This window comes from Apodemus sylvaticus, chromosome 17 (genome assembly GCF_947179515.1).
Source record: "Apodemus sylvaticus chromosome 17, mApoSyl1.1, whole genome shotgun sequence".
NCBI classification, from domain to species: Eukaryota; Metazoa; Chordata; class Mammalia; order Rodentia; family Muridae; genus Apodemus; species Apodemus sylvaticus.
Window position 1 is genome coordinate 53,501,523 of NC_067488.1, and position 278,127 is coordinate 53,779,649.

A 278,127-nucleotide genomic window follows, 5' to 3' on the forward strand; every position below is an offset into this window, starting at 1 on the left:
TGGGCGTTTCTGAGACTTCCTTTGTCAATGCATTTAATCTGAGTCTCTTCACCTTAGCCTCAGCCAGATTCTTCAGACAAGGGCAAGTAGCCACATTCTTCACCAAAATACTACAAAGAGTCTCTAAAATCTAGGTCTCCAGGTTCTTCACTGACACTTCTTGGTCCAGGTCTGCACAGTTCAAATTATTCTCAGCAACAAAGTCTTCCATATTCTTGCTAGGATGGCTCATTAAGCCCCACTTAAAACATCCCAGGGCTTTCCAAATCCAGTGTCCCAAAATCCACATTCGTCCAAGTCAAAACATGATCTGACCTACCATAGCAATACCCCAGTCCCTAGTACCAACTTCTGTCTTAGGGTTTTACTGCTGTGGACACCATGACCAAGGCAACTCTTATAAGGACAACATTTTATTGGGGCTGGCTTACAGGTTCATTATCATCAAGGGAGGAACATGGCAGCATCCAGGGCAGGCAGGCATGGTGCAGGACCTGAGAGTTCTACATCTTCATCTGAAGGCTGCTAGGAGAAGACTGGCTTCCAGGCAGCTAGGGCTAAGGTGTTTAAGTCCACACCCACAGTGACATACCTACTCCAACAATGCCACACCCCCTAATAGTGCCACTCCCTGGCCCAAGCATATATAAACTATCACACTTCTCCACAGTTTTTTATAATGTCATAGTCTAGTTCCAATAACACCTCATATGGTTTTTCTTGACACAGGAAGTACGGCTCCTACAAAACCAGCCACAACCTCCATTCCTCTATCGTACAAAGACGAAAAAGAAAACTGCAGCAGTATGCAGAAGCTTCTTCCACCCATGGGGTATTTTCTGCTAACAGCCATGAAGAGCAGGAGAGAGGACGAGGAAGCCTCGCAATGGGACCTACCTTCGAAATTAAATTCCAGACATGGAGTGACCTCTGCCCCCCTAACATTTAGCTGCTTAAAATTGGACCCCGCCCTGTGTCAATGTTGCCACCTGCCGTAGGCCACGGTGCTTGCTGTGAGCCAGAGGACACATTAATTAGCTTCAGTGCTATGCATCTGGGTGACTTCAACCTGAGGCCACCGGAGGGGGCAGATGGACTGACAGCTGGGGATTGGAAGCACAGCCAAGCAGCAGGTTTTGGGAACGAGCATCATGGGTCAGCATTGCTAGCACCCTCCCTACCAGCTCTGCTCACGTGGAAGCGGCTGTGTAGATGAAGGTCTTTGTGGTCTTGGACTGGAACACAAAGATGGGATGACATCATAATTCTGGGAACCCTCAAGAGTCAGTGTATAAGAACCCATTTTTGAACATTTTGTTGATGCACACTTGACAGTTAAGCACCCCTTTCTTCAAATCCTGGGTCCAATCAAAGGCGCTGCACAGCAGCAAATGCCCCCCAAAATGAAAGGCTCGGGGAAATCACATTCATCCATCTTGCTTGTGGTAGTACTCTACACTTTTGGCTTTTTAAAATTTTTCTTTCTGAAAAAAAAAAAAAGCTTTTATGAATCCCAGGCTGGCATCAGATTCACTATGTAGTTCTAAGATGACCTTGAATTTCTCCTCCTGCTCCTCCTTCCCAAGTGGTGGTATTACAGGCATATTGATGGTTGGGTCAAACTCAGGACCTTGTGCCTGGCAGCAGCCACTCTACCAACTGAGCTACATACCCGGCCCTGTCTTGTACACCTCAGTGAGGAGAGTGTGAAAACACTTGGAAACATTTACCTCATCTCTGCTTCTCTCCACAATCCTGTGGCCCACTGTCTGCGAGATTCCCCAGGTGCCTTCCTCTTTGATGTATTCCATACAGAAGAAAACCTCTCCTCATTCAAATGAGTGTCCTTGCTGCAGGAGGAAGGTGCTTAGCGACGCTGGCTGTGTTTTCTGGCGGAAGATGCAGGGAAATGCCAGGAGCTTCTGGGATACTGACACTGGGATGCCACACTGACAGCATTCCTTACATACAGACCAAGGGAAGGAAACTGTTCCTGAGAGTCAGCAGACACCAGGCTAACGCTGTGCTGCTGCTGCTACCACCCTTCACTCATATCATACTCCAACTGCTAGCTTCTCTGCACCTTTTACAATTAACCCCCCACTGAGTATTATGCACATGTGCCATGGTGAACCTATGGAAGTCAAAGGACAAGTTGCTTGAGTCAGTTCTCTTCTTCTACCATGCGGGATTGAACTAAAGGCATCAATCAGGTTTGGCAGTGAGTACCTTCCTGAGCTATCTCACTGCCCCATACCTATGCGCTAATTTTTTGAGACAGGGCCTTTAGTTGAACCAGGGCTCACTTGTTTGGTGAGCCTGCACTGCTCAGCAAGCTCCAGGGAGTCACCTGTCTCTGCCCTGCCTTTCATAAGCGCTGGAGTTACAGACATGCCAGGTGTTATGTGAGTACTGGGAATTCGAACTCTGGTCTTCACGTTTGTGGGGCAAACATTGACTGGGCCATCTCCCCAGCCTTCTATGATGCTTAAAGAATGCTTTTTACTGAATGTGTCCTTTAACCATGTCGTGTGTTTATAAAACGCACTCCAGTTATTCCCACTTCCCCATTATAATCTCTGGCCCTCCATCCCCCTTCTCTATAAGTCCTTCCCAGAGGCATACATTTTATGGTCTAGTTAACTATAGCACAGGATAGCTATGTACTTAGAACTAATACAGCCAGGTGGGCACTTCAGCTAGTACAAAGCTGCAGACAATAACTGCCCTACTCTCAGAATCCATCAGTATCCAACAGGTCATCCGGAGGCCCGTGAGCCCCACACCAATCTATGATTGCCTGTTGATGGGCCCAGTCTTGTGCTGGCCTGTGGTAGGCAGCCTCAGCCTCTGTGAAGCCATGCTCAGAAGGCAGCTTTTCAGTGTCCTCTCCTTATTCTCCAGCTCTTCCATTCTGTCCCTTCTTCCACAACCAGTCATGAGTCTTAGAGGGGGTGACACGAGTGTCCTCTTTGGGGAGAACACTGAGTCGTCACCCTTCTCAGCACCTTGAACACCCATGCCTCTCTGCATTCACCATCATTCCTACCAAACAGGAGCTTCTCCTAGGCTGGGAATAGCATTTGTCTATGTGTACAGACATAAGTATCTAGAAGGCAGCTTGACATCATGGCAATGTAGCTAACAACAGTGGTATGCTCACCTCTAGGGCCTAAGACATCCTTAGCTATGGGCTTTGGCTTGGGTTTATAACATAAGGAATGAATCTTTTTTGTGAAGCGTGCTTCAAATTAAGAATGGTGCAACCGGAGAGGGCCCTGGTCCTGAAAAGGCTTGATGCAGCATTGTAGGGGATTACCAGGACAGAGAAATTGGAGGGGGGGTTGGTGATTGGGGAGTGGGCAGAGGGAAGAGGGTTTATGGGACTTATGGGGAGGGGGAAACCAGGAAAGGGGAAATCATTTGGAATGTAAACAAAGAATATAGAAAGTAATTTTTTAAAAAATGAATAAAATAATCTTATAGAAAAAAATGGAGCAACCCTCATAACAGTCACTATTACATCAGTGGGATACCTTGTTTGGTGACTTGGTACTATAGTTTGTAGAGCTCACCTCTGGGTAAAACAATTGATGATTTTTCCTGCCCCTCCCTGCTTCCCAAACCTATATAACATCTTCTGGTACTATGAAAGCAAGCTAGTTAGCGGTGTAAGATCTTTTATCTAAATAGCACTAAAGTCACTTCTGATACCCAGACTAGTTCTGAACTAGTAATAAAATATGTGTCTAGGGTACTGTGAACAGACACCATGACCAAGGCAACTCTTATAAGAACAACTTTCATTGGGGCTGGCTTCCAGGCTCAGAGGTTCAGTCCATGATCATCAAGGCAGGAACATGGCAGCATCCAGGGAGGCATGATACAGGAGGAGCTAAGAACTCTACATCTTCATCTGAAGGCTGCTAGTGGAATACTGGCTTTTAGGCAGCTGAGATGAGTGTCCTAAAGCCCATGCCCACAGTGACACACATACTCTAACAAGGCTACACCTCCTAATAGTGCCACTCCCTGAGCCAAGCAGATACAAAGCATCACAATAAGCAAACTTTTACAGAAGCCTTCTCACTATACCCCAACCTGCTCTTTCCCCCACCCCTCCTCACAACCAGCAAGCTGACTTGTTACAACTCTCCACACTGAATTATTTCCTTAGCCTAAAATCCCATCTCCTCATGTTTCCACCAAACTCATGTATGGTTCAAGGGCCATTCTACATACTCACTCACTGACTTATTCATAGCTTCAGAAGCCTTGGCAGTGGTTTAGACAGAGGATAGTGGCTGGGGAAGACATGACAGCAGAGGTAGTGAGAAAGACCTGCTCTTGCCTTAGAGCTGACAGAAACAGAACCAATAGGGGTGCTAGCTGCCTTGTGTGGTCTAGTAGCTTGAGTTCCAGAAAGCAAGAGGTGGGAACAAGAGTGTCACTATTACCTACTAACCCCAGTGACTAGCAGCATTGTTTCCCATCCCTGGAAGTTATGCTCTGCTGGCCCAGGGGTGTTGTGCCAAAGGTAAGATGCTTGGATGCTTCCACTAGGAAATGATTCCATTCAATCGGCAGGTTAAGAGTGCTCAGCCACGTTAGGTTCCCCATGGCTCTGAAGAAACTGGCAAAGAAGGGAATTACTGTGCTGTCTGGGTGACAGATGCTCACTATTCAAGGGAAGCTGGAGGTGAGGACATGTCTGGATACTGGACCACTCAGCACGCTTGCCAGGATCACCATGTCTTTGTGACTAGCTTCAGCAATGAGCTAAAGACAGTTCAACTGAGGCAGAAGAGTAAATGGTCCAAACCCATTAGGAGTAAAAGTCCAGGTCATCCTATCAGGCGAAGACTCACAACCAGCTGGACTACCCAACAGGAAAAGGCAGTTCTAACAACCAGTAATGGCCATATAACATTATAGAAAGAACAACTGTAGTCATCAAGTGTTTCATTTTTTGAGAGAGATATTTTAAGGGGCTGACTCATAACATTGGCAAAACTGGAAGTTCAAAGTTTATACAGAAGGACAACAGGCTGGATAGAAGGAAGTAGCTAACATTGCAGATGGAGTCTGACTCTCAAAACTGCCTTCACAGCAATATCTAGGCTAGTGTTTAACGAAAAATCCTAAGTATCATTAGCCAGGTTAACATTAACTGGCCTGTGGCTGGGTGATGGACATGTGTGCCTTGGAGGAGGAGTGAATGAATGCATTTACTGATTAGATGTAGGGATCTAAGAGGATGGTTTGTCCCCCAAGCATCTGGAAGTATGGAGATGTTTTTACTCAAGATGAAAGACTGTGGCAGCAGTCACAGATGAGGGTGGAGGCTTTGAATTTTGAGCCTCTTCAAATCCTAAACCATTAAGATTCCATAATGGAATCTGGTTACAAATCTAGGACCTGGGGAAAAGATTGGAGGAAAAGCATGCCCAAGCCCTAGGAAAAGGTCTCTTTTGCTGTGGGCCTTTTCCTAAGAACTTCACTCAATTCCTAAGTTATGGCAAATCCTTCCTGGCCTACTTTCGGATGTACCAAAATATCCATCATCAGAAAATAAAGTATAGTAAAAGTTTATTAACACGGAGGGAGCTTTGCAGTAGAGGCAGTGTGTGCCCAGGGGAAGCCCAGCCTGTAGCCAAGGGGCTGCATCTGGTTTCATCTTATCAACGATAAGATGAAAATCAGGACTGTCTCGAATACTGGCAGAACCCACACAAGTGCTATTTTGGCCAGCTGTTTTCTGATGTCTGGTTTACAAATAAGAGCACGTCTGTTGCCAGCAGGAACAAACAGCACAACTTCCGGGATCCTTTTTCTGGGTTCTCACTCCAGCCTCACTGTCTCTTTTAAAGTGAGAGCTCACCTCTGTTCACTCCTCTGTGGTATTTTACATTGTTCCCTCCTTCCTGGAATGGAATGCTACCGTCTAGCCCAGAGCTCACCCTCCATCTTCACCAGAGTCTCAAGATTCATTCCCACGCCCCTCACCAGCCCATACCAGTGTCCGGCATGAAGAAGAACAGCACGTGCCAAGATGAAATGAGCAGAGCAGTGAACGGTGGCATTAAGGAAAGAAATGTGGTGGCTCTCATGTATTCTGGGACAAAAGACATAGCTCAGAGGTTGAGTACTTCAGGGGCTGGGAAAGTTAATTCTCTCCATTTAAATAGCTGGTATAAATAAGAGACTCAGTCAAGGCAAATAGGGGAAGACTCCTTTGTCACATTTGTCCACTCATTAGGAACAGAGCCAGGTACTATACAAAGGGGAGGAGCTGACCCTTGGACAGGGTGCACAATCTTAGGGCTGAGAGGATGGGTATATAGTGAGATTTATTAGCTTACACAACATGGTCTGGGTAATCCAGAACAGTTGTCTCACACTACAAAGACCAAGAACCTGGTATGTGCTCAGGCCCAAAGGCTGGGTACCTACCTCGGTACTCCAACATTGGTGCTGAAGGCCTGGAGGGTTCCCAAGGAGCTTCGGGCCTTCTATCAACACTAGAAGCCTGAAGAAGCTGGTCCTAAAGTCAGCTGAAGGATCAGCAGCAGCAACAGACTAGATGAACTGGGCATCAGGAGTGAAGGCCAAGTAGGCAAAAGAGCAAAACTCTCTGGCTTCCATGTTGTTTTATCTGAGCACTAACAGGTCCCTCCCATATTTAGGGTGGATCGTCCCACAGCAGTTAAGCCAGTCAGGACAAGCCCCCACAGATGTGCCCATGGGGCACATGATGTAGATGAGCCAACACTGAGGCTTTCTCCACAGGGGAGCCTACGTTGTATCAAAATCAAACACACACATCATTTTAAAACCTTAACTTTCACCTCTAGTCCCCAAAGTCTCATGTTTACTTGATAATGTACAATGTACTCCAGCGTTTTAAAAGCCCCTAATGCAGAGCTGGTGATGGGTCAACGGCCAAGAGCACTGGCTGCTTTTTCAGAGGACCTGAGTTCAATTCGCAGAACCCACATGGCAGCTCACAATCACTCATCTGTAACGCCAGTTGCAGAACTAACCTGGCACCTTCTGGCTTCCAAGGGTATCAGGGACATTTGTGCTATACAGACACACATTCAGACAAAAAAACATAAAATTTAAAAGAATTTATTAAAGTAAAAATTTGGGAGTGGAGACAAGGGTGTCTCATAACAATTTATAATGTTTCAGGAAATTTAACACACTTGTCTGGCTTGAGGGCACTGCTTGCATGTGGTACACAGACATGTGCTCAGACACATATATAAAATAAGTATTTCTTAAAACCCCAAAGTCTTTACAAGTCCCAACACTTTAAAAAAATCCAAAGTCTCTTTAAGTGAGCTATAAAAATCAAAACCAAGTTATATACTCAGGGCCATAACAGATAAACAATCACACTGAAGGGGGGAAATCAAAATCCAGGTAAGAAAACACAAAATATTGTTGTTCCCATGCCCAGCGACTGCAACCTTGAATGTAAGGTTCTGGTCTCCCAAGGGCTTAGGTAGCAAAGTCTTTAGAAGAATGATTAGTCCTATACCTTAAATATGGCAATAGAGACTTGAGACATAACTACTGACATTTTCTCAATAGATGTTACATTTTCATTATAAAGAAATAGGAGAAAACACAGTATCTGCTTACTGTATGCATAAACATGTTCCTAAGAGGACAAAAATGTTCCTGTCAGTTACAAACCTCTTTTCTGTCAAGTCACATGGCCTCTGCTGGTATTTATAACTACCTTCCTGTTCTACCTCATCTGTACTTCCTCTACCCTCAGCAAGCACTTTCGTGGGTCTTGGTTCTATACCTGGAGTTAGGGAGACCCCTATCTTCATTACTGAAGGATCTGGGCAATTTAATCACCCTGTCTGGGCTGGGCTGTTGTGCTTTCCCAGTGTTTAATCACAGGACATAGAATACAAGAGATGCCGGGAAGAGACAACCCTGTATGGTGGGTTTCCCTAGTGCTTATGCGAGCAGATACAAAATCTTTAGATAAGTCATCTCTCTTTTTCAAATCTTAATTTTGAATATGAATGTTTTAAATTTCCAGTGCTGTGTATCTACCAGAAGACTGCTGCTCCGAAGTGGATTTAAGCCAACAGAAAGTCTGTTAGCTGACCAGTGACATTCCTGGGTGTTTAGAATCCCAATGTAACCCAAAGTCTTACTCAGGGTGAGGTAAGCACAAAAACAATTTGGGTTGACATACTTCAGTTAAGCAAGGTTAGTACATTTAGAGACTATGGAACTATGGCCTTTGATGGCATTGATCTGTTTTCATTTTGTCAAGCGGTAATGTTTGCTGAATTTTATGGCCTGAATGGCACTGGCATCAATGGAGTCTGTTGTGTTAAGGTCTACGATGCTGTTATGGAGGGTTGTGAGCTGTCATGTGAATTCTGAGAACCGAACCTGGATATCCTCAACCCTTTCTGGTTTTTCTTTATTTGGTTGTGTGTCTGTTTTTGACACAGGGTCTCGTTATATGGTGCTGGCTGTCTTGGAACTGTGGAGATCAAGCTAGCCTGGAATTCAGAGATCTGCCTCGTCCTCTCAAGTACTGGGAATTAAAGGGAGCACCACCATGCCCAGCCATTTTTGTTTTGAGATGGGGTCTAAGTTGTTCAGGCATGCTCAAAATAGATTTGATTTTTATCTGTGACCCAGAATAGGCCTTAAAGTTTTCATCCTCCTGCCTCAACTGTCTGAATAGCTGTGATTGTAGGTCTCGTTACTCTGGCTGGCCTGGGCTCATCCTCTTGCCTCAGCCTTCCAGTAACTGTGACTTGAGCTGGAAATCCCCATGACCTGACTGATTTCAGATACTTAAATTACCTCTGGAGTACTTATATTACCAAACATGTTAATGACATAGCTGAAATGTGTAGAGAATGACAAGAAAAATATCTGCACGTTTAACACTTTTCAAAGCACACCTAATTGAATCAAGAATAAATTTATACATTAAATGCCATACGTTTTTTCTTTCACTGGGCTGGATTTGGGGGGGCTGAATTTAGGGTTTTCCACGTGCTAGGCAGTACTCTACCACCGTGCCAGCTACTCTCCTTTTGCAGTTCTTGTCGATCGATAGATGAAACACCCTGAAAAGAAGAGACTTGATTTCTCCTTGGAACCCCTTTTCTCCTCTCTCAAAAGTTAGGAACTCTTGTTCTAGAAATGCTAGTTTCTCTGAGACCAGTTTCTAGATGGTTAGGATGGGTCTGGCATTCTGGTTCGCATTCTCTTTAAAACTTAATCAGAAGAATTAGACCAACCGGAATCCCCTTTTAATCAGTATCTTTGGGGTGAGGGGGAGGGAGGAGGGTTCGAGACAGGGTTTTTCTGTGTAGCCCTGGCTGTCCTGTTACTCACTCTGTAGACCTGCCTCGCCTCTGCCTCCCGAGGGCTGGGATCGGAATCCCCTTAAACAACTGAGCCGCTTGTAAGTGCTGCAGTCAGCTAAAAGCACACACACAAAAAACCCACGAGTCCCGATCCAGCACGCAGGTAGTTCGTCCCGCAGCTGAATCCCTCCGGGGACTTCATCTCCTGTGGCCCCTAACTGATCGTACAGCTTTGGGCAAATTTACTTCACCTTTACAGCTCCCAACGAGGAAATCTGTGGACGTCTATCAAAAGACAGCAATTGGGGCAGGTGGCCTTTGGAGTCCGTCATTCAGAGCTCTCCGGCCCCATATCGGGAAGAGCCACCTTAAGCTTCCAAGCCGCAGGTTGCGATCCACCCTCCCTATGGCCCATCCACGTGAGAATCACGTTGCACACGCCTCGTGCTCCAAGATTCACGGCCTGCCTCCTCAGCCACCCACCACACCATCAGAGGCCTCCAAAGTCACTGACCACAACTCCTCCCGCCAGTGTCTCAGCAGCGATTGGCGCGCGAACCTCCTCAAACCGGGACGGCGGTCAACACGTGACCAACGTGCTTAACCCGCGCGGACGGTGGCGTGGGCCTGGCAGCCCGCGCTCCCTGTGCGCACGCGCGAGACCCGAAGTTCCTCCCAGCGACTGTTTCCAGGGCGGGCTTGCACATGCGCTGCGTGACAACCAGCGGCCCGCAGGAAGAGGTGCGGGCAGCTGAGGCTCCAACGCGCTTGCGCAGTAGCTGGACGCGGGCGTTGCTTGACTCCTCCCTCTTTTTTTTTTCCTCCGATTGGTTCTGAGTGGTATATTCGAGTTACAAGATGGCGGCCCCAAGCGCTCTCTTCACCGTTCAGTAGCAGCTTCAGGCTGGGCGGATGTCTCTTTTTCTCGGTGTCGGACTCAGAGACACACAGCTCCCGAGTCCTGCTGATCACGAAGCTCTTGAAGGCGTTCAACGCACGGGAATCTCCTAGCCCTGCTCGCCGCGGCGCCGGAACTCAGCGTGATCTGCGGCGGCCTTCTAGGTAGGTAAGGGCCCGGCAGGCCAGGAGGGCGGGGCGGCGGCGGCCTTGGCGACGCGGCGGGCTGTTTGTGAAGCCGGGCTGGGCTGGGCCTGCTCGGCGAGCCGCCTAGCAGTGGAGGACTCGGCTGGGCGCGGGCCTCGGCCCCGGCGGAGGTAGGCAGCAGTGGCAGGGCCGCCCTGGCCCATCCCTGGCTGCCTACATCCCTTACATGTCGTCTCCCCGGCTGGCCCCCGTGCACTCACCGTGTTCCCAGGCCGTTGGTCACCCGGGTTCGTCCAGAGCCAGTTTTGAGGTTTGGATTTTTCGGGGGCGTTATACTGATCTCGATCGGCGCCTAGTGTTTTCACGTGAAATTCATCTCTGACAGCAGAGTTGTACCCGGTTCGTACATTGCACAAAGCGGCCATTCTTGAATAATGCTTTTTTTCCCCCTGGCAACTTCTAGCTTCAAATCTTAAAAGCATTTCATGGAGCCATTTTACCCACAAACGCAGACATTTGGCTAACTCTTCCGGGCAGCTGGTGTAACTCATTTGTTACGGGGATTAAATTTCCCCCGGTAACACATTGGTATTAGGCTTGCCTGACACGTACGAGACCCTGGATCCTGTCCCCAAGGCTCTAAAAGAAAAAAATAAAACAGTTAAGCTTTAATAACAACAATAATAGTTGGCAGATAAGTCTCTAGTGCCAGGCCTTGTTACAGATAATTCACAGAGATGTCTTCAAAAGAGGAAAATTAACTATGGAATGTGGAATAAATAGGTATTTGGTGCTTTTTTTTTTTTTAAGTATGTATCTCCTATGCTGTCCTTGAATTTGTCCTATGACTTAGACTGGCCCCAAACTGTCATCCTGCCTCAGCCTCCCTCTGCCATCACCCAGGTTAGTGAAATGTGTTTTGAAAGTTTAGTTTCTTTGTTTTCCCACTCTACAGCTTTTGAGTTTTGGAGTAAAAATAGTATTTTTTTGTTATTATTATGTTGAGGAGACACTTCTCTGTTTGAGGCACTATTTCTAAGCTATGCCTCCTTAGTTTTCATAGCAGCCCCTCTGTCCCACAGTCACCATACTCTCGCTCACCCAGGATCTCTCAGCTTGTCTTGGAAGCTAGCACTAGAATCTTGTATTTTTTCAAATAAGTACTGCCTCGGACCACTGGGACATTTTGGAGTCAGCAGGAAACAAAACTAAAATTCCTGCCCTCTGGTTTATCTGATTAAGTGTTAAATGGCAGCCACAGCATTAGTTTGTTTTAGTCTGTCGGGTACCCTTTAGTTTCTAGTCTGAGTACCATTTGCGGTTTCCACCATTCCTTTTGTCCACATTTTAAAACAGTAAATCTAGCCAGGGCACTGCTTACCGCTTGCCCTCTGGTGGTGATGTTAGGTAAGGATTAGAAAAATTTCCCTAGGGATCCAGAGACCATACCTGTGAACAGTTCTGTAAAGAATGCTATTTCTGATACGATTAATTTTGCATTGTTTGGGAAAGGAGTTAAAAAGAGGGGGTTCCCAGTTACTGATATTTATTGAAACTCATGCTGTATATTTCATCAATTTTAAAATCATTCATTCTGTAATCAGAAAAAGTGCCTGTAAGAGAAAAATGTAAAAGGTTGGGATGTATCAAAAGCTGGATGGAGCCTTACGCATCAGATTTTGGAGGACTTTGGAATTTACTGATTTGAAACTTACTCTGTAGTTGCTAATGTGCTGTAGAGCATTAAGGGACGGGTAAGTTTATATCTAGTGACTGTTCCAGGCCTACTGGGGGGATGCTGTGCTGAGGGTTAATGAATGCAGTAGGTGTCAGGAAGGAGTGCCCACTTACTGCCATGGGAGCCTGGACAAGAGCCCCTGCTGCTAACGCTGCTTTGAAGAAGCCAAACCTTCTTGTTCTAAGAAGGGTGCTTAGAACAAACCCTCAGAGCTCTGTGGGGTAATTTTTTTCCTTTGTTTGTTGTTCCTGTGTGTGTGTGTGTGTGTGTGTGTGTGTGTGTGTGTGTGTGTGTGTACACAGTGCCTGTAACAGGCCGGTACTGGGAACTAAACTCTGGTCTTCTGCAAGAGTAATGTGTGCTCTTAACTGCTGGGCTATCTCCCCAGCCCCTGTTATTGCTATTTCTAAAAAGCAAGGCATTTTTTCTGGAAACGGGGTTTCTCTGTGTAGCTCTGGCTGCCCTAGAACTTATTCTGTAGAGTAGCCTGGCCTCAAACTCACAGAGAGAGGTAGGTGTGTGCCACCTTGCCTTGCTCTTACCGCCGCCACTGCTACTGCTACTACTACTACTACTACTACTACTATTATTATTATTATTATTATTATTATTATTATAAATCTGTGCTTGCTCACCTTTGGAAGCCAGAAAAGTTAGTTAGGTGCCCCGAGTTGGAGTGACAGGTACTTGGGAGCTGCTGTTGGGTATTTGGAATCCAACATGAACACTGCAAGAGCAGTGTCCTCTCTGACATCCTGCCCAGTCATCTCTCTAGCCTTGATGCTATATATTTGAAGCACATTTTATATTATCAGTTGCAACCACATCCATAGCACTTAAATTTTTGAATTTGTTAAGTAATGTCTTAGCTCTGTACGATATGTAATTCAGAGCAATTTAATGTTAATTGGGAGACATTTCTATTCATTGTAGCCTTAAAACTACTCGTGTTGCAAAAGTATTTCCAAGGCATTATTAAAATCCTTACCCAAGGATAAACTTAGGAATCCTCTAAATATTAAGGATGTTTATGGCTTTCTTGCTATCTCTTGTTCTTGCTTTCCCTTCCTGTCTCTCCCCACTTCCGGTCTCTCTCCACATGCACATGGCCGGCCTCTACTCCCCTTCTTCTCTCTCCTTTCTCTGCCTCTACTACCCCCTTGACTCCCCTCTCCATGTTCTGAATAAACTCTATTCTATATTAAAAGAAAAAAAAAGAATGTTTATGACAAGGATATTTACATTGACTTAAGGATGTTCTGTACAATATACTACTTAAAAACTTAGATTTTGAAAGGTCAATAGATGTTTGATTTAATTTTCTGAATGGAGTTGGCTTCCTGTTCAGAAGGAGTGTTGGTATCCTCAGGTGTCTGCCCGCTCTAGTCCTGCCTTGAGGATTCGATATTGGAGGCCCACGGCCCATCGTGACGTGCTCACTGCAGCACTTTCCGTTAGCATCAGGAGGTGCTTACCAGATTTTATGCTGGACTAGGAGTTTTTAATGACTTGTAATAAAAATTTTTAATTGGAAAAGCAAAATTAACTTCCCCGAACTTCATATTTTCCTGGATTTCTTACTGTGTTTCCTTCCCTTTGAGCCAAAGCCTCTAAGTAAATCTCATTTGCTTAAAACCTAGTAATTACTTTTTCTTATACTTCTCTGTTTTGTGGTTTTATTACACAATAAACGAAAACTGCAACAAAAAATTTATTTGTAACAGTTATCCTGGTGTAGATAAGCAAACATCTTATTTCTGTTTCTTGTAATTTAGGTTCACAAAAATGGCGAAGAGAGTTGCGGAAAAGGAATTAACAGATAGGAATTGGGATGAAGAAGACGAAGTTGAAGAGGTACAGAGAAGTTTGCTTTGGTTTCTTGCTGCCTGTGTCTAAGCTACTTTCTTGGTGAAGAATATGATAGAACTTAAAAACCTTCAAGAAAAGCCATCATGGGAGATGTGATGGTTCCTCGTGAGCTGTGGGTGTTTGCTGTAGAAATGTGTTCTTTGCGAGTTTGCTGTTCTGTTAGTGTGTGTTTGTGATGAGTCTGTAGAAGCAAGAGTCACACACAGCATTCTCTGCTGTGCTTTGAGTGGTCTAGTCATGACCAGGAAGCAGGTTACAGGAGCTGGCCCACTGTTCTCACCTCAGTCAGCTCTCCACGGTCCCTAACTCCAGTGTTTCTCATGCCGCCCCAACCCCCTCTTAGCTGTTCTGCTGCTAAATCTGTGCCCAGCGGTTGCACTGATTTCATAGAATTTACATCAATGTAGTTTCTTTGCCAACAAAAATTTAAAGTTGTCTTCTGTGAGGAACTCTTTGCCTATCTAGGTCTCTTGAGCAGGTTGATTTCTCATAGGCCAGTCCACTAGGCAGATCTGTATGTAGCAAAGCTAACTCCAGCTCTGTAGCACACAGCTAGGTGGAAAGGGAAGAAGGAATCAAGGAGTAGTGGTCTGCAGCTTTATTTGTAGGCCGGTGTCTTCCTTTTTGGTACTGATATGTTTGGGGAGACCAAACCACTGATGTGTTACTGTTTTTACAGAACCTTTAGCCGACTAGGTCTCTAACTCAATCTTTAGTTCTGGATTTTTTCTTTTCTGCCTTGGTTTTAGGCACAGTCCTGGAGTGGAGTAAAATCTAGATTATAGTGGTCCGCTTTGACCACTAAAGTGTCCAGGAGTGAAAGAGGTTGGGCAGGTTTCACAGAGACAGCTATGGAAGTTAGTAACATTAAGTGTACAAGTATGGCCAGATGGTCCTGTTCTGGGGATGAGGATCCTTCTAATGTTAACAGGATCTGAGCACTGGAGATAGAGGCTTTTAGTTTTGTTTTTTGAGATGGTCTTACTTTATCACCCAGCTGCCTCAGCTTCCTGTGGAAAGGCTGTGGCTGGGAGCTGGCACTCCAGCTGGATGAGAATTTTTTACAGTTACTTAGTTCTAGCCCTGCAGGTGAGGGAAGGTGAAGTGAAACCACAGGCCTTCAGCGAATGGTGCCGGTGATCAGCACACTCGGCACTCCGTGGAAGAGCACAGGGTGACGAGGGGCACGTGTGCCTAGCCATCTGGTCTTTGGTCTTTTGGACAGTGGGCAAGGTGGGCAGGTCTGCTTTTCAGAATAGCAAGCTAAGGCTGTGTCTCGGTGGTAGAGCTCATGAATGATGTACAGGATCCTATTCTACAAAAGGAAAATGTAGATGCTAGCCACAGCAACTTAATTTTTTGAAAACTGATTGTAAGACGCTTTGTTTCAGAGATTTCTTTAAAATGTTCGAGGAAGCCAGCCATGAGTATTTTTGTACCAAGATTTAGTGGTCATCTTTTCAGAAATCACATATTTCTATCTGTGGGTTGGAACTTGGAGGCTGGATTTGTAGGTCCTGGAAAGTTTGTGACTTGCCTGACCAGAATTAGAATCTACAGAAACCTGAAGATAATATATGTGAGATGTCTCTGAATGTGTTAAGTCAACTCTTTTAAGAAGATCAAATACCAGATAAGTGTGTCTGCTCTGGTGTTTGTGTTTGGCATTTACTCTTCCTTTGGCTTCACCATTCTGCTGTTGGAATTTGTCTATTCTTGCAGATGGGAACATTCTCTGTGGCCAGTGAGGAAGTCATGAAGAACAGAGCTGTCAAGAAGGCGAAGCGGAGAAACGCTGGGTTTGAAGTGAGTGCTGCCTGCGGCCTTAATGGCTTCCTAAGGAGGCTTCCCATTCCCAGAGCATGCGTGCGGCAAATGCTCCCCCTGGCACATGTGGGTGGTATGTGCTTGTATGCCTACTGTGCACACTTGGAGATCAGAAGGAACAACTGCAACTCTTTGGAATAACTCTGAGTCAGTTATTTTCAGCATTTGTTCCCTGGGAATCAAGTTTCAGGTCATCTGGCTTGGTGACGAGACAGGTACTTTTACCTTTACGTTACAGAAGTGAGGTTGGTTTGCTCAGGTTATATGCACTGTGTAACTCAATGCAGAGAAACAGTCGTACAGCCGACATGTTCTTAGGAGACTCCATGTAACACCCCGGTGCATTCAGAGTGCACTGACATCCACAGCTGCCTTAAAGGAGCTCTGATCTCCCTGAAGCCATGCTGCCAAGAACAGTGACAGGAGCGGCTGTGCAGGAAAGCGATGGCCTTACTTCATCATTGGCTAGATGGATGGGAAGCTGTCGTGTCTGATGGCTCCTTCACTGAGAGTATGGAAGAGCAGAGGAGACAAGGATTCTGGTCGGGTGCTTCATCACTTGAAAATCCTGTGGCAGTCACTTGTACGTCTCTAGAAGACAGAACAGAAATGAGCAAAGGCAGGAGTGGGCACAGATCCGGGAACCCAGCATAACATGGGGTTAACGCTGTGTGGGTAGATGAGCAAAGCTGTGTGATGTGCGCTTGTGGCAAGCACTGCGAAGCCAAGCCTGGCTGTTCAGGAAGTGAGGGCCACTGACAGAGTAGTATATCTGGCCAGTGTATGTGGCCCAAGATAGTATAGCCCAGCACAAAATTGTAAACTTATTTAAAACATAAAATGTCGTGTAATGGGGAGGCTGACTTAGTTGTGTAGTATGCGGTGAAGTTTGTGGACGACCACACTCATGTTGCAATGTCAGAACATTAGGTGGCCCTGAGGTGGTATTTGAGCTAAAACTTGGGTGAGTATAAGAGGAGAAGCAGGTGCCCTTGGGCTTGGAAATTCACAGTGAGCTTTAGCATAGAGTTTTATTCAGAACTTACTAGAAAAGCTAAATGTCATACCATCTACCTAAATAAAGAAATGGGCTTTTCTCAGATACTGTAGGGAAACAGGTCTAGGCAATAGAAATAATAGGACTGTGTCGAGCCAAGCATAGTGATACAATCACTGGGAGGTGGAGCTGGGTTCAAGACCAACACGATCTACAGTGAGACTGTGCCTGAGGGGGGTGAATGTGTCAAATTCACTCTATAAATTTAGCTAAATAATTTACTGTGAGCAGTTTCTAAAATAGCAATAACTGCTACATAATTTTTAAATCCAGTATAGAATCAAAGGTCCCCCGAAGAGCTCTATAATTTCATGGCTTGCTGTAAGTCATCTGGTATGTCTTTAGTTTTGGTTTTGAGACAGGGTCTCACTATGTAGCTCTAGCCGTCCTCAGCTCACTAGGTATGACGCAGGCTGGCCTCCAATGCAGAGCCGCTTGCCTCTGCCTTCCAAGTGCTGGGATTAAAGGCGGTTACTGCTGCTTGGAAAACTATGTTTAACTGCAAAACATCCATTTGGGCATAATGCTTTTGCTATTTTTCTTTTGTGGGGGCCATGATTCAAGGCAGGGTTTCGCTGTGTGGTCCTGACTGTCCTGGAACTCACTCCACAGGACTTGGACTCAGAGAGCCACCTCCCTATTTTAAGATTTACTTTGTATTTGTGTGTGCATGTGCCTTCCCACAGAGACCAGAAGAGAGTGCATCAGAGCTACAGGCTCAAGTCGCAGGCAGTTGCGAGCCACCTGAGAGTGCGTGCTGTGGGTCCTGCTTAGGTCCTCCGCGTGCTCTTAACCACTTACCCGATTTTCAGATTTTTGATTTTGATTGTTCAGAAAATCAGATTTTGGGGCTGGAAGGTTGTTCAGTTGGCAGAGCGTGTGACTAGGATCTGTCTGGGTATAGTAGCATATGCTTGTAAACCCAGAGTTCAGGAGGTGAAGGCAGAAGGCTCAGAGGTTCAATGTCATCGACTACATAGCAAGTGGGAAGCCAGCCTGTGATAAGTGCTACTCTGTCAGATAAACAGAAGCTTCAGAATTAAAGGTATTTTATTTAAGATTTTATTCCTCCTTTTTTTTAAAGATTTATTTTATTTTATATGAGTACACTGTTGCTGTCTTCAGACATACCAGAAGTATGCATCAGATCCCATTACAGATGGTTTGAAACCACCATGTGAGCCGGGCAGTGGTGGCGCACGCCTGTAATCCCAGCACTCTGAGAGGCAGAGGCAGGTGGATTTCTGAGTTCAAGGCCAGCCTGTCTACAGAGTGAGTTCCAGGACAGCCAGGGCTACACAGAAAAGAGAAACACTATCTCAAGAAACCAAAAAAAAAAAAAAAAAAAAAGAAAAGAAAAGAAACAAAAAAACCACCATGTGGTTGCTGGGAATTGAACTTAGGACCTCTGGAAGGGCAGTAAGTGTTCTTAACCACTGAACCATCTCTCCAGGCACATTTCTCCTTATTTTATTGCAATAAATGTACCAGTGGTCAGTAAACATTTGAAGTTACTCTAAAGTTTGATAGTAGGTATATGAATTTCCTGTATTTGTTTTGGTCCCATCTTTCTTTTTTGATATTGTTTATTGAGGCTGGGACTCTTGCTGAACCTGGAGTCCCATGATCCAAATTTCAGTCCTCCTGCTTGCAGGGTAAGCACTTTATTCACTGAATTGAGTCCTTAGCTGTAAACATTAAAACTAAGTAGACATGGTTGGGTTTTCCTGTCTAGCTGTTTACATAGGAACAGGTTGCATTCTGGCGAAAATGGAGTGATATTGGCCTAACCTCTCTCTCAGAAGATGACAAGTTAAACTTTTAGGGCATGTGCATGTGCCTGCATGCTCCTGCACTGCATGGAGGCCACAGGATAGCACCTATTCCCTTCAGACAGAGTCTGAACCTGGGGATTCTGGCTCGGATCCTCGTGCTTGCACAGCAAGCACTCTTACCCACTAGACGTCTCCCTCAGAAGAGTTACACAGTCAGCAGAGGCCTCTCTCCACCTCTCTAGACTCCTAAGGCATATCTGAGTGTTTCACGGCATTTCTGCTGACTGAGTAGACCAGCCAAGGGAAGAGCTTGCTAGAGGCAGGGATAAGGAAAGAGCAAGGAAAAGAACATACTGCACTGGATGGCTTCACTGATAGAATGGCTAGAATATGCAACGTGGTCTCGGATTTTTGTAGGCTAAGAACAGCTCGAAAACCCCAGAATTCTTTAGAAGCTAGGTAAATTGTACTTTTCTTTTGTCTTGAGACAGGATTTCTCTGTCCTCGGATTCATATTGTAAACCAGGCTGGCCCAGCACTTAGAGATCTGCTTGCTTCCCAAGTGCTAGAAAGAAGGCTTGAGTCACCATGCTCAGCTCAATATTTTTAATTAATTTCTCTTCAGGCAAATGAAATGTTCTTTGGAAAAGTATTGGGAATATTTTCAGTTACTCTAAAGTTTGATAGTAGGTATATGAATTTGCTATATTTGTTTTGGTCCCATCTTTCCTGGCTGTTTCAGGAAGGCAGCTGTGACACAGCTGTCCTTAGAGGCACCACCTTTCCTCTCCTGCCTGGGCCGCATTAGTAGCTTCTCCTCTGTCCAGTGTCAGCCATGCCTGAGCGCTGCCCCTCTGAGGTCTGCTGCCCCGTCCTTGTTTTTTGAGGACAGGTGGTCTGCTTGCCTAAAGTGTGCTTTCTTTGTGTTTCAGTCTGATAGCGGAGGAGCCTTTAAAGGTTTCAAAGGTTTGGTTGTGCCTTCTGGAGGAGGAGGAGGGTTTTCTGGATTTGGTGGTGGCTCTGGAGGGAAGCCTCTGGAAGGACTGACAAATGGAAACAGCACAGACAGTGCCACGCCCTTCTCTGGTGCAAAGACAGCAGCAGAGCCCAAGGCAGCCTTTGGTGAGTAGCCTTCCCTCTCCAGCCCTCTCTGAAATTGATGCTGAAAGAGAATTTTGCTAGCAATTGTCTCCCTCTGACAGGGTCTTGCAATGTAGCCCAGGCTAACCTTGAACTTAGTCCTCCTCTTCCAGCCTTCTGAACTGAGATTATAGCTGTGTGCTACCAGACCCAGCTGTAGAGATGTTTCTAGTGCTGTGTCCTTGGATGTAGCAGTTAAAGGCTGGGACTTGGGGAGATGCATGGAGCGAGAGGGTCAGCAGAGCACACCTCGGCACTAGGCACAGCAATTGTAGTCTCAGCTCTGCCAGTTGACAGCTGTGTGATTTCAGTGTCGAGTTCATAACCCCTGGAACCCAGAATTGACTCTCAGCAAGGAAGCACTTTGTAGACTCAGTTTGCCTTCCTGGCTCATGCACACCAAGGGCCTTCAAAGCACCTCCCACCACATTGGCATTGGAAACGGGGCTGATGCTGTCTTTGATCACAGTTCTTCTGATCCAGATTAAACAGGAAATACTGAGCACCTAGTCCTGTTCTGGATAAAGTAGTCAGGAACGTTCCGGACTCAGAGAGAACAGGATTATGGGCTTAATCCTAGAAAGGATCCTGATTGGCTAGATTTTGCTTTGCTGTTCTCAAAGTGTACATTGTGTGGTGGTTGTTGGTTTGAGATAGCTCTCACTTAGCATAGCTGCAGGAGCTCAAGCTGGCCTCTAGTTGTGTAGATGACTTTGAACTCCTGATCCTCTCGATTTGGCTTCTCAAGTCAGATGACGTCTGCACTACCCACTGTCCTGTTTAGTTTAGTCCTTACTAAACAGTGTATTAAGTGCCTCCGTAACCATTTGCTGGGTGTCCAGTTCCCAGAACACAAGCTTGGTATCAGGACAAACACAGCACGAGGGTGGAGTCCAAAGCCTAGTCGTAGCTGAGCCTGTGGCTCACCTGTCTGTAGTCAGCTCAGGAAGCTGCAGGAGACAGCAGGTTCCAGTCAGCTGGGACTAGATAGCAAGACCCTGTTGAGACACATTAAAAACAAAAACAAATCAACCCTTGGATGATTTCATCAAAACCAGCTTTTCAAGTGCTTGAACATGAGCTTCTTACAGGTTCTTTTGCTGTGAATGGCCCTACTGCCTTGGTGGATAAAAAGATTTCGAATCCCAAATGCAGCAGCACCAGCAGCAGCACCAGCAGCAATCAACCGCCCTCCTCCGGCCCTGCTTCCAGTCCAGCCTGCCCTGGGAACACCTACCACAAGCAGCTGGCCGGCCTGAACTGCTCTGTCCGGGACTGGATCGTCAGGCACGTGAACACAAATCCGCTCTGTGACCTGACGCCCATCTTTAAAGACTATGAGAGATACTTGGCAACGATCGAGAAGCAGCTTGAAAATGGAGGTGGCAGCAGTTCTGAGAGCCAGACAGACAGGGCGACGGTTGGGATGGAGCCTTCTTCCCTTTTTGGTTCAACAAAACTACAGCAAGATTCACCATTTTCATTCCATGGCAACAAAGCGGAGGACACATCTGAAAAGGTGGAGTTTATAGCAGACAAGAAATCGGACGCAGCACAAGGAGCAACAAGTGCCTCGTTTAATTTCGGCAAGAAAGTTGAGAGCTCAGTTCTGGGCTCCTTAAGCTCCGGCTCGCTAACTGGGTTTTCGTTCTCTCCTGGAAATTCTGGTTTGTTTGGTAAAGACGCTGCCCAGAACAAAGCCTCCTCACCATTTCCTGCTAAAGTGTCAGAGGGCCAGGCAGGAGGCAGCAATGAGTGCAGAGGTAAGACAAAGCCAGCGCTTCACGTCGCACGGAGCTCATGAGCAGGCCACAGGTGTCCCATTGCCTGTGTGTGTCACGGGAGCTTAGTTCTTATCCTTAAAATAGAGCAAGACCCATTTTATAGGTGTAAAAGATGACACATGCCGAAAGTGAGGGAAGTGTGTGGTTCTGTGGGAGACAAGTGTCGCGGTGTGCCCCAGCAGCAGCCTCTGTCTGCACGAGCTGGATCTCTAGATGCACAGTGAGGTGTGTTCCAGCTGCCTGGTGCAGACGCCAGACCGTTAGCACAGCAACTAAAAAGCACTGGGCTCATGATGTTGCATTTTGAAGGTTGAATTTTACTGAAATACCTCAATATGAATGTCCATTGAATTTGGTTGTATTTAGGAATTTAGCTGTAAATGAGCTGTTTTAGCATTAATGTTGGGGCCAGACCTTACACAAAGGAGGCTCGCTTGTCCCCAGAGGAAGGCCCTGCTGTTGTGGGTCACACTTAGCTTCCTTGTACCTGTCAGGGTGGCAGGTCTTGCCGTAGGCACACATACAGCGTTTCTTTCGAGGTATTGGTACCCACAGTGCTCATATGTGTTGTGTATAACACTTCAGGACCAGGTCCATCCAGTACAACCTTCTAAAATGATTGGTGTGCTCAGAACATGTACTGTCCGACGTCGTGGCCCCTAGCATCCATGCCTGGGCAATTGCATCCTTGCACTGTGGCTAGTGGTGCTGAGGGATTCAGTTTCTAGTTTGAAGGACAGGTTATTTTTACTCTTCTCTGTAGCTCTGGCTGTTCTAGAATTTGCTATGTAGACCAGGCTACCCTTGAACTCCAAGCTCCACTGCTCTTCTGTCTGAACTCGTCAGCTGCCGGGGTCCAACAGGGGCCCTTTCATTTCTCCTCTGCCTCTAAATAGGAGAGTAGATCCTGAACTGTAGGCAGCTTATATCCTGCCCTATCCTGCAGCCTGCACTGTCAGAGCCTCTTGCCATCTTGTGGTTAGTTACCACACTGTAACCTCAGAAAGACTTGGAACTTGTTCGGACAGCAGGTTCCTGGCCCTCCTGATCTCCAGTCCTGGGTGCCTCAGTTAATAATCCTGCTAGGAGATCCCAGTACCTCATGCTGGGCCTTAGTTCAGTGTTGCTCTTCCCCTCCCCTCCCCTCCCCTCCCCTCCCCTCCCCTCCCCTCCCCTCCTCTCCCCTTCCCTCTCCTCTCCCCTCTCCCCCCTTCCCTCTCCCCTCCCCTCTCCCCTCCTCTCTCCTCTCCCCCCTCCCCTCCTCTCCTCCGTCCCCCTCCCCTCTCCTCTCCCCCGTCCCCCTCCCCTCTCCTCTCCCCCCTCCCCTCCCCTCCTCCCCTCCCCTCTTCTATCCTTTCCTTTCCTTTCCTTTCCTTTTTTGGTTTTTCAAGACAGGGTTTCTCTGTATAACCCTGGCTGTCCTGGAACTCACTCTGTAGACCAGGCTGGCCTCAACTCAGATCCTGCCTGCCTCTGCCTACCAAGTGCTGGGATTAATGTTTTTGTTCTTTTGTTTTTTGTTTTGTTTTTTATGACAGGGTTTCTATATGTAACTCTCTGGTTGACTTGGTACTAGATCTATAGACCATGCTGTCCTAGAAATCTGCCTGCCTTTGCCTCTCAAGTGCTGGGATTAAAGGTGTGCCTCACCATACCCTGTTCTTAGTTTGTGTCTTTGATCCAAGTCTGGCAGGTTTATGCAACTTCTTTTTCTCTCTAGAGGATCCTTCCTGCTTGTATCCTTCCTGTCTCTGCTCCACTCCTCTGTGCTGAGGCTCTCTTGAACGGATGTGCCTTTCCTGCCCTCTTAGTGAGGCAGGTCCTCTAGTACCAGATCTTGAGCCCTTGGACAGTTGAGACAACTCGCGGGAGCAGTTTTTCTGACCAGTTTGACCTTTAAAAAAATTAATCTTGCTCTTTTGGTCGTTGTTGGTGCTGGTTACCCCTGGGCACAATGTGCTATGGGCACCAGAACACTGTCGGGTGGTACTGGGTGCCCTTTTAGAATAGAGAAAAATGTTGCCATTATTAAGTGGGGTGAGATGGCTCAGCAAGTAAAGATGCTCGCCTTCAGGCCGACAACCTGAGTTTGATGCTGGGAACCCACATGGTAGAAGGAAAGTTGTCCTCTCACCTCCACACAGCACACATTTGTGTGTACACGCATACATGCACACTAAATAAACTTAAAATTTCACAAAATAAATCCGGCTGGCACCTCTTCCTCTACAACAGTAAGGTGCTCACAGTCGTGTTCAGTGACTGACATGGAGGATTCCATGCTGGTGTTCAGGATGATGACTCTGAGTTCTTTCTATGCCAGATGGTGAAGAAGAGGAGAATGACGAACCACCCAAGGTGGTGGTGACTGAAGTGAAGGAAGAGGATGCTTTTTACTCCAAAAAGTGAGTGGGCTGTGGGGTCCTGCAGGCTTCGTTCAGCCAAGCAGACTGAACAACTGCAACAGCAAGAATGATTGGCCTACTTGGTTGGTTGGTTGGTTGGTTGGTTGGTTGGCTGCTTGGTTTTGGTTTTTCAAGACGGTTTCTCTGTGTAGCCGTAGTTGCCCTGGAACTCTATAGATCAGGCTGGCCCACAGACCCACCTGCCTCCACTTCCTGAGTGCTGGCAAGGTTTTCCTACTAACCTTAGGATCTTCATGTAACATACAGGCTTGGAGAGCAGCGTGCTACTTTATCCATAGTTACACACTAGTCCAGATCTATTGCTAGGTCTTAGGGGATCAAGATTAAAGGTCTGAAGGGGATTTGAAACAATAAAAAGTAATGGGGACAGCAGGGTGGGAGAGATGCAGGGCAGTCTTCTGGTTCTGTGCCCATCATAGAGAGCCAGTCTGCTGTGCAGGGCACATGAGACAGGCAGTGGAAGTGGGTCGGGTGAGGTGTTGACTGACTGAGGAAAGATGGTCACAGGTATTACAGAGGGTTTGTAGGGGACTGTGATTATCGCTTACTAGCAAAGTGATTGCCTAGCATTGCCCTGAACTACAAAGAAAGGTGGGGTGGGAGGGTAAATTCTAGAGTGTCTAACTAGATCACCGTACTGTTTTGTTTGCTTTTACCCAGATGACATCAACCTAGTAAAGAAGGTTTATCCTCTCTACCCACTGCAGTTGTGATTGTAAGCAAACTGACTGGTTGAATGCTTAATCATGTCTGCTTCTCCACAGATGTAAACTATTTTACAAGAAAGACAATGAATTTAAAGAGAAGGGTGTGGGGACCCTGCATTTAAAACCCACAGCAACTCAGAAGACCCAGCTCTTGGTGCGAGCAGACACCAACCTAGGTGGGTGCAGAGCCAGAGAGTCTTCTTTCGACACTGCAGTTCTGGGTATTCTGAAGCTCAATAATAGGGGTTTGTTTGTTTTATGAGAGATCATGAGGCCAAATCCATCTTCTGGTTACTAATATGGATGTAGTTTTTGAGTATTGGGAGTGTGATAGAGGTATATTGTTGAAAGCTGTGTTTCCTATGTTGGAGAGTGTGGGGAGGTAGTGTGCATGGAGAGTGGGTGTGTACATGGAGAGTGTGTATGCATGTGCATGGAGAGTGTAGATGGTGGTGTGCGTGGGTGGCTCACTGAGCAGAGCAGAAGTATACAGGTTCTAGTTTAAAGGGGTCCTTGGGTGGGGGTGGGGGCTGGTATGGGGAGGCCCACGGATGTCATGCCTCTTCCTCAGCCACTCTTCTCTATCTTTATTTTTGGAACACGGTCTCAGTAACCTGAAGGTCATTGACCAGGCTGGCCAGTGAGTGTGTGAGGGACTCACCCATGCTCAGGGCTGGGCTGCTCTCCCCAGCTTCTCGCATGGGTTCTGGGGGTCTGAAGTCAGCTCCTTGTGCTTGCATGCTTAGCAATGAGGTTGTCTCCCCAGCCTCAGGGAGTGCTTTCCATAGAGCAGGAATTCCGCATCGCCGTCCCCTTAGAACAGCCCAGGAACAGGAGCTCTGACCGCGGTGAGACTATAACGTGTGGTCAGTAGTGGGAGGCACCCAAGCTACTCCAGCCAGCTAGCTGTGACACTGTGGTGTCACTCTAGCCTGGGGAGCACTGCTAAAGAGGAACTCTTGTCACTTTGCTGGCCTTCATCCTTAAGACCCATGAAATGGTGAAGATTTGGGTCCAAGCGATGCCAGCGAGCCCTCTGCGTGCAGTTACGAAGGTGCAAGCACCTGGAGCTGGTAAGACTCCTGCCTCAGATTGTGGAGTGTGTGCAGAAGGGGAGGCGAGAAGTCCTCCTGCCTCAGATTGTGGAGGAGTGTGTGCAGAAGGGGAGGCGAGAAGTCCTCCTGCCTCAGATTGTGGAGGAGTGTGTGCAGAAGGGGAGGCAAGAAGTCCTCCTGCCTCAGATTGTGGAGTGTGTGCAGAAGGGGAGGCAAGAAGTCCTCCTGCCTCAGATTGTGGAGTGTGTGCAGAAGGGGAGGCAAGAAGTCCTCCTGCCTCAGATTGTGGAGTGTGTGCAGAAGGGGAGGCAAGAAGTCCTCCTGCCTCAGATTGTGGAGGAGTGTGTGCAGAAGGGGAGGCAAGAAGTCCTCCTGCCTCAGATTGTGGAGGAGTGTGTGCAGAAGGGGAGGCAAGAAGTCCTCCTGCCTCAGATTGTGGAGTGTGTGCAGAAGGGGAGGCAAGAAGTCCACCTGCCTCAGATTGTGGAGTGTGTGCAGAAGGGGAGGCAAGAAGTCCTCCTGCCTCAGATTGTGGAGTGTGTGCAGAAGGGGAGGCAAGAAGTCCTCCTGCCTCAGATTGTGGAGGAGTGTGTGCAGAAGGGGAGGCAAGAAGTCCTCCTGCCTCAGATTGTGGAGGAGTGTGTGCAGAAGGGGAGGCAAGAAGTCCTCCTGCCTCAGATTGTGGAGTGTGTGCAGAAGGGGAGGCAAGAAGTCCTCCTCCACTGGTGCCTGTCACGGCCCGCCTCCTCCCAGCTTGCCACACTCCCCATACAAGAAATGGCGGCCTTTATGGCTGTACCTATTAACACATTAAGAATCTGTTCAGGATTGACTCTTAGCCTCTTATAGAATCCTACAGTTTTGATACATATTTTACATAGTTATTTTGTTATATGTTTTGATGAATATTTTCCTTTGTTTACTCAAAGGCAATATACTGCTGAATGTTCTGATTCCACCCAATATGCCGTGCACCCGAACAGGGAAAAACAATGTCCTTATCGTCTGTGTCCCCAACCCCCCACTCGATGAGAAGCAGCCCACTGTCCCGGTCACCATGCTGATTCGGGTGAAGACGAGTGAGGATGCGGACGAATTGCACAAGATTTTACTGCAGAAAAAGGATGCCTGAGCACTGCGGCCGACCAAGGCATGTTGCCACGTTGCTGCTTCCCCTCTGCCCCTAACTTAGTCACATTCTTTCCTCTTCTACTGTGACATTCTGAGAACTTCTAGGTAACTTGAACTTTTGTGAGGAAGATTAAGGCCAATAAATCCTTTCAGTGTGTCGAAGCTCTTCTCCCTTCCTAAGAACTAAGCAAAATACATTGGAGTGAAATGTTTGGGAAGATTTTTTTAAATGTTGATTCATTGAGTAAACTGACCTAAGTGATTCTTAATGGACTATAATCAGGGTACCAGTTAGCTCTCCAAAGGCTCCCTCAGGCAGCCATGTGTGCCACTCTGCCTGCCCCGGGAGACCCCAGCAGTGTCCACAGTGTTGCAGAAGACACCTGCCTGCTCCCCTCCTGTGGGCTTATCTGATCCGTGACTTGCACTCCTGCCAAATAGTGCACCACCACACTGTGACCGCTTGCCCTGTTTCCTTCTGAGCTGAACTGTGGGTACTGGGATCTCAGTTGTCATCAGCCTGTCTTGGCAGGTGCTGGCCTTTGACCTGGAGCTGCTTGACTGAACTAGGAACTGCCTTTCCATGGGAAAGGACACAAGTAGTGGCTCGTGGGGAGCTGGTGGTGGGTAGGCTGGGTTTGTAGTTTATTCATGAGGTGCTCTTACTTGCTTACCTCCCGAGTTAACATGGATGGACGGACGGGGGCTGTCAGGAATAATGGATTTTATTAAAAGCACAAATTTGGTAGCGCTTTTATATTATTTCTATACCACAAACAAGCCTTTATTTTAAAAGAAAGTAAAATTGTGCTGAAAAGGGTTGTGTGCTCATGGCCATTTGTGTCCTGGTGAGCCCTGGTGGGCACAGTCTGAATGGAGTCCTCTCAGGAGCCATGCGCTCCTGAGAAGGAAGCTGGAGTGTGGGTGTGGAAGACAGCTCCTTCGGCCTGGAGCTTCAGACAGCAGCATGTTGTTTAGCATCTGACAAGCCCATTTTTATTTTTACTTTTTAAGGATGAGGTATTATTGTGTCCATTTGGAAGCGAGCCATGGCTCTACACACTGTTCGTGTCACTTCAGAGCAGTGAGGTCACTGATACCAGCATTCTCTGAAGACCAGACATGAGTTAAATGTGAGCTTGATGACAGGTGGTTATGGGTCATGCCTAATCCCAGTGCCAGAAAAGCTGAGGCAGGAGATCATGTGAGTTCACAACAGCCTGAGCTACCTACTTAGTAAGACCCCCAATAAAGTAAAATAGAACGTCTGACTGTCTAAAGTCCCACTTTCATTTCTCATAAAGCCGTTTGACACTAGGACCGGATCTTGTGTGAAGGCTCAGGGTCAGTACCCAGGGGCACACTTGTGTGCTCAGATAGTGTACGTATGCTCCAGCCTGGGCAAACAGTTACAAAAACTGAATGGCACAGTTGCTTTCTTACAGCCACAATACCAGGTGGGTGAAGCCTGGGTAACTTATTTTCACGGGGGTCTTACTCTATGTAGCCTGGCTAGCCTTGAACTCAGATCCACCTACCTCTGCCTCCTGAGCCCAGAACTGCTCTTGAGGTGGGGTGATAGTGCTCTGTGCTGAGCGTTTTGGTGTGTATCTGCAGATGCACGTTTGTGCTTTCTGGGCTGTGGACTAAGGCGGTGCTTCCGTCTGTTTGCCTTTTAGCATGGAGAACCGGTTCCTAGCAAGCAAGTTGCTGCTTCTCTTCCCCTGGCCTGGCCCGTTCACACTGGGCTTGTCCAGCTTCCCAAAGATGAGATGAGGGGTACGCATTCAGAACAGTACTGTGTAGCCACACGCCTGTGGGCTGGCAAGGGTCAGCCTCCTGGGCACTTTCAGGAACTTGTCTCTTCGTGGTGGCAGTGCTCTGTGAGCGTCTGCCCATGCCTTGAATATTTACCAAAAGAATAAAGCAAAAAAGGTTGTGACTGGATTGCCTTCTAAAGCTCCCCAGCTGATTTTAATTGTAAATTAGTGAGTGTGGCTTTCTTTTTTCTAACATTCCCAGCAAAGTTTGCTGCTAAAGACTATAACTTTTGGAAACGAGAATTACAGGGGAGAGATGTGGTGTGACTGTAACTCAGTGTCTGTGCTTTAGGAGATGGCTCAGTGCATCTGAGTATGAGTCAACTATGAAGTCTGTGTCACAGGGAGGCCCCTGGTGGGCACTCTGTTCTTCCTCCACTGTGTTTGTAGCTGGTTCCAACCCATGGCTTAAACTTCATTTATGTTTTAACATGTTAGAAACTTGCCTGTTGTGTGTTTAGTGTGACCTGAGGTGTGTATCTCCAGTTGAAAATCTAAAGTTGTGTCTTACATTTGCCTGAAGGAAGTGTGTGTTCACTGTGGTCAGGGTGCAGCTAGCAGGTGCTAAGCCTGGGCCTTCCCACACTGTGTCTCACACTTCCCCACATTTCCAGCCTGGCCCTGTCCTCAGAGAGCCACCGCACGGGCTGTGGCTTGTGTTGGTGACAGGTTCAACTGTTGGTAGACTGATGCCCTGTTTTACCATTTCAGTTCTAAATCCTATTTTTTACTGTGTGCCAAAAAAATTAATAATAATAATAATAATACCTCCTATGGCATAGAGGAGAAATTCCACCTTGCTGTCAGGGAAAGCCCTTTTCCCTACCTTTTGAACATTAAGAAGTCTGTCCTTACCAGTCTGTTCATTGTGTTACTATTTCTGAAGATGAGAAACAGCCCCTGGAGGCTGCAGAGTGCCCACTCAGACCACTGGAGTGGGATTATAAGGAAATGACCTGTTTTGTCACTTGTAGGTGAGGTTGGGAGTTCTTCAGGGCATCTTTCTAGCGCCATGCTCTGTACACGGCCACCGAGTGCTCTCCAGAAGCAATCACAAGACTGAGGACTGTCCTTTAACACAGATTTGTAAAGAGGATATAAGACTTCTTAGCAATCACATGGAATAATCTGCTTTCTACTTTGACCAGAACTTGTTTTCTAAAGCTAAAATACTTGAATTGTCAGGCAGTATACTCAGTGTGTGTTAGCTTTTGAATGGGCCTTTAAGGAAGTGTAACAATCCATGAAATGTGAATAAATGGAAAGTTTAAAAACCAGTGTTGGATACTGTTCTGTTCTGCGACATTCTTGGCAGATCAGTGGGAAAAGAAGCACACGGTGTGTGCAGAGACATATCTAGAGTGGGGGCTGACCAGCCGACTGGGATGTGGGGTGAGCCACGGGAAGCCTGGCCCAGGACTGACTGCTGCATCGGCTTACAGTAGGTGCAGAGCCTTGTTCCCGGCAGTCAGTCCTCCAGCCTCACAGATTACAGCTGGGAGAGGTTAGCTTTCTCCCACAGAAGTAACTTATCCATACTAGGTTCTAGTCCATTCAGTGATACATTCAGTTGGATTTGTGGCCAATTGGATTGTATTCGGAAGTTTCCAAAGAAACACTGAATTATCTGAGATATAAGGTGTTTACCTGGTTAGGGGGAAAAAAAAACAAAACAAAAGGCTTTCCCCAGGGTTCTGAACTCTGAGAGTCATAAATTAGGTGCTTGCTGAAGAGTAAGATTGTCCCCGAGCCACTAGGGGACAGATTGATCTGGTGTGGACTCCCAGTGTGACCCTGGGGCTTCCAGTGCCAGAGGTTCATACAACTAGAACTGACAGCTTTTGGGGCCCCCACCCTAAGCCCACTCAGGTCAAGGCCAGTCTTTGATATAGTGGTTTTGTAGTCACACTGCTGCTAGTCATTGTAGTGAACAACAGATGACCCAGTGCACAGCAGTGATCACCACTGTAGCGCCGAGGTACGGCTGTGGAGGAAATGCCCGTTAGCACATCCTGGGAGGAAATGGAGGTCAGTGACCACCAGCATTCCCAGAACTGTGCCAACCTCTGTACGTCACCTTGTCAAACCTCACTGTCACCGAACCTGAAGGGATGTGTTGGGTTTACCTTCCCTTTGAAGATCCCAGGTCCTGACAAACTGGGGTGACGTGGCTCTTTTCCATCACCCCCATTGAATCACTCGACTTCACTGGTTTCTGGAATTGGCTTAAGTCTCTTGAGTAAAATTGTTTAAAATATAATTAAAGTTCACTAGAAACAATGGTTATTTCAAACTGAGCAACCTAATTGCTTTATTAAAGTCAGATTCCAAAATGAAAGAGCCATCCACATAGAGGAAAGTCTTGATGGCCCATTGGCTTACATGAGGTTGTAGGAGGCAAGTGGGTGACACTGTTAAGAACAGGAACTTTATTGCCCATCCCCAAAGCAAGCTTTCTGCCGTATAACAAGCACAAAGTCCGACGTCCCCAGTTGACATGGGTATATACAATGAGCTACAGAGACTGCATTATTTTACATTCCTCTCTTCCACATACGTTCTGGAAGGTCTTCCTTTCTGAGGAACATTTTCTTCCAGGACAGTGGTTCCTTAAAGGTATGTATGAGTCAGGACGAGCAGAACTGCCTTCCCAAAGCAGCTGGGAGACAAAGCCAGCACTGCAGCCAGCTTCCAGGGCAGAGGCTTCAGGCCACTTAGAGGGCTACCCAGTGATGCTGACAGCAAGGGGGCGTGGTTTACCTGCCAAGCCACTGCCTCCTTCCCATCTCACCAGTTCAGAAAAACCCTCCTGGTCTGCTGTTTCTAGGGTGGTGACTAAATCCTTACTGTGTCCTCTCAGACTCCCTTTCTCTGTCTCCACTGCAGGTCTAACTCTAGTGTATACAGTATATTAGGACCTATTCTTTGTTACATAAGTCATTTGGCATGTTTTAGAAACCCATTTGCACAAAAGGCTATATTTCTGACCCGTGATAATTGCAGGCCCTAGAAAGAGCCAGCCAGATGCTCACCCCCGCCCCGTGCTCACACACCCCCTCCCCCTGTGCTCAGTGGCCCCCATTGCAGAGGCACTCCGCAACAAGGAAGGTCAGGTGCCTCCCAGGATGTTTTCTAAACTCCCACTTAGTGTCCCAACTTCTAGTCCAGCCATCTTCCTGCTACTGCGATGGCTTTTAGGGGGTTCTCTTAGAAAAGCTTTGAGAATTTGCAATCCAAACACTACCAGGGTATATTTTCATTGGAGCACAGAACTGAGCCCAAAATATATCATGTGATCAGCTTTGGAAATGCCCACATTTCTGGTTAAGGTGGTCACGATCCCCCTCACAGGGTCGTCACAGACCATCCATATTCGGGATGGCTTCTATCAGCCCCCGAGGATAGATACCATGTCATCATGTTATCAAAGTCAAGGTCATTCCCTTGCTTTACTGTTTGTTTGTATTAATGTGAAAGATGTATTACTAAAAGAAAGCAGGTAAAGATGGGGGCACTTAAAAAGAAAACTCATTTTAAATGTCTCCAAAATATAAAGCAAAGTCTCACAGAAAGATGAAATCATAAAGCCACCAGCCCCCACAAAGCCTGCCTCGAGAGGCTGACTCTGTTGGATGTGGGTGTTCATGGGAAAGCTGCTCACAATCCGCACACTGGCACGTTCTGTGTTGGCTACCTCGTGTCTTCATTGAAATGGTTTCTAAAGAAATCACAAGTTTTGAAGTAGCAAAAACCAAAACATTTTTGTAGGTGTAAATCCACAGACAATAATTTTTGGAAGAAAGAAAACTGCTATTTGCATCTAAGTTTCCTGATCTACAAAGGGGATGAAGTCAAAAGAAGGTAAGAAAGAGCAGCCCAGCTGAGAAGAGAGCTTGCCCAGTGACACAAAGCCCAGGGTTTTACCCTAGCACAGCATAAAACCAGCATGGTGGTGGAATCCGGGTAACATCAGCACATGGAGGCGGAGGGAGGTTCATTAGTTCAAGATCACCCTCTGCTATTTGAAGTCAGCCTGATCTATAGAAGACCTGTCTCAAAAACAACTGACAAAAAAATCCTATTGACAACTCATGACCTGAAACCTTGGAAATAGATAAACACAGAACTCCACGGCTGCTTCCACTTGTGGGGGCGCTCTGCCTGTTGCAGAACTCAGATCTCCACTCCAGCCACAAGCTGTCAAATCACTTAGCTGGTGTGATGTTCTAACAGTGGCTATTTGTCCCAGAGGCTCAGAGAAAGGTTTGGAGGTTCGTGTCAGTATCTAGTCAGTGAAGGCCTTTTAGGTATACCACTGCTCACCTAGGGGGACAGGGCAGCACGCCGGCTACCTCCCTGGAAGGGCCAATGCAGATGCCCCAAAAGGCTACTTTGGTTCAAGCTCAAGATGAACATACGGCCTCCAGCCTCAGCCCCAGTGTTCAGGCCTAGTCACATGAGGCCGGACCTGCCTCGCCAGGGTCAGCGACTTCTGAGAAGCTCGTGAACCCATGGTGCCTGTGCATTCTTGTCCCTTTTGGGTGTTATATTTGCTTTTTAGGGTGGCTGTGCCCATAGGGACAGTCCTACTTAATGATACAGAGGTGAGGAACGTAAGCAGGGAAGCTGTGTGATGTTAAGATACTCAGATTTTAAAGTGGGAAAGGAAAAGGACCTCAATACATCCAATTTTGGCCAGAAATTTAAAATCACTTAATGACCACACACACACACACACACGCCTGCTGGACCAATTAAATACACAGGGGATGGGATGTCATAATGAAAAATAATTTTTTTTTGATCCAGAGTCTCACTATGTAGCCTTGGCTGTCCTGTATGATGTAGACCAGGCTGTCACCATGCCTTGCTTATTTTTTGCCTGTGTTTTCAATAATAATCCTTTGAGGGGAACTGAGCCTGGGCTGCCTCGCTGTAGGCAGGCAGGATGCCAGCAAGATCCCAGGAGGCAAGATGGACGTTCCCTGAAGCATCAGGAGTGCTGCCTCCTCCAAGGGACACAGACTGAGCCACTTGGTTCTTAGTGTCTTAAAGTCTGACACCTAAGTTCCCTCAGTACACAGCTGCATTTGAATTCTAGCTGCTGCTTGTCACCCTGTGTGGTGTAAGGACAGACATGTCCCTGGTCCCAGAAGTGAAACTGTCAACCCCAGAAAGATTCTGGGTGCTTCTATCATTTGTTACTTTGAGACAGGGTCTTGCTAAGTAGCTTAGGCTGTCCAGAAACTATCCTTCCTGCCTCAGTCCCAGTGCTAGGATGTGTCATCATGTCTGGCCCTCCAATGTCAGAATTCTAACCCAGTTCTCAAGGGCCTCTGAACATGTTTGAAACTCAAAGGTGCCTTCTGGATAAAGGGGAATTGTGACCAAATAAATGTCTGGCTGTGTACTCGGGGACAGACATGTAGTTCAGACCACAGGCTGGGGCTTGGACCAAGCTTGCCTCCTGCTGCTCGCTGTACTGTGTCTCTGGGGTGCTTTCCTGCTCTACAGAGGAAATGTGGTACCTAAGCAGGCATCAGTCTGCTCCACGTGCCACACAGAAACAAGTGCGTGGCACACTCTGTCCCTTCCTACAGCCTGGGAAGGGCTTGTACTCACAGCCCAGCCAAGAGATCGTGGCAGAGCTCTGGTAGAGGGAGCCCCCAGAAGAGAAGCCACGGAATTACAATGAGCCCTGGACTGCCTCAGTCTTCCACAAAAGCCAAGCTTGGCCCTATTTCCCCTAAGATAGAAAGCCAGAGTGTTCAGACCACAGAATGGCCAGGTTCCTGAAGTGGCAGGTTCTGTTACCTCCCTAGAAACAACTGTAGGGACAGCATTCACACACCCTACAGGAGAAATGGCTATCCTAGACCGGAGGACCACAGCCATAAATAGCCTGAGGTACTCTGGCATTCCGGGACAGGATGTGAAACTGCTTTGATGGTTGGATTAGAATCAGGACCCAGGTTCTAGTACAGTACCAGTGTCTAAGCTCACACACTACCCATCCATCCCTTTGGAAGGAGTTACTTCAGAGCAGGCAGGAGAGAGAAGCAAGCTTCCTTGCCACCTAACGGCCACTCCTAAGACCCACCCGAGCTATGCAGAATGACAGGTGAGCAAACCCTGACCCAGCCATACACTTGAACCCTGGAGACTTCAGTGAGGTAGGTGGTATCAGCCCCATTTTACAGGTGGGCAAACTGAGGCAGAATGAAATGCAATAGCTCGCTTTTAATAACAACATACAAAATCTGAAGAAAGCCCCAAAGTAGTGCCCACTCCCAGAGACCAAGGAATGGAGGCAGACAGGAGCCACGCTCCTGTACCTGCTCTCTAGCCCAGAGGGGCTGAGCTCTGCATACACAGCTGAGTTCTCTGGATCTGGGCACTAAATGCAAAAGCAACAGGAGGCCCAGCTTCCAGTGTATTCCAGTTGAGTAGAGGAGGCCTCAGTTAGAGCACTGCCAGGGTGAGGCTTGGGCTGATGATACTCATGGCCACTTGCACCCACCGAGGACAATGCAGATTCATGAGAAGCCTGGTCTCCTCTGCCTAGGAAGCCAGACGACGAGACCAGCATGCTGACCACAGCACGGGGCAAAGGGGACAGCACCAGCCTCGCTCTAAACTCTGGCCCCAGGGTGGTTCTGCCTACAACCTTCCCGGGAGGACTCCACCCCGGTCCCCGTCAGACATCCCTCAGCAGAAGTACCCTCCCACTTTTCTTCAGAACTGAATTCTGCATCCCTCCGGAGAGCCGAGATCGACACAGGACGTCTCGGGGTCGGAGGTGTGTGTGTTGGCGGTGTTCTTTGGATGGAAGCAAAGGCCATTCTGGGGGATCGGGGCCTGTCTGCCCAGCTGGAGGTTGAGACCCGTTCTGGAGCTGGGCATAGGGCGAGGTATTCCCAGCTGACAAACAGCTCATGTCCCCTGACCCCCAGCTGGGACCCACTGTGACAAGAACTATGGGAGAACACGTTGGGACCAACTCTGGAGCTGAAGTTCGTCAGTACTGCATTACAAAATCTTCAACTGGCTTTGTGTAGGATGCGTGGACAGTGGCCTGGCTCAGAGCCCCAGCAGGGGTACGGGAGCCGAGGTCGGGTGGTCTAAGAACATTCTGGAAGCTGGCAGCCCCTCACGCTCTCTGTGATCTCGTGGTGTCTTCTGGCCCTCTTTGGGAGCAGAAGGCTCTCAGATAGGCAGAGGGGGCGGAGCGCGGGCACAGGGCGGGAGCAGAGCCAGCGAGGGAGGAGGACGAGGCACTTCAGTTTGGGCTGGTGTTCATGGAGTCGGCCCTGGCCCCGGGAGTCGAGTGGCCCTGCCTGGCTGTAGCTCCGGTGCTGGCTTGTCACAGAAGACCCCGGTTGGCGGTGACAGGTAGGCACTTGGCAGCATTCCCAGGGCCAGGCAGGGCCGGGGCTCTGTGCAGGCTCCACACACACTAGGTCATCAAGATGGGTTTCTGACGTACTTCCAGGATATCTAGGGTGACAGGAGGGAGGCAGGCAGGGTGAGGACACTCTTGGGAGGGAGCCACAGCCACCACACACACCCACCGTTTCTGATAGGACCTCACAGGCTGCAGTCACCATCAACGCCCTACCCTCCCATGCCAGCAACGGAGAAGCACAGATGCAGAGACCAAAACAAGACCACCACAGAGACTCCAGGGCAACGCCCAGCTGCTCACTCAGAGGCCAGTGAGGACCACAGGGGTCCATGCGGAGGGAAGCCACTGGCTACGGGCCAGGGAGGCTCTGCGGGGCTCTGCCCTTGTGTACCTGTTAAGATCCGGTGCAGCGGCAACGTGACGTAGGTCAAGTGTGCATAGAGAAGGAAGTTTCCATCAGCTCTGTTAAGCTTCAGCCAGGACCCGACCAGGGACCGTCCTGTGCCGGACAGGGACCGAGACCGCAGGTTGGTGGCATTGTGCAGGTCGGCTGGAGAGGAGAGGAGAGGGTTAGTATCCCAGTGTGGGTCAGGGAGCATGGGGGAGGTAGCAACAAGGCATAACTCCTCTAGACTGATGTTCACAGATGTTCCTCACCACTGCCCAACCCCCCAGCCTGGCTCCCAGGCCCTCAGCCTCCTGTCTGCTGGGGCCCTCCTCTCCCTGGGCCTGGCCGGAGCACTCCCAGGTCAGCCCAGGGAGCCTTCCCTCCTGCATGCCCTCTGCACACACATGGAACTGGCACATCCAAGCCTTTGCTGAGGATGGGGATGCTGGACATTGCCCCAGGAAACTCCCAACTCAGTTCTGAGAGCCACCCGATCCCCAAAGTCCACTTTCCACAAGACTGATAGAGTGGAGAGTTTGCCCATCAACCCCCCGCCTCCCTGGCCCAAGACTGAGGAGTGCTGTCCCATGGCAGCGCAACTCACTGACAGTGATGCAAACCACTGGGAAGGAAGGTGAGTGGGTGAAAGCAGAGGGGGGTGGGGCACAGTGAAGGATCTGTGAGCCTGGTGACTCATGGGAGACCAGGAGACAGAAGCAACAGAGAAGCTGTGAGGTTTACCCAGGACAGAAGGTTCTAGAATGAGCAAAGCTGGCCCAAGAAGCAAAAGAGGAAGAACAGAGGCCCTGAGCATGAGGTGGGTGGGCAGCCTGAGAACAGAGCTCTCGGAGGCAGGCCCCTGCCTCGTCCTCACACAGCTTCACCCAGTCCTGGGCCCAGCACTCTACGGCTGGTGTGCGTGGCCCCCTCAGTGCCACTGGGCGAAAGACTGGCTGCCAGGGCCAGCGAGCACACGGACGAGCACGCGGACGAGCACGCGGACGAGCACGCAGACGAGCACGCGGACGAGCCTGAGCCAGAGCGGGGGTGGGGGGGGGTGGGGGGGGGCATCCCTCTACAGGAGCACAGGGGAAGGTCGCACCTCCACCATCGTCCTCTCGGAAGAACTCCTCACTGTCGTTGGCTGAGTGTGATTTCTTCATCTCTGCGATGCGGTTCCGCGGCACCTTCCTCTTGAGGGACGGGGAGAAGAAGGCAGGCCGGTTGTTTCGCTCTGGGGTGGGCGGGGTGCTAAAGGAGGTCACCTGGAAAACAAGGAGCCCGAGTCACAAAAGTAGCAGGAACAGACTCTGCCATGAGGCCCCAGGCCCGCTTGGATCCCGCCTACAAAGCCAGCCAGCAGGGGCTGCTTATAGTTGCTGACCCTGGCCTGAGGGTCAGCTGTCCTGGCTGAGGAGACGCTGGACGCTGGAGGGTAGCCACACGCCCAGCAGCCAGGCCTGCCTAAGGAGGGAGCGGGCTGCCGACAAACCTGACAGAGGGGCCCCTCTTCCCCATCTCAGCACAAAACAGGGGCTGTGCAAATGCCAGGTGACAGGTGTGGGTGGGTTCAAGCACAACTATGTCCCCGCAACAGCAGCTCATGATGCTTATTTGACATCTGAGCAGAGGACACACAAACAGAAGCCTTGACCTGCCTAACGCCACTGGGACAACACCCCAGGTTAGCCCCTGGGCCCTTCCCTCTTGCACCCAGCCCCTTTCACAAGTGCCCAGGCTAAGCCTCTCTCTGCCCGTCTCTCCCCTCCCTTCCAAGCACATTCAGTCCTGGCCACCAACAATCTCCACACTCACTGGAGAGGGAGCTGGGCACAGACAGGCACAAGACATAGGTCCCTTGCCCTCAAGGAGCTCACAGTCTGCTGGGGGTGACAGACTCAAGTGACAACCACAGAATGCATGCTGGTCGCTGAGACAGAGAAAGGGAAGCACAGGACATGGAAGCACAACGGAAGAAGGGACAGACAGCCTGTGAAATCAGAGTAGGCTTCCTGGAGGAGGTTGCCGCTTGAGCTGGGTCTTGAAGGACGAGTAGGAGTTCGCCAGGTGAAGAAGGGGGGGAAGGGCGTTCCAGGCATAGGGAACTTGGCCCATCCCCTCCATCCTCCCCATGCAAACAAGAATCAGAGCAGCAAGATGAGCTGGGACCGAGACTTCAGAGCCCCATCGGCCTCCCCGTCATAGCTCCGACATCCACCAAAGTCCCGGCGGCTGCTGGGCTCCAGACGGTCCTCCCTCAAGCCAGGGAAGTTTTCAAAAGATAAAAAAACAAATACCAGAAACCACAATACACACAGTCTGCATTTCTTGTACACTGGTTACAAGTGACCCCTGAGGACAAGAAGACAAGCAACAATGCGTACACAGGCCGTGGGCTTGGGTCCTGTGCGACCTCACGACTCCAGGGCTCCACAACCTCTCTGCCCTGAAGGGAATGGTTAGGGCCACCGCATCCCTCGCGGCGGATGAGGAAAATGGAGATGTGGGTGAGTCTAGGGACTCATCTGTGGGCACTCAGCAGAGGGCACCCAGCAGTGTCAGCCTGGGCCATATTTGCACACACTTCAGTATCCAAGTGTCACACAGAACTGGGCACAACCTGGCTGTCACCTGGGAGCTCGGAATCCAAGCTACCTCCTCCATTCCAAAAGCAAGAGGGCCCCTTCCTGAAGTGCCCCACGCTTTACAAAACCCCGGCACTTCTTGGTTTTGTTGGGCTTATAAAACACACTAACTGTAAATGATTCAAAAGAAAGAAAAGGAGGCACACAGGAGAACAGCCAGTCAGGCAGGCACCGTCCGCCTGGAGTCGCTTCTCATCAGATGCAGAAGGAACCACTGTGGCTGCCACTTGGGACACCTCACAGGGCCATGCAAGGCATTAAGTGGTGAGTGGTGCCCTGGAGCCCCCACACTGCAGCAGCAGGTTCGCGCCTCACTTCTCGGTGAAAAACAGAAGCTCAGAAAGAGATTGGTGCAAGGTGGACACCGAGCAGGAGAGCCCAGCACGGGGCTGGCCAGTCTCTGGGACAGGGGCTGATGGCCGCACAGAGCACTCTGAGTGGCATCTGAACACTGAGTCCATGGCCAGAGCCCCTCTCACGCCTGCGCCTGGGGTCTCGACATGGCCGCTGACCTCAGATTCCCACTAGGCAATGAGGGAGCTCAGAGACACAGAGCTTGAGGTCCTACGCTGAGCCCTCAGAGTGCAGCGGGGACAGAACCCTCCCACCTGCCTTTGGGCTGCTGCTAAGAAACAGAATGCCCTAAACAAATGAGCAGGCCCAACGGGAGTCCTGTGCTCGCTGCTGACCTTGTGCAACAACATGGGGGTCAATCTGGCTCACTACAGAATGGCTTCTGTGGCCACAGCTCCTAGTCAATGTCTTCTGCTCGCAGGCCCTAAGACTCGGCCTGAGGCAGCAGAGGCTCTGGGAACCAGCCATGGCTGGGTATGAACCTACTGGGTAACCTCAACCAAGGCACCTCCTCTCTGAGCCTCAGCCTCCACACCAGCAGTGGAGGTCAGCCAGTGCGAGCTCCCGCACCTGGGGTCTGTGGGGTGGGGGAACCACAGGAAGTGAACTCAAGGGATAGGAGGCCCCTCCCCCAGCCGTGCAGCCCTTACCCGCTCATGCATGGGCGAAGCTGGGCTTGAATCTTCAGTCCCACAGGGGGATGTGTCACCAGTGGACACTCGGCTGACCGCCATCTCTGCATGGCCCTTGCCCTGAGGCCCCTTCATGCGCACAAACTCCATGTTGTTGTACTTGTAGAAGCCAAACGACATCTTCTGGGCCATGCGGGCAGCCACACTCACCTGTGGTAGGTAAGACATGGCCTCGGTCAGAACCGGGGACTGACTTCACAGGTCCTCTCTCTCAAGACACGGTAGTACCGTCTCTGAGGCCATCTCGAGTCTAAGCCACAGGGAACACAGTGTGCCCGACAAGCAGTTCGGTAAGGCATGTAGTCCAGGCTGTCTCACTGCCCTGAACACCATACTCCAGGCCAGGGCCTGAGCAGCTGCTACTCCACCTCAGGCCGGACAGGTCCAGCTGGAGAGTGCCCAGAGCATCAAGACTCCCTCTGCAGCTGATCCATCAAGGGTTAGTTCTCTACTACTAGGCCACAGACAGCAAGGTGGCGGCGGTAAGGGAGAGCCAACGTGCCACTGGCTGGCACCTCACAGGGACACAGGAGGAAGGAGGAGTCCCCACCTGCACCTCAGATGGACATAGGTGGACTGGGATGAAAGAGAGAGCGTAATGGAGACTGTGGGTTCCCAGGAGTGGCTGATGTGGGGCGACCGCATCCATGTGGGCCTGGGGAGGACCCTGCACTTACACGGTTGTCATACACCTTCTTGAGCGCCTCATAGCGGATGGAGCCCTGAAAGATGACACCTTGGAACGTGTTGGTTTTGTCACTGGCCACCAGTTCAACGCAGACCATCTCTCCTTCCCCCACTGTCATGTCACTGAACACCTGAAGGCGGGGACGAAGAGACAGAGATGTCAAAATCATCAAACATCAGTGCTACCCACCCAAACCACACCCTGACCTGGCTGAGGGGGAGGGCGCTAATCATCGAGTGTGGGGCAACTTGTAATCCTGGAACTAAAGAGGCCGAGGCAGAAGGATGGAGATGCTGAGGTCAGCCTGAGGTAGATAAGGTTAAAATTCTCAAGACAGAGGGCTGAGAAGAAACAAGAGGAAGAGATGGGGAGGACAAAGGAGGCAAGAGAAAGGACAAAGAGAACAGGGACCACGTATAGACGAGGACACAGAAGAGGTCAGGCACCGGCCCACAGTCACCCACTGTCCACCCCCTACCTTCAGCCCTTGCCACAGGTAGGAACAGCCTCATGGTGGGGCAGGGCTGTGCAGCAGCAGGGGGCTGGGACTGGAGGAAGAGACCCTGCCCCCACACTGAGCCACAGGCTAGACCCTCATCTGACTTGCTAATGTCGGTCAAGCTACAAGGATTATAGGGACACTTGGGGATCTCCTTCGTCACAGCCCAGTCAAGCCCACTTTGCTCTGAGCTCAGCTGTCCAAAACTAATGTGACTGCCACGCTAACTGGACACAGGCAGTGTGACCACATTCTGCTGCCTTTCTGAGCTGCTGCTCCCATATCTGACATGCAGGTGTGAGCTTCACGGTGAGAGAGTCAGAGCAAACACACCTGCAGTGTGAGCCGGGGGACCCCTCACTACCTGAGCCTCAGGTGTTTCCAGATGCCATACCTGTGGGGACCCGGAGAACCATGCCCACCTTCACAGGACCTCCAAGAACAATGGCTGTCTCTGAGCAAGCACTAGGATCACACACACACACACACACACACACACACACACACACACACCACACCAGCCTTGGAAGAGAAACAGAGCAGGAAGAGGCTGGCACTGCCCCCACACCCTCCTGCCATCAGTGAATTAATGTATCCGGGGTACATTTTCCCAATCTTGAAACAAAGGCTTGGCCATAAAGCTGAAGGTCCGTCCTCTCTAACACCCTGAGCTGGTGGAAGCAGCCATTCCCAGAGCAGCGAATGACTCCTGGTCAGGCAGTATACTCCCACTCACTTCCCACTCACCAGTCCTCGGGTCATCAATCCTGACACCTAAGTAGGTCACGAGGTCATGACACTCACCGCACAGATGAGTAAACCTAGGCTTAGAGCAAGCACATGCTTTGTCTGTGTCAACCACTGAAGCGGGGAGCCCCACTGGCTGCCATCCACTCTTTCCTGCTCCTAGGAGTTGCCTGTGTCTCCTGGAAGACTTTGCAGGTCCTCAGCCTGGCCCCCCACCCCCACCCCAGGGGAGAGGAAGAGAAGAGTAGCCCATGGTAAGCGCTCACCTCCTCAAAGCTGTCAATCATGAAGAAGATGTTGGGGTAGCTCATCTTGGACTCTTCTCCTTTGCTGTCCATGGGGTGTTTGCTGGGGGAGGCAAACACTTGCTGAAAGAAAGCAGACGGAAGGGCTGAGAAGCTGGCCTCTGTGTGGACGGAGGCCTAGAGCTACCACAGAAACAGGCCAGTGGCTGTCGATGCTCAGTCAGTCTGAAGCCAGGGTGTGCTCTCCAGGAGCCATGAAGCTGGCAGGAGAGAGGGGCTCACCTGGGATTTCTTCCTATGGATGTGGATGTCACCCCCGTCGGCACGCGTGCACACAGCACAGGTCACCATGTAGTCCAGCTGGAAGAGAGCGCAGTCAGTGCGGGGCAGAGGGGGACTGCCACCTAAGACCCGGTGCCATGAGCACCCCTCATGGCCACCCCATACCTTCTGCAGGATGAGGTTCAGGCAGACGCTCTCCTCCCAGTCGATGTCAGGATCTCCCAGGCCCGGAAGCTTCTTAGAGTCTCTCCGGTACACTTCTACCTCCACCTCAGGCTCAGCCTCAGCCTGTGGCACAGAATACAAGTGAGACTCTAGGGGCTTCCTGCTCCTCAATCACTGCACCAGGCTCGTGGTACCATGCAAGGACCCCGCCCCCATCCCTAGTACCATCTCTCTTTTCCTTGGGACCCTAGTTATCTAACCTGTATAATAGGAAAAGCACTGTCCTCTCAAAGTTGTGATAATGAAGACCTTATTTCCCAAGCTCCCAATGGCAGTAATGTCCACTGGGCTCACCCTGGGCAGCAGAGGCTAGCCTACATGTTTTACAAATGATTAACCTTTTATCTACAAGGAAGGCACCATTAATCCCTCTGTAACTGATGAGGATCAAACAAGCTACAAACCATACCACACACTTATCAGAGAGAGAGATCAGAGCCCCACCTACCCGTACTCCATCCAGGCAGGACAGGCATTAAGAAATCAGAAGCAGCCTGTCCTGCAGGGGCCCTGAGCCCTGTGTCCTAACTACGCCCAGGAGGGATCAATCCTGCAGGTTCAACTCCAAGAGACAACAGTCACCTCCTGCTGGGCAGCTCTGGGGCCACCTGCAGGGACACGAGTCTGTGTGTGTGTGTGTGTGTGTGTGTGTGTGTGTGTGGTTGAGCTGGGATCCTGTACAGTAGGATATACCACAGGGGTGGGACCCCTACCCTCCACTGTCTATGTTTCTGTGGGAATCAATCAAACTCAGTTGGGAGCCACCACACTGCCTGCTTGCACACCCCTTCTCTGATTGGTTGCTCCGTGCTTAATACTCATCTTGTTTACTCCTGCAGGAGAACCCCACAGGCAGGTGCTCATCTGTTCCTGGCTCAGTGCAGGGTGGGGAATACCTATGGCATAACTGCACCCCTGTGGTAGGTAGGTCAGAGGGATAGTGGCACAGGTGGCTCCACGTATCACCAAAATACGCAGGGAACTGCTCAGACACCCACACACAGGCGTGCAGGTGGGCGGCGTGTACACTCAGAAACAGCACACAACAACCAGACTGAAAAATCACATCCACCTATGTCAACCAGCACCGTCCCAGATAAATGACTGAGAAGCAGTCAGCAGATACACTGCAGCTCTGCATGTTGGCTCAGACAGGGGTGACACACCTGAGTGGCAGAGGCACATCAACCTGGGCACCTTTGTGTGTACCTCACAATCAAGAAAAGCTTCTTGGCCAGGCGGTCGTGGCACACGCCTTTAATCCCAGGACTCAGGAGACAGAGGCAGGCAGATCTCTGAGTCTGAGACCAGCCTGGTCTACTTGGAGTTCCAGGACAGCCAGGGCTACACAGTGAGATCCTGACTCATACACAAAAGAAAGCTACCAAAGAAGAGAACACGGGACTAGATGGTGTGGGAGCAGAGAAAGACCCTCACAGCTCCTGAGCTCTGGTTTTCCAAGTGGGTTTGGTGCAATCTGCACCCTAGGACTGTTGAGGGTGTCAATAGGAGGCCACCCACATAGAGGAAGACACAAACAGATGCCAGTGCCCACACCACCAAAGACAAAATGGGCTGCTGAGAACAGGGTGTGTTTTGGTCAAGGGGGTTCATGAGGAGACTGTGCAGAGAATCCCAGGCATACAGCTGAAGCCAGGTCTGGATCCCCAAGGTGATCCTGGGGCAGGGCACAGGAAGCACAGGAACTCCAGCACTCAGTGCCCACCCACACTGCAGTCCTGGCTCTGCCCACCCACCCTCTTCTGCTAGGCAGGGAGCCTAGTTGGTTGCCATGACAACCAGTACTAGCAGGATTGTGCTGCAGAATACTCCTACTGCGCAGACGCTAGAGTGCGCATCTCAGCAGCCCTGGGATCTTGATTCTTGGTGGGTTGGGCCCACCTCCGTTCTGCTCCATTCAGGACATACAATACACTCCTGGGCTGGAAACTATGCCCAGTATGGGTGGACGTGAGCCTTGCCTGGTCCTAGGCCTGGCCTTCCAAGCCCTGCACCAGATACCATCCGTTCCCCCCTGGAATCCATTCAGAAGTGCAGGAGGCCAACCAAGCATAAATAGGATGTGTGTTGGGTGGGGCGAGGAGGGGTCCCCGCTTTTCAACGTCTGTACAAAGCCATCTGAGCAGAAAGACTGGTTCTTCTTGGTCTCACTCGACTGATGCTTGGTGGCTCTTCTTTCTCCCTGCACTTATCACGCTGAGGTCATGGTGCTTTGCTGGCACTGTCACAAACTGTCACTCACTCAAGTTATAGCATTTCCTGGGTCAAACGAGGCAGGCTTCCCTCCCCACCATGCAAGTCCTATTCCTACTCCAGGGTATGTCTCCCGAGCAGCTATCCTACGGCCCTGTATGCAGATGCCACCTCTTTTGTAGTCCCCACTATATCTGTCTACCCAGTGAAGGCTTCCCAAAGACAGAGGCCAGCCTGAGCCATTTCTATGTCAGTGCTAGGGAAAGAGCAACTTCCATGTGGCTGTCACTCAATGCTCCCATTAGATTCAGGCTGGCCCCACTGACCTCAATACCTACTAAATGTTCACAAGTACCTCAACACAGCCTCGGGGTCCTCCCGCTGTACTCCTCCATCTCAGGCCCTGGGTTGCATCTCCCAAGGAGTGAGTACTCCTTCTGCACTCCTCTTCCACCCACATGCTATCCTCTACGCATCTCACACTTTCCTCTCCAGTCGGCACACACAGTACACACCTGTCCCCGACATCCTGATCTCTCCCAGATCTGCCACGCAGGATCCACCCTAAAGATGGTGCCTCACAGGTGCCCGTCCTGAGACTGACAGGATGGAGCCTCTGGAGCCAGAGGTGAGGTCCACAGTCCTGCTGCTCCAGGGGTCTTCACCCCGAGGTAAGCATCAGGTGAGAGTAGTGCCCACACCCAGAGTGTATTAGTGCCACTTCAGCAGCACACAGAGACTCCCAAGCACCTATCCATGCCAACAGCACTTCTGGTCACATCAACCCCAAACATCCCAGCCTCCATGTATCTAACAGGGGCCTCAGCCCTTACAGACCATCTGTAAGAGATGTCTGGGTCTGGGCCCCAACCATAGTACTGATCAAGGAGAGAAGCTGGGCTGGAAGTGCCCATCAGTCAGGAAGGGTGTAAGGGGCAGGACGGAGGAGCCCAGGGCTAGTCTCCCTCTTGAGAAGGTTCCTGCCTCTCCTTGGTGCCACTAGCGACAGCTGTCAGATGGACCCACCTGTCTCTGTCACTCCCAGGCCCTAGTACAGCAACACCCACTTTTCCAGGTCCTCCTCTGGCTCTTCTCTCTGGCCAGTGGTCCCTGGGCTCCTGCTGGCCCACACCACACCAGCCTGGCAAGGAAAGCGTCAAAGGCCTCCTTTGCAGCAAGCACCCAGGTGTGTCCCACCCACAGCAAATGCATTCTGTAGATGTGCAGCTGTATGGCAGGAGAGGGCTCTTAGGAAGCACAAAACCAGACAGAATGTAAGTCCTAAACAGCTCTCACAGCTGACCACTCTTTGTCCTTGAAGGCAAACAAAGTATCCCCATGTTTAACAGGTAGACCACTTAAACATTCTATAAACCACTGAAAATTCTGTAAAGAGAAGAACACGTGCAAAAATCTGTCTCAAGAGCTCCATACACAACCACAGGAAGCAGCCCAGGTGTCTGGCTCCACCTCTCAGTCCTGTCTCCTGGTCTGTCTAGCTGCCCAGTCGCCAGGAGTTCAGGAGATCAAGCAGAGCCCTGAGTGATTCCCCTCTGTAGTTTCTGGAACACCATCACAGCACTACCATCCAGCCACTGCCCTGACCACTCTGGGGCGTGCCCTGGGCTGGGGGCTCAAATCCCCGAGCCTCCATTTACTCACTAAGAGGCTGGCCACATTAGCAGAGCCCGGAGCCTGAGTTTCCTCAAAGCTACAATCGCTGCCTTTTGGGGTCATGGCGAAAACACAGATGCTGGCTGCTCAGTTATGGTTTCCCCCTGCAGCCTGAGTGCTGCAGAGGGGAAGGAAGCCCTGCAGGAGGTTCAGGGCACAGGCACGGTGGGGGTGGGGGGATTGTGGGGGAGGGGAGGGGAGGGGTGGGGGGGTTACCCACCTTCCTCCCATCAGCAGCACCCTCACTGCCTGAGTAGGCTCGCTTCCTGCGCACGTAGAAAAGCATGTCATCCTGCCGGGGAGCCAGCTTCTCCATGAAATAGGTCGAGAACATCCATGTCCAGAAGACGATGCGGTCATCCTTGAAGCAACCTGCAGGAGGGGGCCAGAGGAGTGAGAAGAGGCCCTGGGGGCCCTGGCTCTGACCTTGGCCAAGCCTGGTCCTCCCCACCTGCATTTCTGGTCAGAGATCTGACAAGGTTGGGATGCGCTGCCCCTTCTCCCTTGGTGCCTCCCACCCCCACCCACAGGCATCACAGAGGCTGGGGATGCCTCCCCGGAGTAGAACTCCACCCAGCGGCAGCCTGAGAGGCAGGGCTACCAGGCCCCCACTGCCGAGCTGACTTCAGCCAGGATGAATCAGCGGCTCCTGGGGAAAAGGAAAATCTAGGGTGAGCTGTGAGGACGTCACTAGCTGGCTGGCTAGGCTGCAAGGAGAGAAGCTTTGCTAGGGAAATCTTCACCACAGACGTCCCTAGCCCTCCCCGCCCGCCCTCCCCCTTAGGCTGCGGCAATCCCAAGGAGAACCCGATTTAAAGGGCCAGCAAGCACATCTTGGCTGCAGGCAGGAAGCCCTGAGACCGTGCCAGATTGATTCCCATTTGATTACTTCAGACTTTTTATTTAAAGTGGTATTTCTGCGTGATAAAATAAATGAAATGTGAAATCGTTTTCTGAACCAGAAAGAAGGGGAGAAAAACCCCACTAGTTTTGGTAAGAAAACTCTGGGTTTCCTTTTCGGGGACAAGTGGCTAAGCTGAGCCGCAGGCTCCTCTGAGCTACAGGCAGATGAATGGTTCCCAGCTGGAATGGCCAGAGCCTGGCACAAAGTAGGCAAGCCCTCCCACTTGTCTAGATCGGTGGTTCTTAACCAGTGGGTCACAACCCTTACCCAGGGTCTCCTAAAACCACTGGAAAACACAGATTATGATTTACAACAGTAGCAAATTACAGATACAAAGTAACAACAAGAATCACAACAGCATGAGGAACCGGATTAAAGGGTCGCAGCATTGGGAAGGGAAGGATGCCCTAGATGGATCAACACCCTGTGCTGCCCAACTCCTTAAACTCCTGAGTTTCCTTCTTTCCCCATTTCCCAGGAACCATAGAGAACTAGTCCTAGTGCCTTTCTTCTGAAGGGAAGGTCTACCTTGTATGACACCCTCCATTGTCCTCGGAGGCAGTCAGTGCCCAGACCAGGGCTGATGGCATGCAGAAGGCGCCAGCCACACCACAGAGACCGCTGACAACAGTGTGGTCTACCCACTCCTGCCTGGTGGGACACATGAGCAGCGGGAGGGCCAGGGCCAGCACACTTTGCCAGCCTCCAGTGAAGGTGGAGGCAGGCTCACAGTGTTGACAGGCACATCCACTGGCACTGGAAATTCCTGCCTCCCAACCATGTACACACCGTGTGAGATGGAGCAGAAACTTCTTCTGACAAGCAGAGGCCTGTGACTTTAGTCCTAGTGATGTCACAGCCATGCAGTTCACAAGTGTCAGTCACAGAGGAAAGCACTGCCCTTCCTCTTGAGTACTAAGGCTGTGGGACTTGAGTGCTGAGACTTAAGGCTGAGCACTTTGCTGGAGACAGGGCTCCATCCCCAGGACCATAAAGGGCCACCCAGCAACTCAAACAAAACGATGGCAATGACCTTAACCACAAATCAGTTAGGCAAGAGTAAGTCCTGTCACTCAAATGTCCCCACCTCATTTCACAGAAGAGGCTCAGGGATGTGTCCAAGGTCCCAGAGCTGGACACTCCTCTGCCAGATGGCCACACTCAGGCCTTGGAAAACCTGTGCTCAACAACTTGAGAAGGAACCAGCTATAGATGCCTAGTGGGCAGGCTGCTGGCAGGCCCAGGGCACCAGGAGCAGAAGCTGGGAAGGCCATTATCCATGGAAGGAGTTGGTTGGGGCCAGGCAAGTCCCATCCCTGATCCACATACTTCAACAGTGGAGCTGGAGTGATGGCTCTTTCAGAGGACCCACACAAACTCACAGACCCACATAAATCAGCTAACATTCACCTATAACGCTAGCTCCAGGACACCTAGTACCCTTTTCTGTGCTCCGTGGACACCTGCATTCCCGCATTGGGGGGAGAGGGCACATGCACACACACACACACACACACACACACACTTGAAATCATGAAACAAATCTTTAACAAAAGAGTGTCCAGCTCTGGAACCCTTACTTATGTGGGGTCCATGGGTCCCTTTGTCTACCCTTCGGTTTTTTCTTTTCTTTTCTTCTCTTTTCTTCTCTTCTCTTTTCTTTTCTTTTTTCTTTTTCTTTCTTTTTTTTTTTGGTTTTTTTGGGTTTTTTTGGTTTTTTGAGACAGGGTTTCTCTGTGTAGCCCTGGCTGTCCTGGAACTCACTCTGTAGACCAGGCTGGCCTCAAACTCAGAAATCTGCCTGCCTCTGCCTCCCAAGTGCTGGGATTAAAGGCGTGCACCACCACTGCCCGGCTGTCATCTTTTTCTTAACATCTGTTTGTTCGTGTACACGTCTGGGAGCATGTGTACATCATGCCGTGGCACAGCCGTGGCACATGCATGGGAGTTGGCTCTCTTCTCTCGCCGTGTGGGCCCTGGGGGTGGGGGAGCGAACCACTCAGGCCATCGGGCTTCAGCAGCGAGTGTCCTGACCCACTAAGCCATCCCTCTGCCCTACTTGTCTCTTTAATCGGGAATCCTCCTATCTCAGCCTCTCAAGCGCTGGGGATTAGAAATGTGAGCCAGCGTGCCTGGCCTACATGGCATTTTTATTTTATTCTATGTGTCTGAATGTTCTACCTGCATGTATGCCTGGATACCACATGTGTGCCTGGTGCCCAGAGAAGCTGGAGAGGATATCAGATCCCTTGGAACAAAAGTTAGAGCCACCTCTGAGCCACCACATAGGTTCTGGGAGTTGAACTCGGGTCCTCTGGAAGCACTGCTTGTGTTCTTGCCCCCGAACCATCTCTCCAGGCTCCTGAATGGTATTTTTAAAGGAACAAATTTGCCTTCTTAAAAATGTCAAATGCTTATAATGCTGTCTTGACTCAGTCCCGTCTGCCTATGTTCAACTAGGAAATGGGGTGACTGTCCAGAGAAAGGCTGTGTTCACACATACACACATGTTCACAAGGCGTTTTCCTAAGAGCCTCAAAGTGGAAGCCAGGAAAGTAGACATACCACAGCCAAGCCGGGCAATGACTGACAACTTCCATAGCAACCCTGAGGGATCAGAAGGAATCAGAATTACCACGTACACAAGACAGGCTCACAAGATTAAATTCTGTGTGATTAAATTCACACGGCATTTCAGAAAAAGAAAAAAAAAAGTGAAGAAAAGCAGATGATGCTGGTGACACTGGGTGTGACGTGACACCTGTGACCCAAGACCTCCAGAATTTAAGGTCATCTGGCTTATAAGAGAAAAAGAGCAGAGGTGGTTGTCTTAAAAATAAAGCAATGGGGCTGGACAGATGGCTGGGGCTGGACAGACGGCTCAGCAGTTAAAAGCACTGGCTGCTCTTGCAGAGGACCTGGATTCAGTTCTCAGCAGCCACTTGGTAGCTCACAACCATCTATAACTCCGTTCTAAAGGACCCAGTGTCCACGGTGGGGATCTAGCCTCCCTGGGCACTGCACATGTATGGTGCACTTATATACATGCAGGCAGAATACTCATACAGGAAAGAAATGAGCAAACCTAAAAATAACAAAGCAAAACAAAAAGTAACAAAAACAGACTACGCTGTGCTGCTAAGGTGAACAACCTTCAGGAGGTAGGGCAGATTCTGCAAGCACTGGCACTTGCCAATAATTTGGTGAACTGAGGTGTGTCGACTACACCAAATGTCTGATTAGTTTACTCAAAGTTCTAGGAACCAAACCCAGGGGCCTTGTTTGTGCTAAGCAAGCATTCTATTTCTAAACCACATCCACAGTCAAGCCACCTTGTAAAGGCTATGAAGGCTACAGACAGACACAGGAACATCGGCCATGCAATCCTGGGTAAAAAGACCAAACTCTGTTGCAGTCATGCCGACTGAACCACAAACCATAGGAAATGGGAGAAGCAGAGGCAGAAAGTTGGGCAGCTGATGTTCACAGGCTGGTCATCCTTGGCCAGCGCTGGCCAGCCTCTCTGCCTGTCTTCCTTCTTCACAAACTATCTTTTGCCATGAATCTATGGCTTGGTGTCACAAGCCTAGTAAGCATGCAGAGAGGGGAGAAAGCCCTCTTCACAGGGAAGGAAAGACGGACACAGAGATGTTTTCCATGCCCACAGCTGGGCATGACAGGTCTAGCATAGAATTTCTTTTTTTTTTAATTATTTTATGTATATGAGTACACTGTAGTTGTCTTTAGACACACCAGAAGAGGGCATCAGACCCGATTACAGATGGTTGTGAGCCACCATGTGACTGCCGGGAATTGAACTCAGGACCTCTGGAAGAGTAATTAGTGCTCTTAACTGCTGAGCCATCTCTCCAGCCCCCTGGCATAGAATTTCTAACTCCTGGGGATACAAAGTGATGCAGGCATTGAAATCCTACAACATGAATCCTTGTCGCAACTGTTCCATGCACAGACTGTTCCTGTAACCTCCCACATTCCCTGAATCATGGTGAGGTCTGGGGTAAAATTCCTTACAAGGTTGCAGTGCTCCCTCTACATGGGGCAAGTGCAGCTGTGCCTCTCTGGACATCCTGAATGAGGTCAGTGGGTCACAGCCTCCCCGTATCCTTTGATCCTATGGTACAGTAACTGAATGAACGAACGCAGGAGGCAACTGAATCTTTTTAACCTGCTGCTTCTTTCTCCCATTGGTAAGTCCTTTTCCCTTCTTTTACCTAAAACCTGCCCAGCAAGAATTCCCGAGTCAAAGCCTGCGAGCTGTCCGTCTAGCGTAGACCTTTCTAGTCCCCAGAACCTTATTTATTTCTGTCCTCCAGCCACGGGTGCAGGTTGCAGTGGGTTCAGTGAGCCCAACCCTCAGGGTGGCAGACACAGCCTGAAGCTGAGCTGCTCTCTTGGGCAGCACCAAGGACAGCTCCCAGTTGCCTGGCTCCTCCCTTCCACGCTGGGGTCCTCGTGGGCAGCATTGAGTCCGGTTTCCTTGCTCCTGGGGACTTACAGGGGCAGGCTAGGGGCAAGAGAGTGACTCTGGTCACACTGTCACCAAGCAATCAATTCACAACCTGTTTTATGATGAGTTCTGTCTGAGGTATTTTGCATTCATGTCCAAACACAGAACCTGACCTCTCTGCCCTGTGAGGGAATTCTGAAATGTCTGTGATGCTGTGGAGATCAACATCCCCTCAGACAGATCTGCTGTTCACCCTCTGAGGACACAGGGCCAAGCGTCTGCTGCCCTGCTCACTCCCAGCTGGAAATCTGTCTGCCAGGTGACAGTTTTCACCACTTTGCAATGTCTGTTTTCACGAACGCATGGATGTGGGGGGAGGGGCAGCAAGCAGCAAACTCACTAAATAGAATCCATGAATAATTAGGTAAGAACTGACTGTAGCTGAAGGAGAAAATGGAGGCCGGAAACTTGCTTAGGAATTATTAGGTTACACCAAAGTAAAATTTACCTAAAGGAGCGAGCTTCTTCCTGCCAGGCAGTTTAGAGAAGCTGGCCTGGCTGATAATGCGAATTAAGCCCTGGACCTTGTATCTGGAAGAGTGTAATTCTGCCAGAAAGGCAGGACGACCCCGGTAACAGCCCAGGAAAAGAAGCCCTGGTCTGTCTCAGGATAACGATGTCAGTATTTCTACACTGCACATCTCCCCGATCTGTCCAGACAACCAGACCTTGGAGCTTGTGTCTCTGTAAACCATGGCCAACTGCTTGAAGTGTAACTTGGGGCCATGAACCTGTATAAGCAAGGATTTCCGTTCAGAACGAGTTCCCTTCTGTGGATTAGCTAGAAGAGGTCACTTGCAGAGGCAGTGTTATTTCTTTCTTTTTGGGGGGGGGGGTTGTTTGTTTGTTTGTTTGTTTTTGTTTTTTGGATTTGGTGTTTTTGAGACAGGGTTTCTCTTTATAGCCCTGGCTGTCCTGGAACTCACTCTGTAGACCAGGCTGGACTTGAACTCAGAAATCCACCTGCCTCTGCCTCCCAAGTGCTGGGATTACAGGCATGTGCCACCACCGCCCGGCTAGAGTTCTTTCTTTATTAATATCTATGTGCTTGGTCTCTCACTGGGATGGCATAAAAATATTACAACCTGGGGCTGGAGAGATGGCTCAGCGGGTAAGAGCACCGACTGCTCTACCAAAGGTCATGAGTTCAAATCCCAGCACCCATATGGTGGCTCACAACCATCCGTAAAGAGATCTGACACCCTCTTCTGGTGTTTGAAGACAGCTACAGTGTATTTACATATAATAAATAAATCAATAAATAAATATCTTCAAATAGTAAAAAAAAAAAAAAAGAAAAAAAAGAAAGGCCTAGCCTTATACTTTAAAAAAAAAAAATTACAACCTAATAGTTGGCTCCAAATGGGGCTGTGGGCCAATTGCTTTTTCTGCCCAACAACTTCTGATCCTCCTGAATTGATGGGTCCTCTACAGGCGCGGAGAGGGCACACACTGGGGTGAGCACCAGGCCTGGGCCTCCCTGACCCGTGTTCTCTCTCTGCCTCTGTAGCAGCAGGTTTTCTGCCTCACTGTGCACCCGAGAGACGGTCTGCCAACTCCATCTTGGGTTCAGGCTTCATCTTAGAACTCCAGTTAACCCACAAGCCTGCACCTAGCACCAGTTTCCGGGTCACTCCCTAACAACCACCAGCCAGGAGGAAAGTAGAAGTTACAGTTGTAAAGTATAGGGTTTGGGTCCTAGCACCAGCCAATCATTTTAAAGGGCAACAAATTCCATAATAGTTCCCCAATGGGACGTGCGCTGAGCTGGAAAACCCCTTGCTAGTTTGCTTGCCGCTGTAACTTGCTTGAAACTGGGCTCAGGCTTCACCTCCCGTTCTGCTGCATCAGTGACTGACGGTGGAGAGCCCAAGCCCGAGTTTGAATGAAGACGCTAGTGGGACTGCACCAGAATCGGATCCTTGGTGGTCCTTGGGGGTTCATGAATGCTTCCTCAAGGAATCACAGTGACTGACAGTAGCAGCAGCTCCACAATATGAGGCTGAGAAGGGTAATGATGACAGGGTGTGTGTGCCCCACCCACAGTCCATAGACCACTGTCACCTATTAGCGCTTCAGAAACCCCTATCAACCTTAGCTTCAGAAACCCCTATCAACCTTAGAAGGAAAACCTCAGCATATTGTGAAAGCAGGTGTGTGTGTGTGTGTGTGTGTGATCAAATTTAGGGCTCCACACACATACTATATATATATATATATATATATATATATATATATATATGTGTGTATATATATATATATATATATGAATGTATGTATATGTATGTGCACACACGTACATACATGTGTGTGTATATACACATTCATACATACAAACATACATACTGGGGTTAGAGGGAGTGAAGCAGAGCCTCTCTACAGAGTCCTGGGTGTCCTGGAATTTGCTACATAGACCAGACTGACCTTGAACTCACAGAGATCAGCCCGCTTCCTCCTCCTGAGTGATAGGATTAGGGGCATGTGCCACTTGCCCAGCCCTCTTTTCACTGAGACAGCATCCTCTATGGGCCAGGCCAGCCTTCACATTGCTATGACTTGAAAATGGAAATGACCTCGAACTCCCGCTCCCTGACAAGTGTGGGCAAGACAGGCGTTTGCATCAGGTTTATGCAGTGCTGGGGATCACACTTAGGGCCTCGTGCACACGCATAAACACAACCCAATGAGCCATTCTCCCAGTCCTAAACCTGCTTTTTGTTTTGTTTTGTTTTTTTAAACACGGGGCCTTAGAAATTGGTGGTTTGATGGCAGGCTCAAGAGCTGAAACTCAAACCCAGCCCTTCAAAACAGAACTTGCTTTTCTAATACCCCACAAAGAGACATGCTCAGAGCCAGATTCTTCTAGCACAGCGGTTCTCAACCTTCCTAACGTTGCAACCTTTTAATACAGTTCCTCATGTGGGGGTGACCCCCAACCATAAAATTATTCAAGTTGCTACTTTGCAACTGTAATTTTGCTATTGTTAGGAATAATAATGTAAATATCTGCTTTCTGATGGTCTTAGGTGGTCTAGTTCAACCCTCAAAGGGTTTGCAACCCAGAGGTTGAGAACCACTCACTGTTCTAGATGATAAATCACGAACCTAAGGAGCTCCTGAGGTCACCCGGTGCACAGCTGACTCTCCCTACCTTCTGAGCCCTCAAGAACAGCTCTGCCCTCCCTGCTACTGTGTGGGTGACCACAGGAGGCACTGAACCCCAAAGTACTCAGAGCTTCATGTAATACACTCAATTGTGGGGGCAGCATGCTTCCTGTGAACAGGGTCTGGGGGCCCACTTCCCTGTTGAGGGCCAATTCTACAGACATCAACTATTTTCCACAGAGATGATCCCTCAAACACTTACTGAAAAGAAAGGGGACAGGCTACCTTCTGAGACTTTTCATGTGCTGCCTGTCTCAGTTCAGAGCTGAGGACCAGTTAAAATAGACTTAACTCGTTAAAATGCTGCCTGCTGCCTGTTCGGGTAAGTGACTCAACCTCCCAACTTCTCCATCAGCAAGATTAAGAGAAGGATGTCTATTCCCGCAACGGTCATCCAGAAGACGGCATGAGATGCTCGAGGTACTGAACAGGCACCCAGAAAACCATCTAGGACAAGGACCACTATGTTGCTGTATTAGCTAGTGACTCAGTAATTCTATCACTTCACAAGTAACTCCAGCTTCTCACGTATGACTAGAGCCCACAAAACTTGCACATGCTTTGTATGAGGACCACTGTCCAAAGCAACACACCTGGGCACCACACTCAGTAAAACCTCCAGTCAATCACAGTCAAAGGCATCAACACGAAAATCTTAATACAGAGCAGGTGTAGTGGCCATAACCCCAGTAGATGGGCAGGAAGACCAGACATTCAAGGCCATCTGAGGTTATATGAAAAATTCAGGACCAGCTGACACTATATAAAACCCTGACTCAAAATAACAACAAATTTATCACTAAGAATATGTTAATAGCAGGATTACAAGCAATAGCAGGAATACAGTGCAATAATAATCTGATATTAGGTCTATCCAAGTATTCACATCTATTTATAGTTCAAGAGAGAAATAAGACATGATTATAGATGAGTGCGTGCATGAGCGCGTACACACACACACACACACACACACACACACACACATGTACATGCACACTCATGAACACACACGCACAAACGTACACATACATGCACACACACACAGGCATGCACACGCGCGCGCACACACACACATGTACATGCACACTCATGCACACACACATGCACAAACGCACACATGCACGCATACACACACAGAGGCATGCACACACACACATGCATGTACATGCACACTCATGCACACACACACACAAACGCGCACACACAAACACACACACACACACACACACACGCACACACGCACGCACACAGGCATGTACACACACCCACAAACGCACACACGCACAAATGCGCGCGCAGCGCGCACACACACACACATGCATGCACACATGCACACAGGCATGCACGCGCGCACGTACACACACACATGTACATGCACACACACACATGTACATGCACACTCGCGCACACACACACACACACATACATGCATGCACACATGCACAAAGGCATGCACACACGGCCACCCTGCAACATTCTCTACCCTATGCACTCCCACTGTCAAGCAGAATGTATTATTTTACCTTTTTACTTATTTACTTATTTACAAAACACAGCTTTTTGCCTCAAAACACAAAATTGCCGAAAAGAGGTCATCTATTCTGAGGCTGAGACACGCACGCTTTAACCAAGTCGATCTGCCAGAACTTCAGTTGCCCAAAGCCATCACTTCTGCCCATGTTTGGTTCTGTGTTTATTGCTATATAGTCATTTCCTTCAGTAGTGTGCTACACAGAAACAATAAATATATATAAATTCAGTGGATGAAGGAAATGAATAAGGTGACTAATAAAAGCAAGGTGGCATTGGTAGATACGTCATGTGGGGTGCTGGGCAGATGGCCTGGTAGGTAAAGAGCTTCTGTACTGGTATGAAGACCCAAATTCATCGCCAAGTAAAATATCCCACGCAAGGCTGGCATGGACTGAGTTCTCTGGGTTCCTGGATCAGGCAGGAGGAGAGAAGCAGGGTGACTGTGTGAGCACCTCCTCCACCCCACGCCACACCCTGCTACCAGGTCTTTCTGCCATGATGAACTGTAACTCTCCTGAAACCATCAACTCAAACCCTGAGGTGACTTTTTGTGTCACAGCAACTAGAAAAGTAGCTGATCCTGAAGGCTTGGTTTGTCCTTTTTAAAATTTGAGGTGGGGTATGCCACGGCCCATGTGTGAGGGTCAGAGGACAGCGTTTGAGAGTCACTTCTCTTCTCTGTCATGTGAGTTCTGGGGAGCGAACTCAGGCTACCAGCGAACACGTTCATCTACTGAGCTGATGATCCCAATGGCCCTTAAAAACTGTGGGTTTGGGTAGAGGATGGTTTTGGGGATCGAACTCAGGGCCTTGTGAGTCTGAGCTAAGCACTCTACACTAAGCTAATAAGCTACGTCCCAAGCTTGGTTCTTCATTAAGACTCGTCTTACAGGGGTTGGAGAGATGAATCAGCAGTTAAGAGCATGGGCTGCTCTTCCAGAAGTCCTGGATTCAATTCCCAGCACCCACATGGCAGCTCACAACTGCCTATAACTCCAGTTCCAGAGGATCTGACATACACAGACATACATGCAGTTAAAACACCATTAAAATAAAAATAACCACATCTTTTTAAAAACTCATCTTATATATTTTGAATTTTATGTCTTAAGTTGATCTGAAAAAATAACCAAAAATAGCTGGGTATGTTGCCTACATATGATCGCAATACTCAGGAGACTGAGGCAGGGGGATTAAGAATTGGAAGCCAGCCTTATAAGCTACAGTAAGACTCCTAGCTTAAAAATCAAAAAAAAGGAAGCAAGTCAGGGATTCTGGAGATGGCTTAGTCAGTGAAGTGCTTGCCACAAAAGCCAGACAACTCCCTCAGAATCCACATATAAAGCCAGATGTGACAGTGTAAGCGCTCGGTCCCAGCACTGGGAGGTGAGACAGGCTAACCCCTGGGGCTCCCGGCCAGCCAGCCTGGCCAGATCAGCTGGGATTCAGGGAGCGATCCTGTCTTAAAAAGTAAAGCAGAGGGTAACTAAGGAAGACATCCAGCGTCAACCTTAGGCCTGCACACATCATACACACACACACACACACACACACACACACACACACACACACACACACAGGAAACTGCTTACATTGGGAGAGCCAGAACACAGAAACTGAACATATATAAATAATTATGAGAACACAACATTTTGTTTTTGTTTGTTTGCGATGCATTGGAAGACTGAAAAAAAAAAATCCAGTCGGGCAGTGGTGGCGCACGCCTTTAATCCCAGCACTTGGGAGGCAGAGGCAGGTGGATTTCTGAGTTCCAGGCCACCCTGGTCTACAGAGTGAGTTTCAGGACAGCCAGGGATACAACAGAGAAACCCTGTCTCAAAAAAACAAAACAAAACAAAAAATCTCCAAATGTCCACAGCAGCTCTGGAACAGTGGAGTTGTGGCTCCTTCCTGTTACCCAGTTTTCCGTCATGTTCACAAACAAATTAAGGTTTCCTAAATGCCCGGCACCATGCTAAACTTCCCTCCTGTCACAATTCCATCAGCTGATTTGTTGTTTTTACAGGCAGGGATGCTGCCATCAGGGAGAGACTGCCCAAGAGCACAGTTGGCCCCTGCAGGACTGTGAACCCAGCATCCACCCAGCACCCACCCCTGCATGGTGTGGAGCACCCCAAGTGCCTGTTATCCAGGCTGCTGGCAGATGGCGCTCGTAGCCAGGCAGGGCACGAGGGCTGGACAGGCTGGGCAGCCCGGTCTAGCTGCCAGCAGCTCTTCAGGGAAGGGAGTTCAGCGCGGGGCTGAAGTGTAGGCTGTGTAGGTGAAGAGTGAGCAGAAGTGATTGCAGCAGCATTCACGGCCACTGCAGGGAAGCCCGGACCAAGGGAGGGCATGGAAAGCCTAGCAGCCCGGCGGGGCGGCGGCAGCAGTGGCGGCAGCATAGTGAGGAACTGAAACTCACGGGGCGATCTCACAGGCACTCTGGCTGCCGGTTGGTGTTTACCCTCCAAGGATAAACCTCCAAACAGTCTGGCGAAGGGTGAGGGCACTGAGCCAGTGTCTCTCTGCTGTGAGATGTGCATGGCCCGGACCCAACTGTGGGCTGCAAGGACAAGGTCCTCCCAGAGTGCACCTGGTCAGCAATGGACTCTGGATACCTCCCAACAGCGGAGGTCAGGAGGCCGACTGTCTTTGACAAGAGTCCAAGGGTGGCCCTTGGTCCCCCAGGGCAGGATGAATAGGCTTCTGTGGCCTCAATAGGCCTTTTATCATCTTGTGCCTGGGTACTGAGGGCCCTCGTTCCCTGGGGCACAAAGCACAAAGAAGCTGTCCTAGGAAGGCAGGCTGCCCTGAGGAGGCCCTGGATGAAGAACTGGTCAGTCGGGTCCCACGTGAGCAATCCCAAGGCAAGTGGAGGGTGGATGACTCAGATGGCCAAGCTGGTCCAGTGTCTTCTTCAGGAAGTTCAGGCTCTCTCAGCACATGACCCACACTCTCCAGACAGCACCCACAAATCTGCCCTTCATTCCCCAAATGCGGTAGCCAACCCTGACCCAGTCACCTGACCAAATACCTCCACAGAGGCTACACCTCCCTCAGCAGCAGTTGCCTGTGAGAGTAGCTGTGACCTGTGAGAGTAGCTATGACCTGTGACAGTAGTTATGTCCTCAGCTCCTGGGGGTCTGTCTGCCCACTCATCCCAGCTGCAGGCTGCCTCTGACAGGCAGCACCTTCCCAGACATGCTAAGTGCTATCTGCACCCTGGGGCTAGATCCCTTTCGAGTGCCCCCTCTGATCTCCACCGCATCTACCATGAACTTTATTCACATGATTGGAAACTGAGGCTCAAGGCCTGCGTCAGTCAGGCCTGCCACTGCTGCTTTGTCGCAGGATCAGACCACTGCCACATACACCTGCCCACAAGGCCACACCTTCAGCCTTGTCATGGTGATTTCTCACTGCCTATCTGTGAGGGACCTTGCATCTTGCTGGACAGAGGTCACTGTAGGCAGCCAGCACATGTGATCTTAAACACACGAACATATATGGTGCATTCTCAGAGCCATTAAGGCAAATTTACACACAGAGCCCAAACCACCATCAAGAACACAACAAAAATCCACAGAACACTGGGTACTCCTTTCAAACTCCTTAGGGAACCAGATGCTGATGTCCAGGTTGCCTAGCAAGGTCATGGATGATGCTCAGACTCTGCAGCCTGCCCCACGTCTGCGAGTGTGTGGGCTTCCTCTGGGGCGGCCTGCAGGATTCCAGATCCCACAAAGCTCTCCTTTATGCTTTCTCTGCCGCGGCAATGCCACAACATTACCCACATGACTGGCAGTGCACGGCACCTGCCACATCACCACCCACACCCTGCCTCCAGGCCACTGTGATGCTCCCTGGAACATCTCACAAACTGAGAGGTCTCTAGATACAAAACCCCAACTCCGAGATCACCACTATGGTAGTTTTTTGTTTCCACACAGAAAACCAGCCCCACAACACTTCCCAGAGTCCTCTGGTCCAATGGGATCTGCAATCCAGCGACCCCAGCCCCTCCACCTCCCTAGGCTGGAGGCCACAAACTGGTCACTAGTCCCCTCCTCTGCCTTCCACTCGGGCACTACTTGGCAGAAGGTGAGTCACAGAACCTCAGAAGCCCACCCTCCCCAGCCAGGTCAGCCTGCCTGACAGGCAGCGGCCAGCAGCCAGGCTGGGAATGTGGGCTTCACTTTTTTTTTAAAAAAAGATTTATTTATCGATCTATTATATGTAATGATACTGAAGCTGTTTTTAGACACATCAGATCACTGTGAGCCACTGTGTGGTTGCTGGGATTTGAACTCAGGACCTCTGGAAAAGCAGTCAAGTGTTCTTCACCACTGAGCCATCTCTTCAGCTCTCACTCCAGTCCCGTTCGCTAGAGCTGTCTTCAGACACCCCAGAAAAGAACATCAGATCTCATTATGGATGGTTGTGAGCCACCATGTGGTTGCTGGGATTTGAACTCAGGACCTCTGGAAGACCGCTGAGCCATCTCTCCAGCCCAGGCTTCACTAAGTATTTATTTCTTCACCCTACTCTGTGTGAGGCTCTGGTCAGGATCCCGCATCCCAGCTCCATCCGTGTAGCTGTATCTCGTCTACACTGAGCCCAGCAGCAGCTTGCTCTGTAGCCCCAAGCACTACCCAGGTCCTTCCCTGACTTCACAGTCACCTAGGCACCCCGTTAGGAGGAAAACAAACCCAGGCACAGCTTCCCCACTGCGAGCTCACTCAGCCCACAGCAAGCGACTTCCTCCTCCTGGCCCCACTCCATCGCCAGCTCTCTCAGATCCCTCCTCTTCTCTCACATCCGGAACTACCCACCCTCTGGAACCAGGGCTGGGTGCTTCCTTGTGTGCCAATCCAGCAGAAGGACACCCAGGAAAGAACAGGGCATCAAAGGCCCCTCTGACACAGCCGTGTGTGTGCAGGTGTGAGAACGGACAGGCCACAGCTCCAAGCCCAGGAGTTAGGTCCCTGCCTAGGGGCCGCATGAGAGTTCGAGCAACTGTCCCAGTCCCCCTAAGTCCCGCTCCATGTGCCAACAAGGGTTACACTCCTAACAGAAAGATGCAGAGAAACCCTGTTGGAGGGAGGGAGAGAAAGAGCACATATAACTGTGTTTCAAACAGGTACAGATGTCCTAGTACTTCAGCAGAAAGCACAGGTCAAGGAGAGGTCTGCACTGCTCAACGCTCTCCAGCGAGCTCTGAGAGCTCTCCTGAGGCTCACAGGCTCCCCTGACACAGCCCTTGGATGAGGATGACATCAGCTGATCATCGCAGCTGCAGCACCAGCTGAGGCTGATTCATCCCACCAGGTTCCCTGTGGGGAGAGGACTCCCAGGAGAGCTGAGGGGAGGGGGCAGGCATCCTCTGGGATCCCAGCCCCACCCCCTGCCTGGCAGAATCAGGATCTGCTGAGTCAGCAGCCCACACAGGCCAGCCATGACTCTCTCTGCCTGAGGCTCCAAACGTGGAGGTTCAGCTTGCTCAGGACGGTAGGACAGCAGGACTGTTTCATGGTGCAGAGGGTAGAAGTGTGCTTCTCATTTGTCTTCCTTCATGTCTGTTGTTCCTGAACCCAGGCACACTGGGGTCTAACCCAGTTCTACACGTGGCATTATGGATGGCTCCAAAGGCGGTGACAGGGGCAGCACACCTTAATCCCAGCACTCAGGAGATAGAGGCGGGCAGTCTGTAAGTTTGAGGCCAGACTTAAGTCTGGTCTGCAGAGAAACCCTGTCTGAGGGAGGGAAGGAGGAAGGGAGGGTGAGAAAAGGAGGGAGGGAGGGGGAGAGAGAGTAACAGGTTTCAAACAGATGCTCTAGTACTTCAGCAGTTGTGGCCTGCTCATTTGCAGAAGACAAAATTAAGTGTTGAGGAGAAGGAACTATAACCCCAGTCTCTTCAGTCCCCAAAGGCTCTTGTCTGCCCTTCATTCCCGAAGGTTAGCAGCAGTAGCCCACCTCACCCTGAACCAAAGAAATCTCTTTTCCTGTGGCTGTACTCAGAAGGACACTTCCCTCAAAGGCCAGCTCCCCAAGACCTCTCCATTCAAGAGGCCTCTTTCACCAGCCCACCAGATCAACAACCAACACAGTCCCACATCCCCTCAGTCTGAGTTCCCGGGGGAGTGAGCTACGGCATGTCCACTGCGCTGGCACAAGGAAGGGACACAGTAGAGCTGATATGACACATGAAGGGGCACAGGGTGGGGTGGTGGCGGGAATCTTGCCCTGGGGACAGAAGGAGGGAGTGGAGGTCAGGTCCTGCAGTGTCAGGTAAAGGTTACAGAAGGGCCTTAAGCTGCGGCTGTCCAACAGACAGTTCCAGGTAGGAGGAGATCAGAGTGCCGAGGTCAAGGCAAACAAATGTCTACCCCTTTTCTAAGGTCCCAAGACAAACCCAAGGACGATTCCACCCAGCTCCAGCTTGAGGACCCAATGAGTCTATTGACTTACCTACAAAGCATAGGTTATCCCAAAGCAACCTCACCCCAGCAGGGCTGACTTCTCCATAGCTGTACAGATGGAATCCCTCCAAGTTAACTTCCTGTACTCTATACTCTAGCACTTCCCAAAACCAAGACACCATTTTACTGACACCAATTCGTATTTCTGTCCAACTACCTTTCCCTAAGACTATTATGGGCTTCATTTGTCTGAGACTGGCTCTCACTCTGGAGCCCGGGGCTGGCCTCACACTTGCAGTGATCCTTCTGTGTCACCTCTCAACTGTTGAGAGTACAGGTGTGAACCACCACACCGTACATACCATGAACCAACACAGCATGAAACAGACAGCTTTAGCCTATCATCTCGAGGAGGACTCCAAGTCACATGAAATGTACCCCCAATAAGCCTATACACTTTTCTTGTTTTAACCTGCCTTCAATACTGGATCTCAAGCAATTGGGAGAATGTCGTTCATTGCCTACATCAATAGAGAGGTCTAGATGCCTGGGGGTGTCAGGGCAGGGCCCATAATGGCACGGACAGGACACAGGCAGTGGAAAGGAACCACAGGTGTGAAAAACCACCCTCTGTTCTCCTGCTCGGGCCCCTCCCTCCCTCCCTCTCCGTGTTCTTGGAGGCAGGGTGAATCTCAGTTCAGCTCTGCAGCCACACATGCAGATGTGCACTGGAGGGTGGGGTTATGGCTCAGTGGGGTACAGCGAGTGATTGCCTAGCACGTGCAAAGCCTTGGGTTGCACCCTGGCAACACACAGAACCCAGTGTGATGGGTCACAGCTATAATCCTAGTCCTCCAGAGAGTAATCACAAGCTCAGAGTCATCTCAGCTACATCGTGAGTTCAAGATGAGCCTGGGCTACATTAAGAGCTTGTCTAAGAAATAAGCAAAAAGATGTGGCCTGGATGGGCAGGAACCGTAGCTGAGACTCTTAGGCTGCTGTGGCAAAGATATCTATGAAGGAATGTTTTGAAAAGAAGGCATGGGCTGGAGAAACGGTTCAGCGGGTAAGAGCATTGACTGCTCTTCAGAAGGTCCTAAGTTCAAATCCCAGCAACCACATGGTAGCTCATAACCATTTGTAACAAGATCTGACTCCCTCTTCTGGAGTGTCTGAAGACAGCTACAGTGTACTTACTTATAATAAATAAATAAATCTTTAAAAAGAAGACACAAGCCCAACCCAGAGCCACCTCAATCACGGCCTGTCTATCACTGAATGTCTGCGCCATCAACTATGGGAGCAGCAAGTCTGGGGGGAAGACAGATGCACAAGGCTGAGGGGCCTGGGGAAAGGCCAGGCTTGTCCTGCTGTCTACAGGCAATCCCAGCTGTTGAGAGAAGAGAGCGTTGGATTCTCCTCTCAGCCAAGTGTGGAAAGTGCTGTGTACATTCAAAGCCCACCCAAACACAAGGGTTTCCAGCAGGCAGTCAAAGCACCACCACCCAGCAAAGATGAAGACCCCCCTCCCACCTCCCTCCACGTTCCAAGCAGACACTAGTCATTTAGCAGCAGCATTAAATAGCATCTTTAAGCCTCAAGGCTGAGTGCAGTGTCTCCCACCTATAATCAACCCAGTCCTGGGCAGGATGAGGTAGGGAAATTGCCATAAGATCAAGGGTAGCTTGTTCTGTATAAATATCTCAACCCCTTCTCAGACAGAAAAATAAATCCTAAAGCCAACTGGGTTTGGAGCTGTGGTGCCAGCTCAGTCAGAAAAGTGCTTTCTACACAAGCATAAAGAGCTGAGCTTCAGACAGGTGGTGGCACATGCCTTGAAACCCCGCACTCAGGAGGCAGAGGCAGGCAGAGCTCTGTGAGTTCAAGGCCAGCCTAGTCTTCAGATTGAGTTCCATGGTAGCCAGGCTACACAGAGAAATACTGTCTCTAAATAAATAAACAAATAAATGAGAGAGAGAGAGAGAGAGAGAGAGAGACAGACAGACAGACAGACAGACAGACAGAGAAATAAGGATAGTTTGTTTCATCCCAAGCACCCAAGTAAAAGCTTGACATGGAGACTGTGAGTCCAGTCCTAGGGAGACGGACACAGGAAGATCACTAAAGCTCGCTGGCTAGCCAATCCAGTCCAAAAGGTGAGCTCCAGGTTCAGTAAGAGAACCTGTCTCAAAAACTAGGGTGGAGAGTGACTGGGGAAGACACCTCCAGTTGACCCATGACCTTCACAGGCATTCATTCATACACACGCACTGCATATGCACAACCACACAAACACATATCCACACAAAAAGAAGACTAAAGAGGAAGAGGATGCTACAGTGAGCTAGTGGGTCTCTTCCATAAGCCTGTACTACACAGAGCATCCTCCATTGGCTAGACAACTCCAAACCTACCAGCCTAAGCAAGCACCACCACCACCCCAGTCCCGGTGCCTGCATATCCCAGGGCCACCATCCAGCTGATACATCCCTGTTCCACTCTGCCATGTAAGCTCCTGGAGCTCCTTCCATGTCTATATACTGTGGTCCTTTCTGCCCATGTATAAAATAAGGAAACTTCACCTTCCACCAGGGGGCCTCGGTCTACCCACCTGCCCAATGGGGAGCCAGGAGGGAGCAGTTAGGGCCAGACACTCTGCTCTTGCTAGCCCTCATGGCCAGGTCCTGTGTGATCCAGTCAGGATCCCCTTAGAGCCCCCACCCCTGCTGGAATCAAGGCTAGGCTGGCTGTATCTTGAGATCTTCCTGCTGCATACTAGATCTCCAGAACATTCTGCTACCCGGCTCAAACTAGGAGCCTGGAAACATGTCTGAAAGGTCACCCCTCATGAGCTTCACCTAGATACTCCCTAGCCCATCCAACCACTTGGGACAGGAGACCCAAGAAGGGGCCTCTAGATCGCCTGTCCTTGGAATGGTGGCAGCCAGGGAGAAGAGTGAACCAAGACACTTATGACAGGAAGGGGATGACAACTGTGCCAGGGAGGCACCACAGACACCTGTCCACCTCTGAGCCTCAGTAGCAAGTGGCCCCATTTATGAAGTGGGGAGGGGGTTGGTAGATAGACAGATCAGTAGGCACCAACCCTGAGTACTGTCCTGATCACCCAGGAAACATGCTAACAGCAGAGACTCCAGGGCCCATGTAATAAACTCATGCCTTGGGGGAAGGGAGTAGTGAGCACATTGGGTTTAAAGTTTCCAGGGAGGCAGGAATACAGCTCAGAGATGAGACATTTACCTAACACACACAGTGCCTTGGGTTCCATCAGCAATGCCACACACAATGTTCCCAGTAGTGGCCTTGTCCAAAAGTAAACTGACATAGTAGACAGGGAACCCAGCGCAGTGTGGCAGTAAGTAGGTAAACTGAGGCAGGGAGGCTGTTTCGGGAGCTGGGGGTGAGTCAGTACCACCACTAGATTAAGAGCGGCAACTGCCCAGTGCCCCAGCCCAGCCCAAGTGCTTCCCAGCCCGTGAGGCCACACTATATGCTCAGCACTGAAGCCAGTCGCTCTGAGGAAGAAGGGTATTTATTCCAGGTAAGAAGCCGCAGTATGAGTTCAGGGATAGGAACCTCTGGAATGTTCAGGAAGATATATCGGGTCAGAACATGGCTGAGGAGCCTTTGAAATCCATTGTGAAACAGCCCAGCGGCCCACCCTCAAATCCAAGCTCAGGGCGTCTACCTCACCAGGGGGCCTGGCAGCTGCTCTGACTGGGTTGATAACGCTGCTCCTTAGAAAGTTGACTGCAGGCAGGGTGGTGGTGGCCCACGCCTTTAATCCCAGCACTTGGGAAGCAGAGGCAGGCGAATCTCTGAGTTCAAAGCCAGCCTTGTCTACAGAGTGAGTTCCAGAACAGTCAGGGCTACACAGAAAAACCTTGTCTCGAAAAACCAAAAAAAAAAAAAAAAAAAAAAAGAAAGAAAGAAAGTTGAATGCACACAAACCCAAACCCAAGATGACACACCACCGCTCAACACTATGGGCCCATCCTTTGTCATCAGTTCTTCTATAAAACATGGACTACAATCCTCTCTCTCTCAGGGAGTTACTGGATGAAGTGGGGCCCGGCTTCCAAGGCTGCCCACTTAGCTGCCCGGATGAGCTGTAAGAGGTGTAAGCAGGAGTAGAAGGGGCAGGCGGGCTGCTGGGCACTGGTGGCCTGCAGTGCAGGGGGGGCTGCAGTGCAGGGGGGCCCCCAGTGCATGTGCAGGTGTGTATGGGGAGCCAGCCTGGGCTGTCTGTCTGTGCTCAGAGGTCTAGCTCCCAGACCTCACTGTCCTTAGCTGGGAACAAGGGGCTCTGGGTCTCCAGAAGCAGGAGCAAGCCTGAGAACCCTGGGCTCAGATAGGAGACAGACTGAAGAATCAAAGACCAACAAGGTGACTGGGTGGGAGTCTCATCTGGTGCCAGCCCCTTGCCCACACCGCCTCTCAGGACGGGCCTCTTCCCAGGCTCCTCCCACCTCAGGTTCCTCCCACCTCAGGCTCCTCCCACATACCACAGCTCACCTTCCTTTCTGCTTTGTGCCAATGGTTCAAACCATTTTCCTGTGAGTTTGATGGGCATTTGTCCTCTAGCCACAGCCCTAGTCTGAAGCCAGACTCTTAAAAAGCCTCCCGGGCTGCTAGGATCGATATAGAAACCTTTCTGTGAAGCCAAGCTAAGTTACTAACAACATGGAACCAATCAGGTAAATTATGACACAGCCATTCAACTGTTGCTGAGTTTTTGAATTTAAAATATTTGGAGTTTGAACAATGGGGAATATGTTTCAAGGATATTAGGTGAAAAATATGAATAAAAATTTTCCATACAGAATTTAAAGGCTTTGAAATATGTGTGTGTATATGTGTGTGTGTATTAGACTGGGTCTCACAAGTAGCCCAGACTAGCCTAAAACGTACTGGACTAGCCTTACTCAAAGTGACCTCCTGCCTCCAGGTTCTGGGATTATAGTTGCATTGTAGTTCCATACCACTGAACCCAGCAAATTTGCTTTATCTTTTTTTAATAAAACCATTTTATTTGTTTATTTGTTTGTTGGTTGGTTGGTTTGACAGGGTATCACTATGTAGCCCTGGTTTGTCTAGAATTCAGAGATCTATCTTCCTCTGCCTTTTGAATGCTAGGATTAAAGCAGATATGCTACCATGCCAAGAAAATTAGCTTTCTTTAATTGGCTAGATTCTTTGGTGACTTGGAGGATGTTTTTTAACAAGTATCCTATGTGAGGCTTCTCTTCAGTGCCCTTGTGGCTTAGCTGATACTCAGGAGCCTGACCAACATGGTAAAGGAGACAGGGAACCTCCAGGTAGGAGAAAGAAAGCCAGAGGGTGGGAAATGACTCAGCCAAGCCACAGAGCACGGCAGTGGAGTATCTTACCTACTCCCAGTGATGCTGAGAAGGCTGGCTATGGCCGGCCCTGCAGCTGTGAACACAGCCTCCTGAGAGCCTAAGGCCCAGAGCCCGCAGGTGCCCCTGAAGGAAACAGGGTTTCCACTTCACGGGAGCCTCAAAGTTGCTCTGGTCCCAGGAACTAGCAGAAGCCAGAATCATCGGCCTTAAAATAGGCCCAGGAACCGAAAACGGCACTGCTGCCACTGCACAGGGACACTTCCTCCCACCATGCTGGCCCACAAGCAGCTAACTGCCACCAGGGTGACGGGTTACTGTCATTCCAAGAGAGACTTGTCCCAGTGACTGCATGCCAGCCTGAACTTCAGATCAAGAAGCTGCCACTGTAGAGGCTGTTCCCTCAGCTCACTAGCCCTCCTCCAAGTCTTGGGACCACTTTGCCTTTCTTACCAACTCACTCCAGATCCTAAAATAAACCCTATGGGCAGATGTCCTAACAGACATCCTCTCAGGGTGCAGCCTGCAGGGGCTCCACCAGCGCTTATGCTGAGCCAGCCAGCCCATGCACGCCACGGCTCGTGTCCTACCTGCTGCTTTTCTATGTAATCTCCGTGTCCCCAAGAGCCTGACTCCTTTTTTTACAGTCAGGACATAAAGGAAGTGCTTGGCCAGGGTCCCCCCATGGTCCTCCCTCCAGCCATCCCTCCCACAGAATCCTCAGCCACGACTTACTCCCAGCTATAGCTACCTAGAGAAACACCACAGGGTGAGCTGGGTGTGCCCAAGGCTCATCCCAATTCAAAACGCGGTTCCAGGAACCTGCCACGCGGGCTCACGGCAGGCGGCAGGCAGCGGTCCTTCCTCCTTCATCTTTCTTGAACCTTCTCCAGGTTGCCTAGCATTGGCCTCAGCTGGAGTTGGCCAGGCCTCCTAGCTTTGTGACCTCAAGAGAGCCCATCTCTCTGAAGTATAGCTTCCGCCTTGTGAAATAGGGTGATGGCAGAACCTCCCTCATAGGAGCCATGTTACAGCAAACGCTTCAGCTGCAAGAGCATCTGGCCTACTGAACACTGCCTACAGCAGCAGTCTGAGGTAACACCTACCTGGGCCCAAAGCCATGCCTACACAACTCCCAGAGGCCAGTCTCGGGAAGTACCAAATTCTCAGACACTCAACCCAAACCACTGGTCCAACCTCAACTCTCACAGCGCAGCCCCCCTCCAAACTTCTTGGTATCTGCTCCTCCCACGGGCCCTCCTCCCACAGGCCCTCCCAGCCTCAGGTCTGCCCGGAGACCAACATGATTCACAGACTCCCACCCCTGGGTAGCCCAGCGACTCTAGCTCTTGTCTTTGATCCTTTCCTTGGTCCACCTCAGCCAAGCAACAATGTGTGCCAACCTGGCAGAGCTGCTGGCATTCTAAGGATGGGTCTGGGTGGCCTTCTGCTCTGTGCAGAGCCTAAACATCCTGCCACTTCTTTCTACCCTTGTGGTTGAGGGCACAATACGAGCCTCCAGATCTGTGTTCCAGGCAGTGCTGTAAGACCTACCTCTTAGACACACTTAGGATAAACAGAAGGAAGGAGCAGAAAGCACTCCTTCTGACCTGCAGGACTATGGACCCGGGAGGGAGGGGGATGGGGGTAAGTGGTGTGTGTGGGGGTGGGGGTGGGGACTAGGCAAGAGACCTACAAAGATACTCAGCTAAGACAGAGACAAAGACAAGCAGCCAGGTGTGGGCCACAGCCCCTGTGAACTCACACTGGTTAATAAAGCACACGGCCTACTTAAGAAGGGGCCTGCATATGCTGCCATCCAGGGCCAAGGAGAAGCAATGGGGCTTCTAGACGGCTACATCACAGGCACGAACACTGAACCATCTGACTCACCCCAGGTCAGGGTGACCAGCGCGCCATGGGAACTGCAGAGCCATAAGCAGTTTCCTGTGGAAACATCAAAATCTTGCATGGGCGGCTACAATCTTGGCTGCTTCCAGCAGGGTTTTACTTAACATAGCAATTACCTGTACACCTCTCTCCCCTCAGAGACTATGTCCTGCAATAAAGCGAGGACCAGTTTCAAGACCTAACACTCAGCCAGTTCTCAAAAAAAAACAACAACAAAAAAAAAATGTTTCTACTGTAGAGGCCATTGCAGAAGAGAGTAAGAAATCAGGTGTGTAGCTACAAAGCGCCTTTCATCTCCAGGGCCACGTGACCAGCTTTATGTGGGTGGGGCCGGCAGCTTCATCCTCGTGAACAGACGCTGATTCAGTCAGGACAGCTTTCCCAGGCTCCCTGGTCCCCTTCAGAGCTACCCCTGGAGGAAAACAACAGCGTTCGAGGCCTCAGCATAGCCCTGAGTAACAGGCTTTATTCAAACACCTGAACGCATGATGGGCCGCGAAGTCATTCAGTGATAAAGCAAGTATGCAGCACACACGAGGCTCTAGGGACACTTCGAGTCCCAACACCAATAAATTTATTCAAAAACCCACAGGCTGTCACAGCTGGGAAGTGAGGATGACAAGGTGGAATCCAGCGGACAACACAGAAACAGAAAGCAAAACCAAACAAAAATGTAAGGCTGTCCCGCAGACTGAGAACACAACTGACTCCACACCGGGTGTAGAGTGCTCTGACAGGGTTCTCCATTCCTACGTTCTGGGTGTTGGGGGCCAGCAATTAGGCCTGCCATGGATAACATCCACCATCATCTTGACAGGATCTAGAATCACTTAAGAAACAAGCCTCTGGGCAAGTCTTTGAGGGATTATCTAGATCGTGTTAATCCACGTGGGGAGACCAGCCCAGCCCTGAATATGGGCGGCAGTATCCCATGGAGTGGGGCTCTGGACTGAATAGAAAGAGCATGACGTGAGCTGGGTGACAGCATATAATATATGTGCGTATGTGTGTATGTATATATACACATATGCATATATATATATACACATACGCACATGTACATATATGTATGTTGTGTGTGTATGTATGTATATATGTATACATATGTGTGTGTATATATGTGTGTGTATATATATATATATATATATATATATCCATATCCTGGCACAGATGCAGTGTGACCAGGGGTCTCAAGCACCAGCCTACCATGATGAACTCTATCCTTGAATTTTGAGCCAAAACAAACCCTTCCTTCCCTAAGTAGCTTTTGTTAGGTAGTTTATCAAAGCAGCTCAAAAAGTAACTAATCAAGACCCCAAGCCAAGCCCCTGTCAGGCTCTCCTAAGAGGCCAATTCCATTCACCTTGGCCATCCAGGCTGCTCTCAAGCCAGCAGGGAACTGCTTCATTTGTCCCCTATGTTTACTGAGCACATATTCTGCATGCGTCCCCATGCTAGGCCCCCTCCCAACAGGAGGACTGGGCAGTGCCCCCGTGGCTCTTGATGGCTAGCTGAAGGGACAGCCACCGGCTCATTACAATGCCCTAGTCACACCAATTGTCTAGGACAGAGGAGACAGGGCTATGTGACGGGTGTGGAGGATGGCTTCCAGGCAATAGCTAGGAGCTGAGACTCCAAGGAGAACTTGCAGTGTCTGAGGAGCGAGTGAGTAGGAGGGGCTTCCCATGCAGAGGAAACACCAGCACGCACCGCCATCCAGAATGCCAAAACGCTAGAGTCTAAGAACGAGGTAATGGAGGAAGCCTCGTGTATAACCGGGGACTGGAGACTGGAAGACATGATGACCGGGTCACTGTATGAGCTAATGGGTACAGCAGGCCTGGCTGGGGATATGGAGAAGCTCTGGGGTCACACAAGCCAACGGTTAGCCAGCTATGCCACTTCCTCATTGGGTGCCCCTGAACAGGGCTCCTCGTGGCTGACAGATTATATTCCTGCCTGGCAAAGGAGATACTGTGTTAGGGTTGAACTGACAGAGCTTGCACGGAGCACGGGCCTGCAGTGAGTCCTAGGGGAGCCTAAGTACTGGGATTATTCGTCGCTCTTAGGGAAAGACCCTGCAGGTTGTCTAGGAGTAGACACTATATTCTAACAGGGGTGCTGATGCTTTCCGGTCAGGGACAACAGAGGTGTGTGTAGAGGGGACTGTGAAGGGGCTACCTGGAGCTGCTGGGGTCACAGGGCTGAGGGGCTTGCAACAGATGGTTGCCCAGACCATCCCCAATTCAGACATTCTATGCCAGGTGACAGCTGGCCCTGACAGGTGGGCACCCAGTAGGTGCTCAAATACATGTTTACTGAGTCCATTACTAAGGATACTCTATATCAGCTACAAGCCAATCTCTGGACACCTTTTTGGAGAAGAAACCACTAAAATCTGTGTCCTTATCTATTCCCCCAGGTGGCTGTGCCTGCCTGGCCGGAGAACTCTGCTGAGGTGAGCTGGGCTAGACCCTGCTGCCTAAGAAAGCCAGGTGCTATACAAGTCTCCTTCCAAAAAAAAAAAAAAAGAAAGAAAGAAAGAAATGAAATTCACTTCTGCTCCTCACCGAGCCTCCAGGGCGTGGCCTACCAGGGGACCCTGAGTTCCAGGTGGTATCTTTTCTCTGCTACTGTGGCCTTACCAGGGCACACTTCCACTTTGGAGCACTGACAGAATCTAGAAGGCTGTTACTTCCCTCAAAGAGACTGGGAGGTGGGGGTGAGGGGACACGACAACATAGAATGAAGTCATTCCTTGCATGAAGAAGGGAGGGGTCTTTTTTATAGAGAAAATGACAAGCCCAAGACTATAGGGGAGGGGGCTTCTGCCTCATGGGTCTGGGCAAATGCATCAGTAACGCATTACCTCACATCCAAGACGACCCCACCCACACCTCCCAGGCCCTTTCAAACAATGAGACACCCCCACCCCACCCAGCAGATGAATGACTCCTTAGACCAGAATCACACCCGGGGAGGCTAAGCAATCCCTGATTCCAGTACTAAGTAGGTGAGGTCAAGGGGCAGAGGCCCAACAGGTTCCTGGTAGAGGTAATGGACAAGAGGACCTTTGGGTGCAGAAAGACAAAGGCTACAGTAGCAATCAGGAGACGCGGTTCCCCATGTGGGCTGGGGATGTGGTCAGGGCACACTGCCTTGAACCCTGAACTCAAGGGCCTCCCGAAATCTCAAGCCCACACTCCCTGCAGCAGCAGTGGGGCCCCCAGATCTTCCAGGAGAAGGAAGAAGAGTTATAGAACCACGAAGAGGAAGAAGAAACTGGGACAGATATCCTGATGGTCAGAGCTAGACAGAGACGCGGAGACACAAGGCTCGGGGTTCAGTGGTACCGAAAAAGACACTGAGACTCGGAGTCCCGAGAAACAGAGCCCAGGGCGGTGGGGATGCTTGGAGGGCAGGGAGCACAGGGGGACGAGCGGAGGTGGACACGCGCGGACACTCACGCGCGCGCCCGGCTCCGTCACTCACCCAGGCCGCAGACCTCGCGGCGCAGGTTAAGGCGTCCGCGCTCCTCGGCTATAGCGCGCAGCATGTGTTGCAACGAGCGCTCCTCCGCTTCACCGCCGTCCGCGGACTCCCGGGAGGCGGCCGGCCCAGCCCGGAGCCCCGCGGGCGCGGACGCCGAGGCGCAGGCCCTGCCCGGCGGCCGCGCGGAGGCCATGCCGGGCCCCGGCTCATCGCCCGCGCCGCGCCCGCGGGGGCCCCCGACACGCCCCGCAGCCGGTGCCCCGCAGCCGCCCGCCGCGAGCACCAGTGAAGCCACAATCCGCTTTTGTGCGCGTCGCCACCACCGCCGACTACCTCAGAGCACAGTGGAGCACTGCGATCCTCCGATCCGCCACCGCCCGCCCGCGCGCGCTCGACACCGCCCAGGACCCGCCCCTGACGCGGACCCGCCCCCAAACCCGCCCTTTCCCCGCCTCCGACACTCAAGGGCCCCGCCTCATACTCACTCAAACCCCGCCCCTATCTCCGGCCAAGGCTGGGAGTCGTCCCTGATCCTGGCCCCGCCTACTTCCTTGAGGCCAGCTACTGCCAACTTCAAATGCCCAACGCGACCTTGCTCCAACCTGTCGCGTGACGTTCTCACCATCCTGTTCGCACACCTTCCTTGGCATGCTGACCTTCCCTGCTAACCCTGTTCCCGAGTCCACTTTCTCCCGACCTCTCTCCCCCCTACCTCCCTCCAGTAGAGTCACGCCTCTGAGCCGCCCCCTCTACACCTCACTAATTTTGCGCTTTGTCACCGCCCTGTGCTTTCCCTGGAGCCTCCAGCACACCAGCTCTGCTTATTTCTGTCTGAACCTTCCAAGTAGGTTCTGCTAAAAACTTGCTTTACAAAACTCAACAAGAAGTTATCACCTCCGAAAGGCGGTCTCCTGGGAGCCACGACGCAGAGTGGGAGGCCTCAGTTTCCTCAGCTGAACACTTGAGGGGGGAGGGGTTCGGAGCGTTGCTCGCTGTCTTAGCTCCTGTGCTGACTAGGTATGTAGAGGCCAGAGGTGAATAAGATGAGATTGCGTGTAATCCTAATGAAGGCCAAGGTCCGGCTGGGCATCCATGCCTGTGCTAGAAAAGGAAGATCCAGGGAGCAGGCTCTGAAAGCCGCGCTCTGAACTCACTCTGTGGTCCTTTCCCGGAACCGGGATAGGTGGCCATATACTACTGGTCTCAGGCAGCTGCATCTCCACTGTCAAATCCTACAATCACACTAAGCATAAAGTTCTGTCTGTGCCTGCTCTTCACCCTGTCTGGGATACCCAGTCTCCTAGCTCCTTTAGATCCCCGTGTCCTCAAATACATTTCCAAAAAACAAACAAAGAAACCCAGACACTTTGCCTGCCTCTCCTGTTCTCTGCACAGCATCCTTACCGCCTCCTGACATCACAGTGCATAGCTGCAGAAAGCCTCGCGGGGAACCAAATCACCCAGCACCTTTCCCTCCATCTTCCCAGTCCTCAGAATAGTGAGAAGCGATTGTTTAAGCCTCTGGTCTGTGACATTTCGCTGTGGCAGCTGAAACTGACTGAGACACCATGTATTCCTCAGGCCTGGTCTTCTGACAGCTGTATTCCCAGTGCCCAATAAATGCAGGCTGTGTGATGGCAAGTGGAGAGAGGCCTGCTGAGGAACACTGCCTCTGAAGTATGGTAGTAAGGTAGGTCGGAAGCACAAGGTGTGGAAACCACTGCAAAGCAGGAAATGGGCAGCTTTGACACAGTGTTCAAATCTCACCTGGAGATTTGTACTACTATTCCCCTGATACCTTCAAGGTAGGGCCTGAATCTGACCCCACGGTCCTAGAGCTGTGTTTCTCAAACTTCCTAATGCTGGGACCGGACTGTTGAATACATTTCCTCATGTGGTGGTGAGTCCCAACCATGAACTTCTTTCTTTCTTTCTTTCTTTCTTTCTTTCTTTCTTTCTTTCTTTCTTTCTTTCTTTCTTTCTTTCTTTCTTTTTTCTGAGACAGGGTTTCTCTATGTAGCCCTGGATGTCCTGGAACTCATTCTGTAGACCAGGCTGGCCTCGAACTCAGAAATCCACCTGCCTCTGTCTCCCAAGTGCTGGGATTAAAGGCATGTGCCACCACTGCCCGGCCATAAATTCATAACCACTTCATAACTAATTTTACTACTTGTGAACCGTATTATAAATACCTGTGTTTTCCAATGGTTTAGGGTGACCCCTGTGAAAGGATCATTGAACCCCATGATAGGGGTTGAAATGACACACAGGTTGAAAACCACTGTCCTGGTGTCGGGCTAGGAGGGACTCTGTAAAAAGGTGTGTGTGAAGGGCATTGCTAGCCTTTGTTTTCCCTCCCCTGGGCCTGTGACCCCATCTGTTAATGGGGACCTGTAAAGTCTGAGGTGACCAACTGTGAGTCTGGAGAGCTGAAGTTTAGCTGGGAGAATGAGGGAAGGGACTGGCCATCAGACAGCATGTGTGAGGTCTCAGAAACTGGCAGTGGTACTCTTCTTTGTTTCCAGGGAAACCGCATCACTGCCTACACATCCACACTGCCGGGCTGGTGCTTGAAACCCTTGCTGCTCCAACACCATAATCACCTTTGGGGCTCAATCTCCCCTGGGGAGCCCTCTGAGGAGTTTGGCCAAAGCATTGTGTCCTTAGCCACTTCACAACCCTTGACCCCCACACAGTTGCCTCCAAAGGACCAGCATCAAATCAATTCATTCCATCTTCCCTGGCATCCATTCCAGGACAGGAGCCAGAATGTATTTGTTGAATAAATGCACAAGCGTTGGCTTGGGTTTTCTCCATTCTCATCACTAATACTCAGTGTCCACATGGGGACTCCCCTGCGCAACAGGTATGGGATGGTTTGCACCAGACCAGTGAGACGCACTTTCCTGCCTCCAAGGCACTGTACCTTGGTCTGGGTGCTGATCACTGAGTATGTGTTAAATAAATCAGGTTGAATATGAGTGTGGTTAGTTGCAAGCTGGTTTGCCTGTGCACATCTATAATCCCAGTGCTCAGGGGTCGTGGGCCAGTGAGAATGGTTCAGCAGGTTAAAGTGGCTGCGACCATCTGAGTTCCATATTCAGAACCCACATGATGAATGGAGAGAACCATCTCTCGCTTCTCATGTATGTTGTAATGTATATGCTCTCACACATGAACATGTACGAAATAAAAGGCGTGGAGTACTGTGGATTCGAGGCCAGCCTCAGCCAGTAAGACTTTAAAAATAGCTGGGCAGTGGTAGCGCACGCGTTTAATCCCAGCACTTGGGAGGCAGAGGCAGGTGGATTTCTGAGTTCGAGGCCAGCCTGGTCTACAGAGTGAGTTCCAGGATAGCCAGGGCTACACAGAGAAACCCTGTCTCCAAAAACTAAAAACCAAAATCAAAAAAAAAAAAAAAAAGACTTTAAAAATAAAAGCAAAATTTGTCAGAAAGACTTGACAATGGTAAATACCTTGTTAGTTCAGCGTTACTGGGCGGGACTCCTAACCTATAGGTTTACAAGATAGTAAATGTCTTTAGTTGGGGCTGAGGAGATGGTTCGGGGGGTAAGAGTACCAACTGCTTTTCTGAAGGTCATGAGTTCAAATCCCAGCACCCACATGGTGGCTCACAACCATTCATAATGAGATCTGACAAGATCTGACGCCCTCTTCTGGTATCTGAAGACTGCTACAGTATACTTATAATAAATAAATAAATAAATAGAAAAAGAAGGAGAGAACTGGTTATAAATATCCTGAATCTACCTTGTCCAAGCTGTCTGGGTTTTTGTTGTTGTTGTTGTTGTTGTTGTTGTTCTGCCTTCCACTTATAGAAACACACTGAAGAACCCACACATGCTGTTTGAAGGCCAGTCCCTTCCCTGCTCTCGGCTGCAGCACTTCACTCTGGAACACTGAAGCCTTTCACTCTGGAATACTGAAGCATTTCACTCTGGAATACTGAAGCATTTCACTCTGGAATACTGAAGGCAAGTTTAGCAGAAACAGAAATCAGCCACAAGCCGCTCACTTTCATGGCCCGGTTCCTTGGTTTTTCATGTTTCTGCTTGGGGCACGCCTCGCTGTCTGCCTGGCGTGCTGGCGTGACGTCTGGGGTTCCATTGTTAGTTCTACCTGATTGGCGGTAATCGTACTCAAAGAGCTAGTCAGGACAAATGCCCATGGACTGCCCCTAGCTTTTGAGTGAACAGAGACCTCTCGAGTTTTTAGCAATGACTCTGGTTCACCTGAGGGCCCCATACCACCCACCCCTCTCCTTCAGCCTCCCATTTACTGTCTGCACAATGAGATGAAAGACTGAATTATCCTGATTGTTCCTGACCTTACTGTCCTGTGGGTCTGTGTTAGTCAGGGTTTCTATTCCTGCACAGAACATCATGACCACGAAGCAAGTTGGGGAAGAAAGAAGGGTTTATTCAGCTTATACTTCCACATTGCTGTTCATCACCAAAGGAAGTCAGGACTGGATCTCACATAGGGCAGGAACCCGGAGGCAGGAGTTGATGCAGAGGCCATGGAGGGGTGTTGCTTACTGGATTGCTTCCTGTGATTTGCTCGGCTTGCTTTCTTATAGAACCCAGGACTATGAGTCCAGGGATGGCACTACCCACAAGGGGCTGGGCCCTCCCACCTTGATCAGTAATTGAGAAAATGCCTTACAGCTGGATCTCATGGAGTCATTTCCTTAAGGGAGGCTCCTTTCTCTGTGATAACTCCAGTTTGTGTCAGGTTAACACACGAAACCAGCCAGTACAGGGTCTATGATTGGGTCTCCAAGAAAAATAGGGCAACCAGTCAATTCTTAGGGTAGGTGGGTTATAGCCAGCCTACCAAAGGGTCTTCTGTCCTCCTCTGAAAATCTGCTAAGGGCAAGAGCTTGCTGGATGGTGGGAGTGTGCTTACAGCTTCCTGACCAGATGTTCTTATGACCCAGGGTTCTCCTAGTTACTCAGAACCTGTTCCTTGACTTTGAACTCCTGATCCTCCTGCCTTCATCTCCCGGTGCTGAGATCACGGGTGTACACCACCATACAGGCTCTTTAGGGCTCTGTTGCATCTGGGAAATTAAATGGAGCCATGCCCAGGTCTTGACTGCAAGATTTCCTGAATTCAGTCTCCCTGAAGGTCCCATCGCTCCTGTTCTCTCTTCTGCCCCTTTTCTAACATCATGAAACAAAAAATATTCTGTATGTGTGTATGCTCATGTGTATGCACTCTTGTGCACATGTATGAATATGTCGCGCAGGCAGAGGCTGATTTCGGGTGTCTTTCTTTATCGTTCTCAACCTGTTTTTTGAGGCAAGATCTCTCCCTGACCCTTAGAGATCACCAATTGAACTAAACTAGCTGGCCAGCAAGCCCCAGTGATCTGATAGGATTAAAGCATGCGCCGCTGAGTCCAACTTACATAAACATATAGATTAATATATTTTAAAATTATTTTTTTTATTTAATGAATGAGTGTCTATCTGTATGTACACCTACATGGCAGAAGAGGTCATCAGATCATAGATGGTTGTGAGCCACCATGTGATTGCTAGGAAATGAACTCAGGACCTCTGGAAGAGCAGATAGTGCTCTTAACAACTGACCCTTCTCTCCAGCTTGGATTAATATTATTTTATGTGGCCGGGCAGTAGTGGCGCACGCCTGTAATCCCAGCACTCTGGGAGGCAGAGGCAGGTAGATTTCTGAGTTCGAGGCCAGCCTGGTCTACAGAGTGAGTTCCAGGACAGCCAGGGTTACACAGAGAAACCCTGTCTCGAAAAAACCAAATCAAAAAAATATATTATTTTATGTGTATGTTTTGCCCACATGTATGTCTGCGCACCCATGTGCCTGGAGCACGTGGAGTCCGGAAGAAGGTGTCAGAGCCCCTGGAACTGGAATTCCAGCGAGAAGCTGCCATGTGTGTGGTGGGGATCCGAAACCAGGTCCGCAGGCTTGTATGGTAAGCATTTTACTGACTGAGCCACCACCCCAACTCCTAAAGAATACAGTCTATGGTGTTATTTAGAATTCTTCTCCCCTTAGCACTCTATTTTTCTTTTACTAACCTCTGCTAAACAGCCCCAAAGGAGGGAATCTTGCAATTATAATTAGATTCTCATGCCTTGGTGAGAAAGTACCATAGAGTTTGAAAGCAACACCTTGTAGAGTTGAGATCAGGAAGATTTGGGATAGCATTATTTCTATACTAAGAATCTGAACCCAGGCTGGACATGGTGGTGCACGTCTGTAATCCCAGCACTTGGGAGGCAGAAGCAGGAGGATTTCTGAGTTTGAGGCCAGCCTGGTCTACAGAGTGAGTTCCAGGACAGCTAGGGCTACACAGAAAAACCCTGTCTCAAAAAAACAACAACAGAAAAAAAAAAAAAAAAGAATCTGAACCCAGGACCTCAAACACTGGCAAGTGCTCTCCCAGCCATTTTGGACATTTTTGTTTTAAAACAGGGTCTTGCTAAGTGGCCTGCACTGGCCTTGAGCTTGGAATCCTCTTGCCTGTTCTAGGATTCTAAGATTACAGACATGCACAGATACACATAAATTGGGGGGGGGGTCTTTTTTTGTTGTTGTTTTTTCGAGACAGGGTTTCTCTGTGTAACCCTGGCTGTCCTGAAACTCACTCTGTAGACCAGGCTGGCCTCGAACTCAGAAATCTGCCTGCCTCTGCCTCCCAAGTGCTAGGATTACAGGTGTGCACCACCACTGCCTGGCCATATAAAAATTTTAACAACAAGAACAACAACAACAGCCAGGCGTGGTGGTGCACGCCTGTAATCCTAGCACTTGGGAGGCAGAGGCAGGCAGATTTCTGAGTTCGAGGCCAGCCTGGTCTACAGAGTGAGTTCCAGGACAGCCAGGACTACACAGAGAAACCCTGTCTCTAAAAACAAAAACAAAACAAACAAACAAACCAATAATAACACTTTCCCTCCAGAAGCCATGTAGTATCTTGGTTTTGTTGTTGTTGTTGTGACAGGGTTTGTCTGTGTAGCCCTAGCTGTCCTAGAACTGCTGTCCTCTGTAGTTGAGGCTGGCTAGAACTCATAGAGAACCACCTGCCTCTGTCTCCAGAGTGCTGGGGTTGAAGGTGTGCACCCCTGGCTAGAGAGACTTTTCTAAAGCCCAAATCTGAAGCCTTGCCTTTTCTGCAGGTGGGACCAGATGCTTCGGAGCCGGCTGCCTCCCCCACTGCCCTGGTATTTCAGCATCTGCATTTGCACGGGCAGCCATCCCTCCTACCACAAACTCTGAGTGTTATTTCCTCCTCTGGAAAGTTCCTTACTATCAAGTTCAGACATAATTTTCCTAGGAAAGTGTTGAGAATCTGTGACCCAATTCCAGGTCTGGTCTTCCCTGATCCTTAAGAGCCTGTTCCTGCCCAGAACCCCTACGTCCTTCCAAACCATGGCACTGCTATTTGGGGTGAAAGGTGAACCAGTGGGAGAGGGCAAGGGAGGGGGAAGGGGAAGGTAGTTCTTGGGTGTGACTGCTAGGCCCTTGAGGAGCTGACAAACACAGTGGGCTCTCTATAAATGCATGTTGAATCAGTGAAGCTTGGCAGGATTGTAGGAGGCACGAGGGACTTGTGTTCACAGATGAGCACTGGGGAAACCTGGAACATCGTTAAACACTAAGATTTGTCTTTTCAATGGAGGAGCTGTTTACCTGTTTTCCACCATACAGCTGGGGTGTGTGTGTGTGTGTTGGACAGCCTGGTCCTACAGATAGCCCAGCTCACCAGGCTGGCCCCTTCCCGGCCACAAACCTCAGTTTCTCCATGAGTCAAGGAGGAAGCACACAGAGTGCTTCCTCTTCCTCCATACTGACAGCTAGGAGGAAGAGGGAAGTGTCACCCCTAATTCTGCTGATTCCCCAACTGGGAGGGCAGCTCAGCCTCAGCTCCCTCCATTGCAAAATGGGATGGGAATAGCAGCTCGTGGGGTTGTGCTCAGGCTCGACGGGAGGCCGTCTGGCAGCCTCTGCACGCACTGTGCGGGCAGGCTAGACAGGAGGCTGTCTGGCAGGCAGCCTCTACACACACGCCTAAGTTCTGTGCCTCTGTATTCTCTGTAAGACCCAAAACTAGAGAAATAATTGCTTCATGGTGTTCTCTTTGTATGCTGCCCATCTCCTCCTGGCTTGTTCTTGAGGGCAGGATGCTGGTGACACTGAGGGGAGTCCCCGTGAGCCCTGCAACAGCACACCAGGATGTCACAAGCTCCAGGCTATGCCTCTCCTAAGAAAACAAAGAAGCACATAAGGAGAGGCCTCTGGACCCGACCCAGGCTGACTGACGCACACAAGTGTGAACAGAGCTCAGAGCTACTGCAGTCAGGGAAGGAAGACTTTCCAGAGGAGGCGGCCCCCACAACTTCCAGTTGTGCTGGTGGCCTTGGAATTCCCAGAGAACCACCGAAGGCTGCTCTCTAGCCAGTTCTAGATTTTCCCAAGGCCTGGCCAGACTGGATCCATCAGCCAAGTTTGGGCAGCAGAGATGGGACCTGATTTCACAAGTTGGATTCTGCTCCTGTCAGTGACTCACTCACTGTTTTGAGGAGGAACCAGAGGCTAATTAAACTCAGGCTTTGAACCCAACCCTCTTCCCAGCTTCCTCTTCCCCATAAATGCAGTCAAACTGGAAGGCAGAGGTGGGGTTTGAGGGGGTGGGGGAGGTCAGGGGTTAGGGGTCAAAGGTGGGGGGGACAGGGGTGTGTGTGTGTGTGTGTCTGTGTGTGTGTGTGTGTGTATGTGTGTAGTCTGACATGGAGAGGAACATGGCACAGAGGGTGGGGGATAGGGAGGCGACTGGGACAGAGTCCTGCCTTCCCTGGGATCCCAAAAGGAGGCCAACCCCTGTGGACCTCTCTTCTCATCTCTGCCATTAAAACCAAGAACTTATGCAGGACCTGTGCTCCAAACCTGCTGCTGTCTTCAAGAGTTCTGCTAAGCCTGGTCCCAAAAAATTGCCCCAATTGGGCTTGTAGATCACTAACATCTTCTCACAGACAGAGACAGCAGGGAGAGTCATGGGACGCTCACCTGAGTGTCCAAATGTCCCTCACAATGAATGATCTATATTCCCCAATTCTCAATTGCACAGGGCTTTGGGGCCTTGAGGGAGTTGGGGGAGGGGCTGGAGGCTATAGGGAAGGGACACCACTTATTTAACCATGGGAATGTCATCATCTGGTGCTGCTTTTTGCCAGGAAGCACCCACAGTCCTACCAGCAACGCCTCTACCTATGCTTTGTGAGTAAGCCCAATAAAATCTCAGGTGCCCCAGAGCAAACTTTGGTGGCATCATTGGGACCTTAGGAGGAGGGGAAGATGTTGGTTACATCTCTCTCTGGGAAAAAAAAATTAGTAACAGAACTGCTTTGACGACTGACAGGGTCCCCATCAAGGGAGTGGCTATCCAGAGCCCCTTGCCTACCAGGTTTCCTTCTCCAGCCCCGCCTCCACACTGCCCCTCCCTGAACCCCTGCAGCAGCAGCTCTTGGTACAGTCAATAAAACCCAGGTTAGAGCCACCATAGTGGAAGACCTCGAGGCCTCTCCTGTGTGCGAGGGGCACTTCTGACTCTTGGACCCAATCAACAAGCACCCTCCGGACACTGATCTTTCTCCCAAAGAAGGAGGCGGCAGCCTCAGGACAGGACAGAGCTGATGCTGAGGCTTAAGTGAGCCTGTAGCACACAACTCATCCACTGGCTTTTTTTTGCATTTTTTAGTTCACACAGTACAGTTGTGGGTCACTCAACTGAGACGTGTGAGAACTGTTGTTAGCCACTGAGAGCAGTGGAGTATACAGGAGTAAACCTAGCTAGACAATCACCCCAGGAACTCAGGTAAGCAGTCTTTGCTTATTTGTTTGTTTATTTTTTTAAGGATAGGGTTTGTCTGTGTAGCCCTAGCTGTCTTGGAACTCACTGTATAGACCAAGCTGGCTTTGAACTCAGAGATCGACCTGTCTCTGTCTCCTGAGTGGCCAGCTACAAGGTAAACATCTCTAAGGACAAGGCTGCTGTTGGCACATCTTGGAGGACTGCTCACGGTCAATTTGTTGTTGTTGTTGTTGTTTAGTTCTGGTGCTTTTGTTTCTGAGTCAAGGTCTCCTGTAGACAAGGCTGGCCTCCAACGCACTACTGAACTCATTGGCAGAAGATGATTATGACCTCTCTGATCTTCCTGTCTCCACCCCTCAAGAGCTGGGATCAGAAAGGCATGCTGTCTCTTTAGCCTATAACTAAAGGTGTGTGTATGTAATAAAGTGTGTGTGTGTGTGTGTGTGTGTGTGTGTGACCAAGTTCTGCACTAGGAGAAGTAACAGTGTGTCACGGAACAGCTTGGAGTGACTGTCCACATACAGAAGCCACGGACTTCCAGGGCTGAGATGCAGTTCAGTGGTATAGTCTTACCTAGCATGCACAAAGTCCTGGGTTCATTTCCCAACACTGCATAAACCAGGCTTGGTGGTGCATTCCCGTCATCCCACACCCAGAAGGTGGAAGCAGGGGAGATGACTGAATTGTTAAGGGTTCTTGCTCTGCAATCATGAAGGCCAGAATTGGATCCCAGCAACCACATGCCAAGCTGCCTCAAAGGAGTAGACAGAAGTGTATATGTGGAGGACATCAAACACCCTCTTCTAGCCTTCTGCAAGCACACATATACACATGAACATGCAGAGACAGAGAGAGACAGACAGACAGACAGACAGACAGACAGAGAGACCAACAGACAAAGAGAGAGAAATATGTATACCCATACACATATATGGACATACACATATGCACATACACATGTACACCCATACAAATATAGGCACATATACACACATACACTAAATAAACAGAAAATGAATGATCTAGACTATATAAAGAACCTTTACAGGCAGAAAATAGCAAGACAAGCTATCACTGAACTGGGGTACAGCTCAGCGGTAGAGTACATGCCATGTGAGTCTCTCGGTTCTATCCTCAGCACCGCCAAAAAAACAAAAGTCTTCAAGGGGCAGATTAGAATAAACTGGGCCCCGAGAAGATGAAGACATTTTAAGCATACAAGAAGAAACTCAGCATCCTTTAGTAGGGAGTGAGCTGTGTCCATGACACATCGCTACGCCCACTTGACAGTGTTGAGAAGTCAGACTGAGCGTGGCGAGTGTGGGTGGGTGTGTCGTGAGATTCCTGGGGCCTTGAGAAGCTACCTGCGAACACAGCTTTAAAGGAGGAAAGGTCTGTTTTGGCTCATGGTTCCCAAGGTCACGTCCGCCACTCACTGCTTTGGATCTAAGGCAGAGTGCCAGGTGGTGAGTGGGTGTGGCGGAGGCAGCTCAGCGACACACAGCAACCAGGACTCAAAGCAAATAGAAGGGGCAGGAGACAAAATGTCCCGGAGGGAACACCCACAAGGACCTGTACCTCTCAACTATCTCCTATGCATCACTACCTAGGGTAGTAGTACCTCACAGGAGCCTGTCAAATATTGACCCCGTTGATGGATCCACCTATGAGAGAGATCAGAGCCCTTATGATCCAGTCACCTCCCCAAGGGTCATCTGTGAACACCACTGCACTGGGAGCCAAACCTCCAAAACACAGGTGCCAGCCATGGTGGGAAAGCGGTGGGCCAGACTGCAATTCTTACCCATGTTGGGTGGGATATAGATGCCCAGGCACTTGGAAATCAACTTGGGGTTTCTTTGTTTTGTTCTTGTTTTGTGTTTTGTGTTTTGTGTTTTGTGTTTTTGAGACATGGTTTGTGTAGCCCTAGCTGTCTTGGAAGTCACTGTGAAGACCAGCCTGGCCTCAAACTCACAGAGAGCTAGCCGCCTGCCTCTGCCTTCCCAGTGCTAGGATTTAAATTGTACACTACTAACCTGGCCTACGATTCAGTTTTTTAAGAAAGCTAAACACATGTCTGCCCCATGACCCAGCCATTCTTCTTGCAGGTTCAGCAAGACAATTGAAATGGGCACAGCAGTGCCACTTTTAACTGGAGTGTCCCTCCCTTGACAGGTAAATGTGTCACCTTACAGTGCAACCGGACTCAGCCACAAGAAGGACCAGACTGTAACGAAGAGGATGAATCTGCACACCATTGCACTGAGTGAAAGAAGCCAGACCCCAGCTGAATGAGAGCCTGCTGTAGGGTTCTATTTACATGTAATCACGGGAAATGCAACCTAACCTATAGGGACAGAAGCAGACCTGGAGTTGGAAGGGCAGGGATGAGGTGGGACAATGGAGGAGGGAGATGAAGAGGGACAGAAGTCCAGCATTGTGGCTTATGCCTGTTATCCCAGATCTCATAGTCTGAGGCAGGAGGATTGCCAAGAGTTTGAGACCAGCCTGAGTAGTTAAACAGTGAGCTAAAACATAACACACAGACACACACACACACACACACACACAGAGGTGGGGAACAAAGATGGAACTAGATTATGAAGAAGTAAGAGAAAGCTTTTGGATTGATTAATGTTACTTTGCTGATATATATCATGATATATATATCTGATAAAGTAACGTTAATCACACATATATGTGATATATACCACATATATATCATGATATATATATATAATGGTTTCATGGGATATGTATATATATTATGGATTCATGGGATATATGACTTACAAATGTATATGTAGCTGGGCAGCGGTGGCACATGCCTTTAATCCCAGCACTTGGGAGGCAGAGGCAGGTGGATTTCTGAGTTCAAGGCCAGTCTGGGCTACAGAGTGAGTTCCGGACAGCCAGGCCTACACAGAGAAACCCTGTCTCAAACAAACAAACAAATTATATATATATATATATATTCCTATTAAAACTCAGCAAATTAGACACCAGCTGCACAGTTGTTTTTTTTTTAAGATTTATTTATTATATGTAAGTACACTGTAGCTGTCTTCAGACACACCAGAAGAGAGCGTCAGATCTCATCACAGATGGTTGTGAGCCACCATGTGGTTGCTGGGATTTGAACTCAGGACCTTTTGAAGAGCAGTCAGTGCTCTTAACTGCTGAGCCATCTCTCCAGCCCCAGGTGCACAGTTTTAATCCCAGTACTCAGGAGGTAGAGTTAGGCAGATCTCTGAATTCAAGACCAGCCTGGGCTACAGAGCAAGTTCCAGGACAGCCAGGGGCTACACAGAGAAACCCTGTCCCAAGAAATTTTAAAAAAAAAAGTAAATTAAAACTTAAAAATATATATATAGCTTATTTTAAGTCAGTTATACCTAAAACCGTGAACATTGTGAAAATGTAAATTAGTTGCCAGCTTGAGGCTCCATTCTGGCAGCTATAACAAAATACTGTGGATTAAATGGCTTATAAATAATTAAGGTTTTAAGGGCTGGTGAAAGACTCCCGAATCCTGGGAAATCTTCACTCAAGTCTTGGGATAGGACGACGCCCCCAAAATTCATGAGAGATTGTTCTTGATGCAAATACATGAGGTTTAATTCTCCAGTGCACTGGACTGCACAAGGACAGAGGAGTTCGACCCTGAGCAGCTACCGCTGGGTTGTTGTTTTTTTTTTTTTTTAAGAAACAGACCATAAAGAAAAAGGGGAGGGGATGCTTAGGCTGTGTCATAAGGAATGGGGAGATCAGCAGCAATTCATGGTTCAGCGGAAGGTTACAGGTTATCTTGGGCAAACACAGAATGAGCAAGGGGAGTGCTCGTTCTTTGAAGCCAGGAAGGAGTGCTCGCCCTTGCAGCTGGAGGGAGTGCGGAGGGAGTGCCGGTCTTTGAGGCCGACAACGGGAGTGCTATCTTAAGGTTGACAGTTTTCTAAGTTGCACTGTGTCTAGGCTAATTGTTAGTGGTCTCACACTGGCAAGGTAGCTCTGTGGATTAAGGCGCTTGCTTACTAAGTCTGATGACCTGAGTTCAATCCTAGGAACCCTCATGTTAAAAGGGTAGAATCAACTGCACATATTGCGCTTAGATCTGCACACATGTCAAAGGGTGTATTTGCATATCGGTGTGCATGCGGATGGCGACCAGAAGGGGGCGCCAGGGATCCTGCTGTATTCCTGAGACAGGGTCTCCCTCTGAACCTGGAACCAAGAAGGCAGACAGTAAAACTCAAGGATCCTTTTGTCTCTCCAGCCCTGGGGTTACAGGTTGGAGTGGTCATGCCTGAGTTTTTAAGTGGGTCCCAGGGATTTGAACTCAGAATGTCATGCTTCAACAGAAAGTGTTTCTACCCACTGAGCCGTCTCCAGGACTTCGCTTTTTAAAAAGATTTATTTGCATTATTTTAAATTATGTGTCTATGTGTGTCTGTTTTGGGTGTAGATGCACATGAGTGCACGTGCCAAGGAACCCGGAGGTGTTAGGTTTCCTGGAGCTGGAGATGGGTGTGAGCCACTTGGCGCGGGTGCTAGGAACCAAACTGAGGTCCCCTGCAAGAGCGGAGCATGCCTTTAACCTCAGTGCCATCTCTTTTGCTCTGGGACTTCAGTTTTTTCTTAAAACTATTCATTTGATTTTGCCTGGGGTGGAAAGGCTGGCTTGCAACAGTATAGAGGCCAGTGGCTGCGAAAAGGGTCCAGGCTCAGCTTTTCTGGATCCAGGTTACTGATGGCGGCCTGGTTGTAGGACCAGCGGATGTGACGTCATCAGGCAGGGTGGGTTGTGCTGAGGATTCTAACTATGCGTTTTTCTAGCTCTCGGGCGTGCTGTACAGGAAGCACTTTACCCATGAGTCATTTCTTCCGCCCCAAATTAAAATTACTTCAAGGTTGAGTCAATATAAGGACCACGTGTCCAAATTATGTTAAGGGGTTTGGGAGGTAGCCTGCTGGTGACCTGAGTTCAACCCTGGAACCCACATGAACGTGGAAGGAGAGAAAAGACCCCGCAAAGTGGTCCTCTGGTCTCCACACGTGTACCATGATGTACGTGAATATACATACATGCACAGCTTTTAAACTATGTTAGCCTGGTGTCATGGCATGAGTCTCTAATCCTAGCTCTTGTGAGGCAAAGGTCATTCTAAGGTCAGTCCTGGCTTCATTAAAACCTTGTCTTAAAATCTAGTAAACACCTCGGCATGGTAGTATAATACACCTTTAATCCTAGTTCTAGGTAGGCAGAGGCAGGAGGATCTCTGAGTTTGAGACCAGCCTGATCTACATAGCTAGTACAAGGATAGCCAGGGTTACATAATTAGAGACCTGTCCCCAAACAAAACAAAAAAAGCTAGAAAGCAAATGATATGTTTGTGAGTGTAAATTTTGATCGCGATAGAATCTAGACTCTCCTGGGAAATGAGCAACTGGGCATGCGTGTGGGTGTCACCACGTTGTTGCCGGCGGCTGAGTTCTCTGGATAGGGGATCCTAGCTCTAGCTTGCACGCTTCCTTGCTTTCCTCAGCCGCTTCAAGCTCTGCTGCCTTGATCTCCCAGATGTAACCTACTTGTATCTTGAACTGTGAGCCCAAATAAACCAGCCCTCCCTCCCTTTCTCTCCCCGCTTCCTTATGTTGCTTATATCAGAGCATTTTAACACAGTGAGAAAGAAACTTAAGATAATGATAAACTGCTTCCTTATATCGCAAAATTCTTCCTAAAAAAGAAATAGGTGCCAAAACCAAAACCAAAACCAAAACTAAAAAAAGGCTCTGATACAATTGTCCTTGCCCACCCAGGTGCGCACACAGACTCCCGCTCCGTGTCCGCGGCGCCCACAAGCGCCGCCAGGGGGCGCTTGACACCAGCGCTCGGTGAGGGACGCAGGAACAGGCTGGGCAAGGAATTCATTTCCTAACAAGCCTCCTTCCTGCACCCTGAGCTTCTCACCCCGCCTTAACAGAAGTAAGTCTCTTGTCAATTCCCAAATCGGGAACACCGATTTTCTTTGAAGAATTCCTCCTCCAGGGAGTCTTCCCGGCCTGGGGTGGGCCTTGTTTAGTCAGCCTTGGCTGTGCAGTTACTCATTGATATCTTCTAAGGGACGATGGATCATGATTCACAGGCTGAAAATAAGACTGCATCACTGAACATCCCGGAATGAACCTCCGGGGATACCTTTGAGGGCTGGAGCCTTTTGCAACAGCCTGATCTCTCGGTGGAGGGACCTGGAGGGACTGTGCCTGACAACTCTTACTTAATCATGTTCCCTGAGGGCCTACCTTGGTGTCCACTGTGGCCTCGCTTAGACTATTTGCAGATGGTCCTTGCTCCTACTGAGGCTTTGCCTACTAGAATGGAAGGTTCATTTGAGAAACAGGCCCCGCATTTGTAAGCAGTTACAAGGCTCCAATATAAAATGGACGCTTGTAACACATAGGCTGGAAGGTTTCCGGTCATCCTTGAAACGATTTGTCTCTCATGGTTAGGTTGGAATGTGCTAGAACACTCAGCCCTGGGTCTGCGCTGGCCGCTGGCTCACACAAGCACAGTGCAGATCGTGCCAAGACAGGACTGAGCGAGACTGTCTGCATTCAAATCCCAACTTCTGTCCTCCACAGATGTATGTCATAAGGAAATGGTAAAAACCTACCTGTGCCAGGGCTACCCCCGGATTCCCAGGTAAAGGTTAGGTGATTAGCTTTGATCTTGGGCTAAAAAGCCACCACCACATGTCCAGGGAGCTGGGAGAGAAAGGATAAAGCTGGCTTGGACCTGGGATGTCCGTGGACTCTGAGAGCTATGCTTAAGAATGTCCTAGGCAGCCAGCCTGGTTTACAGAGTGACAGCCAGGGCTACACAGAGAAACCCTGTCTCGAAAAACGACAAAAAAAAAAAAAAAGAAAAAAAAAGAATATCTTAGGCAGCCGGGCAGTGGTGGTGCACGCGTTTGTTCTCTAGAGAGGACTCTGCCCGGGGAGGGTGGGGGGGGTCAGAGTTCAATTCCTTTCATGGGACATAGGAGATCCAAATGACCACTGAGTAACAGGCAGGAGGCCTGGGTATTGGGCTTAGTTTCCGGAAGTCTTTTGTTGTTGTTGTTGTTTGTTTGTTTGTTTGTTTTTTTGAGCCAGGGTTTCTCTGTGTAGCCCTGGTTGTCCTGGAACTCACTCTGTAGACCAGAGTGGCCTCGAACTCAGAAATTCACCTGCCTCTGCCTCCCAAGTGCTGAGATTAAAGGCTTGCGCCACCACCACCCAGCAGTTTCCAGTAGTCTTAGGGTAGCTGTGGCTGGTTCTCCCAGATTGATCCGTTCCCTGCCCAAATTCTGAAAGGCACACACACACACACACACACATACACACACAGAAAGACACACAGACACATACACACAGATGCACATATACAAATATATACACACAGACACTAAGACATATCCACAGAGATACACACAGGCACACACAGAGACACAAAGAGAGACAGACAGAGACACACAGACACACAGACACATAAATTTATATACACACACTCAGACATATACACAAAGAGACACAGACACACACACACATACAGGCACACACACAGACACAAAGAGAGACATACACAAACATATATATACACAGATATACACATAGAGACATGGAGACATATACACACAGAGAGACATACACAGATACACACAGACATATGTACACACACAGATACACACACACTGACACACACACACCACAGAGAGAGACAGACACATACACACAGACACACAGACACATATATACAAATATACACACAGACAGACATATACACACACACACAAACACAAGGATATACACACAGAGACATATATACACACAGAGATACACACACAGAGACATGCAGACATATACATACAGAGAGACATATACAGACTCACACAGACATATGTACACACACAGATACACACACACTGACACACACACCACAGAGAGAGACAGACACATACACACAGATACATATATACAAATATACACACAGACAGACATATACACACACACAAACACAAGGATACACACACAGAGACATATATACACACAGAGATATACACACACATAGACATACAGACCTATAAACATACACACACACACACACACACACACACACACACGTATGTGCACCAAATGCAGGCTCCTGTGGAGGCATCAGATTCCCTTGGAGTTGGAATACTGTCAATTGTGAAGCACCAGACTAAGACACCGTCTGAGAACTAAGCTTGAATGCCCTGTAAGAGCCACACGCTATCTTAACCTCTGAGTCATCTTTCCAACTCCCAAACTTTGACAGTGTGAGCAACACGAAATTCATGATTTGAAGCCCTAGCCACAGTGTGACTGTTATTGGGTATGGGATCCCTGGGAAAATCACTAAGGTTAGAGAAGATCATGAGGGTAGGGTGTTCAGAGCCCTTGTATGGCACAGCTGACTCGGACCCTTTGGTTTTATGTGTCCGCTTCTGTCCCAAGTATACCGTGTGTGGACAGGACAAGAAGATGTGTATCATGCACTTAGAATCCCAGATTGCTGGGGGAACTGAAGAGGCAGAGGGGATGTTTGAGAGCCTGCCTGGGCTATAGACTGAGTTCAGGGATAGCCTAGGCAGCGTAGTGAGACCCTGTCTTAAAATAAACAGCAAGAAGAGGAAGCAGGCAGTGGTGGGGCGTACCTTCAATCCCAGCACTCTGGAAGCAGAGGCAGGAGAATCTCTCTGAGTCCAAGGCCAGCCTGCTCTACAGAGTGAGTTCCAGGACAGCTAGGGCTACACAGAGAAACCCTGTCTGGAAAGAAAAGAAAAAAAAAAAGTAAGAAGAGAGCCGGGGATTAAGCCGGGTGGTAGGCTGTTTGTCTAGTAAGTGCACAGCCTCGGGTCCCTGCGCCTGCGCCTGGTCTCGGGTCCCTGCCCCTGCGCCTGGTCTGGTCTGAGTCTGCCCTGCTCAGCGAATTCCAGGCTAATCTGGGCTATAGAACCATCCACACTTTATCTCAAAAATAAAGAAAGTAGGACCAGGTGTGGTGGAATATGTCTTTAATTTCAGCACCCAGGAGGCAGAGGCAGGTGACCTCTGAATTTGCGTCCAGCTTGGTCTGTGTATTGAGGTCTGGGTCAAAAAAAGGTAAATATAATACAGTGTTTTTATAGGAAAATTAGAAAGTGTAGAGTAAGCCGGGTGTGGTGGCGCAGGCCTGTAATCCCAGCACTCTGGGAGGCAGAGGCAGGCGGATTTCTGAGTTTGAGGCCAGCCTGGTCTACAGAGTGAGTTCCAGGACAGCCAGGGCTACACAGAGAAACCCTGTCTTGAAAAAAAAAAAAAAAAAAAAAACAAATCCCCCCCCCCAAAAAAAAACAAAAAAACAAAAAAGAATGAAAGAAAGTGTAGAGTAGAAATTAAGAAAAAGAAAGAAAGAAAATAAAAGAAGGAAAAGAAAAGAGGTCTTAAAGCTAAGGGCCTGTGTTTGCAGGTGTTTGATTTTGTTTTGGTTTCCCCGATGGCTACTGTAGCAAGCATTATACTGTTCCTGCCTTAAAAGAACACCATTTGCTCTTCTCCCCTCTGCAGGTCAGGAGCCAGATCTGCTGAGAAGAAAGCTGGGCGGTGACAGGGCTGGTTCCTTGAGTTGTTTCTGGGGAGGATCAGTGTCTGGAAGGAGCATGCCCGTCTCTAGAGAGATGAACCCCCTCCGCACCCGCAAAGACCTTTCTGTGCACTCCAGGTTCTGGGGTGGGGCACAAGGATCTGAGGCTGGGGGGGGGGTTTGTTCAGCCTTTCAGAATCTCGCTGTCTCTCTGTCTCTGTCTCTCTGTCTCTCCGTCTCTCTCTCCTTTCCCCTCTCTGCCCCCCAAGCTAGGTAGAGCAATAACCTAGCCCTATTTTGGAACTCACTCTGTAGACCAGGCTGACCTTGAACTCAGAGATTTTGCCTCTGTCTCCCAAATGCTGGGATTAAATGTATGTGCTACGACTGCCGGGCCAGAATTTTTCTCTTCTCAGGTTGCTGCTTATTTTCCACACCATCCTGCTTAGTTTATGGCTTGTTTATTCAGCTCTGTGCCTCCAGTAGAGTCTCCTTCAGCTCAGGTTGGACCCCAAGCCCGTGTGCTTGTGAGCTAAGCATCATTGCTGTGTTCTTTCCGAGAACTCCATACGAAGACCATCACCCACCACCAGTCCAACCCTTCCCCTATCACTCGACATCCCTGACTCAACCTCCGCCACCCTCCTGCTCTCTCTTTCCTGTGTCTTTTTGTAGCCACATTTCTTGGAGGTTCTCTGAAGAGTTTCTGGTCTGTGGTGAATGAGATGGCTCTGCGGCTAAAGGTGACTGCAGCCAAGCCTGATGATCCGAGTTCAATCCCTGGGACCCACATGCGGAGGGTACGAATTGACTTTCAGAGGTTGTCTTCTCGCCAACACGCTTGAGCTGTGCTGTGTGTGTATCCACATATATGCACACAATGAATGAGTAATTTAAGATGAATATTGAAAATGGAGTTCCGGGCTGCCCCTCTTTTGCCTTCCATCCGGGACCTTCCACCCACTAGTGCCCTGTCACAGGTTCCCACCCTGTCCGCCACTCCCCAGGCAGGAATGTCACATCACCAATCCTAACTTCTTGTGGTTGCTTCAAGCAGTTTGGTGCCTGGACATGAGGCCTGACGCGGCTCCAGACGCAGCAGCAGCAGCCCAGGGACAACCTTTATGACTGGCCAGTCTCTCCTCTGGGTGACAGGACACCAGATGCTCTGACGCTGAAAGTACACACTCCATAAAAAGGCCCAGAGCTGGAAACAACCCATTGTGCTATCTAAGCAGGCTGAGGCACACCACCCTCAGGACCAGCGTGATAAGCCCAGATGGTATCCTGAGGGCCTAGTCCTCCCTCGTTAGGATTTTACGCACATTTAGGTAATTATGTGATACCGGACTCCTCCGGGAACTGTGTCCTGAGGGCGGGGTCTCTTCCAGGACTGTGACTAACAGTGTTCCCAGCACTCGGAATGTGATCTTCTACACACTAGTTCACTGACCTTTTTGTTTTGTTTTCTAAACTTATTCTTTGAGTGGCTGGAGAGAGGGCTCAGAAGTTGAGAGGATCAGCTGCTCTTTCTGAGTACCTGGGCTCAGTTCCCCCACACTCACACACTGCTTTATAATCTTTCACAACTCCAGTTCCAGGGGATCTGATGGCTTTTTTTTTCTTCCTTGGGAACAAGACACACACGTGACCTGCATACATATATGCAAAGCATCCATACATATAGAACAAAATTTGAGACAGGGATCTCTTTATGTGGTCCTGGCGGTCCTAGAACTCACTTTGTAAACCAGGCTGGCTTCGAACTCACAGAGACCCTCTTGCCACTGCCACCCCAGTGCTCAGATTAAAGGTGTTTGCCACTATGTCTGATCTAAACAAATCATTTTTTAGAAGACTTAAATGATTGTATTGTTTGGCACTTGTAAAATATATTTTGACTATATTCACTCCGTTACACTTGCTTATTGCCTCTCAATCCCTCTAACCTCCCACCTCCCACAAACCTCTCTCTAATTTTCAAGGTTCTATACATGTAATCCACTAGGTTTGTTTATTTTATTTTTGAGACAGTTCCTCTGTGTAGCCTGGCTGTCCTGGAACTTTCTCTGTAGACCAGGCCTCAGACTCAGAGATTTGCCTGCCCCTGTCTCCTGAGAGCTGGGATTAAAAGTATGCATCTTCAGCAATGCCTGGCTCTGTTTATTTATTTGTTTTAAACCACTTGTATGGGTATGTGTATATCAGCGCAGGTGCCCTTGAAAGCCAGAGGCATCAGCTCTCTGTAGCTTTACTTATAGGCAGTGGTGAGCCACCCAGTGTGGGTGCTGGGAACCGAACCCCATTGCCTTGCAAGAGGAGTACCACCTGTTAACCACTGAGCCATCTCTCCTACTCAACCCCCTCATTTATTTTAATCTGGATTGCTTGCATGAATATGAATGGTGTTTTGTTCTTTAAGACAGGGTCTGTCTCTTGGGGGCTGGAGAGATGGCTCAGCAGTTAAGAGCACTGACTGTTCTTCCAAAGGCCCTGAGTTCAAATCCCAGCAACCACATGGTGGCTCACAGCCATCTGTAACAAGATCTGATGCCCTCTCCTGGTGTGTCTGAAGACAGAGTGTACTTATATATAATAAATAAATATTTTAAAAAAATAAAATAAAATGAGGATGTGGTACAGGGGAGGTGTGAGGACTTTCCCAGGGTCATTTATGCATCCACCTACGTGATGCATTAGGACCCTTGTGAGCCAGCCTGGGAAGACTTTAAGGTTTATAAGGGCATAGAAGGTTGACTGAGGACAAGGACATGAAATAGAAAACTAATTAATTCTACAGCTGGCAGGTGTTCTGACAGCAGGAAATGTCTCCTCAGGACAGCATCAGAAAGGATCTAGTCAGACTCGATGCCCTGCACCTGAGCTGAGGAGTGTGGTGAGAGGGTCTGAGGTTAGCCAGGGTGCTGAAACATGCTGGGTTCTGAGCTCATGCTGCAGGAGCCTGGTAGCTGGCTGGATGTCTTCCCTTTAGGCCTCTGCTTCCCCTTCAAACTACGATGGAGTCATTGTACCTAGAGTTTTCTGGGAGCCCCTTGTAGCCAACCAGGAAGTGCCCCCAGATGGACAGTGTTGGTATTCTGTCTAAGCTCTACCCCACACCTACCTGGCAATAGCCAGATATGCCCCGCCCCATAGATCTGGTCCACTATAAAGGGGGCTACTTGCCCCTCCCCTTTCTCTTCGCTCTCTTCTATCCGACTCTCACCTCTCTGCCCCTTGGGCTCTCCTCCCCTCCCCCTCTCTCCACATGGTCATGGCCGATCTCCACCACATTCTCTCTTTCTCTCTGCCTTTCTCTACTTCCACTATAACACTAACTTCCAACCTCTACCCTGAATAAACTCTATTCTATACCATGCCTGTGTGTGTGTGGTCCCTCAGGGGAAGAGGGACAAGGGCCTGCCTGGGTATCCCCTTCCCACACCGCCGTGCTACACTCCCTTAACCCCCACTTCTCTCCTTTTTAAGCCCCTTCAGACAGAGTTCTGGAGTACCCAGTATGGGACACTCCACCCATCTTCTCTTTCTGCTGCACCTAAGAGCCTTGAAAACAAGGCTTGGGGATAAGAGCACAGAAGCAAGTTGCAGACTGGGGCCAGGTGCAAGGTTCTCAAGAGTTGAGGAGGGGACATGGTGGCATTTAACCCAGTGAGGCCAGGGAGAGCATCATTTGACAGTCGATTGCCTCCTGGATTTACTGAAAGCTTCTTTCTTCCAGAATCTGCAATAATTCCTTGTTAAAAAAATTCAAACTATAGCGTGTGTGTGTGTGTGTGTGTGTGTGTGTGTGTGTATAAGTGTGTACATCTCCAAATCAATCTTCAATTCTATTTTTTATCTCAAAGAAAATTTTATTTGTTTAATTTTTAAAGATTTATTTATTTATTATATGTAATATTTATTATTATATGTAGCTGTCTCCAGACTCCCTAGAAGAGGGAGTCAGATCTCATTACAGATGGTTGTGAGCCACCATGTGGTTGCTGGAATTTTAATTCGGGACCTTTGGAAGAGCAGTCAGTGCTCTTAACCACTGAGCCATCTCTCCAGCCCTTGTTTAATTTTTTTTTAATTGAAAAAAGTTTTCATGGACTGGTGAGATGGCTCAGCGGTTAAGAGCATGGTCTGCTCTTCTGAAGGCCCTGAGTTCAAATCCCAGCAACCACATGGTGGCTCACAGCCATCTGTAATGGAATCTGACTCCCTCTTCTGAAGTGTCTGAAGACAGCTACGGTGTACTTACATATAACAAATAAATAAATCTTTTTAAAAAAGGAAATTTTTTTCATACAATATATTCTGATCTCACTTTCCCTTCCTCCTAGATTCTCACCACATCCCTACCCACCCAACTCTATATCCTCTTTCTCTTTAAAAAACAAGCTTGGTGGTGGTGGTGGTGTATGCCTTTAATCCCAGGATTTAGGAGGCAAAGGCAGGCAAATCTCTGTGAGCTCAGGGCCTCTCTGGTCTACAGAGAGTTTCAGTGAGTTCCAGGACAGCCAGAAATATACAAAGAAACACTGTCTTGAAAAAACAAAACCAACCAACAACCAACTAACTAGATAAATAAGAACACCCCACAAAAACACAAAAGTAGAAACTAAAATATACAAGCAAAAAGACCAATAAGACAATAAATAAATAAATAACCAAAAAAATAAAAGAAAGAAAGAAAGAAAGAAAGAAAGAAAGAAAGAAAGAAAGAAAGAAAGAAAGAAAGAAAGAAAGAAAGAAAGTAAGAAAAGCCGGGCGGTGGCGGTGCACGCCTGTGATCCCAGCACTCTGGGAGGCAGAGGCAGGCAGATTTCTGAGTTCAAGGCCAGCCTGGTCTACAGAGTGAGTTCCAGGACAGCCAGGGCTATACAGAGAAACCCTGTCTCGAAAAACAAACAAACAAACAAACAAACAAACAAATGCCCAAACAGAGCAAAAAATCTACAGAAATACCACCGAGTTCATTTTATGTTGGCTAGCTCCTCCTGGGCACGAATGAGGTCTACCCTGAAGTGTGATTAGTAGACCTGGTGCTACCCATTGAAAAAAACTAAGTTTTCTTTTGCCAGGTGTTATCAGTTTCACATAGCTTCTTGGTTAGGGGTGAGACCCTGGGTCTATTTCCCATCTCAGAGCTTGCTGGCATCCCATCTGCCTCGAACTGTGCAGGCCTGGAGGAAGCTGCCACAGCCTCTCTGAGCTCATACTCTCTGAGAATTAGTTCATTCATTCTTTTGACTCTGACCCACTAGGGTTGGTCCAGGATAAGGGGCCTGCGGGACCCAGGTGAAGAGATAAATGAGATAGGGGAGGAGAGAAGGTCAGGAAAGGGCTTCAGGCCCTCAGGCTTCCAGACCTCCCAGATAAGGACCGAGCCGAGTCTGCAGCAGATTTCATTCCCATCAATGGCAAACCAGTTCTGCCCTGCTAACCCAGAAAAGCTGACCTTCCTACCACGCACTAGTCAAGCCTGCTGATCACTGCCCACACGCCCTTCTGGTTTGTCTGCTTCTTCAGAGCCCTGGTGAATCTGACATCCCTTGGTTCTCCACGTCCAGCATGGGATGGGGCAGCAGATACAACTGGCACATACTTAAAATCAGGTTCTGATTCAGCACATCTACCTGTGGCCATTGCTCAGGAAAAGCTGTTCCAGGGACCGCCCCTGGTTTAAGAATCAGCTCCTAGACCGGGTGGTGGCGGTGGCGGCGGCGGGGCACACCTTTAATCCCAGCACTTGGGAGGCAGAGGCAGGCAGATTTCTGAGTTCAAGGCCAACCTGGTCTACAATGTGAGTTCCAGGACAGCCAGGGCTACACAGAGAAACCCTGTCTCGAAAACAACAACAACAAAAACAAAACAAAATAAAAGGTGTGTGACATCACCTCCAGCAAAGAGTTTCTTCCTATTCTTTCTGTACTGATTTAAAAATCTACCTATTCACTCCTCTGGTACTAATAAGCTTATATACACCGCAGGACAAGGGGGTCACTGTCACAAGCCCCTCTCTCTGCCCTGGGGGGGGCACTTCTTGCTCTTAGATGTGAAAGTCCCACTGCTGTTGTCTTTACAGGAGCTGCTTGGAACGTGATGCCTACTCTAGATATGGACTCTCTCATGGCTGACAACTGAACTTGGGTCCTCTGCAAGAGCCATACATGTTTTTTACTTTATTTTTATTTCACGTGCATCGGTGTTTTGTTTGTATGTGTGTCTGTGTGAGGGAGTCAGATTCCCTGGAACTGAAGTTACAGAGTTGTGAGCTGTCATGTGGTGCTGGGAGTTGAACCCAGGTCCTCTGGAAGAGCAGTCAGTGCTCTTAACTGCTGGGCCATCTCTCCAGCCCAATCCATACATGTTTTTAAGTGTTGTGCTATCAGAGAGTTTGTGGGTGTATTTTGAAGGTTGAGCCCCAAGAGAAAGAGATGAGATTGTTTAGAACCACATATAGTCACTCAGAGCAAGACTCGGGGCCATCTGAAGCCTGGAACTTTGAGTTTCTTCCCTTGGATTGTAAGAAACAAATCATTATGGTCTATTCTCCACATGAGGTACAATTAGAGCTCAGCAGAGAATCAGGACATGCAGGAGGCACTAGACCCATGACTTCTATAACTGGCTCCTACTTGTATAAATGTTCTGTTCATCTTAAGGTTCAAAGCCAAAGACAGCGGGCTCTGTAACTGAGCCCCAGGATATGCATTGGGTAAGGTTTCATGTCCTGAACTGATAGGATGGGTCCTCTGGGGAGAGGGTAATGCTAGACACTGGAAAGATTGTACCTCCCTGAAGAATTCTGCCAGTGAGGAATTCTAGGGGAAAGGGAAAGGTATTAGGGATATAAATATCAGTTTCACTCCAAACAGGCCCACCAGCCTCTCGTTTTGATTCCCTACTCTGAGTCTCCAGTACACTGGTGTGAAGTGAGGATTCCTGTTTCCCACAGTGTCTTCTTGCTGTGTTAGGGTGGCAGAAGCCCACAGCCTCCATACCTCCAGGGTCAGAGACCAACCCTGAAAGTCAGCATAGTCCAACATCACAGCAGCCTCCGGAGCTAGTAAAACCCACGATACATGTCTTCATGGCTATTGGAGAAAAGTCCAGGGGTAAAATTTTCCAGGCCACCAACTAACCACGTTGAACTCCCAATGAGTCTGCGCAGAGTTGGGCCGGGCTTAAAACCTTTCCCAGCGCTGAACTTCCTGCTCCCCTCATTCTGGTTCTGGAGGCCAGGGTTCAGGAAGTCGGTCATCTGCATCCTGGTATGTAATTCAGGTTGAGTGGAATGAAGCCCAGCAACTTGGGGTCTGGGGTTAAAAAGGGAAAACTGGGCTGAACTTGTGATCCTCTGATCTTCATCTCCTGCCAGATTAACATCGAGATGCTAGGTAAGAGAGTCATCAGAAGGTCAAGGTCATCTTTTTTGGGTTTTTTTTTTTTTTTGTTTTTTGTTTTTTTTTTTTTTTTTGGACTTGGTTTTTTCGAGACAGGGTTTCTCTGTGTAGCCCTAACTGTCCTGGAACTCGCTCTGTAGACCAGGCTGGCCTCAAACTCAGAAATCCGCCTGCCTCTGCCTCCCAGAGTGCTGGGATTACAGGCGTGCGCCACCACCGCCCGGCTAAGGTCATCTTTCTTTACAAACAGAATTTGAGGCCAGCCTGCCTTGTGAGACCTGGGACTTGTGTGTGTGTGTGTGTGTGGGGGGGGGACCAAAAGCCTAGCAACAACAACTGAACAAAGCCAGGGCTTGGTGGCTCACACCTTTAGCCCCTGGACTCAGGATGCAAACGATTCAAGGGGGTAAGGGGGTGGAGGGCGGAGGCGAGGCTGAGGGAGGGGGAGGCAGAGGCGGAGGCAGAAAATGATCTCTGTAAGTTCAAAGTCAGCGTGGTCTACATAGTGAGTTCCAGGGAAGCCAGGGTTACATAGTGAGACGGTCTCAAATTGAAAAAACAAGCAAAGCACAACAGCAGCAACAAAAACCAAAACCACAAAACCAAGATCGTCTTAATTTACAGAAAGGTTTTGAAGCGTTTACGTGGGGGCGTGGCCACGACAGGGTCCTGGGGGTTATCGAGGTTGGTTCTTTCTGTCTTTTGTGGCTTCCTGGCATTGAGTGGCGTTGGCTACGGATCCTCTTTTTGTCCGTTCCTCCGCTGCGACCAGCACTGGTGACCCCCAAGCGAACTTGTTGACAACATCCCCCTGAATGTCCCAGCCAAGCCCCAAAGCCGGAGGCTTTGAAGAGGAGACCTGATTTCAGACCTGAGGAGTGTTTGCTTTATTTATTTTCCTAAGCATGCTTGGGCCTTTGTGGATTATTATTTCAACATTTCCCCCCAAAGCTCGCTCCTTATTTGGGCGAAAGGGGCTGTTGAGAAGATGTTCTGTTTGCTTTTCTCATAGGAAACAGCGGGGCCTGGAGAATTCAGGGTCTTGCACTCTCGGTCTCTCTCACAAGTGAGATCAACCCCGAGGACCCCGGAAAAGCCCAGGTGCACAAACAACCACAAAGCCAGAAATGTCAGCCCCTAAAAACTCCTTTAGAAAACCCCACCCCTGCTCTGGAGCGCCCGTCTCCGGGCACTTTCTAGGTGTCCAGGGTAAACTGTCTACCCTGTAGGTCAGAGCCCGGGAGTGTCCAACCCCACCCCATTCACAGTGGGGAACTGAGCCCGAGAGAAGAGAGAGCACAGAAGATCCCTCCATCCCACCCCAGAGTCTCAGACATGCTAGGGAAGTGCTCTGGCGCTGAACTACATGCCCAGCCCTTCCCCCACAACATTTTGACATTGAAAATGTCAAGCCTGCAGGAATGCTGCTAGGAACCGCAGTGTGCAAAGTCTCCTCTATTTACAACTGTTGACACAGTGCTACACTTCCTTTATCCTCTCTCCCATCTGGTCTGACTCTGGGACGACACTTCACCCTTGTCCCCAAGCATGCGTGGCCTTTCACATAACCACACCAGCACTATAAAAATTGAACATCTTTAAAAGAATAAAGAAAAGTCATTTTTCCACACTAGGCGTGGTAGTGCATACCTTTAGTCACTGGTGCCTTTAATCCCAGCACTCAGGAGGTAGAAGCAGGTGGCTCCCTCTGACTGTCAGGCCAGCTTGGTTTGCATCCCAAGTTCTAGGCAAGTGAGAGTTACTTAGTGAGACCTTCACACTTACTGTTTGGAGTAAGGTACCTCAGTGCCACAGCGGTGTGGGAAGCTCTCCCCTTTTACCATTACCAGATTTGGGGACACAAACTGCGTCCCAACAAGTCAGATCCAAGCACCTGTCATTCACAAGGCATTTAAAGCTGCCAAATTTATATCAAAAGGCAACTAAAACGATCTTTCTTCAACATGACTGCAGTGGGTGGAGGGACAAAGAGATTCAGTGGCCTCAGGTTCATCTTGGGGTTCTTAAAGGAAAGTTAGAGTCTAAGTAAAGGCCAACGCTATGCAGATATAAGTAGTCTGGGTCGCTGGGCAGTGGTGGCGCATGCCTTTAATCCCAGCACTTAGGAGGCAGAGACAGGCAGATTTCTGAGTTCGAGGCCAGCCTGGTCTACAGAGCAAGTTCTAGGACAGCCAGGGCTACACAGAGAAACCCTTTCTGGAAAAAATAAAACCGAAGCAATCCAAACCAAACACAATGATAACAAAAAAAACCATCTGCAGCCAGGTGGTGGTGGCACACGCCTGTAATCCCAGCACTCTGGGAGGCAGAGGCAGGCGGATTTCTGAGTTCGAGGCCAGCCTGGTCTACAGAGTGAGTTCCAGGACAGCCAGGGTTATACAGAGAAACCCTGTCTCGAAAATACCAAAAAAAAAAAAAAAAAAAAAAAAAAAAGAACATCTGCATCCAAGGCAGGCCCATTGCACCATCATGTGGGTCCCAGAAATCAGACTCTGGGTGTTCAGGTTTAGAAGCAAGCAACTTCACCCACACCCACTGCTCGAGCCATTTCACCAGCCTAGAAATTTAAGTTCTGTGCACTATTGCTATTGAACATGCATCACATGCTGATAACCTTTCTTGTTACAGTGATTGTAATAGTGTATACTATGTGTCACTCTGTGTATGCACTTGTGTGTGCACCTGTGTGTGCATTTGTGTGTACCTGTGTGTGCATCTGTGTGTGCACCTATGTGTGCACCTGTGTGTGCATCTGTGTGTGCATCTGTGTGTGCACCTGTGTGTGCATTTGTGTGTACCTGTGTGTGCATCTGTGTGTGCACCTGTGTGTGCACCTGTGTGTGCATTTGTGTGGTACCAGAGGCAGAAACGGGGCTTTGTGCCTACTAGGCAAGTACTCTACCACTGAGCTACAGTCCCTGCCTTTAGATTTAGAGACTCAGGCAGCTCAGGCTGGCCTCACATTTGAGCTTCTCTTGATTTCTCCTTCCGAGTGTTGGAACTACAGGCATGTGGCACAGTGCCTGGTTCGGCTGCTTGTTTTTAGATGAATAAGGCAGAAGTTTATTGTGTGTGTCGGGGCTATGAGCCCTCAGTCTTCCCCAGTCTCTGCCTTGCTTTGCCCTTTGTTTTTTGGGACACAGATACTTTGGAAGCAGTGTTTGGCAGACAGGCGTCAGATTTGGAGATGTCGGCTTGCTTCCTGCCAAGTAGATCCAGGTTAAACTCTGTGGGCAGGACGCTGTGTAGGTGCCTTTGAGTCCTTGCTGCTGTGAGTCCAGGAAGCACTTGCAGTCTGTCTGTCTGGTGATGTCCAGCGAAGTCATTGCATTACGCTAGTATCTCTACATCTCTGTACAGAATCAGTATTGACTTGAAGACTTGTATTTTTATCAAATGGGCTAAATGTAAAATATTACTGCCTTTGTTTATTTTGTGCTCAAAGTTCCCCAGCCGGTCTAGACTGGCTGTTTGTGTGTGTTCAGCATTCTTTAATTCATTGCAAAAGCCTAGCTCCTCCTGAGTCAACCTCCCCAGGCTGGAGTTAGCACCTCTTCAAGGGGCCAGGGGATCTTTTCCAGGAAGTGGGTTTCAGAATGAAAGCATTTGAACTCTGCTCTCTGCAGGGGTGAGTGTTGGAGGGTTGGAGTGGTAAAGCAAGGCTCTTTAAGTGGTCAGAAAAAGTAAAAATCAAAAACAAAAAACCATCATTCTGCTTATGTATGTATGTATGTATTTGTATGTGTGTGTTTTAAGCATGTACACGTGTGTTTGCATGTGCAGGCAAGAGGCCAACATCACATGTCTTCCTTTTTATATCTTACTTTTTAAGAGAAGAGTCAGAGAATCCTAGGGACCCTTCTGTCCCCACTTCCCCAGCCCTGGGATTCTAGGTATGCCACTACTGTGCCTGGCTTTTTACATGAGTGCCGGGGATTTGAACTCAGGTCTTGTGCTTACAAGGCAAGCGCTTTACCAGCTGGCCCATCTTTGTCCTATTCTGTTCCCTAGAGTTCTTTCTGCATTCCAAATCATCCTCATTCTCTAGTGAGTACATCTTCAGTGCTCGGATACCACAGGTTTGCCCTCCCATCCCACTACCAACAACTTCCTGGGAAAAAATCTGGGCTCTATCTCAGGACTTGTGTTCTTAGGGTCTTCTCTGAGAAGAGCCTGAGACAGCTGGTTGCAGATTCACCCAAATCCAGTTTTCACACAGATGATCCTAGTATCCATTCCCCATTTTATTGATTTCCTGGTTACCCCCCCCCCCACCCCGCCCCACCCAGACTTGTTCATCCCTGTGTCTTACACATAAAATTGACTTCAGATGCATTTGGAGAGGTGCACAGATTCCTGACACTAGAAGGAACTGGTTAATTTGGGTGAGGGCCCCATCATTTTCCTTTCCATTTTTTTTCATGGTCCAATCATTTATCTGTTACTCTTAAAGACATACATTTGACTGGGCTGAGACTTAGAAGCAGACGCCCTCAGCGAGGACAGCCTGCGTCTCTTGGCGATCTGTTCCTGGCGTTTTTTCCTTTGGTTTCCTTCATTCTCTTGGCACATTCTGCAGTCTGCAGCCTCCCCTTGTTTTCTTTAGCGTGCCATTTCTTCAGCGTAATACGTCAGCGTTTGTGTTGCAGGACACGTGGAGTGGTAGGACGCAGAGCCTTGGGTGCATTTAAGGGCTTCCTGACAACACGCCCGCAGGCACCATCTTCTTTAGAGAGATCAAAAGTTGGCACATTTTTGCTAGCTCTTTTGGTCCCCAGCAACAGAAGCACTGGAGTATCTGTCGATCTAAAAATATCCCCCCCCCCTCTCTCTCTGTAATCAAGTAGAGAACATTCAGATTGACATCTTTCCACAAGGTATCTGTGAACACACAATTCCCCTCCCCCTCTTCTCGTTGGTCATAACAGGAATGCCCCCTACACAACAGCAGGGTGTTCTGCTATGGGTCCAGACACCTTGCTTCATGGGAAAGCCTTGTATCTTGTTCCCACCACTGATTGGGGGACCCACAACCCTCCACTCTCCACCCAGACCGTACCCAGGGCATCAGGCCTATTTCTGGGGCCGTGTGTTTCTCATAGGACCAGTGAAGTTTGCATTCGAGATCCGCTTCAAAGAGTTCTGACAGCAGTGGCTGGGTGGCTGCTGAGCTTCATCTTGAAGGGGCTTGTCAGCTGAAGAGGAGCAGCACAAAGGAGCAGGCTTCCTTCCAGTCGGCCCTTCCCCTTCAGTTTTGCTCAGGGGACCTAGGGTCTTACTTGGACCAAGCAAGCATCTCCCACTGAGCTGCACTTCAGTGCACTATCACTAGTGTCTGCTGCCTCTCAGGAGGAGGTTCCTGCCCCTTCCCTGCCTCCCTGGGCCTCTGCACAGCCTGTGAACAGAAATAGCCATCATCCAGGACTTCATTTTTCCATGATTTTATCAGGATCTGGCACAGAGTATGGGCTCATGCTTGTGAGAATTAGCACCACCTCTACGGTATAGAAATTGAGGTCCTAGAGATGCTTGTGGGAATTGTCATCTCTACAGGATAGAAATTGAGGTTCCAAAAATTGGGTTGGCTCAGACAACACTGTGAAAGCCTCAGTTCAGTTTCAGCGAGCAACTTCGGAGCTTTGTAGAAGACCCAGAGAAGGACCAGAGCTTTAGTTGCTGGTTCTTAGCATAGCGCTGGCTGGTGGGAGGAGCCCAGGAAGGGACTGTATGCAAATATCTCAAGACGAGGCCTCGGATTGGTCCGCTCGAGAAGGGCAGGTCATACCCTTGCTGGTGGCAGGTGAGCCGAGCTGCCGGGGCCAGGTGCGTTCGCAGGCAGAGTGCATCGTGAAGGCTCATCTCGGGCAGGCGATGCTCCTGTTCTGGGCCCTGCTGGCCCTTGGATGCCTGCGGTGTGGCTGGAGTAAGCCGGGGTTGAGAACACCGGGGCGTGTCCAGGGAGGCCTGAGGGGAGTGGAGAGACTCAGAATGGCACTGGGAATCTCATTTAGTGGGCCTGCACCAGGGACACAGATGTTAACTGCTGTAGTAATAGAAACTGATGAGAATCCCAGCGCCCACCCCTGGGCTGGCCTCAATCCCGTGATAGGTATTGTCAGAGAACAGGACACAGGGGCTGTAGAGAGCAGACCCACCCAATCCCATGGTGACCCCTGGAGTGGGGGAGGCAGAGCCGCAAACTCCTGGAGTGGGAGATATAGCTCATCCTGGGATTGGCATGTTAATCCTTGTGGTTGGGGCACGTAGTGAGGGGAGGCTTGCAAGGGCTGACGCCGAGTGTAGAGAAGGAAAAGCCATGAACTTCGGGACCTCACGGTCTTTCCTGAGAGGTGAGACTATGTGGGAGGCCAGTGGGGAGCCGCAAAGAGTCTGAGAGAGAGGAAACCGGATGAGGTTTGCTTGTTTGGGTAGATGGTTCCAGTGAAGAGTGTGGGGGTGGAGGAAGAAGGCCCATGGGGCAGAGAGAACTTATGGAGACAGCTAGAGGGCAGCAGCTGTCTGACTGGGGCCGGGTAGAGATGTGTTTGCCCAGGATGACCAGCAAGGTAGGCACAGGGGCACTGATTATCTCTGAGAGAAGTTCACGGCACGGAATGGCCCATTGGGAGGACCAAACCCCGTGTTGTTGGACCTGCACAAGTGCTCAGTTTCTTCTGTGACCAGAGGTCAGCTCCTACCCTCGTTGCCTTCCCCAGCTGTGAACCTCCAGCCCCAATTGGCCAGTGTGACCTTTGCCACCAACAACCCGACCCTCACCACCGTGGCCTTGGAGAAGCCTCTGTGCATGTTCGATAGCTCAGAGCCACTCAGCGGCTCTTACAAGGTTTACCTCTATGCTATGGTCGACTCAGGTAAGGAACCCGCTTCCCTCCAAAAGCATGCTTGACAGTCTACAGGGAGCAGGAAGGGGTGTGTGTGTGTGATATTGCACGCCTGTGAAGGTCCAGGATATCCTCACTCATCACTGCTCACACACACACTGACACTGCTGGGGCTGTGGCCCCAGACCTGCCCTCAACAGGTTGGCAGGAAGGAGACACACCAGTTTCCCCGTATCCGCAGACACCGGCTGTCTTGCCCACATTAGAGCCACTGTCTCCAAGCAGCGTGCAGGGTATTATGGTAGAGTAGGGGATGAAGACAGGGGCGGGGTCCCCTCTCTGGGACTTTGACAGCTACATTCTGATCTCACTGGCCTTTGAGCTTAGGTCATTTTAGGGTTTTTCTCAGGATTGCTGTCTGTGACCCAAACCACACCCCTTTGATGCAAGCTCCCGGGTTTGGGGACCAGCTACCCCGTAACAGCCTCTTAATGTTTCCAGCATCCCATCCTGTCAGCAGGCCTCTATTGCTGCCTATATACACCCAATCCGTGCCTACATGCACCCTGGGGGTATTTTCTATTTCACGGAAGTCCAGGATCCAGAGATGTCATGTGGTGGGTCCAAGGTCACCCAGGAAGTAAAGAGAACACGAACCCCAATATGGGTCCGGCCACACTCACCCTAGCATTAGCCCAGCCCTTCACATTTTGTAGAGGAAAGAAACCAGGGCTGCCAGCTACAGGTGGCAGTGGTGTGTTGAGCTGGAGGGACACCAGAAGACAGACTGAGTGGAAGGTGGATCCAGTACCTCACAGCGGGGTGCTCCGGGGCCAGCTACACTGTTACTGCTGAGCCTGTGCCAGCCATCCTTAGTGCCCAGTACCACCCTGGACAGATTTGGACTCAGGGGCCTTTGGTGGCTGACTGAGTGCTTGCTGCTGAGTTGGAGTGGCCGGGGTCTTGACTTCCTGCATCGTCTGTCTCTGCAGCCATCTCCAGGAATGTGTCTGTACAGGACAGCACTGGCGCTCCACTGAGCACCACCTTCCGGCAAACCCAGGGTGGGAGGTCAAGCCCCTATAAGGCTGCAGCCTTTGACCTGACCCCTTGTGGTGACTTGCCCAGCCTGGATGCTGTTGGAGATGTGACTCAGGCCTCAGAGATCCTGAACGCATACCTAGTCAGGGTGGGCGACAACGGGACCTGTTTTTGGGACCCCAACTTCCAGGGCCTCTGCAACCCACCCCTGACAGCAGCCACCGAGTACAGGTGGGTCTCAGTGGCTGTGGGAGGAGGGAAGACTCAAAAAGGGGACAGGATGGAGGAAGCCACACTTCCCAGAGCTCAGGGATCAGGTGTCAGGGAGGGTGGGCTTCCTGGTTGGCAGCAGGCACCCAGAGACCCACGAGGGCCCTGCTTGGCACCTTGTTCTGCAAACAGTTTGAAATCTATCCTGTCTTCCCTTTCCTCTTTCCTTCCTTCCTCTCTCCCTCCTTCCCCGCCTTTCTCCTCTGGCTTTCATGTAACCCAGGCTTGGCTCGATCCCCTGAGCTGCCTGGATTAAGGCTGTCTGACTCGCTCTGGCGTCCCGCATGCTGAGCATGTGCCCGTCCACTGAGCTCCAGCCGCAGCTCCCTGAGAGGGCTTTAATTTTAAGGGTCACTAAACTACAGGCCGTAGATGAGTCGGTCCTCAGACTATCCAGTCCACCGTCTAAACTGGGACTTAAGTGGGCTACAGAGCTTACTGGCTCTTTGGTCTCCTCTTCTAATTAGCTTGTTTGGGGGATCCTTGCGCCTAAAATAGAACCCTGATCCAAGGGAACTGGTGCTGGTGCTGGTGCTGGTAGCTATTGGGCTGATTTTCTAATTCTCTTTGTGACCCCAAGGACCACAGCCAGGAGGATGTGTGGATTAACACCCAGCAGGGGTGCCATAGGTGCATAAGATAAAAAGGGGGTGCCCCCAGAGGAAGACTGAGCAACAGCCCCGACCATGAACGCTTCCCAGAGCAGATGCTACCAAGCTGGAGAGGGATCCAGGGGATATGTGGTCAAGTCCAGCATCCTTCTGTTGTCCCGACCACGCCTAGTGGCTGTCTCCTGGAAGCCTTCGCCGTGGTCTTCCCCACTCCTGTTTCCTGTGGCTGAGTGCACAGGTTCAATGAAAGTCACCCTTACTTCCTCTTCTTCCAGGTTCAAATATGTCCTGGTCAACATGTCCACAGGCTTGGTACAGGACCAGACACTGTGGTCAGATCCCATCCGGACCAACCGGCGTAAGTGTGTGCTGGCGGGTGAGATCCTTGGAGCTGAGTCCTAGCTCTAAGCCTGGCCTCTGTCCCTCACATAGCGGGGACCTCCATCTCCATGCTCAGCTAGCTTGGTGGGATTCCTCTAGGAGCAGAGGGCCCAGCACTCCTGGACCTGGTCCTAAAGGGTTGGTCTCTGGGGACAGTGTGCATATGATGGGACTGCTTAGACCTGGGTTCCAGAGTGGAGTTGAACTCAGTATAGACAGTGCCACAAGGCATTTGCTCACTGTAGGACCTGTCCATCGTTTCCAAGGGTGACAATGACCAGAAAGATGGAGAGCCACATCCCTTCTGAGCTATTTGTTCAACTTTATTTTGTTCAGACTATGTATGCCGTCTGTGTCACCAGAAGTGACATATAACTAACCTTATGCAAAAAAGGGAAGACACCAGACTCAGCCTACGGGAAGGGATGAGAAGCAGAGGCGCCACTGGGTCAAAGCCTGGGAAGAACAATTGCTGGGTTCCTAGATCGTCCTGGGTTCCAGGCCGTCAAGGCAGGAAGTTTCCTTGACTGTCCCCGGGAGAAGAGCGAGGGTGGGGCATTTTCTGCGATTAAGTGGGCTATGGTCCTCTGCAGCCATCCCCTACACAGCCATCGACACGTGGCCCGGCCGGCGGAGCGGAGGCATGATTGTCATCACGTCCATTCTGGGCTCCTTGCCCTTCTTCCTGCTCGTGGGTTTCGCTGGGGCCATCATCCTCAGCTTCGTGTGAGTGCCACAGCCGGGAGGGGCGGAGCCTGTGTGACGCCCCACCTCCCCAGGAAAGGCTTAGCATCCGGGTCCTCTGAGACAGGACAGGGAGGGAAGGCAAGGGGCAGCCTGCCATGGCGCTGGTGAGAGCAGGCAGAGCCTTCGTATCTCAGGGTTATGTCCTTCAGCTGGCAAGCGAGGGGCCCAGGAGAGGGAAGGACTCAGGCGCATCCCAGTTGGTGGGCAGTGGGCCCGTCCAGATCTCAGTTCTTGGGCTGGGAGTGTGGCTCAGTGGTATGACACTTGCCTGGTACGCAGGAGGCTCTGGATTCAATCCCAGCACCCCACAAAGGAGACAAGCTTTACCCCTGATGGAGTTGTGTGATCTTAGCAAAGCATCCAGGGTCTCAGTTTCCCCATATGGAAAATGGAGTCGATAGTAATATTCAGGACAGAGTCTTCCTATTTCATCCTATGAGCCTCTCTCTGCCTATGATCCTCTTTCAGGATCAGAGTATCTTGCCCCCTCTTCCAGGAAGCCTTCCGTCTGGACTTGTCCTCTCTGTGTGATCATTCTTGACTTTGATCTGTCTCCCCTGATGATCCGGGAGCACTTTGAGGACTTGGAACAATGGCCTCCAATCTCCAGCTCAAAGATGTGACACTATATAAGTTTAAGAAGGGTGACCCTCCCATTATTCCTGAGGCCTAGCATACAACAAGGGCTCCAAAAATACTGGCTTGTTGAGATTATGTCCTGGAAGGCAATGTAATGTCTAAGTTAGGGCCCTGAGCAGCTGGAGGAGTCTGGGTCTGCTCTAGTCCCCTAATCCTGGCTTGCTCTCTCTGTGTGTCAGGGACATGGGCAGCTCTGATGAGGAAATGACACATGACTCGCAGATCACCCAGGAGGCTGTCCCCAAGACTCTGGGGACTTCTGAGCCTTCCTACTCGTCTGTGAACCGGGGCCCACCCCTAGACAGAACGGAGGTGTTCTCCAGCAAGCTCCAAGACTGAAACAAGTCAAGCCCTGGCCCCAAGCCATGGCCTCCTCTTGGCCTGGCCCTGCAGTTGTCAGCGATGCTGTTTATGCTCTGACTGAACCAGATGTGAGACAAGACATCTTGGTTCAACTTCATGAGAATACTAAATAAAATCTTAAGTGTTAATGTCCAGAGTAAAAGGAGAAGCAGGGGTGGACATGTGGGTAATGTGGGTATCGTCACATTGAGAGGCTGATCACTGGGTCTCAGGAGATGGGGACACTGTGTTCAAACTTTGGTGGTGAGAACTGAGGACATGTGTGCTGCTTGGCCCCGAGCCTGAGTCTTCATCTCCCCATCTGTTAAATGTGCTGCTGGATCTGGACTATTCCAAGACTAGCCTGGCCTAGCTTCCTAACCCACTTTCCGGAGGGCATCTTCATGGCTCTGCTCTGTGTCTTCTGGAGAATGATGTTTGCTTTTGGTTTAGAATAAGTGGGTTTATTACGTAGATAGCAAGCTAAATAAAAGACTGAATAGTAAGAATATGTAAGTAGGGATGATAGATAGATAGATAGATAGATAGACAGATAGATGGATACATGGATAGAGAGATCGATGGTAGATAGGTAGATATAGATGAGAGATGATGAATAGATAAGTAGATAGATAAATAATAGATAATAGATGATGAATACAGAGACAGATGATATATAGGTAAATGGATGGATGATGAATAGATGGTAGATAAATAGACAGGCAAATGATAGATAGGAGATAGATGTTAGGTAGATAGGAAGTAAAACATTATCAAATCAGGCACTGAAAACAGCCTGCAGAAACCAACTAAGAAAGCCCTTTAAGCAGCCAGCTTGGGTTTCCCACAGAGCCCTGGACAGGGCGGAGGACCCCATCAGGGTCCTCCAAGTGAGGCTTCCAAGTGAGAGATGATGGCATCACAGTGGGCCCTCTCGACATCTAGCTGAAACTGACTGGGGAAGTGAGGCGGTCAGCTGGAGTTCCCAACTGGCCGTTCTCTCTATGACTGAGCCTCCAACCTCCCTTTCCCACTGCAGACATCTTTATACACTGGGATAAACAACAGTAACCCTTGTTGGAACGGTTTATGTCCAAGTTGTTCCATCCTCCCTGTCACAGTTAGAGGGATGCCTGTCCCCAGACGAAGGGCTTTGGTGTCTCCAGACGAAGGGCTTTGGAGGACTCTAGCTAATCATCCTTGAATCCGGTGACCGAGACTGTCACAGAGTGAGCCTAAGAGGCTGCAGGATGTGCAGGGAGGACACCAAGTCAGCCTGTGCTCATGCATGCGTGTAAAGGATCTGTCCCTGACCAGAGTCTGGGTTCAAAAGACACATTTTTCTGAGTCGCATACCAAGATGCTTCCCAGCGTGGGAGCGCAAAACAAGTCCCAGATCACCCCTCGTCACTGAAAGGAAAGTTACTTACAGCTGAAGGAAGACAACACACACACACACACACACACACACACACTGACTAGACTTTTTCCCAGGCCAGTGCAAAACAATACATGTCTGTATCCCTCATCCTCAACTCACATGTAGAAGTCTTGACTCTCAGTGGGTGATATTAGGATGGGAGGCCTTTGGAAAGTGTTTGGTGCTAAAGGTGGAGCCGGGATCAATTTTTTTTAAAGATTTATTTATTATACATAAGAACACTGTAGCTGTCTTCAGACACACCAGAAAAGGGTGTCAGATCTCATTGTGGATGGTTGTGAGCCACCATGTGGTTGCTGGAATTTGAACTCAGGACCTGTGGAAGAGCAGTCAGTGCTCTCACCCGCTGAGCCATCTCTCCAGCCTGGGATCAATGTTCTTATAAAAGATCCCAGAGCTGGTGTGGTGGCTCATGCTTGTAATCCCAGAGTTCAGGAAGAGGAGGCAAGAAGATCAGGAGTTCAAGATCATCTTGGGCAACATAGTTGGTTTAAGGATAATATGGTCTACATAGAGATCCATTGAGAAAAAGGGATGTGGGGGAGGGGTGGGGGGATGTAGGGGCCAGCTCTGAGATCTCTGGCCAAGTCTTAGTTAGGGTTTTAACTTCTGTGAACAAACACCATGACCAAGGCAAGTTTTTGTTTTGTTTTGGTTTGGTTTGGGTTTTTTTTGGTTGTTTGTTTGTTTTTGTTTTTGTTTGTTTGTTTTGGTTTTGGTTTTTTTTTTGAGAGAGGGTTTCTCTGTGTAGCCCTGGCTGGGCTGTCCTGGAATTCACTGTGTAGACCAGGCTAGTCTCGAATTCAGAAATCTGCCTGCCTCTGCCTCCCAAGTGCTGGGATTAAAGGCGTGCGCCACCTCTGCCCAGCCCAAGGCAAGTTTTATTTTGTTTTATTTATTTATTTATTTTTGGTTTTTTTGGATTTGGTTTTTTTGACATAGGGTTTCTCTGTATAGTCCTGACTGTCCTGGAACTCACTCTGTAGACCAGGCTGGCCTTGAACTCAGAAATCTGCCTGCCTGTGCCTCCCAGAGTGCTGGGATTAAAGGCATGCGCCACCACAGCCCGGCTCCCAAGGCTTTTGTAAAGGACAACATTTCATTGGGACTGGCTTACAGGTTCAGAGCTTCAGTTCATTATCATCAAGGCAGGAGCATGGCAGCATCCAGGCAGGTATGGTGCAGGAGGAGCTGAGAGTTCTACATCTTCATCTGAAGGCAGACAGGAGAATACTAGCTTCTGGGCAGCTAGGTTAAGGGCTCAAACCCACAGTGACACACCTACTCCAACAGGGCCACACCTCCTAACAGTGCCACTCTCAGGGCCAAGCATTCAAATTACCACAGGCCATGAAAAGAGCTAAGGACTGAGGCTCACAGCAGCCAGGCCGTGCAGGCACCCTGATCTCTTCCCAATCCATATGGAGTAGGTTTCCATCACTCACCAGCCGCCTTGTGTGTGGCCGCTTGTTAAGGCGGTCTTGCACAGACTTGTGATGGTCCACTGATGGGTATGAGCGAAGAATGAGGCCCTGGAGGGCAGGAAGGCATGTGACTCATTTCTGCCCCCCACCCCAGCACAGTGCAAGGGGAGTGTAATGGCTATTCCTGGTTGTCAACTTGATTATATCTGGAATGAACTACAATCCAGAGTTGGAGGCCTCACCTGTGATCCAGACCTTGAGGCTGGGAGATATAAGTTTCTGACCTGGATTTTGGCATGGAGATCTTGAGGCATAGTGGCCATAAAAAGCTTAGGCCCAGGCAAGGTAGTACAGGCCTTTAATTCCAGGAGACTAAGGCAAGAAGATCTCTGAGTTCAAGGTCAGCCTGAGACCAAACAAATCCCAGCTCCAGGCATGGTTACACAACTTTAATCTGGGCCACACCTTCTGCTGGAGACCTACATAAGGACATTGGAAGAAGGAAGTTTCCCTCTTCTTTGCCTACTTACATTTACTTGCCAGCCCATCTGTTGGAATCTATCTCGACAGAAGAACAGCTTAAACTACTAGCCTCATGGAACTGAGCAACTACTAGATCCCTGGCCTTCCTATTCACAGCTGACCATTGTTTGGGATTGGACTACAGACTGTAAGTCATTATAACAAGTTCCCTTACTATATGGAGACTATCCATAAGTTCTGTGACTAGATAACCCTGACTAACACAGGGAGGAAGGAGCCTGGCTACAGCAGCTCCTGGTTCACTACTCACTGGGCACCTGCTGTGTGCAGGAATGAGGTAGACACAATACTGTCCGGGTAAGAGATAAATGAGGTCAGTGGGTCAGAGGCCTTGAGGTCGTCCACTGTGGGGCGGTGGCTTTTATTGAGTGTGATGGCCGACTATGGAACAGTTTCAGATGGAAAACTCACTTGGTCAATCCCACTTGGCTGCCCTGTGGAGGGTGGCATATCAGTGAGCTCTCTGTTGGCATGGCCAAATGCCCAAGGAAACCAACTGAAACGAGGGCATTTTTAGTTTGGCTGTGGATTCAGAAGTCTCAGCCCATGTACTTGGCTTCGATGTGTCAGGGCCTGTGATGAGGCAGAATGTCCCGATAGAGAGGGCATGGTGGAGTGAGGATGCTGCCTCACTGGTGGTGACAAAGAAGGATTGAGTGAGAGAGACAGGGAACACACCTCAAAGATCGAGACCCTTCCGGCTACATCTCACAACCAATATTGAGTCCCAGAAACCTGTCACATCATGGGTCACTCCATGCACAGGTCTCACGAGCCAATCATGAACCAAGAGCTGCCTCTGTCTGCGGCTCAAGGGTTAACAATAAGCCTTTGGAAGACATTTCTAGATTTGAACCATAGAAGTTTGGGGACAGAGAGACCCGCCCCTCTCCCCCCCCCCCCAGGCAAGTGTAGGCTCCACAGTAACCCAGGTAGGAGATACGAACAGCCCAGCCTGGAACAGAGCAATGCGGCCTAAAGAACGTGGTGATGGAGTGGCAGGAAAAGGGGCGGGGCTCAGGGTCACCAGGCCTGTGATAATACCACCGCGGCTTGGGTTGGGGAACTGGGCATGGTCCCTGTAGGCTGTATCCGGAGTCCAGGAGGAGCAGTGGGTGTGGAAGTCTGTCACTCAGGGGAGCAAGGGGTTCCAGGAACCCATGTTTTCATTATCTGAGTGAGCTAGAGGGATCATGGCTCCCAGATATTCCTCAACCCACGCTGTGGCAGAATTTAAGTTGTGTCTGTCTGTTTGTTTGTTTGTTTGTTTGTATGAGACAGGGTTTCTCTGTAGCCCTAGGTGTTCTGTAACTCACTCTGTAGACCAGGCTGGCCTCCTGGAACTCAGAAATCTGCCTGCCTCTGCCTCCCAAGTGCTGGTATTAAAGGCGTGCACCACCACTGCCCTGTTTGTTATGTCTTAATGCCCATTGATACCAAGATGTATTGATGCTTAAATCCCTATGCACACAGCTGAGCATCTGTACACATAACCTTTGCTACCCTCCCATCTCAGTTTTATTAATTCTTCTGACAGTGCTGGGAGGGAAGCCAGGACCTTGCACATGCTAGACAAGCACTCTACCTCTGAACTACACTCCAAGTGTCTTCTGTATACCTAAAATTGCTGGTCGGTTACTTAATGCAAGACTATGTTTATTTGCCTTCAGATAGGCTTCCATTGTGTCTCCCAGGCTGGGTTCAAACTCTTGGACTCAAAGGATCCTTTGATCTCAGCCTCCTGAGCAGCTGGAGCAGCAGGTGGGTAGCACCGGGCCCAGCTTCTGTTATGTGCAGAGGTTGTGTAAGAGTTGTGTTAATCAGAGAGTAAAGGGGGGAAGCCGAGTTCTTACAGTATATGCGAGCATGAGCAGGTAGCCTTGCCTGCGCATGCACAAATGGTGGCCCGAGGTCACCGTCAAATGTCTTTATCACTCTGCACTGCATATGAAAAACCGTTGGAGCTAGAGAGATGGCTCAGCAGTTAAGAAGCACTGGCTGTTCTAGTGAAGCCAGGAGCAATTCCCAGGACCCACACGGCAGATTACAACTGTCTGTAACGCCAGTTCTAGGGGATCCTACATCTCCATACAGACATATATATATGCAGGCTAAACACCAACACAATTATTTTGTGGCAGAGGATGGCAGGTGTATGGAGGTCAGGGCTACTGTCAGGAGTTGATTCTCTTCCATCATGTGGGCTTCAGGGGATTGCCTGAGGCTGCCAGATGGCAGCTAACAGCCCTACCCAGTAATTCATCTCTCTCTGCCTTACTATTACTGTTGTTGGAGGGGTTTTCTTTCTTTTTTATTATTTTTATTTTTATTTTTATTTTTGGTTTTTTCAATACAGGGCTTCTCTGTGTAGCCCTGGCTGTCCCTGGAACTCACTCTGTAGACCAGGTTGGCCTCAAACTCAGAAATCCACCTGCCTCTGCCTCCCAAGTGCTGGGATTACAGGTGTGTGCCACCAGCACCCGGCCTTTTTTATTTTTTTATTCATTCTTTTGAAACAGGGCTTTTCCATGTAGCCCTGTGTGATGGGTTGCATATGGTTGACCTAGAGAGAAGGGGTGTCTCTGTGGGCATGGGCTTAAGATCCTCACCCTAGATACCAGGAGGGCAGTCTTCCACTAGCAGCCTTCAGATAAAGATGTAGAACTCTGAGCTCTGCCTGCACCATGCCTGCCTGGATGCTGCCATGCTCCCACCTTGATGATAATGGACTGAACCTCTGAACCTGGAAGCCAGCCCCAATTAAATGTTGTCCTTTATGAGACTTACCTTGGTCATGGTGTCTGTTCACAGCAGTAAAACTCTAAGACAGAAGTTGGTACCAGGGACTGGGGTATTTCTGTGATAGGTCTGACCATGCATTTGTTTGGAAGAATATGGGTTTAGGACTTTGGATTTGGAAAGCAATGGAATGCTTTAAATGGGACTTAATGGGCCACCCTAGCAGGAATATGGAAAACTTTGCTGATGTGAGTGATTTGGACTGTGCAGATCTGGCCCAAGAGGTTTCAGAGGAAAATAATTTAATTGTATGGCATAGAGACTATTTTTGTGGAATTTTGTGGCTGCTTTTTGCCCTAGTATGAAGAGTCTGCCTGAGGCTAAAGTAAAGAGATTTATATTAATTGCATTTGACAAAGAAAGTCTCAAGCCCAACAGAGACTCTGTTCTCTGGTTAAGTCTCATGAAAAGCATTTTGAACAAGTGTAACAAGCTTAGAAAGGAAAAATATAAAATATATGATTTGAGTATTAAAGGTACAGCAGGAAGTGAAATGGAGATGAATCCTGTATTCTAGGAGATAACAGATTAGGGGCGTGGGACTTTGGGGCAAGATTTTACCCAGCCAAGTTTAGATCCAGGCATGGTGGTACACACCTTTAATCCCAGGAGACGGGCTTGCAGATCCCTGAGTTCAAGGTCAATCTACAAACTGGGCAGTGGTGGCGCATGACTTTAATCCCAGCACTTGGGGAGGCAGAGGCAGGTGGATTTCTGAGTTTGAGGCCAAAACCTGGTCTACAGAGTGAGTTCCAGGACAGCCAGGGCTATACAGAGAAACCCTGTCTCGGAAAAACAAAACAAAACTACAACAACAACAACAACAACAACAACAACAAAACCCAAAAATCAAGGTCAATCTACAGAGCAAAATCCAGGACAGCCAAGTTTAGGCAGTGAAGGAGTTGGACGTGAGGAAGTTGGTAATAATGTTATAGAACAAGAAGCCATGTTCGAGCTCCTGCAAGCAGCACAATTTGGTAATTTTGGTCATGTGTCTCTGGCTTTAGAGTGAAAAATTGAAGGGACTGCAGGAACAGTTGATTCTGGTTATCTGGAGCTAAGAAATTAGTGGTGATTAAAAAGAGACCAGCATCACTGAGATGAAATCTCCTGGAAAGTTTTCTGAGAACACAAAGAAGCTGTATTCCAGAGATAGCCAAGGTTGTACCTCCTGGAACAGCTGTATACTTTGTACTGTGTAGGAATCACCCAGGTGGTACTGGTTTTGAGGCATGAAGGGGTCATGAAGTGCAGCTGAGGCTTGGCTCTGTGAGAGGCCATGGAAGGCCACTGGTGAAGGTGCAGCCTCAGTTGCAGTTGATGGCCCAGGACTGAAGGGGTCATGTAAAGGAGTTGAGGCTTGGCACCATGAAGAGAGCCTATGAGAGTCTTGGTGAAACCTAGTTACAGCAGAAGGCCCCAGTGTATTGGAGATGCCAGCCCTGTGGAATGGTCACCACCAACAGCAGCGGCAGTGTAGTGGATCAACCTGAGCTTAGAGTTCTACAGAAGGCAGAGCTGGAGAAGTGACACCAGCCCTTTGAAGGAACCCAGAAGATACTGTGTTGATCCCAGACATTGAAACAAGAAGTTGCAACATTGATGTTACCTTGGGGACCCCAAGATTTTTGAAATGCCAGAGCCATAGAATATCTGCTGAGGAATAGGGAGTGGAACCAGCCTAGGAAAAGAAGTTTGTTGTAGTCAATAAAGATGAAAAAGGAGCGGAGATCTGAAGACTGCTTTGACATCAGACATGGAGATGCAGTTTGGAGTTTGCCCAGCTGGTTTCCTGTCTTGCTTTGGGGATTACAGTTAAGTGATTGGATGAATCTCAGAAGAGACTTTGAACTTTGAACTTTTAACATTGTTGAGAATGCTATAGACTATGAGGACTTGGAAGTTGGACTAAATGTACTTTTTTATTATGCTATGGCTAGATATGGTCCCCATAGACTCATGTGTTTGAACAAGCCTATCGGGGCCAGGGAGTGGAATGTGGTGGTTTGTATATGATCGCTACAGGGAGTGGCACTATTAGGAGGTGTGGCCTTGTTGGAGTAGGTGTGTAACTGGGCATGGGCTTAAGACCCTCACCCTAGATGCCTGGAAAGGAGTCTTTCACTAGCAGCCTTCAGATGAAGATATAGAATTCAGTTCTGCCTGTACCATGCCTGCCTGGATGCTGCCATGCTCCTACCTTGATGATAATGGACTGAACCTCTGAACCAGCCCCAATTAAATGTTGTTCTTTATAAGACTTACCTTGATCATGGTGTCCGTTCACAGCAATAAAACCCTAATAAGACACCCTGGCTTTCCTGAAAATTGCTCTGTAGACCAGGTTGGCCTCAACCACAGTGATCTGTCTGCTTCTGCCTCCCAAGTAGCATGATTAAAGGTGTGTACCACAACACATCGATCTCTTTTCTTTTTGAGGCTGGGTCTCACTGTGTAGCTCTGGCTGGTCTGAAACTCACTGTGGATCAGGCTGAGTTCAAGCTCCCAGACACCCACCTGCCCCTGCCTCCCGAGTGCTGGGATTAATGGTGTGCACTGCCACACTGGGCCTCTTACCTTATTTTTTGAGAGGATCTGTTACTGACCCTAGAGCTCACTGCTTCAACTAGATTGGCTGGCCCTGGAAGCCCTGGGATCCTTGTATTTCTGTCCTCCATCCCTGTCTGGAGTTACAGGTGTGCACAGCCACAACTTGCTTTTACAAGTGAGTTGGGGATTTGAACTCAGTGAGCACCTTATCGACCAAACTTTCTCTCCAGCTCTCTCTGAATCTTTATTTTCTTTAATTTCATTTATATGAGTACAGTGTAGTTGCCTTCAGACACACTAGAAGAGGGTGTCAGATCGCATTACAGATGGTTTTGAGCCACTGTGTAGTTACTGGGAATTGAACTCAAGACCTCTGGACGAGCTGTCAGTGCTCTTAACTGTTGAGCCATCTCACCAGCTTTCTCTGAATCTTTTTGATTTATGTTTGGTTGATCCATTGTTGTAGAGTCCAGATATGAAGTGCCAGTAGTATGGTGGCGGTCATCAGCTTGCCAGCGATTCACTGGAGGCTACTTCTGAACAAGCCTAAGAGCCTTCCCTTTGCTACTTTTCTTTTATCTTCTCCTGTGCTAGGAAAGCCAGCCGCTGCAGAGAGCCACATGTATGACACCCCCTACTCCCCCCCACTCCCCATCCCCCACTGCCCCATGACGACACTTTCTTTCTTTCTTTCTTTCTTTCTTTCTTTCTTTCTTTCTTTCTTTCTTTCTTTTCTTTCTTTTCTTTCTTTTCTTTCTTTTCTTTCTTTCTTTCTTTCTTTCTTTGGTTTTTTGGTTTTTTGGTTTTTTTTTTTTTTTTTTTTTTTTTTTTTTTTTTTTGAGACAGAGTTTCTCTGTGTAGCCCTGGCTGTCCTGGAGCTCACTCTGTAGACCAGGCTGGCCTCAAACTCAGAAATCTGCCTGCCTCTGCCTCCCAGAGTGCTGGGATTACAGGTGTGCGCCACCACCGCCTGGCTACACATACTTTCAAGGGGCTATAGTGCTTGGTATATATAGGCTGTGGTAGTGACCCAAGATCTGTGTCGGCCCTGCCTGTGTGTACACTGATGCAGGGCCTGTTTGATGGAGGTATTCCAATGCTATAATAAAGCATCAGCTTCATCTCCGGTGTGTGTGTGTGTGTATGGGGGTATGTGACAGCACGTTGTCATGTGATACCTCATGTCCTCTCTGTCCATCCTGGCATGTTTCACTGAAAATGAGGCAGTCCTTTCTGGACGTGGAAAGCTCTTTCTGTAGCAGACCAGACAGCAGCACACCCGAGCAGCTTGACTAGTTACTTTAAATCCCAGTGTGTGCGTGTGCCTGTGCCTGTGCGTGTGCCTGTGCGTGTGCCTGTGCGTGTGCCTGTGCGTGTGCCTGTGCCTGTGCCTGTGCGTGTGCCTGTGCGTGTGCCTGTGCCTGTGCCTGTGCCTGTGCCTGTGCGTGTGCCTGTGCGTGTGCCTGTGCGTGTGCCTGTGCGTGTGCCTGTGCGTGTGCCTGTGCCTGTGCCTGTGCGTGTGCGTGTGCGTGTGCCTGTGCGTGTGCCTGTGCGTGTGCCTGTGCGTATGCATTTACATGTATGAGCATGTGCATATGTATGCCATGACATTACTGTGGAGATCAGAGGACAAACTTCTGTGTGGGTCCTGACCTTGCATCTTGTCTGGGACAGGGTCCATTTTCTGTTGTTCACAGCTCCATGTGCAGGACTAGCTGGCCACGGAGCTTCTGGAATTCCTCGTGTCTTTGCTTCTCATGTCACTGTGGGTGTACAACCATGCCTGACTTTTAGGTGGGTTCTGGGGATTCAAACTCAGGTCTTTATGACTGCATGGCAAAATATTTTACCCACATGGAGCCATCTCCCCAGTCCTGACTCTGAATGTGTGGAAAGAAAAAAAAAAAGTCACAATCCTTACTGCACCGGGCTGCTGTGAGAGTGAAGGAAGAGGTGTCACAGGGGAGTTTAGCACATTGTATGTAATCATTACCGTGCTCTCACAGACTTCCACAGGCACATGCATCTTGAAGGTACTGACTTCTCCTGGGGTAGCCGATGCTGCGTGCCTCCAAAGGCCCCCTTTGGTGTAACAAAGAAAGGAATCTGGCCTGTTGAACTCATGCTGTGAGACACTGTGTGCACACACCTATTCATGAATTTGTTTGTTCAACCTACCTTAATTGATGCACTGCAGCAACACCTGGCAGGCGCCATATTGACCCCTGGCAAGAGCCACATTATCTACCCAGAGTGAACACAGTGAGCAGGGATTAAAGCAGTTTTCTGGGATTTCCTCTGTATATCAAGGTGATCCTATTCCTGCCAGGCTGGCTAGTTGGATAGGGAGAAGCAGGAGGGCATTGTTTCTAAGGTGTCCCTTTTGTCCCTTCTATGGGTTTTGTTCTTTTAAGGCTGCTTGGCTAAATAAATGGGCAGAGACTTCAAGTCTGTGTTGACCTTAGGTGGAGAGTTTAGAATACTGGGGCTCTACCACACGGGCCTTAGAAGACATCCTGTGTGTGTGTGTGTGTGTGTGTGTGTGTGTGTGAGAGAGAGAGAGAGAGAGAGAGAGAGAGAGAGAGATGTACTGTGGGTCCAAACTCCTCAACTCCTAGCCCACAGTACATGGGCTTGAACAACTCCTAGCCTTAAACAACTTCTTTCTTGGGACCCACGAACTTCTCCAGTGTCACAGGTTCAAATCTTGGGACCCTCTATAGAAGCAGGAACTTGTGAACTAAATTGAATCACATTTAAATTGTTCAGTCTAGTAGTGGGAAACTCAGACCTTTGAAGCGAATGCATGGTTGGTATTACCAATACAACTTGTCTGGGCTTCCTCCTCTCCTGCTGTTAATTGCAGTAAAATGTGGTGGGTGCCATCCCCACGAGGGATGTTCTGAGGACTGGCAAAACATTTTCTCAAAGGCTCAGGTAGGTACCTAGACAACAGGTAGGTGCCCAAACCACTGTTCTGGTGCCCCAAATTTCGAGCTGAAAGTCGTTAAGATCAGCATCTGGCCAGGTAGTGATCGTGTATACCTTTCATCAGAGCACCCACAGAGTAGGTGGGACTCTGTGAGCTCGAGGCCAAGCCTGTTCTACAGAGCTCGTTCCAGGACAGCCGCAGCTACACAACAAAACCCTGTCTCGAAAAGAAAAGAACAAAAACCCAGCGTTTGTTACACATGCACTTTCCTTATAGGGCTGAAGGGATGCTCAGAGTAAACCCATGTAGAAAAAAGGAGCCAGAGGGAGAGAAAGTTCTAATAACTTGCCCGGGCAGGCCGACCAGGAAGATGAAGAGGAGGAAATAGGTTTTTATCCATCCCAGCCTTATTTAGAGAACGGAGAGGTGTCACTGACTCTTAAAAGTTCCTCAGGTTAAGTGTTCCAGCACAGAGGCCCCCCAAGTGTACTCTGCACTATTCGGGTTAGGCACTGAATTCACCCGGATTGACTGATGTGCTGAACCTGGGCACATATACTCAGAAGTCCCTGGATCTAAACCCAAGCTGGACGTGTCCAACAGGGATCCGGAGACACATCGGGAGGGCCAGACGCCTGCTCTGACTTACAGTGAGGGAGACGGTCACTGCGGGAAGGATTTGAGGCAATCTAGGCTGGGTAAGGGCACAGGCAGCCCAGCCTGTGGTTGAGGTAGATGGGGTGGGCCCGAGTGGGCTGGAAAGCGGTTGCCCAAAGGTGGTTCCGACCGAGCTCGACACCCTCTGCATTTTTGCAGGACTCTCCAGGCGTGCATATGGGGAAACTGAGGACATATAGCAGCGTAGGGAAGCCTGGCCGCGAGCTTGTCCTTAAGACTAGGCTCCTCTTGGACACGTAGCTCCTCTGGGGGCGGGGCGCGCCGTAACCCCGCCCCCTCCGGGTGGGGCTTCCCGTTGCCGCGGGGCCGTTGATTTCAGGGCGGAACGTTCGCTCGGAAAGCGCGCGCGCGGGGGGGAAGGCATTGAAGGAGCGCTGCGGAGTCGGCTCGGCAGGCTCCGCGTGGTGCGCGCGCAGCGCCATCCGGCGCACCGCCCGGCGGCTCCACCCAGCCCGAGGGGCGCGGCCCGGGTGGGAGGCGGCGAGAGCGCGAGCGACACTGGCGTCTCCGTGGCGCGGCAGGTGAGGCGGCGGGTCGGGGCTAGGTGCCAGCGCCCCGCGTCTCCCCAGCCCTCAGGACCCGCCCTTGGTGCCCGGGTCCCTAGTGCCTTCTGATGCCCTGGGGACCCCTGCCTCCGACATCCCCTGGGTCCGCGGCCACCTGTGGACTTGATCACCTTCCAGATCCAGGAAATCCCAAATCCTCCAGATTTCCCTCCCACTCAGCACACAGGGGACCCCAGCGGCTTCAAGGCCTGAGACCGTTACATCTTCTGCTCCAGAAGCCCAACAGATCCCCTCTGGTCCCACTCCAAAACCTCCTCGGGTCTCTAGGCCCGTGGACTCCCATCATTTCTTGGGTGGAGGCCTTCAGACCCACCTATCTCTAGAGTCCTTTCTTCCTCCTGCCCCCTGTTCTCTAACTTGAGGTCCACAGAACCTTTCAGCTTCTACTAGAGTGTTCTTGAGGTTTGTGAATTGTTAATAGGAATAAAAGTAGCACCATCTGAAGGGTCAGCAGAGGACCACGTATAACCAAAAGGGAGGTGAGGTGGGACGTGGGGGGCTTTGCATGTGCGTGCAGTGGAGGCTGGTGTGGGACCGACTCACGGTAGAGAATAGCATCGCTGGGAGTAAGGGAGTTGGGCAGGCGAACACTCTTTTAGATTGTGTCCTCAATGGGTGTTAGTTTCTGCTATCACACACAGCCGGTCAAAACCAGTCCAGGAAAGCAAGGCTTGATTACAGTGGCCTAATTGATGGGAAGATGGCAACCTAAAGGTCCATCTTTCTGGGATCCTGATTTAAGGGTGGCTGGCCTCTCTGAGGTGGAGATTTGGGGCCAAATGATACACACATCTTATCTTTTTCAGTCCTGGAATTCTCTTGAACAAGGATTATCATTTCCTCATGCTATTGTCATTGATAAACAGTCCTGTTTGGTACCCAGAAGTGCAGACAAGAATGAACATACTTGGCTTGATGATTGTGAAAGACATGTTTTAAAGAGGGAGTGGGTGCTCTCTGTGGTCCAGTGTTTGGTGCTGGAGGCAGATGGCACAGCTCCAGTTGGTAAGGGTTGGGAGGTGGGGATGATTAGCCAAGTTGGTGGTTCTTAGAGTACATGGCCTTACAGGCAGCAGGGGGGGGGGGCAGGGGGAGAGCAAGTAAGGGGTAACAGGGAAGCAGAGTCTTAAAGGTTGAGAAGTTGTTTAGGATCAGGGAACGAAAAGTCAGGGTCAGGTCAGCACACCAGCTCCTGAAGGCTCTGCCGAGTGGGGGGCAGAGCTCCGTCCTGGGTGGGTATCGTCGTGCTGATGATAAAGTAAGATGCTACAGCCCTTGTTTCCTCGGGCCTTCTTCAGTGACTGCTTCTGCCATTACGTAGACAGGGATCCGGCCACAGAGGTAGGAAAGAAGGTAGGATGAAGTGCCCTGAGGTAGTGTTCCCGGTTGAGATCATGATGGGAGAGATAGCAAGGCCTGAGGCGGAGCCTGGCACTGAACTTCCTATGCTGAGCAGATGAGCAGAGGCCTGGGTGATTTAGGGAAACAGGAGGCCACGGAAGGGCTTATAGAAGAATAAAGTAGCTTGTATTTTTGTTGATTGTGTGTGTGTGTGTGTGTGTGTTTGTACATACTCACACCACAGGGGTAGGGGATGGCATCTATATCTGTGTGCTCGCGGAGGCCAAAGGACAATCTTGGTTGTCATTCCTCAGGTGTTAGCCACTAAGTTTTTTGACTTACTGGTTTCTCCCTGGCCTAGAGCTTATCAGTTAGGCTAGGGTGCCTGCCAAGGAGCTTCAGGGCCTATGCTCATCATCCCAGCCGTGTATACCAACACTTACGACTTGTTTTTTTGTTTTGTTTTGTTTTTTTTGTTAGTTCTGAGGATCAAACCCAGGCCTTCTGTTTACAGATCAGACTGACTGGTGACTGAGCCCTGTCTCTAGTCCTGGCTTACATATTTTTCCAGTGGTCACTTTAGCTGTGGTGGAGACTTTTGTAGGCTGCAAGATCACAAAAGATAGGAGTGACTTGGATGCAGGCCATGTGATTCAGTAGCCCTTGAGGGCTTACCTAAGCTGACATGGGAACTTTTATAGGTGAGATTGTTATCTGTTTGTTCGTAGGTGGTGCCCACCTTAGTGTCTGCTATCCAAATATAAGACACAGTGCTTCCGGTAGGGGGAAGAGGGACTGAAGTCAGCCAGGGAGTCCTGAGGAAATGGAAAGGTACTGAAGGAGACACATTCTCGGATGTGTCAGCCCTGTCCACGACACTGGAGGGATTGAAGCTGCAAGCAGGGGGTGTCAGTGTCCAGACAGGTGAGCACTTGAAGGTGTGACACGAACTACTGTAGGCAGTCGATTAGGATTATGAAGAATAAAGGATGAAGCCTGGATTTGGGAGAGGGAGAGGGAAATGGAGATAGTCTAGTGCAGGAGGACTTTCTGTGGCTACCACAGCCACACATGACTGATAGGCACTTAGAATATACGACAGTGGCAGGGCTGGGACTTAATGGGTTAAATCTGGGGGTGGGGGGAAGCATGTAGGCTGCTCTCATGGTTTCCCTTGGAATGCTCTGGCTACCTGGGAGGTGCACGTGTCAGGGAGCAGACTGTGTGAGCCACGAGGTTGCAGCAGCACAGCACACCTGCTGTTGGCAGAGCCCTTCCGGGTTGTGTCCCTTTCTCCTCCACAGCCTGGAGCCTGGATGGAGCCTTCTGCCTGGAGACATGGCCACACCTCTTCTTTAGCTGTCCTTATCAATTCTGCTAAAGTTACTGTGTTCTGCAGGCAGCTGTTGTGTGTGTGTGTGTGTGTGTGTGTCCGTGTCCATGTCTGTATGTCTGTCCAAGTTCTGGGCTTTCTGATGGTGAGTTTCTGGAGAATGGCAGAAGGCCAAAAGGCAAAACAGCAGCCAACCAGGGTGAAAATGAGCCTGTCAGGAAGACTTGGGGCTGCGGGGCTAGGTAGGCCTGAGGTGAGAGTGAGGAGATCGGGGTGCAAACCAGAAGGGAGTGAGAGCTGGTGCCCGGAGAGATGCTGACCTAGTGGGCAGACTGAAACTGTGCCGTGGGGGTCAGGTCTCTGGAAAAGCATCCTATGTGTCCCTTGGCCTCGCAGCACACTGGTGGAACGGGGACAGGACTGCAGCGTGGTGGCTGCCTCTAGAGCGGACTGAGTGGAGCACTGAGAGCTGGCGGCACCGAGCGTGCGGGCAGTGCTTTGGGTTTTTCCCTCAAAGCAGCAATTTTTTCTTTTCTTTTTTTCTTTTTTTGTTTTTTTGAGACAGGGTTTCTCTGTGTAGCCTTTCCTGTCCTGGAACTCACACTGGCCTTGAACTCAGATATCGCCTGCCTCTGCCTCCCAAGTGCTGGGATTACAGGCATGAGCCACCACTGCCCAGCTAAAAGCAGCAATTTTTAATGTTTGTTTTTATTTTTTGGACAGAATCTCATACACCCAGGTTGGTCTTACATTTTTTATATAGCTGCTGGGTAGTGGTGGTGCACGCCTTTAATCCCAGCACTTGGGAGGCAGAGGCAGGTGATATCGGAGTTCAAGGCCAGCCTGGTCTACAGAGTGAGTTCCGGGACAGCCAGGGCTACACAGAGAAACCCTATCTTGAAAATCCCAAACAAAACAAAACAAAACAAAAAACTCTGGGATTGCAGATGTGTGCTGTCATGTCTGGACAGTGCTGTTTGAAGGAACTATGGTCTTATCCGTTTCAGTTGTGGTGCTGGTGGGATTTACTTTTTCTTTTTTAGAAAGTGTATTATCATCATCACACCATCGTGTGTATATGTGTGAATACACACCATTGTGTATATGTTCTGTGTGAATACACACCATTGTGTATATGTTCTGTGTGAATACACACCATCGTGTGTATGTGTGTTAATACACACCATCGTGTGTATGATCTGTGTGAATACATGTAGCACAGTATGACGGAGGTCAGTGGACAACTTTGTGCAATTGTTGTCTCATTTCCTTTTGGAGGGGATTAAGACAGTTTTTTTGTTTGTTTGTTTTTTTTTGTTTTTGGATTTGTTTTTTTCGAGACAGTTTCTCTGTAGTCCTGGCTGTCCTGGAACTCACTCTGTAGACCAGGCTGACCTTGAACTCAGAAATCCACCTGCCTCTGCCTCCCAAGTGCTGGGATTAAAGGCGTGTGCCACCACTGCCCAGCTATATAGCTCTTTCTTTCTTTCTTTCTTTCTTTCTTTCTTTCTTTCTTTCTTTCTTTCTTTCTTTCTTTCTTTCTTTCTTTCTTTCTTTCTTTCTTTCTTTCTTTCTTTCTTTGTTTTTTTTTGGTTTTTTTGGTTTTTGGATTTGGTGTTTCTGTATAGCCCTGGCTGTCTTGGAACTCTATGTAGACCATCAGGCTGGCCTTGAACTCCTAGTGGTCACCTGCCTCAGTCTCCTGCATGCTCTGATCACCGTGTGAGTCACCATGCCTAGCTTTGTTCTCTAAGTTGGAGAACACAGTTCATCCTCAGAGTCCCTGATTACAGCAGTGGTTCTGTTGTGACAGTTGTGGGGAGGCCTTGAGGCAGAGCTGTGCCGTTGGAAGCTTGCAGTGTGCCTGTAGCCTGTTGCCATCCTGAGGAATGCCTTTCAGATCTGTGCTCACTGGAAGCCTTTGCAACGGTCTAGCCAGTGACATGGCTGGTGGAAGCCCATAGATAGACAGGCACTGAGCTTCGTGTTTTTCTGCCCAATCTCAGCACTGTTCTGGGTGGCTGCAGTTCTGACTGTTGAGTCTCTTCCTTGAGGTTCTTCACACTTGACATTTTTAAAGTTTCATTCTTCTCTGTTGCCAGGTTAGGTAGATGAAGTCCTGCTGATTTATATCACCTGAGATCTGTCACCCAGCCTGCAACTGATTCATTTGTCTGTCTAGAAATACTGACTGGATATAATCTATACAATTAAAATGGACCCTGTCTTAGTCATTGCTTTTTGCTGTAAAGACACCATGGCCAAGGCAATTGTTATAAAAGAAAACATGTTGGGAGCATGTGTTCGATTTCAGAGATATAGTCTATTGTCATTGTGGCGGAGAGCATGGCCACACCATGGCTCTGGAGCAGTGCTCAGAGTTACATCCTCATATTATTGCCAGCGATTTTTGTCATGGTGTCGTTAAGGTCAACATTGGAACCACGTGGCTATGAGAGAGAAGACTATGGGAGTCAGGGAGTAGAAATTGGGTGAGGGTCACAGGCATATCAGCTGCCGATGAGGTCTCTGGCAAATGGCTGCGAGGGCCTGTGGTGTAGATGCTCGTGTCTTAGTTAGTGGGAGTATGACTAGCAGAATCTACTTTACACTTTTTTTGCTTTTTTGAGTTAAGGTCTTGCTATTGCCCAGGCTGCCCTGCACTCACTATGTAGATTAGGCTAGCTCTAAAGTTGAAGTGATCTGCATCTGCCTTCCCAGAGCTAGGATTTAGGGAATGGCCACCGCAATCCATGTTGGCCTTTGAGTCTGTGGTGGTCTGCATAAGAACAGCCCCTACACGCTCAGATATTTGAAATGTTAGATGCCAGGGAGTAGTGCTGTTTTTAAAAAAAGGGTATGTAATCTTGTTGAAGGAAGTATGTCACTGGGGGTGGGCTTTGAGGTTTCAAAAGCCCATGCAAGGCCCTGTCTTTGTCTTTGTCTTTCTCTCTGTCTCTGTCTCTCTGTCTCTCTGTCTCTCTCTCTCTCTCTCTCTCTTTCTCTCTCTCTCTCTCTCTCTCACACACACACACACTGCTTGTGGATGAGGATGTAACTCAGCCTTGCTCCAGAGCCATGGTGCGGCCATGCTCCCCGCCACAATGACAATAGACTGTATTTCTGAAATCGAACACATGCTTTCTCCCAACATGTTTTCTTTTATAACAATTGCCTTGGTCATGGTGTCTTTACAGCAAAAAGCAATGACTAAGACAGGGTCCATTTTAATTGTATAGATTATATCCAGTCAGTATTTCTAGACAGACAGTCCTGTTTCTCCCAGCAGGGTACTTATACACCCTGTGAATGACTGTGGCACCTTTTATAATGACCATAGTGCCACCTGTGGTCATGGTGTCATTATCTGCCATGGTCCCTGTTCTTGGAGTCTTCAGAAGGTAGCTCATTGCTGGCTACACTGATCCTGTTTGATTTCAAGGGGTCCTTTTCTTGAGTCATGTTTTGACTGACTGCGGGTGAGTTAAAGGTCTGCGTTTGGTTATTGTGGTGCTGGGGATTGAACACCGGGCATTATGTATGCTAGGCTAACTACTACTGACCTTCAGCCCTTGCCACCTGAAGGTCTGCGCTTAGGGTACTGCTGCCCACTTGCTACGGAAGAGTGATGCCTGCCCTTCCTGCTGGGAGAAGGGTGTGGGTTTTGAGTATCTGCTCACTTTTCCTTTAGTTTATTGAGCTGCAGCCCATGACTGTACACCTTCTTACCGGATTTTTGTGTGTGAGGTGTTGGGAGCAAGGGCTTTGAGCCTGCTGCGGGAGCCTTGGGCCACAGAGCTGTATCTTCACCTCTCCTCCTTCTCGGTGTTCAAAGCCTGTATCTTGGTGTAGCGCTAGCTCGCCTTGAACTCCCAGAGATCCATCTTCGTCTGAGTGCTGGGATTAAAGGCGTGTGCCTCGCGCCTGGCAGAAGTGGAGTTTTTAAAAGCATAATCTCCACAGAACTGGATCCTGATCCACTCTGCTCGCTCACTTTAAAAACCAGCCCCTCGCCCAGCTTCATGGCTGCTTTCATGGCCGCTGACTTGTTCTTACTCTTCTGATCTTTGTGGCACTGAGGAACCTTGGTGGTAGCCAGCCTTTCATTCAGATAAGGCCTGCTTGCATAGCTTGGGCAGGGCCTGGCTCAGCAAAGCTCCTCCAGCCATACTTGGTGGCACATACAAGTATTCTTGGACCTGCGTGGCTCAAGCAACCTTGTTCCTTAGGTAGGTGACATTCTCCCAGGGGGCTGTGCTGTCTGGTACTTGTCAAACTTTGACTTGTAACCCATTTGTTGGTGTGCCAGTGACCAAAGAAGTCACAGGGCTAAGACTGGAGGAGGTGTGCAGGGTATCGTGGCTTGGGGTTTGATGGAATTGTCTGTGACCTACTGTGTTGACTTGAAAGTGAGGGTTCCACTTCACAGCTTTGTGAAGACGACTAGTTCCTCTTCCGTGCTCTGTCACCTTTTAGACTCTGGTGAACATGAAATGTTTTTAATGTATGTGTATGCCATCATGGGAGTGTAGCATGCACGTGCAGGTGCCTGTGGAGGCCAGAGGCATTCGACCCCCTAGAGCTGGAGGTGGTTGTGAGCCAGCTGGTGTGGGTGCGGGGAACAAAGTCAGGACCCTTGTAAGAGCAGTGCATGCTCTTAACCACTGAGCCAGATCTCCAGCCTTCTGATGAACAGGCGCTTAGCATTGGATGTCAAGGGATTAAGAAAAAAAATCAAGGCAGTCTAGTTACAGCAGAGCTCATTCATAATACAGTTAGGATTTCTTATTCTAGGCATGAAACACTCTGCTAAGACTCCGTTGAAGGTTTTAGATAAAAAGGACAGTAACTGCTTTGGGATTTGCTTTTGGCTTGAATTTACATTTAGAAAATACTGGTAGGTTTTTATAAAAAAATGTGTTGCTATGATGACTTGGGTTTGAGTCTGCAAACTGGTGACGACATGGTCACCTAGGAAACAGAAAGCTGCAGCATCTGAGAGGCCTCTGAAGGGTTTTGTTGCTGTTGTCTGGAATCTGATTGGCTTAAAAGAGTAGCGGTTGAGAAGGGCCAGTACATCAGAGACTGACTGGCCTCCAGAAACTTGTCAGCAGAGGTCAGCCTTGGCAAGTCTCCCACTTGGGCCTTGGTTTAAAAACAAAGGGGAGATTTTGGGCAATCTCTGGATAATTATATGAGGTTTGGCTCTGATCTTTTGGCTGCTGAAAAAACAGGAAATGAGGTAATGCCTTTAAGCTTGCAGTGTTTATAAAGAACTGTAAATGGCTAAATATGGGCAGCTCTTCAGTTCATCCCCACAGGGGTCCTGAGAGTAAGAGTCTTGTGCGTCCCCTGCTGGTTGCTTTGATCTCTAGAGGTCCTCAGCTGCCTAAAAACCCAAACAGAGGCCTCTCTCCCAGTTGAGGTGGGGAGCCTCTGAGTGTTGGCTGGTGCGGGTGCTGGTTGCAGAGACTTCTCCAGATCCCCCAACTCAGGTGGAGGCAGAGAGGAGCAAGGCAGCCATAGCGCCCTCCTGTTCTGTGAGTGTCTCTTGTTCTCTTGGGGAACTGAAATCACTTGTTTGCTATGTTACATTGCAGAGGTTGAATTGCGCGTTTTGGATTTTAACTGTGATACCTAGAGGTGAATGTCAAGTGGAAAGCAGTTGAACAGGAGGAAGGAATTAGAAAATGTTTAGATTCTTTGTGGTAAAGATTGAGGCTGTGTTGTTTCTAAAGCACACAGGCTGCCAGTGGCTGAAGTGGGCTCCAAAGTGGCTAGAACAGGCCACAATGGCAGGCTTTCCCCAGGCAGAAAGGCATAACCACTCCGGAGACACGAGTGTGCTTGTGTTAGCTTCAAACAGGAAGTGCAGCAGGCTAGCTCAGAGTTCTTCTGACTTGCAGGACCCTGACCCTTGGTCTCGGCTGTGGGACACTGCCCAACTGCCTGGCCCAGCAGTCTGGTTTGCAGAGCACTTTCCCTCCCAAGAGGACTGAGCTTGGAAGCTTTCTAGCTGCTGACAGAATGGAGGAATCAATAGGCTCCTGGGACCCTTGGGGTGGGGGGTGGGTCCATGGGCTTCTGTCTGCAGTGAAGGGTTATATGAAACAGAATAGTTATATTCTAATAAGATTACCAAACTGGAAGAGGCTTGACCTTACATGGTGGCTGCAGTGAGTAGGCGGCCACACTCCCCTGCCTGCTATCCCTTGGACAGGCGGCAGGCATCCTTGCCAGCTTCAGGGTTTGGCCCATGAACTGGTTTCTTAGCACTGAGGATAGGCCATGGGCCTTGGGGATTTTGATGGAAGTTCTGAGTGTACCCTCCGAGGTGGGAGGGTGGGTGTGTGCAAACATTTTCACGGATGACTTCAGGATCCCATTGTCTCTAGCCTGAAGGTGCAACTTAAGAGACCCGTTGAGCTGTGTGGTCTCTCCTAGAGTTATTTTTGGTGACCTAATTATAATTCAAGAGGAGTAAAGATTCAAGTGTAGACACAGGTTTTCAGTTCTGTGTGAGGATTGGGTAGGGGGCGGTGTTCCCCTCTTTCCTACTACTGTTGACCCCAGGGAGTGCCGCTGCTGGCTGTGGGGAGGGGAGGCTCAGGACTCTCCTCTTCATTTGTTTTGACATGAAGTCACTCTATGTAGCCCAGGCTAGCCCTTTACCTGGGGTCCTTCTGCCCTTCTAACTGATGGGATTACAGGTGCTCTGCTCCTACTTTAAGTCCGTAGTTGTGCTGCTCAGAGCGCTGCCCTCCATAGACAGCCTGCCGGGTGCTTCAAGGTGTCACACAAGCTGCTCACATGCTCCTAGCATCTTGTGCTCATGAAGGGTGAGTGGTGGAAGTGGCAGTCAATCTGGAGGTTGTAGTCCCACATGTGAGGCTTACTTTTAATTTTTAGCAGTTTCTAACAACATAAATGGACTAAAGCTTGGACATGTACTTGGTTCTCAAATGACATGAAAAAGATCCTTAAAAAGCTTGGTGGAAAGGGGGAAATGGCCCCATAGTTCTCAGTGAGTAGCTGTAGCCTCCACACCAGGTTCTCAGCCTGTTTCCTTGTTTACAGTGAACACTAGCTCTAGACTCTAGGGAGACTTGTAGATGCTTTTGTCTTAAAGAGACATCTCCAGGGTAAAAGCACACAGCCTAGGGCCAGCTCACCAGAGCTGCTCTGTCTGGCTGCTGTGTGGACACCCAAGGGTCTGGGGAGGGGGGGGGGGCGGCAAGGGTAATGGCCGCAGAACATCTGCTTGTGCAGGTCTTACCATAGATAGCACTTTCTGGGTGTTCTAATTAGAGGGGAGTCAGGACCTTTGAGACAGCCTCATTCTCTACAGTCTTCTGAGCAGTCGTCAAACATCCTTCTTCTCTTTAGGATTCACAGATGGAGTCAGTGGAAAAGACAACGAACAGAAGTGAACAGAAATGCAGGTAAGTAGTCACTTACTCATAGGGGGTTCCTGCCTTCGCATCACATCTGTCATCAGGGACACGTAGCACTGTCCCTGGAAGTGGGGGAGCTGGAGGGGACCCACGGCAGCTCACCATGGTTAGCTCCAGCACAAGAAGCATTCCAGAAAGTGGCTTTCTGCTCAGAGAAGCGACCAGAGCCCCATCTCCAGAGCAAGCAGCATGGATGTGGTGGGCGGGCAGGGCGGTGGGACTGCGTGGCCGGCGGGTCCCACTCACTGAAAAGTAATGCAAAGTGAAGTGCTAGCCCGGGAACACGCAGTGGGCTTTAGGAAGCAGAAAACCTGTACAGTCAGAAGTCACCACAGCAAGATCACTCTGTCCCTTACAGTGCAGATTTACCAGCTATTTGCATCTTCAGAGGGGGAGAAGAGCTGAACCTTTTGTCCATAGTTACCTGTAAATTATTTATCACTGTAGGCCACAGGGACTTTGTTTTCAGGTAGTGACCAGAAGGGCACATTTGTGACCTGAATGTTCTAGATGTTTCCAGACTGGAAGCTTGCAGTACTTCCCAGCTGACCGTTGGCTTCCTCCTCCCTTGTTCTTCAATAGGAAGTTTTTAAAGAGCCTCATTAGGAAGCAGCCCCAGGACCTGCTCCTGGTCATTGGGACCGGTGTGAGCGCAGCCGTGGCCCCGGGTATCCGGGCGCTCTGCTCTTGGAGAAGCTGCATCGAGGCAGTCATTGAGGCTGCGGAGCAGCTGGAGGTTCTGCACCCAGGGGACGTTGCCGAGTTCCGGAGGAAGGTGACAAAGGACCGGGACCTGCTGGTTGTGGCCCATGATCTGATCCGGAAGATGTCACCTGTGAGTCTCAGATGAATCACGTTTCACAGCACTGGCTTTAGTCCAGTCCAAGTTGAGGGAGTGTATAAATTGGACATTAGGCCTCTATGAGCAGAGGTACTGTAGTCCGTGGCCTATTGTGATTTGGTTTGATTTTCAAGATGGGTTCTCTGTGTAGCCTTGGAACTCACTGTGTAGACCAGGCACTTCTCAAATTCAGAGATCCACCTGCTTTTGCCTCTTGAACGCTGGGATTAAAGGTGTGTGCCACCATGCCCAGCAGATCCTACCCTTGTAAACCTCAATATTGGGCTGCTTGCAGGTACTGGATTAGTTTATAGTAATGGCCCCTGTAGGCCGGCTGGCTCTGGAAGTTGTTTCGCTGCCATTTGTAGTGTGAGGCTTGTGAGACACAGTGAATATGTTTTGGTTGAAGAAGCTACTCACATCTCTGCAGGGAACAGCTGGTCCTCAGAAGACATTTAAGGCGGGAGGTCAGTGTCTGCCAGGAGAAGTGAGGTCAGTGTCTGCCAGTGAGAAGGCAGCATAGTTGGGGGTGCAGGGGACAGTCACTGAGAGGCCACAGGCAGATGAGGGTGGCTGTGGGGTCTGGTACAGGCTGAGCAGCAGCGGGAGAAGCTGGAGCAGGCTGTTTCTCACGGCTCTGCGCATGGAGCTGTGCTGTCGGCATATAGAGGAGGCGGGGGAGACTTGAGATGGGAGCCTGAGGGAGGATAGGGCCGTGGAATGGTCATCAGGAAGGGCGTGGGGGTCTCCAAAAGACCAGAGACCCCAAATGCTGTGGTTTTATCGGGATAGTAATTCTGATCCCTACACTGAAACCTGGGAACAGCCCAGGAGCATACAGGAGCTCAGGGTACTGGGAACCAGGCTTTGCCATCTGAGTATGAAGTTCCCTGTCTTTGTATAGCTGCCTGACTTCCCCCGAACCCTCCCCTGCCCCACCCTCATGTGCGCTTCTAGTGAGCAGACAGGGCTGCCAACCCTTCCCTCCAGTGGCTTTGCATGGAGTGGAGTTGTAGATCACTGGTTTCACCCGGTGCGGCACTTCACCTTTCCAGGATGGGCATATTTTCAGTTAGGTAGCTGTGCCAAATGTGGGTGTGCTGTTAATCAGGGGCAGCTGACATCATAGGCAGGGACTGGGCTAAGCCTGACCTGCTAGCCATTTTTATGGTCGTGTCGGTGTGTGGCCATACCCTCTTGCTGGTGTATAGTCTGTGGCTGCTTTCATGCCCAGAGGCCAGCTTGAGTTGTTACAGTAGGAACTGTGGCCACAGGCTAACAGATTTACTCTCTGGCACTGATACAGTGTGCTGATCCCCTGTACAGGAAGCCGAGGGCTGGCCCTTGGGCCAGGAGAACCTGTGGGATGGCTGCACAGCACCCAGGGGATGTGGCTCACTCAGGGAGAGGCCATCATGGTGCTACTGATGGTCAGGAGCTATGTCTGAAGCTCAGTCTGATGCTGCTTATCCTAGTGCACTCTCCCAAGTGTCCTAAGGAGAAGCAGGTGAGGGGGCAGCAGGCCTCCCTGCCATGCTGCCATGGTTATGAGCCATCCTAGAGGACACCAAGTTGGTCCCATGGATAAAGATGCAGACTGGCAGGCACCAAGGGTGTAGCCTCAGGATGATATCCCCATCGCCTCCCAGGAGAAGGATGGCCTACGGTAGCTCGTCTGGTGGCTGTCTTGACCTGTGGGCCCTTGAGGTGGTTCTGGCTTGGAGACTGCTGTAGGAAGCCTAGGTTAGGGCTCTTCTTGGGGAACATGTGACCTCTTGACCCCCATCATGTCCAGCTCAACCCCATCTTGGTTCCCTTCAGCAAGGCTATCTGCTGTTGTCATTTCTCCCCGCCCTTTCCCCACCTTCCCTGTCCCACATGGGGAAAATAGTGACTTTCCATAGCACCTCCGTAGGACCTGGTCCTGACCTCCCCTGCTAATCTTCCCGCTCCTGTCCTAGCCACACACAGCACCCATTCCCACGAGCACTGCAGGGCCTTTGTTCTTGCCCTGCTTACAGCAGTCTGGAGAGCTCCCCTCTCCTCAGGTCTCAGAGAGGCCTCCACGGGCCTTTCCTGCCCACTTGCACCCACTCCTTTGTCTTGCTTTTCCCCAAGTCTTTATCCTGCAGTATTATGTCCTTGTACTTGGCCTGTCCTCCCCCGAGGCTGACCTCATTCTTTCTTCTGTAAGAATGTGCCTCCTTAGACATGTGCCCTCTGCTTGGCCCCAGCCAAGTCCAGTCTCTGCCATTCTCTTTGTTGTCATTTTGAGACAGGGCTACTGTACATAGACCTGGCTGGCCTATAGTTCACTAGGTAGACTAGGCTGGCCTTGAACTCACAGAGATACGCCTACTTCTACTTCTTCCTGTGTTCCCATCACAGGCAGCACATGAAAATAACCCTTGATCTGCCTCTCCACAGCGCACAGGTGACACCAAGCCCAACTTCTTCCAGGACTGCCTGATGGAGGTGTTTGACAGCTTGGAGCAGCACATCCAGAACCCTGTGGTGCTGCAGTCCATCCTCAGCTTGATGGACAGAGGCACCATGGTGCTGACCACCAACTATGACAACCTGCTGGAGATCTTCGGGCAGCAGCAGAGCAAGCCCATGGAGTCCCTCGACTTGAAGGACAAGACGAAGGTCCGAGCTGAGTGGGCAGGAAGCTTGGGGAGGTCACTGCTATGGGCACACTGCTCTGGGTTACTCCTGGATGCCTGGCACGCAACCATTCCCTCAGGCAGCCCAGGGGCCACCTGGAGCCATGCCCTCCCCACCCCCTTGCAAGGCTTCCTGCTGTCCACTCTTTTCATGTCTGTCCTGCTCCTAGGAGCGGTTCTCGTCTGCACTGACTAATTAGTGACCACCATGGAATGTGGGCAATAGAGCAAGTGCAGGAAAAAACACCCACCATCCTTGTAGTGTGAATTTTGTTCTTATACAATTGGGATTTAATGGATGCAAACATTTCAAACCTGTTTTTAATTTTTTTACCCCTTTTGGAGACAGGGACTTGCTGAGAAGCCCAGGCAGATTTTATCCTTCTGCTCCACCTGCCTCTGCTTTCAAGTCCTGGGGTTCCAGGCTCACTGTATAGACCATGCTGGCTTTGGATTCAGAGCGGTCTTCCTGCCTTTGCCTTCCAAGTGCTGGCACTGCAGCCACATACCACGATGGCTGGCTTCACTCAGCTGTTTGCCTCAGTTATTTCTGTTGCTGTGATGAGGCGCCATGATAAGGCACCTTGTAGAAGAAAGTGTTTCTCTGAGTGCTTGCTTTATATTTTCAGAGGGTGAGTCTCTGACCATTATGATAGGGAGCCTGGCAGCAGGTAGGCGGGCACAGCAGCGGGCAGGAGGGTATGGCACTGGAGCAGCAGCTGAGAGTTTACGTCTCACCCACATATTGGAGGCAGAGAGAGACTGCGCCTGAAATCTGACTGATTTTGAAACCTCAAACTGATCTCCAATGACTCACCTCCTTCAACAAGGCCACACCTCCTAATCCTTCCCAAACAGTTCTACTGGCTGTGTGAGCCTAGGAAGGCCATTCTAATTCAATTTTATTAAATTTTAAGAGAACATGTGTAGATTTATTAAGGAAAAGTGAGAAAGAACTTCTGAGAGTGGGTTCTGAGGGAAGAGTGCCCCAGGAAATGGTTTACAGTGTTTTGTCCTGGTGTGGTGACCCCTGTAAGCTTGAGCTAGAAGACAGGTGAATCCCAGCTCTGTATGGGAGCACTGTGGTCTGTCCCCTGCCTGCAGCCGAGTTATTAAAAACAAAGCAAGCAGTCATGGCAGTGCACACCGGGATCTTAGCACATTGGAGGCTGAGGCAGGAGGATCACTGTAAATTTTGAGTCTATCCTGGGTTACATAGTGATTTTAAGACAAGTCTCAGCACCTGTCTCCAAAACAAAATAAAGCAGCCAAGTGTTTTTCTATCTGCGAGGCGAAGTCCTGTTTTTCCTCCCTTGTGCTGAGGTGGAACGGTTTGGCCATATGTACCACTTTCAGTTTTGGCATGCTTGCTCTTTGCCATATGCGTGTATTGTGTGTGCTGCCTGTGCTGCTGCCCACTGAGTTGTGCTGCATGCTCTCTGTGCTAGCCTGGCTGGCAGCTTTAGTGTCCTGCACGGTGACATTGCCCGATGATGGGGTGCGGCACAGGCTGTGACTCAGCATGGCAGCACCTTTGAAAATGACTAGTCAAGTGTGGGTAAAAGACTTGTCTGCTGGCTCTAGTGAGCCTGTCTCTGTAGAGCCTGCAGATGCAGACGCCCCACACTGAGAGACATGAAGTACAGCCTGTGACCTGCTCGGCTCTGGAATTTGAACTGAGATGAATTCAGGGGGCTATTTGATATATAGCATTGATGATATAAAAATAACTGTAGCTCAGGGTAGAACACTCATCTAGTATGTGTGAAGGATAACATGGGTTTTGCCTTCAGACCCACAAAACATAAAAATGGAAACAGAACCAGCTTCAACCCCACAACACCATAGAATTAACCACATATAACTAAGAAGGTCCTTCCCCTGTGCAGTCACCACCAGATGCTGTGACAGCAGGGTTACTTCCACACACTGTCTTTAATAAAGCCCTCACTGAGATTCTGGGCAGGATAACTTGTTTTCTGTTTTAAAGATATAATTATGAGTGGAAACATTTACTTTTTCCGATAATTTTGTTCTTCTATCTTGTTTGAAACAACAGCAGGCTGTTTATTTGTCTTGGTTTGGTTTTGATAGGTCCTTCAGTGGGCAAGAGGCCACATCAAGTACGGAGTCCTTCATATCCACGGCTTGTACACAGACCCCTGTGGGATGGTGCTGGATCCGTCGGGCTATAAAGATGTCACTCAAGATCCAGAAGTAATGGTAAGCCTGTCTTCACTAGGCTTGGGTGCCTCTTCTGAGGAATTGATGGCAGAGCCATCTGGCTCTGTTTCCCAGGCATTCTGGTCCTGTGGTTAGCCCCCCTTTCACATGGCTACTGAGGACAGGGCTATATTTTCCTGTTCATAGCCACGCCTCTAGGCCCTGGTATGGTGCTGCATTTTGAATAGATGCTCAGTGCACACCTGCTGGAGGAGGACATGTGTGCTTCCTTAGAGAGGACAAACTTCTCTCCTGGTGCCAGCACTAGCACACTGTGGTTTCCTGGCCAGGGACTTGGAGGAGAGACTTGCCTGATGCTGTTCTGTAGTCCACGGTCTGCTTCTCTGTCCCATTTGTTAGATCTCCATGCTTACCCAGGGGTCTTCTGTCTGTAGTTCTCACCTTCATGACATAGCAGTCTCTTCAGCTTTCCAAACCTAGTTTTAAAACTAGGGCTAAGGCTGGAGCTCTGGCTGAGCTCTCGCGGAGGGTGTGCATGTCCCTAGCTCCATGCCAGCACAGCAGGCAAGCAGTTAGCACTTCATATCATAGAAGCCTTTCTTCACTCTTTAGTTTTTTGTTTTTTTTTTTTTTGGTGATAAAGTCTCTCTAAAGAACCCTGCCTTTTCTGGGATTTGCTATGTAGGCCAGGCTGGCCTTGAACTTACAGAGATCTGCCTACCTCTGCCTCCTGAGTGCTGAGATTAAAGGTATTTGTCACCACACCAGGCCACTTTCATTCTTTAATAATGAGAGATTTGTGGCTGGGCACTTGTGTCACATGTGTGAGTTCAAGGCCAGCCTGGTTTATAGAGGAGTTCCAGGACAGCCAGGGCTACACAGAGAAACCCTGTCTCAAAAAACCAAAAAGAGTGCTGAAGAGATGGCTCAGCAGTTAAGAGCACTGACTGCTCTTCCAGAGGACCTGAGTTCAAATCCCAGCAACCATATGGTGGCTCATACCATCGATAATGGGATCCGATGCCTATATCTGTTGTGTCTGAAGAGAGTGACAGTGTACTTATATAAATAAAATAAATTAAAAAAAACAAAAACAAACAAACAAAAGATGTGTGGGAGTGTGTCAGTTGCCTGCAGAGACCAGAGGTGTTGGGACCCTTGGAGCTGGAGTCATGGGTTGAGTACCCGCCATGAGTGCTGGAATTGAACAGGTCCTCGGGAAGAAGAGCTTGTGTTTTCTTAACCCCCGAGCATCTTCCCAGGCCTGCGGAGCCTTTCCTGACGCCTCAGCGGATGTCCACGTGTGTGGAGAAGCCCTGCACATACTCCCGCCGTTTCTGGGTCAGCTCTCACGTTGCCTTCAGACTTGCTGAGTATCTCTGAACTCTTGGTCTTCCTGCCTCCACCTCCCAAGTGCTGGGATTACAGGCTTGCGCCACCATACGAGGCTATCTAGAACTCTGAAGTGAGTGTGTGTGTTCTTGCTGTTGGCCTCTCAGTATCGGGCGCGTGTTCCCCGACCTCTTCCTGGCCTCTGTCAGCGGGGATGGCATCAGCAGAATGCTGGGCAGTTAGGACTCCTCACTGCTGAGACCCTTCTCTTGAGAGAGCGCTGCTGGGGTGGGGCCTTCGTGTCTGAGTCACTGCTGCTCCTCTGATTGACCCTCACAGGCTGCTCTGGGGTTACTGCCTCTGCGCCCCGTCGCAGCTCTCTTGCCTTCCTTCAGTCCCCAGAATCTATCTAACCCATCTTTCTGCACGATCTGTCCACTCATTAGTTTCAGGGTTTTGTTTGTATACAGTTTTGAACCAAGAGAAAAATTTTTTTGAGACAAGGTCTCACTATGTAGTCCCAGCTGGCCTGGTAATTGCTGTGTAGACTGGTCTGGTCTGGAACTCAACACAGAGATCCACCTGCCTCTGCCCCGCTTAGTGTCAGGACCAAAGATGTGCCACCATGCCCAGCCATTGAACTCAGGACCTCTGGAAGAACAGTCAGTGCTCTTAACCACAGAGCCATCTCTTCAGCCCCTTCTTCTTCTTATTTGGCTTTTTGAGACAGGGTTTCTCTGTGTAGCCCTGGCTGTCCCAGAACTCACTCTGTAGACCAGGCTGGCCTTGAACTCAGAAATCCACCTGCCTCTGACTCCTAAGTGCTGCGATTAAAGGCGTGCACCACCACTGCCAAGATAGCCCCTTCTTTTATGTCTTAATTTAAGATTGTATATAAATCTAGGTTGTTGAACTGGTGAGCCATAGGTCTACCATAAGCTGACTTCACTGTGAGGTGCATGCATTCATGCTGCCCAGGTTGGCCAGTACCCTGCCTATGCTGGTTCTCCTTCTCGTCCTAGTGTCAAGGTGGATCTCAGTTTAGCTTCACCGTGGCTTGCATACAGATAACCACATGGGGTTGAACTGAGTATGTCAGGGCTCCTAGTCTCCCTAGTGCTCCTCAGGATGGCTCTGGGGAAACCTGCTGGGTACAAGAGGATGTAAATGAACACTGGGGCCTCTATGTTAATTGTGAGCTCCTGCTGGTTTTTACTGAGGTGTCTTCTGTTTATTGGTTTTCCCCAGGAAGTCCTACAAAATCTCTACCGCACCAAGTCATTCCTGTTCGTGGGCTGTGGAGAAACGCTGCGTGACCAGATATTCCAAGCGCTCTTCTTGTACTCTGTGCCAAATAAGGTGGACTTGGAGCACTACATGGTAGTGCTCAAGGAAAACGAAGATCATTTCTTTAAGCACCAGGCAGATATGCTTTTGCATGGGATTAAAGTGGTGTCCTATGGGGACTGTTTTGACCTTTTCCCAGGATATGTGCAAGACCTTGCTACTCAGATCTGCAAACAGCGAAGTCCAGGTGCGGAACTCTGACTTTCCTTTCCAGGCAGAATTCCCGGGTTCTTCCCTCTGCTGTCCTCCTTGCATTCGTAAGATTACCAGTCTAGTTATTCCTTAATGCCTGTGAGTCTAAAAGTAAAAACAAGTGATTGGGATAGGTAACAATCTGTAAGTAGAACTTGAGACTTCTGCTCCAAATGTGGGACACATTGATCTGCATTACAGGTTACTGTAGCCAAGAAAAGCCATCAGGTCAGCTTTGTTAGCTGTGATAGTTAAACCTTGGAAAGCTTATGTGGCTTACATTTTCCCCCCTCACTGCATATCTCTCTGAAGTGTGAAGCATCGAATTTCTGCTCTTTGGCCTTTCTGGAGGGGCGGGGCGGGGAAGGAAAGACCACGAATCACTTTTACACAAGGGCTTTGAATTCAGTGTCATAAAACATGGATGATAGCAAGCGTGGAAAGTTCTGTATTGACTGACCTTTCATGGGAACAGGAAACCCGGAAGCTCACCATGTGGAATGAGGTTAGCAGAGACCAGTGAGACACAGACTTGGGAGTTTCTAATGCTTACTTCAGCTGCTAATAATTAGTGGAGTTGGCTGATTTAAATTATGAATAGCTGTATCATAGGATACTAGTTAGTTTCTTACTGAGAGTGGGAACAGAGAGCTCATGTCATACAACAAATTCTATATTTTCACTAATAATAATAATAATAATAATAATTATTATTATTATTTTGTTTCTTTGAGATAGGGGTCTCACTATGTAGCCCTGGCTGTCCTAGAACTGACTGTGAGACCAGGCTGGCCTGGAACTCAGAGACCCACCTGCCTCTGCCTCCCATGTGCTGGGATTAGAGGCCTGTATACCAGGCCCCACTGCCCTTAGTTTTTAATTCGGTGCTTGTTGTTGCTTAGATGATTTTAGAGCTATCAGCAGAGGGATGAATGTTTGTCCAGTGTGTGCCCGAACTTTGAAGCTAGAATTTGATCCTGGACTAACGACAAAGATGTCTTGGCACCGGTTGTGGGCAGGGATCGTCCTACCCAGCTCTCTCTTGTCCACAGTCATGACTCCCTGGAAGGCCGGCACCCAGCCATTAGTATGGGTACCTAGAGTAAGCAGCTGAACGCCTCCCATGCCCACTGCTGCTCCTTCCCGAGACCTGGCAGCCGAGTGGACTCATTCAGCTGCTAGAGCAGTAAAAGGTCGCTGAGGCTTTCTTCCTTTTTTTCTTTTTAAAAATTTCAGACTTTTTTGTTTGTTTGCTTGTTTTTTTTGAGACAGGGTTTCTCTGTGTAGCCCTGGCTGTCCTGGAACTCACTCTGTAGACCAGGCTGGCCTCGAACTCAGAAATCCACCTGCTTCTGCCTCCCAAGTGCTGGGATTAATGGCGTGTGCCACCACGCCCAGCAAAATATTTATTTACTTATCATATGTAAGTATATTGTAGCTGTCTCCAGACACACCAGAAGAGTGTGTCAGATTTCATTATGGAATAATGTGAGCCACCATGTGGTTGCTGGGATTTGAACTCAGGACCTTCTGAAGAGCAGTCAGTGCTCTTAACCGCTGAGCCATCTCTCTAGCCTTTGCTGAAGCCTTCATCTGTGCCTGTCCTGAAGGATGTCTGAGTTTGTTTTCTCTCTTGAGAATACAACAATAGAGAGCAAGGATGCCTGCTGACTGAAAGTGACATCAGTTGTGATGTGTGCCTTGCTGTGTCTGTGGCCCAGCAGTTCCCATTGTCATGCAGTGAGCTCCGGCCTCCACCTCCATGGGGATGGGGAGGTGGGGGCGGGGGAAGAGGAGAGACAGGCAGGGATCCACGGCTGACCCACAGTGCAAATGGCACAGAAGCCTGCCCCGTCAGTGGATGGCTTGCCTTTACCTTCATTCCAGGCTGGGGCAGGAAGAATACTTCAAACTCCGGCTCTGCTGACTGTTTCCTCCTTTCTTCCCAGATGCTGAGCGAGTGGACAGCACCACCTTACTGGGTAAAGCAGATCCTGATTTTTCTCACCTGATTTTTGCTTGCATGTTCTATTCATCACCATGAAAATGTTCCTTACATTCAAAAATTTGCCTTATTAAATAGGACAGAAAGGATAGATACCTCTACCTTCAGATGGTCCCCACCATGGTAAAAGCACCAAAGTCCATCCCCTCCACTGGGAAGCACAGCTTAGTCATGGACTGTCTGCTGACAGCAGAGAATAAATTCTGTCCTAGAACCAAGAGTCATAGGAAATAAGAGAAATGCTCTTGTATTATGTCATCAGAGAAGGATCAGTAATCTAGGGTAACCTGTCTCTTAGTGGTGTGTGAACTTTCATATAGTTTTTTCTTGTAATACTTCTTTGAAGTGTGAATGCACTTGCTGAATTTAAAATTGATGTCTCAATAGCTAGAGAACTGAGCCTTGCTAGCTACAGTTCATGCGGCCTCTCCTGCGCTAGCTCTGCTTGTTGCCAGCTGCCTTCCTACATACTCCATATTCTTGCCGGTTGGGGCTGCGTCCCCACTCTGCCTTTGCTTACTTCATGCTCCTGCTCCGTCAATGCTAAGGGACCCTGACCCTTCCATATTGTTTGGCCCCTCTGGCTTCCATATGAGATATGGGTAGTAGAAGCTACCAGGACTCCACATGGGTCCAGCTGGCCCGCGGCTCCTCTGCCCACGTGGGTGGATGAAGCTTACCTGGCCATGCCTGAGAGAGAAGCCCAGAGCTTATGGAGCAAAGCTCATGTCATTACTTTACCCGCAGGCCTGTGGCCCTGGCTAATTTCTGAGGTCTGAAAGGCATCTTTCCTGTTGTCATGGTACAAAATAATATAGGGCTTGCTTTTCATGGTGCTAATCCTAATTGGCAGCCACACCTTCCTTAATCCTAACCTCAAGTGTCCTACTTTTCTGGCCAAACTGCAAGGTTTTCCAGCTCTTTTCTGCTTTTTGCTTTAACTGTCTCTGTGAAGCTGGCTAAAAGCAGCTAGTAATAACACCCATGCCTCAGCCTGATTAGATGCAGCTTTGCAGTTCTCCACCAGACTAGTCTGTCATTTTAAAATTTAGCCTCCTATAAGTCTCAGGGTGGGGCTGGAGAGATGGCTCAGTGGTTAACGGCACTGAATGGTCTTCTAGAGGACCCAGGTTCAATTCTCAGCACCCACATAGCAGCTCACAACTGTCTGTAACTCCAAGATCTGACACCCTTATCCAGACAAATACGTAGGCAAACTACCAATGCACATAAAAAAAAAAACATTAAAATGTCTCAGGACATAGACCAAATGTAGGCTTCTAATTAATTAATTATTCTAGAATTCAAAATGAATGGCCTCTGACCCTGGAGCCTTCAATTTCACGTGATCTTGTGAGCAGTCCTATTCTTTGCCTTCTCATCAGCATCCTGGCTTCTAATGGCTCAGCATTTTTAAGCTTGTCCTAACACAGTTTCTCTAAACTGTTGTAAATCACTCCTGCACACTAGTTCTGCTTTTGGAGCACATGCTTACAGAGTCATTTGTTGGCACCAGTTCTCTACTGGCCTTTCTGTGACAAATTACTGGAGAAAAAGCAACTTAAAATAGATATTTGGCTCTGAGGCTTGAGTCCATGGTCACTTGGCTCCATTGTTTCTGAACCTGTGACAAGACAGAGATGTGCTTCTCACATCAGCATAGCTAGATAGGAAGAGGAGGAGAGTCGGTGCAAAAGGAAGGTCTATTCAAGGGCACTGAGTCATCACCAGCTCCTTCCAACCAGGCTTCACCTTCTAGCAATAACTTTGATTAGGTGAGAACCCTGGAGATCAAATCACTACCCCCAACAGCCTAGCTTTGGGTTCTGTACTAGGGATCAAGCCTTTAACTCCTAAGGTTTTGAGGGATACTGTGTATTTATACCATACAAAGTAGGCAAGCAGTATCTTCACTTATAGTGGACAGTTTGAAGGATACACATGGAGAGCAAATGAATTTCGAGAACATCCCAGCTGTTCCCCTCATTTATGCCTTTTTTCTCCTGGGCTATTTTAATGTAAGGTCTTTAAAGTTTATTTTTACAAATTCCTTAATTTTTTAATATTTTTTTTTCTTTAAGGTAATGCATGTCAGGACTGTGCAAAGAGGAAGTTGGAAGAGAATGGAATTGAAGTTACAAAAAAAGTCAGACAGTCAGATACTGGTAGGTATTGTTTGTCTTCATGGGAACTCTGCAGTCTGTAGGTTCTGCACTCAGTGCTTTGCTTTAACCCCTGGCCTATGGGAAGGATCAGTATGTACATCATGGAATCACACAAACCTTTTCAGTGGAACCTGACCCTTCACACTGTTAATCAGAGGTGCTGTTATTTTTTCCAAAATTTCTCTTAAAATGTAATCGAAAGAAAACAAACAAGTGATGTGGCATCAGTTCAGTGAGTTTTCATGAGGAAGACACCTATTTGATCATACCAAGCAAGCAAACAAAACATTTTGGGAGTATCCCCCCCACCAATCAGAGGGCCCACATTACTAACTTAAGATTGTTGCTTTTTGTTCTCTCTCCTCCTTGGATATATATACACTTCCTTGTAAATTTCCAACTGCTCATTTCAGTAGACTCTTCCCATTGAAACTAGGAGAGGTGATCTGGATAACTACTTGTGTCCCTCCTCCTCCCTCTTTTCCCTCCCCCCTCTGGTGTGGTAGGACGCATTTCTAGTTACTTAGTACTAGGAAGTAGGATTTGAATCTGTTGATTGGGCTCTGAAGGGGCTTCTCCCTTTTTCCTTTCTCCATCCCATTCCTCCAGCACGAGCTTTTAACATTCCCAATGTCAAGCACATAGGTACAGGATAAAAAGGAAGTAAGGCCTCTACTCTAAAAGGCAGAAAATAAAAGCATTTACTTTATTAAAGGCATCTGTATTTTTTCCTTTCGGCTTGGAGACAGTGCTAGTGGGCCAAGGCTGGGGCGTCTTAGTTGTGAGATGTGTGCTCAATATCAGTTAAATGTTTGTTTAATCAACAAACACTCCATTTTTCTTCCAGTTCTGATTTCTTCCTTACATCTGTCTTCTCATGTTGGGAGCCATGCTAGTTGGAGCCTCTTGGATTAGTTCTACTATCAATCATTTGTTTGTTTTAGTGCTTCTTTGTTTTTTAAGACAGTTTTTTTGTGTATCCCTGGCTGTCTTAGAGCTAGCTATGTGGACCAGGCTGGTCCTGAACTCACAGAGCTCTACCTGCCTCTGCCTCTCAAGTGCTGGGATTAAATGAATGTGCCATCAGTGGCCTGGCTTCTTTAGTGCTTAATTTTCATTTGTAATCTTCTTTAAAACACATTAATTTTTCAAAATTATATTTTATTCCTTAAAGTTTTGTTAGTTTTGGTATTTCTACATGTGTGGCTGTACTAGGTGCACTAGGGTGTCAGATCTCCATGTGGTTGCTGGGAATTGAACTCAGGACCTCTGGAAGAGCAGTCAGTGCTCTTAACCACTGAGCCATCTCTCCAGACCCTGAGCCTTCATTTCTTATTCATTTCTTATTTTTACAACCTACATTGTACTTGGTCCTTGGTAGTATTTATAGTTCTGCAATGCCATTTCTAGACAGTGGCTACTATTATCATAATGGAAGGTTTTCAAAATTTTCAGCATATTGAAGTAGTTGCTGAAACAGAAATGCTGATATTTAGCTGAACTGAAACACTTGTATTTCTTTTGCTTAAACAGATGATGCTGGAGGGTCTTGAAGTTTTTAAAACTTGAAACTTGAAAACCAGCCTTCAGCAACCACAGTGCCATGCCCAAGCGATGAGGAATGCACAGAGGACTCCATATGGATCTCTCAACAGTGAACTGTCACACACCCCCAAAAGAGCCGTGTGGGTGTGTGGCCTTTGTGGTTGAATGACAGAGCTCTACTATGCGTTTAGCTGCTCAGGAGGTGACACGGACACACTTCAGGTATACTCATAAGGACTAATGGACAGCTACCTCAGGGACCGAATTGAGGGTGGGAGTGGGATGTACCTGGTGTTGTTCCCTTTTCCCATTTGACATGGTTTCTTATGTCAGGGTGTTATTTTTCCTAATACATGGAGGAGAATGGGGACTATTCAAGCAACAGTAGTTGCCAAAGAGAAAATAAGACATAAACATTTATATTTTATATCTTTATGTGGAAATATGCGGAAACATCTTTTGCTGTAGAAAGTTTTTTAAAGCTCTATTGGTTACAGTGTTAAATAGTAAAGGACAAGTGAATAGTAGAGGGGCTGAACCCACTAGTGAAAATTGTTTTTTAATTTTAGATTTTAGATCAATTTGGTTTCTTTGGAATTTTGACATTTCAGTAATTTCTGTCCCAAAGAAATGGTAAACTGTTAGTGAGTGTTAAGTCCAGACCTTTCTCAAAGTCTTCAGTGCTCTTTAGATCCACTGTGTGACTTCAGGTTAGAAAGGGAAAGTGAAGCACAAGACCAAGCTTTAAACGTTTAGAAGTTCTAAGCATTCCAAGTCTTATTTCTCTAGGATAAGGCCCATCCTTTCTGTTCTCCTCTCTTCCCATGGTTCATATTAAAATTTACATGGAGTGGGGTAGGCAATACTTTGAAAAGGCTTGCCAAATTTTAACTACATTCAAGGTTAACTTCTGGGGAAATACATTCTCAGAGTACTGCATATTCGCACAACTCCTCTGATAGTGGCCGTGGCAAAGACTCACATTGCTGTACAATGGTCCTGAAAGAAACACTTCTTAGAAAGGGTCCTGCATGGTTCATTTGAGGCCACCCATCTTTGATATGATGCCAAGCTCTGCCTGTGACATTGCATGGACAGCACAGTAGCTCCCAAGGGATGTTGACAATTAAGAACAGGAAACAGGTTGCTACAGGGAATAAGGGAGAAGCCAGAGATAGGCTAAAGACACCTCCCCACCGCCGTGCTTTCTAAGTTTGGAAAATAAATCTTTTATGTCACTGGTTATGAATAAAATTTTAAACTCAACCCTGTGTGCTCAGTTCTTTTTCTATTATGACAAGATGTGGTATAGATATAATGAGAATGTTTAGCTTGAGTTGCCACTGAACTATGAAATCAAGCAAATGACTTCTTTTGAATGTGTTTAATTTAAAAAGCCAAAGTTTTGAAAATTGTTCAAAAGGGCTGGAGAGACAAGACAGCTTAGTAGTTAAAAGCACATACCACTTTTGTAGAAGACCCCAGTTCAGTTTCCAGCACTCACATCAGGTGGCTTACAACTACCCAGAGAATACAATGCCCTCTTCTGTGGCCACCTGTACTCAACATCTGTATAGACCCCTCCCCAACAGAAAGATGATGATTTTTTTATTTTTTATTTTTTTGCCATAGGGTCTTACCTTGTAGGCCAGACTGGCTTCCAACTCACAGCAATGCTCCTGTTCAGCCCATTAAGTATTGTGATTACAGACTCAGTAGTGAGCCATTTTAAAAAAACAAACAAAGAAATAATCTACCAAGTGCTATTAGGGGTAGATAGGTAAATATTGAAGTTGATTTAATATATTGTTTAGCAAGATTACATTCTCAATACAGAGTATTTGCTTCTCTTTATCAGTGAGAAGCATGAAGTTAGCTTGCAAGTCTGGCCCTCTTGTGGTTACTGCCCAGAGCCAGAGAGTTGGCACATTTTAAGTAGTTGTTCAAGTACTTCTTCTGAGAACCTTACAGCTTCACAAAAGCTAGAAATAGTAACTGTTGATCTGCAGAAGTCTGCTGAGCCTTGTTCTAAGTGAATGCTGCAGTTTGCACTCAATTCTTTGGAGCTGAGAGAATACCTGGAAATCTTCACTCTGCAGTTCCCTAAGGCTCAGAGGCTCTCTAGTTCCCATGTGTACCATGAGTTTTGTATGGCCATATTCATACCTATTTTCTGTAAGTTAACATCGGGGTCCTTTTAGGGTAAACTATTAATTGTAGCATTTGTATATTTCTTAGCCACTTAGTATATATAAAGATATCTTTGTTATTTTGGGGGGTGTATCATTCTATAACTGTATCTTGCTATATTTTATTTGTGTGTGTGTCTGTATGCATATGTGGAATGAAACTAGATCTTGCAGGCATATAGCATGTTCTGTGTACAGGAAACAAGTGCTATTCAGAAGTGAGCCAAAGGTTTCAGAAGACAGTTCCTGGGTCAGCACTTGGACCAGATTTGACTTAAATGGAGTCCTGCAGACTCTTCCTTTTCCACTTTGAAATGGGAATGAGCACTGCTGAAAATTGTTACATTCTGGCTTTCACAGTGACATGAAGTCCATATTACCTGGCAAATTTATAATTCAGTGCACCCTTATAAGAAACTAGACATAGAAACAGAGTTGTACTGAAGCACATGACTCAGTTTTACCCTCACAAGGTTTCTGTTTTTAAAACTTGTGAGATTATTTATGTTTTCAGTACTGACACATATTCCCTTTGAAATAATCTCTCATATAAGCCAGGTGCACCGATTTATTAACTGTACTATGACATTGTTAGAAACGATAGTATTAAGGCTAGGAGGAACTCAGTGGTACAACACTTAAACATTCTTTCCAGGTTCCTTCTCCAGCACCACAAAAAATAAACCCCCAAGACCAGCTGTTTCCGTTAAAGATAAATTCAAGGCAAGACCAGAATAAAGATATTGCAGAATTCAAAATTCTATAACCAAATTTATTTCAAAACAGAAGTCCTTAAAAGCAAAAGAAAACCATATACTCATTCATTGCTGCCATAGGAAACCTTCATTGGAATGGCGTTGAGCACTCCTTAGCTGGAATGAGCTATAGCTTGCTCTACTAAAACTAAGAAAATTTTCTTCTATGACACATGGGTCTAAACTGAGACTGACCTGACCTCCAAAGGGTCAGGGTAAATAAAGCTTCTATAGCTGGTGGCTGTTAGAGAGTGTGCTCATTTCTAACGAGACTGGGGAGACTGCGGGGACTGTGATACTCGTGGTGCTCTGGGCTTCCGGTGGCTCCTGCGGCCTTCTTGGTCTTCAGTGTCTGGATACTTGGAAAGGTCCAGAGTCAACACGTGGCTGAACATGCACTCATTGTGCTGAAATGGAGGTAGGGCAGTTTTAGTCAATTCTCCCGATCAGAGGAACAGTATTAAAGTGAGGTCATTAATCTAATAATGCATTTAAAAGGGGTCCGTTATTCTGTGTGGGTTTTTTGAGACAGGGTTTCTCTATATAGCCCTGGCTGTCCTGGAACTCACAATGTGCATCAGGTTGTGCTGAAATGTAGAGTAATGTGCCTACTTCAGGCTCCTGGGTGCTGGGATTAAAGGCATGCATCACTACACCTGGCCCAGCAAATTAATTTTTATCTTAGCTTAAAGGAGAATAGTCTAAAAATGGAAAGTGTTGAATTGTTGCTCTATTCTCTTGGCTTAGGTTTTTAATTAAAAACTTATTTTATGTATGTGTTGCTGTGTGCCTGCAGGGTACAGGTGTGAAGTTACTTTCAGGGGTCAGTTCTCTCCTTTTACTACTTGGGTCTCGGGGATGGAACTTATGCTGTCAGACTTGGCAGCCAGTGCCTTCACAAACTGAGCCATCTTAAAGGCCCTAGCTCAGTTTTTGACCTATTATGGATGTGTTGAAATTGTAAGAGTTTCTGTATGCTTGGAGCTTCTAGTGAATCTGTTTTATGAAAACAGTTAATTTTTGCGCAAAGTATTCACAAGTCAGAAATATGAAGCACAGTATTAACTGTTCTGTTACTGTGTATTACTGTTTTGCAAAACACAAGTACCACACTACCCTGTAGTTTTAGAGATTTTTTTACACTACAAATATTTACTCTTGTGTTTGGGGAAGGGATGAGTTGGTTTTCTCCCTCTGTCACATGGGTATGGATGATCAAACTCAGGTCAATAGGTTTGAGAGCAAGTGCCCCAACCTGCTGAGCCATCTGTTGGGCCATGACCTTCAGTTTCTATTTCCTTCTTTTACTTCAGTGTGTCTTAAATTTCTTTCTGTCAAGGAGAGTATCTGAGTAATTACTCATAAATTTTAGTCATTTAAAAATCATTTGGTTTATATTTACCCACTGTAGAAACCCAAGAATGTTTACAAATTCCTAAATTGTGTTAGGAAATCCCAAGGCTGGCAGGGTCGGAGTTGTTTATGGGGCCTGTCCTTGCCCTGCCCCCCCCTTACCTCTGGGTAGACACCTATCAGTGCATCAGCTCTGGAGTAGAACTCCTCTTTCAGGGAAATGATTATCATCTGAAATTGTTCCTGACTCTGCTCTTTGATGTAACTTGAGACCTTGGAGGAAATAGAAAACACACCTTTCATCAGCAAGGCAAGGCCTCCTTTGGGCTCTGGAAACAATGGTTCTCTTTCTTTTTAATTTTAAAAATCACATTTGAGTTAATAACTCAAGGCTTAAAGATTGGGAAACCGTGGCAAATGTGTAAGATTTTATAATCAAATCTTGGATAAAGATGAATTCTAGCCCCTTCAGAATGCTCAATTCCAAGGAAATAAAATGATTAGGGTGTGGTGGTATAATTCTGTAATTCTGGAGAAGCAAAGGGTCTGAGGGTCCAGGATCCTTGAGGCAATGCCCAGATTCACCTAACGTCCTCCCACTAAGGCCCAACCCTCTCAACGTTTCCTTTAGGAAGCTCAATTGAAGAAAATACATTTCCAGTGCCACAGCCTCTATGTGGGGACATTTTATATCCAGACCATCAAATTCTCTTATCTCCTGTTCCTACTGTCATTATTCTAAGACTTCTGTTCCTGTATCATGGCTACTAACATAGTCTCTAGCACCAGAGTCCCTTCTGTGAATGTGTCTTTTTAACCTGTCTCATTCACTCACTGTATGTGGTACTCCAGAAGCATAGGTATCCTGAATACACAGCAGTTAGTTCCAGTGTATTCTGACCTAGACCAATCTTAGGGACTTGGTAATTACTATCTTACTAGACAAAAGTCTGAGTCTTAGTTCTCCTGTACCCAAGTTCTGAGTGGTTTATTTTGGCATTTTGACTTGTTTGACAAGCAAGCCATCAAATGGATGTATGCAGACATATAAGAGAGCTCAGAGCTGTCACTCAAGTGTGCATGAGCTGGGCATGGTGGCACAAGACCTCTCTCAGAGGTTCTAAGAGGCCTTGAGTACTCTTGAGTATTGTTGCTCTTTGCCTCCATGGTTTCTTCTTCAGGCTTCTGCTTGTGTGACCTGACCTTTATCAATGATGGACTCTACAACAGTATAATCCTAATAATCCCTTTCTCCCTAAGTTGTTTTTGGCCATGGTTTTGTCACAGCAATAAAATAAAACTAGAACATAAACATCTTATTAGAAATTGAAAGCATAAGCTGGGTGGTGGTGGACCACACCTTTAATCTGAGTGCTTGGGAGGCAGAGGCAGGCAGATCTCTGAGTTTGAGGCCTGGTCTACAGAGCAGCCAGGGCTATGCAGAGAAACCCTGTCTTGAAAAACCCAAAGGAGTGGGAGGATTGAACTCAGAAAGAAACTTACTTTGCCAATGTTAGTATTGTCCAGGGCTGCATCTACTTCATCTAATACAAAGAATGGAGCAGGCCGAAAACTAGGAAAGAATAACATGCACGTGAGTTAACAACTTCATATTAGTTTTATCAAAGACTAGAGGCAAAGAGCAACAATACTCAGGGTACTCAAGACCTTTTAGAACCTCTGAGAGAGGTCTTGTGCCACCATGCCCAGCTCATGCACACTTGAGTGACAGCTCTGAGCTCTCTTCTTACATGTCTGCATACTGGATCCTACATGAACATTCAGCCATCATTTCTAGCAAACCCCTCTCCCCTATTCTTTCCTGTGGGCAGCTAGTGGCAGTAATTATTAAGGTTATTTAGACCAGGGCCTGGTTCTGGAAAGACTCAGTGTAGCAGTAGAGAGCAAAACCAGAACAGGGAAGTGGGAAGGGTTGGATGGGAGAACAGGGGGAGGGAAGAGGGCTTAAGGGACTTTTGGGGAGTGGGGGGCCAGAAAAGGGGAAATCATTTGAAATGTAAATAAAAATATATCGAATAAAAACAAAAAGGTTATTTAGACCAAACCATGGAGCCATGACTGATGCCTTCACATTCCATGTCTGTCAGTAACCTCTAGCTCTCACATTGTCCCAAGCTAACACTATCTTTCACTTTGCTTGTTAGAACAGCATCCTACTCTGTTGCCATCACTGCCACACAAAGTATACTCCACACATGCTAAGTACACTTTCACCTCAGAGCCTTTTACACGTGCTATTCTTTGTTACATCTAGAACATTCTTGCTTTAGCTATCTATATAACTTGTTCCCTTAATTCTTAACTAATCTTTTTATTGTTGTAAAGTACCTCAGGGCCATGCATATTTCCATTCCTTTTTTTTCCCTTATGGGACTTGTTATTTACAAATATTCTCTATATTAAGGAAACTATTTGCAATGTACCTCACTATTTCTGCTAATGGAAATAAACCTCCTTACAATGGTGTCTTAAATGATCCTAAGGTCTCACACATGGGAGACATATACTTTATTGCTGAACTATAGCCCCCAACAAAAATGACAATTTTTGTTTTTTGAGACAGGGTTTCTCTATAACAGCCCTGGCTATCCTGGAACTCACTTTGTAGACCAGGCTGGCCTCAAACTCACAGAGATCTACCTGCCTCTGCCTCCTGAGTGCTGGAATTATAGGTGTGTGCCACCACCACTGGCAAAATTAAGTATTTTTGAGGAAGACACTTTGTTGGTTCACCGGAATCTCCAGAGCCTTCAACAGTACCTGAAAGTGTGATTATTTAATAAAGTGAAGGGATGGGTGGCTACCCTGTGATAATCTCATTCTGCAGTGATCCTGTCTCTACCCCATCATGGTTTTTCTTTGTACTTCTCCCCTGAGGGCCTGTCCCATTTCTTTCTTGAGACCAGAAGTCAAATTCCTATGTTCTGTTCCTGGTGATGGGAAGACAGCAGCACCCTCCATGCTATTTGCTGTAATCTCTTGTTTGTCTTAATTTTACTCAACTTTTGTTTTTTGGTTTGAGACAGGGTTTCTCTGTGTAGCCCTGGCTATCCTGGTACTCACTCTGTATTCTAGGCTGGCCTCAAACTCAGAAATCCGCTTGCCTCTGCCTCCCCAGTGCTGGGATTAAAGGTGTGTAACCACCACCGCCAGGCTCAACTTTTGTTTCTTGATTTATACTTCAAGGGAAACAGTATAGCCATCATCAGTGGAAATGATTTCAAGCCCCACTTCCTTTTTTCAAAGGAAGAAATACTTTGTTTTCTTTATACAGCAGAACTCTGAATATGACTTAGGAAAATAATATGTAAGCTAGGTCATTGCTCTTGTTCATTTTTGTTCATCTTGATGTGTTAGGTCGATTATCCAAGTATTATCCGATTTTGTTTTTGTTTTTTTTTTTTTTGATTTGGTTTTTTTTGAGACAGGGTTTCTCCATATAGCCCTGGCTGTCCTGGAACTCACTCTGTAGGCCAGGCTGGCCTTGAACTCAGAAATCAGCCTGCCTCTGCCTCCCAGAGTGCTGGGATTACAGATGTGCACCACCACCACCTGGCTTAAGCATCATCCTTTTATAAAGCTAGAAAACTACTAGCTATTGCCAAATTTTGTCAAAGATTGTACTTGTAGATTTTCTAACTTGATATAATAGGCTTAAAACAAACCTCAATTTTATGACTGGAAAGATAGCTTTGCTAAATATTATTTAAAAATTATAGACTTTCTGTAGAAAGACAAACTTGGTAACTTGCTGTGGCCTTACCTGTGTACAGCAAATAGAAGAGCCAAAGCAGCCACACACTTTTCTCCCCCTGACAAATTGTCCATAGGCATGAACCTTTTGCCTGGAGCCACACAATTATAGCTAATTCCATCTAGGTACGGTTCTTCAGGGTTCTCTGGGCTAAGAAATGCCTGAAACACATTTATTTAACCAAATCAGAAAAGTAACCAATACATTTTAAATTAGGTGGCAACATATTTAAGTGAAAAAATTCTTTCTACTGGTTAGGTTCTCCTCAGTTTTAATGGGAAAATACTAATACCTGTAAATACATTTATTTGTGCATTGCCCACAGATATTAAGGTTATCTGGGTTGAGGGGAAATGAGAATGCTCAACATATCTATGGCCCGTCTCTTTCCACCATAATACCAGTCAAACTTCAGCAGCAGACACCATAGATTTAATGACAGTCTCCATCAACTTACTTGTTGGTGCATGTCTGACATTTACTGAATACCTCCTATGGGCCACATAATGTAGGTGTATGTAAGAATCCTATTTTTAATGAGTTAATATGCTTATTTTACTAAAAAGTTATGTTTTGCTGAAATTCTAAAATTCAGATTCAGGATAATTTCAGTCATAATGTGAGTCCAAGTGGAGCTGGTGCACAAATATTGACCTATATTTTTTTACATTTAATTCTACAAGTATTTGCTACAGTGGTGGATAGTAAAATGGGCCCAGAGATTCATTCAAATGGATCTGATTCCACCTTTAGTCTTCCACTCTCCTTTGATATGCTGGTCAATACCACAACTATTTCTTACCATACAGACAGTAATTTCATTAAGTAAATCTAGTACTAGACAATAGAATTTTAGCACTTGGAAAAAAATTTAGACATCAAATGATCTAACCCCACTCATGTTTCAAGTGGAAGAATAGGCCCAGAGTAGTTCTGCCTTGTCTGCCACCAGCATAGTTGAATGGACTCCAGAACACGTCTTGAGATGTCAGTCTTCCTGCACTGGTTTTGCACCTATGTCATTAAGGACTGACTATGCAGTGGTCATTTATATCTCACAAGAAAACAAACACCATTATTGTCACTAGGCTCCCTCTAGTGTCAGAGATTGAGAAACACACCTGGGCACTGTTGTTCCTGCAGAGCTTCTTGTAGATTTGATCAATTGAGACTGAGATGTGCTCAAAACATTGACTGAAAGCATCGTACCTCCGTCTTTTCACCTGTTCAAACTCTTGCCTACATATTCTGGCTTCCTTTCTGCTGGCCTCAAAAGCTAAGAAAAAAAAATCAATGATCTTATTTTTGAGTTTGGTTGTCTTGAATATACCTGCATTCAAAATACTTTACCTATTATTAAATTCTGAGAACACAGCTTTTAAGCTTGATAAATCTTTTCCTGACAAGAGCTAATATATAAATAATGTTAGCAATCCTGACAGTGTATTTAACATACTAATTTGTCTGGTATAAAAAAATCTTGATATGTTTTAAAATAATTAATAGTACTTTGTTGTTGAGACAAAGTCTCATGAGGCCAGGCTGGCCTCAAACTCACCATGTGGCTAAGGATGACCCTGAACTTCTGATGCTCCTGTTTCTACGTCTAGAGTTCTGGTATTATATAGGTGCACAAACCCAGTTTATAGGGATTTGAAAATGGAACCCATGACTTCATGTATGTTAGGATAAACATTTGTCCAACAGAACTACATTCTCAACCTCCAATAAACCTATTTTTAAGTAAAGTAGAGCATTCTTCATTAAGGAGGTATTTGTGCTTCAGTACTAAAAAGCACACATTACCATATGGCAACAGAGAAAATGCATGCTAATAAAAGAAAGGTACAATACAAGGAGGTTGTTGGCACATACAGAAATAAAAATACAGATGAATATCATCTTGCTAACAACTATAAACTCAATTTTACCATCTGCAGATTCTTGAAATTTGTCTCTGACAGCCTTTAAGTTCTCCTGTGCTCGAAGGTTTGGAGCTGCAGTCTTTAGTAGAGTATTTTCTTGGGATGCTACTTGCTGTAGAAGGAGTGAAAGGTGGCCCTCCACCTCCTTATCTGATTGTAGAGCCTATCATTAGCAAAGAACAACACTGATTGGCATGCCTTTAAAACTCAAAAGTAAGACCTAAGTACAAGACTTACCATTCTTTGATTGTGTGAACATATCTCCCCCCCCCCCATGTGTGTGGAAGTATGAGGTCAACTTTTGGGACTGATTCTCTTCTTCTGTTATGTATGACCCAGGAATTGTGTTCAGGTTGGTGGCAAGTGGCTTTATTTGGTGAGCCATCTTGTTGGTCTAAGACTACTATCATCTACTCGGGTGGCTCAGAGCAGGTGTTGGTTAGTTGGTTTCTTGAGATATGGTCTTGCATTTTAGACTTGGTTGGTCTAGTATTCACTATGTAGCCAAGATAGGCATCACATTTGTAACAATCCTCCTGCTTCAAATTCCCAAATGCTGAGATTACAGGTTTGGGCCACCACACCTGGAAAAGACACTACTATCTGACTCTACTTTATCCCCCACATCTCCGTGCTCCTCTTTGGAAGCCATTGCATTTGGAACTATAGTCAAACAGGCAGCATCTATAATTTCTCTACCCAGCTGTGTCTTTAGTGGCTCTAATACCGTATCATGCTGCTCTGAAACATTCTCTGCTTCTTCAGATTATGATCATGTGCAAAATGTGAAGATTTTTTTATCATCTGTTTCTTTTTTCGTTGACAATATTAGCCAACTCTAATGAACTGGTTAGACATTGAACCGTCAATCAGGAAAACTAGTGTTTGCTTTAAAAGAACTCAGAGGGGCTGGCTAGAGGGATGGCTCAGTGGCTGTTCTTTAGAGGACCTGGATTGAGTTTTAGAATCCACATGGTGGCTCACAAATATCTGTAACTCTTTTACAAAGCTTCTAGCTGATTGGTTCCTTATGCAGAAATCTGATGCAAACAAATAGCTAATTACAGTTACCAACTCTGGAAATGGTCCAACCAGTTGTACAATTGCATTTAGCCTTGTGTTATACTGACTCATGTTAGCATTGATGCAAAATTTCCTCATTAACTTTGTCTATTAATATTCTCCACAAAGTGGTAGTTATTATTTCCTGACTTATGTTCTGGATCTTTGCCAACAGTAAAGTTTTTCCATGACCTCTTGGTTGGCTTTTGCTCACCTCATCACTTTTCTGTTAGCTTTGAAGGAGTTACTAAGCTGTTTACACCCCCAAGCCCCCAAAAGCAATCTGGTTGATCTCTAAAAGGATATTAATGGAACATGGGCTGTCCAACTCATCCCTCTTCTTGTCACTCTGGATATTGTTTTGGGGATTCAGAACTAAAACAACTGGACTGAAGCCTTCTTTGCATCAATTAACCTCTCTGTCTCATCAGCCAAAACAGCTTAACATCTCCCTTTCAAACCCAGCTTGACTCCTTTACTGCTGTAGTACTCTAAAATTAAAAAGGACTAGATCTGATTACTGCTAGGGATGAGATTTATGCCCTCTGTAAACAATACTGCTTCCATGCTAATAAATCCTAAACGATTTGAAATGGGGCCTAAAGACAAACTAAAGACACCAAACAAAAATTATTTCTAGTTCTCTCCTTCACTGGTTCCTCTCCTTGATCATTTTTTCCTCCTTACTATTTTCATACCTATGTTTCACCATCTTTTAAATGTTTTACCTACAGAATTTCTTCTTATACCCCCCAAAAAGTTTTACATATGCTCTCCTGATAGTTCTCACTCTAAAACAACTCCATTTGTTCCTGACACATCTGCAAAAAGACCTTTTGGATACTGGCTAAAAGGGACCTTTATCATTTTCACCCCAGGCTAGATATTATTCTTTACATTAGTCCTCTATTTTATTTTGTTCCCTTTCTTTGATGCTCTGTAGCTCTTTGCTACTTATGTTAACTTGTTTTGGTGCAACAGTCCTGGCAATGGAGCTAGTCACAGTCACCCTGAATCAACACTTTCTCTCACTATTCCACTCTATTTTCCCTGCCTCTGTCCTTCAACCTTCCAGGAAAATCTTTATTTATTTTTATTTTTCCAGACATGGTTTCTCTGTGTTTCCCTGGCTATCCTAGAACTCATTATGTAGACTAGGCTGGCCTCGAACTCAGAAATCCACCTGCCTCTGCCTTCCAAGTGCTGGGATTAAAGGCATTCACCACCACTGCCCAGGCTCAGGAAAATCTTTCAATTCTAGTCTGTAGCAAAATCATCTGTACAGCCCTCTATTTTTTCCAAGCCTCTTCAGGAATATAGGATGGCAATCGCCTAAATCCATCACAGCCAATCAAGACTGCTTCATGACTAGAGGACCCCCTCTTCAGTGGGACCAGTACTTCCCCCTCTGACAAAGACTCTGCTTAGCAGAAAACAGTTTTAACATTCATTTTAAAATATCATCTAGAAGTTGGAAACAGTAGTTTCCTTCTGAAAGACTTTACTTCCCAGCTTCCCTTAGGAACTATGGAAATCACTTCTACCCCTATAAGGGGCAGCATCCAATCTTCTGTTGGCATTCTAGCCATCTACACAAATAGGTGACAAAAGTACCCCCTCACCATGAATAAGCATGGTCCTACCTAAGGTCAGAGGAAGCCTCTCTTTCTCTCTGCCTTCTGTCTCTATACAGCTGTCTTTACATAATCTGACAAAGCAGGCAAATGAAAACTAAAGAAGACATACATGCTGGGGCAGTAGCTCAGGTAATAGAGAGTGCTTGCCTAGTGTCCACAAAGGTCTGGGTTCCATCCCTAGCACTTCGTACACTGAGTATAGTGGGACATGCCTCTAAACTCAGTACTTGGGAAGTGGGAACAAAAATGTTATTAAGTTCAAGGTCATTTTCAACTACATAGTGAGTTTGAGACCAGCCTGGGCTACACAAGGCCCTGTCTCAAAGACTAACAAAATAAAACCAAATACTCCATCAACACGAAATAATTTACTAGGTAACAAGGTTGGAAAGGCTTTTTCTAAACTAAAATAAGAAAGCAGTAAATAAAAAACTGCAGAGAAGACAAAAGTTGACACAGATATAATTGAAGAATACAGTAAGTCTCCAAAGTATATTAACATGATGTTTAAAGATGTGGGCCAAGCATTATTCTTGATTTTCAACATGGCCCATGCTTTGAGAAGACGAGCCACTCTTACCTGTGGGGACTAGGAACAGTAATGACTCAGAGGACGGCTAAGTTTACCTGAGCTACTGGCTCAGGAATGAACATGGGACCTTGTTTAGATCACACTGTATCCAGGAGACAATGGCTTAGGCTTTCTAGGAACAACTTCAGCTTTAGAACATTACTACCTCCAAAGGCAGGTTCACTTCTTTGAAGATGCTAGCAATGTGGGTAGGTATCCTAAATGGTAGCAGTCACAGTGTTCATGTAAGTTCAAGGCCAGCTGGCCTAGAGCATGATTGTCTCACTAAAAAAATAATGTTAGCTAATTCCTGCTATTTTGTAATAGATATTTGGCATTCATCCTGGCTCCAGGCTCAGAACTTGGCATTTCTTGAGAGATAAGACAAAAGGATCTGCTATTGTTATTCACAATCTGCTATTCACTGTAACTCGAATTAAAGCTAATAAACTGAAATTTGAAAAATTGATTGCTAGATGTACCAGATGGGATTAGAAGTTTGTAACTTTTAGCACATCTTCACTGGTAATGAAGAGAAGCTAGGAATTCAGTTTAATCAGTCACCATCTGAGAGAGGGACACCCGTGTTGGTGGACACATGGACAGGGTGGCAAGGCAGCACACCTCAAGGAGGCAAACTGCATGGGAGCTCTGTGCCTCCCCCATCCCTGTCCTGTACATCTCTTCCATTTGGCTCTTCCCATGTTATCTTTTATAACTGTTATGTTTCAAACCTGGAACAAATGGCCAAGGTGCCTATCTAACACATTAAAGTGGATCCTGAAAGATTTCCCTGCATCCCCCAGTTCCTACCTGGTACAGCGTGCCCTCCTGGCTGGCACACCTAGCCCCTTACCCTTAACTCTCCAGCCCAGAGAGCTGAGCTCCTCTTCCATATATAATTTAACCATTTTGGTTACCTGTTCTCTTTTTACCTTTGGCCTTCCTTGTTGCTGCACCTGGTTCCTCTCCCCTCTCCTTGCCTTCCCTCCCTACTCCTCCATGGAACAGCTCAGTCTGGTCATGTCCACTCTGGTCTCTCACACATATTCCTGTCTCTGTCTATATTTCCCATACAACTACAATAAACCTTCTCTTTCACTATATCTAGGATCAGTCGTGTCCTTTCCATCTCTGTCATTCAACAACAAATTGGCAAATGTAGAATAAATTATTACTGTGTGTAATTTTGGCAAATTACCACACTCAAGGGTTAAGACACTCTTGGGTGACTGGCATCCAAAGTGCAGACAGTCTGTGCCCTGAACTTGTGGAATCTGATGCCACCCCAGACTGGAACCGAACTCTTAACATCTCCAGCTAGTGTTCAGAGAACTGAAGAACTGCTAGTTCTCTGGTATTGAAAGTACTGTTAATACAGATGTTTGGTGGTTCACACCCATATTTGTGTGTGTGCACATGTGTCTGTGGAGGCCAGAGGCTGTCTGTCTGTCTATTTCAGTTTCTCTCTTTTTTGTTGTTGTTTTTCGAGATAGGGTTTCTTTGTGTAGCCCTGGCTGTCCTGGAACTCACTCTGTAAACCAGGCTAGCCTTGAACTTAGAAATCTGCCTGCCTCTGCCTCCCAAGTGTTGGGATTAAAAGCATGCGCCACTACTGCCCAGCTTCTCAAACTTATTTTTAATTAACTAAAAAATTTATTTCTATTTTACAAGTGTTTTTTGCTTGCATGTGTGTCTGTGCACCACCTGCATGCAGTGCCCATGGAGGCCAGAAGAGGGCATTGGATCCTTTGGAACTTGAGTTAGAGATAACTTGTTAGCGGCTGTGAGGTGAAGGGAACAAAACCTGGGTCCTCTGGAAGAGCAGCCAGTGCTCTTAACCACTGAGCAATCTCTCCAACTCCATCTTATTTTTTGAGACAGGATCTGTCTCTGGACCTGGAGCTTATTGATTAGCTAGAGTAGTTGGACAGTGAACTTTAGGGACCAACTGTGTCTGCTTCCCCAGCTGTGGGATTATAAACATAAAACTGCTGTGCCGGGCTCTGTGTGTGTGTGTGTGTGTGTGTGTGTGTGTAACATTTTACTGACTGGATCACTTCTGTAGCTTCTATTATGATTTTTGGAGACTTGAGTTTCATGGCACAAAAGCTAACAGTCAAGTTTTGATCTTCCTGCCTCTATATTCCAAGTGATGCTGAGAATGCAGGAATTTGCAATCATCATCCCAGCTTTCTTTTTTTTCCCTCTGATGTCTCTTCCCCCTACAAAATAAAAATGACAAAAAACCCCACCAACTAACCCACCCCACACATCTTAAACCTAACCATATAAAAATGATTCTATAATATTTTAATAGCCAATATTATCATTAATCACAAACAGAAATCTTTACATTACCTTCAAATCCTCCCTTAGAGGACTGTAGTCTATTTGGATGGATGCTTCTTTTTCATAGATATCAGCTGTTGCCTGGGTACTTTCTGTTTCAGTTAGCTGAAAAAACAGACACTCTTGCCTGAATACTCTAGCTACACCAGCTACTTAGTCATTCAGATCAAGCTATCACCCTTATGCAGCCACACAGCCAAAATGGTCTGGCCTCAGCCATCCTTGACATAATCATGTAGCAGTGTCCTATGCTCACTTTATTGCAAACACACCTTATTGACAAAGCAGGTGGGGCCTACTCTCAGGACTGACATACTTCTCTATGTCAGTGCAGCCCACCCTGCATGTCTGCTCAATTCTCACCTCAGTTGCTTACTAGCTATTTTTTTTCAAGCTATACCTTTTTATCTATGTTTCTGAGACCCACCATCGACACTCAGTGTGATGGTTTGTATATGCTTGGTACAGGGAGTGGCACTATTAGGTGTGGCCTTGTTGGAGCAAGTGTGTCACTGTGTGATTTAAGTATCAATTCTCGTTAGTTCTTGAGTTGTTGGAATGCTTTTCATTAAGTCCTTACCACTACATATATATTTTCAAGGATTCTCTTTCCCCTGGCATTTTCAAGTTCATATTAAAGATTTCAATCTATTTTGAATTTGTTTTCATATAGCGATAGGGAAGGAGTTTCTCAGAGAATTTTTTGTTTTTGTTTTTGTTTTTTTGGATTTGGTTTTTTTTGATACAGGGTTTCTCTGTATAGCCCTGGTTGTCCTGGAACTCAATCTGTAGACCAGGCTGGCCTAGAACTCAGAAATACACCTGCCTCTGCCTCTGCCTCCCAAGTGCTGGGATTAAAGGTATGCACCACTACTGCCAGGGAGGGAGTTTCATTCTATTATATATGACAGAATTTTTCCAGTGTCCTTTACTGAGGATGTCTTTTCTCCAATATCTGACTTTAGCTCTTTTATAAAAATCAGGCTGCTAATGTATATGTTAAAGTAAATGAAAACTAATGTATATATTATCTTCTGGATCCTTTATTCTGTCCCATTGGTTTGTGTATGTTTTTTGTTAGTAGCATGTCATAATGCTCTACTGTAGTAATGCACTTACATTAGTTACATATGTGTACATATGTACACATATACAACACAGGCCAGGAAGGATCTATGTATGAAGAAGAAAAAGTGGCTTTTTCTTCCTGGCTTTGAATCACTATCTTTTCAAAACCTGTTAAGTGTTAAACATTTTGTTAAGAGTCAGGCTGTGCACAGGAGATAGTGTACTGGAGTTTCAGAATTCTCAGTCCAATTAAGCCTCATGTAAGATAGGCAGCTCCAAGGGCTGAGGTACCAACAGCAGTTAAGCACCGTTAACCTCAGAAGATGAGGTTCTGATAAAGTAATTTCTCCAGAGGATAGCAGACCCTGTTAAGTGAGAGCTTGACATCACTTCAGAAAGTTAGAGCATAAAAAAGTCCAAGATCTTGACATTGGCTCTCCCTAGAGTTTTCATATATATGTATTCTTGAGATATGGTCCCACTATATATCCCAGATCATTTTGAACTCTTGACTCTCCTCTCAGCCTTCCAATCCCTCAAGTGCTAGGTCTTTACAAGCTTACACCATTGTGACTAATTTAAAACCCTACTTTTCTTTTTAGGTAATGATTCAATATTAACTAAGCTTAACATTTTAATATCTATCTTGAAATACTTAGCCACAAACATTTTCCTTTTTCCTTTCCTAGGAGTTAAAGAACCTGTAGCACAAGCAGTTGAAGATATCATTTAAGTATGCATAACTGCATATATTATGTTATTGGCTAGATACCTCTACATCAATGATGTCCTCCAATGATCCCAGCACAAGACTTATGTCAATGTCTTGAACTTTGCAATCCAGCAGCAAATTATGCTTCTCTAGCAGTTTCTGTTCCAAAGAACCTTGAATGATTACAACTTCCTTCTGTAATTTTCCAACTTCCCTGTAAATACAGATATGAAAAGTGACTTTACTCATTATGTAATCATAACAAAGAAGATCGTCTCATTATAAACTGGCATGAAAAAGTTACTTTCCTATGAGAGCTCCAAGTGCCAGTCACTGATTTATACATTATCATTATTGAGAAAGACCATCAATGTATACATTTGATCCAAGAGAACATTTTTCATAGACATTTCTTTAATTAGAGCTAGCAAAGATATAGCTTTCCTTCAATTATTTTAATTATTTTTTGAGACAAGGTTTTACAATACAGTCCTAGTTAAATAACCTCAAATTTTGAATTCTCCTGCTTCCACCTTTAATTGCTTAGATTACAGGTATGTCACCATATCTAGTCCCAAGTACTTTATTTTTAAATCTGCAATTTTCAACATGCATTTCCATTTTACATAGGCTGTTTACTTTAGAAGCTTAAGCAGGAGAACCAATACCAGGTAACTAGTGTATCCTTGACAATCTGGTTTCCATCACACATGGAATGCCTTATTTGAAAGTGGGGTATGAGGGTTAACATTAAGTCAACAAAGACTTTTAAACAAGATGAGAAAGGACAAAAACAGAAAAGAAAAATGAAGGGGGCTGGAGGAAGACGGATGGTTTTCAGGAATGTAAATAAAAGCAGAAATGATTGTTTAAACTAAATACAAGAGACTGAATCTCAAAGCACTGAAAGTCTCTAGATAGTGAGGAAAATTATGATATGCCAAGGTTCAACCAAAGAAGTCTTCATGATCCTGTTAATCACAGGAAACAAGATGTCATTTGGACACAAATCAACTGATTTAAGGCATTGTCAGTGTCATGATGGCACATAAACTTGTCACATACCAGATAATGCTTTAACTGCAAACATATAAGAAGGAATCACTGGATGACAGGAAAATACCAGGATAAAGGTATTATCCTTTTATGGTAAAGGACTACATGTTTCATCTACTAAAAAAACAAAAACAAAAACAAAAAACAAAAAACCTTCAGTGTAATCACCAAATCACCTCTCCTGATCTTTCCCATATTAGGACATTTGGAAGACCATGAGCAACAAAGTATAAATATTTGAAGTTTAGATAATATCAAATTGAAAGTATAAGTTTCCAGGGCTACACAGAGAAACCCTGTCTTGAAAACAAACAAACAAACAAACAAAAAAGTATAAGTTTAAGTTATTAGCCAAATCTTTCAAACTGAATTATTAATTACTTATCAACAGCCAAAAACTTCTTGCGTTCCTCTTCAATTTGAATATTAATTTTTTCAATGTTGGAACTTTGTGTGGCAAGCACTTCCTTAACTTGCTCTTGCTTCACCATGAGTTCATCAACAATTTTCAGACATTCTTCTTCAGTCTGAGCAGAAAGAATTTGTGTTTATATATAATACATACACATAATTATATGTTATAGATCATGTATATATGTACACATACATATCTATACATAACATTTTATATTAATACAAACAAGTTTTACCATTATCCGTAAGAATATCTACTCATCCAATGAGAAACCCCCTTATCTCGTATGCTACTAAATTCTGTCAGGTTGTGATTCTCTTTCATCCTATAGATTCTGGAAGCTGATAACCATTCCCTGCTTTTGTCATTCATTTTGAATCTACTCTTCAAACTTGCTACATGACTTGTGTTCCATTTGCCCAGCAGAAGTGCTCATGAGACTGTAAAATGTTAGCCTGTCCTAACAGTTTTTCATCACTTCCTCCTTCCCACAGTGTTGGGCTTCTATACTGTCTCCTCTTACTGGCTTTCCTTCTAAAATTTCTGAGTCTTCTAGAATCCCAATTGGCTCTCCACTGGACCATAGTCTCAGCTCCTGTCATATGGTTTTAAATTACCCTACAAACCAGGAACTCCTGCCATACACAGACCATGTCTTTAATCTAGTTCTCAGAAGGCTGGAACAGAATTTTGAGTTTGAGACCAGCCTGGCTACATAGTGAAAATGCCTCTGAAAACAGAGCAAACCAGATCTCAACCAGTAATTCTGAAGTGTATGGCTCCAGTCCAGAATTCTCCCATCATTTACATGCTTGAGTCATCTCGCTTTCTCTGGCATACCTGGCTCTCTCACCCTGTCCCCACTTAACATCCAACAACTCATTAGTTCTGTTAGCTTTACGTTAATATTTCTGAAATATACAGCTCTGATCCCAATCAGGCACCATTAGGTGCTAAAAAAATTGCTACTTAATGAAAGAAGCCATAACTTCAACAAAATGGCACTTCAGCCACCCATAATAAATTACCTTCTTTAGGTTATCAATGTCTTCTCTGCCCTTCTGGATTGTTGTTTTTAATGTGTCGATCTTATTCAGTTTCTTCTTAAGCTGATTTCGACTATATTCAAGCTGAATATTAAGCCGAGTTTTTTGTTTTTCAAACTCTAATCTAGTATAATAAAGTCAAGCATTATAAGAAGAGTGCATTGGTTCTTTTAACTTTTTTTCAGATTAAAAAATGTATGTACATTTGTGGATTTATGTGTACCACATTTGTGCAGATATCTAAGGCTAGAGAGTATCAGATCCTTTAAAACTGGAGTTACAGGTGCTTGTGAGGTGCCCTATATGGGTGCTGGGAAGCAAATCTGGATCCTCTCCAAGAGCAGCAAGTGTTCTCTGAGCCATCTCTCCAGCCCCTTTAAATTTTTTTTATAGGAAATTTCAAACATATAACTAAAATGAAGCTATAATGACTCCTATGCAACTTAGCCAATTGAATAATAATCCATGTTGACTCTTGCTGACCTCTACAATACCATTCACAGCTTCTGGATTATCTAAAGCAAATACCAGATACTAGATAATTTCATCAGTAATGTTCTATGAAAATGACTGCTAATTTGTACTCATAAACTACTATACCCTAAAAATATCCTTAATGTAATTACTGTCATTGCCAAAATTTCCAATACTTTATCAAAAACCTGGCTGTTTGCAAATTTTCTCCTTTTTTGTTTCTTCCTCTTCCTCCTCCTCCTCCTCCTCTTCTTTTTTGGTTTTTTGGATTTGGTTTTTTCGAGACAGGGTTTTTCAGTATAGTCCTGGCTGTCCTGGAACTCACTCTGTACTCCAGGCTGGCCTCAAACTCAGCCTCTGGGTGTGCTGGGATTACAGGCATGCACCACCACTGCCTGGCTTTTTTCTTTCTTCTTTTGCTTCATTTTTGTTTTGAGACAGGGGTTCTCAGTGTAAGCCTAGCTAGTTGTCTTAGAACTAGCTCAGTATACCAGGCAAGTCTAGAACCCACAGAGATTCACTTATCTTTTTGTGTGTGCATGTTATAGGGTTTCTTTGTGTAACAGTCCTGGCAGTCTTGGAACTAGCTCTATAGACCAGGCTGGCCTCTAACTCACAGAGATCTACTTGTCTTTGCCTTCCAAGTGCTGGGATTAAAGGCATGCACCACCACCTAGCAGTTGACAGTTTCTTAAATATTATATATATATATATATACACACACACACATACATACATTACTACTCACTTTTTTAAGTTAAAATTTATATGCTTTTTCTCATTTAGTTAGATTTTGTGAAATAGCTAGTATGAATAGCATATAAATGTCAAAATTGAGAAGTTAACAAATTTCTGACACTTTCTTATTCTGACCTCTCCATAAACGTCTTTCAATTGAATGTTAGTTGGATATGTTGATGTATGTTTGTAATCTGAACACTTTGGAGTTGGAGGCAGGAGAACCGGAAGTTTGAGGCCAGCTTGGGTTATATACTGAGTAGTTCAATGTTTGATATGTAAATGGATTACATACTATAAACTCCAATCTTTAAAAGCTACGAAAGAAAGGTAAGTCATATGTGACAATATATGGCAATATATTTAAGTAGATGATAGAGGAATATGGCACAAAATTCAAAAGATATTAGATTAATAAAAAGAAAAATGTCTCTTTTTCTTTTAGCCTTCCAAGAGGCAGCGCTGACCATTTCTAAACACATGCATGTATATTTCCTCCAGGGTATCATTTGTCTCCTGGTTTTTCTTCATGCTTTTTGACATATAATTTAAGTTTTTATTTATATTTGTATTTTATTGTTTGCAGTGTTTGTTTGTTTTGAGACAGATTTTCTCCATGTAGTCCTGGCTGTCCTGGAACTCACTGCAGACTAGGCTGGCCTTGAACTCACCGAGATCCACCTGCCTCTGCCTCCTGGAACTAAAGATGTGCACCACCACTGCCTTGCTTAATTTTTAATTTTTGATTATGTGTCCTTGTCTGTATGTGTATGCCACATGCATGTGGATGCTCACAGGGGCAAAAGGGTGCTGAATGCCCTGGAGTTGAAGTTACAGACAGTTGTAAGCCCTACAACACCAGCGCTAGAAACTAAGCAGTGGCCCTCAGCAGGAGTCACCAGTACAGTGCCTTTAAATTTTTGAGTGATTTCTCTAGCCCCAAGCAATTATTTTTAAAATTTGTGTATGGCATATTCTACTATTTTTATGTTTTTATTTTTTTACATTAAGGTTTTGAATATAACTTAAATTTTAATTAAGTGTAAGGAATGAAAAAGAAATTGAGTTTTTAAAATCACATCTATCTCAATGTTATTTATTAAAAATTTCAACTTTTGTCCACTCACATTAAGTATCAAATCTCTTCTTGTAGACGTGAGTATATTTTAGGATTGTACTTATGAGGTAGTATCTCAAGGTATCTAATGTTTTAAAATTTGGGAACTGGGGGTTGGAGAGATGGCTTAGTGGTTAAGAGCTCTTACCTGCTCTTTTAGAAGAAGGTCAAAGCCGGTCATAGTGGTAAAGGCCTTTAATCCTAGCATTTGGGAGGCAGAGGCAGATGTATCTCTGCATTTGAGGCCAGTCTGGTCTACAGAGTGAGTTCCAGGCCAGTCTGAGCTGCACAGATAAACTGTCACACTCACACACACACACACATACATACACATACACACACACAGAGGAGAGAGAGAGAGGAGAGAGAGAGATGGAGGGGGGAGGGAGGGAGAGGAAGGAGGGGGAGAGAGAGAAAGAGAGAAAAGAAAAAGGAAAAGAAAAAGAAAAAGAAGAGGGCTAAGTTTGGTTCCCCAGCACACACAGGGTAGCTTCTAACTGCCGTTAACTCCAGCTCTAGGGATTCTGACACTCTTTTCTGTCCTCTATCGAAAGTTTCACGTATGTGCATGTAACTTACATATAGATATTCACATATAAATTTAAATCTCTAAAATGAAATAAAGTATAATATTGGAGTTCTATTCCCACTCCTCATTACTTTCCTTCACATTTTTCTTTTTTATTTCATATGTGATCTTTAGAATTAGTCTATTTAAAAAAAATCGTGTCCATATAGGTGGTATTTAAACTGTAGACTAACTTTGGGATAAATCAACTTCTTTATTTAAAAAAAAAAACTAGTATGGTTTTCCTTTTTGTTCTAGTTTCTCTTAAGTTTTCTTTGTAAGAAACTGAGTTTTACTAGCTTCTTCACCCTCTGTAGTATTGACTATCAAGCTAAGGCAAGGCAAGTTTGATCAACTACTATGATATAGGCCCACCATTACTATTTCTTGTTGAGCTGAAATAAGAATGTTAAGCCTATTTTCCATAATAATCTTCAATTCTAACATGTTTTTCTACATTTTCTACAATTTTATCAGAAATATTTTCCATGTAAATCTTCAATTCTATCATAAAATGTTTCTATCCCATATTTCAATTATTTAGCAATCTTTTACATGTCTACCACTTTTTAATTTTCCATGAAAATTGTCAATTTTAATAAGTTTATCTGAAATATTTTCCATGTAAATTTTTAATTTTATCATAAAATGTTTCTATTTCCCTTTACTTTCCTTTTCAATTAAAAAAAAAAAAGAATGTTAAGCCTACCTTAAGCACGATTCCTTTAAATTAGGGATATTTTTCTTTACATGTATACCAATACTGCTTACCAATGTTTTAAAACAAAAATACCTTTTTTGATCATTTTCTTGTTGCTGTTTAACATGTTTGTTCTCAAATTCACGAATATTTTCCACACCAATTTCTTCACAGAAGTCTTGGAATATGTCATCTTCTACCTTTTAAATTATTTTAAAGCAACTGAATTAATGACCACATTTAAAAAATAAACAAGCAATGCTTAAATACAACTTTTCACTCTTAGCTTTTCATGAATTAGGCCAAAAGGTAATTGGTGCATTTGGCCCAGTGCTTTCTCTTTCTTTATCTGTATAAACTATGTTCATCTGTTTTCAAACTTATTATTCAGAAAACTACATGAAAAAGCTTATGAATTGGCTTTATTGGACGGTATTACACACTATTTGGATAAGTGATATAAAGAGGTAGATATTTTATTTACTTTAGCCATGACAAAATATAATATTCTATATTTTTAAAAACCTATCTGTTGAGCTGGCGAGGTGGCTCAGTGGTTAACAGCACTGGCTGCTCTTCCAGGGGTCCTGAGTTCAAATCCCAGCAACCACATGGTGGCTCACAACCATCTGTAATAAGATCTGATGCCCTCTTCTGGTGTGTCTGAAGACAGCTACAGTGTACTTATATATAATAAATAAATCTTTAAAAGAAAAAAAAACATCTGTTATATGAGTAAAGTAAACATCTTGGACAGTGAAAACTACTTGAGGCTAGAGCACAGTTATCAGTAATAAATTCCAAAAAACTGGCATAATCTCAATCCAACAAAATAAGTAGTCCCAAATACAATAGTATTTTAATAGTAAGTCATGGTAAAAACTTGTATATTTTGCTTAACCATGAATGTAATATGACTGATATAGCAGTAAACTACCATTAATCCCACTGGATAATCAAAATCATGGGAAATTACATATGTAGGCTCTATGGTCCTCAGTACTGGTCAGATCATACTTTATATTATGTTCTGTTCTGCACATGAGCAAGTAGTAGTATCCAAAGAATGATTTTCTTATATAGTCTTGACTCTGTAGTCATATATACACAGCCAAAACCCATAACTCTAGTCTAGAACTGTGTTCTATATGCCATTTAATAACATTTATTACCTTATCTATTTTATCTTGAAATTCTTCAATTTTTTGTTGCTGTTTGTTGATTCCTTCACTCAACATAGTACACTGAGAATCAATATTCAGTAATTCACTCTGTAGCTGAGATTGTTCCTAATAAGAAAAAATTCTGCTTAGTAACACAACTATTTTATTTTTTAAATATCAGTATCTAAAAACATGATAGATGTCTTTTACAATAAATGAAGAATCTTTAGTACAATGGCCTCTGGCATAGCTAAATAACATGATTAAATACTATAAAAATTATCAAGAACTATGATCTAGCCTTAGGACAAAGTATCTATAATTATATAATGTTATGTAAATATTATCCTTAAAATTCTATGTTCTGATATAAATTTCCACCAAACTTTTGACAAGTTTACATTACCCTGTAAAATACAGCAAGGTGCTTCTTTTTAATCATCTCTAGCTCATTTTGTGAATATTTGAGTCGTGTATTGGTTCCTTGTACTAAAGTCTGTATTTGTTTCAGATCTGTTTCCTTGCGGAGTGTCTTCATTAACTCCTAAACAGAGAAATATGAGAACATTTTATAGTGGAAGAGCACTTTTACTCTTTAGTGCTTTCATAATAAAGACTTACTAATTTTATACACAATCATTCAACATCTTCCAATAAGAGACAGGGTATGGGGAATGTAGAGATGTCTCAGTGAGTAAGAGCACTGACTACTTTTGCAGATAATGTGAGTTCAATTTCCAGCACCTACATGGTATCACATAATCATCTCTAACTCCAGTTCCAATGAATCCAATGCCCCCTTCTAGCCTCTGCAGGCAGACACTTAGGTGGTGTACAGACATATGTGCATGCAAATACATAAACACACATATACATAAACAGGAGCAGGGGTGCTGAAGAGGACACTTGGTAGCTAAGAGCACTGGATACTCCTATAGAGGTCCCTGGTGCTCAGTTCCCAGAGGGTAGCATAAAACTGTGACTCCAGTCCCAAAGAGTCTGATACCCTCTTCTGGCCTCCATGGAAACAGCATTTATGTGGTGAATAAACACAGTCAAGCAAAAACACTCATATGATATATATGTATACATAGTAAAGCTATGTATATATACTCAAACGTATACATACTCATATGACATATGGGTATATATAATAAAGCTTCTAAAGAAATAGTTAAAATACACACATATATATCATGTATTTCATACACATATTTATATTATAAAAATAAAATTTTAAATCTAAAAATATACTGGGTATGTAAAGTACATTTGTCATCTGGAGTAAGGCTGCATACAACTTCTTCAAAAAACTAACAAACGTTCCAACAGAAAATACAGGCATGAAAAGTGAAAAATGAGGACTATCTCACTCAGTGCACATCACCAGTCTTTTTGGGGTCATCTGACAAGATGTTGTAGAGCATCTTCTTTGAGCTTGCCTTCTTCATTTCCTTCTGCCTTCACTTACATTGTATGGAACCACAAGTAAATGAAGCACTTTGTACTTTTACTGTGAGTCCTTAAAGTATATAAACATATGTATGTCCCCGTACCTACTGGTTTCTGAGAATTTGTTTTAGAAAGTTGAGATCACATGAAATGTGCTTTTCTGAACCATGCTTCTTTTGGTAATGTAAAATCTTTCTTTTGATGGATGCTTTCCAGAGTATGACTGTTCCAAAATTATTAAAATACTCTCTTGACATCTATTGTTTCTCTAGTATTAGTATTTTATTTCAAGCAAAACATTCGCTTCAGTGAGACTGACTGGTTAGAGGTATTATTGTTTTTATATTCAATGTCTATAAGTAGTAGACAAATATTTCACTAGGGCTATGTGTTGAAAATTTCAACTTATAAGAATAAAAAAATCTCAATTTGTTTACTATCAAGAGCATGTCTTCATATATCCTGACCATATGGGTGTTTCAGTCACTAACAAGATTCTTTGTCCAAATATTTTCTCATAGATGAGTATGTGTGTCTTGATGTGCATTCCATGTGTTTCCCATGCTTGTGGAGGGTATAAGATTCCCTGGAGCTAGAGTTACAAGTGTAAGCTGCACAACATGGTGCTGGGAAACAAACTCAGGTCTTCTGCTTTAGCAGCAAGATCTATTTCTTAACTGTTGAGCCATCTTGTATAAGTCAGGGTTCTCTACAGTAACAGCTTATAGAATGAAACTCTATATAAAGGGGATTAGAATGATTTACAGACTGTGTTCCAGCTAATCAAACAATGGTTATCCATGAATGGAAGGTCCAATAATTCAGTAGTTGTTAGTTTAAGAGGCTGGGTGTCTTAGCTAGTCTTCACTATGCCCTAGAATCCTGGAGAAGTAGGCTCTAATGCCAATAAAGGAATGGACTTGCTAGTGAGAGTGAGAGCAGGTGGACAGAGTGAAGTTTTCTTTTTTCATATCTTTATAAAGGCTTCCAGCAGAAGGTGTGGCCCAGATTAGAAAGGGGTCTTCCACCCTCTAAGATCCAGATTAGAAGTGGATCTTCCCACTTCAAATTGAGTAAAAATCCATCATATGTGTGCTCTCCCTTTTTAGGCTTTAATTAATTCCAGATGTAGTCAAGTTGGCAATCAAGAATAGCCATTACAAGTCCACCCTTTGTCAACTTGACACACATATCTTATATCATGATTAATTTCTAAATGAAAATAATAACCAGGTCAAAACTATGACTAACATTATATAACTATCCCACTTACAACTGCAAATGCATTATAAATTTAGAATATGTAGCAATGTCCTTTGAGGGACATTCTTTTAGTGTCTTAAATTTGAATATGATAACCATAAATATTCTCTTACTTGATAATACATTACATAATAAAGGAATTAAGAAAAACAAACACATTCTTAACAGAATATGACAGAAATATTCATGTCAATTATAAACCTTGTTTCTGCAACTGATCACATGGTCTTAACTGGTATTTCTAACTACCTTCCTCTACTACCCTTCTGTATTTCCTCCACCATCAGCATGTACTTCAGCAGGTGCTAGCTCTTTTCTTGAAGGTAAGACCCATATCTTTATTCCTGATAGATCTTGTCTTTTGTCATCCTTACTGGATTAGGTTGTTGCAATTTTCCATTGACTTTAATCAGAGGCCATGGTAGCACCAAGAGACATCCTAAAGGATCTCCTACATTCCAGACAGGATTTTTAACTCCATTGTGGAGAAACAACCTAATATCTCCATGGTAATCTGGATCAATCACCCCTCCTCACACTGATAATCTTAGCTTGTTGGCTTAAGGGCATCAGAAGCCCAACGTGGCTGGAGGTAGGAAGGAATCTGAGATTCCTGTTCAATGGAATATTTATTGTGGCTTCTGGCAGGAATGCTCTACCACTCTTGAATCAAAACTTCTAGCCAACAGAATTTAGGCTTGTGAAACAGAAAGCAAACATTTCCCTAGTGAGTCACTGGGGGTGATAATGATTGGAACTATTTCTCTTTTCACTCCTTGATTCCTGGACCTGTGGATCCTGTGTATGGGAGAAAACTTATCATATACTGGAGATTAATTTAAAGCATATACTGCCCCTGGAAAATCCAGCCCCAGCTCTCCAGGCTGCTGCATTATAATTGGCACTGTAACTGTTTCTTCAAAAGGTCATTCCATCTTTTCATCAGGCCAAATGCTTCAGGATGGTGGGGAACATGGTAAAACCAGAGGATTCCATGATCACAGGCCCACTGTTGTACTTTTCTGGCTAAGAAATGAGTTCCTTGGTCAGAAGCAATAATGTGTGGAATACCATGACAATGGATAAGGCATTCTGTAAGTCCATGAATAGTGGTTTGGGCAGAAGCAGTATGTGCAGGAAAGGCAAATCCATAACCATAATAAATATCTATTGCAGTAAGAACAAAGTGCTGTCCTTTCTACAGAGGAAGTTGTCCAATGTAATAAACCTGCTACCAGGTCACTGGCCGGTTACCCTGAGGAAAGGAGACATATCTGGCACTCAGCAGTAGCTTTAGCCAAGTCAGGCTTGGTGAAAAGAAGTCTATGTTGTTAGACTATGCATAACTCCCATCTCGGCCATCATGGCCACTTGGTTCATGGGCCCACTGGGCAATGACAGCAATGGCTGGGGAAAGAGACTGACTGTCCACAGAATGGGTCATCCTATCTACTTGATTATTGAACTCTTCAGCTGAAGTCACCTTTTGATGAGCATTTACATGACACATACGTATCTTCCTATCCTTCACTCATCTTGAAAGATCTAGCCACATACTTCTTCACCAGATGTCTTTCTAAACTATTTTCCAATCACAGCTTTTCCAAGTCCCTGACAATTCAGTCAACCAATCCATTGGTTATAGCCCATGAAATCAATGAACAATTACACATCTGGCCATTTTTCCTTCCAAATAAAGTACATGGCCATGTGTACTGCCTAACCACACTGTGAAGATTTCCCTTCAATGGTGTCTTTCAGGGTTGTCACAGGAAGGGGTTGTCATGCTGCAGCTGTCTACTTCTGTGTAGAACCATCAGCAAACTATGCCCTAGTCTTCTCTTCCTCAGTCAACCAGTAAGGGCACACCCCACAAGGTTATAGGTACATGCTTGGTAGCAGAGAGCATTTTAATGGGAGTAGAAACCATAGGCATTTAGGCAACTTCTTTTTGTTTGTTTGTTTGCTTGTTTTTGTTTTTTGGATTTGGTTTTTTCAAGACAGGGTTTCTCTGTATAGCCCTGGCTGTCCTAGAACTCACTCTGTAGACCGGGCTGGCCTCGAACTCAGAAATCTGCCTGCCTCTGCCTCCCAGAGTGCTGGTATTACAGGCGTGCGCCACCGTCATCCGGCTAGGCAACTTCTTTTTATTATACTGTTTTTTTGTTTAGAATTATTTATTTCATGTATATGAGTACATTGTAGCTGTCTTCAGACACACCAGAAAGGACATCAGAACCCATCATGGATGGTTGTGAGCCACCATGTGGTTGATGGGAATTGAACTCTGGAATACTGGGAGTGCAGGCAGTGCTCTTAACCACTGAGCCATCTCTCTAGCCCCTAGGCAACTTCTTTTTGTAACTTACTTGTGCCTTCAGGACCCGCTCAGACCCAATCATGTACATACAACTTCCATTTGGTAATGAACTGCTTCTATGTGGTCCTACTTTTTGAACTGGCAGCTCAAATCACACCTAGTTAATGATTAGCAGCTCATGTTGCATGGCAACTTGTCAAATACTCAGTTTCCACTAAGACTCAATAGTAAAATAAAACCTGTCTTTCAAAGGTAGAATAGTTGTCTAAAGATGATGGTAGAGCTTTACTCCAAAATCCCAAAGTCTATTCTGAAATTCATCTCCAGGTTGCCAAAGGTTCCAAATAGTATTACTATTTGCCATTGATACCTTAAGTACCACTGGATCTATTGGATCATATGGTCTAAATTATAGATCAGCTTGGACCTGTTGAAGAGCCCTCTCCTGTTTCAGACCCCCTACAAAGCCAGCAGCTTTCTGGGACACTTGGTATATGGGCTGGAATAACACACTTAAATGAGGAATATGCAGTCTCCAGAATCCAAATAGGCCCACTAAACACTGTTTCTTTCTTGAGTGGGAGGGGCCAGGTACAATAACTTATTCTTTACTTTAAAAAGGAATATCTCTGCATACCTCACACTACTGGACTCCTAAAAATTTCACTGAGGTAGAAGGCCCTTGAATTTTGGTTAGATTTATTTCCCATCCTCTGATGTACACACGTGGTTGCTACCTTCTGTACACTTTGTCCAATTAGTATAATGTCATCAATAATATCACCAATGTGATATGTTGACATAATTTATAATGATATAAGAGATAGACTATCAAGAGCCCTTTAAACTAAATTATGGCACAGGGCTGGCAGTTATATATCCTGAGGTAAAATCTGGTCTTGCCAACTGAAAGCAAATTGCTTCTGGTGGTCCTTATAGGCAGAAACCAAGAAAAATGTACTTTTTCTTTTTCTTTTCTTTCTTTTTTTTTTTTTTTGGTTGTTCAAGACGGGGTTTCTCTGTGTAGCCCTGGCTGTCCTGGAACTCACTCTGTAGACCAGGCTGGCCTCGAACTCAGAAATCCTCCTGCCTCTGCCTCCCAAGTACTGGGATTAAAGGCGTAAAATGTACTTTTTCGATAGCTGCATTCTATGCACCAGGAGATGTGTTAATCTGCTCAAGAATACAACCTCTAGTACAACAGCTATAATACAAGTTGCTACTTGACTGAGTGATTAAGTTTTTGCTGGTCAACTGTCAATCTCCATGATCTGGCCATATGGAGTTAAAGGGAGATGTGGTGGGACTCCCACCACTCAATCTTTCAAGTCTTTAATGATAAAACACTAAGTTCTATAGTTTCTGCATGGATGTGATCCTGTTTTTGATTCATTGTCACCTTGGCAGTGACAACTCTAAAGGTTTCCATTTAAACTTTCCAACCATAATAGATAGCCCTTACTCCACAGGTCAGAACCAATGTGAGATTTCTGCTAACTTCCCAGGGTATTGATTCTAATTATATATCATAGGAATAGGAATATAACCACAGGATGAGTTTAGGGACCTACTGAACCTCCCGTGAGTCAGACTTAAGCCAAAACTTTATTAGTTAACTGATCTTCCTAAGTTCTTATGTTAACTGGAGGACTAATGTTTCTTGGGATCTCCCAGAATCAGCATCAATTCAGAACCAGTACTCAACAGACCTCAGAAAGTTTGGTCATTTTCTTCCTCAAGTGGACAATTTTTTAAAAACTGTGTGAGTTTTCATATTGAACCTAAAATCTCAGTAAGCCCATCAATACACTTAGCCTGATCCAGTTTTATGTTCCTTTGACCATTATCCCATATTCTTAAAATCCATTCCACATGTTCCCCAGACCTCGGCTTGAATGAATTAGCAAACGCATTAAGCTCTTTATTAGTGCAGTACACTTCTTCATGAACTATACTTTCTACCTCCCCTCTAGAACCCTGCTTTGCCTTAAGTCTGGCTATAGCTCTAGAAGCAACTATTGATGGGCTTCAAAGGATATCAGTATTGTCAAAGATAGAAAAGGCAATATTTCAAAGGGTGGTAGTATATCTTCTGCAGAAGGTGTATCAAAGTTCTCAGCTTCAATAGGGTGGGTCCTTATATACAGTCCCTTCCAAGTTACAGGATCCCATTCTTTAACAATTAATGCTCTATCTCTGAGTCTGGGAATTGAATTTTTGCTGTAATCCAACCAACCTTGTAATGAAACTGTGGTTTGATTTTCTGAACTCTGTGGCTACTGGAGAGATACTCTTTCAGAAACACTTAGAGATCTGTAAACTCTTAATGCACATCTGGACCCAGTCAATTTTATCCATTGTCTTTCACCATATTCTGAGATGCTAAAGTTTTTAAATTTTTTCTCAGAGTTCATAAATGTGTTTGCCAATTTATCCAGAGATATTAGGAGCAACATACCACCATCATAATTCTCCTTATTTTTCCACAAACTGTCAAAAGTTTTGGATACAAAGTTACCAAATTTGTTGTAACTTAATATTGGCTTATCAGGGTAGTCAAATGCATTTGTCTCCTTAAGTTTGTAAAATAGTTCACATTACCAGCTTTCAGTACTCTCCAAACACCCAGAGGCTTCAGTAACTATAGGTGCTAACAAATTAGAAAGCTTATTCCATATATATATATATATATATATATATATATATATATATATATATATATATATATAGTTTTGTTTTTTGGTTTCTTCAAGACAGGGTTTCTCTGTATAGCCCTGGCTGTCTTGGAACCCACTCTGTAGACCAGGCTGGCCTCGAACTCAGAAATCCACCTGCCTCTGCCTCCCAGAGGGCTGGGATTACAGGCGTGCGCCACCACCGCCCGGCTCCAGATACTTAATATATTAAATATTCTTATAGTTCTGTTGCTCTAGAACCAGCTCTGATACAAAAATCTGTATTAGTCAGGGTTCTCCAGAGCAAGAGAACTTATTGAATCTCTCCTCTCCTCCCCTCACCTCTCATCCCTCTCTCTTTCCCTCCCCTCTCCCTCCCTTCCCCCCCCCCCAGGGATTAATTAGAATGACCTACAGGCTGTGGTCTAGCTAATTCAATAATGGCTGCTTATGAATAGAAGGTCCAAGAATCTAGTAGTTCTATAGTTCATGAGGCTGGATGTCTCAGTTGGTCTTCAGTATACAGAATCCCAAAGAAGTAGGATCAATGCTAGTGAAAGGATAGACTTGCTAGCAAGGTGAGAGTAAGCTAGAAAAGACTGGAAAAGATTGATGCTTCCTTCTTCCATATCTTTGTATAGGTTTCCAGTAGAAGAAGAGGTTCAGATTAAAGGAGGCTCTTCCCACATCAAACATCTGGGTTAGGAGTAGATCTTCCCACTTCAAATTAAATAAAACTCCCTTGCCAGTGTGCCTTCCGTTTGGGGGTTTTAATTAATTCCAGATGTAATAAAGTTGATGACCAAGAATAGCCATCACACATCTCTTCAGCCCTAAACTAATTACTCTTTTACTTGGTATTTCAATTAGACCTAGCTATAAATTTTATAAAAATGTCTTTTCTATATAGAAGCTTATAATTTTTCCAATTCCATCTTGGGTTACATTATCAAGTATGTATTATTTTGTTTGTTGTTTTGTTTTGAGACAGGGTTTCTTTGTATAGCCCCGGTTGTCCTGGAACTCACTCTGTAGACCAGGCTGGCCTCGAATTCAGAAATCCGCCTGCCTCTGCCTCCCAAGTGCCGGGATTAAAGGCGTGCACCAACACCGCCTGGCAAGTATGTCCTAATTAGGGTTTCTATTTCTGTGATAAAACACCATGACAACCAGGTGGTGGTGGTGCTTATTTTCCTTTAATCCCAGTACTCAGGAGGCAGACAGGTGGATCTCTGAGTTCTAGGACAACCAGGCCTACACAGAGAGAGAGTCTCAAACAAAACAAAACAGAACAAAACAAACAACAAAAAACCCATCATAACCAAAAGCAACTTGAAGAGTGAAGGATTTATTTTATTTTACACTTGTAGGTAATAGTCCATCTTTGAGGGGTTATGGTAGGAACTCAAGAAGGGCCGGAACCTAGAGGCAGGAACTGATGCAGAAGCCATAAAAGAGTGTAGTTTACTGCCTTTCTCCTTATGGCTTGCTAAGCCTGCTAGTATATAGCACCCAATAACCACAGCTAAGAAGTGGCACTGCTCACAATGAACTGGGTTTTCTCACAGCTATTACCAATTAAGAAAAATATACCACACACCAATATGGTAAGAACATTTTTTCAATTGAGTTTTCCTCTTCCAAAAACAACTCTGGCTTATGTCAGTCTGATATAAAACCAACCAGCAAAGTGTAATATCAAAAAATTACATGTGTTTTTAGAACAAATTTTATATAGTCATACATATTCTCTTATTATACTTATAAAGATTCTATATTGACATTTTTATTTAGAAATTATATGCTTGGAGCTAGAGAAACCACTTAGAGATTAAGAGTACTGGTTGCTATTGCAAAGGACCTGGATTCCATTCCCAGCACCCACATGGTAGTTTACAACCTTCTGTAAATCCAGTTCCTGGAAGAGAATCCAATGTCCTCTTCTAGCATCTTTGGGTACCCCTTATATGTATACATGTACAAGTACACATACATGTATGCATCTGTGCACATACACACACAAATAAAATAAATCTATTAATAAAATCTTTTTTGGAGACAGTCTCAATATTTAATTCTGCCTGTCCTAGAGCTCACTATGTAGATCAAGTTGGTCTAGAACTCACAGAGATCTACCTGCTCTATTTGTTTCCGCCTCCAGAGTGCTAAGATTAAAGGTATATTATTAAAAATAAATCTTTTTAAAAGTGTGAAGAAATTCTGAACTACATACAGAAGTTATTATACAAATAATATAAAATAGGTAACAATAACTAGTACAAAAATGTGTATAGGAAGCTGGTTGTGGTAGTACATGCCTATAATCCCAGCACTTGGGAGGCAGAGGCAGGTGAGGCCAGATTTGTCTACACAGTGAGTTCCAGGATAGCCAGAGTCAGCACTTGTCTTGAAAAACCAAAACAGAAATATAAAAAGGTACAGTAAACAAGCAATCCACAGAACTTATGTTAATAAGAAAATACGTAGTTTTTGCATAATTATATTCCATAACATTTTATAATTTTTATGATGAGGATTTACCTTTAGCTCTTGGACTAGTTGGTTTCTTTTGTCTCTTAGACTATGTAACTCTTTCTCATCCCAGCACAGAGCTTTGTGCTTTAAGTCACTCGACCCTCCAGAGATCACTCCAGATTTCAAAAACAGTGTTCCATCAAGTGCTACTGCCTGCATCATAAAAACATTTTACCTTAGAGAAATGTATTTTATGAATGATACTTTTATTTTATAGAATGATACTTTTTCCCATTGAGATTTTGTAGATGTGAAAAACACTTCCTGAACTTTACTAATAAAATACTGATTTTTAAAGGAATACAAACCACAAATATAAAACCCATTTTACTAAGACTAGGCAACAAATTAAGAGCCACCATAGAAGTTTAAAATAAGCTGCATATTAGCTCTAAACATACATAATACTGAGAAGCAAAAACCATATTTAATATTAAATAATTTGTATTACACAATCCTTTGTTTTGAAGATTCTGACATATATTATCAACAGCATATTATGAAAATGATTTAATAACTTTAGAATACCCCCAAACAATTGTATTCTCCAAAATAAATGCAGAATGAAATTTAGAGTCAAGGTATAAAATTACCCAGAGTTTACAGTGCTCTAAGTGAGTGCTTTAATGGAATAAATTAATCAATTTTCAACATTTTATAAATGTTTCTACTTAATTAGAATAAGAAATGTTCCTGGTCCTAGCCTCCCAGGTGCTTTCTTAAGAGATAATAAAAACTTATGTATAAATTCTTAGATATATTCTTGAGAAATATTTGCAGGTACAAAATTATGCCTTCAGGCATCATACCACACATTAGTATAAATTTGTCAGGGTGGGTGTAAGGAAAAAAACTTAAAGCCTTAATCAAGCATACTAGGCAAGCAATCTTTCAGCCTTATATAGTGTATAAAAGTATATATATATATATATTCTTTTGTTGGTATCTTTTTTCCTTAGATTTTAAAGATTTAAACACTTGTGAATTAATGTTTTGACTGTATGTATGCTATGTGTATTTCTGGTGCCCGTGAAGGCTAAAAGATGGCATCAGATCTTCTATAACTATGAATATAGCAGTTGTAGATGGTTGTGAGCAACTATGTGCATGCTGAGAATTGAACCCAGGTCTACGGAAGGTAACAAGTGCTCTAAATTTCTGAGCCATCTCTCCAGCCCTGTGAGAAGCTATGTCTTTTGCTTTGTTTTGTTTTTGAGACAGAATTTTATATAGTTCAAACTGGCCTGAAACACACCTGATAGCCAAGGATGACCTTGAACTCCAGACCCTCCTGCCTCTACCTCCCAAGTCCTGAGCTTACAGATGTGTGCCACCATGCCTAGCAGAATTGCTAATTTTACATTATATTGTTTGTAGGTATTGTATGCAATTTATATATGCTATATGTTTAAATAAGCCACACTATTTCTATAATATCACTTGAAATGTAAAGTTTTAAAATACAGAAGTCTATAGAAAATCAAAAGTACAAATTGAAGATAAAAGAATTTCTGTGAAAATGTGGTATCTACCCAAATCATTTTACTAAGCCTAAAATACAAAAGATTTTTTTTTACATTTTTGAAATGTTGTTGATATATAAATAAACCAGATTAAAATTCTAAAATACGAAGAATATGTTACAATATGAGATAAAGCAAGTTGTTGTGAACAAAAAAAATTGTAAATATGAGTTAAATTAAGGAACAAATCACCTTATCTTCAAGTGGCTTTTTTAAACTGAGTATACAATCTTTAAAGATCTATTTTAAGGGGCTGGAGAGATGGTCCAGTAGTTAAGAGCACTGGCTGCTTCCAGAAGCCTAAGTTAGATTCCCATGATCCATATAGAAGCTTACAATATAACTCCAGTTCCAAGAAAGCTCATAACCTTTTTCAGCCTCCATGGGTACTGAGTACACATATCATGCATAGACATACATGCAGGGGCAAAACACCCATGTACATAAAATAAAAACCTATTTTATAAATATACAGCATTAATCATCTTAGAAAAATGCTAAATTTAAGAATGGAAATTCTTAGAAGAAAAGCTTATCTTGAATTGACTTTTGATACTAGACATTCTAGATAACTGTTAATTGTTCATGAAGTGGCTACCACTTGCTGAGGATTATTTCCTAGGCATTCTGGCCACATTATGCTTGATGTCATTTAATAGAAGCTTTATAATTTTATGAGAGTTAATTATCTCCTCAGTTTTAGATAAGAAAAAATTAAGAGTCTAGGAACTTTCCTAAAATCATATAACTACTAACTATACAGCATCACCAGTCTTATTTTATGGCTTAGGCGCTTAAGCATTGGTATACTTTATATAATAAAAATACATAATTATTGAGCAATAATTTAGCATTACTCAACTAACTAAATATAAATTATCCATGTAAAAATATATATTTATGTGTGGGCATGTATGTATGGGGATATATATGTACATGTGCAAATATTTAGACGCCAGAGCAGGATATGGGGTCTCTATGTCTATTGCTGTCTTACTACTCTGAGACAGTTTCTCATTAAACTAGAAGCTTGTTATTTAATCAGCTAGATCTTGGGATCCAAATGTCTCTACCCTCTAATGCTAGAGTTACAGGTATGTTGAGTCATGCTTGGCTTGAAATCAGGTCTGCATGCTTGTAGAGGAAGCATTCTTAGACATTAAGTCATTTCCTCTGCCCCTAAATTATTCATTTTTTAAAAAATCACTCCCTTGAAAGATTAGTACCCAGTAATGGTTGAACTGTGCTATTTTAAATATAATTGTGTTAAGCTTCAATGTACAAAGTATTCCCATTAAGTTATATAAGAACAAAAATGTAAAGTAAGAAACAAAAAATCCTTCCTGCTATTTAAAGGTAAAACAATACAGGGAAAATACAGAAATCAACAAGGACATTTATTACACACAAAGGGAAAAACTCAAATGCCTTAGAATCCTGAAATAAATCAAATTTCTAAAATACAACTTGTGACACAGAAGTTAATTTTGTAAATTCACCTGACAAGCTGAGGATGCAGCTTAGTTGGTAGAGTGTTTGCCTAACTATACAATGCCCAGAGTTCAATCTTTAGTACACACACAAATGAGCACGATAATGTATGCCTCTGATCCCAGCACTTGAGAGGCAGAGACAGGAAGATCATAGTTATCACAGTTATCCTCAGCTATATAACAAGCTCAAGGCCAGTCTGGGCTACGTGAGATTCTGTCTCAAAACAAAAATCATCAAATGAAAGCATCTTAGGATTTCCTATGCTGGTTTTCCTTATTAAAAAGAACATACAAGTAAAAGGAGGGAGAGGTAGAGACAGAACAAACAAATGAGCAAACTTCATCTTAGTTGGAAGACTGATCAAGTCTCTCACCTTCCGTCTTTCAGGTCCACCAAACGCAATATGTCTTGCTTCTTCCACAGTCTCACAGACAAGGCCATTTCCACAAACAAACTGAATCACTTTCTTCAGCTGAGGAAACTGGGTCTTTATAACATCGATCATCATCTTACAGCCCTTAATTTCCCTTAGCCGTTCATTGATTGGCTTGATCTGAAGGGTTAAAAAGAAAATTGGTATATTAACTACACTAAAATAAAAACCAAATGCTTATTATATTCTTTCCACAGTATAGCAAAGACTTGGCAAAATGCTCTTTTATGCAATACACTTTCAGTAGAAACTGTATCCCACATTATGTCATGTAATATTTTACACAGGGAAACCATCAAAAGTCACAAAAAAGAACTTCCAGATTCAACTACCAGTACTTAGTTGGAACAAAACAATAAATAAAAAGTGCTTTGTGTTCTTTACATCATAAAACACAGTGTAATGCAGTAGCCACTTAGGTATGTACCCAAAAGCAACAGAGTACTACAGATCTAAAATGAAATGAAACAAAAACCCCCAGTTGCCTGGCGTTGGTGGCGCATGCCTGTAATCCCAGCACTCTGGGAGGCAGAAGCAGGCAGATTTCTGAGTTCAAGGCCAGCCTGGTCTACAGAGTGAGTTCATGGACAGCTAGGGCTATACAGAGAAACCCTGTCTCAAAAAAACCAAATCCAAAAACAAAACAAAACAAAACAAAAAAACAACCAAACAAAAAATCCAAGTCTGAAATGATCAGGACAGCTTTCAGATTATAGATGTATTTTCAGACTTCTGTCTACAAATCATAAATATGCTACTTTTTTGCTGAAAATTAGCAAATTTAATCTCATTTCTGTTAAACAAAAATCCTGTGTATATTAAAAGGTATATATGTATGCACATGGTAGATACATACACACATATATACATACATATGTTCATATGGCCTGAACGTATATAAAAACCTCTAAAGTAGTATTTAAGAACTGTGTACTAAAAGAAAATTATTTCTTATGTATTTCTGTATAAGGTTATTTTTTTTACATTTATTCATTTGGAGAGAGAATATGTGTATTTGTGTGTGTGCAGGTATACTCTAGCATGTCTCTGGAAGTACAGAGGACAACCTGTGGGAATTGGTTCTTCTCCTTCTACCATGTGAGTATAGGGGCTAAATCTTGAACTCAAGTTGTCATGCTTGGTAACAGGTACCTTTATCTACTGAGTCATGTGATGACCCTGTATAAGATTTTTGTTTTTTCCTGTATACAATTTTAATTAAAAAATTTTTGTCTGCATGTATGTCTGTGTTCCACATGTATGAAGTGCCCACAAAGACCCTAGAACTGGAATTACAGATGATTGTTAGCTGCTATGGAGGTACACTGAGAATCTAACCCAGGTTCTTTGTAAGAGAAGCCGGTATTCTTAACTGCTAAGCCATCATTTCAGACTCTCCTGTATCATATTTCTGTAAAATATAAGTTTGCCTTGAAAAAATTCAAATGAGTAACAAATAAAAATTATTTTTACCAGGCATAGTGGTACATGCCTTTAATCCCAGCACTCAGGAGGCAGAGGCAGGCAAATCTCTTAAGAGTTTGAAGCCAAAAAAAAAAAAAAAAAAAAAGAGTTTGAAGCCAGAGTGGTCTACATAGTGAGTTCTTCTCCAGGATTGAAACTGAAGACATTAAGAATTGTAGCAATGCTAGATTAGGAAGAAATATCATGAATCACAAGATAGCAGTTGCTTGATATTATTCACCTTAAGTTTATAAACACTAGCCACTTGAATGACTGGCTAAGTGGCATCCAAGTTACACTATTTGTAACCATCCTACCCCCATCCCATAGCTGCCAGTTTGGAGCAATAAAGGCATTAAATTTGGCAATTAATAATACCAAATATTATTTGGAATGTAAACAAAGAATATAGAAAATAAAAATATTAAAAAAAATAAATAAAATTCTTACATCAAGGTAATCTAGAGCAAGGAACGTCTCAGGCTCAGCTCTTTCTTCCTTCAGAAATCGAATACAATCCTTTGCTACTTTTTCTGAGGAAACAACAATGGCCACCATGTACCGGCCAAAAAGCTTAGTCACAGCCAGCTGGTATTTCTTATGAATAGGATGGCACAGGTCGAGCAGCCTTCCAAACTTAGGTTTCAGAACAAAAGAAGAAAACAAGTATATTAATGAAAAACATATAATTCATTGTTTTCTAATTAACAAAGCATGACAGATAACTGCATATAATTTATATGTCCAGTTTAATAGTTACATTCAAATTCATCTGAATTCTTATATTCAATGTGGACCTTTCATTTTTGATAATGGACAACCTCTTGACTGCTTTCCCATAGAGTGAATCAAGTGCCTTCTTTGAGCAATCGGTGACTGAACCCATATTCCTGCTCTACTCACTCTCCCTGGAGGGCAGGAAATACAAGGGCTCAGCTGACACTTTGTAAAAATATACTGTATGAACATTTCATTCTCTCCCTCTGTGGAGTTTTAAATTAACATCCTGTTTCAATGTGATTCTGTGCTGTGTAGAAAAACACACCTTATTTGGTGGGAAGGATTCAAAATGTCCTCTCCCTCAATGAGGAATTTAGTCTTTTCTACATTGAGAGAGCATTAGAGGTCCCCCTTCCGATTTTCTAGTGTTTTAAATCAATTTCCTCCACGTTTGAAAGGAAACAAGTATATAAGTGATGCTTCTTGCCAAATTAAGGAATACTGGGTAAAAATTTTCAGAATTTAGTCAATTAATCAGCTTGGCTTCTACAGAGTTCAGAACAACAAAAATTATACTTAAATTGTTAAGCCATCTTTCCAGTCTTTTCTCCATTTAAAAAGAAATCTGCACAATAGCCATTTTCTGCCATTAGATATGATTGCTGAACTACTGGGTTTTTTTTTTTAAATAGGGTTGTGTCATTTTGTTATGAATTGAAGAAGCAAGATTGAGCATCGTAGCCCTATTCCTCTATTATTATCCATGATTCAAAGTAAAGATTGAAGAAGAATGTCAAAGACTTAGGGATATATAACTCAGTTGGTAGAATGTTTACCTCACATACATGAGGTAGAATACCTCATGTATGTGAGGTAAACATTCTACCAACTGAGTCACCCCCACCTTTTCCTCTACAGTTTCTTGAAGGAAAAAGGGGATATTCTAGCAAGACAGTGTAAAGGAGATAAAGTTGGTGGTCATGAAAATGTAGTACCATAAAAGTCAATGGCAAGTGTTTTGGAACAGAGCAATGGTGAAATGTCAAATAGTAAAAATAGGCCATAAGGAAATCACAGGGCACACTGAGGTAGAAATGAGGCCTGTCATATAATAGAAAATGATGCTGTGATGCGTACACTCCATGGGAACAGGGTAGCATTGCATTTTGGCTAAAGTCCTTAGTATGAAAGATCACAGGGTACAGAGAGAAAATGAAAATATGGCAGTGATACCTGTCAAAAATTATGAAGAACTTGAGCATAGAGGTTTCTTGTTGGGAGGACCAAGAGTACTTCATCCCATGTTTCCTCTGGGGATATCACGCATAATGGCTAGGTACTGTGTTCATGCAAGTGTTTCTTTTCAATACTTACTTACGAATACAATTTGAAATTATTTATCTCTTGCTCTATTTACTATTATATTTTAAATATAAATTGTCAAATACAGAACACAGCATTTCTAAAATAATTCTGGTTCCTTACAACAATGAGATTTCCAATCTCAAGTAAGAACACTATTTTTAGAAATGAGAGAGCACAGCCTTTAAAATTCATTCCAATTACCACAGAATCTGGGTAAAGCCTTTTAAGGTGCTCCAGAACTTCTGCTCTTTTCCGCTGACGTTTTCCCTCATGGTTATCAATTCCAGCATTCTGCAATTCATTTATAATAAGGCTCAATTCTTCCTTCACTTCAGACATTCTTGATTTTGTACTGTCAATTTCTTTTATCAGGGCTTCTTCTTGCTGTTTTTTATCTTCCAAGCAATCCCTACAACAGTACCAACAAGAATAATATCCAAAAAAAACCAGCTGGTTAACACATAAAACAGTCTTGTCTAGAACTGCATGAAAATGGAGTAGTGCCCTATCAATTAAAAAAGAAATAAAAACCCATATCTGACACTAAACAGGCAAAAGAGCTTTTTAGTCATTCCTGTTCATTTGAAAATACGTATTTCTGGTTACTATGAGAGTATGGGTAGATCAATATAAACCAGAGCAATCATCACATCATTAATATCAATTCAAACTCAACTAAAATTCCTTAGTGGTAGATTGAATATAATGAATTAGCATCCAAGGCACAATTCATTACCATTTAAAAATTTTAGGTTTATTTTTATTCTTTTATGAGTGTTAGCCTGCATGTATATCTGTGAACATGTATGTAGCCTATGGAATCCAGAAGAGGGCATCAGATCCTCTGGATCTGGAACTACAGTTAATTGTGAGTCCAACCACCATGTGGGTACTTTGAATCAAACCCAGCCCTGTGCAAGAGCAGTCAGTGTTCTTAACTACTAAGCCACCTCTCCTGCCCCCACAATTCATTATTTATTTATAAAATGTCAATGTCAAAAGGAGATCTAAGTTTTACCAGTGCTACACATTTATATTTTCAAATTTTAAACATTTTTGTTTTCACATTTTATATATATTTATTATGTGATAAGTATAATTTTTAACAATCTATAAAGACAAAAAATAGGAATATCACACATTAGTAACTTTCACTAACTACTTAGAAGATACACTGGATCATTTAGATATGAAAAATCTACAAAGATTGTTTTCCTACTTACACGCATGTCTTTGTATATTCCTCCAATTTCTCTATTCGTTTTTTATGTTCTTCTATTTGCTCTTTTATTTGTTTTAGATTTCCCTATAATAGGAAATAAGCATAAAATTGTAACATTCTAAACCAATAAAATTACATATCTAGAATTTATTATGCTATAAGTTGTTAAAAGTTTGAAATGCATCAAAAATGCTTTCTGACAGGTGCTTACTGTCAAGCCTGATGAACTCTTTCAACCACTTAACATAAGAGAAGGAAAGAGCCAATGTTCTCAAGTTGTTTTCTGACTTCTACAAGTACATCACACTCAAATATATAAATAAATGTAATTTAAAAATTAAAAGGAGCCGGGCAGTGGTGGCGCACGCCTTTAATCCCAGCACTCTGGGAGGCAGAGGCAGGCCGATCTCTGAGTTCGAAGCCAGCCTGGTCTACAGAGTGAGTTCCAGGACAGCCAGGGCTACACAGAGAAACCTTGTCTCAAAAAAAAAAAAATTAAAAGAGGGGCTAGAGAGATGGCTTAGTGGTTAAGAGCACTGACTGCTCATCTGAAAGTCCTGAGTTCAAATCCCAGCAACCACATGGTAGCTCACAACCATCCTTAATGAGATATGACGCCCTCTTCTGGTGTGTCTGAAGACAGCTACAGTGTACTTACATATAACAATAAATAAATCTTTTTAAAAAAATGAATGTGCTGTTTTTAAAAAAAATTAAGAGAAAATATAAAAGAAAAAACTAATTTTGAAAAGGTCAGCTTATATAAAGCTTTTATAGTTAATAGATTGAGAATCAAATCTGAGTGTATTTTGCTGGAATATTTGGTTTCTAGTGATTTAACTGGTAAATTCAAACTTTGAGTACATTTTTAATAACTCTTGATTTACTTATTTTATGTTTATGAATGTTTTGTCTGCAGGTATGTATGTACACCACATTCCCGTCTGGTGCCCACACAGAAGAGTGTATCAGATGTAACTCCTCTGGAAAAGGAGTTATAAGTAAGCTGCCATGTATGTGCGAGGAACTAAATCCTGAAAGACTGTTAAATGCTCTCTCTTCACTTCAAAAACATTTTCAAGTACCTACACAATTCATATCTATCTTTCAAACTAATTCATTCAATAAATATCCATTCACTGGCTTCCATGTGGTAGGAACTAGAGATATAATAATTAGCTGGATAGTTCCCATTATCAAGAAAATAAGTGATTATAATACAGTACTTAAGTATCACCATGATGCAAGAACTACAGGGCAACTAACAGGCACAAGGAATGGACTTCATGTAATGCTTGCTCTACTTCTCCTTTACCATTAAATCCAAATACTGCACAGCAGCAGAAACCTGAGAAAGACCTGTTCTAAGATGCCTAAAAACAGCACTGAATCCTAAACATATCATGTTTTCTTCTATGCAAGTACACCAGCCACACTTACAATAACTAATAATAAACAGAACAATAAAACAATGTAACTTTTTTATGAATAGTTTATTTTTTTAAATTTCCCACTTAGTTAGCAGGGATAAAACTGAAAAGGGAGCTTTAACTACCCATGGAAGAGAAACTGGATGGATGGGGAGAGTAGTTTCCAATTAGTTTTAGATTTTTAACCTTTAACCTTTCTTCTATCTAATCAATGACAATCCATGAAGCAAACATCTATTGTGCTAGGTGCCAGAGTTACAAAAATGACCAAGATGAGCTAAGATGACTCAGACGATTACACAAATATGACACATATCCACATAAAGTCAGGAGTGGCTGTGCACACCTGTAACCCCAGTGCTATGGAGACAGACAGAACAACTGCTAGAGATTTCAGGCTGCTACCCTAGCTCCTAGTTCAGTAAGATTCCTGTTTCAAGGATATCAGGAGAGTGACAGAGCAAGGTATTTGCTATGTTCTTCTGAGCTCTGCACCAATACAAACAGGAAAAAAAAAACTCACCTACACACACACACACACACACACCTTCCTCCAAATAAGACAGCTTCTTTTCTAATGGAATACACACATTGAAATTTAAAAGCCCAACATTGAAATTCTACTATCTCACTTAAGTTCATTTAAAGCTGGGCACAGCAGTATATCCCATTTACTCCCACTATTCAGGGGGCTAAGGGAGGCAGGCCTCTATGAGTCAACTCACAGACTCTATGAGCCAGCTCAGTCTACATGGTGAGTTCCAGACCAGCCAACGATTCATAGTGAGACATTGACTCAGAGAGGTAAAAATAAAATCCATTCAGGGGCAAGAGAAATAGCTCAGTGATTACAAGAACTTACTGCTTTTGCAGATGGAAACTCGCATGAAAAAACATGTTTGTAATGTTACAGGAGGCCAATATAACAGATCAAAGAAAGGAAAACAGGAAGAAAAACTGAGCAACAACTCAGGTAGGCCCATGTAGATCACCTAAGAACTTTGACTTAAAACTCTTATGTGTAACTTGGGAAGTCTCTGGAGAATTTAAAGAGCCAATTTCATGATTTGATTTACTGAATGCATTAGCTGGCTGCTATGCTGAGGCTACTGTGTAGGATTAAAGAGTGGTAGCAAAAGAAGCTGGTGGCTATTGAACTGATCCAAACCATGAGTAACATGGACAAAAGTGATTGCAGTAGAAATGGAAAAACATAGACCCTTGTATTTTCAAAGTGAAGTCAACAGTTTTCTAAAAGGGAGTCAAAGACTAGCTCCACATTTTTTGACCTGAGCAACTAATAAAATTAAACTATCCTAATTGGAGACATGAAAGACTGTGAAACACATTTTGGTGAGAAGACTGAAGTTCAGTTTGGGGTCCAAGATTGATTGAGATGTTTGTTCAACACCTAACCTGAAGAACCTGAAGTAGCAACTGGAAAAACACATGGCTGGAGTTTTGAAGGTCTGAGAGCTAGATGTGCTCAAATCTTAAGAGCAGTGTTTAAATGTGTGACTATAAATCACCAAGTCAGTAAATACAGGTCAGAGAAAACCCAAAGCTTAAAACAAGCATAAATTGGACTTAAAGCAGCACTTAGCATGCTATATACACAAATATCAGGGTGGTTCAGAGAAATTTCATAATGCATGATCAACTATTATTGTTGAGTGTGCAATAACAGTTATCTTACACCCAATCCTTAGTCTTGAGAAAAGGAGTCATAAAACATTAAGAGAGAGTGACTATTAAGTGTGTCCTTCACCATGAGCTTGACTTTGTAGTGTGATTTATCTTGTGCACCTGGATCTTTAAAGGCTCCCCAGTTGTTAGTCAACTGGCTCTTTAAACCTTTAATCGCAAAACTTGGGAGGCAGAGGCAGGTGGATTTCTGAGTTCGAGGCCAGCCTGGTCTACAGAGTGAGTTCCAGGACAGCCAGGACTACACAGAGAAACCCTGTCTCAACAAACAAACAAACAAGATTTATTAGCTGTTAGAAATGCTTGATGCTATGATCTTTAGTGTTGGTTACCTATTGGATTATAGGAACAGGATAGGATATAAAAAAAAAAAAAGCCAGCTGAGGCTGAGAGTTGGAAGTGAGTTGGGCTAGCAGAGTGAGACGAGAAGGCAGTTGGTGGAGAATATATTGTTCAGAGACAGTTGAGTCAGGAGAAGCTGAGCAGATAGGTCAGGACAGTTGCTATAGTTTCGAGCTGATAGTATTGGAAAAATTGGGAGAAGGAACTGTTTAAGCAGACTGTTGGGAACTAAGGGAGGAATGGTTGGGAGAAACGGTTGACAGTTGGGAAAGACATTAGCTTCAGGGATCTCTCTCTCCCCTCTATCCACCTTTCTCTATCTATATTTTCCCTGACTGTACATACAAATGAAAAATGTAAAGTTCCCTGCCCCAATCTAATAACTTGTTTACTAAAACTATACACAGTAAGTAAAGAGCAAGATAGGCTGGAAGTGAAGTCTTACTCTGAGGAAGAATATAATGCTATCTTAACACTTGTTCCCAACATAGACTGACTAGCTCCTCTTGGGCCACATATTTGAGGAATGATTCCAGAACCCAAGATTGTTCACCTAATGTACATACCCAACTCCTTATATAAAATGACAGAGTATTTACATATAAATGACATGTCTTCCTATATATTTTAAATCCTCTCTGGGAGACTTGCAATACCTAGTAAAGTATAAATGTTATATAGATAGGTGTCTTAGTCAGGGTTTCTATTCCTGCACAAATATCATGACCAAGAAGCAAGTCGGGGAGAAAAGGGTTTTTCAGCTTACATTTCCAACTTGCTATTCATCACCAAAGGAAGTGAGGACTGGAACTCAAGCAGGTCAGGAATCAGGAGCTGATTCAGAGCCCATGGAGGGATGCTACTTACTGCCTTGCTTCCCCTGATTTGCTCAGCTTGCTTTCTTAGAGAACCCAAGACTACTAGACCAGGAATGGCCCACAATGGGCCCTCCCCCTTGATCACTAATTGAGAAAATGCCTTACAGTCAGATCTCATGGATGCATTTCCTCAACTGAAGCACCTTTCTCTGTGATAACTCCAATTTGTGTCAAGTTGACACACAAAACCAGACAGTACAGATAGGTATTATATTGTATTGCTTAGGGAGTGACGAAAAGTACTAAAACAATGGTCAGTAAACATTTTTACCCTGAGTATTGTTGATCCTCAGTTGAATCCACAGCTTCAAGACCCACAGATACAGAGAACTAAATGTATTTAATGTCCCCACTCTCTCCATCCTCCTCCTCATACTATTGGAACTAAAGTGCATGCTCAGACCATATTCATCACCATATAGATGCACAGAAAATATTTCCTGAAGGCATATATGAAGACACAGCCTACTCTAACTATAAAAGTGCACATAAATAAAAATTTTAAGAACAACAGAGAAGCTGGGCAGTGGTGGCGCATGTCTTCAATCCCAGCACTTGGGAGGCAGAGGCAGGTGGATTTCTGAGTTCAAGGCCAGCCTGGTCTCCAGAGTGAGTTCCAGGACAGCCAGGACTACACAGAGAAACCCTGTCTCAAAAAAACCAAACCAAACAAACAAAAAAAACCCAGAACAAAACAAAAACAAATAAACAAACAAAAAAGAACAACAGAGAAACCAAACTAGAATTAATTATTTTGCTGTGCTTGGGAAATCAAACCCAGGATATCAGTGTTCTAAAAGTAAGCTATATGCTCCTAGTCTCTCATAATTTTTAAAATTTCTTGTGTTTGATATAAATCCACTTATATATTGAAAAGGTAATATAAAGGAGAGCAACATCTCACAGCAATTAATTCTAAACTATGATTATAGAATCCATGGTACCTGAGTGTCTCCATGCCTCCTCTTTTCAAATGCCAGTCTTTCTTTTTCTGCCTTCTGTTCCCATTGCAGTTTTTCCAGTTGTTGTGTCATTATACCTACCTTCCGTCTGACTTGCTCCTTAAGCTCTTTGTAACGATCCAGCTATATAAACAGCATTGACATATTACTCACCTTAATGAAATTATATGACATCCTGTTCTCATCAAAATATTTATACAAGTCACATCATAATTAGCCATCTTCTCCAGGTAAAATATGTGAAATTCTATGAAAATTTCCTTATTAAAAACTTGTTAGATAGTATAACAATGTAATCAAGACAAATTCTGTAGTAAGGTCTTTGATAGAAAATCTAAGAAAAAAAACAATCTGGAGAAAATGGTACTTTTCTAGTCATAACTTATTGCATGTATATTGTGATAAAAGATTGGCATAACTCAATGAAAGATGAATAATGATACTTTAATTGAAAGAATATTTGAAAACTGACTTACATGTTTTTGGTTAGCTGTATGTTTTACTGATTAATAATTTTAATCTTCTATACTGTATTATACTATTAACTCATCACTATACAGTTAAAATCATCTTAGTTCCCTTGTCATTTAAGTCTTTTCAAAGCTACATATATCTGATCTTTACATTTATATATCTAAGAGAGAATTGTTTTATTTTTAAAATAGTAACAATTACCTAACTTTTATTACTATACAATTCCAGGTAGTACCAGGCTTTAATCAATTTATAAATGTTATAACACCATCTAACTATATGATGGAAAAATACCTTAGTATCAAGATTAAATTTAGAGTCTGTGAACAGATTTTAAAAAGCTAATTCTTACAATTTACATTCTAGGGATAATCTTAATAAATTATCATAGGGGTTACCACTTAATTTTTTCTAATTTAAAACTGAAACAATAAAAATTGGTTAGAGTATTTTCATTTTTTTCACCTGACTATTTTCCAATTCAATGTCTCGCCCTTTGTGTAAGATTTTCTCTTCCATCTGCTTTTCAAAACTTCTCCATGCTCTATCTAAATCAGCCAGTTCTGCCATTAAGGCTTGAATGCCATCTTCCTGCTTAGAACATTGTTTTTCATTGTCTGTTATCAGTTTCTTAGTCAAATCCAATTTTTTTAGATGGTGAGAAGTGTTTTCTTTAGCTTTAATGTACTGAGGCCTCTTCTGATTTAAAATTGCTTCAATAGATCTAAAAAGGAAAAATATTTTTTATTTTTAGCATATAAGCAAGTATTAATTTATTATTTTATTTATATTTTTATTTTTTGGAATCAGGGTTTCACTATGTAGCCCCGGTTAAACTGAAACTAGCTATGTATACGAAAGTGGCTTAGAATGCAAAGATCTTCCTGTCTCTGCCTCCCATGTGCCAGGACTAAAGGCATGAATATGAAATCACCAACCCTGGCCAAAATGAAAGTAATTTTGATCAAATAATATTCAAAATTAAATTCTAAAAATTAGCTTGCAGAGAATGTTAGGCATATCTGTAGTTGCCAGAGAAAGCAGTACTATTGAGATTCTGTTTTTTTTTTTTTTTTTTTTTTTTTTGCTCTTGGTAGTAGCATACACCTTTAATCACAGCACTTAGGAGGCAGAGGCAGATGGATCTCTGAGTTCAAGGTAAGCTTGGTCTACAGAGCAAGGTCTAGAACAGCCAGAGCTACACAGAGAAACCCTGTCTCAAAATACAGCCTGTTTCCCCTTGGAAAACAATTTTACACTGATAATATAGTGCTTCTGTATAATTTATCTTCTTTTAAAAATCTATGGACTTTAAAACTACTTAAGCTAGGGATCTAGAAAGGTGGCTTAGCAGTTGACAGTGCTTTCTCAGAGAAGACCAGAATTAAATTCCCCCATCCATGTTGGGTGGCTTATAACTATCTGTAATTCCAGCTCTAGGAGATCTTACACTTCCAGAGGCACTTGTACTTAGTATTTGTATACACATATACATACATAATTTAAAATCTAAAAGTTACTCAAGCCACTACTTTCTCTTTCCACTCCACTAATAAAGTTGTTTGATACATTTCGAATACAGTTAATGTTTTGTCCCATTTTGCAATCAATGTGGTATCCTTCTCTTCAATTTTTAAATTTTTGTTTACATTAAGGTTTATTCTTGGTGCTGTAGTTTAATTTTGACAAATTCATAGTTTAACCACTTAAAAATACCCCTCTGCTTCTGCTATTCAAGTCTCCCTTCTTCTTGCAACTACAGACTACATTAATGAAATATGTTAATAAGAGAAATAGCATGAGAACATGAGAGAAAGGCATGATCTTTATAACTTCTCTGTGTTTCTAGAGCCATTCCCAATTAAAATGTTCACTTTATAAAGTTGATTTCCACCAGAGATGGTGGTGCACACTTTTAATCCCAGCACTCAGGAATCAGAGGCAGGCATATCCCTTTGAGTTTGAAGGCAGCCAGGGCTACACAGTGAGACTAAGTCTAAAACAAAACAGAACAGAACAAAATAAATTCAAATTTTTAAAAATTTAATTTATAAGCTGAGAATATAGCTCAGTGGTAAAGCACTTGCCTACTAACTGTGAGGCTCTAAGGTCAGTCCCCAGTACCGTCTGCTCAAACATATCAACTTCTGAATGTCAATTATATTTTCTCCATTTACATGAAATACAACTGTTGGACCAGAGAAATGACTCAGTTGGGTAAAGATATTTGCTAACAAAATTAACCTGATTTCAATTCCTAGAACCTACATGGTGAGAGGAGAGAACTGACTTTTGTAGGTTATCCTCTGGCCTCCACATGCATGCTTTATAAGCATGAGCTGGTGGATAAGTATACACATACAACACATGAACACACAGAGAGATTAAATAAATGCCTTAAAATTTGTAACTGCTATTATCTATTTTAAAAACTTACTTCAGTTCCTTTGCTGTTTGCTGTAGTTGTCTAGATAACATTCCATAATCCTTCTTCTTAGCTTTAATTATGTTGTCATGGTGAGAAAGAGTGTCTTTTACAACACTTAAATTCCTGTCCATATGCTCTAATTCAGTGTTTAAAACATTGATTTTTTCCTCATTATAATATAGTTGGAAAAGCATCAGTTGAATCTTGTTTATTTTCAATTCTTCAAGGAGACTTTGGTAATGTTGTGCCTATTATACATGGACAGGGGAAGGTAAAGTGCACACGTTTAAGCTTCTGTTCATGAACTCAACTACTGTATTAGCATACTATCTCTAATGAAATGTCATAGAAAGAATAATCTCTTCCCTGCTTTCTCATCTTCATTATTTGAGGTCATCATTATGGTCTCATGTGGCCCAGCTAGTCTCAGACCTGTTATGCAGCTGAGGATGACCTTGAATTCCTGATTTTCCTGTCTATCTACCAAGTGCTAGAATTATAGGTATGTGCTACCACATCCAGCCAAAAGATAGTATTCCTGAACAAAAGTAGAATTATTTGGAGGTTTCTGGCTATATTTCCAAAATAAAACAGCAACCAAAAGATTAGTCTGCATTCATGCACTTAAGAGACCAGGCTGTGACAGTGAAGTGCTAGCATGGGTCCTCAGAAAGTCTGACAAGTCCCTTAACATTGCTGGAATCTGCTTCTTTACCGTAACTGAAAGGAGATTAAATGAATAAGTCCATAGCTACTTTACAGTAAAAGATTCCAAGTGGAATTCTTGCTCTAAAATATTTTTACACTGATAAAATAGGACCATTAGAATTTTAAATTACACATGAAAAGGGAGAATTTTCTTAACAGCTGTGCTATAATAAAGAAAAAGGGGAATGAGTCACCACCTCACAATGTGAGGTCTTGGTCAACAAAGTTTCACAAGTAACTTATAAACAGAAGTTGGCCCATTAAGGATGTTGTAAAAAATATCAGGAAGCTGGATTATTCTAATTGTCTTTATAAAAGTTCATTCTATGAGCTATTTCAGTATGCTGTGAATACTATGTTCTGACTTACTGCTCACCCCTTTACAGATATAGAACATATATATACATTCGTAATATGAAGAAACTGAGCAATATTTCTAATGAAGAATACATCTACCTTTCATTTATTTTCTCAAATATTTACTGAGTACTATGTGTGAGATTCTGTCCTATGTGTTGGGAATATGGTAAAGAATAAAATGAGATAAACTATCCTTGTTCTTATAATGCTTATATTCCAGTTCTTCTAATAAAGGGAAGAGGACTCAGAGACTACTAAAAAAGCAAACAAAAATAAACAAGGTAGTTTTATACAGAAGTGTATGCTACAAAATAAAATTAGTAGTATGATTTTAAAAGGAGATGCTAATTTAAATTGTGCTCTGAACAATAAGCACTTAATGGGGAAATGGTTTGGGGAAAGCTTGAGTTGCAATGAATCACCTATATAAAAAACTCAGAAATCTTTGAGAGAATTCAACTATTTTCTATTAAGCCAGACATTAAAGATTATCAAAATATACAGTGCTGTTCTTTTGATTTTTTTGGGAAAAGTTATTTTTCATTAAGTACATTTATTGAAAGAATACTGATTAATATAATTATATAATAAATAGTTTGTTAAATGCATTAAAATGTTAGCTATGTAAACATGAAATGAGCTTAACTAATTAAAAATTTATGAGTTTTAGTTTTAAAAAGAACAGGCCTGAAGAGATAGCTCAGCCTGATAGTCAGGAACACTGGCTGCTCTTCCAGTGGACTGGGGTTCAATTCCTAGCTCCTACATGATGGCTAACAGTTTACAACTCAAGTGACAGAGTTACACGTTACATTTGCCCTCTTTTGGCTCCTGTAGGCACATGGCATACAGATACACATTTATACACAACACCCATGCACTCAAAAAGTAGTAAAGTTGAAACATTGCTGGGTCCAGCATAGCTCTGGTAGAGACAGAATGACATGGTTTCCGCCCCTGGGGCAGGGCCAGTAAGTGGACATGGGCCTCCATAAGTGTCAACAGCTGCCATGAGCATAAGGCTTGTTTGTATAATATTGTACACATTTTCACATTCCTTTGAGAAATGCCCTTTCTGTTAACATTAACAATTCCACGATAACCCGAGACAGCATGAGCCCAGGAGGTATGGCTAATGTCTCAGCAAAATAGTAAACAGTGGGACCTTAAGGACAGCACTTACGACTGTGGAAAAGAACTCTAAAAACACGAGTTTGAAAATATCTAATTCCAGGGCTGGAGAGATGACTCAGTGGTTAAGAGCACTGACTGCTCTTCCAGAGGTCCTGAGTTCAGTTCCCAACAACCATATGGTGGCTCACAACCATCTGTAATGGAATCAGTTGTCCTCTTCTGGTGTGTCTGAAGACAGCTATAGTGTACTCATTTATCCTCTATGCTTAAGGCAGATATCTGAGTTCTTTTACAATGTTACAAGAAAATATATGTTTGCTGTCTCCTAAGAATTTAGGGGCTGGGGATGCTGATTCATAAGATAATCAAAAGGGAACCTTGAATAAATAGCTGAATTGATAAATCAATAAAAACTGGGCTTTGATCTGCATGAGATGAGCTAGCAGAAAGGTATAGCAGTTAGTTCTTTAGAATTTTTTTTCTAGAGAGAGCTGAGCTATCCGGATATCTCTAGAGATCAAAAACAGCTCTTCAAGAATTTTTTTTCTAACAGGATTTCTGATTTTAGTCTAAAAATCCATGGAGAGCAAACAGTTCTTTTAGAATTTTTCATAGCTTTTTCAGGATTTTTTTCTAGGAATTCTAACAAGAATTACTTAGAGAGCTGATGCAGTTATTTTACAATGTTTTCTAACAGCTACCCAAAGAAGGCTATCTGAAGAATGAACACAGATCTTTTATATTTTTTTCCTGGCTTTCTGATTTTGGACAGAAAACCCATGAGCTATCCAGATATCTTTTACAATTTTTTTCAATTTTTACTAGCAGAGAAAGCTGTCTCAACCAGAGAGTTTTTAGAATAGCAAGAAAAAAACTGTCTAGAGCAGAGCAGAGTGAACAAGAGGGAGAGAGGGGGGAGGGAGGAAGTGAGGGGGAGAGAGAGAGAGAGACAGAGAGAGAAAGAGGAAGAGAGAGAGACAGAGAGAGCGCAATCTGGAAAGCTATCTTGGCAGAACCTAGGCAGCCAGCTTGGGCCCACAAGTATTGTTTCTTTTCACTGCTCTCAAACACCCCTTTCTCAAGAACCCGCACCTAGCTGAGGCTGGTCCTTGGCAAACATAAATAAAATATAATAAATATTGGTAATGTAATTTGGTATGAAAAACTTTTAGTGATCCTCAATCACTTTTACAAGTTTACAGGAGTTAAGACCTAAAAGTGTTGAATACTTCTGCTGTACTGTTATAGGCGGATATATAAAATGTTTATCTTGCGGCAGCAAGATGCTATAGCAAGTAAGTGTGCTTGCTACCAAGCCAGACATTCAGTCTCCAGGAATCATGGGGTGAAATGATATTTGAATTTTGCAAGGTGTCCTCTAACTACCACACATGGACCTGAACATGCTTGTATGTGCGCATGTGTGAATACATACACAAAATGTTTGAAACCATTTACCTTTTTTTAAAAAATTCCTACTGAATGCCAGACTTTGTTTCATATTATTGATGAAATCTTTTAGTAGCCCACAGCTAATAAAGTGGGTTTTTTGTTTTAATTTTTTTTTTAAGACAGACTTTCTCTGTATAGCCCTGACTGTCCTAGAACTAGTTCTGTACACTAGAATAGGCTCAAACTAAGAGATCTGTCTGTTTCTGTTTCGTGAGTGCTAGAATTAAAGGTGGGCACCATGTCTGGATAATAACTTAAAATCTTAACATATTTTTTCTGTTTAATATGTACTTAATAACTGGTAACATTTTAAGGATACCTTACCTCTTCTTTCTCTATTTTTGCATGCTTCCGTTCTGCAGCTACATTTTTTTTTCTGTTAAAATGAAATTGTGCATCTTCTTCAGCTTTTTGTAACTTCCTTTTCTTTGCCTCATATTCTCCTATAAATTCTCCTGAAGTACTGATTTCTTCAAAAAATTGGGTTCTCTCTTTGGGCTTTTTCATGGATATTGACTCTACAGTTCCCTATTAGTAACAGTAAAGCACAACAGCATGTAAAATATGGTAACATGTTTTAAAAATGAATCAAATAAAATGAGTACAACTACTTACCTGAAAAACTAGACAGTTCTGTGCTTTGACTATTATGCCTATATTTTCCAACTGGGCTACATACACAGAACGACTCACAGGCTTATCCCCAAAATGAAATTCTGAGCACCCCCCTAAAGTAAACAAAATAAGCTGTTACAGATGTTTTTCTTATTGAAATGGCTGGTTTTACAATAATATAACTAATATACCTATAAATAAGCTCATTTAATTACTCAACAAATATTATATACTAATTATTTCACAGTAGTAACAGATCAAAAGTGTTTGATCTCAAAGAATTCATATCTTAGAGATATAAACAAAATATTCAAATAAAATAGCATATGAGAATGTGGTATCAAAAAGCAGTAAAAAAGATGGAAAAGAAAAATGGTTGGGATGTTTCTGCATGTGGGGGAAGGTATTGCTTTTTTTTTTTAAATTGGTTTTTCAAGACAGGGTTTCTTTGTGTAGCAGCCCTGGCTGTCCTGGAACTTGATTTGTAGCTCAGGCTGGCCTTGAAATCACAGAGATCTGCCTGCCACTGTCTCCTGAGTGATGCACCACCATGCCCAGCTGGTATTACACTTTTTAATACAGTGAACAAAAGAATTTTTATTAAAACCAAGAAATCTCACTTAAAAAGCCAAAAGCTAGGTATAGTGACATGGCCTACAGTTCTAGCTCCTTTAGGAGGATCACTTGAGCTTGTGTTAACAACACAATGAAAGCCCATCACAACTAATAAACGTCCAAAAGGAAGTGAGAAAACTATCCAATGACTACTCCAAATAATAAAATACAAAACTACTTAAACTATGTTTATATAAGTTAGTAATACAGTTTTCATTCTTTAGAAATGTAGTAAAGTTAGACATGATAGTGCATTTGTGCAATGTCTGTACTTTAGAGCCTGAGTAGAATTGTGAGCTAAGGGTCAGCCTGGACTACAAGGCCCTGTCAAGAAAGGGAATGAGGGAGGGAAGGAAGGAGGGAGTATGCATTTTAGTGAAATAGAAACAGCAACAAGAAACAATAAAATATATATCTACTTTTTATAATTCTATAAAGTCCAAGCATGATATATTTATTACAGATGAAACATAATAGTTTATTAGAATAACACAGGGAATTCATGAATAAATAATAATAAATATTTTATTCAAGTTGTTTTTAGATTTATACAAGCCAAAAATATACATGTAATTATTTACTAAGAAAACAAGCAAAAAGAACCTGAGGAAGAAGTTGTATGATGTTTCCATGTTAGAGGTAGTCTCCTTCCTTCATTTTAAGCAAATGCCCAAGTATAAAAATGTTACTTGACAGTAAGAATATAGAATAAGTGAGGCTTAAGCAAGAGTCTTAATAGGAAATAAAACAGGTTCTGTTATATGCTTCTAAGAAAAAGAAATCTTGTACTCACTATCCTGGTGATTAATAAGTACCAGACTTCAAAGAGAGAGCAGGCAATCAGACCCTGAACTAAAATTCACACACATTCACACACACACACACACACACACACACACACACACACACACACTTCTCTCTTTCTACCTCGAATAATCCTTGTGAATGTTTTCTCTTCTCCATTGTCTTCTATGTATATAATTGTCACACTTGCAGAAGAAGAAACAGGTTTTCCAACATGTGCTCCATGAATAAGTTCTTGAATGTTTTTTACTCTTAAATTAGTTGTTTTTTCTCCCATTACAAAACTAAGTGCATCCATTACATTAGATTTTCCTGGAGAAGAAAAGAGTTAAAGATTCATTCTTTGACTAAGATAAAAAAAAAAAAAAAAAAAAAAAAAAAAAAAACCAACTCAGGTGACAGTAGATGCTGGGGAGGATGTGGAGAAAGAGGAACACTCCTCCATTGTTGGTGGGATTGCAAGCTGGTACAACCACTCTGGAAATGAGTGTGTTGGTTCCTCAGAAAATTGGACATAGTATTACCTGAGGACCCAGGTATAACACTCCTGGGTGTATACCCAAAAGATTCTTCAACATATAACAAGGACACATGCTGCATTATGTTCATAGCAGCCTTATTTATAATAGCCAGAAGCTAGAAAGAACACAGATGTCCTTCAACAGAGGAATGGATATAGTAAATGTGGTATATTTACATAATGGAGTACTACTCCGCTATTAAAAACAATGAATTCATGAAATTCTTAGGCAAATGGATGGAACCAGAAAATATCCTGAGTGAGGTAACCCAATCACAAAAGAACACACATGGTATGTGCTCACTGATAAGTGAATATTAGCCCAAAAGCCTGAATACCCAAGATACAATTCACAGACCACATGAGGAAGACCTCAAGAAGGAAGACCAAAGTGTGGGTGCTTTTGTCCTTTTTAGAAAGGGGACCAAAGCTGGGCAGTGGTGGTGCACGCCTGTAATCCCAGCACTCTGGGAGGCAGAGGCAGGCGGGTTTCTAAGTTTGAGGCCAGCCTGGTCTACAGAATGAGTTCCAGGCCAGCCAGGGCTATACAGAGAAACCCTGTCTCAAAAAAGCCAAATCCAAAAAACCAAAAAAAAAAAAAAAAAAAAAAAAAAATTCCTTCTTACTGACTGAAAACCTTCTCAGAGTCAAAGAAATTAAACTACCAATAGAAGTGAAATATAACCAACATGCAAGTCTCAGAAGTCTTGTCTGGTCACTGTTTAATATTGATGTGACTAAAAAACTCCAGGTAGGTGGACTGTTTCATGTAGCTGTTGCAGAGTGGTATGAATGTAAGGCTATAAATACTTGAATCAAAAATGAATTAATGAAATAAAATTAAACAAAACATAGATCTCAGCATTCTCCCATTACTGGATATCATACTAGAGCAAATCACTTAGCATCTCTATTTTAGTAACTCCCATTTTATAAAGAAATGATCTCATGAACATTACAACAGCACAATATACCTCTATACTTAAAAATTGAAAATGCTAAATGCTAACTGAATGTACTATCTTCTAAAGAATCAGACTGCTAGAATTGTGATTTTTATACTTGAATCTGGGCAGGGTTTCTACAATTTCTTGGTAATAATGGCTCATGATGCTTAAACTTGGTGAGGCATGACTAGGATTAAATATGTGCTTCCTTCTAGGAGTTTGGAATTTGGGTATGTGTTAAGGGCATTGCCATCTCCCTGTGCACTGAGTCTATAAGATTCCTTGGTAGGTGATATTTCAACATGAGAACACACTGCTGAAAGAATTTATCTTTTCCCACTGCTGAGTTTGCTTTGTACCTCTCAACTGTAATGGATAATAACCCTGAGTATCGTGGAGATCTTCACCCCATGTTAGATTTGCTCTATGAGTCTGTTTTATCAAAACTAAAACTTTAAGTGCTCAGACTGGAGACATCTGCAGTGAATGATTTAAATGCAGTACTAGGAAAGCTATTCTAGAAATTATCGTTGAGGCTCTAAAATTCCCTTTCTTCATATTATCTATGCTTGGGTTATGAGTGTCTTGGTTTTGCTTTTTGTTTTGTTTTTCCAACAAAGGCCAAATCCACTTCATTCTTAGAACTTGCTGTGTTGTCAGGCTGAGGTAGGGGGAGGGGTGAACGTGACTTCAGGGAAGGAGGGCCAGGGAGGGATGGGGACAGCCAGCAAGGGTTGGTGGCCCAGGATTTGAGGCTCTTGGGCCTAGTCCGTTAGGAAACACTGAAACCTCGGGCCAGTGAGCCCCCGGGGCCCATTCAGGCCTACAGTGGGTGACATGGGGGGTCTGGTGAGGGGTGCTCGCTCCCCTCAGACCAACAACGGGGTTCCAGAGGCCCCTGGGTCCCCTCAGACAGACGGGGAGCGCGGGGATGTGGGGGAGGTTTCCAGACGGACACACGGACGGACTGGGCTGGGGAAGGGGCTTGGTTCCCTCAGAGCGACAGCAGGTCCCTGGTCCCCTCAGGCCTACAGCAGTCAACAGCAGGGACTGGGGTGGCCATCAAAGGATGGGGCCTCAAGCCGACAGACAGCCGTCCTTGGGTTCCCCTGGGCCTACAGCAGTCAACGGGGGCAGGAAGGGGGAGGTAAGGGGTGCGAGCGAGGCCTTGGCGCGCCGGTCCCCTCAGGCCAACAATGGGCGAGGGCACGGCCCTGGTTTCCTCAGGCCGACAGCGACCCCCTCGGCCTAACCCTGGATCCCCTCAGGACTCCGACAGTAAACGACGGAGTTGGGGTTTGCGGTCTGGGTCTGGGACCCACAGGAGGCGACAGCGGGGACTGGGGGTGGCTCGGCCCCCTCAGGTCTACAGCGGGCGACAGTGGCCCGTGGGTCCCCTGAGGCCGTGGATTTCTGGGGCCCTGGTTACCGGAGCCGTTGGGGCCGATGATGCAGGTGAATCTCTTGAAAGGGCCGATGACCTGACGGCCTCGCCACGACTTGAAATTCTCCACGAGCAGCAGCTCAAGGCGCCCCATGGCTGCGCTCCGTGCCTCAGCCGCTTCCTCGTGCGCCCGTGAGAAAAGCGCGGGAAGATTTTTTTCCTCTCTGTAAGTCTCGCGAGACTGGAGCGAGGTGCCGTTGCCTAGCAACGAGGGTTGGCGTTTCTCAGGGAATCCGATCCCTGAGCAACAGCTCCTTACTGAAAGCCGTCTGCTGGTGGCCGCCGGGACAGACTTGCTCTCAAAAAGTTTGTCGGCACTGCTTCTTGGCGCTGCCTAGCTTGCTTATTTCCGTGGGCTTTTCTTCCCATATTTGTTCGGAAAGTTTCTGAAACCCTGCCGAATCCCAGAGCCATGGAGGTAGCGATGCCTAAGGACCTACAACAGGAGGCCAGCCTAGGCAAGAGACGGTACACGGACCTGTGCAGGCAGGGACGGATCTTCGACGCCAGGAACAGGATCATTGGGGTGAGGCCCTAGGGACGGGACAGGGAAGATCCAAGGCTCTGCTGGAGCCTTTTTATGGAAGCACCGAGTTTGGCTGGATAGATTTGGAAATCCTTACCTGCCCTGGAGTGTCCCAGCAGGAGCCAGTTCTGGCAGAGAGACATTTGTTTTCTCCCAGGCGACAAGAGCTCTGGCTAGCCTGAATAGGGTCCAGGAGGTGGGAGACCTTGCAGTAGTGAAAGAGGTAGACTTTAAAACACAGAAACTGCAGTGGAATCCACAGCAGCACCCACTGGAGCCTGGGAATCAGAGGAGGCTTCACAGAGGAGTGATACTTAATGTTGGGAGTCTACGTGTGTGTGTGTGTGTGTGTGTGTGTGTGTGTGTGTGTGTGTCTGAAATGAAGGAGGCTCTGGTGACAGCTGGCAGCACAGACCCAGCCACAAACAAAGGCATCCAAGATCCAAGCCTGGGGAACGCAACCTGTTGATGCTGTGGCCAGATGAGGGGGTTTGTGGCCTACTGAATAATGCTAGCTGGCTCTAACCTCTCTTCCCTTGTCCATTCCTAGGGAGACACTCGAGCCTGGGATGTTCAAGTCCGTGACCAGAAGATAAAAGAAGCAACTGACAAAGCTAGACATGAAACCTTCGGTGAGCATTTCTAAAATGCTGGCCCTCTCTTAGGGCCTGATGTTTTCCTTTTTGCACAACTGAGAAAACCAGAGTGTGTGCACACACACACATATATACAGGTGTGAGTACATACACAGAGTTATCATTTTTATGGTCTTCCTCCTTTTAAAATTTTTGCAATTTCTTGTGCTCAGTTAATAAGCATATTCTTCCTCTCAAGAGAAAGCAGTTATTGAATTTTAACGTACACCTTAGTAAATACATATTTAAATAAAATTAGCTTTGTTTTGTGTTTCCTTTAAAAATTTTTTTCTCTAAAAAAGAAAAAGCTTTAAATACATATGTTCACATTCTCTGCTTCAAAACTCAACGCTGACCTTGTACAGAGGACAGCTGTTGATATCAAGTGACAGTTGCATGCTGGAGCATGAATGAGAGCACACGCATGTACACACACACACACGTGTGCACACACACATACACACAGAGGTTTCATTTTCACGATCTTTCTTTTAAAATTTCATACAATTTCTTGTGCTCAGTTAACTAACTGAGCATATTCTTCCTGTCAAGTTTTGAGTTTTAAGTTCCTAGCCCTCTGGGTGATTTACATAGCTCAAGTAGTGTTCTAGGTCTTAGATCAAAATTTCAAACAGAATCCAGTTTTCCTTTCTTGGCTAGCAATTTCACCAACTGTTGAATATTTGGCTTTTTAAAATACCATAGGGGTTTGTAAATATAAAAAAATATGGACACACAAAATTTTAGAGACAAACAGGGCTACCAACTTAAGTCTTAAAACATGATTAAAAAAAGATGAAATCTATTGTCAGTGGTTAATGTTGGAGTAGTTGGATTATGAGGGAAGATGCTTTTTTTTTTTATACCATTATACATTTCCCAAACTTTTCAGCCTTGTGTATATAGTAATTCAAACTTATAACACTATTGTAACAGACACATGCAGCCGCCACCATGTTTGATGTCAACATTTCGCCATGTTGGCCTCTGGTATTTTCCTCGAAGAGTTCGTTCTGAGAACTGTGATATATATATATAACACAAATGACTCCTCATTATAATTTCCCCCTTTTTATTCTTCTATGAAAGTGTGCATTTTCAATGTGTTTATACTCAATCTATATAACCATAATAATATAAACTTGCTTCTGTGTGTCTTTGTGTCTACATGTTTTGTGTATGTGTGTGTGTGTGTGTTGTGTGAACATTTGTGTATGCAGGTTGCACAGAAGCCACATAGACCAGACTGGCCTCTGCCTCCCACGTTCTAGGACTGAAGGTGCACACTATTACACCCAGATTTTTAAATTTTTTTTTTTTTTTGGCTGATACTGCTTCAGTGACTGTCCACGTGTTGTGTCCCTTGTATACGTGTGAAAGGGACCCTGGAGTGGAATGGGTGGGTCTGATTGCTTTATTAGAAGTGTATAAAGTTACAGTCTCAGCCTCATTCCTCACATCATTACTGCTGCAGCCATTGGCAACATTTCAAGCATTCTTCCTAAAGTTCATTAAGTGTGTCCCACGAAAGTTCAACATTACTCTCTAAGTGTATTGCCCACTTGGGTTTCTTGCTGTGCCTGTCCTGGCCTGTGCTCATTTTTCAGTTGGTTTTCCTGTGTATTTAAGATCAGTTTTTAGATATGTGGATACTGCTCCTTTAATGATTATAGTCTTGCAACCTTGTCTTTAAGTCCTGAAAATAATTTTAAAGTAGATTCATTTTACCCACCGTGACTTGTCCGAATGCTGTGTCTTTCCTAGCTGCTGAAATGAAGCACAATGACAAAGCCATGTGCATAATGCATGACCGGGAACAGAGGCACAGGAAACAACTGTGTAGAGTGATCAATGACTTCCAGCAGAGCTTTCAGAAGCCGGAAACTCGCCGTGAATTTGATCTTTCTGACCCTCTGGCCCTTAAGAAAGAGCTTCCAGCCCGGGTTTCAGACAATGACATGCGGAACACCATATCGGGAATGCAGAAGTTCATGGGAGAAGATTTAAACTTCCAAGAGAGGACGAGGTTCCAAAAGGAACAGAACAGAGAATGGTGTCTGCAACAGTATGGGGAATGGGAGAAAGCCCGGGCTGACCACAAACTGGCAGGTAATGAAAGAGAGATGAGTGGGCGTGCCACCCTCTAGCTCAGTTCTAGTGGATGCTTTTCAAAGCCCTACTAACATTACAATAGTCAAAACCTCCGCCCTGGGAGTCAGCGTCTCCAAGTGCCCCACAGTCCAGGGAACACATTCTGAGTATTCCTGTTGTTCTAGTCAGCTTTTATGCCTGTGATAAAACAACCTGACTAAAAGCAACCTGTGGAGGAAAGGGTTTATTTAACTTCCAGGTCACGGTCCATCACTAAGGAAAGCCAAGGCAGAACTCAAGTAGGGTAGGAACCGGGAGACAGGCCCTGAGGCACAGGCTGATCGAAAAATGAATGAATGTGTATAAGTCTTGCAAGTCTCCTGGTGTAGAAATGGAGGTTCCTTTGGGTACTTTGGGAGTCCAGTCAAAGGCCCAGTGCTAGCAGGTCCTCAGCAGAACTCTCTGGACCCAGGGAACCTCTGGATTCAGACATGAAGAACCTCTCTAGAGGGAATGAAAAACAAAAAGACAAAAAACAACCCAGCATGTTCTGCCTCCGTGGAGGCGGTCAGCCCTTGTAGGCAGGCAGACACAGCAGCATCCAGTCCTCTGGGTCCATCACTAGTGACTGAAGGGCAAACCTGGACTGAGTGGGAGCCACCGCCCCTGACTCTTCAGCTGCTCCCATCTCTGTGGTAATTCACTCTCCTTGCTCAGCTTGGGCCTCTCCAGGCCTCCTTTCTCCCTGATGGCCTGCCTTCCCTTCCAGCATCCTCTGTCCATGTGTCCTAGAGCTGCTGTGGCCAGCCTGGCCCAGGGTTGTCCGTTCTCAGCCTCAGCCATGGCTTCACCATCAGCCATCCTCAACTGTGCCCTTCTACCCTACTGCATACACTTTGATCTCCCAACCATCCCCCCTTGCCACCACTGTGAGACAATGCCACAGCCTCTGCTAATGGCTTTGTAACTGTTTCCTCTCCTCTCTAGTCCACTCTTAACACCACAGGCAGAGTGAGACTCCACGCATACTGTCAAGTTGAGCCACCCCAAACCCACGCGCTCAAGCAGCCCCACACTATCTAGTGCCTTCACAGGATGAAGAGAAGATCAAAGTCATCGCACAGCCCACAGGCTCGCCATGCTGGGCCTTGGCCCACCTGGACAACATCAGCTCGTTCATGGCATTTCAAATGTTTGTCTCTTTCACCTTGAGATTCCATCTCCCTTACCTCAGGTCCTCTGCACCTGCCCTGACCACTTAGTCCCCCAGATCTGAATAAACTTGTCCTCCTAGAGAAGCTGTCTCTTGGGCCTTACCCTCCAACCTCCCAAGCCAGGCATTTCCCTACATTTTTTCTCTCCCCTCCCTTTCCTCTATGGACTATCACCCTTTGTATATCTATTGGGGAGGGTTGAGTGCTTTCAAGTTATAGGACGGCAGAGGAACCCGTTTCTCTATGTCATGTGTGTGTCCTGAGCAATATGGGGCCCAGTTTCGACTCTTCATCCTCCTCTGGTCCATGCCAGGTTAACAAAGGAGCTGAGGATGAAGGTATGCAGAAGCCAGAAAGTCAAGGCTAAAGACACTGACTGCTCCGTGGGCCTGGGGTGTAGCACAGTGTAGGAGTACTTGCCTCGCATGTGTGAGGCCCTGCATCCCCAGCACAAGGAAGAGTCTGTGTTGTTTGGTTCTGGAGATATGGAGGAGCCCCTCAAAGCACAGGCACAAAAAGCAAAAGCTTCTGGCCGGTGACTTTGACACATCCATTGCACATCTGCAGTATGCCTCACAGGTATGGGCGGGGCACAGAAGTTAAGCAACAGCTGCAGTTAACAGTGCTGGGCCATGTTACAGGCTACAGGCCTTTACACTTCACTCCCGGTGCCCGTGACCACCATCCTTCCTGGTCTCCTTCACCGGCCTAGCAAAGTTCTGTCTGCTACTACTACTATTTACGTGCCTGTGACCTGGCACTCTGCTCCGGGTCTTGACTGGTTTCTGCAGTCTTTGTTCCTTGGTTCCTACCACTTGCCTTTGTAAGGCTGAAACCATCTCCTGATAGGCCAGAGTTAGCAAGGCCTAACTAATCTACCTCAGAACTGCTGTAGACATCACCAATTCGCAACAAATATCATCAATCCATAGAGACTGCTAGTATCCCTTGCTCACAAAGATGTAGGAGCTACCCTTAAATCTCCGAGAACCTGTGAGGCATATAGTCTCCCACCACTCGCTCCCCCTTCTCTCCCATGGTAAGGATTGAGGGTGAATCACTACACCATTGGGTAGTGCTTCTGGTTGGCATATTCGGGCTGATGGCATCTTGTCTCCTGGCAGAACACCTCCACACTCAGACGATGCTAAACTTCGACAAAGCAGCCAGAGACTTGCAGAAGCTGGAAGGTTCCACCAGAAAGGAGGTCTGCGCAGCTGTGAAAGCGTTTAACAAGAATCAGGTATACACGCCCTGCACTCAGTCCCAAGGGAAAGACATGCGCGCAGCAGCTTTGGGGGGGGGGGGAGGCTCCTGGAGTTCTGAGGGATTCTAAAGTCAGACTGCTCATACCTCCAGCCCTGACAGAGGTAGATGAGATCTATTTTGGCCTGTCCCTCAACTAAGAGTGAAATGTATAAAGTTCTCTCTGCAAGAAGCTGCAGGGCCTGGGGACGGGGTCACTTTTTAAAACCTTCTGAATGAGGATGGGAACATCTGCCCAGATGAGCAGCCCTTGTTCTGGGCCTGTCCCAGTCTTAACGGGTCATGTCTCAGTAATTCAGCAGTCAGTGCCCACTACCACACCCTCCTCTTCCCAACGGCCTGCCTTCCCACAAGCTCCCTGTCCTCCAGCCCTGTCGCAAGTGCCTCCAAGTTTTACTCCTTTGGAAACTGCTTCCTCCTCTGTGGTTTGTTTGGTTTTGGTTTTGGTTGTTGTTTTGTTTTGTTTGTTTGTTTTCACGTGTGGTTCTATTCCTGGTGATTTACCCTGTCTCTAGATCTATGGTCTTAGGAAGGAAATAGCTGACTTTACTTCACATTTACTCTTGGTTTTTGTTTTTTAAACCAAGACAAGGTCTCACTGTGTAAGTTCAAAAAGGTCTGCCTGCCTCTGTCTCCAGAGGGCCAAGATAAAGGCATGTGCCACAATGCTCGGCTTCATCTATACTATTGTAATAAGCGTTTGCAGGGATACCCTCAGACCCCACAGATCCCCGGGCAGATGGGTACTTGGGACAGCACTGTCACGGCACCTCTCTCTGAGAAAGCTGCACTTCAGCCTTCACAGCTCCAATTCCTGACTCGGTTCAGATGTTGCCATTTAGCCAGGAAAATTAAAAGTAAAAAGAAAATCCCACCCTAGGCATGATGGTCCACACCTGTAATTCTGGCACTCCAAGGATGTGGTAGGAGGAGCTCCTGGCCCTGCTGGGTAACACAGAGAGACCCTGTCCCTCCCGAAGAAGAAAAGAACATCTCAGATGGGCCATTGGTTGTCAGCAGGGCAGGCACAGTGGGAACTGCTTATTCTATCAGAAGGTGGTGTGATATCAGGATTTAGCGTGCAGGCTTCAGAGCCTACCTGCAATGTTCAAGGCAAAGGCCTTCTCTGCAGCCTTAGACAAACCCATAGATGCCTGTTTTATCAACTGCAGAATGAGGGTGAAGGCAGCACCCACTTTACCCAACAGCGTGCACTGCTGCTCTGATAAGGTTTCAGTGACTCCCAGTATAAAACCAATGTCCTCTCCCCATCCCAGGCTGGCTGAGTTGGAGCAGCTGACGGAGAGGGTTCCAGCAGTGCAGAAAGGAGAGGAGGATGTGGTTGGTCCCATCCGTGTCCTCCAAGAATCTGCACATCCAGCCTTGCTCACATTTTGTAGGGTAGAATATGCCCATGGTCAGGCACAGTATCACAGTCAGCAATAATGGCTATTACACTTGCGGTTCAGTTTGAGAACCCATGTGTGATATTAGGACAGTTTAGCACACTGTCAGCACTCTGAATGGTAACCATGAGTTTAAGATTTATTTGATTTATTTTTTTAATTGTGTGTGTGCCATGTGAATGCAGGTACCTTCAGAGGCCAACTGTCAGAGCCTCTGGAGTTGGAGTTAGAGGGAGCTGATGTGGGTGGGGAGACTAGAACTTAGGTCCCCTGCTCTTAAACACTATCTTTGCAGCTCTGGTAACTGATACTTTTAACCCTGGCAACAATTCCTTGTTAGCATGTTTGCCTATTTGACAGCCCTACCAGAGAGGGTGATTAATGCCATTTCATTTGATAAAGAAAGGCTCAGAAGGGATGAGTGATTACCCAAGGATATCCAAGAACTAAACTGTAAGTATCTGTATTTGGTCTTGTCTGCCACAAAGCCTGTGCTGGGTGGACAGGCAGCTGTCCTCTTGTAAAGCCCTGCCTGGGGTGGGTTGGTCTGATGCTGCTTGTATTCTGATGCTGCATACTGGCTTCTCAAGATGTAGTTGCCTGCGACCACAAGGAGCAGATCCTCACGTATACCAAGTGATGCTGTATGAAACCTTACTCCCCCATCTAACTGGTCAGTAAAAGGCTCGAGCCTGTGGTTGAGCAATGGATGGAGAAAGATGGGACTTGAGGATCAAGTGAGGGGGTTGCAGGTAGAGGAAGAGGAGAAGAAAGAAAATGGAGGTGGAGGAGACCGCCATGAGAGGAGATGGGCCAGGAGCAAGTGGTCAGGAGAATCAGCAAGTAACATGGAGTTTTATAACTGGGGAATAAGCCAATAGAGCTCCAAACCTGTCCAATCTAGGCTTACAGCTTGAAAATAAAGGACCTGGATTGTGTGGCTTTTCTATGGGCTGGCTAGGATTATAAACCCATTACACAACCGCCTTGCGAGTCCTCTGCCAATTCTTTCTAAGAAGATCAGCTGATACTGTGAGATGTCTCCTAATCCATCTGTGTTAGTCAGGGTTTTCTAGACAAACAGAACTGATAGAATGAATGAATATTGATTTACTATGGTTTTACAGGCTATGGGTCAGGCTATTCCAACAATGGCTGACAGAAAGACCAGAAACCCAATCGTTGTTATTCAGTCCATGAGGTGGTCACCAATATATCTCAGAATCCCAAAGAAGTGGCTCTAACACCAGTGGAGTAACTGACTTGCCGGGAGTGAGGGTAACCCAGCAAAGAGCAAGAGCTTTTCTCCCGTGTCCTTTGTACAGACTGCCAGCAGAGGCGTGGCCCAGATTTAAGGTGGATCTTTGTCTTACTGTTGTATTGCTGTGAAGAGACATCACAATCAAAGCAACTCTTTAAAAAAAAAGCATTTAAAAAATTATATTTTCAGAGGATTATCATCATGATGGGAGCATGGTGGCACACATGGTTCTGGAGAAGTAACTGAGAAGTTTTCATCCTGGTCTGCAGGCACAGGGAGACAGGCACTGGGCCTGATGTGGACTTTCAGGTTTTTTGTTTGTTTTTCGAGACAGGGTTTCGAAAGTACACAGCTTTTAAAGCTCATCTCCAGCAACACACTTCCTCTAACAAGGTCACACCTCCTAATCCTTCTAATCCCCGTGGGAGCCATTCTTGTTCAAACTACTATAGTCTTCCCACCTCAAATGATCCACTTTAAAAGAAAAAAGTTTCTCACATATGTACCCAGCGGCTTGAGTTTTAGTTAAGTCCAAATATGGTCAAATTGACAACCAAGAATAACCGTCACACCATCTCTTGACTGTACAGAGAAACATCTCAGCCTAGCGAGGGCAGGTGACTTATTACACAAATCACACAGTCCCTCACCTCAAGGCTTTGAATGATGAATGGACAGGAACTCATTTGTAATGCACCCCCCTCCCGCATGCTGAAACTGTCAGGGCTGCTGGGGCAGCAGTGTGCTTCTACCCTTGGAAGTCACCTGTGTTGGCTTGTTGTATACAGGTGTCTAAAGGTTTTTGGGGCCACAGGACACACTGCTTAGAGACAAGCCAGTGGGGCGGTGCCTTGCTTTGACAAGTTGGTATAGAAATCCACAATTGTACACACTGCTGTGGGGAATGATCCAAAGCCCAGCCACTGCCTACCCAGCAGTGCTCTGATAGCTGGGATCCCCAGCCTGCAGCCAGGGCCCAGATGGGAAGCCTTGACTGCAGTCACTCTAGCATGTTCTGAGGTTCTTCTCTGCACAGGTTGTGGAGTTGGCAGAAAGAAAGAGACAAGAGAAGCAACAAGAACAAGAAGACAACATGACGGAGATCACCAACCTGCTGCATGGGGACCTGCTCTCTGAGAACCCTCAGCAGGCGGCCAGCTCCTTTGGGCCTCACCGTGTGGTCCCCGACCGCTGGAAGGGCATGAGCCGGGAGCAGCTGGAGGAGATTTGGTACATGCAGAAGCAGCAAATCCAGGAGAAGCAGGTGAGTCCCCCTGGGCCACAGAGCCACTCTGCACCCCTGAGCTGCCCACATACCCAGCTACTGTGTCGGTGCTCACTCTGAGAGACGCCTCTGCTACAGCAAGTGAGGGATAAGAACCAGAAAATCTGGCCACATATTATGTGTTTAGAATTCGTGAGAGAGGAGTGGAGGGTGACTGCAGCCTGTGGAGGTGGAACTGGTGTCCACAGGGATGGGCAGCTGGGGCAAAAGGCAGTCGGGAGCTTACTAGGACAACTTTGTGTTAACTGCATAAGGCCCATTAGGCATCTGTGGGGTTAGGTTTGCCTGATGTGGCAAAAGGGAAGAAACCCAAAAAAAGCACCAACTCTAGCATTTTAAGCAAGGTAGTATCTGTTGGTATGTATTGATCCTCAGAGTAGGCTCAGGCCTGAACAGAAGCTCTGTGGCCACTGTGTTCTGCCGTCCTTGGCATCTGGTCCTCGTGTATAATGGCTGTTTAAATGCCAGCCATCACACACATGAGCAAGCTGTGGAGAAGCGAGGATAACAATCCAAAGGAGTTTCATAAGATATCTCCAGTCATGTTTCATTGGACAACATTTAGAAAGTTAATAATTATAAAGGACATTGGGAAATGTATCACTAGCCCTTTCCTATCAAGAATGAGGATAGCTGTGAAGGATTCATACCATTTTCTGCCTACAATTTCCAGGAAAAGGGTGGGTGGGGGAAGCTGGGGAGGGCGCAGGCGTGTGATCAGGATTCAGAGCAAGGCCTAGGCTAGAGCCTTAAGTGCCGGAGTTGTCACAAAGAGTAGCACTTCAGCAGTCCTGGGCGCCATCATGGTTAAGTGCAGACAGGGGAGAGGAACCCTGAGCTCTGGGGCTCAGGCAAGGTCATCATTTCTAAAGCAGGGACCTGCTGAAGCCAGCGGGGAAGGGCTGGGTAGGCAGATGCCAGAGGAATGTCCTGGAGGGTCAAGGAAGGAAAATGTCCCTGGAGAATAGAGACAAAACCCCTGCATCAAGTGACTCCGGGGATGTAGACTGGCCCCTCAGCAACCTGGCAGTCAGAAGTGCTGGAGTGAGGAAGGGCAGTCCTGTGGGAGGTTGATGATGGGCAGTCCTGTGGGAGGTTGATGACGGGCAGCCCTGTGGGAGGTTGATGAAGGGCTGCCCTGTAAGAGGTACATGGGGGGCTGGCCTGAGTGGAGACAACAGAACGTAAATGTCAGGCCTTGCCTGTCTGTCATACTTCTGTTCAGCGAGGCTGTGCAACGAACACTGGCCACCTGCCCTGAACCCAGCATTTTGGTCCAGTGTTTAAATCTAGATCTAAAGGCAGGAGCACACAAAGGGAGAAAGGCCACATTAAAGTTGCCCAGGCCCTTGTTCCGTGGCCCTTTCGCTTTGTCTTCCCTGTGCTCTCTGAGCCCCGGGTGATCTGGGAAATGGAGCCCATGTTGAAGCAAGTGTGTCATGGGCCAGGGTGCCTCTGAGCAGTCTCTTTACAGAGAGGCCTCTGAGGTTCCCAGAAGCACGGCCACTCCTAAGGTAGCAGGTGGCTAACCCAGGGTAGGCTGACTTTCGGTCCTGACACGAGGCCCCTCTGGTGTGGATGCTCATCTTTCCTTCAGCCTGGCCCATGATGTTGCTTCTCCTGGGAGACTGTTTGTGGAAAGTCCACAAAGCTGAGCCCTCTTGGGAGCCACTTCTCCCCACGGTGCTCTTGAGGGCTCCATGCTTGGCAAAGAAGGTTCTGGAGTGCATGTCCGGGGCTGAAAGGCCTGTCTGGAGCTAGGCCATCCCCAGCACCCCATGGTGACACTGTTGTCACTGAGTGAGGCTTATGTCTGTATGTTCAGGGCTTCCACTAGAGACTCCCATGGTATACAGCTTGCTGGGCAGTTCCTGGTTTTGCAAAGCCCACTGGGAACCCTGAGGGCCTGACAGGAATCAGCCTGTCTGGGAGTACAGTGGAAGCCAGCTCCCCACTGTTCTTTCAGGATTAAGAGGGCATCAATGCCATTTGAGGGCAGGAAAGCAGCCAGGCCACACAGGACAAAGGCAGGGTCAGGGAGGTCACCTCCTTTCCCTTCTCCAAGCTTGAGTTTCCCTATCTATAAAAAGAGGCCAGGCTTCCCTCAAGGCTCCTGGGCCCGAGAGAAGGTACTAAATTCCTTTCCTGCCTCCAGAGGCTTCAAGAGGAAGAGCGCCAACACAACATGGACTGGGACCTGCGCAGGCTCCGGAAGGCTCATGACAGCCTGCTGCATGAGCGGCAGCAGCAACGTTTGCTGCGGGAACAGCGCAGGGCCCTGGACTGCAGCAACCTCAGCCTGGCCAGGCAGCAGTACTTACAGTGAGTGCCAGGGACCTCAAATGGGTATAGAGTTGGTGGGCAGCCCCATAAGTCACCATGTTTGCCTTATGTGCCTGAGGAACACACGTCACATGGGGGGCTTTCTGAAGAAGACTTCATGGCCGAGCCTTGGGATTCAGTAGTAGCCCACAGTGTAGCTTCTCCAGGAAGAGGCAAAGACAGCTTCCAGACTCTTTTACATGTCAGTCAGCTGGATATGGACAGAATCCCAAGAGTAGCTCTGGGGTGTGTCCATGCCAGATAAAGTGCAAATGGGCACCAGGTAGGCCTTTGCCACTCAGCTATTCAATCCTTAACCCGAGTCCTGAAGGGGAACCCAAGGCTCTGCTCCAGACAGAACTCCATCACCAGTAGGTCTGACTGTTGCCATGGCTTCCACTGGGGCTTAAAAGGAGCCCTCAGACATGACCTGACAAGATACAGTCATATTCATATGGGATGTCCCCATGGCTCACTGACATTATATATATGTGTGTGTGTGTGTATGTATATATATAAACGTGCAGGCGTTGTGCCTCCATGAATCCTGGGTACCACTTTCATGCAGTGCCCGCAAAGGCCGAAAGAGAGTATCAGATCTCCTAGGACTGAAGTTCCACACTGACATGTGCTTCACGTGGGTGCTGGGAACTGAGCCAGCGGTCTCTGCAAGAGCAAGTTCTAAGCCACTGAGCGCTCTCTCTAGGCCTGGGACACCCTTGCTTTGTTTTGAGCTTGTTAGCGTTGGAACAGATTCTGTAGCACATGCTTGCTCATCTTTTTCCTTTTGTTACCAGGAAAAAAACAATGGATGCGGCCTCCTCAAGTCAACCCACAGAAGACTACTTCTCACAGTTTAATACAAGAAGCCGCTAAGAGAAAAGACTCCTCTTTTCTTGTTTATAGTAGTGTGGTCCCCTAGGAGTCACACTTACTGCAAAGTGAATTTGCTCCTTAGTCTGAAAACCCGCTATGGGCGTGCGCTCACTTGGACAAGCTCTGCTCTGTGAAAGTCTCTAGCACGGCTTTGGGTGCTGAGGACATAGGGCACAGTGAACCATGCCAGAGAGGCTGCACTGAGGGCCTGTAGCTGCTCAGTCACTCAGCGGACATCCCAGGTGGTGTCCGTGTGCCCCAAGAAGCACTCCTTCCTCGGATTCTCACCACAGGGAGCACCAGTCTCTTTACCGCTCTTATTGTATAGTGGGAGAATCTGATCAAAAGGAACATATCTGGCTTATGGTGACCCCCCACCCCCACCCCCAGAATATGTCCGCACTCAGGACTAAACCCACCAAGTCTGGCTTTTAGCCTTTTTTATCTCCCAACCCCTGAAACAAAGACCCCAGGTAACCATGGCTTCCATAATACATCAGGTTTTATTTCTTGCTGTAAGCAAAGCAAGCTGACTTAGGAGCCCTGCTGGCTGGGGAGGACCCAGTGCCCTCTGCTCTTCGCTCAGCCTATGCAGCTCCCATCCTAGGGCCTAGGCCTCTGCTCCAACGTAGGCAGCCCTACTCCACATCCTGTCACCAGATCCTGGCAGTGAGCATCACCTCCCTTCGGGGGTGTGGTCCAGAAGCACTCCTTTCACCTCTGCTCACATCTTGAACTTCCACCAGCAAGAGTGCTCCTTCTTGGTCCGGACATCCCCAGAGTGGGACACTCAGACCATGGAGACCTGCACATTTATGTAGGTGTCCTCACAGATGCATTCTCTGGGAAATAGGCTCCCGCAGACACTGTGACAGCTGCTGGGCTTTCAGGAACGTTAAACTGTTCCTAAACTGAGGTCACCAGAGCAGGAGAGCAGTGAGCACTCAGTGGCCACCTCTTTTGCCCACAGTTATGAACAGGTTTCCTTGAAGGCCTGTCCTTTAAAACACCCACCTGAACCAAGACTCCAGTGATAGTGACAAAGTGGGCCATGGTGTTTGGTCAACTGCAGGACACACCCACATTTTCCTACAGGCTTCACTTTGTCTGGGTTGTCCCATACAGCCTTGTGCTTTCCTCAGGGACCACCCTAAACCCTGTGAATGCCTCTAGCCACAGGAGACTAGGCCTCTCTTCTTTGGAGCAATGTAGAATCCTATGATACTGACTAAAATGTTGCCAGAGACCCATGGAAATCAAAGACCATTTGAGAATAGACCAGGGCCCAGTCCCTTCAGAGGAACCTCTCAGGGCTACACGCTGCCCACCTACATACTTGGGTGGCCCCACTACCAAACCCAGGGCACCCAGCCATCATTTCTTGAGCAGGAGCTTCTGATTCTAAGAGTAAATTTTAAGACAAGAGCACAGGCCAGGAAGAAAGGGTGGGTATGGATGTTTTGGGGCGAGAGCCTTGAAAGCACTACAGCAGACCACACAGTAGACGTTTCTAGTTCTTTACCATTCTGAGGGTTATAAGTTTCTGATAGAGACACCAGGAAGAAAAGGACACCAGCGTACTGAGATAGGATGTAATGATTTCATGTTAACGATTGCACTTATAATTACCCTATTTCCAAGTATCTTAGTTAAGGTTTTCATTGCTGTGAAGAGACACCAAGACTAAAGCAACACTTATAAGAAGACCATTTAATTGGGGCCACTTAGAGTTTCAGAGGTTCAGTCCGATATCATGGTGGGATGCACAGCAGTGTCCATGATACTGGAAGGGCTGTGAGTTCTACATCTTGATCTGAAGCCAGGATGACGGTCTGGATCACACTGGAAAGAGCTTGAGCACTTTGAGACCTCAAAGCCCACCCCACAGTGTCACACCTCTTCCAACAAGGCCACACCTACTCCAAATAAGGCCACACCTCCTAACAGTGTCATTCCCCGTGGACCACACATTCAAATACATGAGTCTCTGGGGGTCAAACCTATTCTAACTAACACACCAAGTAAAGTTACAGTCTGAGCAATTGGAGGGTAGAAACACAAGTCATCCCATCACAGAATATAATGCCTAGGAGCACATGGGAATGTCAGTCATTCTATGGGGAATATTGGTGCATAGGCTAAGCAAGTCTGCTTGGGGCAATATTCTGTTGATGGACAATAGACAGCCAGCTGATGTGTCAGCTTTTGAGGAATGTGGTGAATGAAAATGGCCCCCACAGGCCCATAGGGAGTAGTACTATTAAAGGTGTAGCATGGGGCTGGAGAGAGATGGCTCAGCGATTAAGAGCACCAACTGCTCTTCCAGAGGTCCTGAGTTCAATTCCCAGCAACCACATGGTGGCTCACAACCATCTGTAATGAGATCTAATGCCCTCTTCTGGTCATTGTTGTCTGAAGAGAACAATGGTGTACTCATATACATAAAAAAAAAAAGTAATTGAAAAAGGTGTAGCACATTTGGAGTAGGCCTTGATGGAAGTGTGTCACTGGGGGTGGGCTTTGGGTTTTCAGAAGGTCAAGCCGGGCCTAGTGACTCACTCTCTTTCTCATGTCTGTCTGGATGCTTCCATGCTTCTCATCATGATGATAATGGACTAAACCTCTGAACCTGTAAGCCAGCCCCAACCAAATATTTTTCTTTATAAGACTTGCTAAGGTCACTTCACAGCAAGAGACAATGTAACTAAGATCAGAGAAGTACAGTGAGAACTGGGGGGGAGGGGCTATGTCTCTTTACTCCATGAGCACCAAGGTCTTTTTAAGTCTGAGATCTTATGACAGCCCCCTAGGCAGGGAACGTCCTATGACCCAAAGGAAGATTTGAGCATAGACGTTAATTCCTTCAGAGGAGTGCAAGGTTGAGTCACGTGAGCACAGAAAACTGCAGCCATTAGCAGTCCTAGTGTCTACACGTAAGGACACTGTGTGCAGAGACACGGCTTGCTACCGATTTCCAGTAGACCACTGTTAGGTATCTAATTGTGTTTGTGTGTAACAAAAAAGAGAGCCTAGTTTGAAATCCTCTTTTGGTACCATTACAGACATCCTCTGCTGATGGCCAGCAGTAGAATTCCCTGTGGTCCAGACAGGAAAAGAAAGTTAACTAACCTCGGGGCTTGGGACTCTACCTTAGTCCAGCAACATTCTGAGCTAAGTGATTTCCCACAGTTGGGAACCCAAGGCCTAGATAGGAGCCCTCCATCGTTTCTCAATAGCCTATTAGATTTTACACACTAAACAGAATGCTCCAGAGGGCTTTAGATTGTGTTTTTTTAATTTTAATTTAGATTGTGTTTATTAATATTATTAACATTCTATTATGAAAAACTTCAAACACGGAAAAGCTAAGAATAACTGTACAGCATGCATACACCCACATCCTACATCTACAGTTAATATTTTGCTTTCTTTGCTTCATCTGCTTCTCTGCAGACATTTCGCATGTGGTCTCTGCTGCTTGTAAAGGCAGATCTGAATGATACGTGACGGTGCACCCAGCACTCCAGAGACTGGAAAAGGAGCACCAAGAGTTTGAGGTCCGCCTGGACCACACAGTGAGACCCTCTCTCAAAAAACAAAACACCCTTTTAAATAGGAGCTCAGGAAGGTGAAGTAACAGCACTCGGAAGTCATTTTAGCCCACCTGTGTGATCCACCTGCTCACGTGCCTTCCCAGGAAATGTCTGCAACACTGTTGTTGATGATGCCAGATCTTGAAGGGGATTGGTTCACTATAAACAGAGAGATGGGCCAGGCAGTGGTGGCACACGCCTTTAATCCCAGCACTTGGGAGGCAGAGGAAGGCAGATTTCTGAGTTTGAGGCCAGCCTGGTCTACAGAGTGAGTTTCAGGATAGCCAGGGCTATACAGAGAAACCCTGTTTTGGGAGAAAAAAAATGGAAACCACAGACACCAAGCAGTGATGACTCTCCAACACTTAAGAGTAAGGACCCAAGGAAAGCTTAAATGCACATCACTCAGGGAAAGAAGCCAAACAAACGGCTCCAAGCTGTGTGACCTCCTGTGAGGAGCTGTGAACAGGGACAGTCATGGAGCGGTTGTGAGGTTACAGTGGGGAAGGGCTGAAGAGGCAAAGAGACAAAGGACCTGAGGGCCAGGATCAGTCTCTATAACGCTCTAGTGTGGGACCTGTGTGTCTTAGTGAGGGTTTCTAATCCTGCACAAAACATCATGATCAAGAAGCAAGTTGGGGAGAAAAGGGTTTATTCAGCTTACACTTCCACACTGCTGTTCATCACCAAAGGAAGTCAGGACTGGAACTCAAGCAGGTCAGGAAGCAGAAGCTGATGCAGAGGCCATGGAGGGAGGTTCCTTACTGGCTTGCGTCCCTTGATTTGCTCAGCTTGCTCTCTTATAGAACCCAAGATGACCAGCCAAGGGATGGCACCACCCACAATGGGCCCTCCCCTCATGATCACTAATTGAGAAAATGCCCCACAGCTGGATCTCATGGAGGCATTTCCTCAACTGAAGCTCCTTTCTCTGTGATAACTCCAGCTTGTGTCAAGTTGACACACAAAACTAGCCAGTACACTGTGTTAAACATTTGTTCAAGCCCACAGGCTGTCTAACATTCCAGAATGCCTTCAAAGATCTACAGTGGCCCTGGCTACAATGACATGTAGTAGGGCCATTCATTGTAGCATGTGACACCCATATGTAAGAAGACTGTCAGAAACCCATGAGTCTTTTCTCTGACTCTGGGGTAGTAAGGAAGAGGGTGGTGAGGATAGCAATGGTATCCATGGTAACCCAACCTTACTATGAGTAGTCCAAGGTGCTCCCCACCTAGAGACCTCCACTCAGGTCAAGCAGGGTCTTTGAATTCATTTCAGAAAAGGTCTGTGGTGTGAGTTAGAGTGAATAAAAGGGCAGGTGATTTGAGAGAGTGCCCAGACATTGAAAGAGAAAGGGAGAGAGCATTAAGGAACTAATGCTCTACACACTACGCCCTATGCAGCAAAGCTACACAGAGAATCAAACCTCGATTGTCTTACTAACAGCTATCCATGTCAGAGGCCATGCTGATGTCCATAAGTATGTGGAAAATACAAAGAGGACTTGGTATGGGGGGGTGTAATTGTTTTCTTTCTTATTTTTCTATTTCTTGTCTATTTGAGGGGGGATTCAAGGGTGAGTGGGTGGGTGGATCTGGGAGGAATGGGAGCCAGTGTGATCAAGGTACATTGTATGAAATTCCCAAATAATAAAACTGTATTGAGGAAAAATAATAGCTGCACATGAGATTTTGTTTTTTAAAGTTAGACACCTTTGAAAGGATATAATAACTGGGTTCAAAGATTAAGCAAAATTTACAAAGTGGTAAAGTATATGAACCCATTTACTTATTTTTCTTAGGTTCCTTCTGCAAATAAAATTGTAAGGAGGCTTTGTGGGGTACATTGTTGGGGTGTAGGCAGGAGAGAGGTTTGACAGGACCAAACTCAGGGATCTCAAACATTCCAGCTTCGAGCAAGCCTAGAGCTGCCGTGTTTTGCATCCTGCTGGAGGCATCTCTTAGAAAAGAACATTGCCTCTGAATGCAATATTCTCAGTTGTGTTTAAAATCTTGACACTCAGCAGGAAACACGAGCCAGATGTTGGATGAGAGGCTTTGTTCCCTTCTCACGCCCTTGTAGTTTCCCATGTCTCTCTGCACTGCCTTGTAGTGGCCCTTGAGAATTCACACCCACAAGCACACTCCTCTGTGGTCTCAGAACACCGATTTGTTCATAGAAGTGAGAGAAACCCCCAGCAGAAAACCTAATTTGATGGTCTCAAGTTGGTTTTGCCAGGGTGAGGGGCTGACTAGAAAAGCACTTGATAGTACCAGTTAGACACTAATAGAAACTGGCCCTGGAAGAAAGCAGGCACAACTCCATACCCACAGAATCCTGAGATTAAATTCTCCACATTAAACCAAAAGAAGGCTCGTGTGAGGGCATTACACACAAGAAACCTGGCTCCTGTGGGTAACTGCTAGTGGAAGCGGCCATCTGCACTTGGATCTCCAGGAATTTTAGGTGACACAGCTCTCAGATGCTGCGGGTTTGAAAGTGCGAGCATCTTAGGCTCCTAGCTTCAGTGGGTGACCTTACTAGACTCTGGTCTATAAGCAACAGAAAATGACCAAATAAGTTAAAAACTATTTACAATGTAGCAACAGCTCAGGGCTACAACCTCTGGGAGAGAAACAAGGTGCACTGCCTAAGCTTCTGGGATTCTTCCCTGCCCTTGCAGTGCCCTGGTGGCAGGAGGAGCAGTGCGCTGGCTGTGGATAGAGCCCTAGGCCTACCTGAGTTCAGAAGTAGCTTGGGCAGAGACATCACGTGACCCAGCAATCTTACCCCTCAGTAGTACTCCAGAGAACTTGAATGTCCACAGAAACACGCTATGTACATCCATCGAATGGATCAACAAATGTGATGTCTCTATACAGTGATCATTCAGCCCTAGAAAGAAATGAGGTGCCAACGGAACACACACAGCACAAATGGCCTTGAAAAGACGCCAAGGGCAGAAGCCTGTCACAGAAGGCCACACATAGTAGGACTGCATTTTTATGTAGGACATTCCAGAATGGATCTTTAGAGACAAAGCAGGTTATACTTTTGCTAGAGACAAGCTTGAGTGGTACATGAGAAACCATGAGAAAGGGTACAGAGTTCCTCTGGGTGCTGAGAATGTTGTAGAATTAGTTATGATGGTTGGAGAACACTGTATGAAAACCCTTGGAAATACACATAGTCGGAGGATGGATAATATGAGGAAGTCACAGCCAAAGGCAACTGGGAAAAGGACCTTTGCACAATCAGTCGTGTGCTTACCCTGGGGGCCAGAAAAGGAATGAAAATGTATGTCCATAAAATGACTGTTACAGGGGGGTAGTGAGGGGATGATACACAGAGGGGAGCTCCCCCATCTCAAAGGAAAAGGGGAGGGAGGAATGGGGGATAGTGGGAGGAGAGGGGGCTGGTGTTGGGATGTAAAGTGAATAAATTTAATTTAAAAACGACCACGATGAGTCTATTTTGTTATACCCCCCGCACTTAACCTGTCACAGTGTTTATCAACAGGTAACCAAGTGGGCATCTGTGTTGTGTTCCTAATACCATAAGAAATAATTGCTGATAAACTCCACCAAAAGGTAGAGACAGAAACCATGAGCAGAAACACCGTACTGGATATGAAAGACATACAACACAAGAGTCTACATGTTCAAAGTTCCAGAACCAGCAAAACTATTCTTCCCTTCAGGGAGGCGGAGGGATGGAGGGATGACTGCAGAGGAACCGGAGGCTACGTGCTAGGAGTGGAGGAAATGTACAGATGAAAAACATTTACCCACTTCCACTGCTACCAGGAGGACCCCTGACAAACCCAGTCCATAGGTGTTCTGAGCGCTCTGTCGCTGTCGCCTATTGCCACATCCACCAGCAGGTGGCGATCCCAGCTGGCCTCGCAACCCTCCAACTCTGCCTGGGCCATCTCTTTTTCCACAAACACCAGCGTCCCTCTGCAGACAAAGGAGGCTGACAGGGAAGGTCGTTTTGACAACTTGAGCAACAGCCACTCTGAGTGTCAGTGTGATGAGACAATAGGTCTAATCGCTGTCCCTGTCCCGTGGGCAGCAGTCATAAGCCTGGCAGACAAGTCTCAGGGACTTCAGAGCCATCATGACCTTGAGCCAGAAGAGGAGAGAGGCTGGGGGAGGGAAGGGTAGAAAGGGGAATCAGGTACAGCAGCCAGGAGGTACAAAAAGGGGCAGGTAATCAAAATGTCTGGATTATATAAGGAAAGCCTCTGGGGGAAGGGCAGTCCAGAGGCTGGGCTGGAAAGTAGAGGGTAGAGGTCTGGGTAGACCAGTTATACAGTTTGTAACAGATAGGGACCAAGGAATGCTGGGGGAACCTGAAGGCCAGGTCTGATTCGATATTTAAATAGGCACTTCAACTGTTTGTCCCAGGTTTGAAACTTAACATGAAGGAGATCAGCATCTTAGCATGGCTCTGACAGGGGACAGCCATTCTAGAAAAATGCCCCAAACTCTTTTCCACGGTGTCAGAGAAACTCTTCTAGCCACAACTTGGGGACCAGAGTATACTGAAGAAAGAAAATTGCAGTTAGGGCCATTTCCTCCACACCAGACTAGTTTCTGAATTACTCACCCCAGCGGTTCCCATCCAGGGCTCAGGTCCACAGGGTAGCTCTGTGGCCAGGATGTCCAGGCAGAACCTAGGGCAGGACTCGCAGCATCCGGATCTGCTGGGAACAGGAATAGGAGCCAGACAGTCGCCACTAAATCCCTCATTTAAGATCGCTCAGTGTCCTTGGCTTGTTTCTCTGGTACGAGGTCCAGAGTGGTCCGCTCACTGGTCCAGTGTTCACTCTCAACTCAAGTTCACCACCAGCAAGCCTTAGCAGCCAGAGTTGACTGCTTTGATGGGCAGTCCACAAGCCCCATCTCCACTCTCATCCTCTCCAGGGAGGGTCCTGCGGGTCAGAGTTTAATCCCCAGGGGAAGGAGCTTGCAGCTGCGGAGCCCGGCACCATGCTGGTCGGGTGCTATTACCTTACTAAAACCTTCACCATCCTTTATCACATACTTCTCATCCCAGAGGAAGAGCAGAGCCCTAAAAAGTTGAACTAGCTTTTCCAAGTCCTAAGGGTCAGGTGAAGGTGAAGTCCCGCATTGGATCCAATTCAGATTCCAAAGTCACCTCCCATAGAATAGAAAGTCCACAGGTAAGCATCAACAGAGCCCCTATAGAGAGGTGCCCAACAAAAACTGACAGGAAAGCTGGTGGGGGGCTGGTGCAGGGGGTGAAAGTGTCTCTGTGCACACCTAAAAAACCAAGTGCGATCTCTGGAACCCACAGTGGAGACAGGAGCCAATTATCTGAACTTGTCCTCTGACCTACACACACACACACACACACACACACACACACTCACTCTCTCTCTTTCTCTCTCTCTCTCTCTCTCCCCCTCTCTCTTTCTCACTATTACACCCACACTCTCTCTTTTTCTCTCTCTCTCACCATTTAAAACACACACACACACACACTTTCTCTCTTTCTCTCTCTGACCATTACACACATACTCTCTCTTTCTCTCTCATCATTATAATACACAGACATGCACACACACACACACACACATACCAACCACACTGCACATATACCACACTACACGTATATGGACACACCACACTATACAATACATACACACATTCACTATTACACACACATACCACACATAAATCACACATATACACCTTACACACACACTACACACACTCACCATTTCACACATACCACATATACACTGCACATACACACTTCACATATCATACTACACACATACACACACCACACTACACACACACACACACACATCACACTACACACATACTACATACACACACACCACACTACACACAAACACACCAACCACACTACACATATACCACACTACACGTATATGGACACACCACACTACACAATACATACACACATTCACTATTATACACACACACACCACATAAATCACACATATACACCTTACACACACACTACACACACTCACCATTATACACATACCACATATACACTGCACAAACATACCTCACATATCACACTACACACATATACACACCACACTATACACACACACTACATACACACAAACCACACTACACACACCACACACACACTCTTAGAATGTTGAATATTTTTTGAAAATCTGACATAAGAAGGCTCAGTAACATGTTTGCATAAGCCTGAGAATCTAAGTTGAGTTCAGTCACCAGACCCACATTAAAAACTGTCCCACAGACCTGTGACCCCAGCACTGGGGGAGCGCAGACAGGGAGTTCCCAGGCTCAGCTGGCCAGCCAGTCTCTCCTCCTTGACAAGCTCCAGGCCAGTGTGAGACCTTGTCTCCAAAAACAAGATAGAGCCTGGCCTGGTGGTGCATGGCTTTAATCTCAGCACTGAGCAGGCAGAGGCAGACAGATCTCTGTGAGTTCAAGGCCAGCCTGTTCCACAGAGCAAGTTCCAGGACAGCCAGGACTACCCAGTGAAACTCTGCAGAATAAATGAATAAATAAATAAATGCAAGGTCAAGAGCTATTGAGGAAGACACCAAAGATCTCCAGCCTCTACATGCTTGAACATGCATGCACAATCAGACACACAATCTGTTTGTTTGTTTGTTTTTGTTTTTTTGTTTTTTTGAGACAGGGTTTCTCTGTGTAGCCCTGGCTGTCCTGGAACTCACTTTGTAGACCTGGCTGGCCTCGAACTCAGAAATCTGCCTGCCTCTGCCTCTGCCTCCCAAATTCTGGGATTAAAGTCGTGCCCCACAACTGCCCGGCTTTTTTTTTTTTTTTTTTTTTGACACACAATCTGAAACGGATTAACTTTGTTGGAACAAGAAAAAGCCTGTAGAAGCAGGTCTGACTGAGATCAAAGATACTCCATAGAGCTCCATTCTCTAGGTGCATTGGCCATACTTAGAGACAGAAAAAGGAAAAATTTACACAGAAACAAGCACATGTTGATCAGTTGGTAACCTGTGATTGGCTGACTGTTACTTATTAATGGGAGTATAGTCATAGGTTAATTCCACCATGTTTAAACAACCGCCTGGGCTGCTGGTCAATATGCATGGAGTCCACTTTGGGTTATGCTTTACCATCCAAGTATGGAGACAGGTTTAGTCTAAATTCCCACCACCTTTACATGGGTGACAACCCTCTAGTATGGCTCTCCAATCCAGACTCCGTCTTTTATCTGGCCTTAAGGAAGCTGCAGGACTAAGGCAGGAAGCTAAGTCTGTAAGACCCCCCAAAACCGAGGGTGCCCCAGCACTCCACGGCCCGACGGCAACACCCAAACCACTCGCCAAAAACGGTCTCAATGCAATAACATGAGGATTTCTTTATTTCAGAATTCTGAGATCCACAGCCGTACACCGCACAGGGTTAGAGGACTGTGGACCACTGAGTGCCGAATTGCGACAGCTTTTATAAGTTTGCAACAGAAGTTTACGACAAAGCGAATCACAAACCAATCATTTCTTAGCATGGAGAGCCCGCGAAATGCGAGCCAATCGATTTGTACCACTCCATAGTTTTTAGGCCAGTCAGTTTAAATTATCAGAGCCCGCTCTCAGTGGACCTATTAGTTTCCTATTTTCTTGAATGTCTATAGCTGCGTGAACTCCTGCATAGGGGTAATGGCATAAGTTTACAGAAGCAAGATAAGCTTAGCCCATTTCCAGTTACCTTAAGGGGCCAGGGTCACCTATTCAAGGCCTTTCTGCTAGCTCTAAACAAAGGGCGGGCTCTGGAATGTGACCCTTTACCTAGTTTCTAACAAAGCAAGATAGCATTTTAAACTTCTGACTTCTTGGGGTCATTAGAGTTAGGCTGTATTATTTTCTAACCTTTCAAGTCCCGCAGACAGTTGCAGAGTGGCGCTCCAACCCAGACTCTGTCTTGAATTCCACCTTGACCAGTCAACCAGGCTAACTCATGACAAAATTAGTGTGTCCCAGTTAGAGAGATGGCCAGTAGTTAGCATCACTAGTTGCTCTTCCAGAGGGCCCAGTGCCCACATGGCAACACCCAACCATCTGTAATTCCAGTCCCAGGGGATCAGATGCCCTCTTCTGGATTATCTAAGCAGCAGGCACACATGGTACATAAACATACATTCGCGCAAAACGTTCACACATGTAAAATAAAGAGTAATGCCCTTGTTTAAAAGTTAGTGTGCCAGGCTAAAAAGATAGCTTAGCAATGAAGAACATTGACTGTTTTTCTAGAGGTCCTGAGTTCAATTCCCAGAAACCATATGGTAACTCACAATCATCTGTAATGAGATCCAAAGCCCTCTTCTGGTGTGCCTGAAGACAGTGACAGTGTACTTACATACATAAAATAAATCTTTATATTAAAATAAAGTTAGTTTGTCTAAGCTGTTCTCCCTCCTTCCCAAGCCAAGAATCTACTCCACAATCTTTCCTGTCTCTGTCTATGTCAGCCTCATCTTGTAACTGTTCTGGGCAGAAAGTTTGGATTCATCACTAGGTTTTCTTTCTTTTACACACACACACACACACACACACACACACACACACACACACACACACACACAGGGAGGGGGAAGGGGGAGGGAGAGGGGAGGGGAAAGGAAAGGGAGAGAGAGGGGAGAGGGAGGGAGGAGAGGGGAAGAAGGAGGGGAAGGGAGAGGGGAGGGGCAAGGAGAAGGAGGGGAGGGAGATAGGAAAGGGAGAGGGAAGGGAGGGAGAGGGAGGGGAGGGGAAGAGGAGGGAAAGTGGAAGGAGGGAAGAGGGAGGGGAGGGGGGAGGGGGAAGAGGTGTGTGTGTGTAACTGTGGTATGTGTGTGTGTGTATAATGAACCTCAGCATGTCTCACCAGATCCTAGGTGACCACCTTGATCTAAGCCACCATCTACCTAGTTTCCTCGCTTGTATACCTAGCCTTCCCCGTCCACCCACATTCATCCATCCCAAGCCACCATAGCCCCAGAGCCAGATTTAACAGGCAAGGCAGATCTTTCCAACTGAGAGAAGAGCAGAAAGGCCACGTGACTTTGCTGCCGCCTTCTCTGCTCTCTGCCCTCCATCGCAAACACACACACACACACACACACACACGTTTCTTTGTAGAGGCATCTGCTCTACCAGAAAGAGGGGCTTTCTACTCTTGCCCCACCTCACCTTTTCTACCTCCGGGGCTCTTCTGTGGGATTTATGGAACGTCATCCATCCATCTCCTCCTCCTCCTCCTCCTCCTCCTCCTCCTCCTCCTCCTCCTCCTCCTCCTCCTCTCCTCCTCTCCTCCTCCTTTCCCTGAGAAGCCTGTTCCTTCAGGGCAGGAACTGCTTCTCTCACAGCTACTTCCAGAGCCTTGAACACCGTGGAGACACAAGTTTGTTGCCTGAGGAAGTTGTCCGGGGAGAGTTTCACCTTCTGAGCCTAAACAGGGTGGGCTCTGGTATTGTTGCTGCCACTCCTTCTCACACTTTAGGCTGGGACAGGGACCAGCCCTCCAGGGCTGATTGGTATGATGATTGATGAACTAGTAGAGGAGAATTCGCCCTGGGGAAAACAGGCCATTCTCTTTGTAGCCTTGTTATCTGACCCTGTTAGTTGATAACTGGAATGCTCTGAGGTGTGTTGTGGGTTGGGGTGGGCAGGACCTTGATGTGAGGGACAACTAGGCAAGATAAACCCTGATGTGGCACCTGAGAGACAGACACTTGAGGTTGTGGGGACATGACAGCCAGCTCTGACCTGACGACACTGTGCTTTCTGCCGGTCCAGAAAATGAACTGCTCTATCCTGGTAGAGTGCTCAGACCTAAGTGATAATTTACACACGTCCTCTGTGGTGGCTAGAGAGACCTAACTATGGAGCCAGGCATCCGGTAAGGGCCGCATCCCGTAAGGGCCGTTGGCTCTTTGCTCTGGACCACCTAGGAGACCCTAGTGGCCTACAGGTGAGATAAGCCGAGGTTAATGGGCTGTGAGCGGTAACAGCTGCCTTTGCTTCTGGAAAACCTGCTTATTGTTATGGGAAAGGGATGAAATGCTCATTTTATTACTTTAGAATGGGAAGGAAGCAAGAGAAGTGTACTGGCTGGTTTTGTGTGTCAACTTGACACAGGCTGGAGTTATCACAGAGAAAGGAGCTTCAGTTGGGGAAAGGCCTCCCTGAGATCCAGGTGTAAGGCATTTTCTCAATTAGTGATCAAGGGGGGAGGGCCCCTTGTGGGTGGTACCATCTCTGGGCTGGTGCTCTTGGGTTCTATAAGAGAGCAGGCTGAGCAAGCCAGGGGAAGCAAGCCAGTAAGAAACATCCCTCCATGACCTCTGCATCAGCTCCTGCTTTCTGACCTGCTTGAGTTCCAGTCCTGACTTCCTTTGGTGATAAATAGCAATTTGAAACTGTAAGCTGAATAAACCCTTTCCTCCCCAACTTGCTTCTTGGTCATGATGTTTGTGCAGGAATAGAAACCTTGACTAAGACAGGAAGCAAGACAGTTTTCCTGCCTCGCTGTTGGTGGACTCCATGGACAACTGTAACACACGCCTTTCTGATGTCTGCCTTAAAAACCCACCTGAACCCCACTTCCACATGGCAGGCTGCATTGGCTCTAAGGCTGCCATCCAACTAGCAGTACAAACGAGTATGTTTAATCTAAATTTTGATTGAGCCTAAGTCTTTGGTTTCTCCCAGTCAAGGAACGCCTCAACAGTGTCAGTGAATGTAACAACCATTTCCTAGGTTGGAAAGGCCACATGTAGAGACTGGCAGTACTCAGCTTGAGTCCTATTCAACCTGTGCTTGGCTGATAGCCTCTATAAGTCACGCTCTAATGCTGGGCAACTCATCTCTGCGGACTCAAACGTGCAGGGTGGGGCTCCTGCCCCAGAGAGCTCCCACTCTGGAAGGAAGGGCTGTTTTTCATTCATCTGACATGTGCCTATAGAGAGCTTGTCCTAGTTAGGGTTTTATTGCTGTGAAGAGACACCATGATCAAGGCAGCTCTTATAAAAGAAATCTTCAATTGGAGCTGGCTTACAGTTTCAGAGCTTCAGTCCATTATCATCATGGCAGAAGCATGGCAGCATCCAGACAGACTTGGGGAGGGAGGAACTAAGATTTCTTCACCTTGATCTGAAGGCAGCAGAAAGGGACTGTGTTCCAAACTGGGTGTTGCTTGAGCATATATGAAACCTCAAAGCCTATCTCCATAGTGACACACTTCCTCCAACAAGCCCACACCTACTCCAAGGCCACACCTCCTGATAGTGCCATTCCCCAGAGACCAAGCATTCACACACATAAGTCTATGGGGTGTCATACCTATTCAAACCATCACAGAGCTATGCTGTGGTAGGCACTGTGCTATGGCCCTGACTGTAGCAATTACAAGGCTGGGGTGGAGCTCAGTGGGTGGCTTAGTCTCTTTTCTGTTGCTGTGATAAAACACCATAACAAAGTCTCTTTTCTGTTGCTGTGATAAAACACCATAACAAAGGCAACTTACAGAAGGAAAGATTTATTTGGGCGTAAGATTCCCGAAGGGTAAGAGCCCATTATGAAGGGAAAGCACAACAGAAAGCAGCAGGCATTAACAGGATGTGAGGGCATACACCTTGAATCAAGCAGGACCAACAAACAAACAGTATATGACTTTTGAAACCTCAAACCCCACCCCCAGTGACATACTTCTTCCGGCCAGGCCACAGCTCCAAAACCTACTCAAACAGCGCCACCAACTGGGGACCAAGTGTCCAAACATCTGAGCCTATGGGAGACATTCTCGATCAAAACATCACAGTGGGAGAGCTCTGCCTTAGCTCATAACCTAGGTCCAAACCTAACAACTGGGGAGTGGGTAAGAAATGACATACAGTAGAGAGAGCAGAAGGACAGGAACAAATAAGCAAATGCATAGACAAGGCCCAACTCAAATAGACCCATAGGCTGAGTGTGATGTTGATGTTTTTATTAGCTAGTTGGATAAATGTAGGCAGTTTGCATAGTCTTGTATGAATGAGTATTTATGGTAGAAGCATGGCCGTGGGAAAGATACTGAGGCCTCAGACTCGTGGGAATGCCAGGCTTTCCCTGGGTCAGGCTCAGGGGACTGGCACGGTCTTGCCCTGGTCCAAGTAGGGATGATGACAGTGTGTGCAGAAATTATCAACCACAGCTTCCTCTTCCCCAAGACTGCATTCTGAGACTGCTCCCCCCACAGGCAGGCCCTACCACGATCAAACAGTCCCTTCCCTGAGCACATGGAGTTTCTCCACCAGAGCTCCCAGCTCCCCAAGTCGCCTGATCTCCAGGAGGTAGGGAGTCAAACATCAGGATCCACACAACACAATGAATGAAGCAGCATTCTAGAATTGTGGTGTGACAAGGTGTCAAGTCTAAATCCAAGTTCTGAAAATCAGTCACAGTCTCAGACGATGAATAGTTGACCTAGGGAATCCTGCAAATTGTGCATAATATGTTGATTGACTTTACTTGTTCTACATGTTTTGACTGGATACTCAGAGGACCAGGCACTAGACTAGGCCACAAAATTCAAGGCATGTAAACCAAACCTGCTCCTGCCTTTACAGAGCTTATATTTTGATGGGAGAATAAATCATAGACACGTGAATAATAAAATCTGCTTGTGCAGACGGTGACAGGTACCCACGAGAAGGAAAGTGGGTGCATTTGGGGAGGGTTGCTGCTACTAGAGGTGGGTAACAAAGACCACTGTTTGGGTTCCCAAGGAGCAGACTCTGTCTGGGAGGTTAGTATGCAGGGCTTTTTCCAGACAATGTCATTGGCATGAATGGGTTTGTGGGAGCTGATGGAAGCAGGCTTAGACAGAGATAGAAACTGAGCTGGGATCCAGTGGCACAAAGGCCCCAGCCTAGCCCATGAGGAGCTCTGCATATAAATAAGTCATCAGAATTGTCAGGAATCAGGGCTAGGAGCTAGTCATTAGATGCATGTGCGCTCGCGCGCACACACATTCACACAGACACATACACACATCAGTGATTGGATGTGGCCACTCTGGAGGAAGATATGGCTTTGGACAGATAGCTTTTTTTTTTTTCAGCCAAGACAATTTTCAGAGAGCAAGAGCCATCCAGGGAGGTAAGTCCATCATCTGAGGATCTGAGCGACACCTTTCAACATCTCAAGTGAAGGGAAGGCTTCAGCAGGAAGGCAGTATATCAGTAAGCACTCAAGGCTGACAGGAAGGGGAACTGCTGTGCAAAGGCCCTGTGGAGAAGAGGTGACTCCGTGGCTTCTGTGATAAGACAAGGGTACAAAGGCAAGGAAGGGCTCAGCAGAAAGACCAGAGGACCATGACTGCTCCCATCACCCAGTTGTGGCAAAGAAACAGAAATGGCAAAACAGGATTGGCTACCTGGCAAACCCAAGGATGATGCAGGTATGCATCTGTGCACATTTGATGTGAAGTGAGGGAGAAGGAAATCAATGGCCAATTGGAGGCCTGGGGGCTGAAACTGTTTTGGTGATATTGCTATTACAAAATGGAGACCTTCTTCTAGAGCAGACTACTGGATTGAGCCCACTAGGCAGGTCTGTCCACTGGGCATTAGAGTCACTGTCCTCTGGTCCTCTATAGGGAGACACCTGCAGCAGGTGGTTCAGCCAAGCAGGTATGAGCACATTGGAAACACAGAGGGAGCTCGTGTGGGGCAGTTGAGGGAACATGCCTGGCTTCCCACAGACCCAGGTTCTTATGGTGGGAAGCATTCTCAGGAAGCTGTTTATGAATTAATTCACTAAGCAGTTAACAGTTACCCCACAGTTACAGGTAGGCCTGACCAGTCACTATAAAAGGGGCTGCTTGCCCCCTCCTTGCTCTCTAGTTCTCTTGTTTCTGTCTTGCCCTCTTGGGCTCTTCTTTTCCTCCCTCCCTTCCCTATTCCCTTCCCCCTCTCTTGGTGTGTTCATGGCTGGCCTCTACTTCGCTACTTTCTCTCCCTCAGTCTGCTTTTCTCTGCCTCTATGACCCTCCTAACTCCCCTCCCCATGTCCTGAATTATTCTGTACTATATACAAGTGTGGCTGGTCCCTCAGGGATAAGGGATGCCTTGGCATGGGCCCACTGAGATATCCCCTTCCCCCATTCCTGACTACACCCTCTCCCCCCATAGAACACCTCTCCGCTATCTGTTTATAAACACATCATCAGGGACTCAGACCCACTGTCAAATGGTTGTAGGGTCACATCCTGCATTCAATTATCCTCTGCTCTCTCACTGCCCATGACTTAGACATCCCAAGACTGGGTTTCCACATTTGTAAAACAGGGTTAATAAACAGTCATCCTAATTTTCTTCTGAGACTTACACGGCAATTACATGACAGAATATGCTTTAATTACATGACAGAATATGCTTTGGGGATATTCAGCGCTCACACATGTAGCATGCCATCATGCCAGTAATACTACATGGAAGGAACCAAAAATCACCTAAATTAAATTTAACAGGGGGAAGGGGAAGGTTCCCCACTAAAGTCCAAACTAAGAGCTCCACATAAATATTTTTCTGTCTCTGTCTTAGAAAAATCACCCCTTCTGGTGGGAAGCTGCTAGAACCTTTGGTAAGCAACATCAAATTGAGAACATTTCACATGCAACGACTCGGGGCATTGGCCTGTTTCTTTTCTCAGTAAACAACCCTGATTAGCCATGTCTGAGGGCCCCCCTGAGTGTGAGGCAGGAGGTTGGGGGAAATGCCCAGACCTCCTCCCAATGGCCCTCCCGGCTGAAAGTTCAAATGACAGCCTCGGATCCCTGGAGCGGCTGGCCCTCATCCACCCAGAAACACTGGAAATGGATCTGCTGGAGAGTTAGCCAACAAGCGTTTCTTGGAATCGTAAATGTCTGAGGGCTGCTGTAATACTTCAGATTATCTTGTTTTCTTTATCCGTGGAAGCCAAGGTTTTAATGCAGCATCTGTGTGAGTATCTTTTGATAATAAGAACCAAATGTTGTTGGTGGAAATGACTGGAAATTACACTGAGCATCAGAATGTGGGGTTTTAGATTCCCTCTGGAAGGCCCGCGGAGAAACAAACACACAAGACATCTTTCCTACAAATCACCTAGGGATGTCACAACCCCGAGGGCTCCTGCTGCTTTCTCCTCAGGCAGGGGTGGGATGGGACTGTGCAGCCTCTTCGGAGGCTTCCACTGGTTGGCGTAGATACCTCACAGCTCCAATCTGATCTCCAGCCTTCTCCTCTGTGTTCCTTCCTTGGCCGCATCTAGAAACTTCTACCTAGACATGTCAAAACCAGACCCTTCATTTGCCTCCAACCTGGCTTGCTCTTCTATCTCTAGATGCCACACAGATGAAAGCCAGCTCCGGTCCTACAAGAGAAGCCTGGATATCATTCCTGACCCCTCCCCATGCTGCCTCTACCAGCCAGTGGCCTGTCTCATTCTGATGTCATTCCCTCCTATCCACCCATTTAGCCCAGTCCTGACATCCAGCCTCCCTCCAGACCCCGAATCCTTGCAGGACTCCAATAGTGTCTTTCCTTTTCAAGCCCACCTCCAGCCAAAATGATCTTTTGGGAGCCAGTGGGGGAAGACAAAAGATCCTAATCAGCCCTAACCAAAACTGAAGGTGGGGTTAGAGAGACAGTTCTGTGGCTTTCAGATGCTCAGGGGACAGGCTGCACCTATCCCTCCTGTTCATTCACCATGCCCAGCCCAGTGGGAGTTGTGGTCTGGTGGAGGGGCTTAGTATTATACAGAGCAGGTCCTGGGGCAGGGGGATAGCTGTGATGCAGTCCTATCGAGTGGACCTCTGTGCCCAGGTATGACTCACCACTGCTGTCTTGAGAATAGAGCAACTGATTACCAGCAAGAGGCCCTCACAGGATTAGGCCTCTTCATGCTCCCTCAAAGTAGAGGTGTGTGATGAGGCTCACTTAAGATTCCAGCTACTCCCTCCCTCCACCCCTCCCCAGCATCCTCATGTGCGAGCTGCTATCTTGATAGTCTAGGTAGATTGACTGAGGTGGGGACTTCAGTGGTGTAGCTTTCATGAGTTGTCACCTACGTTGGGGTCACCTGTGCTGGGGTACGCTTTTGGGGCGATGCAGCAGCTTTTGAGTCACCCCTCAGCTCTGAGAGTCACCCCTCCCCCATTAGTCTCTCTCACCAAAAGAAGCCATGAAGCACCCTGCTATGGAGGGGCTCTGGCATGGGATGATTGAAAGTAAAGTTGGCAAGAGGAGGGTCCTAAAGGGTCTAGAGCCCACCAGAGGAGATGCTGAAGGTGGACCAAAGGCTCAGTCAGTCCATTAGTGGAAGGCAATGGCAGGCTACTGAGAGAGAAGGCTACAAGTGCCCGCCCCTTGATCTCCTTTTCACATCCCACGGCCTTTCACAAGGGCTGTGCCTTGACAACTCTACAGCAGTGTTCCTCAGCCTCCCTAACAGTGTACAACCCTTTAATACAGTTCCTCATGCTGTGATGAATCCCAACCATAAAATTATTTTCATTGCTACTTCATAACTGTAATTTTGCTGCTGGTGGGAGTCATAATGTAAATGCCTGTGTTTTCTGATGGTCTCAGGCCACGCCTGTGAAAGGGTTGGACCCACAGGTTGAGAACCATTGCTTTGTATGAAGGCCCACATGGGCCCACCATCCCTCACCTGGACTAGCGCCTTGGACCTGGGCCTGCGTCTCAGTGGTGCAGGTATGCCTGTCTGCTGCCACCGCTGGAGCTTCTAATTAATAACAGGCTTGAGGGCATTTGTTTGCTTTGCATTTAGAAGGCAGCCAGGAAATAAACATGTTAGGGAAATGAACTATCCCTTTTTCCTTCCCTGCCGGGCTGTCCTGACACACCCAAAGTGACAATCTCAGAAGAGCCCAGTTTGGGGTTCGGTTAACTTCACAGACTCTCCAGCAGAAAGGAAAACGAAGCTCCTTCTTTGTCCTGAGACCTTTAGCTTGGGTTCCTCCAGGTACTGCGAACCACCACTTGAGAGTGTCACCGCCAGATGGCTCTTAGCCTCAGAGAGAAAGAACTCTGAGCCCTTAGCAACTAAGTCACTTGGGCAGAGAGGAGTGGAACTCAGGCATCTAGCTCCTGAAAGCACACTTGGCATCGTGCTGGCCATCGTGAGCCGCCTCTTTGCAGAGCAAGCTCCAGCCCTGTACCTTCGCCTTTATGTTACCCTTCCCTCTCCAGGTAAGGCCATGAACAACGGGGACACATGTTCTAAAGGAGCCACACAGCACATAGCTTTCAACAAAGTTCTCAGAAGGGGTTTGCCAACTGAGCACATGGGTACCCTGCTTAATCACACACCCAACAAACTTAACCACCACCCCCCCCCCCCCCCGCCCCCGACCTCCACAAACTCTCCCTGTGTAGTGTGAGCCCCTCTTGGATTATGACATCAAAAGCCCCTGAGAGGCATCTGTTCAGTCAATTAGCATCCATGAACCCATCTTTCTGAGTGGAAGTCGCCACACAGCCCACATTTCCGAATTCACCATCAATCACCCTGTGGTTTTCCTGGGGATTGGCAGACCTGGCTCTGGACAGAACAGGGTCACCGAACTGGCAGTGGAGTGGCCTCTGCACAGAGGAGGCATCCTAAGAGGGGCCCACAGCCAACCACCCCAGCCACAGCGTAGCCTCTTCCACGGGGCGCCGAGTAATTGGTTCTGGATGGTGTTTGTTATGGCTTATGTCAAAAAATCAGAAAAGAAGCCGCTGGGGAAGGAAGGCTTTTGTCAGACACCACATGGCGGAGTCCCTGCCGCGGCTTTGCCAACCTGGACCCAATTAGGGGTTTGTGGGACGCAGGCCCTTGAGCTTGTTTTTGAAGCTCTTTGACTGAATTCTACCTCCTCAGAGGAGTTCTGCTTCCTTTTCAAAATGCAGTTTTGCAAAAGCCTTGGAGGTGTGGTTGAGCCGGCTGGGCCAGAGCTGGGAAAGTGCACTGTCTCTCGGGCCCTCTGCACCAGGCGGTGCCCAGAGCCAGGCTGTCGGGCTGCTGCCACTCATGTGCTGGCTCATGCCGGCTATTGCCGATCATCTTGACTCATGAGGGAGCTGGATGGAAACTCCGGGAAAGATGCTGTTTTCTTCCAAGCCCTGGGCACCATTTTGCCATCTCCAAAAATGCACTTTGCTATATTTAGGCCACGCTCACAGGCCCTGCTCCTGAGAATGTTTCTCAGGCTGTTTTCGTTTAATATATATATATATATATTTTTTTTTCCTTGCCACCTGGAGAAATCGTCAACCATTTGAATACCTCTCCTCCTTCCCCAAATTCACCCTTCCTGCAGCTCGCTAATTAAAACAAACCCCTGGCCAAATTACAACCTTCAAACGGAATTCAGGCGTCAGTGGAAAGTACTGGCATGTGTGCTCCCCAGTCCAGATGACTCCCTGCTGGCATTTATGAGGTACCTGCCCTGTGCCAGGCGCTGCTTGCTCTGTGCTATACACAGGTTTGGCTCTCTTCAGGTTCCTGTCCACTGAGTTGTGAGAACTGAGTTACCATCACACCAGGCTAGAGGCAAGAAGACTATGGAGGTTCAGCCGCTGGTCCCCACCCCTGCAGCCTCAGGGAGCCCACTGCCAGGCCTAATTCAGGTTTTCTTGACTCTGTCCTGGGATGTGTGTGATGTGACATTTTTCCTGGAGAGATATGAATGAGCATTTACTTACCCTGGGTAAGGAAGAGAGGTCAGACCAAAGTCCATCAGTGAGTCATGTACAGGAGTATGGATGAGGGGTTACTTGCCGGAGCAGAAATGTCTCCAAAGCAGCTACATCAAGAAAGCTCTCCTTGCTGGGCAGTGGTGGTGCACGCCTTTAATCCCAGTACTTGGGAGGCAGAGGCAGGCAGATTTCTGAGTTCGAGGTCAGCCTGGTCTACAGAGTGAGTTCCAGGACAGCCAAGGCTATACAGAGAAACCCAGTCTTGAAAAAACAAAAAACAAACAAACAAAAAAAAAACCAGAAAGAAACAAAGAAAGAAAGAAAGAAAGAAAGAAAGAAAGAAGAAAAGAAAGAAAGAAAGAAGAAAAGAAAGAAGGAAAGAAAGAAAGCTCTCCTCAGCATGGGTGACAGCTCACAAAAGCGGGAAGCCTGGAGCTCACTGCATAAACTGCAGGAGGCTCAACATGTCAGCGACTGCACCTTCCAGGAAGTTCAACTAGTCTCAGCCTCTTCCAGGTGCTTGGCTGATCTGCCTTCTCCAGGCAGCTCAGAATATCTGAGAACTCCCTTCAGTCATTCTTACTGCCCAGATAAGCACAGGAAGGAAGATACCTGGTAAATCAGGTCAGTTTCAGGGACTTCCAGAAGCCTTGTCTTGTTAACTTCCTGAAGTTAAGGAGCCAGTTTACTAGATGCAGTGTTTGCCCTCCACTGAGAACATCCTGTGTCTTAAAGAGCTTCCTGGTAGGACCATTATCCTCCCTTTTAACATCCTGTGTTTTTTAACCCAAGGATGGAATGTTTTCTTCTTAGAATATCCTGTGTCTTCATGAACATCCTTCCAGGATGGAATATTTTATCTCTGAGGAAATTGCTACACAACTTGACACTAAGCCTCTCTCCTATGAGACGGACAGTGCTGGAAAAGTCAGGCTAGGTATCCTAGCTTCTGAGAATCCAGACTGTATTTGCATACAGAATCCAGTGGAAATCCAGAAATGTGTTCTGAGGAAGGGCTCTGACCTGGAAAGGGGTCATGGGAGCCTCCCTCCTAGTATGGGGATTCTCCAACCTCAGTCCCACTCTTAGAAGTCTGTTCTTTGCCTGTAGTCCTCCCTCAACATAAGGGTATCGTTGAAGTTCTCTTTACTATTCTTGGGACCCTAGCACTAAGATGTGAGACAGAAAAGCTTCCCTAAATCAGCCCTGCCTCAAAGATTAGCTCTCTGGTATGTGTGGCCCTCAGCTCAGATACCTGGTCTGGTCAGCTCACAAACCATCACCCACACTGTTGTTTGGACTTAGGCCTGTCTAACAGAGCAGCCAACAGCTTCCTTGCTGTGTGATTTCTGACTTCCTTCCAGGAGGGCCAATGGTCAGGCTGCATTCTCCTGAAAATGCCACGCCAGAAAATTCAGAACAGCAGTGACACGTGCCACATGGCACAGTCTGATATTACCTCCACCAGACAGAGGAAGAAACCAAGGCTATCACATTTTGTTTGGTTCATTTGCAAGAGTGTCATAGACCAAGGCTATCCTCAAGATTGCTGTATAGTTGGGGATGACCTCAAGTTTCTTATCCTCCTGCCTCTACCTCCCCAGTGCCAGGATTATAGATATATACTACCACACCCAGTTTACATGGTGATGGAGATCAAATTCAGGGTTTCAAGTATGGTAGGCAAATAAATATTCCACCAACTGAGCTACATCCTCAGTCCCACCCCCCAAACTGTCATTTGTGAAGATATTTGAGAGCTTTGGAGCCAGATTCTTTCAAGAAACCAATCCGACTTCATCACCTTCTACAAGTTTAACCTCTGGTGTGGACAATGTCTTTAAAGCCATGTAATGATGGTCCTGCCTGCTAGTCCAGCCTTAGCCTCTCTGGAACCAACTCTACTCCAGAGAGCCTTTCACAGACTGTCGCCTGATTGCCCTAACCCATCAGTCTACCTGGCAAATGGCTCTTCTTCCTCTCTCCCTAGCAGTGGCTTCTGTTCTCTGACTTCTGAAGTTTCCTATGCCGACTATAGTATGTGTCTCTCCGGGAATGTCTCTGTCCTTTGTCTACCCCCTGTGGTTGACAGCCGAACCTAAAAGGAAATGTGGTATGCTGGATGTCAACCTGACACAAACTAAAGTCACTTGAGAAGAGGAAACCCCAACTAAGAAAACGCCCCCGTAAGATCCCACTATAGACAAGCTGGTAGGGTATTTTCTTAATTAGTGATTGATGGGGGTGGTACCATCCATGGGCTGGTGGGCCTGCGGTCTATATGCAAACAGGCTGATCAAGCCACGGGAAGCAAACCAGTAAGCAGCACCACCACCCCCACAGCCTTTGCATCAACTCCTGCCTCTGGGTTGCTGCCCTGTTTGAGGAACTACCCTGATCTCCTTTGATCCTTCCAGAGATATGGAAGTATAAGCCAAATAAACCCTTTCCTTCCCAACTTGCTTTTGGTCATGGTGTTTCATCAAATCAATAACAACCGTAAGACAGGCGGTGTGGATGTCTGTGCCTTCAAATCCTTCCAACACTTGCCCATACTAAGTGAATTTGTAGAGGATCCAGTGCTGGGTCCTACCCAAGCCATTCTCCCCTTAAACCTTTGCCTGCCTTTGGTACCCTTGCCCCCCCAGTTAGTCTTCTCACTGGTCGTTCAAACCTTCGCCTTAGAATCCTACTGTCTTTCTCCTCTGACGGTGGCTAAATTCTGCTAGATTCTGGTGTCCTGGGCGTGGACAAAAACATGTTGTGGTTTGGCCATAAGTGTCCCTCAAAGGGACTGGTGGTTAAGGCTCAGTGCCCAGAGGATGGATGCAAGCACTGATGGGGTGATTTGTCCTGATGGATCTGACTTCCACCGTGAGTTAATCCATCAAAGGATTAATAACTGAGCAGACAAACTAGCTAGCAGTGGAGGAGGGAGGAGCCTGATGGGAAGAAGAGGGTGACTGTGGGCTCTTTGAAGGGTACATATCTTTGCTACCCTCTTCTGTGGTTTTCTAATCACTTATGCTATGATGCAAACATCCTCCCCCACCACCCGATCCTGCTGCCAAGATATTCATCTTTGTCTCAGGCCCACAGAAACGGATCCAGCCGAGCTGAAAACCTGAAATCTGAAACCCTGAACAGAGTAAATCATTTTTCCTTTAATTTTTTTTAAAAGAACATTTACTTACGTTATTTTTATGTGTATGGCTATTTTACCTGTCTATACATCTAGGCATCATGTGTCTGCAGTGTCCTCAGATCCCTGGAGCTGGAGTGACAGGCAGTTGTGTTGCCATGTGGATGCTGGGAAGTGAACCCAGGTCCTCTGCAAGATCAATAAGTGCTCCTAACCACTGAGCCACCTGTCCAGTCCTCCTCCTAAGTCAGTACCAGGTGTTTTGTGACAGTGATAAAATGGTAGTGTGTACAAAGCATGGGGACACACATGTGTTCATGTTCACTCCCCATTCCCCCAAACCTTGAGGTTATGAGACTTTATTTTGTTTTTGTTTGTTTTGTTTTCAAGACAGGACTTCTCTGTGTTCTGGAACTTGCTCTGTAGACCAGGCTGGCCGAGAACTCAGAGATACACCTGCCTCTGCCTCCGGAGTGCTGCTGGGATGAAAGATGTGTGCCACCACCTGGTGTCCTTGAGGCTACGAAGCATCTAAGAGCCCTCAGGGATATGAGGTGAGCATAGAGCCTCAGTCCCCAGGTCAGCAGAAGAAGCTTACTCAGACTCTGTTAGTCTGGGTTGAGGTGTTTCCAGGGGGGAGGAGCCTAAGTATGGAGCACCCCCCCCCAAGTATTTCACTCTGCCTTGTGTGACTTTGGTCAGAAGGAATGATGCTTGGATTTAATGGGCAGTTCCTCAGTATCATGCATGGTGCTGTCTTGGAACCTAGTACACTGATTATGTATTAATCTCTGACTGATGGGGCAGGACCTGTGTTCAGGCCTCCAAAGTTATAAAAGGAGAAGGTCTTGTGGCCATACTGCTGTATACGCTACGTTTACAGATCCCAAGACAGGCTTGGCTGGCTGCTCAGCCTGTCGGGTGGTCAGTCATCCTTTGGAGTGAAGGAGGGTTACATGGATAGAAAGATGTGAATAGACTGGAAAGCTGTTCAGGAGGCTCAGTTACCTGGGTCATGAATGGCCAGGGATGGAACTCAGGGGAGAAGAAGCGATGCTCCTGGCTTTGCTCTAGCAGCTGGCCAGCTGGTGCTATCAGTCACAGAAGTTAGCCAGCTTCGGTGTGAGAACACACGTAAGAATTAGCAATGACTGCTATAACAATGGACCACAGTCTAGGGAGCTTAGATTTCAGAAATGAGGTTTCTTGCTGTAGGGAGCTGGAAAGCCGTGAGTGAAGAAGGTGCAAGGAGCTGATGAAGTGTATTTTTGACATGAGCACGGCCATGTCAAGATCCTAATGCCTCAGGTCCAAGGACCCGCCAAAGCCTTCCCTGGCTTAAGCTCAGGGAAGCTGTCAGTGCCTTCCCCTGACCGGCGTGTCTATGAAGGACAGATGAACAGACAGAGCTTCCTCCTAGGGATGTCTGCAGACTGAGACTGGTCCCCTACAGGACTTCTGACACAGAGTAGCTAAACCTGCCTCTTCGTGCAGTCATATGCAACAAACCTGCCTCTCCCATTGAGACAACAGATAAAGTAAGAGTTCTGCGTTTCCAGACTGCAGTTGGTGCTCTCCATCAAAGCAGGCAGAGCCCACCCTGCCCACTCAGCCTCAGCTTTTCTGTGTGAATGCCTGTCCTTTCTTCATTGCCCACTAGAGTTTCCAGCACCAAGCAAGATAGGACAAGGGCATTTAGCATTGCTAGAAATCAGAAAAGTCAAGCTGTCTCCAGGGCTGGTTTCTTCTGAATCCTTTTTTCTTGGCTATTTGCGGACAGCGATCTTCTCCCTAAGTACTTGGATGGTTGTCTTTTTGTGTGTTTGTATACTTCCCTGTCCTTGTAATGACAGCATCAAAATGGATTAGGACACGTCATAATGACCTCATTAAACCTCAGTGGTTTACTAACTCCAAGTATGTACGTCAGGTGCCAAGATCTTGGGGGTTTGGGTGTTGGGGGCGTGATTCAGCTATTATAGTACACACACACACACACACACACACACACACACCATAGCTTTGGGGCCTCTTTACCTGGTTCTCATTCAGCTCTGTGCCTTCTACAGGACAGGACAGTTAGGAACAGCAGCTGAGTTTCATCACCTCAGGATGAAAATGAAGATTCAAAAATAACTGCCTCCACCTAGCAGGTATGACTTTCTCTGTTCACAAATGTAGCCTGCTGTCTGGGTAGGGCAAATCAATGCATCTTTGATCTTAAGATGCTCATAACTTCTCCAGGAGATTCTGAAGTTAAACAACACATCCAAATGGCTAGTCTACTTGGAAGAGAGAGAGAGAGAGCGCCCCACCCAGCCTGTGCTTACTGAAGCTTGTTCGGCGTTCTGGCATCCATTTGTTGAAGGGAATGATGCCTTCCAGATGCTTCCAGATGCTTCCAGATGCTTCCAATCTTCTCCAGCCAGGAGTCTGGCTGGCCAACTGGGCCCCCACCCTCAGTCTGGCTGTCCACAGACGGACTTTCCTAGCCCAGCGTCTCACACACCCACTGCAGCTAGGCCTGTGGCCTGGCCTCTTGTAGTCAGCTAAGCAGGCTCCTCTGCAGACCCTTCAGCTCTAAGACTTACATTGTTGAGCGTCATTGGCTGACTAGGGCCTCAGCAGGAAGATCAACCATTCGAGGATTCCTGCTTTTCACTTGAAAACGGTTTGGTGACTCCGCGCCACCCTTCCAGGCCTGTCTACACAGCCCCTCTTCTCTCAGCATGGCTGGTGTTGTGGGTATCCTAATGCCCAGATGAGTCTGCTCCTGGTGATAGGACCTCCAAACTGCTGAGCCATACCTGTGGCTAATCCACCTTTGGCATTTGCCTTGTACTGACTTGGTTGGATGGATGAATAGCTTTCTTCTCTGAGAGCAGTGGTTCTCAACTCCCCCCCCCCCCAATGTTGTGACCTTTTAATATTGTTCCTTGTGTGGTGACCCTCAACCATAAAATTATTTTCATTGCTACTCTGTAATTGTAATTTTGCTACTGTTATAAATTGTAATGTAAGCCAGACAGTGGTGGTGTATGCCTTTAATCCCAGCACTTGGGAGGCAGAGGCAGGCAGATTTCTGAGTTCGAGGCCAGCCTGGTCCCTGGTCTACAGAGTGAGTTCCACACAGCTAGGGCTACACAGAGAAACCCTGTCTCAAAAAAACAAAAACAAAAACAAACAAACAAAAAAAGTAATGTAAATATTTTTAGAGATAAAAGTTTGCTAAAGGGGCCATGACCTACAAGATGAGAACCCAAGATGAGAACCACTGTCTTATCTTTCTTATATTCTAATATTTCAGTAAACTAGACCCCAACATTGGAAGCCATTTTTAACCATTTTCATGGCATGTGTGCATACATATTTGTATGTATGCGGGCACACTTGTGTGTGGATGTGCATTTACACAAATGTATGCACACATGTATGTACACAAGGAAACCTGAAGTTGATGTCTTCCATGTTATTTGTTGAGGTGTGGTCTCTCATTGAACCACAAGCCCACCAATTTGCCCCAACTAGCCAGCTTGCCCCAGGGATGCCTACCTCCCACACCTCAGGATTGCAGGTGGCCACCATGTTGACCTAGTTGTCACTTGGGCTCTGGGGATTTGAACTAGAGTCCTTATGTTTGTGTGGCAAGCACGTTACCCACTGAGCCATTTCAGCAACCCTCTTTTTAACTTCGTATTTTGAAAAAATTAAAAATTGACAGGAAGTTTTGGAAAACAACACAAAGAGACTATTTGGGGCAGATAGACAGATGTACAACCCTCATGTCTCCCAGTAAGTACAACTGAAAACCCTGAACACAGAGAGATTGACAGATAGGTTGGGGCCAACTAGGGACCTCCAGATCTAAGGAGTCCAGGAAGTTGCCATCCAGAATCATTAATAGGCACAGAGTAAATTCAGTCAAACAGAGCTAGGACGCTGCAGCCTACCAAGAGAGAATAATGGTGTGTTTTCACTGAGCACAACAGTCAGGGGTGAGGAGAGACACCCGAATGGGACAGTACTGCCACACACATTCCAAGCCCTATGAAGTGTCCAGACATCCTGCCAGTTGGCATTGCAGAAGGCAGGGCAGAGAGCAAGAACTTCATTCCTAGCAGGGGGAACAGGTCCCTTGCCACGGTGTCCATAGAGAGATCTCTCGCCTAGAATAGCAAGGCCTTTCTCATTCCTATAGGGATTCAAGACTTTCATCATGTCCCCTGATGACAGCGCTGCCCGTCCACCAGCTTCATGGCTCCAGGCAGATGAGGCCGCTGGAGAGCCGGAACTGTCACCTCCACTCAGTAGTGACAAAGAGCAGAGCTCTGCCACCCTAGGATATCGGGGAAGGCAGAACTTCTCCCCTCCCCCTGCCAGAGCTGCACAAGAAACAGCCAACTGTGGCCGGACACTTAAATAAGAGCCAGAGTCTCAAATGAAATGCGAAACTGTTCAGGTTTCAACGGGAAAATCACTCATCATTATGCCAACTGCCAGACGATCGCAATCGGAGTGAAAATGACAAGAGATAGATATAGCCACGGGGCCACGGGAATGGTGGGTTATCAGGCTGAGAGCTGGAGGTCAAGATGATAAAATCAGTTCGGAAGGCAATTTTGTCTGAAAAAGAAAGGAAAAATAGAGCCTCAGCAAGTGATTGTAAATCACAAAATGAAACAGAGTCTATAAACAGAAATATAGAGAAATAGAAATTATCCAATAAGAACAATAGAAGAAAGCCTTAAAGGAGATCCCAGCAGAACCCTGAAGACAGTTGTTGCATGGAATTCTATACGAAGAAAAGGAGGTAGAGATGACATAATTTAAAACTCCCCAAATAGGGGGAAATGCACATACCTCTGAGAAGCTTAGTTAACTTTCAAATTTGAACAAACTTGACTCCACCAAGACACAGCACAGCCATATATCCCGAACCACAGACAAAAGGAGATAGTTGACAGCAGTGTAAGCTTCTTCCTGTGGGGGAGCCATGCGTTACGTCAGAGTTCTCATCTGAACCTCGGGGTCAGAAGGCAAGGTCTTGACATTCTACATGACTGAGGGAGAAAAGTCAGAATGTATCCCAGGGGAAGTATTTATTAAGAACAACAGCAGAGCAGGAGAGACGCTGCTCAGTAGTTAAGCACATATCGCTCTGGCAGGACCAGGATTCCATTCCTGGCACCCATATCTGACAGCTCACCACAATCTCCAGATCCAAGTAATCTGACACCTCCAGCCTCCACTGCATGTACACACACACACACACACACACACACTCATACACACATGCACATGCACTGGGCACAGCTACAAATAAAAGATTACCTGAGGCATGAATTGTAAGCAATAAGCTCTTTTCAAAAAGAAAAGAAGGGGCTGGAGCGATGGCTTAATGGTTAAGAGCACTGGCTGCTTTTCCACAGGACCCTGGTTCAATTCCAGCACCCGGGATGGCGGCTCACTACTGCCTGTAAAGCCGGTTTCAAGGAATCCAACAGCATTTCTTACTTCCTTGGGCTCCTCTACGCACATGGTACACAGAGGTACACTCAGGCATATGCACACACACATGGACATACACACACAGAGAGACACAGACACACACACACACACACACACACACATAAAATAAAGCAAATAGTTATTACAAGAAAGGAAGGCCGGGCAGTGGTGGCAGATGCCTTTAATCCCAGCACTTGGGAAGCAGAGGCAGGTAGATTTCTGAGTTCAAGGCTAGCCTGGTCTACAGAGTGAGTTCCAGGACAGCCAGGCCTATATAGAGAAACCCTGTCTCGAAAATAATAATTAATAATAATTAATAATAATAATAATAATAATTAAAGAAAGAAAGAAAGAAAGAAAGGAAGGAAGAAAGGAAGGAAGAAAGGAGACTGGCATAGTGACAGATGCAGAGACAGGGAATCTCCATGAGTTTGAGGCCAACCTGGTCTACATAGTCAGTGCCAGGCCAGCCAAGACTGTATAGTGGGATCCTGTCTTGGAGTCTTGGAGAAGGGAAGAAAAGGAAGGAAGGAAAGAAGGTTAAATGAGAAATCTTAGACTATCAGGAAGGTAGCTAAACATTGGAATGTTTTTATAACATTTTTTAAATTTTATGTGTAGGGTTGTTTCCTGCATTGTGTGCCTGTGAAACACGCATGTGCCTGGTGCCTGTGGAGGTTAGTAGAGGAGTCAGATGCCTTGAGACTGTAGTCACAGAGGTTGTGAGCTCACACATGGGTGCTTAGAGCTGAACCCAGGTCTTCTGGAAGAACAACCAATACACTTAACCACTGAGTCGCCTCTCCAGCCCGAATAAGTATTATTTTAAATTACTGATGTGACTCTAAATATATGTGAAGAAAATATTTACAATAATTATAAAAATATCCCTAGCTACCTACAAGGCTGAAGTAGGAGGGTAGAAAATTCATATTTCTCGATTAGTGATCAAGGGGGGAGAGCCCCTTGTGGGTGGTACAATCCCTGGGCTGGTAGTCTTGGGTTCTATAAGAGAGCAGGCTGAGCAAGCCAAGAGAAGCAAGCCAGTAAGGAACATCCCTCCATGGCCTCTGCATCAGCTCCTGCTTCCTGACCTGCTTGAGTTCCAGTCCTGACTTCCTTTAGTGATGAACTACATACAATGTGGAAGTGTAAGCTCAATAAACCCTTTCCTCCCCAACTTGCTTCTTGGTCATGATGTTTGTGCAGGAATAGAAACCCTGATTAAGACAGCCTGTTTAGGCTACAAAGCAAGAAAACTAAAAAGACAGAAAATTTACAATGGAAAAATTAAAATAAAAATATTTTTTGTTGTTGTTGGTTTGTTTGTTTGTTTGGTTGGTTTTGGTTTTCCAAGACAGGGTTTCTCTGTGTAGCCCTGGCTGTCCTATAACTTGCTCTATAGACCAGGCTGGCCTCAAACACACAGAGATCCTCCTGACTCTGCCTCTCGAGTGCTGGGATTAAAGATGTGCATCAGCACCACCACCTGGCTAAAATGAAATTCTAAAAAGAAACAAGTAGAGAACAAACATCAGAAAAGACGAAGTGGCAGGCACAGCTCTGGCGCATTAAGAATTTCATCAATAATTACATCAGCCATGAATGTTTTCTAGAGCAATTACAAGACACAGGTTGGCAGAGTGAATGCAGTGCAGGACCTAACTACACGCTCCTTGTAAGGGGCTTCCAACCATTTGGGCAGCTTGACAGCTCATGGGTGGAAGATTGATCTGTCTTGCAAATATTAACCAGAAGAAAGCTGGTTGCTGTATGAATATCAGACTCTCCAGCCCCTTCTTAAGTCTAAGAAACTTAAGTAGATAAGTTTCAGAGACAGACAGAAACAATGTAAGAGGGTGAAAGGCCAGCCCACCAAGACACAGCAATTCTAAATGTCTTTGTACCCAAAAGCAAAACTGTGAAATATTTACAACTGAAAATGAAGAGGGTAACTCTGTTTGTATATTTGGATCCTTCAGTAACTTCTAGAATGAGATGGAATAGCAATGTAATGATTTGTATATGCTTGGCCCAGGGAGTGGCACCATTTGGAGATGTGGCCTTGTTGGAGGAATTGTGTCACTGTGGGCGTGGCCTTTCAGACCCTCATTCTAGCTGCCTGGAAACCAGTCTTCTCCTAGCGGTCTTCAGATGAAGATGCAGAACTTTCAGCTCCTCCTGCGCCATGCTCCCACCTTAATGATAATAACCTGAAACTCTCTCTGGACCTGTGAACCAGCCCCAGTGAAATGTTGTCCTTGTAAGAGTTGCTTTGGTCATGGTGTCTGTTCACAGCAGTAAAACCCTGACTAAGACAAGCAGCAAGGATATAGAAGAAGTACCATCACCCAACAGGAGCTCTAGTAAGGCCAGAGACACTCTGCCTAACAAAAGCAGAAATGCATAATCTTCTGGACACTAGTAGAACGGCAGGTGTGCGTGAACAGCGTGGGTGTCCCTCCTTGCTTTCCTCTTCCTTAAGCTGGATCGCTCTCTCTTTTTGTTGTTCCCTGTTGCATAGCCTAGGCTATCAGGCCCGGGAGTTTCTAGTCTTACCTCCCATCTCTCCCTAGGAGCCCTGGGATTATAGACACATGCATTACCATGCCTGGCTTTATGTGAGTTGTAAGAGTTCATACACATTTTCATTCTCGCACGGTAAGCACTTTAGGTACTAAGCTACCCACCCAAGTCTCGACACTTTAATTCTTCATGGCTCCAAACTGGAAGGGTGCAGCTGTCCTTCTGCACCCAGGGGAGTGGTCCGGGTCAAGTATGAAGCCCACCTTCCTCAAGGTGAAGAATCTCCTCTCATTCCTAGCTTGCAGAGACTTTTGGTAGGTCAAGCTCTTTCCCCATCAATAGTGAAATGTTTGCGTGATTCCTGTCAATGTGGTGAATCCCACTGATTGGCGCTCAGAGGTTAAACTGATCTAGAAGTTTGATAACGAAACTCACTCAGATGGATTTGGTTTGAAGTTTGGCATTACAGATTTGTGTGTGTGTGTCAGGAGAGTTATTATATCGCAATTTTCTTTTCTCATTTGGTTTTGGTTAGGAGGGTCATGCTGCCTTTATATAACGAATTAGAAAAGATTCCTTTTCCGCTAAGTTCTGAAAGAGTTCATGTAAAATGAACCTTTTCTCTCCTGGAATGTCTGACGGAATCCACTTATTTGCCACCAAGTCTTCCTCTTGCCTCTGATCCCTTCCTGAGGCAATAGGTGCAGTAATGTATGTGGAATGCCGGGCTGCGGGGCAAATCTGACTTGTTTCCTGGCGACACATAAGTAGGTGAATGGCCTTCATGTGGATGGGGCTGAAGCGGCTGGCCCATTCCGACCTCTCAAAGGGCGTGGTTCCTGCCTCGCTCTTTGTTACATCTTCCCCTGGAACAAGCCTGATTCCACATTGACTAGCAAAAGGAGAAGGGGACAGGGGACAGGGCCCTTTATGAACCCAAAACAAAGACAAGCTGAGCTAAACTCTGCAGACTATTCCATTCTACCTGGATGGAGCTACTGGCTTTAAGGTCAGTTGACAGCAAAGACCATCAGTTAGCAGTGGAAGGTGGCAGAGCGGCATAGCAGACGGTGGCACACGCTCGTGGTATCTGCTGCTTGGAAGGCCCTTGAGGGAGTAGAATTGCTTGAACCTACAAGCTCAAGACCAGCCAGGGAAAACTTGCGACAGGACACCCACCTATCTCTGTCTTGCCAATCTTAGAGCTCGAAGTATGGATGAGAGGCAGAGCACTCACCTAGCGTGGAGTCCTGGGCTCCACCCCCAGCCTCACGCCAACCACTAATTTTAGGAGTATAGATAACACCCCTCCATGTGCCACAGGTGACAACTGATGAAGTCAATTACATGTGTGCAGACCACAGACAGCTTCCTAACCTTCCCTTCCCTTCCTTCCCCAGGCTGCCACGCATAAAAAACCCCTTAACTGAATTCTTGGGGAGGATGAATTTGAGACTTGCCCTCCCATCTCCAGAGATGGCCACTTTATGAATAAACATTGTTTTCTCTTGTGAAACTCATTCTAGTGAGTGACATTCTGTGAAGTGAGCAAAAGGGGTCCACTTCTCCAACACATCCCACCACTGTCTGTTTGAGTCGGGGGTCTCACTAGTAGCTCAGGCTACACTGGAACTTACTGTGTAGCCTAAGCTAGCCTTGAATTCACCTGTCTTAGTCTTACTAGTAGTAGGCTTGCCGGCAAGTGCTGCCATGACTAACGACCCATGCTTGTGAGGGCATGGGTCAGTATCAGATGTCTTCTGCTCCCCACCTCATTTTGTGAGGCAGGACCTCTCACTGAACCTACAGTTTACCATTTCTAGTAGACTGGCTGCTTGCAAGCCCTGCATCCTATTACATAGTCTGGGAACCTCCCCATCCCAAAGTGCCAAAATAAGAGACATGTATGACAGTACATGTCTCTAATCCCAGTAACCAGTGGCCGAGGCCAGCGATTGACAGAGAGTTTGAAATCAACCTGATCTACACAGAGAGTAGCCCTGTCAGGCCTATATAGCAAGAAAGAACAAAAGCAGAAAGGACAAAACCAGAGTGTCTTAGTCAGAGTTTCTATTCCTGCGCAAACATCATGACCAAGAAACAAGTTGGGGAGGAAAGGGTTTATTGAGCTTACACTTCCACGTTGCAGTTCATCACTAAAGGAAGTCAGGACTGGAACTCAAGCAGGTCAGGAAACAGGAGCTGATGCAGAGGCCATGGAGGGATGTTCCTTACTGGCTTGCTTCCCCTGGCTTGCTCAGCCTGCTCTCTTATAGAACCCAAGAGCACCAGCCCAGAGATGGTACCACCCACAAGGGGTCCTCACCACTTGATCACTAATTGAGAAAATGCCCCACAGCTGGATCTCATGGAGGCACTTCCCCAACTGAAGCTCCTTTCTCTGTGATAACTCCAGCCTGTGTCAAGTTGACACATGAAACTAGCCAGTACACAGAGTCTGGTCTGTAGCTTAGTAGTAGAGTAACTGCCTGACACACACAAACTCCTGGTACAAACCCCATGTTTCATACAACACTGGGCTTGGTGGTAACCTGTGGTCTTAGCACTTACGACATGAAAACAGGAGGATCAGAAGTTTGAGGTTAGCCTGAGCTACATGAGACCCTGCTTGCTTGTGGAGACTTATAGCTTTTCCAAACGCATGACCAGCGAGTGTGGGTTGCTTATGAACACCCCTCTGCTTGTGGAGACACGAAGGTGGTAAATCCCTCATCAAAGTCTTGTTGGTGACGTCAGTGTTTGACGGGCTCATTTCTGGGCGAAGACTGAAGGATTCTGAATTCTGTAGAACTGTGAATCAGTTCTTTCTCGTTCTGCTAAAGCAGACCCCCCCCAACCTCCCGTCTTTACAGCCTGTTTCATTTTCCGTGCAGCTTTGAACAGTATATTTTGATTTTAGAATGAAGTCATAAGACCTCACAATCGTCAACAGATGGTCTCTTTCTCAAATCTGAGTGTGTGTCCCGGGGTGTTTTATTAAAGCGATTCTGCTGTGTAGATGGAGATTAGGCTCAAATGAAGCTTGCTATTAAAACACACACACACACACACACACACACACACACACACTCGCTGTCTGGGGAATGTCCTTGTTTTGATTGTGGGGTTCAGACTTGGCTAAGTGATGATAATGATGTCTTTAACGTATAGATACTTTTCTGTTTTTCAGTTTGGGTTTTGCAGGCTTGTCTGAAATCTCTATCGTGACTCCAGTCTGCCCAAATTTAATCCTTGGAAGGAAGACTGGCCTCTGGGATTAGCCATGAGACAAGGAGGAGGAAGCACCTACTTCCAATTTGTCTCACCCATTTGTGCGCTCTCAGATCCAGCGTGATTTTGTGCCAACCGTGAACACGTGCTGGGGTGCACGGTGGGTTTGGAAAGTGCTCGAGACACGCGTACTTTTAACTAATCCCATTGCGGGGTGGGGGCAGGGCGTGGGGAAGAAAGAAAGAGACAGTATTTTCTAGAATGTTGGCTCAAAAGCAATGTACACAATTGTTAGCTTTCAAATGCTCTGAGTTAAGACTCTTTCTTCCCTGGGGCAGGCCTGGGACTTGCTCATTCCTTCATTTTGAGTCCCTAGCTTGCTCAGGAGAGGTGGATTATTTGAATATTACCTAAGAAGGTGTTATCTGAACAGACTCCTAGAAGCCATAGCAATGCCTCAGGACATCTCCCTTTCTCTCTCTTTCTCTCCTCTCCCCTCCTCTTCTTTTCCTCTTTCTCTCCTTCTTTCCTTCCTTTCTCTCCTCTCTTTCTTTGAGATTGTGACTTAAGTAGGCCACGCTGGCCTTGAACTCATGCAGCAGAAGATGAACATAAACTTCTGGTCCTTTTTGCTTCCTCCTCCTCCTCCTCCTAAGTGCTAGGACTACAAATTTCTGCCACCACAGCCTGTTTTTATGCCATGCTAGAGGCTTAGGAACTGAAGCTAGGGCTTTGAACAGGCCAGAAGCACTCGGCCAGCTTAGCTACAGCTACAGCCTCAGCCTCGATAGTTGGTTTTTGTTTTGTTTTGTTTTCTTTCTTCAAAGTAGTATTTAGAAACTCAGTTGAGACATTGCCTTGAGATTAAAGCTGCTGTTTGGGCTGGAGGGAAGGATTTCTGAGAAAGGAAGAAGGCTTGCATGCTGCAGAACTCCTAAGCAGGGCCCCTGCCTACTCTGTATTCACTGCAAGAAAGAGGGTGGACTCAGTCATAGAGTACAGAGAGGACTGCTGGTGGCATCTGCCGGGAACATCTTTCTTTCTCTTATGGACCACAGCCACCTGTACCCTCTCTGGAAAGCCAACATGGCCCCCAGCTGGGGTCACATGATTGTGATATCCTGAGTTTCCTTGTCTCCTGTGTATCCATTTGGTGTAGACTGATCTCACAACAGTCAGTCCTGTCTTCTTCACAGCCTTGTGTGTACACGTGTGTGTAGAAGCCAGAGCCAGGACTCCTCTCCTCCACCACCCTGCTGCCTGACTCTCTCTCTCTCTCTCTCTCTCTCTCTCTCTCTCTCTCTCTCTCTCTCTTCTATTTCTCTTTTATGTTCTTCAAGATAGGGTTTCTCTGTGTAGTCCTGGCTATCCCTCGATTTGTAGCCCAGGCTGGCCTTAAGTCAGATCCTCCTGCCCTTGCCTCCTGAGCGCTGGGATTAACTACCTTTAATCTTAGGCAAGGTTGGGTCCCTTGATTGAACCCAGTGCTTGTCTTCTTAGAGCACCCCCCTTCCAGCTGGAGGAGGCTGCAGTTGTCAGCCTCTTCCTCTCCCCTTCTCCTCCTGCTTCTCTTCCTTCTGCTGGTGTTCGAGTTCCTGTTTTCCGTGTTCTGCTGTGCCTACCCTATCATTAGAACCATTCATGAAGTTCTTAAATTTTGAGCTGTGGGATGATATTTTGGTCCCTTTTCTTCAAAGATTCCTATTTCGATGTCCTGTTGCAAAGCTCCTCTCTTGTTAGTCGGCATCTGTTTCCTTACCCACAGATGGCCACGTCAGTGTCATTCAGGGTCCATCTCTGGCTAGCTTCTTCCCTTCACTGCTTGCCAGATTTTTTTCTAGCGCTTCTCATGTCTAACAATTTTAATGGCATCCTGCACATTATATATCAAAAGCAAAGAAGATCTGGGCAATGTCACTCCATGGATAGCTCTTCCTCCTCTCCTAAATATGTTTATGATTAAGGGACATAAGCTAAATATAAAATTATTCTTTCTAGATAAGAGGACTGTGGTTGATTAAAAAAAAAAAAACCTAGTCTGTGCCTTCGTTGTCCTTTTTGTTTGTTTAAAACAGGGTCTCAGAAAAAAAAAGACAGAGTCTCATCATGTACTCCTGGCTGTCCTGGAACCCCCTCTGTAGACCAGGCTGGCCTTGAACTCAGAGATCCATCTGCCTCTGCCTCCCCAGTGCTAGGACTAAAGGTATGCATCACCACCACCACCAGCTGGTTCCTCACAGTCTTTTCACTGAGAACTTGATGGGCCTTTGTTGCCTTGCCCTTGAAGACTCTGTCATCGGGGGATAGGCCATCAGTCTTGCTGCTCAGCTCTCTCTGTTCTGTGCAGGCAAAACCACACAGATGAGCCACCAAGGCAAACAGGTTGACCACCTCAGAACCCTCCTGAATCTTGGCCTTCTCCTCATGGTTGCCTCCTCATGGTAAGAAGCTGGGAGAGACCCTGTTCTCAGTTCTCAGCCCTGAGGAAAAAGACTAGAGAGAGGGCTGGGAAGGTGGTTCAGCGCAGCATCAGGGTTTAAGTCTAGATTTTCCAACACTTAATAAAAGCCAAGTAAGGGAGGACACGTCTACAACTGGAGTGGTGGTGGGGGTGGAGACCAGTGAGTCTCCAGGACTCAGGTTGTAGGTGTTCAACGCCACTCCAGGCTTTCTACTTGCACAGGAAACATTTTATCCATTGAGTCATCTGTCTCTCCAGCTCTGATTAATTTTTCTTTTTTTTTTTTTTAGGTTTCTTTTTAATTGTATGTGTATGGTATTTTGCCTGCACGTAGATCTGTGCACCACATATGTGTAGTGCCCACAGATGCCAGAAGAGGGCAATGGATTCCTGGAACTGGAATTCCAGATGGTTGTGAGTCACTGGGACTTGAACTCAGGTCCTCTGTAAAAGCAGTCTTGCTCTTAACCACTGAGCCATCTTTCCGGCTCCAGACTTTTGTATTTTAATGGGTTGTTACAGTGCAAACGTGAGCCTTTGGTCATCTTGTTAAACTTAAAACGTAGAGAAAGGCTGTCTGCATAGCTTGTCTACTGTTTGCTTCTAGAACAGAACCACGCTTTAAAAACACTACCTCATGAACAATAGCATCCCCTCCATGGTGACCCCAGAGAAGCTTTGATAGAAGCCACTGGTAGCCAGAGATGGACACAAAGAAAGAAGACCTTTGCGGGTCAGTTTTCCTCCGTGTGCTTTATTTCTTTTAGTGAGATTCAAATGTATTTCACAGAATTTTCCAAAATTGTTTCAGAATTCCAGGTTTGGTTCCTTGGTTGCCCCTGATGTCTGCCTGCAAGACCACATCCCAGGTTCCCGTGAATGGGCTCTTGCCCCACCCCCACCTGTTCAGTCTCTCCAGGTGAGTCTGTGCCCTCTAGAAGAAGCCTCACAGTCCCCCTGACCCCTGCCTTCCCCCACACCAGGACTTTCAGCACTGTTAAGGGAGGAGGGGTCGCACTGAACAGGGAAGCTTCCTGTTCCTTCTCTGGTGCTTCGGTGACAAGGGACCTCGAGCCACACCTAGGGAGAGCAGCTGGCTTGCTTCTCATTGGCTGCATGGTGCTTAGGAAGTTAGTGACCTTGCTGAGCCTCAGTTTCTCCATCTACAAAGAGGGAAAAATACACTGCTTTCTAGGGCCTTGCTATATAGAGTATGGGAACCTGGGGTTGGAGAGAAAGCTCAGTAGGTAAAAACTTTTTGTTTGCTTTGTGTTTTGTTTCGTTTTTTGAGACAGAGTTTGTGTAGCCCTCGTTATCCTGCAAGAAACTCTGTACACTGCGTTCAGTGCAAATCTGACGCCGTGAATTTGATCCCCTATCCTCATGGCAGAAGAATTACATTCAGACATCCACGCTCGTGCTGTGGCATGCAGGTGTGCACACTCACTCTTGCACACACAATAATGGCAGATAAACCGTAAATCAGTTCAACTTTGTAACCCGGCTGACCTAAGGCTTTATTGGCTCACACGTGTGAGCAGATGGTGGTGGCTGTGGCATCTGGGAGCCACCAGTGAAGGGACACAGTACATCCCTGGGATTCTAGGATAATCTGGCTAAATCCAGGTGTGGGTCAAACCCTTTCACACTCATACAGAATACAAGACATGAGTCAGTATACAACAACTGTGTATTTTCCCCAGGCTAGTCCAGGCTGGGGATCTTGACATGAACCAAGGATAGCCCCATTCTGTGGAGAGATGGCACACTGGCCAAGCCAGCATGAGCTGATATATTCCCAGAACCATGGGAAAAGACACTCAAGGAGACCCAAAGGGGTGAGGGGCTCACGCACCTCCTTACCCCAATAGGCCACCCAGGCCGTTCCCCACATTTATACACTCACTGGTGCACACCGCACTATGAAACCCGAGGCCCCCTAGGGCGTTGAAGGTATTTGGTGGGCTGAAACAAATCAAACCACATGTCCAAAACTGAATCCAGCCTTGTAAGCTGAAACCCGAGGCACAGGCAGATCTTCCTCCTGGTTGGGAGTACATCTCACATCAAGAAGAAAAGCAAAACCAGAGACAACAGAAGAACCCAGCCCCATTTTCTCATGGGAGGCAGCTCCTGCACCAGGTGGGGGCCCCCAGGCTTGCAACTCGGGAGTGCCTATAACAACAACCCATCCTAACTCTCCTGTCACAGGGCTCAGAAGGAGTCCTGCAGGGTTCTTTGAAGAATGGGAATGAGTTTGGCATTGTAAAGGGGGTAGGGAGCTGCCCCAGGAGGCAGCAGCAGCTGTATACAAAGAGAATATAATGGGAAAGAATCATTGATGTCTCAGTTGGAGAGGGGTTTGTGTGTGTGTGTGTGTATGTTTTTAAACTTTTATTTATTTGCATTTCTATGTATATGCAGGATCTGTGGTTGTTGAGTCTTCTGACATCGATGCTGGGAACTGAACCTGGGTCCTCTGCAAGATCAGCAAGTGTGCTTAACCATTGAGTCACCTCTCCAGCCTCCAAGATTTAGTTTTATTATCTTTAATTATACATGCTTGCATCTGTGTGTAGGTGTGTGCATCGGAGTGGGATCCAGAGCTGGACTCACAGAGGATTGTGAGCCACTGAATCTGGATGAGTGGAACCAAACTCAAGTCCCTTGAAGAGTGGCAGTACGCACTCTTAACCACCGAGCCATCACCCCGGCCCCTCTCAGTGGAAATTCTGACCCTCACAGTGCTATTTCATGGAGGTCAGGTAATAGTATACCTTCTAGGCTCTGCCCCACAGTAACCTGGCAACAGCCTGGTATTGCCTGATGTCTTAATTTCTATTCCTGCACAAACATCATGACCAAGATGCAAGTTGGGGAGGAAAGGGTTTATTCAACTTACATTTGCACATTGCTGTTCATCACCAAAGGAAGTTAGGACTGGAACTCAAGTAGGCCAGGAAGCAGGAGCTAATGCAGAGGTGATGGAGGGATGTTTCTTACTGACTTGCTTCCTCTGCCTTGCTTAGTTTGCTTTCTTATAGAACCCAAGACTACCAGCCCAGGGATGGCACTACCCACAGTGGGCTCTCCCCTCTTGATCACTAATTGAGAAAATGCCTTGCAACTGGATCTCATGAAGGCATTTCCTCAACTGAAGCTCTTTTCTCTGTGATAACTCCAGCCTGTGTCAACTTGACACATAAAACCAGCCAGTACAATTGACCCCTTGTCAACTTGACCTACAAACATATCACTATTAAGCCTCAACCCTTACTTTCTTATTCATCACCAGGATCTAAATAACTTTAAAAGTCTTTGCAAATTCTTACACATTTAAATTTTCATTGCCTGGTGGTGGTGGCGCACACCTTGAATCCCAGCACTCTGGGAGGCAGAGGCAGGCAGATTTCTGAGTTCGAGGCCAGCCTGGTCTACAGAGTGCGTTCCAGGACAGCCAGGGCTACACAGAGAAACCCTGTCTCGGAAAAACCAATAATAATAATAATAATAATAATAATAATAACAACAACAAAAATAATAATGATAAATAATTTTTCATCCCTTTAAAATATCCGATCTCTTTTAAAATCCAGTCTTTTTACAATTAAACGTCTTTTAACTGTGGGATCCACTAAAATACTTTCTTCCCTCAAGAGGGAAAACATATCAGGGCACAGTCACAATCAAAAGCAAAATCAAACTCCAATCGTCCAATGTCTGGGATCCACTCACTATCTTCTTAGCTCCTCCAAGGGCTTGGGTCACTTCTCTAGTCCTGCCCTTTGTAGAACATACCTTGTCTTCTAGGCTCCAGATGCCTGTACTGCACTGCTGCTGCTGCTGTTCTTGGTGGTCATCTCATGGTACTGGCATCTCCAAAACACTGCAACTAGACTTCACCAATAGCCTCTCATAGCCTCTCTTCATGCCAAGCCTCAACTCCTTTGCAGGACCCCTTCAATCCTGAGCCATCAATTGCAACTGAGGCTGCACCTTCACCAATTTCCATGGCTGTTCACGGTGCTAAGCTTCAGCTGCTCTTCACGACCCCTTCATGGCTTCAAAACCAGTACCACTTGGATGATGCTCGCAGAAAACACTTTCCAGAAGATTTCACCTCAATGATGCTGGTCTCTTCTTAATCACCACTAATTTCTTAGCTCCAGCTAACCAGCATCAATAGTTCCAGTAATGCAAAGGTTTCACTTTAGTAGTTCTGGAATCTTGTTAATCACAGCTGATTCTGTAGCCCCAGCTAACCAAAATCACAGAATCTTCACAATCAAAATAGCAACGGCCCTGATAAAAGTCTTTAATCTTCCCTCTGAAATTTCACGAGCCAGGCCTCCACCATTTGCACTGTTCTCAACATCTTACAAGCTCCTACAGAACATCCCACAGAGATCTTAACATCCCAATGACTCTTGTAGCTCAAAGTTCCAAAGTCCTTTCACAGTCTTCTCCAAAACATGGTCAAGTTGTCACAGAAATACTCCACCATGCTGGTACCAATTTGTCTTAGTCAGGGTTTCTATTCCTGCACAAACATCATGACCAGGAAGCAAGTTGGGGAGGAAAGGGTTTATTCAGCTTACATTTCCACACTGCTGTTCATCACTGAAGGAGTTCAGGACTGGGACTCAAGTAGGTCAGGAAGCAGGAGCTGATGCAGAGGCCATGGAGAGATGTTTCTTACTGGCTTGCTTCCTCTGCCTTGCTTAGTTTGCTTTCTTATAGAGCCCAAGACCACCAGCCCAGAGATGGCACCACCCACAAGGGGCCCTCCCCCTCTTGATCACTAATTGATAAAATGCCTTGCAGCTGGATCTCACGGAGGCATTTCCTCAAGGGAGGCTCCTTTCTGTGTGGTAACTCCAGCCTGTGTCAACTTGACACACACACCAGCCAGTGCACCTCCTGTGTGTTTGGCCCCTCTTCGCTCCCTTACTTCTCTTGCTCTCTGCCCCTTCTCCCTCTGTCTCCATTTCTCTTCCCTTCTCTCTCCATGTGTTCCTGGCTGGCCTCCTCTCTCTCTGTCTCTCTGTCTCTGTCTCTGTTTCTACTCCCTCCTCAATTCCCCTCCCCATGTCCTAAATAAACTCTATCCCATACTATATCCAGGGCTGGTACCTCAGGGGAAGGGATGCCTCAGCATGGGCCCGCAGAGGTGGCACCGCTGTCCACCTCACCACACCACGCATCTACACACTTATCCTCCACTCCTTTTCTTTTTTATAAAGCACAACACCAGGGTTTAGTGAAGTTCACGTCTGTGCTTAGAATAATGATTGAAGCCTGGCTTTGTGACTTAGGCTTGCCACCCCAGCACCTAGGAGGCTGAAGTAGGAGGATTTGAGGCAACCAGGGAAGTGTAGTGAGACCCCGCCTAGGGGAGGGCACAGCTTCTGGCACATGCTCAGTGAAGCACTTGGAACGCGGGTGGATGAATGAGCTGTTCACTCTGTACACAAAGAAGAGGCTGAAGGGAAAGGAGACAGAAGGTGGATCCCAAGGGCTGGCTGAGGCTGGCTGAGGTCCTGGACCTAGTCCCCCACACAAGGAGAAATCAGCAGGAACCTAGCAAGATCCCTTTGCTGTTCCACACACCATGACAGAAAGAGTGTATGTGTGGCTGGTCACACTTTGGGTAGTACTAAGACCACAAGGAGAAACACCTCAGTCCTTGGGATGCTCTCTCACATGGTGCACCTGTAGTAGAGCTCATAGCCACACCCAACTGCTCTGCAGGAGGGTAAGAGGCTTGAGGAGAACCATGAGTTGACCCTGTGCCAATAGACAGTGAGGAGCCTGTCCCCTCCCCGATCAGGGTTCATGGGGTCAAACGCGTACAATGGCTAAAAGCTATGGTGGAGGGACTGAGGTAGCTCAGCTGGTGAACTGCTTGCTGTATGAAGACCTGAGACCTAGTCCTGTGTAGAGGCCAGTCACAGTGGTGTGTGTTTATAATATTAGCACTGAGGATAGGAAATCCTTGGAGCTTGCTGCTCAGTCAATCTAACCAAATCGGCTAATTCCTAGTTCAATGAGAGACCCTGTCTCACAGAAATTAGGTTGTGGGGGAGGGAGCCGAGGTGGCTCAGGGTTAAGAGCACTGTCATGGGAATTAGTGAATCCCAGCACACACACGGCAGCTCACAACTGGCTATAACCAGTCCCCAGTTCCAGGGGATGCAATATCCTCTTCTGGTCTCTGAGGCCGCCAGGAATGCACGTAGTACACAGACATACATACGTGCAGGACTAACACTCATGTACATAAAATAAAATAATTTATATATTTTTTTTCAACAGGGTTTCTCTGTGTAGCCTTGGCTGTCCTGGAACTTGCTGTGTAGACCAGGCTGGCTTTAAACTCACAGAGATCTGCCTGCTTCTGCCCACTGAGTGCTGGGATTTAAGGCATGCACCACCACCACCACCAGGCTAAAATAATCTTTTTTAAAACATTGAAGACTCTGAGGCCTCTCTCTAAGACGTCGCTCTCCTTCTGCCTCTGGTTCCTTGAGCATCAATCTCTGCCCACGGAGCTTTTCATAACCTTCTCATCCAAGGTTCAGAATCTTCGGGAAGACTTCCAAGCTGAAGTCTGCCTGTCGCCTCCCTCACCACCATCATAGCCAAATCTTAGCAAGCAGGTCTCAAGAGCCCAGTTAAAAACTTCCCACATGCTGTCCTCTGGGACCAGCCCAACACCCGCAGGCAGACGATGCCATTATGCTTTTTAAGGAAGCAGCCACTGGAGCTCAGGGAAGGCCAGTAGCTTGCACCAGTTTTTTTTTTTCTTTCCTTTTTTTTTTCCCAGCCTGTGGGAAGTAGAGGTTGCATCCAAGTGCAGAAGAGAAAAGCTTGCTCTTAGCCATTGTAACACACATGACAGCTGAGAAGGTGGCCATGCTGGCCTCTAACACCGTCCCAAATCATGTACTCCTGATTCTTCCCTTTTAGGATCCTACCCAGGAGGCCAGGAGAGAAACTTTCTTTTGTTGGATTTTTTGTTTTTATCATCATCATCATCATCATCATCATCATCATCACTGTGTGTGGTATGTGTGTGCCTGAGTGTGGGCACATGCAGACCACGGCATGTGCGTGGAGATCCCAGGACAATGTCAGTTGTCTCCCGCTATCATGGGTTCTGGGGATGGATTCTGGTTGTCAGGCTTGCACAGGATGCATCTTACCTGCTGCGGCATCCTGCTGACCATCACCTAGCACACAGGCCTTTGAGGACGCCTCAGTTCCTGCAGAATGCTCTTCTCAGGATACTCACAACTCTCTCTAGCGTTATTTCTTCCTGCTCTCCAGGGCCCAGGACAGAGCTGGTGTGGGAGTGTGTGTGTGTGTTCATGTGTGTGTTTATATGTATGTGCATGTATGCATGTGTGTATATGTGTATGCATGCATATGTGTATGTGTGTGTGCATGTGTATGCAAACATGTGTATTTGTATGCATGTGTGTATGCATGCATGTGTGTATGTGTGTGTATGCATGCACGTGTGTATGCATGCACGTGTGTATGCATGTGTATGCATACATATGTGTTTGTATGCATGTGTGTATGCATGCATGTGTGTATGTGTGTATGCATGTTTATGCATACATGTATGCTTGTATGCATGTGTGTGCACTTAAGCACATGTAATGAGTGAATCCAATCCAGTGCAAATGGATCCTGAAGAGGTCCAGGACCGAAGTGCCTCAATGAGTACTGACTTGGGGACTTAGATTACACTCCCCTGACCCCACCCTGGGCCCCTTCACCTTTTGAGTCTCTGTTTTCTCATCCTTAAGTGGAGGCAATGAAGCAATGAGAAATGGAAAGACTAGTGAATCCTGAATCTAGCTGTGAGGTAAGGTGAAGTTGATTTAAATCCAGGTCCGGGATGAAGGCTCCTTGCTCTCCCAAGTGTGCACGTTTACAGTCACAACCCTCCCAGGTCTCCTGAAACACAAGCCAACCCAAAAGGCCACTGAGTTCCTTCAGAGACCGGTCTCACAGAACCCCCTGCTTCCACAGAGCTCAGCAGAGCAAGCTGACTACACTGTGTGCGCCTCAGGGGTTCCTCCATTTCTGCAGCTGGAATCTGTGAGAAAGCTACAGGCCTCTAATTGGAACCGTTTGTCCTTCCAGCAAACAGCAGGTGGCTGGGCCAACTGAGAAAGGTGAGCACCTCCGCAGTATGCGTCCTCTGACCTGTTCATCCGACTTCTGGAATCAATCGGTCCTAAAGAAATAACTCCAAATATGGGAAGGCTTCTGAGCAGATAAGGCTCCATTACAGTTATTCCTCCTGACAGGGGAGGAGAGGGCGTCAAGGGGAAAGAAGGATGTGGCTCCGCCTGCTTGGCTGGATGACATACGGATGGGCGTGTCCAGGAAGCTCCATGGCAACCCAGGAGAGTCAAGACAGAGTTCAAGGTCAAAACTATGTATGCAGTGATGAGCTAGGAAGCCGTGCACATCAAACACCAGAGTGAATGCGCTGCAACTCCAGCTGGGTCACAAGGGAGGCATTATGGGAAATCTTTGTTTCCATTTTCCTGATTTTCTGCAATGTGGTTCTGGTTAAAAGTATATTGTAAATAAAGAAGCAATTAAAAGCCAAGAAGGAAATGGCTAGTTTTAGAGAAAGAGAGAGAGAGAGAGAGAGAGAGAGAGAGAGAGAGAGAGAGAGAGAGAAGAGAATATATGAATATGAATATGAATTTCAGAGTTGGTGGAAAGCAGCTTCTGTAGAATCACTGGCACGGCCTGCTTTAGATTTCTTTGTCTTTCTGCAGACAATGCAAACCCACCCTGGCTGATGCTAATATGTAGAACATGTTGAGGGGGAAATAGGAAAGAAAGACCTGGCTGTGTCTTCTTCAAATCTCAGTCCATCTGTGTGTGTGTGCGGGGTGTGTGTGTATATCTGTGCATGTATATGTATGTCTCTGTGTATATGTGTGCATGTGTGATTTGTATGTGTGTGCATGTATATGTGTGTATGCATGCTTGTGTGTGAATGTGTGTCTGTGTAGCTGTGTGTGTATGTGCATGTATTTGGTTTGTATCTGTGTATGTGTGCATCTGTGGGTTTACGTGTGTATGCATGTATATGTGTATGTCTGTGTGTATGCATGTGTGATTTGTATTTGTGTGTTTTTGTGTATATGTGTGTGGTTTGTATGTGTGTATGTGTGTACATGTATGTGTATATGCATGTATATGTGTGTGTCTATGTGTATGTGTAAATATGTGTGTGCTTGTATATGTGTGTGTCTCTGTGTGTGTGTATGATTTGTATGTGTTTGTGTGTATATGTGTGTGGCTTGTATGTGTGTGTATCTGTATATGCATATGTATGTGTGTATATGTGTGCCTGTGTGTGCACATGTGCGCGTGTGTGATTACATGCAAGTGGAGTGGAGACCCACATTCTATATCTTCCTCAATCACTCTCCACTTTATTTTGAGACAGGCCTTTCTCTATGAGCCTGGAACCAATCAGTTGTCGGAATGGGCTGTGTAGCCCAGAGGTACTCCTGTCCACCTCCCCAGTGCTAGGCCTGCAGAAGCCCATGCTACAGCTTTTCTGTGGGTGTTTTGGGTTCTCACTTTTGCCTGCAAGTACTTTACTGCCTGAGTCATTCCCCTGCCTCAACACATACTTTAACAAAGGCTGTGTAGGCACACTCTTAACTTCTGCTTACAGTTTTATTTTATTTAGAAAATAGTTTATTTCCACAGTGTTCCTGTTTGCAAATGTGAAGTTTTACCATATATATTCTACCCCTTGGTTAGCCAGTCACCAAGGGGAAGGGAAAACATCCCTTTTACTGCATGCTCAAACAAGCCTCTAATCGCTGAGCTCAAGCCAACTTTGGTGGCTTAATTAGGAATGGCCCTCATGGACTCATGCGTTTAAATGCTTGGCCCATAGGTTGTGGCATTATCAGAAGGTGAGGTCTTGATGGAGTAGGTGTGGCCTTGTTGAGGTGGGTGTGGCCTTGTTGGAGTAGGTGTGGCCTTGTTACAGGGAGTGTGTCACTGTGGGAGTGGGCTTTGAGGTCTCATATGCTCAAGTTATGAACAGTTTCTCTCTGCTACCTGTGGCTCTAGATGTAGAACTCCTCCAGCACCATGTCTGCCTGCATGTCTCCATGTTTCCAGCCATAACAACAATGGACTAAGTCTCTGAAACTGTGAGCCAGCCCCAATGAAATGTTTTCCTTTATATGAGTTGCCTTCGTCATGGTGTCTCTTCACAGCAATAGGAACTCTAAGACACCAACTGTCTCATCAACTACCCTTGCTAAAGGCAACCAAGGATTGTGTGGCTAGTACATTGGCTCCCACTGCATTGGTTTTGGGTTGACTGTCCCCAGGCCTTGGCCTTCCTTTTCTACTCTTTGTTTGGTTGCTGTTGGTTTTTTTTTTTGTTTTTGTTTTTTGTTGTTGTTTGTTTTTTTTTGAGATGGTTTTACGAGTGTGGTATGTGTGTGTGTGTGTGTGTGTGTCTGTGTACATGCACATGGAAGCCAAAAGTTAACTCTTTCCCCTTCTTCACTACCGACTATAAATGAACAGATAACACTAAGCCCTTTCGAATGCCTGAGAGTCTTAGTGCTCCCCCAAACTTTTCTAAGCTAACCCCCAAACCAGGAGACTAGAGTAGAAAATTATTAACAGCTAAACTGGTCTGCAAGGCCAGACGTCTGATAAGCTTTGAAAATAAACAGGATCTAAGACAAAACATAGACATGAAGCTACACACAGTTTGTGTTTAAAAAAAAAAGTGACATTGGGAACTATAAGGTCAAGGTGACTTCTAAAATCCTACCATCCCTACTCTGCAAAAGAGGGAGGCAGGGCCCCGCGGCAAGGTTAGGAAGTGTTCTCTGCATGCCTGCAGTTCAGGGCTGATGCCTGACATTACATCATTGTAAATAAACACAGGCCTTCCCTTCTGTTACTCTGACTCTCTAGTGCCCTTACTATGACTGGACCTGGAGGGAGCTGGCTGGCCACTGGGTTCCAGAACTCCACATATCTCTGCTTCCTCAGGATTGGGGTGACAGAGGCACGGCCATATGAGACCTCAAAGCCCACTTCCACAGTGACACACTCCCTGAAACGAGGCCACACCCACTCCAACAAGGCCACACCCACTCCAACTGGGGATCTGAGTGGCAAGCACTTTATGAACTGAGTACTCCCCAGTTCTTCCCAGTCCTTTGTTGTAAAGACCTCAGGAAGACCTTCCTGTGAGGAAGAGCTCTAAAGGCTTTGTCTCCTACACCATCACCTGAGGTCTTAGGGCTAGGACATCAGCATGTGAAGTTAGGGAGACACATGTCAGCCCTTCACCCTAAACAGTCACATAATACCATGCCAGGGAAGCCCTATAGGAGGTGAGAACACAGGTCCAGCCGTGCCAGAGGTGCACGTGAACCCCAGTTTATGAAGCTAACGTCCACTTTGGGAATCCTGCCTCCCTTCCTGTGAGATCCAGGAGTCACCCTCCTCTTGGGCTGCTGTGCAAGTGAAGTGGGTGGGACCAAAGGCCTGGCCTGTGTTTGGGCTGGACATATGGAATTCTCAGATTCCAGATTCCAGATTCCAGATGTGTAAGATGGGCTGGGCAGGGAGCTAGGAGTACAGGCAGCACTTGTTAAATCCTAATGCCTGTCCAGGGTTAAAGGTCACACACTCTGGCTCATCCTTTAGTGGAACCTCTTGACTCTGGCCACCATGCCATACTGAAGTCCTCTCCCACTGTCTGTATCCACACTTGCCTGATTACTGTCTGCTTCTCTCTAGCCTGAGCTGGGTTCTCCTCTCTGAGGCTTCTTCCTCTGCCTCTGAACTTGCTTGTGTCCCTTACCTGTGTCAGGGCCTATGTTAGGACACCTCCTCCAGGAAGCTTCCTCTGACCACTTCATGTATTCTCAGGCCCAGGGCCTGGGGTGTCCTTGGATATGGAGAAGCACATGAAAACCAAGAGTGCAATACACCAATGCATTGAGAGCACTCCCTCCAAGCCTTCTTACCAGCATAAGGGATACACCTTTGGGAGAGGCTCGGATAAGGCTCCGATGGGAGGAGTCATGGGCTCCAGGGTGGGCTTGGAGGAGGCAGCATCTGCTGCTGTTATTCATATTTTGCATGTAGTGTGTCATATGCTGTTTTCTGCAGTCCACTCAAGGCCTCGCAAAGAAAGAAAAAGAAAGAAAGAAGAAAGAATAGAATAGAATAGAATAGAGTAGAATAGAATGGAGTAGAATAGAATAGAATAGAAGGAAAGAAGGCATCACATGCCTGGGGCCTGCTCCCAGGCCGCAGGGTAGCAATGACCCTGCAGCAATCTGGGAGTGGTGGGCTGGGGTCTCTCAGTGCCTCATGTAGTGTCAAACAGGGCTCCCAATGAAAGCTGAGTTTTCCTTAGCATTTGGTAGCGCGGTATAGAGAGGGAGGTTCTCTCCATTCAAACCTTCACGAGGACTTCTGAGCACAGCAGAAGAGGCAGACAGTCCCTGTCCTCTAGGAACCTGTGAGCTAGTAGCGGACACAGAAGTCAACAGGCTAACAGACAAATAAAAGAACAAGAAAAGGAGCGGAGTCTTGGAGTGGGGGAGGAGCCGGTGCAGGGCAGGGGACATCCAGGCCCAAATGTGGCCAGCATGGAAAACAGGAATGCCTCTCAGAGGTGAATCTTGGCCAAGCCATGAAGGACAGGAAGAAGCCAGCTGCTCAAATGTAAGGCTGGGAAGCCTTTGAAGCTGCCTTTGAAACAGGTTTTGGAACCAGACAGAAGCCAATAGTTATAGCCAATAGAAGCCAACTGTATGCACAGCCCCCCTGCCTGGGAAGGGCTTCTGTCTGCTGCTGCTACCCAGAGGCAGAAAGCAAGGCGAGGGTTTAGGTGCTCCTGAGCCATGCAAAGGCCTTGGGGCTGAGGAGGGGTGTGAGGGATGTGGGGCTGAGATGGCCCTCGAGGGGGTGGACACAGAGGTCAGGGCAGCCTCTGCTTTCAGAAAGGCATGAGGGAGGGAACAGAGCTTCATGTACAGACATCACAGGCAGCTGGGCTCCAGAGGCTGGTGGCTTCCAGCCATTTGTCTTCTGAGGTGGGGGAGGGGGAGGACAGGACAGCCAAGCACCAGCTCTGATCTCTCAAACAGATGAAGAGCTGTTTGTTATCGGGAAAGCCATCTGTTAATCTGGCTGTGGAGATGAGAAAAAGCTGGACTGTCACACAGGCCATAATGAACGACTTCCTCCTGGTAATGGATTGTAGGAGCGTGTGGGTGTGTGTCATCTTGCCTAGAACCCAGGGTCAGAGGTCTCTGCTCTCTCTCCCCACAGGGAACCTCTCTGAAGATCAGCCTCTTTTCCTTTCTCTTTTTGGAGACAGGGTTTCTCTGGGTAGCTTTGGCTCTTTTGGGTCCCACTCTGTAGACCAGGCTAGCCTCCAACTCAAAGATCTACCTCCCTCTGCCTCCCAAGTGCTGGGATTAAAGGCTTGTGCTGCCCCTGGCTGCCTCAGCCTCATTTTCTTAATTCTTAATTTTTTTCTATGTATGATCCAGCATGTAAGTCTTGAAGTTTTGTTGACTTTTACATAAATACTTGTGTCTCCCAGCAACACGGGTCCTCCTTTGGGCTAAAAACAAGAACCACAGAAGCCACCACAATTTGATTTTTTTTTTCATTTGGTTGCCAAGAAATCCAGGGTCAAGTTGAGGTGCAATAATTATATCTCTCTAGGTCTCTGGCATAATTGTTAGTTCAATTCAATTGTGTAGACCACAAGTAGGAGATTGACGGACATTGCATTTTTTCTAGATTTTTGCTGCTATAAATAAGTCTTCCATTGCAAATAACCCAGCAAAAGGAAGAAAGAGATACAAATGACACAGAGAAAATACAAACGGCTCATAACACAGGAGAGATGTTTGGTCCTTTGTGGGAATGGAAATCGGACTGTTTTTTGTTGGTGTTTTGTTTTTGGTTTTGCTGGTGAAAATAGCCTTCATGGAGAAATGTTAGCCTATGTTGGCTATGAGATGGAGAGACTCCATGTTTTGGTTCTGTCCCCTGAATGTGAATTGCTCATTTGGCTTTCCTGGCACCCATGTTAGGACCTACAGAGACAGCCCAGCCTGGAGCATAAACTCATACTAGTATAGTTTCTGACCCTACAGAACCTGAACATCTTAAGACAGGAGAGTGACCACTTGTTATACCCGAAATGTTCATACAGTGAGCGCTCTAGGTCTTACTAAGACACAGACACATTTCTGCCCTGCGGTTTGGTAGGGAACAGATGCCCAGATACAGAACGGAACTGGGGCTAGCTGTCAGAGGACACAGAGTTCAATCCCAGTGGCGCCATTCTCCAGGCCTGAGAAGTTCCAGTCAGAGGCTCACTCAGAGAGTCGCCAGCTGTAACACAAAGCTACTCCCTGAGTGTCCCACGCTCCAGGGGGCTGAGGTCAAGGGCCAGCACTGCGTGCCTTCATACATTCAGAGAACATGGAACTCGGCATGCTGGTATAATGACAGGGGTCACTCTCCAGTGAGTGACAGTGGGTGCTGGGGTGGGGGGCGACAGTAGAATGGATGGGGGTGTGGCCATGGTAAACTGTCTTCCTGTTCAAGGAGACAGTTTGAGGGAAAGTGAGGAGATCACACAGAGCACACTGAAAAGGCAATCTTTGGCCACAAGGATCAATCCCAAGGTGGTGTCTGTCCAACGCTGCACAGGCCATTGTTGTGGGCCATCCTCACTGAAGTATTTTCTTGGCAAGGCTGGGATGGCTTTTGTCCCAGATTGAGGTTTTAGCAGGGTGTCCTGGGATGGATTGTTCAAGTTACTGGGCAATCGGGTGTGAGAGCCCCTCCCTCATTCAGACACTCCTGCCTAAGGACTGTGTTTATTAGACCCTGACATCGGTGACTCCATGTGGAGACAACAGCTTCCTCTTCCTCTTCTTCCTCTTCTTTCGTTTCTTCCTCCTCTCTTCTTTTCTTCCTTCCTCTTCATATTCCCCTTGCTCCTTGCTCTCCTCTTACCCACCCCCAACTTTTGTTTTTCTGAGGTAGGGTCTCACTATGTCGTCCAGGCTGGCCTCACATTCACCATCCTCTACCTCCAAAGTTCTGGGATCACGCGTGTGCACCATCCTCCAGGCTGCTTGCTGTGGACCAACTCCGAGGACGGATAACAGGGTGGCTCAGGCATTGCATTCTGGGCCGACTGTGTGGGAACGCCTTCGGGTAGGTAGCCCCTCTCAGCATCTGCCAAAAGCTCCGGCCTCCAGTCTTTCCAGGGACATCTGAGAGCTGAGGTCTACCTAGAATGGGCCCAGAAACCCAAAGTCACCTAGGATTTGGGATCTGAGGTTTTCCTGCTGATCCAGATTATTTTGCAAATAGGGATACCGAGTCTTGGGACTGACGGAGCGTTCCTGTGTTGTGAGGGTCTGTTGCGCCTACCCTGTCACATGGCTGGCACAGATTCTTTTGTGTCATTTTGTATCCTTTACCTGTCAATTGAACAAAGTCCTAGCACATTTAGCAGATGAGGACAGGAAGGTACCACATAGGTGAGTGACTCACAGGGGGTCACAGAGCCAGGAGTGGTCCAGCCTGGATTGGACCTGGGCGCTGTGTAGTCTCAGAGTTATCCATTCCCCTCATTCTTCGTCTCCACCTCTAGCCCATCCTGGGGGTTTCATGATGGTCCCTGTTTCCCTGACATCTGATGACTGATTTTCCAAGCCACTAGGCAGGCATGTGACAAGAAGCTGGGGGAAAAGGCTGTGGGGGAAAAGGCTTGGGACAAGTACCTCAAAAGTGGGGGAGATGAGGGTGAGATGACTGACAGGGCCTGGGAAGGGCTGAGCGCAGCCTTCAGCCATGTTCTGAGTTCTCCAAACTCTGCATCAATAATCAAAGTCAAAACGACGTACTAACAAGTCTCCAATCTGCTCACAGCTCCGAGACCCTTCCTCTCTGGCACCTGGACATGCTCAGGCCTCCTGTACCAGGTCCAGGTAAAGCCCACACCATCCTCTCTGGTGCCAAAAAGCCTGTGAGCCTTTGCAGGCTCCCTCCCTCCCTCCTTTCCTCCCTCCTTTTCTTTCTCACACAACCTATTCATTCTTTTTTTTTTTTTTTAAAGATTTATTTATTTCATTTATATGAGTACACTGTAGCTGTCTTCAGACACACACCAGAAGAGGGCATCGGATCCCATTACCAGGTGGTTGCTGGGAATTGAACTCAGGACCTCTGGAAGAGCAAGCGGCCAGTGTTCTTAACCACTGAGCCACCCCCCCCCCCTCAGCCCCAACCTGCTTGTTCTTGTACTTACTGTGTAACCGAGGGGATGCCCATAAACTTCTGATACTCAGGCTCACACCTCCTGACTGCTGGAATTACAGGTTTTGCTGCCATACCTGTTGGGGATACGACCCAGGGCTTTGCACGTGTTCGGCAAGCATTCTTTCAACAAACTGGATTGTACTTGAGCCGTGCCTCACTTCTGGGAGGTCTCCTGAACTGAACTCAAGGAACTGAACTCAGCCAGCAGGCCCTTCCTCCAGCCCCCTTGGTCTCCCTGCAAACCTCTGGCATCAGACATCTTTTGAAAGGCGGTTTCATTCAAAGACAGATGGATACAATGGTGCATGGCTGTAGTCGCAGCTACCAAGGAGGCTGAGGAAGTAGGGCCGCTGGAGCCTAGGAGGTCAAGGCTAGCCTGGGCAACAGAGATTGATGCCCCCTTCTCAAAAATAA

The 278,127-nt window shown here is 46.5% G+C and overlaps 6 protein-coding genes and 1 long non-coding RNA gene across 11 annotated transcripts; 4 read left to right on the top strand and 3 right to left on the bottom strand.

Moving 5' to 3' along the window:
* Nucleotides 1-395: 395 nt before the first annotated feature.
* LOC127667291 (uncharacterized) lies at nucleotides 396-10,085 on the bottom strand. The gene is made up of 3 exons (XR_007973871.1): nucleotides 9,614-10,085; nucleotides 1,731-1,889; nucleotides 396-1,484 (listed from the first exon to the last, which is right to left on the bottom strand). It is a non-coding gene; the product is annotated as an uncharacterized LOC127667291 (long non-coding RNA).
* Nucleotides 10,086-10,205: 120 nt separating this feature from the next.
* Nucleotides 10,206-30,012, top strand: Nup50 (nucleoporin 50). Of its 2 annotated transcripts, none has more exons than XM_052160269.1 (8): nucleotides 10,206-10,428; nucleotides 13,920-13,998; nucleotides 15,736-15,819; nucleotides 19,605-19,794; nucleotides 20,904-21,575; nucleotides 23,920-24,001; nucleotides 24,787-24,905; nucleotides 26,714-30,012. In XM_052160269.1, the coding sequence occupies exons 2-8, from the start codon at nucleotides 13,930-13,932 to the stop codon at nucleotides 26,914-26,916; spliced, it is 1,419 nt and encodes a 472-aa protein (XP_052016229.1). In that variant the 5' UTR covers nucleotides 10,206-10,428; nucleotides 13,920-13,929; the 3' UTR covers nucleotides 26,917-30,012. The 2 variants fall into 2 exon arrangements, with proteins under 2 accessions (XP_052016229.1, XP_052016228.1); XM_052160268.1 differs by having other exon boundaries at nucleotides 10,207-10,424.
* A 1,006-nt stretch (nucleotides 30,013-31,018) lies between these two features.
* Nucleotides 31,019-74,527, bottom strand: Kiaa0930 (KIAA0930 ortholog). The gene is made up of 10 exons (XM_052160416.1): nucleotides 74,130-74,527; nucleotides 47,014-47,165; nucleotides 42,846-42,968; nucleotides 42,681-42,758; nucleotides 42,420-42,521; nucleotides 40,897-41,037; nucleotides 40,178-40,369; nucleotides 37,631-37,793; nucleotides 36,532-36,690; nucleotides 31,019-36,232 (listed from the first exon to the last, which is right to left on the bottom strand). Exons 1-10 carry the CDS (start codon nucleotides 74,320-74,322, stop codon nucleotides 36,192-36,194), a joined length of 1,344 nt encoding a protein of 447 aa, XP_052016376.1. The 5' UTR covers nucleotides 74,323-74,527; the 3' UTR covers nucleotides 31,019-36,191.
* Nucleotides 74,528-106,864: 32,337 nt separating this feature from the next.
* Upk3a (uroplakin 3A) lies at nucleotides 106,865-112,083 on the top strand. Its single transcript, XM_052160755.1, has 6 exons — nucleotides 106,865-106,984; nucleotides 107,778-107,933; nucleotides 108,896-109,175; nucleotides 110,101-110,183; nucleotides 110,800-110,932; nucleotides 111,772-112,083. The coding sequence occupies exons 1-6, from the start codon at nucleotides 106,933-106,935 to the stop codon at nucleotides 111,929-111,931; spliced, it is 864 nt and encodes a 287-aa protein (XP_052016715.1). The 5' UTR covers nucleotides 106,865-106,932; the 3' UTR covers nucleotides 111,932-112,083.
* A 12,597-nt stretch (nucleotides 112,084-124,680) lies between these two features.
* On the top strand, nucleotides 124,681-150,541 carry Fam118a (family with sequence similarity 118 member A). Of its 4 annotated transcripts, none has more exons than XM_052161293.1 (8): nucleotides 124,681-124,825; nucleotides 134,931-134,986; nucleotides 135,581-135,833; nucleotides 138,267-138,488; nucleotides 140,600-140,728; nucleotides 143,270-143,555; nucleotides 145,510-145,542; nucleotides 147,647-147,786. In XM_052161293.1, the coding sequence occupies exons 2-8, from the start codon at nucleotides 134,940-134,942 to the stop codon at nucleotides 147,769-147,771; spliced, it is 1,095 nt and encodes a 364-aa protein (XP_052017253.1). In that variant the 5' UTR covers nucleotides 124,681-124,825; nucleotides 134,931-134,939; the 3' UTR covers nucleotides 147,772-147,786. The 4 variants fall into 4 exon arrangements, with proteins under 4 accessions (XP_052017253.1, XP_052017250.1, XP_052017252.1 ...); XM_052161290.1 differs by lacking the exon at nucleotides 124,681-124,825 and adding an exon at nucleotides 126,974-127,135; XM_052161292.1 differs by lacking the exon at nucleotides 124,681-124,825 and adding an exon at nucleotides 133,064-133,084.
* A 1,941-nt stretch (nucleotides 150,542-152,482) lies between these two features.
* Nucleotides 152,483-209,328, bottom strand: Smc1b (structural maintenance of chromosomes 1B). Its single transcript, XM_052161414.1, has 25 exons — nucleotides 209,220-209,328; nucleotides 206,447-206,635; nucleotides 204,905-205,017; nucleotides 204,614-204,817; nucleotides 200,645-200,883; nucleotides 198,673-198,931; nucleotides 197,716-197,856; nucleotides 192,419-192,501; nucleotides 191,397-191,604; nucleotides 189,561-189,746; nucleotides 187,587-187,766; nucleotides 184,203-184,349; nucleotides 174,358-174,495; nucleotides 173,961-174,077; nucleotides 172,882-172,988; nucleotides 169,174-169,315; nucleotides 168,112-168,257; nucleotides 166,735-166,888; nucleotides 164,904-164,999; nucleotides 159,279-159,435; nucleotides 158,469-158,623; nucleotides 157,357-157,508; nucleotides 155,076-155,145; nucleotides 153,735-153,845; nucleotides 152,483-152,626 (listed from the first exon to the last, which is right to left on the bottom strand). The coding sequence occupies exons 1-25, from the start codon at nucleotides 209,326-209,328 to the stop codon at nucleotides 152,483-152,485; spliced, it is 3,747 nt and encodes a 1,248-aa protein (XP_052017374.1).
* Nucleotides 209,329-209,646: 318 nt separating this feature from the next.
* Nucleotides 209,647-222,116, top strand: Ribc2 (RIB43A domain with coiled-coils 2). Its single transcript, XM_052161723.1, has 7 exons — nucleotides 209,647-209,760; nucleotides 210,311-210,392; nucleotides 212,160-212,504; nucleotides 214,825-214,943; nucleotides 218,670-218,897; nucleotides 221,074-221,240; nucleotides 222,038-222,116. The coding sequence occupies exons 1-7, from the start codon at nucleotides 209,647-209,649 to the stop codon at nucleotides 222,114-222,116; spliced, it is 1,134 nt and encodes a 377-aa protein (XP_052017683.1).
* The last annotated feature ends 56,011 nt before the right edge of the window (nucleotides 222,117-278,127 follow it).

Bases quoted from the DNA above. Each gene is read 5' to 3' on its own strand.
- Upk3a (XM_052160755.1), top strand. From the start codon at position 106,933: ATGCTCCTGTTCTGGGCCCTGCTGGCCCTTGGATGCCTGCGGTGTGGC. The intron at 106,985-107,777 runs GTAAGCCGGGGT...TGCCTTCCCCAG, and splicing joins ATGCCTGCGGTGTGGCTGGA to CTGTGAACCTCCAGCCCCAA. The intron at 107,934-108,895 runs GTAAGGAACCCG...CTGTCTCTGCAG, and splicing joins CTATGCTATGGTCGACTCAG to CCATCTCCAGGAATGTGTCT.
- Kiaa0930 (XM_052160416.1), bottom strand. From the start codon at position 74,322: ATGGCCTCCGCGCGGCCGCCGGGCAGGGCCTGCGCCTCGGCGTCCGCG. The intron at 37,794-40,177 runs GTAAGGGCTGCA...CTTGTTTTCCAG, and splicing joins CTTCGCCCATGCATGAGCGG to GTGACCTCCTTTAGCACCCC. The intron at 36,691-37,630 runs GTGCGACCTTCC...TCTCCTCTCCAG, and splicing joins CCGAGAGGACGATGGTGGAG to CCGACCTGCACAATGCCACC.
- Ribc2 (XM_052161723.1), top strand. From the start codon at position 209,647: ATGGAGGTAGCGATGCCTAAGGACCTACAACAGGAGGCCAGCCTAGGC. The intron at 210,393-212,159 runs GTGAGCATTTCT...TGTCTTTCCTAG, and splicing joins AGCTAGACATGAAACCTTCG to CTGCTGAAATGAAGCACAAT. The intron at 218,898-221,073 runs GTGAGTCCCCCT...TCCTGCCTCCAG, and splicing joins AGCAAATCCAGGAGAAGCAG to AGGCTTCAAGAGGAAGAGCG.
- Smc1b (XM_052161414.1), bottom strand. From the start codon at position 209,328: ATGGGGCGCCTTGAGCTGCTGCTCGTGGAGAATTTCAAGTCGTGGCGA. The intron at 168,258-169,173 runs GTAATTTATTAT...CTTTCTGCTCAG, and splicing joins ACATTGATAACCTAAAGAAG to ACTGAAGAAGAATGTCTGAA. The intron at 165,000-166,734 runs GTATCTAGCCAA...CTGTTTTTTCAG, and splicing joins AGGACATCATTGATGTAGAG to CTAACTGAAACAGAAAGTAC.
- Nup50 (XM_052160269.1), top strand. From the start codon at position 13,930: ATGGCGAAGAGAGTTGCGGAAAAGGAATTAACAGATAGGAATTGGGAT. The intron at 13,999-15,735 runs GTACAGAGAAGT...CTATTCTTGCAG, and splicing joins AAGAAGACGAAGTTGAAGAG to ATGGGAACATTCTCTGTGGC. The intron at 24,906-26,713 runs GTGGGTGCAGAG...GTTTACTCAAAG, and splicing joins GCGAGCAGACACCAACCTAG to GCAATATACTGCTGAATGTT.
- Fam118a (XM_052161293.1), top strand. From the start codon at position 134,940: ATGGAGTCAGTGGAAAAGACAACGAACAGAAGTGAACAGAAATGCAG. The intron at 143,556-145,509 runs GTGCGGAACTCT...CTTTCTTCCCAG, and splicing joins CTGCAAACAGCGAAGTCCAG to ATGCTGAGCGAGTGGACAGC. The intron at 145,543-147,646 runs GTAAAGCAGATC...TTTTTCTTTAAG, and splicing joins GGACAGCACCACCTTACTGG to GTAATGCATGTCAGGACTGT.